The following is a 288,358-nucleotide window of genomic DNA, read 5'->3' as shown; positions in this document are numbered from 1 at the left end:
ACTTTCCTGATTCTCATCTATTGATATAACATTCAATAATTGCCTGGAAATGATTAATATGTTATATTCCTGGTTGAGGGTGTGGACATGTCCATTTCGTAGGAAGGATGACATCACAGCTACAGAGTTGACCGTCTGATAGCCCAGCTCGACTGCCCACCTCTCCTGAAGACCCCTCAGCTTTTTGAGAGTTGGGTGGAGGACATCATCTCTGAAAGAGGGTCCCACAGATGCACCCTAGCAGTTTGAGCACCACTCCTACAAGAAGAGTCAATGCCCTAAAAGCGTGATTTCACCGGGGATTACTCCGGGGTGATCCTTGTGTTGGGATGCACCTCTGGCTGGCTGTTGTCATCCTTTTAGGTAGATCATGAAGTGTGTGCTGTCAATAACCCCATAAAGAAGCAGGAATGTTCAGATAAAATGGCTACTATAATGTGGTCAGGAAGGGATGTCTAACATCCCATGATGTATACAGCTTATCTAGATACTTCATGAAGTACATGCAGTTTAAGGGGCCTTTTCTAGACAGATTGGACAGATAGTTAGCTAACAAATCAAGGAGAAATGCATATATGAGTGATAATTTAATGATCAAAAGAGGAGAAAATGTGAAAGGAAAGAAGTAACTCTGATTTCTTGTATCAATCATTATTAGGGTTTTGGTTCATGTCTGGTTTCTTTACACTTTCCTGATTCTCATCTATTGATATAACATTCAATAATTGCCTGGAAATGATTAATATGTTATATTCCTAGTTGAGGGTGTGGACATGTCCATTTCGTAGGAAGGATGACATCACAGCTACAGAGTTGACCGTCTGATAGCCCAGCTCGACTGCCCATCTCTCCTGAAGACCCCTCAGCTTTTTGAGAGTTGGGTGGAGGATATCATCTCTGAAAGAGGGTCCCACAGATGCACCCTAGCAGTTTGAGCACCACTCCTATAAGAAGAGTCAATGCCCTAAAAGCGTGATTTCACCGGGGATTACTCCGGGGTGGTCCTTGTGTTGGGATGCACCTCTGGCAGGCTGTCGTCATCCTTTTAGGTAGATAATGATATGTGTGTGTGCTGTAAACAACTCCATAAAGATGTGTGAATGTTCAGATGAAATGGCTACTATGAGGCAGCCAGGAATGGATGTCTAACATCCCATGATCTATGCAGCTTATCTGTATACTTCATGCAGTACAGGCAGTCTAAGGGGCTTTTTCTAGACAGGTAGAATAGATAGTTAGCTAATAAATCAATGAGAAATGCATATGTGTGATAATGTAATGATCAAATGTGTGAAACACGTTAAAGAAATAAATTATTTCTGATACCCTGCCTGTAATCTTATTTCATTCATATTAATAATATATTCTGTTGTGCTTGAGAAAATGATACTTATATACGCATGAAAACTTTTATAACAAGAAGACCTCATATCTTGAGGACCCGTCGAGCCTACCATCAACACCCCCACATTCCAAGAAGACAGAAGACAAGGACACATATCTCTGGAATATGACTGCTCCCATTCTGATTGGTCGTTTACCATGTTCAATACTACATGCTCTTTGCATGCTGTATGTGACTATATTGTAATCTTACAATATATTGTAATATTACTATAGTGTAATCCCCTGCAGGGACACTTAAAATGAGTGGAGAGGCAATTCTACTTGAAGTAGATGGTCGCGTTAATTTTCTTATGAAGAATGCCTTCCTTAAAGTGGGCAATGTTACCCAGTTGTTGATTGCCCATTTATATACATCTGGGAGGGGGGGGGGGGTTGCATTTAATTCCACCAGGACATTTCTGAGTGTCATTGCAGAGTTAGGCTACTTTTACAACCGTGCTTTCACTTTCAGCTATTGAGATCCGTCATAGGATCTCAAAAGGGGGGAAAACGCTTTAGTTTTGTCCAAATTTATTGTCAATGGGGACAAAACTGAACTGAAGGGAACAGAGTGCACCAAAATGCATTTCATTGTAAAATAGTAACATAGTATATTATGGCCTGTCATCCTGCAAGTTGATCCAGAGGAAGGCAAAAAAAAAACCTGTGAGGTAGAAGCCAATTTTCCCCACTTTAGGGGAATAAAAAATTCCTTCCCGACGCAAGCAGCGCTTTTGAGTGCGTCCTGGGATGCAGAGCAAGACGGAGCCGTCTTGACTCACAATTGTGACAGATTAGTGTTCTCTGACACCAAAGAAAACTGATCCATCCCTCATTGACTTACAATGGTTTTAGAGACGGATCCGTCATGGCTATTTTAGAGATAATACAATCGGATCCGTTCATAATGGATGCAGACGGTTGTATTATCATGACCGTAGCGTTTTTGCTGATCCATGAAGGATCCAGCAAAAACGCAGATGTGAAAGTAGTCTTATCAGTTGCAAGGACATCATGCAGCTGCAGAAGCAGTATTCTTCCTTAGCTGTGGCTAATATGTTGGCCTCTGTTACAGGACAAATCAGCAATTAAAAGAAATGTTAAAAAATAAATTTAAAAATGTATAAAAAATTATAAACACTACCAATCAGGGGCATTGCTGGGGTCTCAAAAGATCCAGGGCCCAAGCATATGGCTCTAGTCGACACCTAACCGCTCACACTAGCACTAAAGACATTTCAGGCTAATTTACCACTTGCGGTGGCAGGGTCCAGCAGGCATTGTAGTGATTGGGGCAGGAGCAGACTTCCGGCGGCATGGTGGGCTAGCGTTAGCACGGATCAGGCATGCTGTTCCCTCGCTGCAACAGCTTGCTGGACTCTGCTATCGCAAGTGTGAATATAGCTTAATTGCTTTACTTGCTGCATAGACACTATCAAACATACAGGACTATACAGCAGCACATACTTCTCACATCCAGAGCCTTCCAGGTGACATCTACTCTGATGTAGATGTTTTCTTTCATCTTCTTCTGAACAACTTTTTTCAGCCATGCCTCATCTCTGGAGAGATTACCACATAGACATCTTAGGTTCTTCACTTTTCTATCCTAGACCAAATCCCAGAGGGGTTTGACACAGAAGGGTGAATGTAGCTTTGCAATAATTTGAGCGGCATACAGGGATTAGGAAAGCTAAACAGTTGGGATTGGACCATTTTGGACCATTCTACCAGCATTCCCTTCCAGACCGGAGAAGAGGAGTAGTGATTGGCTGAGAAGGGCCTAACACCCCACAAAGTAAGCTGTTCTTGGTTGGTGAGCAGTACAGACTCAAGACGTGAGCAAAGGGAGCTAGGTTGACGGGATAGAGTAGCCACACATCTACATAGCTGAACAGCAGTGTAATATGACTTTACATCTGGCATCCCAAAGCCTCCGAACCTCCTATCCCGTGTGAGGATAGAATAGGCAATACGCAGCGATTTGCCATTCCAGAGAAAGCGTGTGAACACTCGGCGGACTTCTGTGAAGTATGAGTTTGGAAGCCAAATAGGGAGGGATTGCAGCAAATATAAAAATTTGGGGAGGATAAAAGTTTTAAGGTAATTCTTTCTCCCAATCCAGGAGACAAATGGGAGTTTCAGGTTTTGTAGATGGGTGCGGACATTTTGCAGAAGCGGCACATAGTCGAGGGAGGCTAGGTCTTGGACATTAGCCGAAATATGCGTCCTCAGGAACGTAATGTCTCTGGAGGCCCAGGTAAACGGGGTGTTTCGCTTAAGGTTATTGACCACAGTTTGAGGACAGGAAATGTTGAGTGCCATGGATTTCCCATAATTTATTTTAAAATTGGATATGAATCCAAAATCCTCAAATATGTTCAACAATTTGGGCAAGGCCTCTGTAGGGTTGGAGGTCATGACTAAAAGGTAATCCGCAAATGCTGCAGTAACATGAGCATAGGAGCCTACTTGGAGGCCTCTAATGACCGGGTCTACTCTAATTTTACACAAAAGGGTCTCCATCACTAATATGAATAATGCAGGAGAGAGGGGACACCCTTGCCTCGTCCCATTGGTGATGCGAAATGGTGGGGATAATGCTCCATTAACTTTGACCATGGCAGAGGGGGCCGAATATAAGGTATTAATGGCACTGATAAACTGGTCCGGGAGGCCAAACCTCGACAGGGTCCGCGACATAAAGTGCCAATTGACCCTGTTGAAGGCCTTTTCCGCATCCGTACTCACCAAGACCAAAGGCTTAGAGGATCTTTTGGCCCAATTTACAAGATGGAGGAGCCGTACCGTGTTTTCGGACCCCTGTTTGCCATGGTCAAAACCAACTTGCTCCTCATGGACAATGTCAGGCAGAACATCCTGAAGCCTAGTAGCCAAAATCTTCGCCCACCACATCATTATTAAGCAGAGATATCGGCCTATAGTTACTGCAGCAAGTCGGATCCTTGTTTTCCTTATGGAGGACAGTAATGTGCGCCAATAAGGAGTGAGGAGCAAGGGAGCCCCCAGTCAGAAGGTAGTTGCACAAATTCTTGAAACGGGGGATTAAAACATCCTGAAAGGATTTATAATACGCAATGGAGAATCCATCGGGGCCAGGGCTTTTACCTGAGGGGATGGACATGAGAACCTTACGAATCTCCGAATCAGAGATGGGCCTAGTCAGGAGAGAAGCTTTGGATGAGTATATGGAGGGGAGGTTCAGGGTCTGCAAAAATTTATCTGTGGCCTCTGAGAGGTCACTGGGGGTAGTCCCAGTTGGAGGGGGTAAATTATACAATGCCTCATAGAAGGCGCAAAATGCCTTGGCGACATCTGGGGTGGACTTATGCACCTTTCCCTTGGAGTCCTTAATAGAGTCAGAAAACTGCTTCTTGGCAATGGCCGACATCAGTCTGTTTCCTCTATTCCCATGGGCATAGACTTTAAATCGTGAGCGCAGGACCAGCTTCGCAGAAGTGACATTTAATAAATTTTTTAAACGCGTTCTGGCTTCAGTTAGTTCAGCTAGGGTGTGTATAGCCTGTGATTCCTTGTGGGTGGATTCAAGGCTAGCAATGGACGCCAGCAAGGCATCTAAAGCTTGTGTCCTTTGTTTTTTTTTTACATAAGCCCCTAAGGCATTGAGTTCTCTCCTTAGTACTACCTTATGAGATTCCCATAATATAGAAGGAGAAGGAGGGGAGTCTGGGGTGTCATTGAGCGCAAAAAAAATCAGAAATCAAGGCCTTAATTTTGCAAGCGTGCGTGGGGTCCAAAATCAAGGTATCATTGAGACGCCATAAGCGCTCTTTCCTCTGTGGACAGGACAGGGAGAAGTTAATAATAACAGGGGCCTGGTCGGATAATGTGATATTACTAGAGTTGAGCGAACACCTGGATGTTCGGGTTCGAGAAGTTCGGCCGAACTTCCCGGAAATGTTCGGGTTCGGCATCCGAACCCGACCCGAACTTCGTCCCGAACCCCATTGAAGTCAATGGGACCCTAACTTTTCGGCACTTTTCGCAGATGACACTAAACTGTGTAAAGTAATTAACACTGAAGAGGACAGTATACTACTACAGAGCGATCTGGATAGATTGGAGGCTTGGGCAGATAAGTGGCAGATGAGGTTTAACACTGACAAATGTAAAGTTATGCACATGGGAAGGAATAAGGCAAGTCACCCGTACTTATTAAATGGTAAAACACTCGGTAACACTGACATGGAAAAAGATCTAGGAATTTTAATAAACAGCAAACTAAGCTGCAAAAAACTGTGTCAGGCAGCTGCTGCCAAGGCCAATAAGATAATGGGTTGCATTAAAAGGGGCATAGATGCCCGTGATGAGAACATAGTCCTACCACTTTACAAATCATTAGTCAGAACACACATGGAGTACTGTGTACAGTTCTGGGATCCAGTGAACAAAGCAGACATAGCAGAGCTGGAGAGGGTCCAGAGGAGGGCAACTAAAGTAATAACTGGAATGGGGCAACTACAGTACCCTGAAAGATTATCAAAATTAGGGTTATTCACTTTAGAAAAAAGACGACTAAGAGGAGATCTAATTAATATGTATAAATATATCAGGGGTCAGTACAGAGATCTATCCCATCATCTATTCATTCCCAGGATGGTGACTGTGACGAGGGGACATCCTCTGCGTCTGGAGGAAAGAAGGTTTGTACACAAACATAGAAGAGGATTCTTTACGGTAAGAGCAGTGAGACTATGGAACTCTCTGCCTAAGGAGGTGGTGATGGTGAGTACAATAAAGGAATTCAAGAGGGGCCTGGATGTATTTCTGGAGCGTAGTAATATTACAGGCTATAGCTACTAGAGAGAGATCGTTGATCCAGGGATTTATTCTGATTGCCTGATTGGAGTCGGGAAGGAATTTTTATTCCCCTAAAGTGAGGAAAATTGGCTTCTACCTCACAGTTTTTTTTTGCCTTCCTCTGGATCAACTTGCAAGATGACAGGCCGAACTGAATGGACAAATGTCTTTTTTCGGCCTTATGTACTATGTTACTATATTACTAAAATGGCTGTAAAACAGCCCAGGAAAGGGCTAGAGGTCTGCAAAAGGCAGCAACATGTAAGTAAATCCCCTGCAAACAAATGTGGATAGGGAAATAAATAAAAATAAAATAAATAAAAATTAACCAATATCAATTGCAGAGAGGTCCCATAGCAGAGAATCTGGCTACACGTCACCCACCACTGTAACAGTCCATTGTCATATATTTAGGCCCCGGCACCCAGGCAGAGGAGAGAGGTCCCATAACAGGGAATCTGGCTTCATGTCAGCAGAGAATCAGTCTTCATGTCATAGCAGAGAATCATGCATCACGTCACCCAACACTGGAACAGTCCATTGTCAGATATTTAGGCAAAAGGCACCCAGGCAGGGGAGAGAGGTCCCGTAACAGAGAATCTGGCTTCATGTCAGCAAAGAATCAGTCTTCATGTCATAGCAGAGAATCATGCTTCACGTCACCCAACACTGGAAAAGTCCATTGTCAGATATTTAGGCCCCGGCATCCAGGCAGAGGAGAGAGGTCCCGTAACAGAGAATCTGGCTTCATGTCAGCAGAAAATCAGTCTTCATGTCATAGCAGAGAATCATGCTTCACGTCACCCAAAACTGGAACAGTCCATTGTCAGATATTTAGGCCCAGGCACACAGGCAGAGGAGAGAGGTCCCGTAACAGAGAATCTGGCTTCATGTCAGCAGAGAATCAGTCTTCATGTCATAGCAGAGAATCATGCTTTACGTCACCCAACACTGGAACAGTCCATTGTCAGATATTTAGGCCCAGGCACCCAGGCAGAGGAGAGAGGTCCTGTAACAGAGAATCTGGCTTCATGTCAGCAGAGAATCAGTCTTCATGTCATAGCAGAGAATCATGCTTCACGTCACCCAACATTGGAACAGTCCATTGTCATATATTTAGGCCCCGGCACCCAGACAGAGGAGAGAGGTCCCATAGCAGAGATTCAGGCTTCATGTCAGCAGACAATCAGGCTAGGGATGAGCGAACTCGAACTGTATAGTTCGGGTTCGTACCGAATTTTGGGGTGTCCGTGACACGGACCCGAACCCGGACATTTTCGTAAAAGTCCGGGTTCGGGTTCGGTGTTCGTCGCTTTCTTGGCGCTTTTGTGACGCTTTCTTGGCGCTTTTTGAAAGGCTGCAAAGCAGCTAATCAACAAGCGTCATACTACTTGACCCAAGAGGCTGTCACAGCCATGCCTACTATTGGCATGGCTGTAATTGGCCAGAGCACCACGTGACCCAGCCTCTATTTAAGCTGGAATCACATAGCGCCGCCCGTCACTCTGCTCTGATTAGCGTAGGGAGAGGTTGCGGCTGCGACAGTAGGGCGAGATTAGGCAGATTAACTCCTCCAAAGCACTTGATTAATTGATCGATCTGCAGCTGTGGATCATTGAGCTGCTGATACTCAATTGCTCACTGTTTTTAGGCTGCCCAGACCGTTTGTCAGTCACTTTTTTCTGGGGTGATCGGCGGCCATTTTGTGTCTTGTGCGGTGCTGCGACCAAGTGCATCCAAGCTGCGACCAAGTGCATTTAACCCTCAATGGTGTGGTTGTTTTTTGGCTAAAGCCTACATCAGGGTGAAGCTGTCACACCAAGTGCATTTAACCAGCAATAGTCTGTTTATTTTTTGGCCATATACTACATCAGGGGCAAGCTGCGCCTGTCACCAAGTGCATTTAACCCTCAATGGTGTGGTTGCTTTTTGGCTAAAGCCTACATCAGGGTGAAGCTGTCACACCAAGTGCATTTAACCAGCAATAGTCTGTTTATTTTTTGGCCATATACTACATCAGGGGCAAGCTGCGCCCGTCACCAAGTGCATTTAACCCTCAGTAGTGTGGTTGGTCAAGCTATCACACCAAGTGCATTTAACCAGCAATAGTCTGTTCATTTTTTGGCCATATACTAAATCAGGGGCAAGCTGCGCCCGTCACCAAGTGCATTTAACCAGCAATAGTCTGTTCATTTTTTGGCCATATACTACATCAGGGGCAAGCTGCGCCCGTCACCAAGTGCATTTAACCCTCAGTAGTGTGGTTGGTCAAGCTGTGACACCAAGTGCATTTAACCAGCAATATTCTGTTCATTTTTTGGCCATATACTACATCAGGGGCAAGCTGCGCCCGTCACCAAGTGCATTTAACCCTCAGTAGTGTGGTTGGTCAAGCTGTCACACCAAGTGCATTTAACCAGCAATAGTCTGTTCATTTTTTGGCCATATACTACATCAGGGGCAAGCTGCGCCTGTCACCAAGTGCATTTAACCCTCAATGGTGTGGTTGTTTTTTGGCTAAAGCCTACATCAGGGTGAAGCTGTCACACCAAGTGCATTTAACCAGCAATAGTCTGTTCATTTTTTGGCCATAGACTAAATAAGGGGCAAGCTGCGCCCGTCACCAAGTGCATTTAACCAGCAATAGTCTGTTCATTTTTTGGCCATATACTACATCAGGGGCAAGCTGCTCCTGTCACCAAGTGCATTTAACCAGCAATTGTCTGTTCATTTTTTGGCCATATATATACTACATCAGGGGCAAGCTGCGCCCGTCACCAAGTGCATTTAACCCTCAGTAGTGTAGTTGGTCAAGCTGTCACACCAAGTGCATTTAACCAGCAATAGTGTGGTTATTTTTTGGCCATATCCCAGTCTAATTCTGTCACTAAATCCATACCGGTCACCCAGCGCCTAAATACTAGGCCTCAAATTTATATCCAGCTAAATCTGTCGTTACCGCTGTACTGTTGTGGCTGGGCAAGTTATTTAGTGTCCGTCAAAGCACATTTTTTGTTCAGGGTTGAAATACAATTCCCAATTTAGCAATTTCATAATTTAGTGGTTTCTGCTATATCAGAGCTATTTGAAATCTATCCCTAAAAGGGTATATAATATTCAAGGTGCACATAGGGTCATTCAGAATAACTTCACACACACGCCACTGTGCATTTCCAAGTCTAATTCTGTTAGTAAATCCATACCGGTCACCCAGCGCCTAAATACTAGGCCTCAAATTTATATCCCGCTAAATCTCTCGTTACCGCTGTCCTGTTGTGGATGGGAAAGTTATTTAGTGTCCGTCAAAGCACATTTTTTGTTCTGGGTTGAAATACAATTCCCAATTTAGCAATTTCATAATTTAGTGGTTTCTGCTATATCAGAGCTATTTGAAATCTATCCCTAAAAGGGTATATAATATTCAAGGTGCACATAGGGTCATTCAGAATAACTTCACACACACGCTACTGTGCATTTCCAAGTCTAATTCTGTTAGTAAATCCATACCGGTCACCCAGCGCCTAAATACTAGGCCTCAAATTTATATCCCGCTAAATCTGTCGTTACCGCTGTACTGTTGTGGCTGGGCAAGTTATTTAGTGTCCGTCAAAGCACATTTTTTGTTCAGGGTTGAAATACAATTCCCAATTTAGCAATTTCATAATTTAGTGGTTTCTGCTATATCAGAGCTATTTGAAATCTATCCCTAAAAGGGTATATAATATTAAAAGGGGCACATAGGGTCATTCAGAATAACTTCACACACACGCTACTGTGCATTTCCAAGTCTAATTCTGTTAGTAAATCCATACCGGTCACCCAGCGCCTAAATACTAGGCCTCAAATTTATATCCCGCTAAATCTGTCGTTACCGCTGTACTGTTGTGGCTGGGCAAGTTATTTAGTGTCCGTCAAAGCACATTTTTTGTTCAGGGTTGAAATACAATTCCCAATTTAGCAATTTCATAATTTAGTGGTTTCTGCTATATCAGAGCTATTTGAAATCTATCCCTAAAAGGGTATATAATATTAAAAGGGGCACATAGGGTCATTCAGAATAACTTCACACACACGCTACTGTGCATTTCCAAGTCTAATTCTGTTAGTAAATCCATACCGGTCACCCAGCGCCTAAATACTAGGCCTCAAATTTATATCCCGCTAAATCTCTCGTTACCGCTGTCCTGTTGTGGATGGGAAAGTTATTTAGTGTCCGTCAAAGCACATTTTTTGTTCTGGGTTGAAATACAATTCCCAATTTAGCAATTTCATAATTTAGTGGTTTCTGCTATATCAGAGCTATTTGAAATCTATCGCTAAAAGGGTATATAATATTCAAGGTGCACATAGGGTCATTCAGAATAACTTCACACACACGCTACTGTGCATTTCCAAGTCTAATTCTGTTAGTAAATCCATACCGGTCACCCAGCGCCTAAATACTAGGCCTCAAATTTATATCCCGCTAAATCTCTCGTTACCGCTGTCCTGTTGTGGCTGGGAAAGTTATTTAGTGTCCATCAAAGCACATTTTTTGTTCAGGGTTGAAATACAATTCCCAATTTAGCAATTTCATAATTTAGTGGTTTCTGCTATATCAGAGCTATTTGAAATCTATCCCTAAAAGGGTATATAATATTCAAGGTGCACATAGGGTCATTCAGAATAACTTCACACACACACGCTACTGTGCATTTCCAAGTCTAATTCTGTCACTAAATCCATACCGGTCACCCAGCGCCTAAATACTAGGCCTCAAATTTATATCCCGCTAAATCTCTTGTTACCGCTGTACTGTTGTGGCTGGGAAAGTTATTTAGTGTCCGTCAAAGCAAATTTTTTGTTCTGGGTTGAAATACAATTCCCAATTTAGCAATTTCATAATTTAGTGGTTTCTGCTATATCAGAGCTATTTGAAATCTATCCCTAAAAGGGTATATAATATTCAAGGAACACATAGGGTCATTCAGAATAACTTCACACACACGCTACTGTGCATTTCCAAGTCTAATTCTGTTAGTAAATCCATACCGGTCACCCAGCGCCTAAATACTAGGCCTCAAATTTATATCCCGCTAAATCTCTCGTTACCGCTGTACTGTTGTGGCTGGGAAAGTTATTTAGTGTCCGTCAAAGCACATTTTTTGTTCTGGGTTGAAATACAATTCCCAATTTAGCAATTTCATATTTTAGTGGTTTCTGCTAGATATCTATGGCCTCAAATTTATATCCCGCTGAATTTGAATACAATACATTGGGCCAAATAATATTTTTGTTGTTGTGGTGAACCATAACAATGAGGAAAACATCTAGTAAGGGACGCGGACGTGGACATGGTCGTGGTGGTGTTAGTGGACCCTCTGGTGCTGGGAGAGGACGTGGCCGTTCTGCCACATCTACACGTCCTAGTGTACCAACTACCTCAGGTCCCAATAGCCGCCAGAATTTACAGCGATATATGGTGGGGCCCAATGCCGTTCTAAGGATGGTAAGGCCTGAGCAGGTACAGGCATTAGTCAATTGGATGTCCGACAGTGGATCCAGCACGTTCACATTATCTCCCACCCAGTCTTCTGCAGAAAGCGCACAGATGGCGCCTGAAAACCAACCCCATCAGTCTGTCACATCACCCCCATGCATACCAGGGAAACTGTCTCAGCCTCAAGTTATGCAGCAGTCTCTTATGCTGTTTGAAGACTCTGCTGGCAGGGTTTCCCAAGGGCATCCACCTAGCCCTTCCCCAGCGGTGAAAGACATAGAATGCACTGACGCACAACCACTTATGTTTCCTGATGATGAGGACATGGGAATACCACCTCAGCATGTCTCTGATGATGACGAAACACAGGTGCCAACTGCTGCGTCTTTCTGCAGTGTGCAGACTGAACAGGAGGTCAGGGATCAAGACTGGGTGGAAGACGATGCAGGGGACGATGAGGTCCTAGACCCCACATGGAATGAAGGTCGTGCCAATGACTTTCACAGTTCGGAGGAAGAGGCAGTGGTGAGACCGAGCCAACAGCGTAGCAAAAGAGGGAGCAGTGGGCAAAAGCAGAACACCCGTCGCCAAGAGACTCCGCCTGCTACTGACCGCCGCCATCTGGGACCGAGCACCCCAAAGGCAGCTTCAAGGAGTTCCCTGGCATGGCACTTCTTCAAACAATGTGCTGACGACAAGACCCGAGTGGTTTGCACGCTGTGCCATCAGAGCCTGAAGTGAGGCATTAACGTTCTGAACCTGAGCACAACCTGCATGACCAGGCACCTGCATGCAAAGCATAAACTGCAGTGGAGTAAACACCTTAAAACCAAGGAAGTCACTCAGGCTCCCCCTGCTACCTCTTCTGCTGCTGCCGCCTCGGCCTCTTCTGCTGCTGCCGCCTCGGCCTCTTCCTCCGCCTCTGGAGGAACGTTGGCACTTGCCGCCCAGCAAACAGGGGATGTACCACCAACACCACCACCACCTCCGTCACCAAGCGTCTCAACCATGCCACACGCCAGCGTTCAGCTCTCCATCTCACAAACATTTGAGAGAAAGCGTAAATTCCCACCTAGCCACCCTCGATCCCTGGCCCTGAATGCCAGCATTTCTAAACTACTGGCCTATGAAATGCTGTCATTTAGGCTGGTGGACACAGACAGCTTCAAACAGCTCATGTCGCTTGCTGTCCCACAGTATGTTGTTCCCAGCCGCCACTACTTCTCCAAGAGAGCCGTGCCTTCCCTGCACAACCAAGTATCCGATAAAATCAAGTGTGCACTGCGCAACGCCATCTGTAGCAAGGTCCACCTAACCACAGATACGTGGACCAGTAAGCACGGCCAGGGACGCTATATCTCCCTAACTGCACACTGGGTAAATGTAGTGGCAGCTGGGCCCCAGGCGGAGAGCTGTTTGGCGCACGTCCTTCCGCCGCCAAGGATCGCAGGGCAACATTCTTTGCCTCCTGTTGCCACCTCCTCCTTCTCGGCTTCCTCCTCCTCTTCTTCCACCTGCTCATCCAGTCAGCCACACACCTTCACCACCAACTTCAGCACAGCCCGGGGTAAACGTCAGCAGGCCATTCTGAAACTCATATGTTTGGGGGACAGGCCCCACACCGCACAGGAGTTGTGGCGGGGTATAGAACAACAGACCGACGAGTGGTTGCTGCCGGTGAGCCTCAAGCCCGGCCTGGTGGTGTGTGATAATGGGCGAAATCTCGTTGCAGTTCTGGGACTAGCCAATTTGATGCACATCCCTTGCTTGGCGCATGTGCTGAATTTGGTGGTGCAGAAGTTCATTCACAACTACCCCGACATGTCAGAGCTGCTGCATAAAGTGCGGGCCGTCTGTTCGCGCTTCCGGCGTTCACATCCTGCTGCTGCTCGCCTGTCTGCGCTACAGCGTAACTTCGGCCTTCCCGCTCACCGCCTCATATGCGACGTGCCCACCAGTTGGAACTCCACCTTGCACATGCTGGACAGACTGTGCGAGCAGCAGCAGGCCATAGTGGAGTTTCAGCTGCAGCACGCACGGGTCAGTCGCACTACAGAACAGCACCACTTCACCACCAATGACTGGGCCTCCATGCGAGACCTGTGTGCCCTGTTGCGCTGTTTCGAGTACTCCACCAACATGGCCAGTGGCGATGACGCCGTTATCAGCGTTACAATACCACTTCTATGTCTCCTTGAGAAAACACTTAGGGCGATGATGGAAGAGGAGGTGGCCCAGGAGGAGGAGGAGGAGGAAGAGGGGTCATTTTTAGCACTTTCAGGCCAGTCTCTTCGAAGTGACTCAGAGGGAGGTTTTTGGCAACAGCAGAGGCCAGGTACAAATGTGGCCAGCCAGGGCCCACTACTGGAGGACGAGGAGGACGAGGATGAGGAGGAGGTGGAGGAGGATGAGGATGAAGCATGGTCACAGCGGGGTGGCACCCAACGCAGCTCGGGTCCATCACTGGTGCGTGGCTGGGGGGAAAGGCAGGACGATGACGATACGCCTCCCACAGAGGACAGCTTGTCCTTACCCCTGGGCAGCCTGGCACACATGAGCGACTACATGCTGCAGTGCCTGCGCAACGACAGCAGAGTTGCCCACATTTTAACCTGTGCGGACTACTGGGTTGCCACCCTGCTGGATCCACGCTACAAAGACAATGTGCACACCTTACTTCCTGCACTGGAGCGTGATAGGAAGATGCGCGAGTACAAGCGCATGTTGGTAGACGCGCTACTGAGAGCATTCCCAAATGTCACAGGGGAACAAGTGGAAGCCCAAGGCCAAGGCAGAGGAGGAGCAAGAGGTCGCCAAGGCAGCTGTGTCACGGCCAGCTCCTCTGAGGGCAGGGTTAGCATGGCAGAGATGTGGAAAACTTTTGTCAACACGCCACAGCTAACTGCACCACCACCTGATACGCAACGTGTTAGCAGGAGGCAACATTTCACTAACATGGTGGAACAGTACGTGTGCACACCCCTCCACGTACTGACTGATGGTTCGGCCCCATTCAACTTCTGGGTCTCTAAATTGTCCACGTGGCTAGAGCTAGCCTTTTATGCCTTGGAGGTGCTGGCCTGCCCGGCAGCCAGCGTTTTGTCTGAACGTGTATTCAGCACGGCAGGGGGCATCATTACAGACAAACGCAGCCGCCTGTCTACAGCCAATGTGGACAAGCTGACGTTCATAAAAATGAACCAGGCATGGATCCCACAGGACCTGTTCGTCCCTTGTCCAGATTAGACATTAACTACCTCCCCTTAACCATATATTATTGGACTCCAGGGCACTTCCTCATTCAATCCTATTTTTATTTTCATTTTACCATTATATTGCGAGGCTACCCAAAGTTGAATGAACCTCTCCTCTGTCTGGGTGCCAGGGCCTAAATATATGCCAATGGACTGTTCCAATGTTGGGTGACGTGAAGCCTGATTCTCTGCTATGACATGCAGACTAATTCTCTGCTGACATGAAGCCAGATCGTCTGTTACGGGACCTCTCTCCTCTGCCTGGGTGCTGGGCCTAAATATCTGACAATGGACTGTTGCAGTGGTGGCTGACGTGAAGCCTCATTCTCTGCTATGACATGCAGACTAATTCTCTGCTGACATGAAGCCAGATTGTCTGTTACGGGACCTCTCTCCTCTGCCTGGGTGCTGGGCCTAAATATCTGACAATGGACTGTTGCATTGGTGGCTGTCGTGAAGCCTGATTCTCTGCTATGACATGCAGACTAATTCTCTGCTGACATCAAGCCAGATTGTCTGTTACGGGACCTCTCTCCTCTGCCTGGGTGCTGGGCCTAAATTTATGAAAATGGACTGTTGCAGTGGTGGGTGACGTGAAGCCTGATTCTCTGCTATGACATGCAGACTAATTCTCTGCTGACGTGAAGCCAGATTGTCTGTTACGGGACCTCTCTCCTCTGCCTGGGTGCTGGGCCTAAATATATGCCAATGGACTGATGCAGTGGTGGCTGACGTGAAGCCTGATTCTCTGCTATGACATGCAGACTAATTCTCTGCTGACATGAAGCCAGATCCTCTGTTACGGGACCTCTCTCCTCTGCCTGTGTGCTGGGCCTAAATATATGCCAATGGACTGTTGCAGTGGTGGCTGACGTGAAGCCTCATTCTCTGCTATGACATGCAGATTAATTCTCTGCTGACATGAAGCCAGATCCTCTGTTACGGGACCTCTCTCCTCTGCCTGTGTGCTGGGCCTAAATATATGCCAATGGACTGTTGCAGTGGTGGCTGACGTGAAGCCTCATTCTCTGCTATGACATGCAGACTAATTCTCTGCTGACATGAAGCCAGATCCTCTGTTACGGGACCTCTCTCCTCTGCCTGTGTGCTGGGCCTAAATATATGCCAATGGACTGTTGCACTGGTGGCTGACGTGAAGCCTGATTCTCTGCTATGATATGAAGACTGATTCTCTGCTGACATAAAGCCAGATTGTCTGTTACGGGACCTCTCTCCTCTGCCTGGGTGCTGGGCCTAAATATATGCCAATGGACTGTTGCAGTGGTGGCTGACGTGAAGCCTCATTCTCTGCTATGACATGCAGACTAATTCTCTGCTGACATGAAGCCAGATCCTCTGTTACGGGACCTCTCTCCTCTGCCTGTGTGCTGGGCCTAAATATATGCCAATGGACTGTTGCAGTGGTGGCTGACGTGAAGCCTCATTCTCTGCTATGACATGCAGACTAATTCTCTGCTGACATGAAGCCAGATCCTCTGTTACGGGACCTCTCTCCTCTGCCTGTGTGCTGGGCCTAAATATATGCCAATGGACTGTTGCACTGGTGGCTGACGTGAAGCCTGATTCTCTGCTATGATATGAAGACTGATTCTCTGCTGACATGAAGCCAGATTGTCTGTTACGGGACCTCTCTCCTCTGCCTGGGTGCTGGGCCTAAATATATGCCAATGGACTGTTGCAGTGGTGGCTGACGTGAAGCCTCATTCTCTGCTATGACATGCAGACTAATTCTCTGCTGACATGAAGCCAGATTGTCTGTTACGGGACCTCTCTCCTCTGCCTGGGTGCTGGGCCTAAATTTATGACAATGGACTGTTGCAGTGGTGGGTGACGTGAAGCCTGATTCTCTGCTATGACATGCAGACTGATTCTCTGCTGACATGAAGCCAGATCCTCTGTTACGGGACCTCTCTCCTCTGCCTGGGTGCTGGGCCTAAATTTATGAAAATGGACTCTTACAGTGGTGGGTGACGTGAAGCCTGATTTTCTGCTATGACATGAAGACTGATTCTCTGCTGACATGAAGCCAGATTGTCTGTTACGGGACCTCTCTCCTCTGCCTGGGTGCTGGGCCTAAATATATGCCAATGGACTGTTGCAGTGGTGGCTGACGTGAAGCCTCATTCTCTGCTATGACATGCAGACTAATTCTCTGCTGACATGAAGCCAGATTGTCTGTTACGGGACCTCTCTCCTCTGCCTGGGTGCTGGGCCTAAATATATGCCAATGGACTGTTGCAGTGGTGGCTGACGTAAAGCCTCATTCTCTGCTATGACATGCAGACTAATTCTCTGCTGACATGAAGCCAGATCCTCTGTTACGGGACCTCTCTCCTCTGCCTGTGTGCTGGGCCTAAATATATGCCAATGGACTGTTGCAGTGGTGGCTGACGTGAAGCCTCATTCTCTGCTATGACATGCAGATTAATTCTCTGCTGACATGAAGCCAGATCCTCTGTTACGGGACCTCTCTCCTCTGCCTGTGTGCTGGGCCTAAATATATGCCAATGGACTGTTGCAGTGGTGGCTGACGTGAAGCCTCATTCTCTGCTATGACATGCAGACTAATTCTCTGCTGACATGAAGCCAGATCCTCTGTTACGGGACCTCTCTCCTCTGCCTGTGTGCTGGGCCTAAATATATGCCAATGGACTGTTGCACTGGTGGCTGACGTGAAGCTTGATTCTCTGCTATAATATGAAGACTGATTCTCTGCTGACATGAAGCCAGATTGTCTGTTACGGGACCTCTCTCCTCTGCCTGGGTGCTGGGCCTAAATATATGCCAATGGACTGTTGCAGTGGTGGCTGACGTGAAGCCTCATTCTCTGCTATGACATGCAGACTAATTCTCTGCTGACATGAAGCCAGATTGTCTGTTACGGGACCTCTCTCCTCTGCCTGGGTGCTGGGCCTAAATTTATGACAATGGACTGTTGCAGTGGTGGCTGACGTGAAGCCTGATTCTCTGCTATGACATGCAGACTGATTCTCTGCTGACATAAAGCCAGATCCTCTGTTACGGGACCTCTCTCCTCTGCCTGGGTGCTGGGCCTAAATTTATGAAAATGGACTGTTGCAGTGGTGGGTGACGTGAAGCCTGATTCTCTGCTATGATATGAAGACTGATTCTCTGCTGACATGAAGCCAGATTCTCTGTTACGGGACCTCTCTCCTCTGCCTGGGTGCCGGGGCCTAAATATCTGAGAATGGACTGTTCCAGTGGTGGGTGACCGGAAGCCAGATTCTCTGCTATAGGACCTCTCTCCAATTGATTTTGGTTAATTTTTATTTATTTAATTTTTATTTTAATTAATTTCCCTATCCACATTTGTTTGCAGGGGATTTACCTACATGTTGCTGCCTTTTGCAGCCCTCTATCCCTTTCCTGGGCTGTTTTACAGCCGTTTTAGTGCCAAAAAGTTCGGGTCCCCATTGACTTCAATGGGGTTCGGGTTCGGGACGAAGTTCGGATCGGGTTCGGATCCCGAACCCGAACATTTCCGGGAAGTTCGGCCGAACTTCTCGAACCCGAACATCCAGGTGTTCGCTCAACTCTAAATCAGGCTTCATGTCATAGCAGAGAATGATGCTTTACGTCACCCAACACTGGAACAGTCCATTGTCAGATATTTAGGCCCCGGCATCCAGGCAGAGGAGAGGGGTCCCGTAACAGAGAATCTGGCTTCATGTCAGCAGAGAATCAGTCTTCATGTCATAGCAGAGAATCATGCTTCACGTCACCCAACACTGGAACAGTCCATTGTCAGATATTTAGGCCCAGGCACCCAGGCAGAGGAGAGAGGTCCCGTAACAGAGAATTTGGCTTTATGTCAGCAGAGAATCAGTCTTCATGTCATAGCAGAGAATCATGCTTTACGTCACCCAACACTGGAACAGTCCATTGTCAGATATTTAGGCCCAGGCACCCAGGCAGAAGAGAGAGGTCCCGTAACAGAGAATCTGGCTTCATGTCAGCAGAGAATCAGTCTTCATATCATAGCAGAGAATCATGCTTTACGTCACCCAACACTGGAACAGTCCATTGTCAGATATTTAGGCCCAGGCACCCAGGCAGAGGAGAGAGGTCCCATAACAGAGAATCTGGCTTCATGTCAGCAGAGAATCAGTCTTCATGTCATAGCAGAGAATCATGCTTCACGTCACCCACCACTGGAACAGTCCATTGTCAGATATTTAGGCCCAGGCACCCAGGCAGAGGAGAGAGGTCCCGTAACAGAGAATCTGGCTTCATGTCAGCAGAGAATCAGTTTTCATGTCATAGCAGAGAATCATGCTTCACGTCACCCAACACTGGAACAGTCCATTGTCATATATTTAGGCCCCGGCACCCAGACAGAGGAGAGGTTCATTCAACTTTGGGTTGCCCCGCAATATAATGGTAAAATGAAAATAAAAATAGGATTGAATGAGGACGTGCCCTGGAGTACAATAATATATGGTTAAGGGGAGGTAGTTAATGTCTAATCTGCACAAGGGATATACAGGTCCTGTGGGATCCATGCCTGGTTAATTTTTATGAACGTCAGCTTGTCCACATTGGCTGTAGACAGACGGCTGCGTTTATCTGTAAAGACGCCCCCTGCCGTGCTGAATACACGTTCAGACAAAACGCTGGCTGCCGGGCAGGCCAACACCTCCAAGGCATAAAAGGCTAGCTCTGGCCACGTGGACAATTTAGAGACCCAGAAGTTGAATGGGGCCGAACCATCAGTCAGTACGTGGAGGGGTGTGCACACGTACTGTTCCACCATGTTAGTGAAATGTTGCCTCCTGCTAACATGTTGCGTATCAGGTGGTGGTGCAGTTAGCTGTGGCGTGTTGACAAAACTTTTCCACATCTCTGCCATGCTAACCCTGCCCTCAGAGGAGCTGGCCGTGACACAGCTGCCTTGGCGACCTCTTGCTCCTCCTCTGCCTTGGCCTTGGGCTTCCACTTGTTCCCCTGTGACATTTGGGAATGCTCTCAGTAGCGCGTCTACCAACGTGCGCTTGCACTCGCGCATCTTCCTATCACGCTCCAGTGCAGGAAGTAAGGTGGGCATATTGTCTTTGTACCGTGGATCCAGCAGGGTGGCAACCCAGTAGTCCGCACACGTTAAAATGTGGGCAACTCTGCTGTCATTGCGCAGGCACTGCAGCATGTAGTCGCTCATGTGTGCCAGGCTGCCCAGAGGTAAGGACAAGCTGTCCTCTGTGGGAGGCGTCTCGTCATCGTCCTGCGTTTCCCCCCAGCCACGCACCAGTGATGGGCCCGAGGTGCGTTGGGTGCCACCCCGCTGTGACCATGCTTCATCCTCATCCTCTTCCACCTCCTCCTCATCCTCGTCCTCCAGTAGTAGGCCCTGGCTGGCCACATTTGTACCTGGCCTCTGCTGTTGCTAAAAACCTCCCTTTGAGTCACTTTGAAGAGACTGGCCTGAAAGTGCTAAAAATGACCCCTCTTCCTCCTCCTCCTCCTCCTGGGCCACCTCCTCTTCCATTATCGCCCTAAGTGTTTTCTCAAGGAGACATAGAAGTGGTATTGTAATGCTGAAAACAGCGTCATCACCACTGGCCATGTTGGTGGAGTACTCGAAACAGCGCAACAGGGCACACAGGTCCCGCATGGAGGCCCAGTCATTGGTGGTGAAGTGGTGCTGTTCCGCAGTGCAACTGACCCGTGCGTGCTGCAGCTGAAACTCCACTATGGCCTGCTGCTGCTCGCACAGTCTGTCCAGCATGTGCAAGGTGGAGTTCCACCTGGTGGGCACGTCGCATATGAGGCGGTGAGCGGGAAGGCCGAAGTTACGCTGTAGCGCAGACAGGCGAGCAGCGGCAGGATGTGAACGCCGGAAGCGCGAACAGACGGCCCGCACTTTATGCAGCAGCTCTGACATGTTGGGGTAGTTGTGAATGAATTTCTGCACCACCAAATTCAGCAAATGCGCCAGGCAAGGGATGTGCGTCAAACCGGCTATTCCCAGAGCTGCAACGAGATTTCGCCCATTATCGCACACCACCAGGCCAGGCTTGAGGCTCACCGGCAGCAACCACTCGTCGGTCTCTTGTTCTATACCCCGCCACAAATCCTGTGCGGTGTGGGGCCTGTCTCCAAACATATGAGTTTCAGAATGGCCTGCTGACGTTTACCCCGGGCTGTGCTGAAATTGGTGGTGAAGGTGTGTGGCTGACTGGATGAGCAGGTGGAAGAAGAGGAGGAGGAAGCTGAGTAGGAGGAGGTGGCAACAGGAGTAGAGTTGAGCGGACACCTGGATGTTCGGGTTCGAGAAGTTCGGCCGAACTCCCCGAAAATGTTCAGGTTCGGGATCCGAACCCGATCCGAACTTCATCCCGAACCCGTACCCCATTGAAGTCAATGGGGACCCGAACTTTTTGGCACTAAAAAGGCTGTAAAACAGCCCAGGAAAGGGCTAGAGGGCTGCAAAAGGAAGCAACATGTAGGTAAATCCCCTGCAAACAAATGTGGATAGGGAAATGAATTAAAATAAAAATAAATAAATAAAAATTAACCAAAATCAATTGGAGAGAGGTCCCATAGCAGAGAATCAGGCTTCACGTCACCCACCACTGGAACAGTCCATTTTCATAAATTTAGGCCCAGCACCCAGGCAGAGGAGAGAGGTCCCGTAACAGACAATCTGGCTTCATGTCAGCAGAGAATCAGTCTGCATGTCATAGCAGAGAATCAGGCTTCACGTCACCCACCACTGTAACAGTCCATTGTCATAAATTTAGGCCCTGGCACCCAGGCAGAGGAGAGAGGTCCCGTAACAGACAATCTGGCTTCATGTCAGCAGAGAATCAGTCTGCATGTCATAGCAGAGAATCAGGCTTCACGTCACCCACCACTGTAACAGTCCATTTTCATAAATTTAGGCCCAGCACCCAGGCAGAGGAGAGAGTTTCCGTAACACAGAATTTGGCTTCATGTCACCAGAGAATCAGTCTTCATGTCATAGCAGAGAATCAGGCTTCACGTCAGCCACCACTGCAACAGTCCATTGTCATAAATTTAGGCCCAGCACCCAGGCAGAGGAGAGAGGTTCCGTAACACAGAATCTGGCTTCATGTCACCAGAGAATCAGTCTTCATGTCATAGCAGAGAATCAGGCTTCACGTCAGCCACCACTGCAACAGTCCATTTTCATAAATTTAGGCCCAGCACCCAGGCAGAGGAGAGAGGTTCCGTAACACAGAATCTGGCTTCATGTCACCAGAGAATCAGTCTTCATGTCATAGCAGAGAATCAGGCTTCACGTCACCCACCACTGTAACAGTCCATTTTCATAAATTTAGGCCCAGCACCCAGGCAGAGGAGAGATGTCCCATAAAAGACAATCTGGCTTCATGTCGGCAGAGAATCAGTCTGCATGTCATAGCAGAGAATCAGGCTTCACGTCAACCAACATTGGAACAGTCTATTGGCATATATTTAGGCCCCGGCACCCAGACAGAGGAGAGGTTCATTCAACTTTGGGTAGCCTCGCAATATAATGGCAAAATGAAAATAAAAATAGGATTGAATGAGGAAGTGCCCTGGAGTCCAATAATATATGGTTAAGGGGAGGTAGTTAATGTCTAATCTGCACAAGGGATGGACAGGTCCTGTGGGATCCATGCCTGGTTCATTTTTATGAACGTCAGCTTGTCCACATTGGCTGTAGACAGGCGGCTGCGTTTGTCTGTAATGACGCCCCCTGCCGTGCTGAATACACGTTCAGACAAAACGCTGGCCGCCGGGCAGGCCAGCACCTCCAAGGCATAAAAGGCTAGCTCTGGCCACGTAGACAATTTAGAGACCCAGAAGTTGAATGGGGCCGAACCATCAGTCAGTACGTGGAGGGGTGTGCACACGTACTGTTCCACCATGTTAGTGAAATGTTGCCTCCTGCTAACACGTTGCGTATCAGGTGGTGGTGCAGTTAGCTGTGGCGTGTTGACAAATGTTTTCCACATCTCTGCCATGCTAATCCTGCCCTCAGAGGAGCTGGCCGTGACACAGCTGCCTTGGCGACCTCTTGCTCCTCCTCTGCCTTGGCCTTGGGCTTCCACTTGTTCCCCTGTGACATTTGGGAATGCTCTCAGTAGCGCGTCTACCAATGTGCGCTTGTACTCGCGCATCTTCTTATCACGCTCCAGTGCAGGAAGTAAGGTGGGCACATTGTCTTTGTACCGTGGATCCAGCAGGGTGGCAACCCAGTAGTCCGCACACGTTAAAATGTGGGCAACTCTGTTGTCGTTGCGCAGGCACTGCAGCATGTAGTCGCTCATGTGTGCCAGGCTGCCCAGGGGTAAGGACAAGCTGTCCTCTGTGGGAGGCGTATCGTCATCGTCCTGCCTTTCCCCCCAGCCACGCACCAATGATGGGCCCGAGCTGCGTTGGGTGCCACCCCACTGTGACCATGCTTCATCCTCATCCTCCTCCATCTCCTCCTCATCCTCGTCCTCCTCGTCCTCCAGTAGTGCCTCGTCCTCCTACATTTGTGCCTGGCCTCTGCTGTTGAAATTAACCTCCCTCTGAGTCACTTCGAAGAGACTGGCCTGAAAGTGCTAAAAATGACCCCTCTTCCTCCTCCTCCTCCTTGGCCACCTCCTCTTCCACCATCGCCCTAAGTGTTTTCTCAAGGAGACATAGAAGTGGTATTGTAACGCTGATAACGGCGTCATCGCCACTGGCCATGTTGGTGGAGTACTCGAAACAGCGCAACAGGGCACACAGGTCTCGCATGGAGGCCCAGTCATTGGTGGTGAAGTGGTGCTGTTCCGTAGTGCGACTGACCCGTGCGTGCTGCAGCTGAAACTCCACTATGGCCTGCTGCTGCTCGCACAGTCTGTCTAACATGTGCAAGGTGGAGTTCCACCTGGTGGGCACGTCGCATATGAGGCGGTGAGCGGGAAGGCCGAAGTTACGCTGTAGCGCAGACAGGCGAGCAGCGGCAGGATGTGAACGCCGGAAGCGCGAACAGACGGCCCGCACTTTATGCAGCAGCTCTGACATGTCGGGGTAGTTGTGAATGAACTTCTGCACCACCAAATTCAGCAAATGCGCCAAGCAAGGGATGTGCGTCAAACCGGCTAGTCCCGGAGCTGCAACGAGATTTCGCCCATTATCGCACACCACCAGGCCAGGCTTGAGGCTCACCGGCAGCAACCGCTCGTCAGTCTGTTGTTCTATACCCCGCCACAACTCCTGTGCGGTGTGGGGCCTGTCCCCCAAACATATGAGTTTCAGAATGGCCTGCTGACGTTTACCCCGGGCTGTGCTGAAGTTGGTGGTGAAGGTGTGTGGCTGACTGGATGAGCAGGTGGAAGAAGAGGAGGAGGAAGCTGAGTAGGAGGAGGTGGACACAGGAGGCAAAGAATGTTGCCCTGCGATCCTTGGCGGCGGAAGGACGTGCGCCAAACAGCTCTCCGCCTGGGGCCCAGCTGCCACTACATTTACCCAGTGTGCAGTTAGGGAGATATAGCGTCCCTGGCCGTGCTTACTGGTCCACGTATCTGTGGTTAGGTGGACCTTGCCACAGATGGCGTTGCGCAGTGCACACTTGATTTTATTGGATACTTGGTTGTGCAGGGAAGGCACGGCTCTCTTGGAGAAGTAGTGGCGGCTGGGAACAACATACTGTGGGACAGCAAGCGACATGAGCTGTTTGAAGCTGTCTGTGTCCACCAGCCTAAATGACAGCATTTCATAGGCCAGTAGTTTAGAAATGCTGGCATTCAGGGCCAGGGATCGAGGGTGGCTAGGTGGGAATATACGCTTTCTCTCAAATGTTTGTGAGATGGAGAGCTGAACGCTGCCGTGTGACATGCTTGAGACGCTTGGTGACGGAGGTGGTGGTTTTGGTGGTATATCCCCTGTTTGCTGGGCGGCAAGTGCCAACGTTCCTCCAGAGGCGGAGGAAGAGGCCGAGGCGGCGGCAGCAGCAGAAGAGACCGAGGCGGCAGCAGCAGAAGAGGTAGCAGGGGGAGCCTGAGTGACTTCCTTGTTTTTAAGGTGTTTACTCCACTGCAGTTCATGCTTTGCATGCAGGTGCCTGGTCATGCAGGTTGTGCTCAGGTTCAGAACGTTAATGCCTCGCTTCAGGCTCTGATGGCACAGCGTGCAAACCACTCGGGTCTTGTCGTCAGCACATTGTTTGAAGAAGTGCCATGCCAGGGAACTCCTTGAAGCTGCCTTTGGGGTGCTCGGTCCAAGATGGCGGCGGTCAGTAGCAGGCGGAGTCTCTTGGCGGCGGGTGTTCTGCTTTTGCCCACTGCCCCCTCTTTTGCTACGCTGTTGGCTCGGTCTCACCACTGCCTCTTCCTCCGAACTGTGAAAGTCAGTGGCACGACCTTCATTCCATGTGGGGTCTAGGACCTCATCGTCCCCTGCATCGTCTTCCACCCAGTCTTGATCCCTGACCTCCTGTTCAGTCTGCACACTGCAGAAAGACGCAGCAGTTGGCACCTGTGTTTCGTCATCATCAGAGACATGCTGAGGTGGTATTTTCATGTCCTCATCATCAGGAAACATAAGTGGTTGTGCGTCAGTGCATTCTATGTCTTTCACCGCTGGGGAAGTGCTAGGTGGATGCCCTTGGGAAACCCTGCCAGCAGAGTCTTCAAACAGCATAAGAGACTGCTGCATAACTTGAGGCTGAGACAGTTTCCCTGGTATGCATGGGGGTTATGTGACAGACTGATGGGGTTGGTTTTCAGGCGCCATCTGTGCGCTTTCTGCAGAAGACTGGGTGGGAGATAATGTGAATGTGCTGGATCCACTGTCGGCCACCCAATTGACTAATGCCTGTACCTGCTCAGGCCTTACCATCCTTAGAACGGCATTGGGCCCCACCATATATCGCTGTAAATTCTGGCGGCTACTGGGACCTGAGGTAGTTGGTACACTAGGACGTGTGGATGTGGCAGAACGGCCACGTCCTCTCCCAGCACCAGAGGGTCCACTAACACCACCACGACCATGTCCGCGTCCCTTACTAGATGTTTTCCTCATTGTTATCGTTCACCACAACAAAAAAAATATTATTTGGCCCAATGTATTGTATTCAAATTCAGCTGGATATAAATTTGAGGCCTAGTATTTAGGTGCTGGGTGACAGGTATGGGTTTACTGACAGACTTAGACTTGGAAATGCACAGTAACGGGTGTGTGAAGTTATTCTGAATGTCCCTATGTGCACCTTCAATATGATCTACCCTTTTAGGGATAGATTTCAAATAGCTCTGATACAGCAGAAACCACTAAATTTTTAAATTGCTAAATTGGGAATTGTATTTCAACCCAGAACAAGAAATGTGCTTGAACGGACACTAAATAACTCGCCCAGCTACAGCACTAACGACAGATTTAGCTGGATATAAATTTGAGGCCTAGTATTTAGGCGCTGGGTGACAGGTATGGGTTTAGTGACAGAACTAGACTTGGAAATGCACAGTAGCGTGTGTGTGAAGTTATTCTGAATGACCCTATGTGCACCTTCAATATGATCTACCCTTTTAGGGATAGATTTTAAATAGCTCTGATACAGCAGAAACCACAAAATTTTTAAATTGCTAAATTGGGAATTGTATTTCAACCCAGAACAAGAAATGTGCTTGAACGGACACTAAATAACTCGCCCAGCTACAGCACTAACGACAGATTTAGCTGGATATAAATTTGAGGCCTAGTATTTAGGCGCTGGGTGACAGGTATGGGTTTAGTGACAGAATTAGACTTGGAAATGCACAGTAGCGGGTGTGTGAAGTTATTCTGAATGACCCTATGTGCACCTTCAATATGATCTACCCTTTTAGGGATAGATTTCAAATAGCTCTGATACAGCAGAAACCACTAAATTTTAAATTGCTAAATTGGGAATTGTATTTCAACCCAGAACAAGAAATGTGCTTGAACGGACACTAAATAACTCGCCCAGCTACAGCACTAACGACAGATTTAGCTGGATATAAATTTGAGGCCTAGTATTTAGGCGCTGGGTGACAGGTATGGGTTTAGTGACAGAATTAGACTTGGAAATGCATAGTAGCGGGTGTGTGAAGTTATTCTGAATGACCCTATGTGCACCTTCAATATGATCTACCCTTTTAGGGATAGATTTCAAATAGCTCCGATACAGCAGAAACCACTACATTTTTAATTGGCTAAATTGGGAATTGTATTTCAACCCAGAACAAGAAATGTGCTTGAACGGACACTAAATAACTCGCCCAGCTACAGCACTAACGACAGATTTAGCTGGATATAAATTTGAGGCCTAGTATTTAGGCGCTGGGTGACAGGTATGGGTTTAGTAACAGAATTAGATTTGGAAATGCACAGTAGCGGGTGTGTGAAGTTATTCTGAATGACCCTATGTGCACCTTCAATATGATCTACCCTTTTAGGGATAGATTTCAAATAGCTCTGATACAACAGAAACCACTAAATTTTTAAATTGCTAAATTGGGAATTGTATTTTAACCCAGAACAAGAAATGTGTTGAACGGACACTAAATAACTCGCCCAGCTATAGCACTAACGACAGATTTAGCTGGATTTAAATTTGAGGCCTAGTATTTAGGCGCTGGGTGACAGGTATGGGTTTACTGACAGAATTAGACTTGGAAATGCACAGTAGCGGGTGTGAGAAGTTATTCTGAATGTCCCTATGTGCACCTTCAATATGATCTACCCTTTTAGGGATAGATTTCAAATAGCTCTGATACAGCAGAAACCACAAAATTTTTAAATTGCTAAATTGGGAATTGTATTTCAACCCAGAACAAGAAATGTGCTTGAACGGACACTAACTAACTCGCCCAGCTACAGCAGTAACGACAGATTTAGCTGGATATGAATTTGAGGCCTAGTATTTAGGCGCAGGTTGACAGGTATAGGTTTACTGACAGAATTAGACTGGGATATGGCCAAAAAATAACCACACTATTGATGGTTAAATGCACTTGGTGTGACAGCTTGACAAACCACACTACTGAGGGTTAAATGCACTTGGTGACAGGCGCAGCTTGCCCCTGATGTAGTATATGGCCAAAAAATAAACAGACTATTGCTGGTTAAATGCACTTGGTGTGACAGCTTCACCCTGATGTAGGATTTAGCCAAAAAACAACCACACCATTGAGGGTTAAATGCACTTGGTGACAGCTTGCCCCTGATGTAGTATATGGCCAAAAAATAAACAGACTATTGCTGGTTAAATGCACTTGGTGTGACAGCTTCACCCTGATGTAGGATTTAGCCAAAAAACAACCACACCATTGAGGGTTAAATGCACTTGGTGACAGGCGCAGCTTGCCCCTGATGTAGTATATGGTCAAAAAATAACCAGACTATTGCTGGTTAAATGCACTTGGTGTGACAGCTTCACCCTGATGTAGGAATTAGCCAAAAAACAACCACACCATTGAGGGTTAAATGCACTTGGTCGCAGCTTGTGCTAGCCCACCACAAGACACAAAATGGCCGCCGATCACCCCAGTAAAAAGTGACTGAAAAACGGTCTGGGCAGCCTAAAAACAGTGAGCAATTGAATTTCAGCAGCTCAATGATGCACAGCTGCAGATCGATCGATTAATCAAGTCCTTTGGAGGAGTTAATCTGCCTAATCTCGCCCTACTGTCGCAGCCGCAACCTCTCCCTATGCTAATCAGAGCAGACTGACGGGCGGCGCTATGTGACTCCAGCTTAAATAGAGGCTGGGTCACATAGTGCTCTGGCCAATCACAGCCATGCCAATAGTAGGCATGGCTGTGATGGCCTCTTGGGGCAAGTAGTATGACGCTTGTTGATTGGCTGCTTTGCAGCCTTTCAAAAAGCGCCAAGAAAGCATCACAAAAGCGCTAAGAAAGCGACGAACACCGAACCCGAACCCGGACTTTTACGAAAATGTCCGGGTTCGGGTCCGTGTCACGGACACCCCAAAATTCGGTACGAACCCGAACTATACAGTCCGGGTTCGCTCATCCCTAAACAGGAGGCAAAGAATGTTGCCCTGCGATCCTTGGCGGCGGAAGGACGTGCGCCAAACAGCTCTCCGCCTGGGGCCCAGCTGCCACTACATTTACCCAGTGTGCAGTTAGGGAGATGTAGTGTCCCTGGCCATGCTTACTGGTCCACGTATCTGTGGTTAGGTGGACCTTGCCACAGATGGCATTGAGCAGTGCACACTTGATTTTATCGGATACTTGGTTGTGCAGGGAAGGCACGGCTCTCTTGGAGAAGTAGTGGCGGCTGGGAACAACATACTGTGGGACAGCAAGCGACATGAGCTGTTTGAAGCTGTCTGTGTCCACCAGCCTAAATGACAGCATTTCATAGGCCAGTAGTTTAGAAATGCTGGCATTCAGGGCCAGGGATCGAGGTTGGCTAGGTGGGAATTTACGCTTTCTCTCAAATGTTTGTGAGATGGACCGCTGAACGCTGGCGTGTGACATGGTTGAGATGCTTGGTGACGCAGGTGGTGGTGTTGGTGGTACATCCCCTGTTTGCTGGGCGGCAGGTGCCAACGTTCCTCCAGAGGCGGTGGAAGAGGCCGAGGCGGCGGCAGCAGCAGAAGAGGCCGAGGCAGCAGAAGAGGTAGCAGGGGGAGCCTGAGTGACTTCCTTGGTTTTAAGGTGTTTACTCCACTGCAGTTCATGCTTTGCATGCAGGTGCCTGGTCATGTAGGTTGTGCTAAGGTTCAGAACGTTAATGCGTCGCTTCAGGCTCTGATGGCACAGCGTGCAAACCACACGGTTCTTGTCGTCAGCACATTGTTTGAAGAAGTGCCATGCCAGGGAACTCCTTGAAGCTGCCTTTAGGGTGCTCGGTCCCAGATGGCGGCGGTCAGTAGCAGGCGGAGTCTCTTGGCGGCGGGTGTTCTGCTTTTGCCCACTGCTCCCTCTTTTGCTACGCTGTTGGCTCGGTCTCACCACTGCCTCTTCCTCCGAACTGTGAAAGTCAGTGGCACGACCTTCATACCATGTGGGGTCTAGGACCTCATCGTCCCCTGCATCGTCTTCCACCCAGTCTTGATCCCTGACCTCCTGTTCAGTCTGCACACTGCAGAAAGACGCAGCAGTTGGCACCTGTGTTTCGTCATCATCAGAGACATGCTGAGGTGGTATTCCCATGTCCACATCATCAGGAAACATAAGTGGTTGTTCGTCAGTGCATTCTATGTCTTCCACCGCTGGGGAAGGGCTAGGTGGATGCCCTTGGGAAACCCTGCCAGCGGAGTCTTCAAACAGCATAAGAGACTGCTGCACAACTTGAGGCTGAGACAGTTTCCCTGGTATGCATGGGGGTGATGTGACAGACTGATGGGCTTGGTTTTCAGGCGCCATCTGTGCGCTTTCTGCAGAAGACTGGGTGGGAGATAATGTGAACGTGCTGGATCCACTGTCGGCCACCCAATTGACTAATGCCTGTACCTGCTCAGGCCTTACCATCCTTAGAACGGCATTGGGCCCCACCAAATATCGCTGTAAATCATGGCGGCTACTGGGACCTGAGGTAGTTGGTACACTAGGACGTGTTGCTGTGGCAGAACGGCCACGTCCTCTCCCAGCACCAGAGGGTCCACTAACACCACCACGACCATGTCCGCGTCCGCGTTCCTTACTAGATGTTCTCCTCATTGTTACCGTTCACCACAATAACAAAAATATTATTTGGCCCAATGTATTGAATTCAAATTCAGGCCTTTTTTGACAGACACCTAACACTATCTGGCTATCTATTTAAGTACCGTATTACACTAAGAAAAGGCACAGCAGTAACTACAGATTTAGCTGAATATAAATTTGAGGCCTAGTATTTAGGCGCTGGGTAACAGGTATACGTTTACACACAGAATTAGACTTGGAATTGCACAGCAGCGTGTGTGTGAAGTTATTGAGAATGACCCTATCTGCACCTTGAAACTAATATACCCTTTTAGGGATAGATTTAAAGTAGGCCTCATACAGCAGAAACCACTAATTTAGGAAATTGCTAAGTTGGGAATTGTATTTCAACCCTGAACAAAAATATATCCTTTGCCAGACAGCAGACAGTATTACAATTGGCTGGCCACAGCTGAAACACCAGATTTAGGGTACTGCTATTTTGGCAATTGTATTTCACCCCTCAATAAAATAGCAAGCACAGCCAAGCCCCTGATGTAGGATATAGTTAAAAAATAACCACACTATTGATGGTTAAATGCACTTGGCGACAGCTTGCCCCTGATGTGGGATATAGCCCAAAAATAACCACACTATTGATGGTTAAATGCACTTGGTGACAGCTTGCCCCTGATGTAGGATATAGCCAAAAAATAACCACACTATTGATGGTTAAATGCACTTGGTGACAGCTTGACCCTGATGTAGGATATAGCCAAAAAATAACCACACTATTGATGGTTAAATGCACTTGGTGACAGCTTGCCCCATATGTAGGATATAGCCAAAAAATAACCACACTATTGATGGTTAAATGCACTTGGTGACAGCTTGACCCTGATGTAGGATATAGCCAAAAAATAACCACACTATTGATGGTTAAATGTACCTGGTGGCAGCTTGTGCTGGCGCACCACAAAACACAAAATGGCCGCCGATCACCCCAGAAAAAAGTGAATGAAAAACGCTCTGGGCAGCCTAAAAACAGTGAGCAATTGAATAGCAGCAGTTCTATGATCCACAGCTGTAGATCAATCACTGAATTAAGTCTTTTGGAGGAGTTAATCACTGCCTAATCTCGCCCTAACGTCGCAGCTGCAACCTCTCCCTACACTGATCAGAGCAGAGTGACGTGCGGTGCTACGTGACTCCAGCTTAAATAGAGGCTGGGTCACATGCTGCACTGGCCAATCACAGCCATGCCAATAGTAGGCATGGCTGTGACGGCCTCTTGGGGCAAGTAGTATGACGCTTGTTGATTGGCTGCTTTGCAGCCTTTCAAAAAGTGCCAAGAAAGCGACGAACACCGAATCCGGACTTTCACTAAAATGTTCGGGTTCGGTCCGTGTCACGGACACCCCAAAATTCGGTACGAACCCGAACTTTACAGTTCGGGTTCGCTCATCCCTAGATATTACCTATCCGGGCTCCAGAGACATTACGTATATGCGAATCAGACAAGAACAGATAATCTAGTCTGTGAAAGGACAGCTTGGCACGCGAGTAGAATGTATAATCTCGGCCATTAGGGTTCAAGGTCCGCCAAACGTCCAAGACCTTAAGTTTTCTCAGGGAGACTTTTAGCCTTTTCAAGAGCTTATAAGACACAGAAGGTCTGCCCACTGAGGTGTCCACCGCTGGCTCCAGGGCAACGTTAAAGTCGCCCCCTAAAACTAATAAACCATCTGAGAAGGAGGCTAATAAAGCAAGGGTCTGAATGAGCCATGGCACTTGGCCTTTATTAGGGGCATATAAATTGGCAAATGTCACTGGGGAATCACCTAGTACACCCTTTACAAAAATGTACCTACCCTCAGGGTCTGTAGAAGTAGCCGTGTGTTTGAAGGGAAGGCATTTATGCACAGCTATACTAACCCCCCCTACTGGCAGAATCATGTGTACTGTGAAACCATTGGACAAATTTCTTAGGGGGAAGACTGGGAATTTAGCCTGTTCTGAAATGGGTCTCTTGCAAAAATGCCACTGAGACTTTATCCCTCAGAAGGAGGGATAGTGTTTGAGACCTTTTGCATGGCTCGTTCAGCCCATGTGCATTTAGTGGGCCGACTACTATAGAAGACATTTCTGCATACAGTCAAGTGAATAAGAGCACATGGTTGCTCCAAGATCGGGGGATGGTTGTCTCACCCTCCTGAACATAATCTTAGCACGTATGGCTTGGTTTGGGGTCCCCATCTCAGCAGAAAAAAACGGAGGGCCCGGTCACGCGATTGTCATTTCTGGGGATTGAAATAGACTCTGTCGACATGGTGTTCCGGTTGCCACTTGAAAAAATCCATAAATTGCAGGACATAATTGAGGGTTTCTTAGCAGCCTGTAAGGTTACCCTTCACCAGTTACAGTTTTTGCTGGGTCTGTTCTGCTTCATGGGTTTTTTCCAGGAGACTGTCACTAGCTACCGGCGGTGCTAAGTCCCCACATCACCGCATTAGACTCACGCAGTCAGTCAAAGCTGATTTGGGTGTTTGGAAGTCATTCCTACATTCTTATAATGGGCGTACGTGTATGATCTCCATGGAATTTCCGCACTCAGTCCTGGCCCTATTTTCGGATGATCTGGTTCTTGTGGTTTTGGCACTATTTTAGGCAGGGAATGGTGTTCCTCACCTTGGCTGGACTCGTGCTGCTCCCTGGGTTTGTGCAAGAACTTGACGTTACTGGAGCTGTTCCCGATTGTAGTAGTGGTGGAAATTTGGGGGCATAAGTTAGCAGACCACCACGTGTGCTTCTGGTCGGACAACCTGGGGGTCGTTCACTGTATAAATAGTTTGTCTTCCTCTTCTTTGCCAGTAATTGCACTCTTGCGACATTTAGTCCTGCGTTGCTTGGAGCATAATATTTATTTCAGAGCTCGCCACGTTCCGTGAATTGATAGCAGAATTGCTTATGCCCTTTCACGCATTTATTGGCAGGTTTTTGGGGAACTGGTTCCGGAGGCGGAGCAAGCCGGGGAGGAATGCCCGCAACACCTATGGCAATTGGTGGTCAGCAACTGATGTCGCTTATCAGTTCATCGGTGTCTCCAGCTACTTGGCATGCTCACGGTAAGGCCTGGGCTGACTGGTTGTCAGGGGTGGGTTCGAGAGATGTGGCTTTGCATGACGATCTCCGATTGGAAGCAAAGTTGAGTGGTTGCTCAAGCTGAGATCTGTAGGAGTGTCTGCACCAGTGGCTCAGCACCTGTCTGGGGTAGCCTTCCACTTCCAGTTATGTGGTTGTGTCACCACCAGATCTTTGAGAAGTTCTGATAGACGTTCTTCAGTACCTCCTGCGTGATTTTCTTTTCCTTGGAGTCCGCCATGTCTCGGGCCGTTCATATTGACAGGCGTCTTAGAGAGAGAGGAGAGATCACTCCTTCCTGTCATAGTTGTAGATGTCCCAAAAAAAAAAAAAAGGAGACAGCACGTCCAAAAAGGTGAATTTTTAGTCCAGATGCAACGTTTCAGCTTGGTGATATCCTTTGTCAAGCATACATAAACACCAGAGGGTGGGGATTAAATACCCACATACAAAACATGTGAGGGGGAGTGGCCTATGATCCAATTAACTTCATTGATATCAGCAGGTAATACATCATACAAAACAATGGTGACATACCTTGTTTGTTGTGTGCAGGTGAGCAAGGGTGGGTGCCCTGTGGTTCTCTGGCTATGAACAGCTGCCATGTGGGACGCCAGGCCATGTGAGATGCTAATGGAGCGCATCTGCGTTCCAGTAAAGTGCTTCTGGGGACGTCACTTCCGGTGCCGGACTCTTGTGGACCGCATTTTCGTTCCAACTCGGCATTTCCGGTTTACGTCACATCCGGTTTATACGGAGCTCCCTAACAGCTGATACATTGAGATCGCTGTATGCGCATATGGGGCTGTAGGATGGATTAACGCAGGCGCAATGGTATGAAGCGCTTCTCTGTGACAATACATATTTGCCTATGTGTAAAGAGAGGGGCACATATAGGTATTGCGAATCTGCAAATATAAAGCACAGAATACAGCTTGAAATCTGGCAAAAGTGGAACATAAGAAATATTGAAAATATCTGAAAGCGCTCCAACCCCAATTGGCAATGCAAATCATACACAAACCTGAGCTACAATTGTCATGACATGTGTGTATGAGCTAATACTGTGACATGACATGACAAGGCATGGCGTAGTCTATATATATATACAGTACAGACCAAAAGTTTGGACACACCTTCTCATTCAAAGATTTTTCTTTATTTTCATGACTATGAAAATTGTAGATTCATACTGAAGGCATCAAAACTATTAATTAACACATGTGGAATGATATACATAACAAAAAAGTGTGAAACAACTGAAAATATGTCATATTCTAGGTTCTTCAAAGTAGCCACATTTTGCTTTAATTACTGCTTTGCACACTCTTGGCATTCTCTTGATGAGCTTCAAGAGGTAGTCACCTGAAATAGTTTTCACTTCACAGGTGTGCCCTGTCAGGTTTAATAAGTGGGATTTCTTGCCTTATAAATGGGGTTAGGACCATCAGTTGCCTTGTGGAGAAGTCAGGTGGATACACAGCTGATAGTCCTACTGAATAGACTGTTAGAATTTGTATTATGGCAAGAAAAAAGCAGCTAAGTAAAGAAAAACGAGTGGCCATCATTACTTTAAGAAATGAAGGTCAGTGAATCCGAAAAATTGGGAAAACTTTGAAAGTGTCTCCAAGTGCAGTCACAAAAACCATCAAGCGCTACAAAGAAACTGGCTCACATGCGGACCGCCCCAGGAAAGGAAGACCAAGAGTCACCTCTGCTACGGAGGATAAGTTCATCCGAGTCACCAGCCTCAGAAATCGCAGGTTAACAGCAGCTCAGATTAGAGACCAGGTCAATGCCACACAGAGTTCTAGCAGCAGACACATCTCTAGAACAACTGTTAAGAGGAGACTGTGTGAATCAAGCCTTCATGGTAGAATATCTGCTAGGAAACCACTGCTAAGGACAGACAACAAGCAGAAGAGACTTGTTTGGGCTAAAGAACACAAGAAATGAACATTAGACCAGTGGAAATCTGTGCTTTGGTCTGATGAGTCCAAATTTGAGATCTTTGGTTCCAACCACCGTGTCTTTGTGCGACGCAGAAAATGTGAACGGATGGACTCTACATGCCTGGTTCCCACCGTGAAGCATGGAGGAGGAGGTGTGATGGTGTGGGGGTGCTTTGCTGGTGACACTGTTGGGGATTTATTCAAAATTGAAGGCATACTGAACCAGCATGGCTACCACAGCATCTTGCAGCGGCATGCTATTCCATCTGGTTTGCGTTTAGTTGGACCATCAGTTATTTTTCAACAGGACAATGACCCCAAACACACCTCCAGGCTGTGTAAGGGCTATTTGACCATGAAGGAGAGTGATAGGGTGCTGCGCCAGATGACCTGGCCTCCACAGTCACTGGACCTGAACCCAATCGATATGGTTTGGGGTGAGCTGGACCGCAGAGTGAAGGCAACAGGGCCAACAAGTGCTATGCATCTCTGGGAACTCCTTCAAGACTGTTGGAAGACGATTTCAGGTGACTACCTCTTGAAGTTCATCAAGAGAATGTCAAGAGTGTGCAAAGCAGTAATCAAAGCAAAAGGTGGCTACTTTGAAGAACCTAGAATATGACATATTTTCAGTTGTTTCAAACTTTTTTGTTATGTATATCATTCCACATGTGTTAATTCATAGTTTTGATGCCTTCAGTGTGAATCTACAATTTTCATAGTCATGAAAATAAAGAAAACTCTTTGAATGAGAAGGTGTGTCCAAACTTTTGGTCTGTACTGTATATATATAGATGTATATGTAAACATATATAGTTAGACAATTTTGTACTTATAGTAGACTACATATTCTATGGGTGTCTTACCCAACCCACGCATAAGGGTGAAGAAAAATGGGGAGAGTGAACATGTGAAGAGTCCATAAGTCCCAGTGAAAGTGTATCAGAGTAAAACCTAAAAGATAAAAGCATAGGTTAAGCGCAAAGAAATCAGATGATGCTAATCCTGTAAAAAGTAAGTACATGTAATTCAGAGAAAAGGGGTTATTGCAAAGTCAATGCTCATGCCTTTCGGTGTCAAAGTGTCTAACTCATCAATCCACTTTAGTTCACATATTTTCAGAAGTTTTTCTCTGTCGCCACCTCTTCTTTGCGTCGGAATATGATCGATAATGCGGAAACGTAATTGGCTGATGTTGTGGTTGGCATCCAAAAAATGCCTCGGAACCGGTTGTTCCACATTCTTATTCCTGATGGTGGATTTGTGTTTCGTGATGCGCTCCCTGCATTCCATGGTAGTTTCTCCTACATAAAGGAGGCCGCATGGGCACTGCAGGGTGTAAATGACGTATGACGACTGACAGGTTAGAAAGTGTCTGATCTCATACTGTTTCCCTGTTCTGGGGTGAGAGAAATGTGGGCCTTTCATCATGGTGTTACAATTACTACAATTGAGACAAGGGTAGCAGCCCTTCTTTTTCAGTGCTAAGAATGTCTGTGTCAGACCCCCTGTAGGACCTATATCCGATTTCACCAGGAAATCTTTTAGATTTTTCGGTCTCTTGTAGGCCATGACCGGAGGTTCCTTCAATGTGTCTACATCAGAATGGCCCCTATGGATAATATCCCAATTATCACGTATAATCTGTCCAATCTTGTTGCTATGGTGTCCATAAGTGCTTACGAATGGTATTCTAGACATATCTTTCTTACGGGTACTGGATAGAAGCTGTTCTCTCAGTATTTTTGATATGTCCTTTTCGTGTTCATTCAACAGCGAAACAGGATACCCTCTGACCAGAAATTAGTTTTTCATGTCCTCCATTCTACGTGTGCAGAGTGTTTATTCACCGATTATCCGTCTTACTCTCATTAGTTGTGATCGAGGTAATGTGTTCACCATACATCTCGGATGGTAACTTTCAAATCGCAATAGATTGTTTCTATCCGTTTCTTTAATGAAGAGGTCCGTGGTGAGAGTGTTCTCGGTGGTTCTGCACACTAGAACATCAAGAAATTGTAGTTCCGAGCACGAGTACACCATAGTGAATTGAAGCTCTGGATCCGACTCATTGAGTTCATGTAAGAATTCTTGTAAGCTTAGGGTATCGCCATCCCAGATTGCAAACACGTCATTAATATAACGCCACCAACCTTGAATATGGGAAAAATGTGCGGATTTGTACACCACCTCCTCTTCAAACTGATTCATAAAAATATTTGCGTAAGTGGGCGCTACGTTTGACACCATAGTGGTCCCACGTCGCTGTTTATAGAAATCATTACCAAACAGGAAATAATTTTCTGTCAGAACAATCCTTAGTAAATTCAAAAGGAATTCATTTAGTTGGGGGGAAAGTTCAGATTGCTCCAACACATTATTTACGACATATATACCCTTGGTGTGTGATATCGATGTATAGAGGATCACAACATTGAAGGAAACCAGGATCGCTGTAGTGGCAATTCTTTGTTCCTGTAATTTTGTGAGAAAATCCGTGGTATCACGTATAAATGAACGTGATTGTGTGGCGAATTGCCTGAGCATTTTATCTAGAAAAGTCGCCATTGGTGTGAACAGGGAATCGTTCCATGATACAGTCGAGCGTCCAGGTAGATCCTGTAGCCGTTTGTGTATCTTAGGTAGACTGTATATAACTGGAGTGACAGGGTTGGTCACTCGTCGGTAATCAAATAAATATTGATCAATCACTTTGTTGGTAATGCCTCAGTTAGTAGTCTATTAATCACATCCATAATCTTGAATTTCGGATCCCCTGTCAGTGGTTCATATACTGCTGTGTCTGTTAATTGACATCTCAATTCAGTTATGTAATCAGTTGTGTTCTGAACCACTACTGCCCCACCTTTATCTGCTGATTTTATTATAATGGCCTTGTTTTTCCTTAAATTGTGAATAGCTTTTTCTTCCTCCTTTGTTATTTTCCAATGGAGCCTCTCGTGTGGATTATTCCTACGTAAATTTTGTATTTGTGATGTAACTATACCAATGTATGTTTCCACACTATGGTCAGTTGTTGGTGGCGTAAAGGAACTCCTATTTCTGTCCTTGCTGGGCACCCGGGGGGTAGAGCCACAGTGGATCTCATTGCTCAGAGATTCCTTCTTGTCATACTCAGTCCAAGGACAGTGCGGCGGTCTCATTCAGTGCACAGGGGTCTCGGTCTCTCTCAGTCCCCTCTGAGCAGGAGCCGATGCAGCTGGGTTTGCTTGCCTCTGACAATAGAAGATTCAGCTCTCAGAGGAGGGTTTGTTTCTGTTGTGGAGGTATAAATCATTTGGAAAATGTTTGTCCCTCTAGGAGATTCAGGCAGTTTTTTGAGAGTAATAAAGAAACAAAAAGAAAAAAATCCTCTAAAAACGTTTCATCTGTTACTATTGGCAAGGTTGATGCGGAAATTGAAGGTTTTCCGTTTGCTTGTAGTTCCCATTTTGTCCTACCTGCCAGGGTGGCGCTAGAGAGCAAGAACATTTTTTGTGAGATTTTTGTATATAGTGGAGCAGCTGTCAATCTCATTGATAATCACTTTCTCAGAAATCGTTAAAGGGCATAGTTCACAATATCCGTTTGATTGTGAGTGATACTCATGTTGAGGATGTGTCATGTTTCGTCCTAAGCGGGTTGCCTACTCCTCTAGTGTTGGGGCTACCCTGGCTCACTAAACATAACCCCACCATTGATTGGCAAGCGAGGCAAATAGATGGTTGGAGTGACTTTTGCTGAGAGAATTGCCTCACGACATCTGTTTCAGAGGTTTCTACTAAGACTGTACCATCTTTTCTCTCAGAATTTTCGGATGTGTTTTCTGAGAGTGGTGTTCAGGAGCTGCCCCCTCACAGGGAGTACGATTGCCCTATTAATCTCATCCCAGGCGCCAAGCTGCCTAAATCTCATTTATACAATCTCTCCCAACCTGAAAGGGTCGCTATGCGTGCTTATATCTCTGAGAGCCTGAGAAAGGAACACATACGACCCTCGAAGTCACCTGTTGCCGCAGTTTTTTTCTTTGTTAAGAAAAAAGATGGTTCTTTAAGACCATGTCTGGATTTCAGGGAGCTGAACAGTATCACAATTCGTGACCCTTATCCGCTTCCTCTGATCCCGGACCTGTTTAACCAGATTGTTGGGGCTAAAGTTTTTTCCAAGTTGGATTTAAGAGGGGCATACAACCTGGTCAGGGTCAGAGAAGGAGACGAATGGAAGACGGCCTTCAATACCCCTGAGGGCCATTTTGAGAATTTGGTTATGCCTTTTGGTTTGATGAATGCTCCAGCTGTCTTTCAGCATTTTGTGAACAGCATTTTTTATCATTAAATGGGGAAATTTGTACTAGTGTATCTAGATGACATTTAGATTTCAAAACTCATAAGGACCACCTACGTCAGGTCTTGCTCATTCTGCGGGAGAATAAATTGTACGCTAAACTGGAAAAATGTTTGCGGTTCCAGAAATTCAATTTCTGGGGTTTCTTCTCTCCGCTTCTGGTTTTCTCATGGACCCCGAGAAGGTCCGCGCTGTGCTTGAGTGGGAGCTTCCTGAGAATCAGAAGGCGCTGATGCGTTTTTGGGGTTTTGCCAATTATTACAGGAAGTTTATTTTGAATTATTCCTCTGTTGTTAAACCACTCGCTGATAGATTTTTTCCTCATGGTCGGTAGAGGCGCGTAAGGCCTTTTCTAGTATCAAGGAGAGTTTTGCTTCCACTCCCATCTTGGTACAACCTGATATCTCTCTGCCCTTCATAGTTGAGGTGGACGCTTCTGAGGTGGGTGTGGGTGCGGTCTTGTTTCAGGGTCCCTCTCCTGCCAAATGGCGACCGTGTGCCTTTTTCTCTAATAAACTCTCCTCCACAGAGAGAAATTACGATGTGGGATATAGGGAGTTGTTGGCCATCATGTTAGCTTTTGAGGAATGGCGACATTGGCTAGAAGGAGCCAGACACCCTATTACCGTGTTTAAGAATCTGGCCTACTTGGAGTCAGCCAAACGTCTGAACCCGAGACAGGCCAGATGGTCTTTGTTCTCTTCAAGGTTTAATTTTGTTGTCACGTTCCGCCCTGGGGTTAAGAATGTGAAGGCGGATGCCCTGTCACGTTGTTTTCCGGGAGGGGGGAACTTTGAAGACCCGGGTCCCATTTTGGCTGAAGGGGTGGTTGTGTCTGCTCTTGATCCTGAATTGGAGGCAGAAGTTCAGGCAGCCCAGGCAGAGGGTCCTGATCTTTGTCCTCCTGGGAGGTTGTTTGTGCCTCTCGCTTTACGACACAAGGTTTTTAAGGAACACCACGATACTGTCCTTGCTGGGCACCTGGGGGGGTAGAGCCACAGTGGATCTCATTGCTCGGAGATTCTGGTGGCCGGCTCTTCGTAAGTCGGTTGAGGGTTTTGTGGCAGCCTGCGAGACCTGCGCTCATGCCAAAGTCCCTCATTCACAGCCATCGGGTCCTCTCCTTCCGTTACCCATTCCTTCCTGTCCTTGGACACATCTGTCCATGGATTTCATTACGGACATGCCTCGTTCCTCGGGGAAGACTGTTATTCTGGTGGTGGTGGATTTTAGCAAAATGGCGCATTTTGTTCCTTTTCCTGGCTTGCCCAATGCTAAAACGCTGGCGCAGGCATTTATTGATTACATTGTCAAACTGCATGGTATCCCTTCAGACATAGTCTCTGATAGGAGCACACAGTTTGTTTCCAGATTCTGGAAGGCCTTCTGTTCTCGCTTAGGGGTTTGGTTGTCATTCTCTTCTGCTTTCCACCTGCAGTCGAATGGCCAGACAGAGCGCGTCAATCAGAATCTGGAGACATATCTGCGTTGTTTTGTGGCGGAGAATCAGGGGGATTGGTGTTCTTTTCTCTCCCTTGCTGAGTTTGCTTCAAATAACCGTCGTCAGGAGTCCTCTGATAAGTCACCATTTTTTGGTGCATATGGGTTTCATCCGCAGTTTGGGACATTCTCTGGAGAGGGGGCTTCTGGTTTACCTGATGAGGAGAGATTCTCCTCGTCTTTGTCATCTATTTGTCAAAAGATTCAGGATAATCTAAAGAGCATGAGTGAGAGATATAAGCGTGTGGCGGATAAGAGACGTGTGCCTGGTCCGGACCTGAATGTTGGTGATCTGGTATGGTTGTCTACTAAGAATATCAAATTGAAGTTCCCTCCTGGAAGTTGGGTCCTAAGTTTATTGGGCCCTACAAAATCTTGTCCGTCATCAATCCCGTTGCCTACCATCTTGATCTTCCTCAGACTTGCAAGATCCATAATGTTTTTCACAAGTCCCTATTAAAACCTTATGTTCAACCCACTGTACCCTCTTCTTTGCCTCCTCCTCTGATTGTGGTTGATGGTAATCTTGAATTTCAGGACCTAGGATTGTGGACTCTCGTATTGTCCGCGGTTCTCTTCAGTACCTCGTTCATTGGGAGGGTTATGGTCCTGAGGAGAGGATGTGGGTTCCAGTGGCGTACATTAAGGCCACTTGTCTTCTCAGGGCATTCCATAGGTCCCATACTGAGAAGGTGGGCTCTGAGTGTCCGGAGTCCACTTGTAGAGGGAGGGGTACTGTCACCACCAGATCTTTGAGAAGTTCTGATAGACGTTCTTCAGTACCTCCTGCATGATCTTCTTTTGTTTTGCTTTCGTTTTGACATCTCTCCTCCCTCTCCCAGCTGTCATCTATTAGCAGTGATTGCCTCCCTATATATCTCCTCTCCATACTGCCTCACCTTGCGGTTTATATTACATCCTGGATTGTGTTCTCTGCTAGAAGTTGCTACAGCTGGGTTTTCAGATAAGTCTATTTCTGTATTTGTTGTTTCCTGTTGGCTTGGTTCTAGGTGACCCTGACTCCCTCCGTATTAAGTGCAGGGAGCTGGTGGTCGTGTCCCCTCACTATTATAGGGTTTGCAGGTGTCATTAAGTCTAGGTACGTGGACATGCAACCTTCTATCACTGAGATCTTTGCATGGGCTGAGAAGACAGGGAGAGCTTCAGGGTTTTAATAGGGGTCACCCTTTTGTTCCTTAGTTTTGGATCAAGCCAGTCAGATCCTTATTTGTAACTTCTTGTTTTCTGTTACACCATCCGTGACAGGTTGGCCTGATGTCACAAAACACTTCATAGTGAGGCAGGCCTTGCGGGGTTGGAGAAAAGAGTGTGTAGTTAGGGACTGCAGGCGGGCCATCTCGTTCAGCCTTATGTGCAGGAGGGTCGAGATTTGTTTGTGTGTGTGTGTCTCGCCTTTTGAGGCCGCATTGTTTCCCGCCTGTTTCAGTTTGGCATTTTTCACTGCCGTCCAGGTGGGTGAATTGCTGCCCCCTCTAGTCGTAAGCCAGTGATTTACTATTTCAGGATGTCGTTTTTGGAAATAGGGAGATCAGAGTTTTGGTTCGCAGATCCAAGACTGCTAAGTTTGGAAAAGGGGTGTGGATCCCCCTCCACCAGGTATTGGGATTGGCTTGTCCAGTCCGCCTGGTGACAGAATACAGCGCTATGCGGTCAGGGGGCATCAATTTCTTCACTCATCAGGATGGGTCCCCCCTGACTAAGTTCCAATTCACCTCCGTCTTTCACACCTGCCTGAAACAAGTGGGGGGTTGATCCGAGGGAGTTTGGTACCCATTAATTTCGTATCGGGGGCGCTGCGGAGGCGGCCAGGGCGGGTGTGCCAGAGACTGAGGTCATGCGGATTGGCAGGTGGCAATATGCTTGCTACGCCAGGTACATTAGGTATATTGATATAAAAAAAAAAAATACATTAGAGACCTAATATCCCCTATTGTTATGAACATGGGAAATAAGGCCATAACCATGACCATTCACATTGCAAACAAATTTCCTCACAAATCTAAAATGTCTATATGTAAGAAAATGATTATGTTGAGACCGGATGGTGTTCACCTCACAGAGATTGGCCTTGACATTTTTATTTCCGGTCTGCAGGATGGTATCGAACAGGCTATGTTGCTGGGTGGTGGTCGGAGCCCTGTTAGGGTAACGGGTTCTTCCCCATGGCGGCATTTGATACAACGGAGAGTTGGTGATAGCTGTTGGCATACTTGCCCGCTGGGAGTCCGACGGTTGGCATACCGAGATTACAGTACTTGAGTGTTGCCGTCTTAAATAAACAAGCTGTGGCCGATCATCACCCAGCAAAAAAGTTAATTTGGTTGTCTGAGTGTTTTTCTTACAAGTTCAGGTACGATATACGGGCCCTTTGGAGCGAAGAGGTGCTACCCTTCCCCTCCCTGAGTTACCAACAGTCTAGGAAACGCTTGTTGTGAAAATAAAAAATGACTATTTTTTCCAGAAAAAGTTGCTTTACACCCATATTTTTCACTTTTCACAAGGGTTAACAGGACAAAATGCACCCCCCATTTTGTTCCCCATTTCCCCGCAAATACGCCAACACCCCATATGTGCTCAAAAAATTATGTATGGGTGAATGGCAGGGCTCTAGATACAAACAGCTAAATATTGATTTTGCTAACCTGAATTGGCAGACATGGATTTTAGGTGCCATGTCACATTAAATAAATTCCTGAGGTCCCCAGAAATGAAAAACCCCAAGAAGTGACCCTATTTCAGAAATAGCACCACCGTACAAACATTTTAAGTGGTGGAAAGGGTACTTTTTAGCAAACAGAAGGCAGAATTCCACAGATCCCTTGTAACAAATGCCTACCCTTGTCTGCAAATGTGAAAAAAGTAGGACATGCACTATTTTTTTTGCTGAAGGGAAACAAGGACAACGGACGCGGAACACAAACAGATGAACTATCAGCATTTTTTTGCTGACCCATTGAAATGAATGGGTCCCCATCCTATCCGCAAAAAAAACGGAACGGAGGCAGAGAAAAACAACTGTCGTGTGCATGAGGCCTTAATATGTAGTGGTTGGTGAAAACTGGATATGTAAGCTATGCTGACTAAATCAGAGGTATAAGGTGGTAAAATTACAGGGTACATCAAGGATGAAATTAATACTCCATGGATGTGTGGTAGATTCTAAAATACTCCTGCATGCATGGCCTAGGTTTTTCAGGGCAGGTTTCGTAGTGGTAAATGGTGTCTTTCCTAATCCCCCTTTTGGAACACAACCTGCATCTTTTTTGGGTCCTTCCCTTCCTTGCTGTCTGGGGGACTTGACCTGGAAAATGTTGCCCTGGTACAACACAGGCACCATGACTTCCGGAAGTACTGGAACCCTCCCCGGCCTGTCTTTGAAAAATTAGGGCCTTGATAACCACCTCTTGGAACTGGAGGAAAGTTTCTGTGTTACCTGCAGATTGAAATAGCACGTAGACATTGTACATTGCCACCTGTACAGGGGCGGACATACCGCATGTGCAGCCGGTGCGGCTGCACAGGGGCCCAGAGCAGGAGGGGGCCCCTTCCTACCGGCAGCAGGGGGACATGAGCGCTTCCATTGTGGAAGCGCTCATCTCTATTCATCTGTATCGCTGTCCTTAGGACAGCGATACGGATGGATGCTGCGACGGGGCAGGGGAGAGGTGTCTCCCTTCCCCTTCCTCTGATAGGTTGCAGGCCTAGTGCCTGCAGCCTATCAGAGGACGGCGCAGGCGGCGTGATGACGTCATCACGCCTCCTGAGCCATACAGCGTGGGACACAGGCCGGAAGATGCCTGCATCGCATCGCTGAAAGCGGCAAGGAGGTAAGTATGTGAGTTTATATTTTTATTTATTTACACTTTACTAGGGGCCCTATCTGGCACTCATGGGGAAATCTACTGAGGGCCCTATCTTATGTACATGGGGGGCACTATGGAGGAGGAGGAGCACTATGGGGGCCCTATTTTAAATACTAACACACATGGGGGCACTGTGGAGGGGGGGGGAGCACGATTGGGGCCCTATTTTATTTATTGGCACACATGGGGGGCACTATGGAGGGCCCTATTTTATATATTGGCACACATGGGGGGCACTATGGAGGGCCCTATTTTAAATACTGACACACATGGGGGCACTATAGAGGGGGAGAGTACTATTGGGGCCCTATTTTATATACTGGCACACAAGGGGGGCACTATGGAGGGGGGATCACTATGAGTAGCCCTATTTTAAATACTGACACACATGCTGGCACTATGGAGGGGGAGTACTATTGGGGCCCTATTTTATATACTGGCACACATGGGGGGCACTAAGGAGGGGGAGAAGCACTATGGGGGCCCTATGGTAGTTACTGGCACACATGGGGGGTACTATGGAGGGGAGAAGCACTATGGGGACCTTATGTTATATACTGGCACACAGGGGGGGCACTATGGAGAAGGGGGGAGAGGAGCACTATGGGGGCATCTTCTGGGGATCTATCTTCTATATTGGCAGACATGGGCGGCACTAAGAAGGGGGGAGCAGTATGGGGGCATATCCTGATGAACCACAAAACGGGGGAACACTGATTCTGCCCCTGGTTGTTGTGGGTCACCATCTATTATTAGTACATTTTCCCAGGCTCGATATAAGGTTGGATTCCGGTGTTGTGCGGTACCAAAATTATCCCCGGAGACATTGAGGTCTGCCAGCTCAGGCCCCGTCAGCAAGTCCTCCATGTCTCCCACCATTACACTTAGCGTGGTTGTTTCCCCCCTCTTCCACCGAAGTGGCGGTCACCCCTACCGCTGGCCCTTCGGACTCAGGTTCCCAGGGTTCGGGTCTCCCCCCTGAGCCGTGCCACTCTTCTAGAGTTACCCCTGTCTCATGCGTATCAGTCATTCTCGGAACAGGCCACAGTGCCGTGAAACCCGGGAAGTCTCTCCCTACTATTAGTTCATAGTGTAGGTTGGTTGCAACAGCCACCTCGTGGATCCACCTGCCAGAAACCGTAGACAGAGACACTCTAGCCGTAGGGTAGTCTTTTAAGTCCCCATGTATACACATCACTCCGACCTTACGGCCGGTGTACTCAGCGGAGCATACCAGGGAAGCTCTTACCAGGGTCACCAGACTTCCTGAGTCCAACAGAGCCTCCGCTGGAGTGTCTCCTACCTCAACCTGGCACAGGTGGTTCAGAGACTCCGGAGCACCCACTGCACACAGTTTCCTGGCATATAATGATTGACAGAAACCATAGTTCGCGTTCATGGGTTCCCCCTGCCGTGAACAGTCCGCTCGAACATGGCCACTTATGTTTCAAGATAAGTACATGGGAGGATCATCGCAGCACGTCTCGGATGATGACGAAACACAGGTGCCAACTGCTAGGGCTTTCGAAAGTGTGCAGACCGACAAGGAGGGGAGGGGTGAAGACTGGGTGGAAGATGATGCGGAGGACGATGAGGTCCTCGACCCCACATGGAATCAAGGTCATGCGAGTGACGTGTAGTACGTAGGAAGAGGCGGTGGTTGCACAGAGCCACCAGCACACCAGAAGAGGGAGCAGTGTGCAAAAGCGGAGTGTGGCCGTCCCCTAGACAGTACGCTACTGCCCACCGCAGCAAGAAACCGAGCACACCAAAGCCAGCTCCAAGGAGTTCCCTGGTGTGACAGTTCTTCAGACAATGTGCTGACGATAAGACACAAGTGGTTTGCACGCTGTACAATCAGAGCCTGAAGCGAGGCATAAACGTTCTCAACCTGAGCACAACCGGCATAACCAGGCATTTGAATGCTAAGCATGAGCTGCAGTGTAGTAGACACCTCAAAAACCAAGAAAGGTCTCTGGCTCCTCCTGCTTCCCCTTTTGCTGCAGTCTCGGCCTCTTCATGCACCTCTGGAGTGACAGTGCAACCTGCCACCCCGCAAACAGAGGATCTGCCAGCAACACCACCACTTGGGTCACCAAGCATCTCCACAATGTCCCACGGAAGCGTTCAGCTCTCCATCTCCCAAACACTGTAGAGGAAGAGGAAGTACCCCCCTACCCACCCGAAATCTCTAGCCCTGAATGCCAGCATTTCAAAATTACTGGCCTTTAAAATGCTGTCATTCCGTCTGGTGGAGACGGAGAGTTTTAAAGGCCTTATGGCGGTGGCTGTCCCACAGTACGTTGTGCCCAGCAGCCACTACTTTTCCAGGCGAGCTATCCCTTCCCATCACAACCAAGTGGGGGACAAAATCAGGTGTGCACTGCGCAACGCCATCTGTGGAAAGGTGCACCTCACTACGAATACATGGACCAGTAAGCATGGTCAGGGACGTTATATCTCCATAACAGCACGCTGGGCGTAAGGCGGATAGCAGTTTGGCGCATGTCCTTCCACCACCGAGGATTGCAGGGCGCTTTAGTTTGCCTCCTGTTGCTTCCTCCTACTACTCCGCTTCCTCAACCTCTACCGGCTCCTCATCCGGTCAGCGTAACACCTTCACCACCTTCAGCACAGCCAGGGGTAATCGACAGCAGGCAGTTTTAAAATGTATCTGTTTGGGGGACAAACCTTACACCGCGCAGGAGCTGTGGACGGGCCTTGAACAACAGACCGATGAGTGGTTTTTGACAGTGAGCCTGAAGCCTGGCCTGGTGGTGTGCGATAATGGGCGAAATCTTGTAGCAGCTCTGGGACTAGCCGGTTTGACGCACATCCCTTGCCTGGCGCATGTACTGAATTTGGTGGTGCAGAGATTCCTTAAAAATTACCCCGATATGTCAGAGCTGCTGCATAAAGTGCGGGCCATCTGTGAGTGCTTTCAATATTCTCACCCTGCTGCTGCTCGCCTGTCAGCACTGCAGTGTAGCTTCGGCCTTCCCGCTCACCGCCTCATATGCGGAGTGCCCACATGGTGGAACTCCACCTTGCATATGTTGGCCAGACTGTGCGAGTAGCAGCAGGCGATAGTGGAGTTTCAGCTGCCGCACGCACTGGTTATTCGCTCGGCGGAACAGCACCACTTCACCACCAATGACTGGGCCTCCATGCGAGACCTGTCAATAACGCCGTTCTCAGCGTAACTATCCAACTTCTATGCCTCCTTAAAAAAATGCTGATGGCGATGATGGAAGAGGATGTGGCACAGGAGGAGGAGGAGGAAGAGGGATCATTTTGTAGGGTTTCCAGCCAGTCATTCACAAGTGGCTCCGAGGGTGGGTTCCTGCACCCACAAATGCCAGGTACACTATTGTCCAGCCAGGGCACAGTTCTGGAGGATGACGAGGTGGAGGATGAGGAGATGGAGGAGGAGGAACCATGTTCACAGCAGGGTGGCACCCAAATCAGCTCATGGCCATCACTGGTGCATGGCTGGGGGGGATACAGAGGACACAGACGATACACCTCCCACAGAGGACAGCTTTTCGTTGCCTCTGGGCAGCCTGGCACACATGAGCGATTACATGCTGCAGTGTCTCCGCAACGACCTCCGAGTTGCCCACATTCTAACTTGTGCTGATTACTGGGTAGCCCCGCTGCTGGATGCCCATTACAAGGACAACGCACCGTCCTTAATTCCCTCACTGGAGCGTGATCGTAAGATGCGCGAGTACCAGCGCACGCTGGTAGATGCGCTGCTGGTGGCATTCCCACCTGACAGCGGAGGCACAGTGGAAGCACAAGACAAAGGCAGAGGAGGAGGAAGAGGTCACCAACGCAGCTGGGGCACCGCCAGCACCTCAGAAGACAGGGTTAGCATGGCCGAAATGTGGAAAAGCTTTGTCAGCATGCTACAACAACCAGCACCACCAGCTGATATGGAACTTCTTAGCAGGAGGCAGCATTTCACCAACATGGTGAAGCAGTATGTGTGCACACACCTACACATACTGAATGACGGGTCTGCCCCCTTCAACTTCTGGGTCTCCAAATTGGGCACATGGCCTGAGCTTGCCTTGGAGGTGCTGGCCTGCCCTGCAGCCAGTGTATTATCTGAACCTGTGTTTAGCACAGCAGGGGGCGTCATCACAGACAAGTGCAGCCGCCTGTCCACAGCCAATGTGGACAAGCTCACGTTCATTAACCACTTCAGCCCCGCTAGGTGAAACCCCCTTCATGACCAGAGCACTTTTTACACTTCGGCACTACACTACTTTCACCGTTTATCGCTCGGTCATGCAACTTACCATACAAATGAATTTTACCTCCTTTTCTTCTCACTAATAGAGCTTTCATTTGGTGGTATTTCATTGCTGCTGGCATTTTTACTTTTTTTGTTATTAATCAAAATGTAACGATTTTTTTGCAAAAAAATGACATTTTTCACTTTCAGCTGTAAAATTTTGCAAAAAAAACGACATCTTATATAAATTTTTCGCCAAATTTATTGTTCTACATGTCTTTGATAAAAAAAAAATGTTTGGGCAAAAAAAAAAAATGGTTTGGGTAAAAGTTATAGCATTTACAAACTATGGTACAAAAATGTGAATTTCCGCTTTTTGAAACAGCTCTGACTTTCTGAGCACCTGTCATGATTCCTGAGGTTCTACAATGCCCAAACAGTAGAAAACCCCCACAAATGACCCCATTTCGGAAAGTAGACACCCTAAGGTATTCGCTGATGGGCATAGTGAGTTCATAGAACTTTTTATTTTTTGTCACAAGTTAGCGGAAAATGATGATGATTTTATTTTTTTTATTTTTTCTTACAAAGTCTCATATTCCACTAACTTGCGACAAAAAATAAAAAATTCTAGGAACTCACCATGCCCCTCAGAGAATACCTTGGGGTGTCTTATTTCCAAAATGGGGTCACTTGTGGGGTAGTTATACTGCCCTGGCAATTTAGGGGCCCAAATGTGTGAGAAGAACTTTGCAATCAAAATGTGTAAAAAATGACCGGTGAAATCCGAAAGGTGCACTTTGGAATATGTGCCCCTTTGCCCACCTTGGCATCAAAAAAGTGTCACACATCTGGTATCGCCGTACTCAGGAGAAGTTGGGGAATGTGTTTTGGGGTGTCATTTTACATATACCCATGCTGGGTGAGAGAAATATCTTGGCAAAAGACAACTTTTCCCATTTTTTTATACAAAGTTGGCATTTGACCAAGATATTTTTCTCACCCAAATGTGTGAGAAGTACTTTGCAATCAAAATGTGTAAAAAATGGCCTGCGAAATCCGAAAGGTGCACTTTGGAATATGTGCCCCTTTGCCCACCTTGGCATAAAAAAAGTGTCACACATCTGGTATCGCCGTACTCAGGAGAAGTTGGGGAATGTGTTTTGGGGTGTCATTTTACATATACCCATGCTGGGTGAGAGAAATATCCTGGCAAAAGACAACTTTTCCAATTTTTTTATACAAAGTTGGCATTTGATCAAGATGTTTATCTCACCCAGCATGGGTATATGTAAAATGACACCCCAAAACACATTTCCCAACTTCTCCTGAGTACGGCGATACCAGATGTGTGACACTTTTTTGCAGCCTAGATGCGCAAAGGGGCCCAAATTCCTTTTAGGAGGGCATTTTTAGACATTTGGATCCCAGACTTCTTCTCATGCTTTAGGGCCCCTAAAAAGCCAGGGCAGTATAAATACCCCACATGTGACCCCACTTTGGAAAGAAGACACCCCAAGGTATCCAATGAGGGGCCTGGCAAGTTCATAGAATTTTTTTTTTTTTGCATAAGTTAGCGGAAATTGATTTTTTTTTTTTTCTCACAAAGTCTCACTTTCCGCTAACTTAGGACAAAAATTTAAATCTTTCATGGACTCAATATGCCCCTCAGCAAATACCTTGGGGTGTCTTCTTTCCAAAATAGGGTCAGTTGTGGGGTGTTTGTACTGCCCTGGCATTTGAGGGTCTCCGCAATCATTACATGTATGGCCAGCATTAGGAGTTTCTGCTATTCTCCTTATATTGAGCATACAGGTAATGAGATTTTTTTTTCCGTTCAGCCTCTGGGCTGAAAGAAAAAAATGAACGGCACAGATTTCTTCATTCGCATCGATCAATGTGGATGAAAAAATCTCTGCCAAAAAAAAAAAATGGAGGGGAAAGGCGTCTGCCAGGACATAGGAGCTCCGCCCTACATCCATACCCACTTAGCTCGTATGCCCTGGCAAACCAGATTTCTCCATTCACATCAATCGATGTGGATGAATAAATCATTGCCGGGATTTTTTTTATTTTTATATATATATATACAAAGTGTTTGCCAAAGCATAGGAACGCCGCCTCCTCCTCAGCTCGTATGCCTTGGCAAACGTATCTGTCACTGCAGAGGAGAAAATCCCGTCTTGCAGCGCCGCATACACCGACTTGCGTGTAATCTGACAGCAGCGCAATGCTTCTGTCAGAATGCACATCGGTGCTGCAGCTAGTCAATCGGTTGGTCCACCTGGAAGGTAAAAAAAGAAAAAAAAAAAAAAAGAAAAAACCAGGCCGCAACGCAATAATTTTATTAACTTTGCAACAGAACATATAAACTTTAACTTTTTTAACTGAACATTAACGTGTTTGCTTACTGGTGTGTTTTTTTTTTTTTTTGTTTTTTTACCTTTATAGAACAAACCTCTCCTTCCCCATGGGTCAATGTGCAAAGCGCAAATCGCCCAAAGATGTGGCGAAGTGCGTTATGCACTTTGTCCCATGTGAAAGGAGACGTTTGCAGCAGCAGTGAGTGAATGGGCCCTAATAGCCCTGTGTGCCTGTCCTGGTGAGATGATCCCTATGCTAATAGTGTACCTGTGAGTGGTACTTCCGGAAACACTCTCCAAAGCATAGGGCAGGGTGGTCCGGACAGTCAGGACAGAAATAGCGGGTGTCACACCTTATTCCACTCCTGCTACAGACACGACATCTCTTTCGGGGTGACTGTTGGGTTGAGGTACCAGGAACGACATTGGGGAAATGTCGCTCGTGTAGATGGCTAACTACACTGGTGGTTGGGGCCACGGAACCTCCTGGATACAGGAGGTTCTCGATGATCTCTTCCTGAAATTTGAGGAAGGATCCAGTTCTCCCAGCCTTACTGTAGAGAACAAAACTATTGTACAGAGCCAATTGAATTAAATATACAGACACCTTCTTATACCAGCGTCTGGTGCGTCGGGAAACTAAATACGGAGACAACATCTGGTCATTGAAGTCCACCCCTCCCATGTGGAGGTTATAGTCGTGGACTGAGAGGGGCTTTTCAATGACACGGGTTGCTCGCTCAATTTGTATTGTCGTGTCTGCGTGAATGGAGGAGAGCATGTAAACGTCACGCTTGTCTCTCCATTTCACCGCGAGCAGTTCTTCGTTACACAGTGCGGCCCTCTGCCCCCTTGCAAGACGGGTGGTAACGAGCCGTTGGGGGAAGCCCGCGCGACTAGTTCGTGCGGTACCACAGGCGCCAATCCGTTCTAGAAACAAATGCCTAAAGAGGGCCACACTAGTGTAAAAATTGTCCACATAAAGATGGTACCCCTTGCCGAATAAGGGTGACACCAAGTCCCAAACTGTCTTCCCACTGCTCCCCAGGTAGTCAGGGCAACCGACCGGCTCCAGGGTCTGATCTTTTCCCTCATAGACACGAAATTTGTGGGTATAGCCTGTGGCCCTTTCACAGAGCTTATACAATTTGACCCCATACCGGGCGCGCTTGCTTGGGATGTATTGTTTGAAGCCAAGGCGCCCGGTAAAATGTATCAGGGACTCGTCTATGCAGATGTTTTGCTCTGGGGTATAAATATCTGCAAATTTCTGGTTGAAATGGTCTATGAGGGGCCGAATTTTGTGGAGCCGGTCAAAAGCAGGGTGGCCCCTGGGACGGGAGGCGGTGTTGTCACTAAAGTGCAGGAACCGCAGGATGGCCTCAAAACGTGCCCTGGACATGGCAGCAGAGAACATGGGCATGTGATGAATCGGGTTCGTGGACCAATATGACCGCAATTCATGCTTTTTTGTCAGGCCCATGTTGAGGAGGAGGCGCAGAAAAGTTTTAAGTTCGGAAACTTGGACTGGTTTCCACCGGAAAGGCTGGGCATAAAAGCTTCCCGGGTTAGCGGTGATAAATTGTGTGGCATACCTGTTTGTTTCGGCCACAACTATGTCTAAAAGCTCCGCAGTCAAGAACAGCTCAAAAAATCCCAGGGCCGAACCGATCTGAGCTGTCTCAACCCGAACTCCAGACTGGGCAGTGAAAGGGAAAACTACAGGTGCGGCTGAAGTTGGGGACTGCCAATCAGGGTTTGCCAGCACCTCTGGGATTCTAGGGGCTCTACGGGCACGTCTTTGCGGTGGCTGCGACGGGGTCACTACTGCACGTGCCACCGTACCAGCTTCAACTGCCCTTCTGGTGCTCGCTACTTCACCAGGTTGTACGGCAGTGCTGGTACTAGGTCCAGGGAGGGCTGGGCTGCTGGTGTATGCCTCACCACGTAATCCGACAGCACCAGCCCCACTCTGCTGCTCTTGAAGCGGATCCTGCGCAACCTGCGGTCTAGCGACACGGGGCCGGGTACGCCTGGTGGTATCAGGGACCTCAGCCTCCTCGTCCGAACTTTGGGTCAGAGAGCCACTGCTTTCTACAGGTTCGTATTCTGACCCGCTGGATTCATCAGATGAGGGTTCCCACTCCTCATCCGACTGGGTCAGAAGCCTGTAGGCCTCTTCAGAAGAATACCCCCTGTTAGACATGTGGGCAACTAAATTTAGGGGTATTCCCTGAGACTACCCAAGAAAAAAAAAGCAAGCCTGTCTTACAAAGGGGAGGCTAGCGAAGTACCGGAGGCCGCTGCGGTTGATAAAAAAATATCAAAACTGATTTTTTTATCGCCGCAGTGCGTGTAAAGTGAATGTGCAGTGATCAAAAAAAAAATTTTTTTTGTCACTGCGGTGGGGCGGGTGTGGGCGAACGCACGTGTGGGCGACCGATCAGGCCTGATCGGGCAAACACTGCGTTTTGGGTGGAGGGCGAACTAAAGTGACACTAGTACTATTATAGATCTGACCGTGATCAGTTTTGATCACTTCCAGATACTATAAAAGTACAAATGCTGATTAGCGATACGCTAATCAGCGAATAACGGACTGCGGTGCGGTGGGCTGGGCGCTAACTGATCGCTAACTACCTAACCAAGGGACCTAAACTATACCTAAAACCTAACGGTCAATAACAGTGGGAAAAAAAAGTGACAGTTTGCACTGATCACTTTTTTCTTTTCACTTGTGATTGACAGGGGTGATCAAAGGGGAGATCAAAGGGTTAATTGGGGTTCAGGGGGGTGATCAGGGGCTAAAGTGTAGTGTTTGGTGTACTCACTGTGAAGCCTGCTCCTCTGCTGGATCCAACCGACGAAAAGAACCAGCAGAGGAGCAGGCAGCCATATAACAGATCATATTTACTAATATGATCTGATATCTGGCACTTTGATTGGCTTTTTTAAAAATCAGCAACCTGCCAGCCACGATCATTGGCTGGCAGGTTGCTGACGAAATACTTCTCGACGAAATGCCGGCGCGAACTGCGCACGCGCGGGCGCATAATCGCGTCATCTCGCGTCTCGCGAGATGACGCGTATATGCGTGACTGTGCGCAGCGCTGCCACCTCCGGACCGCACATCTGCGTTAGGCGGTCCGGAGGTGGTTAAAATGAACCAGGCATGGATCCCTCAGGACTTGTCCGTACCTTGTGCAGAATAGACATGTATAACGGCCTTAACCAGCCATTGTTATACTGCAGCGCAATTGCTCATTCTTGTTTTCTGGATATTTCACACTCTTTTGGAGTGTACCCTAATTAAAAAAATATCTAAAAATTTAAACCAAAAACCCATGTTGGCTACCTTTATTTGTACAAAGTTTATTTTATTTTATGTCATCTCACTACTTTGTCAGTTAAATTTTGGGGTGAAATTCACCAATTTTTGGGTGTGATGTACCACTGCTAAACCTAGTAGACAGGTAAAAAAATAATAATTGTCAGTTACATTTTCGGGTGAAATTCACCAATTTTTGGGTGTGATGTACCACTGCTATACCTAGTAGACAGGTAAAAAAATAATAATTGTCAGTTACATTTTCAGGTAAAATTCACCTATTTTTGGGTGTGATGTACCACTGCTATACCTAGTAGACAGGTTAAAAAAAAATAAAGAAATTGTCTGTTACATTTTAAGGTGAAATTCACAAATTTTTGGGTATAATATACCCCTCCTCTACCTAGTTGATAGCTTAATACATTTCTATAATCTTTCTTTTACATTTTCAGGTGACAATAAAAAAATATTCTGTCATAAACCCCTGCTCTACCAGGTAGACAGGTTAATACATTTCTGTAATTTTTCTGTTACATTCTTGGTTGACATTTTACAATTTTGGACCTGAATAAACCCATGCTCTGCATAGGAGACAGGGAATAAAATTTCTGAAAGTCTTTAATTGATGCGTGCCACCTCCTTTCAATTCAATGCTTAAACTTTAACAAGTTGTACCACATTTGCGCTTCAATAATTAGTCCCACATTTGCGCTTCAATAATTTGTCCCACATTTACATAGTACATAAGGCCGAAAAAAGACATTTGTCCATCCAGTTCGGCCTGTTATCCTGCAAGTTGATCCAGAGGAAGGCAAAAAAAAACCCAGTTAGGTAGAAGCCAATTTTCCCCACTTTAGGGGAATAAAAAATTCCTTCCCGACTCAAATCAGGCAATCAGAATAACTCCCTGGATCAACGACCCCTCTCTATTAGCTATAGCCTGTAATATTATTACACTCCAGAAATACATCCAGGTCCCTCTTGAATTCCTTTATTGTACTCACCATCACCACCTCCTCAGGCAGAGAGTTCCATAGTTTCACTGCTCTTACCGTAAAGAATCCTCTTCTATGTTTGTTTACAAACCTTCTTTCCTCCAGACGCAGAGGATATCCCATCGTCACTGTCCTGGGGATAAATAGATGATGGGATAGATCTCTGTACTGACCCCTGATATATTTATACATAGTAATTAGATCTCCCCTCAGTCATCTTTTTTCAAAAGTGAATAACCCTAATTTTGATAATCTTTCAGGGTACTGTAGTTGCCCCATTCCAGTTATTACTTTAGTTGCCCTCCTCTGGACCCTCTCCAGCTCTGCTATGTCTGCCTTGTTCACAGGAGCCCAGAACTGTACACAGTACTCCATGTGTGGTCTGACTAGCGATTTGTAAAGTGGTAGGACTATGTTCTTATCACGGGCATCTATGCTCCTTCTGATGCAACCCATTATCTTATTGGCCTTGGCAGCAGCTGCCTGACACTGGTTTTTGCAGCTTAGTTTGCTGTTTATTAAAATTCCTAGATCCTTTTCAATGTTAGTGTTACCGAGTGTTTTACCATTTAGTATGTACGGGTGACTTGCATTCTTCCTTCCCATGTGCATAACTTTACATTTGTCAGTGTTAAACCTCATCTGCCACTTATCTGCCCAAGCCTCCAATCTATCCAGATCCCTCTGTAGTAGTATACTGTCCTCGTCAGTGTAAATTACTTTACACAGTTTAGTGTCACCTGCGAAAATTTATACTTTACTATGCAAGCCTTCTACAAGATCATTAATAAATATATTGAAGAGAATAGGGCCCAATACCTACCCCTGAGGTACCCCACTAGTGACAGTGACCCAATCTGAGTGTGTACCGTTAATAACCACCCTCTGTTTTCTATCATTGAGCCAGTTACTTACCCACATACAGACGTTTTCTCCCAGTCCGAGCATTCTCATTTTATGTACGGTACTAACCTTTTATGTGGCACAGTGTCAAATGCTTTGGGGAAGTCCAGATATATGACATCCATTGATTCACCGCTGTCAAGTCTAGAACTTCCCTCCTCATAGAAACTGATTAAATTAGTTTGACATGACCGATCCCTCACGAAGCCATGCTGATATGGCGTTATTTGCTTATTTCCGTTAAGATGCTCTAACATAGGATCTCTCAGAAAACATTCAAACAGTTTTACCCACAACAGATGTTAAACTTACTGGCCTATAGTTTCCAGGCTTTGTTTTTGGACCCTTTTTGAATATTGGCACCACATTTGCCATGCGCCAATCCTGTGGGACATTCCCCGTCAGTATAGAGTCTGCAAATATCAGAAATAAGGGTCTGGCTATGACATCACTTAATTTCCTTAGGATACGGGGGTGTATGCCATCCGGTCCTGGCGATTTGTCTATTTTAATCTTTTTAAGTCGCTGATGTACTTCTTCCTGGGTCAGACAGGACACTTTTAATGGGGAATTTATTTTTACATTCTGCATGTGATCTGACAGTTTATTTTCCTCAGTGAATACATTGGAGAAAAAAATATTTAACAGCTTTGCTTTCTCCTCCTGCGACTCCCCCCTCATTACTTTTTAACCCCTTAACCCCTTAAGGACACATGACGTATCGGTACCAGTACGTCATGTGTTGTTCCGATCACTGCCATGCGGCCGGCTGTGATCGGAACAAGGTGCCTGTTCAAATCATTGAGCAGGAACCTCGGCTAAATGCGCGGGGGGGTCCCGTGACCCCCCATTTCCGCGATCGCAACAAACCGCAGGTCAATTCAGACCTGCGGTTTGTTGCGCTTTCTGCAGTTTCTGATCGCTGCGGTCCCTGACCGCGGCGATCAGAAACTTTAGTGTGGCGAAAATATATATTTATCACCCCCCCTGCACCTCTGAATGATTTTAGCCCAGTGGGAGGTGCAGGGGGGGTGTTGCGGGCGGTGGGGGCTGTGCGGGAGGCGGGCGGTGCGGCAGGCGGGATCGCGATCCCCCGCCCGCCTCCCATTGAATAATCGTTGGTGTAGAGTGGGTATACCAGGGTGCCAGCACATTGCTGGCACCCTGGTATAAACGGCTGACATCGGTAATGCGATGTCAGCCGTTTAACCCTTTCCATACAGCGGTCCGTACGGACCGCTGTATGGAAAAAGTTAACAGTAAGAGGGAGCTCCCTCCCTCTCCGATCGGGGGGCTGCAGTGCCTTTGCAGCCCCCCGATGGAGAGGGAGAGAGCCCCCAGACAGCCCCCCGCAGCCCCGTGCTCACCCTTCCCCGTCTGCGAAGTTCTGAGCAGACGGGGAAGGTTCCCATGGCAACAGGACGCCTGCTCAGGCGTCCTGCTGTCCATGGTGCTGAACAGATCTGTGCTGAAAGCATAGATCCGTTCAGTGTAAGTAAAATACAGTACAGAGCCCTATATAGAGTATAGTACTGTATTATACAGACATCAGACCCACTGGATCTTCAAGAACCAAGTGGGTCTGGGTAAAAAAAAAAGTGAAAAAAAAGTAAAAATCAAAAAACACATTTATCACTGATTAAAAATTAAAAAAATAAAATTCCCTACACATGTTTGGTATCGCCGCGTCCGTAACGACCTAATCTATAAAACAGTCATGTTACTTTACCCGATCGGTGAACGCCATAAAAATAAAAAATAAAAAACTATGATAAAATTGAAATTTTGTCCACCTTACTTCCCAAAAAAAGGTAATAAAAGTAATAAAAAAAGTTGTATGTACGCCAAAATTGTAACAATCAAACCGTCATCTCATCCCGCAAAAAATGAGACCCTACTTAAGATAATCGCCCAAAAACTGAAAAAACTATGGCTCTTAGCCTATGGAAACACTAAAACATCATTTTTTTTGTTTCAAAAACTGAAATCATTGTGTAAAACTTACATAAATAAAAAAAAAGTATACATATTAGGTATCGTCGCGTCCGTGACAACCTGCTCTATAAAATTACCACATGATCTAACCTGTCAGATGAATGTTGTAAATAACAAAAAAAAACGCTGCCAAAAAAGCTATTTCTTGTTACCTTGCCGCACAAAAAGTGTAATATAGAGCAACCAAAAATCATATGTACCCTAAACTAGTACCAACAAAACTGCCACCCTATCCCGTAGTTTCTAAAATGGGGTCACTTTTTTGGAGTTTCTACTCTAGGGGTGCATCAGGGGGGCTTCAAATGGGACATGGTGTAAAAAAAAACAGTCCAGCAAAACCTGCCTTCCAAAAACCGTATGGCATTCCTTTCCTTCTGCGCCCTGCCGTGTGCCCGTACAGCGGTTTACGACCACATATGGGGTGTTTCTGTAAACTACAGAATCAGGGCCATAAATAATGAGTTTTGTTTGGCTGTTAACCCTTGCTTTGTAACTGGAAAAAAAAAATTAAAATGGAAAATCTGCCAAAAAAGTGAAATTTTGAAATTGTATCTCTATTTTCCATTAAATCTTGTGCAACACCTAAAGGGTTAACAAAGTTTGTAAAATCAGTTTTGAATACCTTGAGGGGTGTAGTTTCTTAGATGGGGTCACTTTTATGGACTTTATAATCTGGGGGTGCATCAGGGGGGCTTCAAATGGGACTTGGTGTCAAAAAACCGGTCCATAAAAATCAGCCCTCCAAAAAACAAACGGCGCACCTTTCCCTCTACGCCCCGCTGTGTGGCCGTACAGTAGTTTACGGCCACATATTGGGTGTTTATGTAAACAGCAGAGTCAGGGCAATAAAGATACAGTCTTGTTTTGCTGTTAACCCTTGCTTTGTTAGTGGAAAAAATGGGTTAAAATGAAAAATTAGACAAAAAAATAAAATTCGCAAATTTCCTCCCCATTTGCCAATAACTCTTGTGCAACACCTAAAGGGTTAACAACGTATTTCAAAATCAGTTTTGAATACCTTGAGGGGTGTAGTTTCTTAGATGGGGTCATTTTTGGGTGGTTTCTATTATGTAAGCCTCGCAAAGTGACTTGAGACCTGAACTGGTCCCTAAAAATTGAGTTTTTGTAAATTTCTGAAAAATTTCAAGATTTGCTTCTAAACTTCTAAGCCTTATAACATCCCCCAAAAATAAAATATCATTCCCAAAATAATTCAAACATGAAGTAGACATATGGGGAATGTAAAGTCATCACAATTTTTGGGGGTATTACTATGTATTACAGAAGTAGAGAAACTGGAACTTTGAAATTTGCTAATTTTTCCAAATTTTTGTTAAATTTGGTATTTTTTGGTGCAAAAAAATAATTTTTTTGACTTCATTTTACCAGTGTCATGAAGTACAATATGTGACGAAAAAACAATCTCAGAATGGCCTGGATAAGTCAAAGCGTTTTAAAGTTATCAGCACTTAAAGTGACTCTGGTCAGATTTGCAAAAAATGGCCTGGTCTTAAGGTGTAAAAAGGCTGTGTCCTTAAGGGGTTAAGGACTCAGCCCTTTTTCACCTTAAGGACTTGGCCATTTTTTGCAAATCTGACCAGTGTCACTTTAAGTGCTCATAACTTTAAAACACTTTGACTTATCCAGGCCATTCTGAGTTTTTTTGTCACATATTGTACTTCATGACACTGGTAAAATTAAGTAAAAAAAAATAATTTTTTTGCATAAAAAAATACCTAATTTACAAAAAATTTGGAAAAATTTGCAAATTTCAAAGTTTCAGTTTCTCTACTTCTGTAATACATAGTAATACCCCCAAAAATTGTGATGAATTTACATTCCCCATATGTCTACTTCATGTTTGAATTGTTTTGGGAATGATATTTTCTTTTTTGGGGATGTTACAAAGCTTAGAAGTTTAGAAGCAAATCTTGAAATTTTTCCGAAATTTACAAAAACCCAATATTTAGGGACCACTACAGGTCTGAAGTCACTTTGCAAGGCTTACATAATAGAAACCGCCCAAAAATGACCCCATTCTTTAAACTACACCCCTCAAGGTATTCAAAACTGATTTTTACAAACTTCGTTAACCCTTTAGGTGTTGCACAAGAGTTATTGGCAAATGGGGATGAAATTTGAGAATTTCATTTTTTTGCCTAATTTTCCATTTTAACCAATTTTTTCCACTAACAAAGCAAGGGTTAACAGCCAAACAAGACTGTATCTTTATTGCCCTGACTCTGCCGTTTACAGAAACACCCCATATGTGGCCGTAAACTACTGTACGGCCACACAGCGGGGTGTAGAGGGAAAGGTGCACCGTATGGTTTTTGGAAGTCAGATTTTGCTGGACTGGTTTTTTGACACCATGTCCGATTTGAACCCCCCCTGATGCACCCCTAGTGTAGAAACTCCAAAAAAGTGAGCCCATCTAAGAAACCACACTCCTCAAGGTATTCAAAACTGATTTTACAAACTTTGTTAACCCTTTAGGTGTTGCACAAGATTTAAAGGAAAATAGAGATACAATTAAAAAATTTCACTTTTTTGGCAGATTTTCCATTTTAATATTTTTCTTTCCAGTTACAAAGCAAGGGTTAACAGCCAAACAAAACTCATTATTTATGTCCCTGATTCTGTAGTTTACAGAATCACCCCATATATGGTTGTAAACTGCTGTACACGGCAGGGCGCAGAAGGAAAGGAATGCCATGCAGTTTTTGGAAGGCAGATTTTGCTGGACTGGTTTTTTTGACACCATGTCCCATTTGAAGCCCCCCTGATGCACCCCTAGAGTAGAAACTCCAAAAAAGTGACCCCATTTTAGAAACTACGGGATAGGGTGGCAGTTTTGTTGGTACTAGTTTAGGGTACATATGATTTTTGGTTGCTCTATATTACACTTTTTGTGCGGCAAGGTAACAAGAAATAGCTTTTTTGGCACTTTTTTTTGTTTTGTTATTTACAACATTCCTCTGACAGGTTAGATCATGTGGTAATTTTATAGAGCAGGTTGTCACGGACGCGGTGATACCTAATATGTATCCAATTTTTTTTATTTATGTAAGTTTTATACAATGACTTCATTTTTAAAACCAAAAAAGTCTTAGTGTTTCCATAGTCTAAGAGCCATAGTTTTTTTTCAGTTTTTGGGCGATTATCTTAAGTAGGGTCTTATTTTTTGCATGATAAGATGATGGTTTGATTGGCACTATTTTGGGGTGCATATGACTTTTTGATCGCTTGCTATTACACTTTTTGTGACGTAAGATGAAAAAAATGTATTTTTTTACACAGTTTTTATTTTTATTTTTTTACGGTGGTCATCTGAGGGGTTAGGTCATGTGATATTTTTATAGAGCCGGATGATAGGGACGCGGCAATACCTAATATGTATACTTTATTTTTATTTATGTAAGTTTTACACAATGATTTCATTTTTGAAACAAAAAAAATCATGTTTTAGTGTTTCCATAGTCTAAGAGCCATAGTTTTTTCAGTTTTTGGGCGATTATCTTGGGTAGGGTATGATTTTTGCGGGATGAGATGACGGTTTGATTGGTACTATTTTAGCATACATGTGACTTTTTTGATCACTTTTATTACCTTTTTTGGTAGGCGTCCTGTTGCCATGGGAACCTTCCCCGTCTGCCACAACTTCGCAGACGGGGAAGGGTAAGGACAGGGGCTGTCTGGGGTCTCTCTCCCTCTCCATCGGGGGGCTGCAAAGGCACAGCAGCTCCCTGACCCTGACAGTTAACCTTTTCCATACAGCGGTCCGTACGGACCGGCGGTATGGAAAGGGTTAAACGGCTGACATCTGCACAGATGTCAGCCGTTTATACCAGAGTGTCAGCAATGTGCTGACACTCTGGTATAACCACTGGCCACCAACAAATTTTCAAGAGGAGGCGGGCGGGGGATCGCGATCCCGCCAGCCGCACCGCCCGCCTCCCGCACCGCCCCCACCGCCCACAACCCCCCCCCTGCACCACCCGCCAGCATAAAATCATGCAGAAGTGCAGGGGGGGTGCAAAATTGATAGTTTAGGCACACTAAAGTTTCTGATCCCCGCGGTCAGGGACCGCGGGGATCAGAAGCTGCAGAAGGCGCAGCAAACCGCAGGTCTGAATTGACCTGCGGTTTGCGGTGATCGCCGATACGTGGGGGTCACATGATCCCCCTGGCGTTGTGACAGGATGCCGGCTGAATGATTTCCGCCGGCATCCCGTTCCAATTAACCCCCGCAGCACCGGAATCGTACCGGTACGCCCTGAGTCCTTAAGGACTCGGGAAATACGGCGTACCGGTACGCCCTACGTCCTTAAGGGGTTAAAGGGCCGACACCTTCAGATGTACTTTTTAACATTTATATAATTGAAGAACATTTTAGGGTTAGTTTTACTCTCTTTGGCAATTAATCTCTCGGTCTCTAGTTTGGCCGCTTTTGTTTGTTTTTTACATGTTCTATTTTTTTCCTTATAGTTTTTCAGTGCTTCCGTGCTACCCTCCTGTTTTAGTGATTTATATGCTTTCTTTTTAACATTTATTGCTTTCTTTACAGTTCTATTTATCCACATTGGTTTCTTTTTGTTCCTTATCTTTTTATTCCCATACGGTATGTACCTCTCACAATGAGATTTTAGGATGTTTTTAAAGATATCCCATTTGTGGCTGAATTTTTATTTTTGAGGACTTTGTCCCAGTTAGTTCGGCCTATGGCCTCTCTTAGTTGGCTAAATTTGCGCTTTACTAATTTGTCCCACATTTGCGCTTTACTAATTGGTCCCACATTTGGGTTTCAATAATTTGTCCCACATTTGCGCTTTACTAATTTTTGCCACATTTGCGCTTTACTAATTTTACCCACATTTGCGCTTCACTAATTTTTCCCTCATTTGCGTTTTAATAATTTGTCCCACATTTGCGCTTAAATAATTTGTTCAACATTTGCACTTTAACAGCATTTCCCACATTTTTGCTCGGTCCCAAAAAAATGTAATACATTTATCTCCCTTGGATGTGGTCTCTCTTTCTCACACTTTCTCTCCGGCGTGGAACCCTGATTCGCCGATAACCGCGATCAACATGGTAGGCTCAGAAAAGAACATCGAAAGTTGATAGAGAAGATATCCAAATGGATGGTGGACGTCACAGGGATGTGCGAACAGGCAGAAGTTAGCTAGAGTCAACAAAGCGACAGCAGGGCCTCTCCTGGCTAACGTTTACAAATCAAAAATACCACAGTGACATTCCCTATCATTTTTTATTAATCATTCCAATAACAGGGCATCTTGAGAGTCCTGTATTGTTATTTATTGTCATTACCTCCCCTACTCGGGAGTGGGTAAGTGCCACGCGCCCCTCCTTAACTTGGAAGCTTATGCTTCAATACTTTGTCCCACATTTCCGATCGATTACATTTAATTTCATCCATTGACCTCCCTTGCATGTGGTATGCTTTTCTCAAGCTCCCTCTCCGGCCTGGAACCCTGATTCCCCACCACCCGTGATCACCATGGTAGGCGCATAAAAGAACATCAAAAGTTGATAGAGCAGATATCAAATTGGATCGTGAACATCACGGGGACGTGCGACATGGTGGGGCAGTAAGTGTGCACACGCCTATACGAACTGACTAACAGGGGTCAGACCCTGCAACTTCTGGGTCTCCAAATTGGGCACATGGCCTGAGCTTGCCCTTTACCCCTTGGAGGTGCTGGCCTGCCCTGCAGCCAGTGTATCATCTGAACATGTGTTTAGCACGACTGGAGGGGGTTATCACAGGTTATTTTTCCCAATGTTTTGGGGTGTACCCTAATTTAAAAAAATAAAAATAAATTTAAAACCAAAAAGAAGTGTAGGCTACCTCCTCCTCCCCCGCCGCTTCCACATCCACCGCCTCCTCAACCTCCTATTCCATATGGACCTCGTCCTCCTAGATCAAGATTATTATTTTTTATTTTTACGTATTTTATGTTATTTAAAGTAATTTTCCTATCCACATTTGTTTGAAGAGCACTTGCCATGCGCTTAACCACATTTTGATGCCATTTGCAGCCCTCTAGCCCTTTCCATGACATTTTACAGCCATTTTAGTGCTCAAAAGTTCGGGTCCCCATTGACATTAATGGGGTTCTGGTTTGGGGTCAAGTTCGGGTGCCTTTTTTTTGAAGTTCGGCCGAACCCGTCGAACCCGAACATCCAGGTGTCTGCTCAAGTCTAATTTCTACCCACAATGACTCCACATGTTCGTGTCCCACACTTACATCTTCTTGGGTTGTGGGCTTTAGACAGGACTTTACATAAAGGCAGACCCCTCCCCCTCTCCATTTTTGGCGATCCTTTCTAAAAAGTCTGTAACCCTGTACATTAACTGCCCAGTCATAGCTATCATCCAGCCATGTTTCAGTTATTCCCTCTATGTCATAGTCCTCCTAACACATCACTAATTCCAGTTGAAGACTCTTGGAAGTTGGGTTATAATATTATGTCCACATGGGTGCTCTATGAGCTGCTTCGCTTTGGAGAGACTTCTGCTGCAGGAGGGGGAAGGGGCTCCCCTTTCTGCTACATCATCACACATCTGCATCCAACACTAGAATGACTAAGAATATCCTCAGACTGACTTTAAACTTCCTGCAGTCCCTCCCTTGTAAGGTAACGGGACTGGTCACTTCTGCTTAGAAGGGGGAGAATGAAATGGTAAGTTCCATTCTATCTAAAGACGTCTCTGCCATATACGCTGCCACCTGCTGGTAAACCAGGCACAGTACATGAGCATTACAGTGCAGAACAATTAATGCACAGTGTAAGAGGACCTGGAATAAATACACAGATGACATTATGGTTAGCCCATTAGAAACAGTAGCAGGGTGTAGGAACGGTAATACCACTCTGAGGTATTACACATGCTCACACTCGTATTTTCAGGTTATGTACATGTGTAATAATAGCAATAGTAGTGTAGGCAGCCAAGAAGGTGAACATAGCCTTAGGCTACTTTCAAATTAGTATTAGCAGGGTCCGGCAGGCTGTTCTGGACCTTGCTAACAGCCTGTCGGATCCGTACTAACGCTATCCCATGTGTGCTGGTGGAAGTCCGCTCTGGCCCCATTCACTATATTGGGGACAGGCCGGAGGTCCGGCCGCAGCATGGCAAACATGCCAAAAGGCGGCCGGACAAAAACTGCAGCATGTGAATGGGGCTGAAGCAGACTTCCGGTGGCACACATGGGCTAGCGTTAGTATGGATCCAACAGGCTGTTCACCTGCCAGAACAGTCTGCCAGGCCCTGCTAACCCTAATGTGAAAGTAGCCTTAAAGGGCATCTGTCAGCAGATTTGTACCTATGAAACTGGCTGACCTGTTACATGTGATTTGGGCAGCTGAAGACATCTGTGTTGGTCCCATGTTCATATGTGCCCGCATTTCTGAGAAAAATTAAGTTGTGATATATGCAAATGAGCCTCTAGGAGAAATGGGGGAGTTGCCGTTACACCTAGAGGCTTTGCTCTCTCTGCAGCTACCGTGCCCTTTGCACTTTGATTGACAAGGTCATTTCCCACAAAAAAATTAATAAGAAGTGATCAAAAAGTTGTACACACCCCAGAATGGTATCAATAAAAAGTACAGATCACCCCTCAAAAAAATGAGCCCTCACCTAGCTGCATACACGTAATTACAAACAAGTTATAGGGGTCAGACTATGGTGACAAAAAATAAAACTAAGTCTTTTATTATTTTATCAGTATTGAAATACAAGAAGAACGATACAAATAAGGGTACTTTCACACTAGCATACGGAAATCCGTATGCAAACGTAAGCGGATCTGTCCGGTGTCATCCAGAAAAACGGATCCGGTATTTATCTTTTTCACAGATTTAAAGGTCTGCGCATGCGCAGACCGGGAAACTGGATCCGTTTTTCCGGAACACTTGGTAGTGGATCCAGCATTAATACATTTCAATGGAATTTAATGCCGGATCCGGCAATTAGACAAGTGTTCCTGAATTTTGGCCGGAGAAAATACTGCAGCATGCTGCGGTATTTTCTCTGGCCAAATACCGTAATGGGACTGCACGGAAGACATCCTGATGCATACTGAACGGATTGCTTTCCACTCAGAATGCATTGGGTTTAAAACTGATACGTTCTTTCCGGTATTTAGCCCCTATGATGGAACTCAATACCGGAAAACTTTAATGCTAGTTTGAAAGTACCCTTAGGTATCACCGGATTCATACTGACCTGTAGAATGAAAATAACTGGTCAGTTTTATCGCACATTGAACATCGTAAATAAAAAAAAACTTAAAAAAGGTGGCTAAATAGCTTTTTTTCCCAATTTGACTCCATTTGGAATTTTTTCCTGCTTTCCCCTACATCATATGCAATATTAAATGGTGGTGTTGGAAAATACAACTTGTCCCGCCCTCATACGGCTATGTGAATGGAAAAATTAAAAAGTTATGGCTATAACGGTAGGTTCACACAGTTTTTTTGTGGTGGTTTTCTGTACCTTTCATTTTTGCACATGGTTTTTTTTATTCTGCAAGCTTTGGATGCTGAAAGTCTATGAGAATTATGAAGCACATGACACAATAATTTTTTCATATTGTGTCTGGCATTTTTTTTTATGCAACACGTTAAAGCAATCAGTTGCTGTTCAGTGTGCCATACATCCAATGATTTACTCCAGTGGTGACAAGCACTTTTAAGCTCCTCAGCTCCCTTTAGTGACAGCTGCAGGTAGGCAGAATGCTATGTTTTTGTGTCTATGAAGGAGAATTGGAGCTGTTGAGAAATAGAGCTGAAACCACAATAAAGATAAAATATAAAATTAATTTTAAAAAAAACAACATGGCTTCTACCTTTAGAGAATAATGGTAAACTCAATAGACAGCTTTGTAATATAAAAATTGAGTAAAAAAAGTTTCACTAGGTATTAGCATTCAATCTTCATTCTTTATTTTATTTTCAGACCCTCTGTTAAAGGGGTTCACCGGGAATAAAAAAATGAAAATTCTGAAATATTACTTTATTATAAATATATTCCCACATTAGTTATAATGGCTCGTTTTGTCTTGGGAGCAATCATTATTGAGAAATAAAATGGCAGCCGTCCTATAAGTACACACAAAACCTGTTCTGATCACAGTAGGACAAGTTACTTCACAACACTGAGCTAAAGAGCTGCCTCATCCTCCTCTCTGCTCTGCTTGTCAGGGATTATGATCCTGAATACAGCTGATAAGATCTTCAGCTGAATCTCTGTAGGAATGGAGATCATGAGGACATGAAGTACAGAGAGGAAGGACAGGATGGACAGGACGGACAGGACAGACGGTGGTAATGGAGACTGCATACAAGAGCTGCTGCTCATCATCCACACCTCCTCTCTGTACTTCATGTCTCCTCATGAACTCCATTACTACAGAGATTCAGCTGAAGATCTTATCATCTGTATTCAGGATCACTATCTCTGACAAGCAGAGCAGAGAGGAAGCAGCTTTTTACCTCAGTGCTGTGAAGTAACGTCCTCCTGTGTTATTAGGACAGGTGTTGCTCCCCAGACATAACAAGCCATTATAACTAATGAAAGGTATATGGAAATATATTTATAATAAATCAATATTTATATATTTTCTTAATTCCCAGAGTACCCATATAAGCAGTTTGCAAACTGCTCCTTGTTTCAGACTTCTCTTGTGGACAAGCTAGATATAAGGTCTGTATGCCCAGGATACTGCTGCCACCTGCACTAGCTCTCATGTATCAGAACACCTTCCTTTATGTTCTGGTTTCCTTCTATAGCTCAAGAGGGATCTCCTCTCACTGGCACACAGCCTATGTGTTTCTTCTCTTACCAACTGCCTTGTTTGTGCCTTTCCCTCTATCTGCCTCCTGTGTGTGCTGCCCTCCTGCTTGTCGTGTATAACCTCCTCCCCCTCCCTGCTGAAATCACTAAGTTTATAAAGGCAAATGCTTGGTGATTTCAGTTTTGTGTGTGCAGCTGTGGTTAATGCTGTTACCGTGCAAGAACATTTTAAGACTAATGATTAGAGTTGAGCGAACACCTGGATGTTCGGGTTCGAGAAGTTCGGCCGAACATCCCGGAAATGTTCGGGTTCGGGATCCGAACCCGATCCGAACTTCGTCCCGAACCCGAACCCCATTGAAGTCAATGGGGACCCGAACTTTTCGGCACTCAAAAGGCTGTAAAACAGCCCAGGAAAGAGCTAGAGGGCTGCAAAAGGCAGCAACATGTAGGTAAATCCCCTGCAAACAAATGTGGATAGGGAAATGAATTAAAATAAAAATTAAATAAATAAAAATTAACCAAAATCAATTGGAGAGAGGTTCCATAGCAGAGAATCTGGCTTCCCGTCACCCACCACTGGAACAGTCCATTCTCAGATATTTAGGCCCCGGCACCCAGGCAGAGGAGAGAGGTCCCGTAACAGAGAATCTGTCTTCATGTCAGCAGAGAATTAGTCTGCATGTCATAGCAGAGAATGAGGCTTCACGTCAGCCACCACTGCAACAGTCCATTGGCATATATTTAGGCCCAGCACACACACAGGCAGAGGAGAGAGGTCCCGTAACAGAGAATCTGTCTTCATGTCAGCAGAGAATTAGTCTGCATGTCATAGCAGAGAATGAGGCTTCACGTCAGCCACCACTGCAACAGTCCATTGGCATATATTTAGGCCCAGCACACACACAGGCAGAGGAGAGAGGTCCCGTAACAGAGAATCTGGCTTCATGTCAGCAGAGAATCAGTCTGCATGTCATAGCAGAGAATGAGGCTTCACGTCAGCCACCACTGCAACAGTCCATTGGCATATATTTAGGCCCAGCACACACACAGGCAGAGGAGAGAGGTCCCGTAACAGAGGATCTGGCTTCATGTCAGCAGAGAATCAGTCTGCATGTCATAGCAGAGAATCAGGCTTCACGTCAGCCACCACTGCAACAGTCCATTGTCATAAATTTAGGCCCAGCACCCAGGCAGAGGAGAGAGGTCCCGTAACAGACAATCTGGCTTCATGTCAGCAGAGAATTAGTCTGCATGTCATAGCAGAGAATGAGGCTTCACGTCAGCCACCACTGCAACAGTCCATTGGCATATATTTAGGCCTAGCACACAGGCAGAGGAGAGAGGTCCCGTAACAGACAATCTGGCTTCATGTCAGCAGAGAATCAGTCTGCATGTCATAGCAGAGAATGAGGCTTCACGTCACCCACCACTGCAACAGTCCATTGGCATATATTTAGGCCTAGCACACAGGCAGAGCAGAGAGGTCCCGTAACAGACAATCTGGCTTCATGACAGCAGAGAATCAGTCTGCATGTCATAGCAGAGAATGAGGCTTCACGTCACCCACCACTGCAACAGTCCATTGGCATATATTTAGGCCTAGCACACAGGCAGAGCAGAGAGGTCCCGTAACAGACAATCTGGCTTCATGACAGCAGAGAATCAGTCTGCATGTCATAGCAGAGAATGAGGCTTCACGTCACCCACCACTGCAACAGTCCATTGGCATATATTTAGGCCTAGCACACAGGCAGAGCAGAGAGGTCCCGTAACAGACGATCTGGCTTCATGTCAGCAGAGAATCAGTCTGCATGTCATAGCAGAGAATGAGGCTTCACGTCACCCACCACTGCAACAGTCCATTGGCATATATTTAGGCCTAGCACACAGGCAGAGCAGAGAGGTCCCGTAACAGACAATCTGGCTTCATGACAGCAGAGAATCAGTCTGCATGTCATAGCAGAGAATGAGGCTTCACGTCACCCACCACTGCAACAGTCCATTGGCATATATTTAGGCCTAGCACACAGGCAGAGCAGAGAGGTCCCGTAACAGACAATCTGGCTTCATGACAGCAGAGAATCAGTCTGCATGTCATAGCAGAGAATGAGGCTTCACGTCACCCACCACTGCAACAGTCCATTGGCATATATTTAGGCCTAGCACACAGGCAGAGCAGAGAGGTCCCGTAACAGACGATCTGGCTTCATGTCAGCAGAGAATCAGTCTGCATGTCATAGCAGAGAATGAGGCTTCACGTCAGCCACCACTGCAACAGTCCATTGGCATATATTTAGGCCCAGCACACACACAGGCAGAGGAGAGAGGTCCCGTAACAGAGAATCTGTCTTCATGTCAGCAGAGAATTAGTCTGCATGTCATAGCAGAGAATCAGGCTTCACGTCACCCACCACTGCAACAGTCCATTGGCATATATTTAGGCCCAGCACCCAGGCAGAGGAGGGAGGTCCCGTAACAGAGAATCTGTCTTCATGTCAGCAGAGAATTAGTCTGCATGTCATAGCAGAGAATGAGGCTTCACGTCAGCCACCACTGCAACAGTCCATTGGCATATATTTAGGCCCAGCACACACACAGGCAGAGGAGAGAGGTCCCGTAACAGAGAATCTGTCTTCATGTCAGCAGAGAATTAGTCTGCATGTCATAGCAGAGAATGAGGCTTCACGTCAGCCACCACTGCAACAGTCCATTGGCATATATTTAGGCCCAGCACACACACAGGCAGAGGAGAGAGGTCCCGTAACAGACAATCTGGCTTCATGTCAGCAGAGAATTAGTCTGCATGTCATAGCAGAGAATGAGGCTTCACGTCACCCACCACTGCAACAGTCCATTGGCATATATTTAGGCCCAGCACCCAGGCAGAGGAGGGAGGTCCCGTAACAGAGAATCTGTCTTCATGTCAGCAGAGAATTAGTCTGCATGTCATAGCAGAGAATGAGGCTTCACGTCACCCACCACTGCAACAGTCCATTGGCATATATTTAGGCCTAGCACACAGGCAGAGCAGAGAGGTCCCGTACCAGACAATCTGGCTTCATGACAGCAGAGAATCAGTCTGCATGTCATAGCAGAGAATGAGGCTTCACGTCAGCCACCACTGCAACAGTCCATTGGCATATATTTAGGCCCAGCACCCAGGCAGAGGAGGGAGGTCCCGTAACAGAGAATCTGTCTTCATGTCAGCAGAGAATCAGTCTGCATGTCATAGCAGAGAATGAGGCTTCACGTCAGCCACCACTGCAACAGTCCATTGGCATATATTTAGGCCCAGCACACACACAGGCAGAGGAGAGAGGTCCCGTAACAGAGAATCTGGCTTCATGTCAGCAGAGAATCAGTCTGCATGTCATAGCAGAGAATGAGGCTTCACGTCACCCACCACTGCAACAGTCCATTGGCATATATTTAGGCCCAGCACCCAGGCAGAGGAGGGAGGTCCCGTAACAGAGAATCTGTCTTCATGTCAGCAGAGAATTAGTCTGCATGTCATAGCAGAGAATGAGGCTTCACGTCAGCCACCACTGCAACAGTCCATTGGCATATATTTAGGCCCAGCACACACACAGGCAGAGGAGAGAGGTCCCGTAACAGAGAATCTGTCTTCATGTCAGCAGAGAATTAGTCTACATGTCATAGCAGAGAATGAGGCTTCACGTCAGCCACCACTGCAACAGTCCATTGGCATATATTTAGGCCCAGCACACACACAGGCAGAGGAGAGAGGTCCCGTAACAGACAATCTGGCTTCATGTCAGCAGAGAATTAGTCTGCATGTCATAGCAGAGAATGAGGCTTCACGTCACCCACCACTGCAACAGTCCATTGGCATATATTTAGGCCCAGCACCCAGGCAGAGGAGGGAGGTCCCGTAACAGAGAATCTGTCTTCATGTCAGCAGAGAATTAGTCTGCATGTCATAGCAGAGAATGAGGCTTCACGTCACCCACCACTGCAACAGTCCATTGGCATATATTTAGGCCTAGCACACAGGCAGAGCAGAGAGGTCCCGTACCAGACAATCTGGCTTCATGACAGCAGAGAATCAGTCTGCATGTCATAGCAGAGAATGAGGCTTCACGTCACCCACCACTGCAACAGTCCATTGGCATATATTTAGGCCTAGCACACAGGCAGAGCAGAGAGGTCCCGTAACAGACGATCTGGCTTCATGTCAGCAGAGAATCAGTCTGCATGTCATAGCAGAGAATGAGGCTTCACGTCAGCCACCACTGCAACAGTCCATTGGCATATATTTAGGCCCAGCACCCAGGCAGAGGAGGGAGGTCCCGTAACAGAGAATCTGTCTTCATGTCAGCAGAGAATCAGTCTGCATGTCATAGCAGAGAATGAGGCTTCACGTCAGCCACCACTGCAACAGTCCATTGGCATATATTTAGGCCCAGCACACACACAGGCAGAGGAGAGAGGTCCCGTAACAGAGAATCTGTCTTCATGTCAGCAGAGAATTAGTCTGCATGTCATAGCAGAGAATCAGGCTTCACGTCACCCACCACTGCAACAGTCCATTGGCATATATTTAGGCCCAGCACCCAGGCAGAGGAGGGAGGTCCCGTAACAGAGAATCTGTCTTCATGTCAGCAGAGAATTAGTCTGCATGTCATAGCAGAGAATGAGGCTTCACGTCAGCCACCACTGCAACAGTCCATTGGCATATATTTAGGCCCAGCACACACACAGGCAGAGGAGAGAGGTCCCGTAACAGAGAATCTGTCTTCATGTCAGCAGAGAATTAGTCTGCATGTCATAGCAGAGAATGAGGCTTCACGTCAGCCACCACTGCAACAGTCCATTGGCATATATTTAGGCCCAGCACACACACAGGCAGAGGAGAGAGGTCCCGTAACAGACAATCTGGCTTCATGTCAGCAGAGAATTAGTCTGCATGTCATAGCAGAGAATGAGGCTTCACGTCACCCACCACTGCAACAGTCCATTGGCATATATTTAGGCCCAGCACCCAGGCAGAGGAGGGAGGTCCCGTAACAGAGAATCTGTCTTCATGTCAGCAGAGAATTAGTCTGCATGTCATAGCAGAGAATGAGGCTTCACGTCACCCACCACTGCAACAGTCCATTGGCATATATTTAGGCCTAGCACACAGGCAGAGCAGAGAGGTCCCGTAACAGACAATCTGGCTTCATGACAGCAGAGAATCAGTCTGCATGTCATAGCAGAGAATGAGGCTTCACGTCACCCACCACTGCAACAGTCCATTGGCATATATTTAGGCCTAGCACACAGGCAGAGCAGAGAGGTCCCGTAACAGACGATCTGGCTTCATGTCAGCAGAGAATCAGTCTGCATGTCATAGCAGAGAATGAGGCTTCACGTCAGCCACCACTGCAACAGTCCATTGGCATATATTTAGGCCCAGCACCCAGGCAGAGGAGGGAGGTCCCGTAACAGAGAATCTGTCTTCATGTCAGCAGAGAATTAGTCTGCATGTCATAGCAGAGAATGAGGCTTCACGTCAGCCACCACTGCAACAGTCCATTGGCATATATTTAGGCCCAGCACACACACAGGCAGAGGAGAGAGGTCCCGTAACAGAGAATCTGTCTTCATGTCAGCAGAGAATTAGTCTGCATGTCATAGCAGAGAATCAGGCTTCACGTCACCCACCACTGCAACAGTCCATTGGCATATATTTAGGCCCAGCACCCAGGCAGAGGAGGGAGGTCCCGTAACAGAGAATCTGTCTTCATGTCAGCAGAGAATTAGTCTGCATGTCATAGCAGAGAATGAGGCTTCACGTCAGCCACCACTGCAACAGTCCATTGGCATATATTTAGGCCCAGCACACACACAGGCAGAGGAGAGAGGTCCCGTAACAGAGAATCTGTCTTCATGTCAGCAGAGAATTAGTCTGCATGTCATAGCAGAGAATGAGGCTTCACGTCAGCCACCACTGCAACAGTCCATTGGCATATATTTAGGCCCAGCACACACACAGGCAGAGGAGAGAGGTCCCGTAACAGACAATCTGGCTTCATGTCAGCAGAGAATTAGTCTGCATGTCATAGCAGAGAATGAGGCTTCACGTCACCCACCACTGCAACAGTCCATTGGCATATATTTAGGCCCAGCACCCAGGCAGAGGAGGGAGGTCCCGTAACAGAGAATCTGTCTTCATGTCAGCAGAGAATTAGTCTGCATGTCATAGCAGAGAATGAGGCTTCACGTCAGCCACCACTGCAACAGTCCATTGGCATATATTTAGGCCCAGCACACACACAGGCAGAGGAGAGAGGTCCCGTAACAGAGGATCTGGCTTCATGTCAGCAGAGAATCAGTCTGCATGTCATAGCAGAGAATCAGGCTTCACGTCAGCCACCACTGCAACAGTCCATTGGCATATATTTAGGCCTAGCACACAGGCAGAGGAGAGAGGTCCCGTAACAGACAATCTGGCTTCATGTCAGCAGAGAATCAGTCTGCATGTCATAGCAGAGAATGAGGCTTCACGTCAGCCACCACTGCAACAGTCCATTGTCATAAATTTAGGCCCAGCACCCAGGCAGAGGAGAGAGGTCCCGTAACAGACAATCTGGCTTCATGTCAGCAGAGAATTAGTCTGCATGTCATAGCAGAGAATCAGGCTTCATGTCAGCCACCACTGCAACAGTCCATTGGCATATATTTAGGCCTAGCACACAGGCAGAGGAGAGGTTCATTCAACTTTGGGTAGCATCGCAATATAATGGTAAAATGAAAATAAAAATAGGATTGAATGAGGAAGTGCCCTGGAGTCCAATAATATATGGTTATGGGGAGGTAGTTAATGTCTAATCTGGACAAGGGACGGACAGGTCCTGTGGGATCCATGCCTGGTTCATTTTTATGAACGTCAGCTTGTCCACATTGGCTGTAGACAGGCGGCTGCGTTTGTCTGTAATGACGCCCCCTGCCGTGCTGAATACACGTTCAGACAAAACGCTGGCTGCCGGGCAGGCCAGCACCTCCAAGGCATAAAAGGCTAGCTCTGGCCACGTGGACAATTTAGAGACCCAGAAGTTGAATGGGGCCGAACCATCAGTCAGTACGTGGAGGGGTGTGCACACGTACTGTTCCACCATGTTAGTGAAATGTTGCCTCCTGCTAACACGTTGCGTATCAGGTGGTGGTGCAGTTAGCTGTGGCGTGTTGACAAAAGTTTTCCACATCTCTGCCATGCTAACCCTGCCCTCAGAGGAGCTGGCCGTGACACAGCTGCCTTGGCGACCTCTTGCTCCTCCTCTGCCTTGGCCTTGGGCTTCCACTTGTTCCCCTGTGACATTTGGGAATGCTCTCAGTAGCGCGTCTACCAACGTGCACTTGTACTCGCGCATTTTCCTATCACGCTCCAGTGCAGGAAGTAAGGTGGGCACATTGTCTTTGTAGCGTGGATCCAGCAGGGTGGCAACCCAGTAGTCCGCACAGGTTAAAATGTGGGCAACTCTGCTGTCGTTGCGCAGGCACTGCAGCATGTAGTCGCTCATGTGTGCCAGGCTGCCCAGGGATAAGGACAAGCTGTCCTCTGTGGGAGGCGTATCGTCATCGTCCTGCCTTTCCCCCCAGCCACGCACCAGTGATGGACCCGAGCTGCGTTGGGTGCCACCCCGCTGTGACCATGCTTCATCCTCATCCTCCTCCACCTCCTCCTCATCCTCGTCCTCCTCGTCCTCCAGTAGTGGGCCCTGGCTGGCCACATTTGTACCTGGTCTCTGCTGTTGCCAAAAACCTCCCTCTGAGTCACTTCGAAGAGACTGGCCTGAAAGTGCTAAAAATGACCCCTCTTCCTCCTCCTCCTCCTCCTCCTCCTGGGCCACCTCCTCTTCCATCATCGCCCTAAGTGTTTTCTCAAGGAGACATAGAAGTGGTATTGTAACGCTGATAACGGTGTCATCGCCACTGGCCATGTTGGTGGAGTACTCGAAACAGCGCAACAGGGCACACAGGTCTCGCATGGAGGCCCAGTCATTGGTGGTGAAGTGGTGCTGTTCTGTAGTGCGACTGACCCGTGCGTGCTGCAGCTGAAACTCCACTATGGCCTGCTGCTGCTCGCACAGTCTGTCCAGCATGTGCAAGGTGGAGTTCCACCTGGTGGGCACGTCGCATATGAGGCGGTGAGCGGGAAGGCCGAAGTTACGCTGTAGCGCAGACAGGCGAGCAGCAGCAGGATGTGAACGCCGGAAGCGCGAACAGACGGCCCGCACTTTATGCAGCAGCTCTGACATGTCGGGGTAGTTGTGAATGAACTTCTGCACCACCAAATTCAGCACATGCGCCAAGCAAGGGATGTGCGTCAAATTGGCTAGTCCCAGAGCTGCAACGAGATTTCGCCCATTATCACACACCACCAGGCCGGGCTTGAGGCTCACCGGCAGCAACCACTCGTCGGTCTGTTGTTCTATACCCCGCCACAACTCCTGTGCGGTGTGGGGCCTGTCCCCCAAACATATGAGTTTCAGAATGGCCTGCTGACGTTTACCCCGGGCTGTGCTGAAGTTGGTGGTGAAGGTGTGTGGCTGACTGGATGAGCAGGTGGAAGAAGAGGAGGAGGAAGCCGAGAAGGAGGAGGTGGCAACAGGAGGCAAAGAATGTTGCCCTGCGATCCTTGGCGGCGGAAGGACGTGCGCCAAACAGCTCTCCGCCTGGGGCCCAGCTGCCACTACATTTACCCAGTGTGCAGTTAGGGAGATATAGCGTCCCTGGCCGTGCTTACTGGTCCACGTATCTGTGGTTAGGTGGACCTTGCCACAGATGGCGTTGCGCAGTGCACACTTGATTTTATCGGATACTTGGTTGTGCAGGGAAGGCACGGCTCTCTTGGAGAAGTAGTGCCGGCTGGGAACAACATACTGTGGGACAGCAAGCGACATGAGCTGTTTGAAGCTGTCTGTGTCCACCAGCCTAAATGACAGCATTTCATAGGCCAGTAGTTTAGAAATGCTGGCATTCAGGGCCAGGGATCGAGGGTGGCTAGGTGGGAATTTACGCTTTCTATCAAATGTTTGTGAGATGGAGCGCTGAACGCTGGCGTGTGACATGGTTGAGACGCTTGGTGACGGAGGTGGTGGTGGTGGTGTTGGTGGTACATCCCCTGTTTGCTGGGCGGCAGGTGCCAACGTTCCTCCAGAGGCGGAGGAAGAGGCCGAGGCGGCAGCAGCAGAATAGGCCGAGGCGGCAGCAGCAGAAGAGGTAGCAGGGGGAGCCTGAGTGACTTCCTTGGTTTTAAGGTGTTTACTCCACTGCAGTTCATGCTTTGCATGCAGGTGCCTGGTCATGCAGGTTGTGCTCAGGTTCAGAACGTTAATGCCTCGCTTCAGGCTCTGATGGCACAGCGTGCAAACCACTCGGGTCTTGTCGTCAGCACATTGTTTGAAGAAGTGCCATGCCAGGGAACTCCTTGAAGCTGCCTTTGGGGTGCTCGGTCCCAGATGGCGGCGGTCAGTAGCAGGCGGAGTCTCTTGGCGGCGGGTGTTCTGCTTTTGCCCACTGCTCCCTCTTTTGCTACGCTGTTGGCTCGGTCTCACCACTGCCTCTTCCTCCGAACTGTGAAAGTCAGTGGCACGACCTTCATTCCATGTGGGGTCTAGGACCTCATCGTCCCCTGCATCGTCTTCCACCCAGTCTTGATCCCTGACCTCCTGTTCAGTCTGCACACTGCAGAAAGACGCAGCAGTTGGCACCTGTGTTTCGTCATCATCAGAGACATGCTGAGGTGGTATTCCCATGTCCTCATCATCAGGAAACATAAGTGGTTGTGCGTCAGTGCATTCTATGTCTTTCACCGCTGGGGAAGGGCTAGGTGGATGCCCTTGGGAAACCCTGCCAGCGGAGTCTTCAAACAGCATAAGAGACTGCTGCATAACTTGAGGCTGAGACAGTTTCCCTGGTATGCATGGGGGTGATGTGACAGACTGATGGGGTTGGTTTTCAGGCGCCATCTGTGCGCTTTCTGCAGAAGACTGGGTGGGAGATAATGTGAACGTGCTGGATCCACTGTCGGCCACCCAATTGACTAATGCCTGTACCTGCTCAGGCCTTACCATCCTTAGAACGGCATTGGGCCCCACCATATATCGCTGTAAATTCTGGCGGCTACTGGGACCTGAGGTAGTTGGTACACTAGGACGTGTGGATGTGGCAGAACGGCCACGTCCTCTCCCAGCACCAGAGGGTCCACTAACACCACCACGACCATGTCCACGTCCGCGTCCCTTACTAGATGTTTTTCTCATTGTTATGGTTCACCACAACAACAAATATATTATTTGGCCCAATGTATTGTATTCAAATTCAGCGGGATATAAATTTGAGGCCTAGTATTTAGGCGCTGGGTGACCGGTATGGATTTAGTGACAGAATTAGACTTGGAAATGCACAGAAGCGTGTGTGTGAAGTTATTCTGAATGACCCTATGTGCACCTTCAATATGATCTACCCTTTTAGGGATAGATTTCAAATAGCTCTGATATAGCAGAAACGACTAAATTATGAAATTGCTAAATTGGGAATTGTATTTCAACCCAGAACAAAAAATGTGCTTTGACGGACACTAAATAACTTTCCCAGCCACAACAGGACAGCGGTAACGAGAGATTTAGCGGGATATAAATTTGAGGCCTAGTATTTAGGCGCTGGGTGACAGGTATGGGTTTAGTGACAGAATTAGATTTGGAAATGCACAGTAGCGGGTGTGTGAAGTTATTCTGAATGACCCTATGTGCACCTTGAATATTATATACCCTTTTAGGGATAGATTTCAAATAGCTCTGATATAGCAGAAACCACTAAATTATGAAATTGCTAAATTGGGAATTGTATTTCAACCCAGAACAAGAAATGTGCTTGAACGGACACTAAATAACTCGCCCAGCTACAGCACTAGGGACAGATTTAGCTGGATATAAATTTGAGGCCTAGTATTTAGGCGCTGGGTGACCGGTATGGATTTAGTGACAGAATTAGACTTGGAAATGCACAGAAGCGTGTGTGTGAAGTTATTCTGAATGACCCTATGTGCACCTTGAATATTATATACCCTTTTAGGGATAGATTTCAAATAGCTCTGATATAGCAGAAACCACTAAATTATGAAATTGCTAAATTGGGAATTGTATTTCAACCCAGAACAAGAAATGTGCTTGAACGGACACTAAATAACTCGCCCAGCTACAGCACTAAGGACAGATTTAGCGGGATATAAATTTGAGGCCTAGTATTTAGGCGCTGGGTGACAGGTATGGGTTTAGTGCCAGAATTAGACTTGGAAATACACAGTAGCGGGTGTGTGTGAAGTTATTCTGAATGACCCAATGTGCACCTTGAATATTATATACCCTTTTAGGGATAGATTTCAAATAGCTCTGATATAGCAGAAACCACTAAATTATGAAATTGCTAAATTGGGAATTGTATTTCAACCCAGAACAAGAAATGTGCTTGAACGGACACTAAATAACTCGCCCAGCTACAGCACTAAGGACAGATTTAGCGGGATATAAATTTGAGACCTAGTATTTAGGCGCTGGGTGACAGGTATGGGTTTAGTGCCAGAATTAGACTTGGAAATACACAGTAGCGGGTGTGTGTGAAGTTATTCTGAATGACCCAATGTGCACCTTGAATATTATATACCCTTTTAGGGATAGATTTCAAATAGCTCTGATATAGCAGAAACCACTAAATTATGAAATTGCTAAATTGGGAATTGTATTTCAACCCAGAACAAGAAATGTGCTTGAACGGACACTAAATAACTCGCCCAGCTACAGCACTAAGGACAGATTTAGCGGGATATAAATTTGAGGCCTAGTATTTAGGCGCTGGGTGACAGGTATGGGTTTAGTGCCAGAATTAGACTTGGAAATACACAGTAGCGGGTGTGTGTGAAGTTATTCTGAATGACCCAATGTGCACCTTGAATATTATATACCCTTTTAGGGATAGATTTCAAATAGCTCTGATATAGCAGAAACCACTAAATTATGAAATTGCTAAATTGGGAATTGTATTTCAACCCAGAACAAGAAATGTGCTTGAACGGACACTAAATAACTCGCCCAGCTACAGCACTAAGGACAGATTTAGCGGGATATAAATTTGAGGCCTAGTATTTAGGCGCTGGGTGACAGGTATGGGTTTAGTGCCAGAATTAGACTTGGAAATACACAGTAGCGGGTGTGTGTGAAGTTATTCTGAATGACCCAATGTGCACCTTGAATATTATATACCCTTTTAGGGATAGATTTCAAATAGCTCTGATATAGCAGAAACCACTAAATTATGAAATTGCTAAATTGGGAATTGTATTTCAACCCAGAACAAGAAATGTGCTTGAACGGACACTAAATAACTCGCCCAGCTACAGCACTAAGGACAGATTTAGCGGGATATAAATTTGAGGCCTAGTATTTAGGCGCTGGGTGACAGGTATGGGTTTAGTGCCAGAATTAGACTTGGAAATACACAGTAGCGGGTGTGTGTGAAGTTATTCTGAATGACCCAATGTGCACCTTGAATATTATATACCCTTTTAGGGATAGATTTCAAATAGCTCTGATATAGCAGAAACCACTAAATTATGAAATTGCTAAATTGGGAATTGTATTTCAACCCAGAACAAGAAATGTGCTTGAACGGACACTAAATAACTCGCCCAGCTACAGCACTAAGGACAGATTTAGCGGGATATAAATTTGAGGCCTAGTATTTAGGCGCTGGGTGACAGGTATGGGTTTAGTGCCAGAATTAGACTTGGAAATACACAGTAGCGGGTGTGTGTGAAGTTATTCTGAATGACCCAATGTGCACCTTGAATATTATATACCCTTTTAGGGATAGATTTCAAATAGCTCTGATATAGCAGAAACCACTAAATTATGAAATTGCTAAATTGGGAATTGTATTTCAACCCAGAACAAGAAATGTGCTTGAACGGACACTAAATAACTCGCCCAGCTACAGCACTAAGGACAGATTTAGCGGGATATAAATTTGAGGCCTAGTATTTAGGCGCTGGGTGACAGGTATGGGTTTAGTGCCAGAATTAGACTTGGAAATACACAGTAGCGGGTGTGTGTGAAGTTATTCTGAATGACCCAATGTGCACCTTGAATATTATATACCCTTTTAGGGATAGATTTCAAATAGCTCTGATATAGCAGAAACCACTAAATTATGAAATTGCTAAATTGGGAATTGTATTTCAACCCAGAACAAGAAATGTGCTTGAACGGACACTAAATAACTCGCCCAGCTACAGCACTAAGGACAGATTTAGCGGGATATAAATTTGAGGCCTAGTATTTAGGCGCTGGGTGACAGGTATGGGTTTAGTGCCAGAATTAGACTTGGAAATACACAGTAGCGGGTGTGTGTGAAGTTATTCTGAATGACCCAATGTGCACCTTGAATATTATATACCCTTTTAGGGATAGATTTCAAATAGCTCTGATATAGCAGAAACCACTAAATTATGAAATTGCTAAATTGGGAATTGTATTTCAACCCAGAACAAGAAATGTGCTTGAACGGACACTAAATAACTCGCCCAGCTACAGCACTAAGGACAGATTTAGCGGGATATAAATTTGAGGCCTAGTATTTAGGCGCTGGGTGACAGGTATGGGTTTAGTGCCAGAATTAGACTTGGAAATACACAGTAGCGGGTGTGTGTGAAGTTATTCTGAATGACCCAATGTGCACCTTGAATATTATATACCCTTTTAGGGATAGATTTCAAATAGCTCTGATATAGCAGAAACCACTAAATTATGAAATTGCTAAATTGGGAATTGTATTTCAACCCAGAACAAGAAATGTGCTTGAACGGACACTAAATAACTCGCCCAGCTACAGCACTAGGGACAGATTTAGCTGGATATAAATTTGAGGCCTAGTATTTAGGCGCTGGGTGACCGGTATGGATTTAGTGACAGAATTAGACTGGGATATGGCCAAAAAATAAACAGACTATTGCTGGTTAAATGCACTTGGTGTGACAGCTTCACCCTGATGTAGGCTTTAGCCAAAAAACAACCACACCATTGAGGGTTAAATGCACTTGGTGACAGGCGCAGCTTGCCCCTGATTTAGTATATGGCCAAAAAATGAACAGACTATTGCTGGTTAAATGCACTTGGTGTGACAGCTTCACCCTGATGTAGGCTTTAGCCAAAAAACAACCACACCATTGAGGGTTAAATGCACTTGGTGACAGGCGCAGCTTGCCCCTGATTTTGTATATGGCCAAAAAATGAACAGACTATTGCTGGTTAAATGCACTTGGTGTGACAGCTTCACCCTGATGTAGGCTTTAGCCAAAAAACAACCACACCATTGAGGGTTAAATGCACTTGGTCGCAGCTTGTGCTGGCGCACCACAAGACACAAAATGGCCGCCGATCACCCCAGAAAAATGTGACTGACAAACGGTCTGTGCAGCCTAAAAACAGTGAGCAATTGAGGATCAGCAGCTCAATGATCCACAGCTGCAGATCGATCAGTTAATCAAGTCCTTTGGAGGAGTTAATCTGCCTAATCTCGCCCTACTGTCGCAGCCGCAACCTCTCCCTACGCTAATCAGAGCAGAGTGACGGGCGGCGCTATGTGACTCCAGCTTAAATAGAGGCTGGGTCACATGGTGCTCTGGCCAATCACAGCCATGCCAATAGTAGGCATGGCTGTGATGGCCTCTTGGGGCAAGTAGTATGACGCTTGTTGATTGGCTGCTTTGCAGCCTTTCAAAAAGCGCCAAGAAAGCGTCACAAAAGCGCGAAGAAAGCGACGAACACCGAACCCGAACCCGGACTTTTACGAAAATGTCCGGGTTCGGGTCCGTGTCACGGACACCCCAAAATTCGGTACGAACCCGAACTATACAGTTCGAGTTCGCTCATCCCTACTAATGATCCCAGAAAATATTGGCAGTTGAAACGTGCAGGGTTAAATGGGATATACTGTTTGAGGATGAATAGCAGAGTGGGTGGCACGATCAGCATCTCTCTTTCTCTCTACTCAGAAGCTTTCTCTATGCACAGTTTACTCTCTGAGTTGGTAGCCTAGAGAGCAGCAGGAACTTCAATAATGTCTATTATCATTTTAATTAGATTTAGAACCAAGTTTTTACTGCAGACCAGTAAAAAATCAGTGCAGTATTCTTGCAGAGCCTTCAATTTCTTTGTTGAATTAGGCTATAGAGAGAAGTGTCATAGTCATTTGTCCTATATAAAACACTAAATACTATGCCTCATCTGAGCTGGCCTAGTTAAGTATAAGCACACTACTCATTTCTGAAAGGATTCTTGAATTTTCCCTGTTGTAGAAATAACTCATAGATGACATTAATGTTCTTGTCTTTACTGCCATCTAGTGGTATTTTCTAAGAATACATTTATTTAAGCCTTCTACATTGGGAAATTATACACTAACCAAAAATATAAATGCAACACTTGTCTGGTTTATTGATGTCTGTAGTCCAGCATGTTGCTAGACATTTTCCCTGAGTGTTGTGCCTCTGGATAGGGGTCTCAGGATTCCCCGGAGGGGGAACTACAAGTCCGTATGCAGCTCTGCCTGGGGCCGCCATGCATCCTGTTTGCATGGGGGTCCAGGCAGTAACTGGTGTGCTGGATACCTTGGTGTGGTTGTTTGTACTGTGTCCTGTATGGTGTATTGGCACCAGTACTCATGCTCGGGTTCCAGTCGGTGTTGCTGCGGCAGTTAAGTGTGTTGTATGGTGTGCTTACCTGCCAATCCAGTTATTGTATATGGTCTCCACTTTTTCCTTGCAGCTAGGCCGGTGGAGACTCCTGTTTATCTGTCTCTGCCCATCCGCGAGATTACGGCGCTCTGGCTTTCTTACGTCAGAGAGCAAGGAGGAGATTCTGAGGATGCGGGGCGTTGCTGGGCTCCTTCACGCTGGACTAATCTCACGTACAGGACACATCTCAGGTTAATTTGCATATGGATCAGATTGTTTTCTTTACACAATAAAAGCACACAAAGCTATAGGGACTGGGTATTGCAGATGTGCTAGCGGCCATCTAGCAACCCATGTCCTCAGCTCTATACATCAAATCCCAGTGACAGGTTCCCTTTAATGAAGACCACGACACAGTCTCAGGAGTGAGCGAGCACAGTGGGCCCCCCCCAGGATACAGGGTGTGCCGGGTGCTGACGCCGGCCCTGGCCACCCTACTCATGCTGCTACTAAATCAACACTATGTCACTGGGCCACTCTGTGGCCTCCTCATGCTGCTGCTGCCACCTCCACACTATGTCACCTTGCCACTCTGTGACCTCCTCATGCTGCTGCTGCTGCTACCTCCACACTATGTAACCTTGCCACCCTGCGGCCTCCTTATGCTGCTGCTGCCACCTCCACAATATATCACCTTACCACTCTGTGGCCTCCTCATGCTGCAGCTAACTCAACACTATGTCACTGGGCCACTCTGTGGATTCCTCATGCTGCTGCCACCTCCACACTATGTCACTTGGCCAGTCTGTGGCTTCCTCATGCTGCTGCTAACTCAACACTATGTCAGTGGGTCACTCTGTGGCCTCCTCATGCTGCTGCCACCTCAACACTATGTAAATGAGCCACTCTGTGGCCTCGTCATGCTGCTGCAGTTGCCACCTCACCACTCTGTCACTGGGCCACTATATTGACTCCTCTTGCTGTTGCCACCTCCCCACTCTGTCACTTGGCCACTGTGTTGACTGCTCATGCTGTTGCCACCTCCCCACTCTGTCATTTGGCCTCTGTGTTGACTCCTCATGCTGTTGCCACCTCCCCACTCTGTCACTGGGCCACTGTGTTGTCTCCTCATGTTGTTGCCACCTCACCACTCTGTCACTTGGCCACTGTGTTGACTCCTCTTGCTGTTGCCATCTCCCCACTCTGTCATTGGGCCACTTTGTTGACTCCTCATTCTGTTGCCACCTCGGTCCTACGGATGTAGTAGAGTCAACTCACATGCTTTATGAGACATGTTATCTAAATTAAATGCATTATGCAACCACCTTCAATTGCTTTTAAATGGCTTTTGTTTCAAGATAACACAATGAGTTAAGAAATTTGAGTTGAGTTTGTGTGTTAACCCTGCTACATCTGTATGTCATTGGGCTACTGTGTTGCCTCCTCAGGCTGTTGCCACCTCACCACTTTGTCACTGGGCCACTGTGTTGACTCCTCATGCTGTTACTACCTCACCAGTCTGTGACTGGACCATTGTGTTGCCTCCTCATGCTTCTGCTACCTCAACACTATGTCATTGGGCGACTCTGTGGACTTCTCAAGCTGTTCTCCCACCCTCCCCACTCCATGACTGGGCCACTATCTGGCCTTTTTGGCCTGGTTGACATCATCATTTATTTGATCCTGCTTCTGATCTGTCAGAAGGAAGGAAAAATGAGACGCACATCGGATCCTGTCTGTGTAGCAGCTGTAAGGCTTGTATGGTCCATCAGAATTGGCTTATGATTTGGTAGCCAAAAGCAGGAGTGGGTACAAAGCACAGAAGACATGCAAATATTCCATTCACGTGTCATCTCTGTTTTGGACCCACTATTGTTTTTTGGGGGGCTTTAGCCATACTTATGGATTACTGACCAAATGCTGACTGAGTGAAGGCAGATACTCAACAGACAGGATCCTTTTTGGGGGGGTTATTGTTCTGACGGATCAGAGGAAGGGCAAAATAATTCAGTGACGTCAGCACAAACTTACTGCTGACACCTTCTCCACTCTGTCAGGGGGGTTCTACTTTTATAAGCGTTTAATAGGACAGGTTCTGTAGACATCTATGTGGAATCAGCTGACAACGGTGTAAAAGGAGTGCGCTCCTTTACGCTACAGTAGGACCTTGGGCCTTTGCACGGTTCTTTATACCTGGCGTTAACCGACCTGTAAGGCTGAGTTCACACTTGAGTTATTTGGTCAGTCTTGGACCCATAATTGCCCAAATAAATGAAGTGTGCAGTGATTCTAAGAGCGACGCCTGTCATGTGCACGTCATACTGTCTCACAGCTGCAAATCCTCTCCGTATACTGTCACCGAATGCTCCTGCCCGAAGATTGTATTGGACAAATAAAGGATCTTTTTATTAGTACTGGTGAGTGCTGCCTCTTCTATTTTTCATTTTGAATTCTGACAGTATTGTTTCACAACCACAGCAGACTTCCTATGTGTGTTTCTGCAAGGCTCAGTGTTCTACACCACTATATCGCGGGAGAGTCGGGGCACCATGGCTGCTCTTACCAGCAGGCAGCATGGTGCAGCACCGCCCCCTGCAGCTCCAAGTGCTGCGATTGGCCGGTCAGTCAAGACCGGGACATCACAGCACCGGAAGCTGAAAAATGCTGCGGGGCGTTCCGGGGAGGGGGGGGGGGGGGGGGTCAGGGAGAGGTGACCGGTGATGAACTGGTCTGCAACGGTCTCCCCGAAGTGAGACAGGGGACATCGTTGTTTGGCGTCCCCTGCCAGCACTGCGAATGGCTGGAACAACACTCCAGCCAATGGAAGCGCTATAGCTGCACAGGAAAGGGCTGAACCTCCCTGCATGCAGCCATTCTAGCTGGTGACTGCATGCAGAGAGGTTCAGTGCTTTTCTGTGCTGCTTTCAGATTGCTGGGACTTGTGGTGCACCACCACTGCGATTTAACACTTTCCTGCTGAAAGAAGAAAAGAAGAAGAACATCTGGAATTGCTGCACTGATTTTTTTTTTCATTTGCAGCTGTTCCAGATCTCTAAATCACCCTCCGTTCCTGTCCCTTCCTGACCCCCTGACCCCCCAGCGCCCCGTCCTTCTTTTACAGACGCCAATTGGTCCATGCGCTTTTTTTTGTATTTTTTTTTACAATTTTCCAGCTCTGCACCACTTTTTCTGCGTGCAAGCTATGACCGCCAAGTGCTGTTCAGTGCATACCTCCCTGATTAACACCTGGGGATTATTCTTTGCGTTTTTTTATTTTTTATTATTCACATATGTGTTGATTTTTTTGCCAATTTTTCATATTTTTTTTTCAAAAAGAAGAAATTGTAGTTAGGCCCCTTTCACACGGGCGTTGCAGGAAAATGTGCGGGTGCGTTACGGGAACACCCGCGATTTTTCTGCGCGAGTGCAAAAGTTTTGCACTCGCTTGAGAAAAATCGCGCATGTTTGGTACCCAAACCCGAACTTCTTCATAGAAGTTCGGGCTTGGGATCGGTGTTCTGTAGATTGTATTATTTTCCCTTATAACATGGTTATAAGGGAAAATAATAGCATTCTGAATACAGAATGTATAGTAAAATAGCGCTGGAGGGGTTAAAAAAATAAAAATAAAATTTTACTTACCTTAGTCCACTTGATTGCGAAGCCCAGCATCTCCTTCTGTCTCCTTTGCTGAACAGGACCTGTGGTGAGCATTAAACACAGGTAAAGGACCTTTGGTGACTTCACTCTGGTCATCACATGATCCATCACCATGGTAAAAGATCATCGGGTCTCCATCCCAAATGTCTCCTAGCAACCGTGCGTGAAAATCGTACCGCATCCGCACTTGCTTGCGGATGCATGCGATTTTCACGCAACCCCAATAATTTCTATGGGGCCTGCGTTACGTGAAAAACGCACAAAATAGAGCATGCGTAAAAATCACTTCTCATGTGAACAGCCCCATAGAAATGAATGGGTCGGTATTCAGTGCGGGTGCAATGCGTTCAACTCACGCATCGCATCCGCGCAGAATACTCACCCGTGTGAAAGGGGCCTTAGGGCTTTATATAAATACTAGCAGAAGGACCCTGCTTCGCACGGGTATATTTCATCTATTTAATTTAATGTTTGTGTGTGTCGTTAAAATATATCGATAGTATCCCCCATAACAGTGACCTCTACAGCACCCCACCCCTTAACACTGACAGTACCCTGCCACTTTAAAATGGGACCTCTACAGAGGCCCATCCCCTTAACTTTGACCTTCACAGCAGCCCGCCCCTTGAACAGTGAGTTTCACAGCACCCCACTCCCTTGACAGTGACCTCCTCAGGGGCCCTCCCCCTTAACAGTGACCTCACAGTACCCTGCTGCCTTAACAGTGACCTCCACGGAAGTTGCCCCTTTAATATTGGCCCCTGCCCCCTTAACAGTGACCTCCACAGTGTCTGCCCCTTTAACAGTGACCTCTACAGCGGCCTGCCCCCTTAACAGTAACATCCACAGTGAACGCCTCTTTAATAGTGACCTCCACAGCGCACTGCCCCTTTAATGCTAGGGCTACGCGACGACATGTGTTGCGCGACATTTTGTCTGAACAATTTTTATAATGATAGGCTATGGTGTAACACTGCATCATGTGACATGCTGCAACTGCGACTCGACAATAGCAGAAAATCCATCCAAGATTGAGGGTACGTCCTAGAGAGATGTGACCCCCACAAGTTTTCTTTCCAGGTAGCAAGGAATGTGTATACCAAATTCTGAAATCGATACTTGCTTTTTTGAGTGATCGCGGAGTAAACATACGTCCTTATTTATATATAGATACATAGAGTTTTATACTTCTATATTTATAGATATAAGTAAATTTTTAGCCAGTGTTCACTTTTTAACACTGTAGTGAATTTGTATACTACAGTTTTTGCACGCACGTACGATCTGTGTGCGTACGTGCTACAGAGCACCGATCAGTACTGTGCTCATTTACATTTGCACATTTTTGAGGTTTATTTTTTTTTTGTGTGTGAAAAACACCTGGAATTAGTGGTAGAAATATAACTATAACTAATTGTAGGTATTTTTTCACACACAAAAAAAAAATGATTTCACTACAGTGTTCTGCAAAATGCACGCACGCAGATGGTGCGTTTGCGCAAAATTCTAAACTGACACTAACTGAAATATATATATATATATACAGTGGGACAAAAAAGTATTTAGTCAGCCACCAATTGTGCAAGTTCTCCCACTTAAAAAGATGAGAGAGGCCGGTAATTTTCATCATAGGTGTACCTCAACTATGAGAGACAGAGTGGGGGGACAGAATACAGGAAATCACATTGTAGGATTTCTAATCAATTAATTGGTAAATTCCTCGATAAAATACATATTTGGTCACCTACAAGCAAGCAAGATTTCTGGCTCTCACAGACCTGTAACTTCTTCTGTAAGAGGTTCCTCTGTCCTCCACTCGTTACCCGTATTAATGGCACCTGTTTGAACTTGTCATCAGTATAAAAGAAACCTGTCCACAACCTCAAACAGTCACATTGCAAACTCTACTATGGCCAAGACCAAAGAGCTGTCGAAGGACACCAGAAACAAAATTGTAGAACTGCACCAGGCTGGGAAGACTGAATTTGCAATAGGCAAGCAGCATGGTGTGAAGAAATCAACTGTGGGAGCAATTATTAGAAAATGGAAGACATACAAGACCACTGATAATCTCCCTCGATCTGGGGATCCACCCCGTGGGGTCAAAATGATCACAAGAACAGTGAGAAAAAATCCCAGAACCACACTGGGGGACCTAGTGAATGACCTGCAGAGAGCTGGGACCAAAGTAACAAAGGCTACCATCAGTAACACAGTAAGCCGCCAGGGACTCAAATCCTGCAGTGCCAGACGTGTTCCCTGCTCAGGCCAGTACATATCCAGGCCCATCTGAAGTTTGCTAGAGAGCATGATCCAGAAGAGAATTGGGATGATCCAGAAGAGAATTGGGAGAATGTCATTTGGTAAAAACTCAACTTGTCGTGTTTGGAGGAGAAAGAATGCTGAGTTGCATCAAAAGAACACCATACCTACTGTGAAGCATGGGGGTGGAAACATTATGCTTTGGGGCTGTTTTTCTGCAAAGGGACCAGGACAACTGATCCGTGTAAAGAAAAGAATGAATGGGGTCATGTATGTCGTGAGATTTTGAGTGAAAAACTCCTTCCATCAGCAAGGGCATTGAAGATGAAACGTGGCTGGGTCTTTCAGCATGACAATGATCCCAAACAGCACTGAAAAACTATAAGGAAAAAAACATGTAAAAAACAAATAAAAGCGGCCAAACTAGAGACCGAGAGATTAATTGCCAAAGAGAGTAAAACTAACCCTAAAATGTTCTTCAATTATATAAATGTTAAAAAGTATAAATCTGAAGGTGTTGGCCCTTTAAAGAGTAATGAGGGGGGAGTCGCAGAGAGCGACGAGGAGAAAGCAAAGCTGTTAAATATTTTTCTCTCCAATGTATTCACTGAGGAAAATAAACTGTCAGATGAAATGCGGAATGTTGAAATAAATTCCCCATTAAAAGTGTCCTGTCTGACTGAGGAAGAAGTACAACAGCGACTTAAAAAGATTAAAATAGACAAATCACCAGGACCGGATGGCATACACCCCCGTATCCTAAGGGAGTTAAGTAATGTCATAGCCAGACCCTTATTTCTGATATTTGCAGATTCTATACTGACAGGGAATGTCCCACAGGATTGGCGCATGGCAAATGTGGTGCCAATATTCAAAAAGGGTCCAAAAACAGAGCCTGGAAACTATAGGCCGGTAAGTTTAACATCTGTTGTGGGTAAACTGTTTGAATGTTTTCTGAGAGATCCTATGTTAGAGCATCTTAACGGAAATAAGCAAATAACGCCATATCAGCATGGCTTCGTGAGGGATCGGTCATGTCAAACTAATTTAATCAGTTTCTATGAGGAGGTAAGTTCAAGACTTAACAGCGACGAATCAATGGATGTTGTGTATCTGGACTTCTCCAAAGCATTTGACACTGTACCACATAAAAGGTTAGTATATAAAATGAGAATGCCCCGACTAGGAGAAAACGTCTGTAAGTGGGTAAGTAACTGGCTCAATGATAGAAAACAGAGGGTGGTTATTAACGGTACACCCTCAGATTGGGTCACTGTCACTAGTGGGGTACCTCTGGGGTCAGTATTGGGCCCTATTCTCTTCAATATATTTATTAATGATCTTGTAGAAGGCTTGTATAGTAAAATATGAATTTTCGCAGATGACACTAAACTGTGTAAAGTAATTAACACTGAAGAGGACAGTATACTACTACAGAGCGATCTGGATAAATTGCAGGCTTGGGCAGATAAGTGGCAGATGAGGTTTAACACTGACAAATGTAAAGTTATGCACATGGGAAGGAATAATGCAAGTCACCAGTACATACTAAATGGTAAAACACTTGGTAACACTGACATGGAAAAGGATCTAGAAATTTTAATAAACAGCAAACTAAGCTGCAAAAAACAGTGTCAGGCAGCTGCTGCCAAGGCCAATAGGATAATGGGTTGCATCAGAAGGGGCATAGATGCCCTTGATGAGAACATAGTCCTACCACTTTACAAATCATTTGTCAGACCACACATGGAGTACTGTGTACAGTTCTTGGCTCCAGTGAACAAGGCAGACATAGCAGAGCTGGAGAGGGTCCAGAGGAGGGCAACTAAAGTAATAACTGGAATGGGGCAACTACAGTACCCTGAAAGATGATCAAAATTAGGGTTATTAACTTTAGAAAAAAGACGACTGAGGGGAGATCTAATTACTATGTATAAATATATCAGGGGTCAGTACAAAGATCTCTCCCATCATCTGTTTATCCCCAGGACTGTGACTGTGACGAGGGGACATCCTCTGCGTCTAGAGGAAAGAAGGTTTGTACACAAACATAGAAGATGATTCTTTACGATAAGAGCAGTGAGACTATGGAATGCCTGAGGAGGTGGTAATGGTGAGTACAATAAAGGAATTCATGAGGGGCCTGGATGTATTTCTGGAGTGTAATAATATTATATAGCTACTAGAGAGGGGTCGTTGATGCCGGGAGTTATTCTGATTGTCTGATTGGAGTCGGGAAGGAATTTTTTATTCCCCTAAAGTGAGGAAAATTGGCTTCTATCTCACATGTTTTTTTTGCCTTCCTCTGGATCAACTTGCAGGATGACGGGCCGAACTGGATGGACAGATGTCTTTTTTCAGCCTTATGTACTATGTTACTATGACATATCTCCCAATTACCATTCCAGCTAAATCCGCTCTCCAAAAGCCATATGGTGCTCCTTCCATTCTTCTGTGCGCCCACACATTAGTTTTTGAGCACACATGGGGTGTTTCTGTAAACTCCAGATTAAGGGTAATAGATTTTGAGTTTTGTTTGTCTGTTAACCCTTGATGTGTTGCAGAAAAAATAGATTAAAATTTAAAATCTGCTAAAAAAAATTACATTTTGAAATATCATTCCCATTTTCCTTTAATTCTCGTGGGGCATTTCTAAAATGGGGTGATTTATTGGTGGTTTCTAATATTTGAGCCCCACAAAGTAACTTCATAACTGAGCTGGTCCTTAAAAAATTGGGTTTTGGAAATTTTCTTAAAAATGTTAAGATTTGCTTCTAAACTTCTAGACCTTCTAACGTCCCCCCAAAAAATGTCATTTTCAAAATGATTCATACATGAAGTAGTCATATGGGAAATGTAAAGTAATAGCTATTTTTGAAGTTATTGCTATCTACTATAAAAGTAGAGAAATTTAAATTTGGAAATTTGCTAATTTTTTATGTTTTTTTGTAAATTTGGTATTTTTTTAATAAATAAATATGAAGTATTTTGACTCAATTTTACCACTGTCACAATGTACAATATGTGACGAGAAAAGTATTTTAGAATGGCCTAGATAAGTTTTAAAGTTATTACCACATAGTCAGATTTGCTAAAATTGGCCTGGTTCTTAGGGTGAAAAATGGCAGGGTCGTGACGGGGTTAATCATGTTAATACTCTGTATCACTGCTGTCCGGAACGGGGTTTGGCTCTCTTTCACCCAGCAGATTACCCGCAAGGCATCCACTCTTGTGAAAGAGCTCTTATTGTTAGGCCTCATGCACAAGACTGTATGTATTTTGAGGTCCGCAAAAAAAGGATATGTAAAAAATACGGATAACGTCCGTGTGCATTCCGTATTTTGTGGAACGGAACAGCTGGCCCCTAATAGAACAGTACTATCCTTGTCCGTAATGTGGACAAAAATAGGACATGTTCTATTTTTTTGTGGAACGGAATACAGACATACTGAAACGGAATGCACACGGAGTAACTTCCGTTTTTTTTGCGTACCCATTGAAATGAATGGTTATGCATATGGGCCGCAAAAAAAATTGAACGGACACGGAAATAAAATAGAAGTCTATAGGCTGCAAACAGATCCGTACCGTTTCCGTTATGCAGGAGAGGACTCTGTTTTGCAGCCCATCGACATCTATTATGACGGAATGAATAACGGAATGCCTCTAAAGGCATTCTGTTACCCATCCCGTCATATAATTGCGTTATGGTCCGTGGTAACGGAATCCATAATGCAATTCACCTTTTACCACAAACGAAGTGTAATCAAATTTCAAAATATGAAATTCGCTCATCTGTAATACCAATATTTGTATATTGTAAATTTGTAATGGATAAAATTCCATTACTTTATACAAATTGCAATCTAATGATTGCATGTTGGGGACCACTTAGGGGCCCCTAAAAAAACAAAAAAAAAGTGAAAAAAAAGCTTTAAAAGATATAAAAAAATATACAAATTCAAATCACCCCCCCTTTCCGCAAAATAAAAATGATCAATAAAAAACATCATAGGCATCTCCACATCTGAAAATGTTCGCACTTTTAAAATATAAAAAATTGTATCCATATTGTGAATGGTATAACAGAAAAAAAATTCATTATGGCCAATTTGCTATTTCTTCATCACTTCACCTCCCCCCAAAAATTGAATAAAAAGTGATCAAACAGTTATACACACCCCAAAATGGCATCAATAAAAACTAAAGATCATCCCGCAAAAAATGAGCCATAGACATAACTGTAAAAAAGTTATGGTGGGCAGAATATGCAGATGAAAAAAAAAATCCAAATTCTTTTTTTTTTTCAGTATTAAAACACAAATACAAGAAAAACTATTGAAATATGATATTGCGTAATCACACTGACCTAGTGAATGAAAATCAATTTTACCCATATAGTGAACACTAGAGATGAGCGAATTATTGTAAAGTTCAATTTGGCTGATTCACAGAATTTTACAAAAAAAAAAGTAAAATAGGAGCTGCGATAGCGCTGCTCCACATCATTTTATCTAGGCATAAGCGAATCGCATAATACTTTGTTTGAATACTGTATGGAACAGTACTCCATACAGTATTAGAATGTATTCACCGAACCTGAGTTTGGGAAATGTTTTTTACAGTAGAAATTGATTTTTGAAGTTATTATGCGAAGTCTCGTGAGACTTAGCGAAATAATAAATTTGGCTCATAGGAGACAATACATTCTAATACTGTACGGAGCTCCATACTGTATTCAAAGTATTATGCAAATTGACTTTGGCTGTTTCATTCAAAGTCGATACGCTTATCCCTAATTGTACCCCTCAGATGCCGCGTTCATACATGATCATGGTATCTGAGTGTAAAAACGGTGTAAAATTAACATAAAAAAATTAAATCAAACTTACCTCGATGGGCCGGCCACCACCACCTTGCTTGAAGATCTGGTGTGAAATCTTGTGCGGTGTGAGATGACGTCATACGTCACCACACACAGGATTTTGGCCGAGATCTTCAATCAAGATGGCGGCTGGTGTCCGTCGCAAGCAAATGGAGGCGGTAAGTTTGAATTTTTTTTTTACACTATTTCTAGTAAAAATGGATTCACTAACACGAAACACAAGAAAATTCGGCTTTGAGGCAAACTAATAGCTCCTGAAATTCGGATCAAATTCCACTTCGTGAGATTCGATTCGCTCATCTCTAGTGAACACCTTGAAAACAAAACCCATAAAACTGAAAGAATTTTTTTTCCAATTCCACCACATTTGGAATTTTTTTCCAGCTCCCCACAACATCTTATGCAATATTATAACCCTTTCAGGACCAAGCCAGTTTTCACTTTTCTGCCCAGGCCATTTTTAGCAAATCTGACATGTCACTTTATGTGGTAATAACTTTAAAACGCTTTTACTGATCCAGACCATTCTGAGATTGTTTTCTCGTCACATATTGTACTTCAAGACAGTGGTAAAATGGAGTAAAAAAAAATCATTTTTATTTATTAAAAAAACACCAAATTGACCAAAAATTTCAAAAAAAATTAGCAAATGTACAAATTTCTATTTCTCTACTTTTATAATATATAGTAATCACTCCAAAAATAGTTACTACTTTACATTCCCCATATGTCTATTTCATGTTTGAGTCATTTTGTGAATGCCATCTTATTTTTTAGGGACGTTAGAAAGTTTAGAAGTTTAGAAGCAAATCTTGAAATTTTTCAGAAAATTCTATTCAATTCATTTTCCACTAATAAATCAGGGGTTAACATCCAAACAAAACTCAATATTTATTGCCCTGATTCTGTAGTTTACAGAAACACCCCATATGTGGTCGTAAACTGCTGTATGGGCACACGGCAGGGCACAGAAGGAAAGGAACGCCATATGGTTTTTGGAAAGCAGATTTCACTGGGATAATTTTAAGCTGCCATGTCACATTTGAAGACCCCCTGATGCACCCCTAGAGTAGAAACTCCAAAAAAGTGACCCCATTTTAGAAACTACCCCCCTCAAGGTATTCAAAACAGATTTTACAACCTTTGTTAACCCTTTAGATGTTCCACAAGAATTAATGGAAAATGGAGATGGAATTTCAGAATTTCACTTTTTTTCTCAGTTTTACCATTTTAATCAATTTTTTCTCCACAAAAAAAAATGGGTTAACAGCCAAACAAAACTCAATATTTATTGCCCTGATTCTGTAGTTTACAGAAACACCCCATATGTGGTTGTAAACTGCTGGCACACGGCATTGCACAGAAGGAAAGGAACGCCATATGGTTTTTGGAAAGCAGATTTCACTGGGATCATTTTAAGATGCCCTGATGCACCCCTAGAGTAGAAACTCCAAAACAAGACCCAATTTTGGAAACTACGGGATAAGGTGGCAGTTTTGTTGGTACTATTTTAGGGTACATATGATTTTTGGTTGCTCTATATTACACTTTTTGTGAGGCAAGATAACACAAAATAGGTGTTTTGGTTAGATCATGTGCTATTTTTATAGAGGATGTTGTTACGGACGTGGCGATACCTAATATGTATACATTTTATTATTTATCTATGTTTTACACAATAACAGCATTTTTATTATTAAAAAAAAATAATGTTTCAGTGTCTCCATATTCTGAGAGCCCTAGTTTTTTTTTTTTTTTTTTGGGCAATTGTCTTAGGTAGGATCTAATTTTTTGCGGGATGAGATGACAGTTTGATTGGTAATATTTTGAGGTGTGTGACTTTTTAGTCACTTGGTAATACATTTTTTGTTATGTAAAGTGACAAAAAATTGCTTTTTGACACAGTTTTTATAAAAAAAATTACGGTGTTCACCTGAGGGGTTAGGTCATGTGATATTTTTATATAGCAGGTCATTATGGACGTGGCAATACCTAATATTATACTTTTTTTTATTTATGTAAGTTTTACACAATGATATCATATTTGAAACAAAAAAAATCATGATTTAGTGTCTCCATAGTTTGAGAGCCATAGTTTTTTCAGTTTTTGCTCGATTGTCTTAGGTAGGGTATCATTTATGTGGTATGATGATGGTTTGATTGGCACTATTTTTGGGTGCATATGACTTTTTGATCACTTGCTATTACACTTTTTGTGATGTAAGGTGACAAAAAATGGCTTTTTTTACACCATTTTTATAAAAAAAAAAATACGGTGTTCACCCGAGTGGTTAGGTCATGTGGTATTTTTTTAGAGAACGTTGTTACGAACGCGACGATACCTAATATGTCTACTTTAGTTCATTTTATTTTTACACTTAACACAATAAAAGCATTTTTGAACCCAAAAAAAAATATGTTTTAGTGTCTCCATAGTCTGAGAGCCATAGTTTTTTCAGTTTTTGGGAGATTTTCTTAGGTAGGGTATCATTTTTGCAGGGTGAGATGACAGTTTGATTGGCACTATTTTGGGGTGCTTATGACTTTTTGATCGCTTGGTATTACACTTTTTGTTATGTAAGGTGACAAAAAATGACTTTTTTGACACTGTTTTTATTTAATTTTTTTATGGTGTTCACCTGAGGGGTTAGGTCATGTGATATTTTTATAGAGCAGTTCGTTCGATTATGGCAATGCCGAATATGTATACTTTTTTTATTTATCCAAATTTTACACAATGATATTTTTTAAACAAAAAAAAAATCATGTTTTAGTGTATAGTCCATAGTTTGAGAGCCATAGTTTTTTCAGTTTTTGCACGATTGTCTTAAGTAGGGTATAATTTTTGCGGGATGGGATGACGGTTTGATTGGCACTATTTTAGGGTGCAAATGACTTTTTGATCGCTTGCTATTACACTTTTTGTGATGTAAGGTGACTACTAAAATGGCTTTTTCACACCGTTTTATTTTTTTTATTTTTTTACGGTACAGCTCTGGGCGTTAAGCCACATCCATTTGGCTGGGCGTTAAGGGATTAAATGGTGGTATTAGAAACTACAGCTTCACAAAAAACAAGCACTCGTATGGTTTTGTAAACATAAAAATAAAACAGTTATGGCTCTTGGAAGGCAGAAGTAAAAAACAAAAACACAAAAATGGAAAGTCACCAGGTCAGGAAGGGGTTAAACTTAATTTGCCACCTCTTTGCCTAAGGGCTGTTTCACAAGAGAGGATGCCATGCGTGTCATCTGCAGCGTGAATGACAGCCAAGCCTCGCACTGGACAGCAGAGACACGGAGCATTAACATGATTGATAATGCTCCGTACCCCTCTGAGATCTTTTTACTACAAAATCACAGTAAGGCCTCATGCACACGACCGTTGTTCTGGTCCTCATCCGAGCCGCAGTTTTTGTGGCTCGGGTGCAGACTCATTCACTTCAATGGGGCCGCAAAAGATGCGGACAGCACTCTGTGTGCTGTCCTCATCCGTTGCTCCGTTCCGTAGCCCCGCAAAAAAATATAACATGTCCTTTTCTTGTACGTTTTGCGGAGAAGAATATGCATTTCTACAATGGGCCGCCTGTTCCGTTCTGCAAATTATGGAAGGCACATGGGAGGCTTCCGTGTTTTGAGTGTTCAGCAAACCAGGGAGAATGCAGTGGACAAGGATGTAGATGGTAGTCACAGAGTTCACTGTAGCTGCGTTTCTCTCCGCCAAGCCACCCTAACTCCTAAGGCGTGTGCAGAGACGGGGGTAAGGGGGTGGTTGTATTTTGCACTTGGGATGATGGGAATAGTAGTTTATAAGGGTAACATCATACGTAAAGTCTCCTGGCTGGTGGAAGTTGGGGTAATATTGGTGTTAGGGCTCATGCACATGACCATTGTTGTTTTGCGGTCTGTTTCTCACAGATTCTTTGTTCTGTGAGTGTTTTTTTTTCAGATTTAAGTCCTCTTCCATTCCGTTATTCCACAAAACATATCCGTATGGTTTCCGTATGCGATCCGTTTTCGGAAACGGAAACAGTACTTATTAATCACCAAACACATGAGCAATATGGGCTGGGCATAGCATTTCTACAGTATGGATCCGCAAAATACAGATAACATATGGATGACATACGGATGTGTTCTGTGTGCGTTCCGTATTTTTTGCAGACCCATTTACTTGAATGGGGCCTCGGACCGTGATTTGCGGACAATAATAGGACATGCACTGCTTTTTTGCGGATGCACATGGAGTACCTTCCGTTGTTTTTGCAGACCCATTGAAGTGAATGGTTCTGCATACGGTCCGCAAAGAAAACAGAACAGAAGCGGAAAGAAAATAAGTTTGTGTGCATGAGCCATTAGGGTCCATTCACACGTCCATAGTGTATTGCGGATCCGCAATACACCCGACCGACACCCCTATAGAACTGCCTATTCTTGTCCGCAATTGCGGACAAGAATAGGACATGTTCTATTCTTTTTGGGAGCCGCGGATTAGAAGATCTGGCCGCGCTCTGGAAATGGGGATGCGGACAGTGGCCCCATAGCGTTGCAGAACTGATCCGGACCCATTCTACGGACATGTGAATAGACTCTTAGTGTGTGAATTCATAGGCAAGAGACTGATAAGATATTGAATAAGTAACGCACAATTTTATAGCAGATGGGAGGCTTGAATAGAAATATTAAATTTACATATATAATAGAATATTTTAAGAGAAAAATAAAAATGAATATATCATATTATGCCTAGAAACAAATATTCAAATGAGGAGCTGAGGTGTCCAATCACGACTTGACCTTTAGTCTATATAAACTGCTGTGCTGCGTAGCTCCACCTCTTTCTTTATTGCTCATCAGTTGAAAGATAAGTATCCCTCTACACATATGATATTATTGTACTTATATTCAAGATATTTCCCTATTTTTACCTTTTTTTCGTTGCCATTTACACTTATTCCAGTGTCCTCCGGTCCCTGCTCCGCTTCCCTGAGCATACCAACAGTACATTCCGCTTCTCAGGCCTTTCTCCCTGAGGTCTCGCGAGTTTTCAGCTGTCACACATTCATAATAATGCGCTTCGAAGGCTTTTTCTTCTGTCAGACGCTGGACTTTCTGACAGGAAAAAAGTAACTCGCTCGCTCCACAGTTCAACAGTATTTTCATTACAGCCTATCCTTTCCTAGACTGCCATCTAGTGCCCTCAAAAAATGACTACATTCTCCTTAACCTACCATTTATTTCAGTTATAATATAAGGGTTTATTGTAACTCTTATTAGATTAGGTTCTTCTTTAGTTATATATATATATATATATATATATATATATATATATATATTTATTTATTTATTTAATTTCAATAATATTCATTAGATAATATTCATTAAATATTTATAATATTATTTCTAATATAGATATAAATTATCTCTTCAAAACATGTCTGATGAGGGTATGGAAATGGGGATGGAGCAGGAAATTTCTACTCCTGCATTTCGTGAGGGAATTTCAGCGAATACTATTAAATATTTAGTTGATAAATCTATACAACATGCTTTTGGATCTGCTATAGCATCGCTTAACGTCAATATTATTAAATCCGTGGTCATGGTGATGTCAAAAGATAAACAGGTCTCTGAACCCAATACCCATCCTTCGACGCCTTCCGACCAATTTTGATCGGCAGACGATTTGGCCACATACAGACCTGGAAAGTCCACCCGGAAGCGTCATAATGTAGACAATGATGACTCTCCTGCTAAATATATGGCAGGAGAAAGTGTAAATATTTCTAAGACCCCGTATCACCACGGTGGTCGAACCAAACAATCTTTTCCCTCACGTTCACGACCCTCGGCCCCAGAGGAAGAATGTCTTAAACGGACACATACATCCTCTAGACGCAATAAGCCGGATTAATATGTAGATTACTCTAGCCAAGAGTCGTCCGAGGCGTCTAATTCCTCAGATGCTGAATATGCATATGATAGTGAGGAGGCTGAATATGATTGCTTGGATGAGAAATCCCCTATACCAGATAATTCTGGCTCGATTATATTGGATACTCAGGGTTTACCCTTCTTTACACCAAGCCAAATAAAACACCCCAGATCAGGGGATTGGGCTCCGCTACCCCAAGTAGCAAAATATGTGGCATCCCTAGTAAATAAACCTTTGGATAAGGTTGATCATAACAAACTTAGGGCGGAATGCCCTCGCCCGTCTTTGCCTTCTAAAGCATCTGTTACGCCAGATATTGATCCGTCCCTCTCTAAGTTTTTATTAAAAATAGGGAAGCACCCAAAAAAGGGGATAGATAGATCTTTCAAATCTAGCCAAGATAAATTATTAGATTTATTAGGTCCACTGACCAAAATAATAGACATGTCAGAACAGTCCACATCTACTTGTGAACCAGTTAACACAGAGATGTTACGTGGTTGGGCACAGAGAGCCATGTGTATTCTGGGAAATACCAATGCAGCAAGCTGCTCTGAAAGGCGTAAGTCTGTGTTGATGCGCCTAGACCCACAGCTCGTCCACCTGGCACATAATGACCCATACCCTTCAAGTGAGGGTGTTTTATTTGGAAATTCTTTTCTAAAATATCTCAATAAATATGTAGGGATTTTTAATTCTCTTGATAATGCCCAAAAAGTATTTTTAATCCTCGTGTTTTTGGAAAGGCCGGGAGAGAAAAGGGCCGCTTTCTCGGCCGGACCCAAGTTCCCCGTTACTACAACAAATGCCCTAACGTACCTCAAGAGAGGGTTCAATACCAACCAGCACCCTACCAACCTCACCTATTCTTCCCAACTAGAGGAAGACCTTGGCGAGCACGTGGTAATAGAGGATTTCCCTGATCTCGCCCTCCCACAAGTAAGCCTCAATGTTTCTCATCTATCTATGATACCGCAAGGGGGCAGGATTCAGAATTTTTCCTGTGTCTGATCCGCGATAACCTCCGACCAATGGGTACTCAATAGAGATGTCGCGAACATAAAATTTTCCGTTCGCGAACGTCGAACGCAAATTTCCGCAAATGTTCGCGAACGTGCGAACCGGGCGAACCGCAATAGACTTCAATAGGAAGGCGAATTTGAAAACCCATAGGGACTCTTTGTGGCAACAATAGTGATGGAAAAGTTGTTTCAAGGGGACTAACACCTGGACTGTGGCATGTCGGAGGGGGACCCATGGCAAAACTCCCATGGAAAATTACGTAGTTGACCCAGAGTGTGGTAAGTTGAAATCGCAATGCGATTTATAGAACTTGAATTAATCGCAGTGCGATTTCAACTTTCTCAAATCCGACAGTACATTCTAGCATGGAGTCGTTCCTATGGTGATGGGGACGCTCCATGAGCACGGAAGTCGACAGGAGTTCTAAGTTGAAATCGCAATGCGATTTATAGAACTTCAATTAATCGCATTGCGATCTCAACTTAGAGCTTCTGCCGACTTCCGTGCTCATGGAGCGTCCCATCACCATGGGAACGAGTCAATGCTAGAACGTACTGTCTGATTTGAGAAAGTTGTAATCGCAATGCGATTAATGCAGGTTATATTAATCGCATTGCAAATTCAACTTAGAGCTGGGTTCCTAATGGTTGTATTGCTAGAATATAACATAGATTGAGAATATAGTGCTATATTCGATCTAAGTTGTAATCGCAATGAGAATAATGCAGGTTATATTAATCGCATTGTGAATTCAACTTAGAGCTGCTGGGCTCCTAATGGTTGTATTGCTAGTATATAACGAAGATTGAGAATATAGTGCTATATTCGTTATATTCGTTAATTCTAGCAATACAACCATTAGGAACCCAGCTCTAAGTTGCAATCGCAATGCGATTAATATAACTTGTATTAATCGCATTGCGATTACATCTTTGTGACACTGCAGCTTCATAATTAATCTAAGATGGATGCTGTCCTTGCTTTTTGATAGGCGGTGGGAGGGTCTAGGAGGGAGGGTCTGTTGATTGGCTGAAATGTGTCTGCTGACTGTGAGGAACAGGGTCAAAGTTTGCTCAATGATGACGTATAGGAGGCGGACCGAACATCGCATATGTTCGCCCTCAGCGACGAACGCGAACAAGCTATGTTCGCCGGGAACTATTCGCCGGCGAATAGTTCGGGACATCTCTAGTACTCAATACTGTATCGGGGTATCAACTGGATTTCAAGTCCAATACAGATACATCTACCTCACCAGATACGTTTTTCCAAAATAAGCGAACATCTGGTTCAAACAGAAATAGAGGAATTATTTCAAAAACAAGCGATAATTCCTGTCCCATACCTGACACCATGTTTTATAAGCAACATCTTTCTGGTCAAGAAAAAAGATAAACTTACGAAATCTCAACGACTTTCTTACATTTCACCATTTCAAGATGGAGGATATCCTTCTTTTGTGGAATCTTTTACTTCACAACGATTGGTTAGTGAAGATAGACTTAAAAGATGCATATCTTACTGTCCCCATTGACCCTTTTCCACCAATTTCTCCAATTTGTCTGGAAAGATCAGAAATGGCAATTTACTTGACTCCCATTCGGCCTTTCTTCGGCCCCATGGTGCTTCACCAAACTGATGAAACCCGTGGTGGCACTTCTCTGAAGTCGAGGGGTTCGTCTGATCATATATCTGGATGATATATTGATCATGGCTTCTTCCCTCTAACTCATTCATCGACACCTACATTGGACAATAACTCTTCTTATCTTCTTACAGACTTGGATTTCCTTATAAACCACAAAAAAATCACAAAGAAATTTGTGCTATACTGTCCAGAGAATTAATATCTTTAAGCTCGCTCGCATCGTAGGATTACTTTCTGCCTCGATCCAAGCAATTTTCCCAAAATCCAGCTAATTGGCAGATACTAGGATCTACCTGGGTTAATTATCAAAATACCAACTTCCAGCAACATATAACCCTAAAATCTCATATACTTTATTTAAATCAGTTAAAAAATGGGAATCGGTATCCCGAGAACAAGGACAGACATTGATCAATAAAGATCTAATCGATAGACATAGAAGATAAGCACCTAAGTATATATATCGTAAGGGAGATAGGAAATCTGTCCCTCGTCTTTCCCTATTCTTCTCCTAAGCCCAGGGATGACCCCTGATGGTGGGGACTCCCTGTCCTCGAACCTAGGCTGTAATTGCCCTCAAGAGACCCTGAGGGGTATGAGACAAGAGGGTGAGTATATTAATAATACCCTTGAAGAAGGGAAGTTGCTTAATGTTCTTTATGATTCGCCTGTCGAAATAGGTGGAGCTACGCAGCGCAGCAGTTTATATAGACTGGGGGTCAAGCCGTGATTGGACACCTCAGCTCTTCATTTGAATATTTGTTTCTAGGTAGAATATGGTATATTCATTTTTCTTTTTCTCCTAAAATATTCTATTATATATGTAAATTAGAGTTAAGCGAACCCAAACTGTAAAGTTCGGGTTCATACCGAACTTTAGGTATTTCGGCACCTGGACCCGAACCCGAACATTTAAGTAAAAGTTCGGGTTCGGGTTCGGTGTTCGGCGATTTTTATGGTTGCTTTTTGAAAGGCTGCAAAGCAGCCAATCAACAAGCGTCATACTACTTGCCCCAAAAAGCCATCACAGCCATGCCTACTATTGGCATGGCTGTGATTGGCCAACTGCAGCATGTGACCCAGCCTCTATTTAAGCTGGAGTTAGTTAGCGCTGCCTGTCACTCTGCTCGGATTAGTGTAGGGAGAGGATGCAGCTGCTGTGAGGGAGAGATCAGGGAACGATCTTATCAAGAACAGGTTTATGTACTCAGCGATCTACAGAAAAAGTGTTTTGTGGGTGCAGTGCACAATTTTTTTAAGCCTGCCCTGAGCCAACTACTGCTGAAAACAAACTTTTTTTTCTTCATTTCATCAATATCAATACCTGATCGACAGCCATTTTATGCAACGATAGTGCACCAGCATAGGCTATCTGCAAGTCCACAAATACAGCTTTGGCATACTGGGGTGAAAAAACCCTCTAATATACTGCACATCTGGGATTAGACAAGCATAAGTGACTGTCACATTTAGGACAGAAATACAGCTTTTTTGTTAGGGTGAAAAAAGCCTCTAATATACTGCACATCTGTGATTACACATGCATAAGTCACTGTCACATTTAGAACAGAAATACAGCCTTTTGGTTACATACCGCACATCTGGGATTACACGTGCATAAGTGACTGTCACATTTAGGCCATAAATACGGCTTTGGCATACTGGGGGGAAAAAAGACTCTCATATACTGCACATCTGGGATTACACATGCATAAGTGACTGTCACATTTAGGACAGAAATACAGCTTTTTGGTTAGGGTGAAAAAACCCTCTAATATACTGCACATCTGGGATTAGACAAGCATAAGTGACTGTCACATTTAGGCCATAAATACGGCTATTTGGTTACTGGGGTGAAAAAAGACTCTAATATATTGCACACCTGGGATTACATGTGCATAAGTGACTGTCACATTAAGGCCATAAATACAGCTTTGGCATACTGGGGTGAAAAAAGCCTCTCATATACTGCACATATGGGATTACACGTGCATAAGTGACTGTCACATTTAGGACAGAAATACAGCTTTTTGGTTAGGGTGAAAAAAAACCTCTAATATACTGCACATCTGTGATTACACGTGCAGAAGTGATTGTCACATTAAGGCCAGAAATACAGCTTTTTTCTTACTGCGGTGAAAAAACCCTCTGATATACTGCACATCTGTGATTACACATGTATAAGTGATTGTCACATGAAGGCCAGAAATACAGCTTTTTTCTTACTGGGGTGAAAAAACCCTCTGATATACTGCACATCTCTGATTACACATGCATAAGTGATTGTCACATTAAGGCCAGAAATCCTGCTTTGGCTTACTGGGGTGAAAAAACCCTCTGATATACTGCACATCTCTGATTACACATGCATAAGTGATTGTCACATGTAGGCCAGAAATACGCCTTTTTGGTTACTGGGGTGAAAAAAGCCTCTGATATATTGCACATTTGTGATTACACGTGCATAAGTGAGTGTCACATTTAGGCCACAAATACCGCTGTCATATAGAGTTAAAAAAAAAAAAATTGTGCAATACCCTACATCAGGGTTTTTATTGGTGGTTAAGTTTTTTTAACAGACTTAACCACTTTTTACTTTGCTTTGTAAACGCTAACTATGAGGCAAACATCTAATAAGGGACGCGGTCATGGTCGTGGTGGTGGTGTTGGTGGAGTCTCTGGTGCAAGGAGAGGACATGGTCGTTCTGCCACAGCTACACGTCCTACTGAACCTACTACCTCAGGTCCCAGTAGCCGCTAGAATCTACAGCGATATTTGGTCGGGCCTAATGCCGTTCTAAGGATGGTAAGGCCTGAGCAAGTACAGGCGCTAGTCAATTGGGTGGCCGACAGTGGATCCAGCATGTTCACATTATCTCCCACCCAGTCTTCTGCAGAAAGCGCACAGGTGGAGCCTGAAACCCATGCCCATCAGTCTGTCACATCACCCCCATGCATATCGGGGAACCTGTCTGAGCTTACAGTCATGCAGCAGTCTCTTATGCTGTTTGAAGACTCTGCTGGCAGGGTTTCCCAAGGGCATCCACCTAGCCCTTCCCCAGGGGTGGAAGACATAGAATGCACTGACGCACAACCACTTATGTTTACTGATGAGGACATGGGAATACCACCTCAGCACGTCTCTGATGATGACGAAACACAGGTGCCAACTGCTGAGTCTTTCTGCAGTGTGCAGACCGAAAAGGAGGTCAGGGAGAAAGACTGGGTGCAGGGCCGTCTTTACCAAGGGGCAAAAGGGCCAGCTGCCCCTGGCCCAGTTGCTCTTGGGGGGCCCAAGGCAGCTGCCTCTTGAGCCTTGCTAGCCACTGCCCCGGGTGTCAGGTTGTCAGCTACACAGGGAGTGCTGCCATGCCTGCCGGCACTGAGTCCAGGCATCGTACTGTTAGAGCTGTGAATGTGATCTAGGACCTTAGATTACATCATCATCATGTGACCAGTAACCTAGCAATATAACTGGTCACATGGCTATGAGGTCATCACAGGTCCTACCAGGAGTGTTGCAGGAGAAGTTTGCGTTAACTGTGGAGCTTTTTTTGTGAAGATTACATCAGAAAAAGGTGACAGGGGCAGTTATGCTAATATACTGTAAACTACTGCATAGTGGGGTGCTGTATACTGTGTGGGGGCCTGTATACTGTGGGGGCCTGTATACTGTTGAGGGGCTGTATACTGTGTGGGACTGTATACTGTGTGGGACTGTATACTGTGGGGGGCCTGTATACTATGTGTAACTGTATACTGTGTGGGACTGTATACTGTGGGGGGACTGTATACTGTGTGGGACTGTATACTGTGTGGGACTGTATACTGTGGGGGCCTGTCTACTGTGGGGGGCCTGTATACTGTGGGGGGCCTGTATACTGTGGGGGGCTGTATACTTGGGGGGGTCTGTATACTGTGGGGGGCTGTATACTGTGGGGGGCCTGTATAGTATGGGGGGGACTGTATAGTGTGGGGGGGGGCTGTATACTGTGTGGGGGGCTGTATACTGTGTGGGGGTATGTATACTGTGTGGGGGCCTGTATACTGTGGGGAGGCTGTATACTGTGGGGTGCTATACTGCTCTACTGTATACTGTGAGGTGTTGTATACTGTGGGGTGCTGTATACTGTGGGCTGCTATACTGCTCTACTATATACTGTGGGGTACTGTATAGTGTGGGGTGCTATACTGCATACTGTGGGTTGCTGTATACTATAGGGTGCTATACTGCAAACTGTGGGGTGCTGGGGTGCACTGTAACACTAGGGTGAGCCGAGCACTGGTCCCCTTCCTGCAGAGCGGTGCCCACTTCCAGCCTGAGCCTAGCTGCCCAGAACACTGATCCTGAGCCGCTGGAGTCTTCAGAACTGGAAGTATTTACAGTCATTCACTGTACTCTACCGGGTGTGTGGATTTTGTGTGTGTGTTGTGGTGGAGGGCGTGATTGCCTGCTAATGTGTGGGAAGGCGGGATCCAGGGGGCCTAAGTAAATTTTTGCCCAGGGTCCAATCAATATTAAAGACGGCCCTGACTGGGTGGAAGATAATGCAGGGGACGATGAGGTCCTAGACTCCACATGGAATAAAGGTCGTGCCACTGACTTTCAGAGTTCGGAGGAAGAGGCAGTGGTGAGACCGAGCCAACAGCATAGCAAAAACTGTTCGCCTGCTACTGGCCACTGTCACCAAGGACCGAGCACACCAAAGGCAGCTTCAAGGAGTTCCCTGGCATGGCACTTCTTCACACAATGTGCTGACGACAAGACCTGAGTGGTTTGCACGCTGTGCCATCAGAGCCTGAAGCGAGGCTTTAATGTTCTGAACCTTAGCACAACCTGCATGACCAGGCATCTACATGCGAGACACGGGCTGCAGTGGAGTAAGCACCTTCAAAACCAAGAAAGGGCTCAGGCCCCTCCTGCTCCCTCTTCTGCTGCTGCCTCGGCCTCTTCCTCCGCCTCTGGAGGAACGTTGGCACCTGCTGCCCAGCAAACAGAGGATGTGTCACCAACAACACCACCTCCGTCACCAAGCATCTCCACCATGTCACACTGAAGCGTTCAGCTCTCCATCTCACAAACCTTTGAGAGAAAGCGTAAATTCCAACCTAGCCACCCTCGATCCCTGGCCCTGAATACCAGCATTTCTAAACTGCTGGCCTTTTAAATGCTGTTATTTAGGCTGGTGGAGACAGACAGCTTCAAACAGCTCATGTCGCTTGCTGTCCCACAGTACGTCGTTCCCAGCCGCCACTACTTCTCCAGGAGAGCCGTGCCCTCCCTGCACAAGCAAGTATCGGATAAAATCAAGTGTGCACTGCGCAACGCCATCTGTGGCAAGGTCCACCTAACCACAGATACGTGGACCAGTAAGCACGGCCAGTGACGCTATATCTCCCTAACTGCACACTGGGTAAATGTAGTGGCGGCTGGGCCCCAGGCGGAGAGCTGTTTGGCGCACGTCCTTCCACCGCCAAGGATCGCAGGGCATCATTCTTTGCCTCCTGTTGCCTCCTCTTCCTACTCAGCTTCCTCCTCCTCTTCTACCACCTCCTCATCCGTTCAGCGACAGACCTTCACCACCAACTTCAGCACAGCCAGGGGTAAACGTCAGCAGGCCATTCTGAAACTGATGTGTTTGGGGGACAGGCCCCACACCGCGCAGGAGTTGTGGTGGGGTATAGAACAACAGACCGACGAGTGGTTGCTGCCAGTGAGCCTCAAGCCCGGCCTGGTGGTGTGCGATAATGGGCGAAATCTCGTTGCAGCTCTGGGACTAGCCGGTTTGACGCACATCCCTTGCCTGGCGCATGTGCTGAATTTGGTGGTGCAGAAATTCATTCACAACTACCCCGACATGTCTGAGCTGCTGCATAAAGTGCGGGCCGTCTGTGTGCGCTTTCGGCGTTCTCACCCTGCTGATGCTTACCTGTCAGCGCTGCAGCGTCACTTCGACCTTCCCGCCCACCGCCTCATATGCGACATGGCCACCAGCTGGAACTCCACCTTGCACATGCTGGAGAGACTGTGCGAGAAGCAGCATGCCATAGTGGAGTTTCAGCTGCAGCACGCACGGGTGAGTCGCACTGCGGAACAGCACCACTTCACCACCAAAGACTGGGCCTCAATGCGAGACCTGTGTGCCCTGTTGCGCTGTTTTGAGTACTCCACCAACATGGCCAGTGGCGATGACGCCGTTATCAGCGTTATAATACCACTTCTATGTCTCCTTGAGAAAACACTTAGGGCGATGATGGAAGAGGATGTGGCCCAGGATGAGGAGGAGGAAGAGGGGTCATCTCTAACACTTTCAGGCCAGTCTTTTAGAAGTGGCTCAGAAAGAGGATTTTTGCAACAGCAGAGGCCAGGTACAAATTTGGCCAGCCAGGGCCCACTACTGGAGGTCGAAGAGGAGGAGGATGGCGATGAACCATGTTCACAGCGGGGTGGCATCCAACGCAGCTCGGGTGACTGGCTGGGGGGATATGGAGGAATCAGACGATACGCCTCCCACAGAGGACAGCTTGTCCTTACCTCTGGACAGCCTGGAACACATGAGCAACTACATGCTGCAGTGCCTGCGCAATGACTGCAGAGTTGCCCACATTTTAACGTGTGCTGACTACTGGGTGGCCACCCTGCTGGATTCCCGTTACAAAGACAATGTGCCGTCCTTAATTCCCTCACTGGAGAGTGATTGGAAGATGCGCAACTACAGGCGCACGCTGGTAGACGCGCTCCTGAGAGCATTCCCAACTGACACCGGGGGACAAGTGGAAGCACAAGGCGAAGGCAGGGGATGAGGTCGCCAACGCAGCTGTGTCAGCGCTAGCACCTCAGAAGGCAAGGTTAGCACAGCCAACGTGGACAAGCTCACGTTCATTAAAATAAGCCAGGCTTGGATCCCACAAGACTTGTCTGTACCTTGTGCAGAATAGACATTTATACCACCATCAAACATACATTCTTGTACTCAAGTCAAGTGCAATGATTCTTTTTTTTATTCATTTTTATTTGTCCCAATATTTTGGGAGCTACCTACCCCAATAAAAAATAAAAAAAAACATTGTTGGCTACCTGTTCCTCCTCCATTGCTGCCTCCATCTACAACACCACATTCACCATCTCCTCAACCTCCGACTCCATATCCACCTCCTTCTCTGAGTTGCAGGTTAATAATTTGTAATTTTTAGTTATTTTATTTCATTTTAAGTTATTTCCCTATCCACATTTGTTTGCAGAGCAGTTGCCATGCTCTTAAGCACATTTTACTGCCTTTTACATCCCTCTAGCCCTTTCAAGGACTATTTTAGAGCCATTTTAATGAAATTAAATTTTAGTGCCCTAAATTTAAAAAATTCTTAATTTCAATTGTCGGGTGACATTTTACCATTTTTGGCGTATACAAACCCCTGCTGTGCCTGGGTGACAGGGGCCTAAATATCTCAAAATCCTCTATTGTATTGCTGGGTGACATGAACCCCCTTTTGCCGTGATCGTGAATAAACCCCTGCTGTGCCTGGGTGACAGGGGCCTAAATCTCTCAAAATCCTCTGTTGTATTGCTGGGTGACATGAACCCCCTTTTGCCGTGAATGAACTTCTGCTGTGTCTGGGTCACAGGGGCTTAAATCTCTCAAAATCCTCTGTCGTATTGCTGGGTGACATAAACCCCCTTTTGCCGTGAAGGAACCTCTGCTGTGCCTGGGTGACAAGGGCCTAAATCTCTCAAAATCCTCTCTTTTATTGCTGGGTGAAATGAACCCCCTTTTGCCGTGAATGAACCCCTGCTCTGCATTGCTTACAGGAAACAAAATTTAGTGAAAACATCTGTTACTGATCGAAAGATGCGCGACTACAAGCGCACGCTGATGATGGCATTTCCACCTGACAGCGGGGTCACAGTGGAAGCACAAGACGAAGGCAGAGGAGGAGGAAGAGGTCGCCAACGCAGCTGGGGCACCTCCAGCACCTGAGAAGGCAGGGTTAGCATGGCCGAAATGTGGAAAAGCTTTGTCAGCCTTGGAGGTGCTGACCTGCCCTGCAGCCAGTGTATAGTGTGAACGTGTGTTTAGTACGGCAGAGCGCATTATCACAGGCCGCAGCCAATGTGGACAAGCTTACGTTTATTAAAATGAACCAGGCATGGATCCCACAGGACTTGTCCGTACCTTGTGCAGAATAGACATTTATACCAGCCTCAACCATCCATTCTTGTACTCAAGTGCACTTATTCTTAGTTTTATTTTGTTATATGTCCCAATATTTTGGGGAATACCCCAATTTAAAAATAAAAAATAACACAAATCAGTGTTGACTACCTATTCCTTCTTCACCGCCGCTTCCACCTACACCGCCACGTCAACCTACACTGCCACATCCACCCTTCCACCGCCTCCGCAACCTCCTACTCCTAGATCCAGATTGTTATTTTAAATTATTCTGTATTTTATGTTATTTTAAGTCATTTCCCTATCCACATTTGCTTTCAGAACAGTTGCCATGCTCTTAAGCACATTTTCCCCGGGGTCCCCATTGACTTCAATGGGGTTCGGGTCCTGAATAGAGTTGAGCGAACACCTGGATGTTCGGGTTCGAGAAGTTCGGCCGAACATCCCGGAAATGTTCGGGTTCGGGATCCGAACCCGATCCGAACTTCGTCCCGAACCCGAACCCCATTGAAGTCAATGGGGACCCGAACTTTTCGGCACTAAAAAGGCTGTAAAACAGCCCAGGAAAGAGCTAGAGGGCTGCAAAAGGCAGCAACATGTAGGTAAATCCCCTGCAAACAAATGTGGATAGGGAAATGAATTAAAATAAAAATTAAATAAATAAAAATTAACCAAAATCAATTGGAGAGAGGTTCCATAGCAGAGAATCTGGCTTCCCGTCACCCACCACTGGAACAGTCCATTCTCAGATATTTAGGCCCCGGCACGCAGGCAGAGGAGAGAGGTCCCGTAACAGAGAATCTGTCTTCATGTCAGCAGAGAATTAGTCTGCATGTCATAGCAGAGAATGAGGCTTCACGTCAGCCACCACTGCAACAGTCCATTGGCATATATTTAGGCCCAGCACCCAGGCAGAGGAGGGAGGTCCCGTAACAGAGAATCTGTCTTCATGTCAGCAGAGAATTAGTCTGCATGTCATAGCAGAGAATGAGGCTTCACGTCAGCCACCACTGCAACAGTCCATTGGCATATATTTAGGCCCAGCACACACACTAGCAGAGGAGAGAGGTCCCGTAACAGAGAATCTGGCTTCATGTCAGCAGAGAATCAGTCTGCATGTCATAGCAGAGAATCAGGCTTCACGTCAGCCACCACTGCAACAGTCCATTGGCATATATTTAGGCCCAGCACACACACAGGCAGAGGAGAGAGGTCCCGTAACAGAGGATCTGGCTTCATGTCAGCAGAGAATCAGTCTGCATGTCATAGCAGAGAATCAGGCTTCACGTCAGCCACCACTGCAACAGTCCATTGTCATAAATTTAGGCCCAGCACCCAGGCAGAGGAGAGAGGTCCCGTAACAGACAATCTGGCTTCATGTCAGCAGAGAATTAGTCTGCATGTCATAGCAGAGAATGAGGCTTCACGTCAGCCACCACTGCAACAGTCCATTGGCATATATTTAGGCCTAGCACACAGGCAGAGGAGAGAGGTCCCGTAACAGACAATCTGGCTTCATGTCAGCAGAGAATCAGTCTGCATGTCATAGCAGAGAATGAGGCTTCACGTCACCCACCACTGCAACAGTCCATTGGCATATATTTAGGCCTAGCACACAGGCAGAGCAGAGAGGTCCCGTAACAGACAATCTGGCTTCATGACAGCAGAGAATCAGTCTGCATGTCATAGCAGAGAATCAGGCTTCACGTCAGCCACCACTGCAACAGTCCATTGTCATAAATTTAGGCCCAGCACCCAGGCAGAGGAGAGAGGTCCCGTAACAGAGGATCTGGCTTCATGTCAGCAGAGAATCAGTCTGCATGTCATAGCAGAGAATCAGGCTTCACGTCAGCCACCACTGCAACAGTCCATTGTCATAAATTTAGGCCCAGCACCCAGGCAGAGGAGAGAGGTCCCGTAACAGACAATCTGGCTTCATGTCAGCAGAGAATTAGTCTGCATGTCATAGCAGAGAATGAGGCTTCACGTCAGCCACCACTGCAACAGTCCATTGGCATATATTTAGGCCTAGCACACAGGCAGAGGAGAGAGGTCCCGTAACAGACAATCTGGCTTCATGTCAGCAGAGAATCAGTCTGCATGTCATAGCAGAGAATGAGGCTTCACGTCACCCACCACTGCAACAGTCCATTGGCATATATTTAGGCCTAGCACACAGGCAGAGCAGAGAGGTCCCGTAACAGACAATCTGGCTTCATGACAGCAGAGAATCAGTCTGCATGTCATAGCAGAGAATGAGGCTTCACGTCACCCACCACTGCAACAGTCCATTGGCATATATTTAGGCCTAGCACACAGGCAGAGCAGAGAGGTCCCGTAACAGACGATCTGGCTTCATGTCAGCAGAGAATCAGTCTGCATGTCATAGCAGAGAATGAGGCTTCACGTCACCCACCACTGCAACAGTCCATTGGCATATATTTAGGCCTAGCACACAGGCAGAGCAGAGAGGTCCCGTAACAGACAATCTGGCTTCATGTCAGCAGAGAATCAGTCTGCATGTCATAGCAGAGAATCAGGCTTCACGTCAGCCACCACTGCAACAGTCCATTGTCATAAATTTAGGCCCAGCACCCAGGCAGAGGAGAGAGGTCCCGTAACAGACAATCTGGCTTCATGTCAGCAGAGAATTAGTCTGCATGTCATAGCAGAGAATCAGGCTTCATGTCAGCCACCACTGCAACAGTCCATTGGCATATATTTAGGCCTAGCACACAGGCAGAGGAGAGGTTCATTCAACTTTGGGTAGCCTCGCAATATAATGGTAAAATGAAAATAAAAATAGGATTGAATGAGGAAGTGCCCTGGAGTCCAATAATATATGGTTATGGGGAGGTAGTTAATGTCTAATCTGGACAAGGGACGGACAGGTCCTGTGGGATCCATGCCTGGTTCATTTTTATGAACGTCAGCTTGTCCACATTGGCTGTAGACAGGCGGCTGCGTTTGTCTGTAATGACGCCCCCTGCCGTGCTGAATACACGTTCAGACAAAACGCTGGCTGCCGGGCAGGCCAGCACCTCCAAGGCATAAAAGGCTAGCTCTGGCCACGTGGACAATTTAGAGACCCAGAAGTTGAATGGGGCCGAACCATCAGTCAGTACGTGGAGGGGTGTGCACACGTACTGTTCCACCATGTTAGTGAAATGTTGCCTCCTGCTAACACGTTGCGTATCAGGTGGTGGTGCAGTTAGCTGTGGCGTGTTGACAAAAGTTTTCCACATCTCTGCCATGCTAACCCTGCCCTCAGAGGAGCTGGCCGTGACACAGCTGCCTTGGCGACCTCTTGCTCCTCCTCTGCCTTGGCCTTGGGCTTCCACTTGTTCCCCTGTGACATTTGGGAATGCTCTCAGTAGCGCGTCTACCAACGTGCGCTTGTACTCGCGCATCTTCCTATCACGCTCCAGTGCAGGAAGTAAGGTGGGCACATTGTCTTTGTAGCGTGGATCCAGCAGGGTGGCAACCCAGTAGTCCGCACAGGTTAAAATGTGGGCAACTCTGCTGTCGTTGCGCAGGCACTGCAGCATGTAGTCGCTCATGTGTGCCAGGCTGCCCAGGGGTAAGGACAAGCTGTCCTCTGTGGGAGGCGTATCGTCATCGTCCTGCCTTTCCCCCCAGCCACGCACCAGTGATGGACCCGAGCTGCGTTGGGTGCCACCCCGCTGTGACCATGCTTCATCCTCATCCTCCTCCACCTCCTCCTCATCCTCGTCCTCCTCGTCCTCCAGTAGTGGGCCCTGGCTGGCCACATTTGTACCTGGCCTCTGCTGTTGCCAAAAACCTCCCTCTGAGTCACTTCGAAGAGACTGGCCTGAAAGTGCTAAAAATGACCCCTCTTCCTCCTCCTCCTCCTCCTCCTCCTCCTGGGCCACCTCCTCTTCCATCATCGCCCTAAGTGTTTTCTCAAGGAGACATAGAAGTGGTATTGTAACGCTGATAACGGTGTCATCGCCACTGGCCATGTTGGTGGAGTACTCGAAACAGCGCAACAGGGCACACAGGTCTCGCATGGAGGCCCAGTCATTGGTGGTGAAGTGGTGCTGTTCTGTAGTGCGACTGACCCGTGCGTGCTGCAGCTGAAACTCCTCTATGGCCTGCTGCTGCTCGCACAGTCTGTCCAGCATGTGCAAGGTGGAGTTCCACCTGGTGAGCACGTCGCATATGAGGCGGTGAGCGGGAAGGCCGAAGTTACGCTGTAGCGCAGACAGGCGAGCAGCAGCAGGATGTGAACGCCGGAAGCGCGAACAGACGGCCCGCACTTTATGCAGCAGCTCTGACATGTCGGGGTAGTTGTGAATGAACTTCTGCACCACCAAATTCAGCACATGCGCCAAGCAAGGGATGTGCGTCAAATTGGCTAGTCCCAGAGCTGCAACGAGATTTCGCCCATTATCACACACCACCAGGCCGGGCTTGAGGCTCACCGGCAGCAACCACTCGTCGGTCTGTTGTTCAATACCCCGCCACAACTCCTGTGCGGTGTGGGGCCTGTCCCCCAAACATATGAGTTTCAGAATGGCCTGCTGACGTTTACCCCGGGCTGTGCTGAAGTTGGTGGTGAAGGTGTGTGGCTGACTGGATGAGCAGGTGGAAGAAGAGGAGGAGGAAGCCGAGAAGGAGGAGGTGGCAACAGGAGGCAAAGAATGTTGCCCTGCGATCCTTGGCGGCGGAAGGACGTGCGCCAAACAGCTCTCCGCCTGGGGCCCAGCTGCCACTACATTTACCCAGTGTGCAGTTAGGGAGATATAGCGTCCCTGGCCGTGCTTACTGGTCCACGTATCTGTGGTTAGGTGGACCTTGCTACAGATGGCGTTGCGCAGTGCACACTTGATTTTATCGGATACTTGGTTGTGCAGGGAAGGCACGGCTCTCTTGGAGAAGTAGTGCCGGCTGGGAACAACATACTGTGGGACAGCAAGCGACATGAGCTGTTTGAAGCTGTCTGTGTCCACCAGCCTAAATGACAGCATTTCATAGGCCAGTAGTTTAGAAATGCTGGCATTCAGGGCCAGGGATCGAGGGTGGCTAGGTGGGAATTTACGCTTTCTATCAAATGTTTGTGAGATGGAGAGCTGAACGCTGGCGTGTGACATGGTTGAGACGCTTGGTGACGGAGGTGGTGGTGGTGGTGTTGGTGGTACATCCCCTGTTTGCTGGGCGGCAGGTGCCAACGTTCCTCCAGAGGCTGAGGAAGAGGCCGAGGCGGCAGCAGCAGAATAGGCCGAGGCGGCAGCAGCAGAAGAGGTAGCAGGGGGAGCCTGAGTGACTTCCTTGGTTTTAAGGTGTTTACTCCACTGCAGTTCATGCTTTGCATGCAGGTGCCTGGTCATGCAGGTTGTGCTCAGGTTCAGAACGTTAATGCCTCGCTTCAGGCTCTGATGGCACAGCGTGCAAACCACTCGGGTCTTGTCGTCAGCACATTGTTTGAAGAAGTGCCATGCCAGGGAACTCCTTGAAGCTGCCTTTGGGGTGCTCGGTCCCAGATGGCGGCGGTCAGTAGCAGGCGGAGTCTCTTGGCGGCGGGTGTTCTGCTTTTGCCCACTGCTCCCTCTTTTGCTACGCTGTTGGCTCGGTCTCACCACTGCCTCTTCCTCCGAACTGTGAAAGTCAGTGGCACGACCTTCATTCCATGTGGGGTCTAGGACCTCATCGTCCCCTGCATCGTCTTCCACCCAGTCTTGATCCCTGACCTCCTGTTCAGTCTGCACACTGCAGAAAGACGCAGCAGTTGGCACCTGTGTTTCGTCATCATCAGAGACATGCTGAGGTGGTATTCCCATGTCCTCATCATCAGGAAACATAAGTGGTTGTGCGTCAGTGCATTCTATGTCTTTCACCGCTGGGGAAGGGCTAGGTGGATGCCCTTGGGAAACCCTGCCAGCGGAGTCTTCAAACAGCATAAGAGACTGCTGCATAACTTGAGGCTGAGACAGTTTCCCTGGTATGCATGGGGGTGATGTGACAGACTGATGGGGTTGGTTTTCAGGCGCCATCTGTGCGCTTTCTGCAGAAGACTGGGTGGGAGATAATGTGAACGTGCTGGATCCACTGTCGGCCACCCAATTGACTAATGCCTGTACCTGCTCAGGCCTTACCATCCTTAGAACGGCATTGGGCCCCACCATATATCGCTGTAAATTCTGGCGGCTACTGGGACCTGAGGTAGTTGGTACACTAGGACGTGTGGATGTGGCAGAACGGCCACGTCCTCTCCCAGCACCAGAGGGTCCACTAACACCACCACGACCATGTCCACGTCCGCGTCCCTTACTAGATGTTTTTCTCATTGTTATGGTTCACCACAACAACAAATATATTATTTGGCCCAATGTATTGTATTCAAATTCAGCGGGATATAAATTTGAGGCCTAGTATTTAGGCGCTGGGTGACCGGTATGGATTTAGTGACAGAATTAGACTTGGAAATGCACAGAAGCGTGTGTGTGTGAAGTTATTCTGAATGACCCAATGTGCACCTTGAATATTATATACCCTTTTAGGGATAGATTTCAAATAGCTCTGATATAGCAGAAACCACTAAATTATGAAATTGCTAAATTGGGAATTGTATTTCAACCCAGAACAAAAAATGTGCTTTGACGGACACTAAATAACTTTCCCAGCCACAACAGGACAGCGTTAACGAGAGATTTAGCAGGATATAAATTTGAGGCCTAGTATTTAGGCGCTGGGTGACCGGTATGGATTTAGTGACAGAATTAGACTTGGAAATGCACAGAAGCGTGTGTGTGTGAAGTTATTCTGAATGACCCAATGTGCACCTTGAATATTATATACTCTTTTAGGGATAGATTTCAAATAGCTCTGATATAGCAGAAACCACTAAATTATGAAATTGCTAAATTGGGAATTGTATTTCAACCCAGAACAAAAAATGTGCTTTGACGGACACTAAATAACTTTCCCAGCCACAACAGGACAGCGTTAACGAGAGATTTAGCAGGATATAAATTTGAGGCCTAGTATTTAGGCGCTGGGTGACAGGTATGGGTTTAGTGACAGAATTAGACTTAGAAATACACAGTAGCGGGTGTGTGTGAAGTTATTCTGAATGACCCAATGTGCACCTTGAATATTATATACCCTTTTAGGGATAGATTTCAAATAGCTCTGATATAGCAGAAACCACTAAATTATGAAATTGCTAAATTGGGAATTGTATTTCAACCCAGAACAAGAAATGTGCTTGAACGGACACTAAATAACTCGCCCAGCTACAGCACTAAGGACAGATTTAGCTGGATATAAATTTGAGGCCTAGTATTTAGGCGCTGGGTGACAGGTATGGGTTTAGTGACAGAATTAGACTTGGAAATGCACAGTAGCGGGTGTGTGAAGTTATTCTGAATGTCCCTATGTGCACCTTCAATATGATCTACCCTTTTAGGGATAGATTTCAAATAGCTCTGATATAGCAGAAACCACTAAATTATGAAATTGCTAAATTGGGAATTGTATTTCAACCCAGAACAAAAAATGTGCTTTGACGGACACTAAATAACTTTCCCAGCCACAACAGGACAGCGTTAACGAGAGATTTAGCAGGATATAAATTTGAGGCCTAGTATTTAGGCGCTGGGTGACAGGTATGGGTTTAGTGAAAGAATTAGACTTAGAAATACACAGTAGCGGGTGTGTGTGAAGTTATTCTGAATGACCCAATGTGCACCTTGAATATTATATACCCTTTTAGGGATAGATTTCAAATAGCTCTGATATAGCAGAAACCACTAAATTATGAAATTGCTAAATTGGGAATTGTATTTCAACCCAGAACAAGAAATGTGCTTGAACGGACACTAAATAACTCGCCCAGCTACAGCACTAAGGACAGATTTAGCTGGATATAAATTTGAGGCCTAGTATTTAGGCGCTGGGTGACAGGTATGGGTTTAGTGACAGAATTAGACTTGGAAATGCACAGTAGCGGGTGTGTGAAGTTATTCTGAATGTCCCTATGTGCACCTTCAATATGATCTACCCTTTTAGGGATAGATTTCAAATAGCTCTGATATAGCAGAAACCACTAAATTATGAAATTGCTAAATTGGGAATTGTATTTCAACCCAGAACAAGAAATGTGCTTGAACGGACACTAAATAACTCGCCCAGCTACAGCACTAACGACAGATTTAGCTGGATATGAATTTGAGGCCTAGTATTTAGGCGCTGGGTGACAGGTATGGGTTTAGTGACAGAATTAGACTTGGAAATACACAGTAGCGGGTGTGTGTGAAGTTATTCTGAATGACCCAATGTGCACCTTGAATATTATATACCCTTTTAGGGATAGATTTCAAATAGCTCTGATATAGCAGAAACCACTAAATTATGAAATTGCTAAATTGGGAATTGTATTTCAACCCAGAACAAGAAATGTGCTTGAACGGACACTAAATAACTCGCCCAGCTACAGCACTAAGGACAGATTTAGCTGGATATAAATTTGAGGCCTAGTATTTAGGCGCTGGGTGACAGGTATGGGTTTAGTGACAGAATTAGACTTGGAAATGCACAGTAGCGGGTGTGTGAAGTTATTCTGAATGTCCCTATGTGCACCTTCAATATGATCTACCCTTTTAGGGATAGATTTCAAATAGCTCTGATATAGCAGAAACCACTAAATTATGAAATTGCTAAATTGGGAATTGTATTTCAACCCAGAACAAGAAATGTGCTTGAACGGACACTAAATAACTCGCCCAGCTACAGCACTAAGGACAGATTTAGCTGGATATAAATTTGAGGCCTAGTATTTAGGCGCTGGGTGACAGGTATGGGTTTAGTGACAGAATTAGACTTGGAAATGCACAGTAGCGGGTGTGTGAAGTTATTCTGAATGTCCCTATGTGCACCTTCAATATGATCTACCCTTTTAGGGATAGATTTCAAATAGCTCTGATATAGCAGAAACCACTAAATTATGAAATTGCTAAATTGGGAATTGTATTTCAACCCAGAACAAGAAATGTGCTTGAACGGACACTAAATAACTCGCCCAGCTACAGCACTAACGACAGATTTAGCTGGATATGAATTTGAGGCCTAGTATTTAGGCGCTGGGTGACAGGTATGGGTTTAGTGACAGAATTAGACTTGGAAATGCACAGTAGCGGGTGTGTGAAGTTATTCTGAATGACCCTATGTGCACCTTGAATATTATATACCCTTTTAGGGATAGATTTCAAATAGCTCTGATACAGCAGAAACCACTAAATTTTTAAATTGCTAAATTGGGAATTGTATTTCAACCCAGAACAAAAAATGTGCTTTGACGGACACTAAATAACTTTCCCAGCCACAACAGGACAGCGGTAACGAGAGATTTAGCGGGATATAAATTTGAGGCCTAGTATTTAGGCGCTGGGTGACCGGTATGGATTTAGTGACAGAATTAGACTGGGATATGGCCAAAAAATAACCACACTATTGCTGGTTAAATGCACTTGGTGATGGGCGCAGCTTGCCCCTGATGTAGTATATGGCCAAAAAATGAACAGACTATTGCTGGTTAAATGCACTTGGTGTCACAGCTTGACCAACCACACTACTGAGGGTTAAATGCACTTGGTGACGGGCGCAGCTTGCCCCTGATGTAGTATATGGCCAAAAAATGAACAGACTATTGCTGGTTAAATGCACTTGGTGACGGGTGCAGCTTGCCCCTGATTTAGTATATGGCCAAAAAATGAACAGACTATTGCTGGTTAAATGCACTTGGTGTGATAGCTTGACCAACCACACTACTGAGGGTTAAATGCACTTGGTGACGGGCGCAGCTTGCCCCTGATGTAGTATATGGCCAAAAAATAAACAGACTATTGCTGGTTAAATGCACTTGGTGTGACAGCTTCACCCTGATGTAGGCTTTAGCCAAAAAACAAACGCACCATTGAGGGTTAAATGCACTTGGTGACAGGCGCAGCTTGCCCCTGATGTAGTATATGGCCAAAAAATAAACAGACTATTGCTGGTTAAATGCACTTGGTGTGACAGCTTCACCCTGATGTAGGCTTTAGCCAAAAAACAACCACACCATTGAGGGTTAAATGCACTTGGTCGCAGCTTGTGCTGGCGCACCACAAGACACAAAATGGCCGCCGATCACCCCAGAAAAATGTGACTGACAAACGGTCTGGGCAGCCTAAAAACAGTGAGCAATTGAGGATCAGCAGCTCAATGATCCACAGCTGCAGATCGATCAGTTAATCAAGTCCTTTGGAGGAGTTAATCTGCCTAATCTCGCCCTACTGTCGCAGCCGCAACCTCTCCCTACGCTAATCAGAGCAGAGTGACGGGCGGCGCTATGTGACTCCAGCTTAAATAGAGGCTGGGTCACATGGTGCTCTGGCCAATCACAGCCATGCCAATAGTAGGCATGGCTGTGATGGCCTCTTGGGGCAAGTAGTATGACGCTTGTTGATTGGCTGCTTTGCAGCCTTTCAAAAAGCGCCAAGAAAGCGTCACAAAAGCGCGAAGAAAGCGACGAACACCGAACCCGAACCCGGACTTTTACGAAAATGTCCGGGTTCGGGTCCGTGTCACGGACACCCCAAAATTCGGTACGAACCCGAACTATACAGTTCGAGTTCGCTCATCCCTAGTCCTGAACCCAAACTTTTTTTTCAAGTTCGTCCGAACCTGCCGAACTCGAACATCCAGGTGTCCGCTCAACTCTAATGTAAATTTTATATTGCTATTTGAGCATTAAAGAAGGTTTAATGCAATGATACTCGCGTCCCATCCTTATAAAAATCAATATTTTCCGTCAAAAGATTAGGAAAATCACCAATTTGGTTTACTTGGCAGCAATTTGCAGAAGGCGCCTACACAAGATAGAAGTACACACTCTAACAATGCAGATTTTAGCAATGCTGTGACTGATCTGTAGCAAGGTATATGAATTCTCAATGTCCTCTTGGATGAAGCAATCTGCTTCTCTTGATACAGTTTCTCACATAGCAATTCCTCTGCTATGCAGTTACAGTTGGCGGGTGCACAGATATATAAAATTTCTGCAGTTCCTATTGCATTTCCAAATCACAACCAGCAAAAACAACTGCAAAAGATACAAAATATACTAAGCCAGGCCAGAAGGCTTAGGGTATAGTCCATGCTATGAGGCCTATAACTGAAGTATTCCTCTCACAGACTATAACCTGTGCTCCTCCTCAGAATGAACACTAGTAATCTGCATTAATCGCTAGACCAATTGTGAATGCGCAAAACACGGATGCCGCCTGTGTGCCTTCTGCAATTTGTGGAACGGAATGGACGGCCCACTATGGACGGCCCGCAAAATGGACAAGAATAGGATATGATCTATAATTTTTGCGGGGCCATGGAACGGAGCAACTGATGCGGACAATACACGGAGTGCTGTCCGCATCTTTTGCTGCTCCTTTGAAGTGAAAGGGTCCTCACCCGAGACGCAAAAAATGCGACTCGGATGCAGAACCAAACCACGGTCGTGTGAATGAGCCCTTAGCCTAGCTCTTTCTTTCCAGAAAGTTTTACATAGAAAAAATAACCACTTGTTACAGCCACAGAAATACACGCCCAAGACATATTTAAAGACCCATTACAGCTTTATTAACAAGTAAAGGAAAAGAGTCGCCCATGGAAACCCATGCCATTAAAATCCCGGTACACAGTTTTTGTCATTGTAGTTGTATTGAACCCCATTTTAAGGGCATTTCTTCTTCAGCATAAAACAACATGATCTCCTCAAGTATTTTGATATATTCAAACAGATTCATGATCCCTCATATGTGATAAATAGGCCTAGCACCATGGTATGAGAAACATCCCCATATCATGATTTGTACACCACCATGCTTTACTGTCTTCACAGTGTACTGTGGCTTGAATTCAGTGCTCAGGGATCACTAGACCCAAACAGAACAATTTTGCTTTCATCAGTACACAAAACGTGGCACCATTTCTCCTTGGGCCAATCAATGTTTTCCTTGGCAAATTTTAATATATTCAGGGCATGTCTTTTTTTTTTCATCAACGGGACTTTGCAGGGAGTTCTTGCTGGTAACTTGGCTTCACTTAACCATCTGATTGTAGCAGTACTCACTGGTTACTTAAGATCTTTCATTTTCCTGGAGGTGATCCTTGGATGATCCTTTGCCATTTTTGCTACTTTTTCCATTCATTGGAACAATAGTTCCTAGTTTCCTTCCATTTTTTTCAGGTTTTGATTGCTAATTCAAGGCATTTGAGATCATTCTAGCTGAGCAATGTATAATCTGCTGCACTTCTCTATATATTTTTTCCGATTCCAATCAACTCTTTAATTAAAGTGTACTCTTCATCAGAACAGTGTCTGGAATGGACCATTTCCCCCAGTATTTCAGAAGGAAATACACTATAACCAACTTGTGCAACATTTGCTTACCTTAAATAGGGGCCAAAATTGACACGCTATTCCACACAATGAATGACTTCACCAATTTAACTCCTCACTGCCCCAATTCAACTACTCAGAATTTGGGGCATGCATATCCTAATTGTTTTTCTTTTTTTCTATTACTCCACTATGAGTAGGGTAAATAATTGACTAAAAGTAAAGTACAATGGTATCACTTCTAAACAAAAACTGTGATTTATCAGGTTAATTATGTTGGACTGCTATTTTTTTAACACTACTGTATCTCTGTATCCTTATGCTTGTGTATCTAAGCAAATATTTCATCTCCCTCTATCTTTATCTCACATTCTCTTCTCCATTAGTCTGTCCTTAGTTACACTTTCTGCTAGCGTTATTTTGTATCTGTGAAGAGCCAGTGTGAAGAATGACCATGCAAATGTTAATGAATCTTGGCATAAGTGCACACAATCTTCGTTTAATTAGAGGAATGACAACTCATTTCGGAAAGTGCTGAACACACGTACTTTGTAAGATTAATACCACCCTGTGGGCTCAGTTATTTGCTCTTTGTTAATTTTCTCTGAATGCTCGGAGGGTGCTGTATTTTCCACAGGCTGCTTTAACTATTCTTGCATCTTTTGTAGAAAATTTAGCATTTGCCAGCAATCTCATTTATTTGTTTCTGTGGCCTAGCATAGATGTTTCAGTGTTCCTTGCTTTACTAGTTAAAGGGGTTGTCCCACGAAAAATATTCTACACTTTTCAAACTAGCACCTGGATTGAATACTTTTGTAATTGCATGTAATTAAAAATGTATTACAGCTATTAATTAAATCTTTCTGTACAACGCCACCTGCTGTTTGCTCTTTTTCTAATTTTTCTGTCCTGTTCACTCAGTTCCATCCTTCAACTGCCACCAGCTGCACCAGAAAGGACACGACCCCAAGCATGGGTGGATTGAGAACTTAAAGTGACCCAGGAAAAAATACTAAAAGTGGCCCTGTTTTGTAGTCAGGTCCAAATAGATGGAAGGCAGGGGCAGCAATACCATATTGTGGCACATTATACCACCCCAACAGAGCCAAATACCACCGTCCATCACAAAATACTGCCAGCAGCATAAAAAATACATCCCGGCTACGGCTCCCTCCCTCCCTGTCATCTGCATGTTCACTGCGCCTGCGCTGCAGTGCAAGCAGATAGTGATCACACTCACGCCGCAGGGGAGAAGCGATGGGCGCGAGCGCGCTGTATAGGAATGGTGCAGGCGCAGTAAACAAGAAGATGCCAGGGAGGGAGCCGTAGCCGGGATCATGCTGTGGCAGGACACGCACGACGCATTCGCGAGAAGAGCGCGGTCACGGCTACAGGGAAAAATGTCCATCAATATGCGGAGGAGCGGCATAGGGGCGGGCTTATCCGACGGTTGAGTCAAGGAGACCGCTGCCCCTGTGACTTCAGCACGACTTCAAAAAGGTGCCAAACACAGTTTTATAAGTCGATTTTATGAGACAGCACAAAGCAGAAAGAAGATATGAATACATCTTTGGGCACACTATGAGGGATACTTTAAGGTACTGTGATTAGTGTAAATTGTCTTTTCCAGGTGACAGGTTCCCTTTAAGCTGTATATTGCCTTGTACAATGCCTTGTATCTATTGCCCCACCTTCATATTGACGCCCAACATTTTCATATGTCATGTAGTGTACAAAAAATCTATAACAATATAGCGCCTATATATCAGCAAAGTACAGTGGCAGAAAGTAAATGCCGCCAACCAGGGAAAATTCTGCTATAGCTATACAGTATGTTGGAATAATGCTTATTATTCTGTGTTACTACATTGTGTGATTGCCTGTATCCCAGTGTTATGTTGTTAATAAAGTACTTCTAAAAAGAAAAGGCAGGAAAAGGCGGAGACTTGCTGCACATGTACAGAGAGAACTGAGAGAGAAGAAAGTCAGAAGCAGATGTGCTGGGTGGTCTGCCGCTGTGCTGCCAAGACGTGTTTCAGAGAGCTCTCTGACCTGAACTGTTAAATCCTTGGCCATCGGTGGATATGTTGCGGACCTTCCGGACCCTGCGCTAACCGGAGATTTACCCTTTATCAACTGAGGCCTATGCAGCCTGGAAAAGCCTAACGGCCATCCAGTCTGGAGCTTCCAACCCGCTGGCGCCACTGGCCCCGCTACACGCTAAACCCCTGGGGTTACAGCTTAAGCTGAAGCCACTAAACGACGGACCCGGTAAGAAACAGACATTTTCCCAGCCCTCATTAAACCGCGTCAGCGGGCTGGAGCCCGTGCCAGGCCTCACTGGAAGTCCGGAAGTCCCCGGAGGATTAACCTGCTCTTTGGAACACCGCGTGGGCCCCACATACACCTGCAGCCTGGAGGCCCCGCTGCACATCAATACCACGGGGTCACCACACGAACCAAGCCTGGACGGCTGCTCAGAGGTTCCCTGGCAGCTTCAGTCTCTGGAAATCCGCTCTCTGGACTGCTGAGTAAGTTCTACGCTCCAGTTTACATCTATTGAAGCCACTTCTTAATATATATTAGAAGGATCAGGCCTCAATCCCCCTCTGTAAAAGCAATGCTCTAATTATCTGGACTGTTTACCGGTCTAGCCTATATCTCAACCTGTGATACACCATCACTAACTTCAGGACATAGTCCTAATTTTTTACTGTGGTTACAAATCCACTATATTATTCACCATCTGCTTACTTAACAATTGTTCCTGGTGTAATCTAGGTAACAAGGCATCCAAGAAACCCAACACCTTTATTGCTTCTTCTTTTTTGACAACATGGTTAAAATAGAGAATGCTGCCTCTAAAGACTCTAACATTATCCAAAAATCCACTGTCCCACATGAAGAAATGGACAAATACCTGTACATGAAAAAGAAAAATTCCAACTCTGCCATTCAGAATATAGATACGCCATCTAAAGATTCCCTTCCAATGGCACATGTAGACACCGGAGAAGAGTAAAATGGACATACCTCCACATTAAAAAGGTTCTACAGTTTGTAGATCGGCGGGGGTCCGACACCCGGGACCCCCGCGGATCAGCTGTTTGAGAAGGCAGCGACGCTCCAGCAGCGCCGCGGCCTTCTCACTGTTTACCGCTGGCCCAGTGACGTCACGACTAGTATCAACTGGCCTGGGCACGGCTAAGCTATGTTCACTTGAATAGAGCTTAGCCCCGCCCAGGCCAGTATTACTAGTTGTGACGTCACTGGGACTGTGGTAAACAGTGAGAAGGCCACGGCTCTGCTGGAGCACCGCTGCCTTCTCAAACAGCTGATCAGCGGGGGTCCCGGGTGTCGGACCCCCGACAGTCAGATGCTGATGATCTATCCAGAGGATAGATCATCAGTTTAAACAAACTGCAGAACCCCTTTAAGACCTTCTTACAAAAATCTCTAGAAAAAGCTCTGGCCAAGGCTTTAGACTCCCTTTCCAAAGACTTACAAGATATAAAACAAGAGATGAAAGAGTATAGCAACTGGAAAGTGCACAAGCAGCCATATGCAGTTATAGCACAGCTGTCACTGTCAGCATGTCCTCCTGCCCAAATTACCTTAATGCGACCTTTAAAGCCATAGAGGATCAGGAGAACAGAGGCTGCAGGAATAACTTGAGAGTAAAACGTCTCCCAGAATCCGTTACACCTACAGCCCTGCATTCAACCGTACTGCAAATTTTTGCTCTATCCTTGGGGACTCCTATCCGGATGACATCAATATAGAGCGTGTCCACAGAGCACTACGGAGGAAACCAAAAGCCTCTGAACCACCACGCCTCCTCAATTACAGTGTGAAGGATGAGATTCTACATCTTACTAGATCATCTATACCAACTTACCGAGGTATCATATGATCGCAATACGAATTCCAAGAGGAAAGCGGTAAGGCTAGAGCCAAAAAGCGTCATTTCAGACAACACCTGAACCAATGTGTCGGTAAAAGGGACACTTCTCTAACTTCCAGCACCCTGATAATAAGCGGTAATTTACCTTCAGTTGATATTTATTGACTCCTTTTGTTTTTCTCTCTTCTCCCCTTCATTTTACTTCTGTCACTATATTCCATTCTGCTCTCTTACAAGTTTATTCCCCTTTTATGTGATCTATATCCTTTACTTACTTTCACAACTTTGTCCACACCTGCCTTCCTCTTCTGTACGCATTTAAATGCTGGCAGATAGATGGCTGCTTTACAATGCCACCACAAACTAATCTAATTTGATGTTTACCTGACACACTGCGACTACCCTACTTGTACTCTTTTCCCACATAACTTTTCTTTCTTTATCTATGCCAACAACTAATTGGGACAAAGAAGTCCTGACATCACCATCTATCTTAGAAGGCCATGAAATGGTTAATGAAAGGGCCAGGGACTGCAGAGGAAAATGAAAGAAGGTGATTGGAGGATTTGCACCCTTCTTTTCCCACGGTTAGGTTGAAGGGGGGTGGAGCTGGGTAGTTTATAAAAGGGATGGGATGTGTTAACTGCCTTACCTGCTGCGGGGAGTCAGCGTGAGGAACAAGAGTGCAGTCATCCTGTTTCTTTCTCCTCATGGCAGACCATTGCAGCAGCTCATCCTGGCTAAGGTGTCCCAGGAGGGTACAGGCTGGCTGGAGGAGGTTGTGGCAAAATGCAGGGAAGCTCCGGATGCTGCAGCTGCGGTGCCTTGTTATTCAGAGCCAGGAGGTAGGCCGCGGAGGCACAGTCGCCCACCCAATCGCCTCAGCCTGTCATGGTCTTACCTTCTTGCCGTTCTCCTTCGTTTGACATGTGCTGGCGGCCATCTTGGTTTCTGGGTTTCTTGTAGCCTCCCACCCTGCGGCTTCTTCTTCCCACTGGGAGGAGCTGGATGCCCAGCTCATATATATAGGAGGTCTGTGGCTTCAGTTCCTTGCTTGGTCCTCCTGTGTTCACATGCTTCTAAGACTGCTGCTGCTTCTGGTTCCTGATCCTGGCCTCGTCTGACTACCCCGCTGGTTCCTGATCCTGGCTTCGTCTGACTACCCCGCTGGTTCCTGATCCTGGCTTCGTCTGACTACCCTGCTGGTTCCTGATCCAGGCTTCGTCTGACTACCCCTCTGGTTCCTGACCTCTGGCTACGCAAGACCCTGCTTCGGTTTAGCCATCCGTTTGGACTTTTGCTTACAGCTTGATATTCAATAAAGCCTTCTTATTTCCACTTATCTCTTGTTGTACGTCTGGTTCATGGTTCCATGACATTAGGACCAAGCCATGAATTCTGACGGTACAGGGCCATTCTCGCTACCTACGCTGGTTGCCAGACTTGATCAGCAGGATCACCTGTTGGGTCGGTTCGCTGTGGCGTTGCAAACCCTGCTTGAACGCACGGCTCATTTCGCTTCCGTTTCCGATGGGTCGGTTGTCGCTCCTGGGCCCGCTCCTACTGCCGCTCCGGTTGTTGCGCCAGAGTCTACCCTGACACCTGTTGCTGCGCCTGCGGTGTCTCGGGGTATGACCGGTTCTGCCCCCCTTCCACAGCGCTTTGGGGGAGAGCCAACTCAGTGCCGAGGTTTCCTTAACCAGGTGGGCATTTATTTCGAGTTGCTGCCACATGCCTTTCCTACTGAGAGATCAAAGGTGGGCTTCTTGATCTCGCTGCTCTCGGACAAGGCCTTGGCCTGGGCCAGCCCTTTATGGGAGAACAACAATCCGGTGGTTGCCGAGTTTTCCGGTTTTGTTGCTTCTCTTCGGAAGGTATTCGATGTGCCGGCTCGTGCTGCCTCTGCTGCGAAGCTCCTTATGTCCATCAGACAGGGTTCACGATCCGTAGCTGAATACGCCATTGAGTTTCGTACCCTGGCAGCAGAGGTGGGCTGGAATAATGAGGCTCTGGTCGCTGCTTTCTCTCATGGTCTCTCGGATGCCTTGAAGGATGAGGTTGCAGCTAAGGACCTACCAGTGGAGCTCGAGTCTCTTATTTCTTTCCTGATTTTGATTGACACCAGACTCAGGGAGAGACCTTCCTTTAAGGAGAGCCTGCGGAGGTCTTCTAACAGATTGGCGCCTACGTTTGCTGTCCCACCCGTGCCTCCCTCTCCTCCCACGCCTCCTGGGGATGACTTGTCTGGGGGTGAACCCATGCAGCTGGGGTTTGCTCGCCTGTCCGAGGGGGAGAGGGTACTCCGGAGACGCGAGGGCCGATGCATGTACTGTGGTCTCGGTGGGCATTTTCGGTTGGCATGTCCGAACCGTCCGGGAAACGCTCGCACCTGAGATCCTGTCGGGGGCAGATCTTGGATGGAGTCTCCTCGTCCCCGGTTTCCCGTGTTGACAAACCACTGATCACTGTTGTCCTCTCCTGGGTCGGGGGCTCGGTGACGACCCAGGCGTTGGTGGACTCTGGTGCTGGTGGTTTGTTCATTGATAGTGTGTTCGCTGCCGCCAATTCCATTCCTCTGCAGCCTCGAGGTTCCCCACTGGCTCTTGAGGCGATAGACGGCAGACCCCTTCTGCCGCCACACGTGACTCATGAGACCCTTCCAGTGGGGATAGCCATTGGTGCCGTTCACAGAGAGTCGGTCTGTCTCCAGGTTATGTCGTCTCCACACTACTCGGTGGTTTTGGGGTACCCCTGGCTCCAGAAGCATAATCCGACTTTCGATTGGAGATCGGCCGAGATCCTCTCGTGGTCACCGCAGTGTGGGGCTAGTTGCATCCATGGGCCTGTCAAGTTGCTGTGTACTTCCTCGGACTCTCTGTTGCCTCCTGAATACGAAGAGTACCGGGATGTATTCGATAAGGTGCGCGCAGTTGCCCTACCTCCGCACCGCCATACGATTGTGCCATAGAGTTACAATCTGGTGCCGTTCCTCCTCGTGGCAAAGTCTATCCACTGTCGGTAGCGGAGAATGAGGCCATGGAGGAGTACGTGAGGGAGGCGCTTTCACGCGGACACATTCGCAAATCCTCGTCCCCGGCAGGGGCTGGATTTTTCTTTGTGAAAAAGAAGGGCGGTGAGTTGAGGCCTTGCATCGATTACAGGGGTCTCAATCGCATCACGATCAAGAACGCTTACCCGATACCCTTGATTTCTGAGCTGTTCGATCGCCTCAAAGGGGCCACGGTCTTTACCAAACTCGACCTGAGGGCGGCATATAACCTGGTAAGGATCAAGGCGGGCGATGAGTGGAAGACCGCGTTTAACACCAGGACCGGTCATTATGAATCCTTGGTTATGCCCTTTGGGTTGTGCAATGCGCCCGCAGTCTTCCAGGAATTCATCAACGATGTTTTCCGTGACCTGTTGCAGCAGTGTGTGGTGGTCTATTTGGATGACATCTTGGTATATTCTGAATCCATGGAGGCCCACATTATGGATGTCAGACGAGTGTTGCAACGGTTACGAGAGAACAGGCTGTTCGGTAAGCTTGAGAAATGCGAATTTCACCGATCCCAGGTAACCTTCTTAGGTTACATCATTTCCGCTGAGGGGTTCTCCATGGATCCTGAGAAGGTTTCGGCTGTCTTACAGTGGCCCCAGCCCAGTGGTCTCCGTGCCCTGCAGCGCTTTTTGGGCTTCGCCAATTATTATTGGAAGTTCATCAGGGACTTTTCTATGCTAGCCAAGCCTCTCACGGATCTGACCAGGAAGGGCAGTAATTTCCAGGTCTGGCCGCTCGAGGCCATCCGAGCTTTTGAGGCTCTAAAGTCCGCCTTTGTGTCGGCTCCGATTCTGTCGCATCCCAACCCTGGGTTGCCCTTTGTCCTCGAGGTGGACGCGTCTGAGACGGGAGTAGGCGCCCTTCTGTCTCAGCGTAGAACACCAGAGGGTCCTCTGCTTCCTTGTGGGTTTTACTCCCGGAAACTGTCTTCCGCGGAGTGCAACTATCAGATTGGTGACAGGGAGTTATTGGCCATCGTGCAGGCCCTTAAAGAATGGAGGCACTTGCTCGAGGGTTCGGTGGTTCCGGTTCTCATCCTGACGGACCACAAGAATCTGACCTACCTTTCTGAGGCCAAGAGATTGACACCACGTCAGGCCAGATGGGCTCTGTTCTTGTCACGTTTTAATTACGTGGTCTCCTACCTACTCGGTTCCAAGAACATCAGAGCGGATGCCTTATCACGGCAGTACTCCGAGCTGTCCGGGGAGGAGTCGATTCCGACTTCGGTCATACCTCCGAATCAGATCCTGGCCGCCATTCGCACCAGCCTGACCTCTCCCCTGGGTGAGCAGATTTTGGCGGCTCAATCTGGTGCTCCCTCTGGGAGACCCAACGGCAGATGTTTTGTGCCTGAGGAGTTGCGCACTCGGTTGTTGCGAACCTACCATAACTCCAAGGCCGCGGGGCATCCTGGAAAGAATCAGCTGTCCTGGGCTGTTTCACGTCTGTTCTGGTGGCCTTCTCTACGTTCCGACATCGCCGCATATGTAGCGGCATGCTCCGTTTGTGCCCAGAGTAAGTCCCCTCGGCACCTTCCGTTGGGCCTTTTGAAACCCATAGCCACCGGGGAGCGCCCATGGTCACACCTGGGGATGGATTTCATTGTGGACCTCCCTGCATCCCGAGGCCATACGGTCATTCTCATGATTGTGGATCGGTTTTCCAAAATGTGCCACTGCGTTCCTCTCAAGAAGTTACCCTCTGCACAAGAGTTGGCCACTATTTTCGCCAGGGAGGTCTTCCGGTTGCACGGTTTGCCCAAGGAGATTGTGTCGGATCGGGGGAGTCAGTTTGTGTCCAGGTTCTGGCGCGCCTTTTGTTCCCAGTTGGGGATTCATCTCTCTTTCTCCTCGGCCTACCACCCTCAGTCCAATGGGGCCGCAGAACGATCCAATCAGGCCTTGGAGCAATTCCTTCGTTGCTATGTCTCCGATCACCAAGACAATTGGGTTGACCTCCTGCCTTGGGCTGAGTTTGCCAGGAACACGGCGGTGAACTCTTCCTCTGGGACGTCTCCCTTCATGGCCAATTATGGGTTCCAACCTGCCGTGTTACCGGAGGTATTCTCTCCCCAGGATATTCCGGCTGTGGAGGATCACCTTTCCGTCCTACGTGCTTCTTGGGTACAGATCCAGAGGTCCCTTGAGGTCTCTGCGCAGCGCCAGAGACTCCAGGCTGATCGCAGACGAGCGCCCGCTCCTTCCTACCAGGTCGGAGACCGTGTATGGTTGTCCACCCGCAACCTCAACCTTCGAGTGCCCACTCCCAAGCTGGCGCCTCGCTTTGTTGGTCCCTTCCGAGTGCTTCGCAGGGTAAACCCGGTAGCCTATGCCCTTGCGCTTCCTCCTGGCATGCGGATCTCTGTTGAAGCCATTGGTGTGTAATCGTTTCACTTCCTCGGTTCCTCGGCCTCGTCCGGTCCAAGTGGGCAATCGTGAGGAGTATGAGGTGAGCAATATCCTGGACTCACGCCTGGTCCGCGGTCGGTTGCAGTTTTTGGTCCATTGGCGTGGTTATGGTCCAGAGGAGCGTTCCTGGGTTCCCTCCGCAGATGTCCATGCTCCTGCTTTGCTCCGAGCCTTCCACTCACGCTTCCCTCAGAAACCGTTCCTTACTCCGCGGAGGAGGGGCCCTTGAGGGGGAGGTACTGTCATGGTCTTACCTTCTTGCCGTTCTCCTTCGTTTGACATGTGCTGGCGGCCATCTTGGTTTCTTGTAGCCTCCCACCCTGCGGCTTCTCCTTCCCACTGGGAGGAGCTGGATGCCCAGCTCATATATATAGGAGGTCTGTGGCTTCAGTTCCTTGCTTGGTCCTCCTGTGTTCACATGCTTCTAAGACTGCTGCTGCTTCTGGTTCCTGATCCTGGCCTCGTCTGACTACCCCGCTGGTTCCTGATCCTGGCTTCGTCTGACTACCCCGCTGGTTCCTGATCCTGGATTCGTCTGACTACACTGCTGGTTCCTGATCCAGGCTTCGTCTGACTACCCCTCTGGTTCCTGACCTCTGGCTACGCAAGACCCTGCTTCGGTTTAGCCATCCGTTTGGACTTTTGCTTACAGCTTGATATTCAATAAAGCCTTCTTATTTCCACTTATCTCTTGTTGTACGTCTGGTTCATGGTTCCATGACACAGCCCCAGTTCCCTTCATATGCCTTCCCAGAAAAAGCCTCCATCATCCAGGGGCCATAGGTTTGGGTCTCATGGTCGCAGGGCAGCTCCAAGGGGGACACAGCGTGGGGCCAGGGGAGGTAGGGCTGCACATGCTTTCACTGAGGTGAGCAGCCGGACTGAGGGGGCTGTACAGCAGAAGAAGGAGGTGGCAGACGTGCTCTGTGGGGAGATAGTGAGCGCTCCTGTCCTACTTTCGGAGAGTGAAATGTATAGTGCAGCTGCGTGTAGGTAGCACCAGGGCTAAGCCGACACAGTAGGAATGAGGGGAACGTGGCTAGTAAACAGTCTTACCCTCCCCCATGCTTCTGCTGCTGGTCCTCCGGTGTCCCCCCCTCCCCCTGGCATGTCTCTGCTTGTTTCTGAGCCCGGGTAGCAAACGGCCACGCCCCCTTCTGTGAGTATCCTCCCCTTCAGGTTTCTTCTAAGGCTGTTTCTGTTCATTTTGGTCAGCAGGTGGCAGCAGAGTTCTCTGCCTGCATGATGGTGCCTGAGTCCCAGAAGCAGTTTGTCCAGGACTCTCAGATAGGTTTGAGACATTCCTTGGTGGGTCAGGCTGGGGTACTCTCCCCACGGGCGAGGAATAATTTTTCTGCTGCTACATTTGCAGGTATTCCTGCTCATCAACACAGAAGATCTCATTCCAGGCACAGGAGACACAGAGGTCGGACTTCCAGATCCAGGCGATACAGAAGGGATCGGCGGCGTTCACCTTCGCCATCCTCCTCTACACCACCACTCTCGCTTAGCAGACGTCACTCTTCTACCCGCCCTCGATCAGTGGCCCACGTGGAATCTGTCACAGGATCAGCAGGCGCGTGTTCCCGAAGGGCTTTTCCACAGAACGCGGTAGTCCCCGCTGAACAGCCTTCGGTCTCAGCAGCTGTTACGCTCCCGCCTTCCGTTCCTGTGCAGATGCCGTCAGGCGGTGAGTACTCTTGTTTGCTGACCTGGTCGGCCTCATCTGCAGGCAATAAGGATTTTGTTTCATCTCTACAAACCGTCTTAAGACATGTTGAGGGTCATACAGCGGCAGCAGGGTCTTTAGTTTCTCCAGAGGATGTACAGAAGGGCAAGGGTCTAGAGGTTTCGGGTCTAACATTTAGATATTCTGTTTTTTGTGGGGTAGCGCCATTGGGTACCCATTGGTCCAAGGAGGTTAGAGATCAGATTTTTTCAGGGGAGATTATGTAGACATATGGTCATTGATTTCTCCTGATCAGGTTACAGTAGACAAGGAACGTTCTTTTGAAAGGGGTTCGGACAAGAAACCGAAAGTCGCCAAGACTTTTGGGAACTGGTTGCAGGCCTTTTTGGTTTTAGCACATGTAATATGTCAGACAGATCAGTCAAAAGGTCCGGAGCTTTTGATTTATTTAGATACGATTTTTAGTGCATACAAACTTCATGGCGGGGCGGCGTGGTGGCGCTACGACAAAGAGTTTCGTAGGCGCTTAGCAGTTAGCCCATCGGTTGGTTGGGCGTCAAAAGCAACTGACGTTTGGATCCAACTGAAATTTGCCCAGCGTCCTCAGCGCCCCCTTTCAGGGAAGTTCTGCTGCACCCGGTCAGCAGACCGGTGCAGCATCCTCCAAGCCCTTTGGAACTTGCTGGTTGTATAATGAGGGGCACTGCCGCTTCTATGCCACCCGCAAGTTCCGTCACGAGTGCTCTATATGCAGAGGGAGTCACGCGGCAGTCCGCTGTTTCCGGCGGTCACGCCAGCCTGCCAGGCTGGGTGCTCCCAGTGCAGCAAAGAACCCCGGTGAAAAATCAGGTCCTTCGGGTTTGGTTAGAGGCATACCCCAGGAAGCAGTAAGCAAAACTCCTGCTTGATGGATTTACGCAGGGTTTTTTCATACCACATGAGCATTCGCCTTCCTTACTGTTATGTTCTAACTTGAAATCAGTCAAGGAAAAAATTGGCCTTGTCAGAGAGAAGCTATGGAAGGAGGTAGCATTAGGGCGTATGGCGGGCCCCTTTTTGGAGCCCCCGCTTCCTAATCTGAGAGTGTCTCCTTTAGGTTTAGTCCCAAAAAAGGAGGTGGGAAAGATTAGGCTAATACACCATCTTTCGTTTCCCCCCGGGAATTCGGTAAATGACGGTATCGCAAAGGAGGATGCAACGGTTTCATATACATCATTTGATAGGGCAGTTTTGTTAGTTCGTTCAGCGGGACAGGGGGCATTACTGTCCAAGTCCGACATGGAGTCGGCGTTTCGTTTATTGCCAGTCCACCCTGACGGTGTTCATCTGCTAAGTTGCCTTTTGGAAGGGGAATATTTCGTGGATTTATGTTTGCCCATGGGATGTTCCATTTCATGTTATTTTTTCAGTCTTTAGTTCCTTTTTGGAATGGACAGTTAGATATGAAACTGGTTGTGTATCCTTGCTTCATTACTTGGATGACTTTTTGTTTGTGGGCCCAGCCTCTTCTACACAGTGTCAATATCTGCTACAGACTTTCCGAGTATTGATGTCCAAGTTGGGGGTTCCCCTGGCTATGGATAAAACGGAGGGTCCATGTACATGTTTATCATTCCTAGGAGTGGAGATTGACACGGTTTGTATGGTATTTAGGCTACCCCAGGACAAATTGTCACGTTTACTGACGATGGTCAGTCAGTTTGGGTTGGCTAAAAAGGCGACTTTACGCCAAACCCAGGTTTTGTTGGGTTTGTTAAATTTTGCTTGTAAGGTTTTGCCAATGGGCAGGGCCTTTTGTCGGCGTTTGTCACTGGCCACCTGCAGTGTGCGACAAGCCCATCATTTTATATGTATTACCAGAACCTAATGGGGGATCTGTTGGTGTGGCAATCCTTTTTACAGTCTTTCAATGGACAGGTGATTTGTCAAGAACGGGAGGTGTCTAATGTAGATTTGTGTCTGTATACGGACGCAGCTGTGGGTGATGGTTTTGGGGCAATTCTCGGATCTCATTGGTGCCAGGATAGTTGGCCAGTTACTTGGAGTTCCTTGGGTTTGACACGTAATTTGACTTTGTTAGAATTGTTCCTGATAGTGGTGGCTGTGGACCTATGGGGTAGGGAGATGGCCAATAAGAAGATATGTTTTTGGACAGACAATATGTCAGTGGTTCAAGTGATCAACAAGCAATCTTCTTCATCTTTGCCTGTCTTAGCGCTTCTCAGACATTTAGTTCTTGGTTGCCTTCGTTTGAGTATTTGGTTTAGGGCGAAACATGTGCCGGGTAGACAAAATATTTTAGCTGATGCTTTATCCCTTTCACAGATGACTCAATTTTGGGAGCTTCACCCACAGGCGAACGAGGAAGGGTCTTCCTGCCTGCAATTCTTATGGAACCTGGTGGAGAGGAACTTGTAATGCTGATCCGGTCTTCAGTATCAGAAGGCACTTGGCAGAGTCATCGAAAATTCTGGTTGCAATGGTTGTCAGGTATTGGGGGGATTGTCCCTAGGCAGCATGACGAGTTGCTGCGTGCTACTCTTCAGTTCCTAGTGCGATTACGCAATATTTCATCTTCAGTTAGTGTGGTTCGCAAGGGATTACTGGGTGTGTCTTTCTTTTTGCAGCTACATGGATTACAAGATATCACAAAGCCTTTTCTGGTGAGGCAGATTGTTAGAGGATGGAAAAAAGGCTCCTCTGGGGTAGATATGCGTAGACCAGTCTCCTTTTCATTATATTTACGTTTAATTTCAATTTTGAAAGCGGTGTGCCGTGATTCCTGGGAGCTTGCTTTATTTTGTGCGGCTTTTGCTTTAGCCTTTTTTGCTGCACTCCGCATCAGTAAGTTAGTATCACCCAGCCAGCGCAAGCCTGGCGGTTTATTTTCCAAGGATGTGTGCTTCATAGGGGGTCGTATGTGTCCGTAGGTCAAAGACAGATCAGATGGGTCGCGGTCATTGGATATCCATTGGCCCATTGGGGTTGGCTGGTTGTCCTGTGGTATTAGTCTCTGAGTTTGGTGAGGGCTCAGGTGAGGGCTCATTTTTAGTGCACCAGTCTGGTCTCTCTCTATCAAGATTTCAGTTTGCTTCCATTTTTAAGACCTGTTTACAGGAATTGGGTTTACCCCCTGGAGAATTTGGGACTCATTCCTTCCGGATAGGGGCCGCTACTACGGCTGATTTGTACGAACTTGACAAACAAGATATAAAAAAGTTAGGGAGATGGAGATCCACTTATTTTCGATCCTATGTTAGACCAGATGTGTTAACTATGTGAGGTGTGGGCAAGGTGCCAATAATTTCCTGTATTTCTTTTGTTTATTCTAGGTTCAGAGCGCGTTCACGTTTGGGTGGTCGGTCACTCCTTCATCTATTGGGCTGCACAGAGGGCTAAATTCCGCCCAGTTGGATTACCGCTAGGGATTCTGGATATGGAGGTACATTGGAGAGGAATTAGAGGTTTGCGGTGGGCTGGTGTATTACCTGAGGTGGTTGACATTAGCCGTCAAGGGGTGGATAAATTAGTGTTGATCATCCACGCCGGTGGCAACGACTTGGGTAGGGTTAAGATTGGGGATCTGATTCAGTTGATTAGACAGGATTTGGGTCATTTTACCAGGTTTTTTCGTAAAGTGATTATGGTCTGGTCGGAGATTATTCCGCGGCGCTGTTGGCAGGGGGCTCGCTATTGAGAGATGTCGTCGGGTGTTGAATGTCAAAGTTTCTAAGTTTGTTAGAAGTCAAGGAGGTGTTGCTCTGCGACATACAGAGCTTGAAGGGGACAACCGGTCCCTGCTTTTGCCAGATGGTGTGCATTTAAACCAGATTGGTCTGGATATATTTCTGTCTGGTTTGCAGGATGGGGTGGAAAGACCGTTGTCTTTGTTGGATGGGGTTGGCCGGAATTCAGAGTAGGTCTACTCTGCCTTCCTCGTGGTGGTAGTCTGTGCCCGAATAAAGAAAGGGAGGTCCTCATGCTTGCTGTACAACAGCTTGCATTCAGATGAGATAGAGAACATCGGTAGTTGGCTTAAAGGGCATAAACATAAGGATGTTTAATTTAAATAAAGATGTGGCCAATCTCACTTAACCAAAAACAATGGTGTATGGTCGTTATTTGTATGGAAGGTGGAGAGTCTAGTTACAGCGGAAAAAGAAAAGGAGGTTTCGTGTCGGAAGGTGTGTAATGGTGATGATCCCTGCAGTCCCACCTTTCACTGCTCTCTTGCACAACTACTACTCTCTTCCTGCTGCTACTGTACATATCATATAATTCTTCTTTATTAAACTGCTCCTTACGGATACTCTATAATGCTGATTTGCCCTGTTATCCTCTATTACATAAGCTCTTCCACTATCTCTAATTTTCCGCTACTCCCTTGTACCACTGTTATTTTCCTTCTTTACTATCTTCTTTACAATACTTTCCACCCTTTACTCTCTCTCACTGCTTCCATCACCATGTATCCATGACTTGTTGAGTCTCTACAGCCATGATGTCACAGGCTGTACTCTCTCTCAAAAAGCGTCATTTCACCTGAACCGATTTGATTACCCTGGGTTCAGACCTGAGCGTTTTACAGCGCGTTCCTACGCGCTGTAAAACGCACAACAGGCAAGAACCAATGATTCCCTATGGGAATGGTTCTCACCTGGGCGTTTTACAGCGCGTACGATCGCGCTGTAAAACGCCCGACGCTCAAACAAGTGCTTGAGCTTTTTTTGGGGCGTTTGTCGCTCGTTCCCGCACATAGATATTCAGGAACGCGCGACAATGTGTGCACGCCTGTCTCTGTATGCGCGATTGTAAACGCCCGTAGAATCGCGCATACAGAGCGCTCGTTTCAGAACGCTCAGGTCTGAACCCCCTGTTACTGTTGATTTTGTACTGACAGTGTGCTGTCCACATCCGCATTTCCGGACAAGAATAGGCAGTTTTATGGGGGTGCCGGCTGGGTGTATTGCAGATTCGCAATTTGCGGATCCACAATACACTATGGACGTGTGAATGGACCCTTAGGCCTCTTTCACACGGGCGTCATTTTTTTTGCCCGGATAAGAGCCGGGTGCGTTGCGGGAAAATGCGCGATTTTCCCGTGCGAGTGCAAAACATTGTCATGCGTTGCACTCGCGTGAGAAAAATCGCGCATGTTTGGTACCCAAACCTGAACTTCTTCATAGAAGTTCGGGCTTGGGATTGATGTTCTGAAGATTGTATTATTTTCCCTTATAACATGGTTATAAGGGAAAATAATAGCATTCTGAATACAGAATGCATAGTAAACCAGCACTAGAGGGGTTAAAAAATAATAATAATAATTTAACTCACCTTAGTCCACTTGATCACAAAGCCCGGCATCTCCTTGTGTCTCCTCTGCGCTGAGCGGCTGAACAGGACCTGGGGTGAGCTGCTCCATTAAATACAGGTTAAGGACCTTCGATGACGTCACTCCGGTCATCACATGGTACGTCACATGATCTTTTACCATGGTGATTCACCATGGTAAAAGACCATGTGATGACCGGAGTGACGTCATCGAAGGTCCTTAACCGATATTTAATGGAGCAGCTCACCCCAGGTCCTGTTCAGCCGCTCAGCGCAGAGGAGACACAAGGAGATGCCGGGCTTCGTGATCAAGTGGACTAAGGTGAGTTAAATTATTTTTAATTTTTTTTAACCCCTCTAGCGCTGGTTTACTATGCATTCTGTATTCAGAATGCTATTATTTTCCCTTATAACCATGTTATAAGGGAAAATAATAATGATCGGGTCTCCATCCCGATCGTCTCCTAGCAACCGTGCGTGAAAATCGCACGGCATCTGTACTTGCTTGCGGATGCCATCCGATTTTCACACACCCCATTCATTTCTATGGGGCCTGCGTCACGTCGAAATCGGACAATATAGAGCATGCTGCGATTTCAACTGAACGCACAAGTGATGCGTTAAAAACAACGCTCATGTGCACAGCCCCATAGAAATGAATGGGTCAGGATTTAGTGCGGGTGCCATACGTTCGCCGCACGGATCGCACCCGCACGGAAAACTCGCCCGTGTGAAAGGGGCCTTATAGTTACATTTCTGCAGATTGTCTTAACAGTGTATGCGACTTGATGACTAACCTGACTCTGTATTAAGATGATCCATGCTCTGCTGGCCCTCTGTGCCTATGTAATCTGTAAGCTATACACTTTGCAAGATATGACTTTTGCCAATGTTCATGTTCCTTATAATATAAATAATAAAATAATTTTGAAAAGAAAAAGAGAGTGAGATTCTGATCTTACTGAAAGTTATATTCATATGTGGTGCTGGTATTTCTGAATAAAACCCTGTTGTTCCTCGTGCTCCACCTGATGGAGACCTGATTAATCCACTGCCAACATGTCCTGGGCCCAGAAGCACACAGATACACTCAGCATACAGGACAACAATAAACAAAGAAAAGCAAAGATGGCAACCAGCAGCAGCTCGGTGACATTCACAGTGTCAGTCCTGACTAAGCAGACTAGCAATCCTAGAAATTCAAAGTGAAGATGCTTCTGATAAGAGAAGGTCTGTGGAAACACACACAAGAATGGCTGGATAAGGATCAGAAAGCACAGAGAACTATCTCCCTCAGTTTAGATGATGATCAGATTGTGCACATATGTAAATGTGAAACTGCAAAAGAGATGTGGGAAGAGATACAAAAAGTGCTTGAAAGGATGAATCTCAGCAACAAGCTCTATTTAATGAGAAAACTATACCAGTCTAAGCTAAGCAAGGGCCAGAATATACAGGTCCTTCTAAAAAAATTAGCATATTGTGATAAAGTTCATTATTTTCTGTAATGTACTGATAAACATTAGACTTTCATATATTTTAGATTCATTACACACCAACTGAAGTAGTTCAAGCCTTTTATTGTTTTAATATTAAATGATTTTGGCATACAGCTCATGAAAACCCAAAATTCCTATCTCAAAAAATTAGCATATCATGAAAAGGTTCTCTAAACGAGCTATTAACCTAATCATCTGAATCAACTAATTAACTCTAAACACCTGCAAAAGATTCCTGAGGCTTTTAAAAACTCCCAGCCTGGTTCATTACTCAAAACCGCAATCATGGGTAAGACTGCCGACCTGACTGCTGTCCAGAAGGCCATCATTGACACCCTCAAGCAAGAGGGTAAGACACAGAAAGAAATTTCTTAACGAATAGGCTGTTCCCAGAGTGCTGTATCAAGGCACCTCAGTGGGAAGTCTGTGGGAAGAAAAAAGTGTGGCAGAAAACGCTGCACAACGAGAAGAGGTGACCGGACCCTGAGGAAGATTGTGGGGAAGGACCGATTCCAGACCTTGGGGGACCTGCGGAAGCAGTGGACTGAGTCTGGAGTAGAAACATCCAGAGCCACCGTGTACAGGCGTGTGCAGGAAATGGGCTACAGGTGTCGCATTCCCCAGGTCAAGCCACTTTTGAACCAGAAACAGCGGCAGAAGCGCCTGACCTGGGCTACAGAGAAGCAGCACTGGACTGTTGCATGTCATTCGGAAATCAAGGTGCCAGAATCTGGAGGAAGACTGGGGAGAGGGAAATGCCAAAATGCCTGAAGTCCAGTGTCAAGTACCCACAGTCAGTGATGGTCTGGGGTGCCATGTCAGCTGCTGGTGTTGGTCCACTGTGTTTTATCAAGGGCAGGGTCAATGCAGCTAGCTATCAGGAGATTTTGGAGCACTTCATGCTTCCATCTGCTGAAAAGCTTTATGGAGATGAAGATTTCATTTTTCAGCACGACCTGGCACCTGCTCACAGTGCCAAAACCACTGGTAAATTGTTTACTGGCCATGGTATTACTGTGCTCAATTGGCCTGCCAACTCTCCTGACCTGAACCCCATAGAAAATCTGTGAGATATTGGGAAGAGAAAGTTGAGAGACGCAAGACCCAACACTCTGGATGAGCTTAAGGCCGCTATCGAAGCATCCTGGGCCTCCATAACACCTCAGCAGTGCCACAGGCTGATTGCCTCCATGCCACGCCGCATTGAAGCAGTGATTTCTGCAAAAGGATTCCCGACCAAGTATTGAGTGCATAACTGAACATAATTATTTGAAGGTTGACTTTTTTTGTATTAAAAACACTTTTCTTTTATTGGTCGGATGAAATATGCTATTTTTTTTAGATAGGAAATTTGGGTTTTTATGAGCTGTATGCCAAAATCATCAATATTAAAACAATAAAAGGCTTGAACTACTTCAGTTGGTGTGTAATGAATCTAAAATATATGAAAGTCTAATGTTTATCAGTACATTACAGAAAATAATGAACTTTATCACAATATGCTAATTTTTTTAGAAGGACCTGTACAGGACCACATAAGAAAAACCTTAGAACTTTCATGTTGCCGCATTGTGACTCAGCGGTCTTCCAGAAAGTTATGACACACTTGTGACCGCACTAGATGCACGTCCAGATAATGATCTCACTCTGGAGTATGTTAAAGGAAAACTTATAGATGAGTTCAAGAGAAAATGTAAATAACAGTGATCGAGCAGTATCTGCATTAAAGACACAAGATCTAGTCACAAGCAAAACTCATTTAAAGGAGACAAGTCAGTGTTTTGTGTACAAGAAAACAGGTAATCTGTAGCCATGCCACCCTGTGCTGAGCCGCTGCTTCCCGCAGAGAAGAGAGGAGATCCCTGGATGCCATCCCTGCAGGCAAACAGGTACGTCCGTTTCCAGGTCCTGCTCCAGACGACTAACTGCCCTTTGGCCGGATGTTACGTACCCTTCTGAAAGCTGACTGCAGAGTTTGGAAAGCTAGAATGAATCAGCTAAAAGGACAGAGTGATCAATGAAGAGTTAAAAGTGCTTTCAGTGAAGAAAGTAACACTCCAAGTACTAAGGCTGCATTTATTATTAATTTAAGTCCATCAAAACATGCATGGTGCATAGTAATAAAAAGTTTGGAACCGCGCTGCTTTAGACTAGATTCCCCGGTCACTGATGGATGGCATAGGGCTCCAAAACCCTTTTCCTTATCACCCCAGCAAGGTCCGGTGTTCCACAGACAGTAGCCTCTATGAGGTTCAAAAGAATAGGCAAAATAGTGAAGCACCCTTTGTCAAATGATTTTAAAACGTTTTAATCTACTCACAAGAGTTGTTCAACAAAAAGCATGTAACAGTATCGTTTAAGATCGTCTCGTTCCTGCCCGACCCGGGTTTCGCTGCCTCGCTTCTTCAGGGGCGAACTGCGCATATGCGCAATAGGGCTCTTTAAATAGCCCAGCTGTCTCATTACATCACTCAGTGCTTATCCAGATCATATCCGGAAATTACACAACACAGTTTTACATTGTACATTTTCAAAAACAGCATTATTCTTATCAAGATATTTACTATAATCAGCCTGATCGTAATCCATGACCACTCTTTTGTTATACCACAGTCTCACTATAATCGGCCTGATCGTAATCCATGACCACTCTTTTCTTATACCACAGTTCAACCTAATGGCTACATTTTCTCAAAACACACATTTTCCGAAAACTGCTATACATTATTCTCTCATCTCATAGTTGCCGGTGTCGGTGTGGGTGGGTACTGCACCAGGTGAGGTGCTATCAGAACCTCTTAGAACGGGGGCTGTCGCGGAAGTTAATGTTACGGCAGTTGCTGCGGGTGTCGGTGAGGAGGTTCAGCCTAATTTTGAATCGATAGGGGCCTCAAAGGGAGCGGGTAATCCTTTGGTGCATATGGCAGACGCGGCCCATGGTGAAGTTTATGTTTGTTTTGACGGTCCGCTCGGGGCCCATTTAAAGCAGGAAGTGAGGGAGAAGATATGGAAAGATGAGTCAAGATATTTACCCTGCTCCCCCTTGAAAAATTTAATTTAGACAGAGGAAAAATTGACGAAGAAAGAGGAGAAGGAACGGCGACGGTATCGTTTGATACAGCGCACTTTTTCCAATTGGCTTCAGACGTTTGCAATACTGGCCAGTGTTCTTGGTGAACATGCTCCACAGAATTGCTTGGTCCTTTTTTTTTACATGGACTCGATAGGCGAAGCTTATCGGGTTTATGGTGGGGTGGCCTGGCTCTGGTATGATGAGCAATTCTGGCAGAGCAAGGCAGTTCGTCCCTCTTTGCGGTGGGACCACCGGGATATATCCTTGTGGATGCGTTTGATGGTGGCTGCTCGGGCTCCTGCACAGCTTTTTCGTTCAGGAGCCGGGGGGTTCACCCTCACGGGCTGGGTCCCCGGCTATCCAGTGACCTGGTTGTTGCTGGCAGTTCAATAAGGGACATTGTCGCTTTGGGGCCTCGTGTCGTTTTAAGCACGAGTGTGCAACCTGCGGAGGATTGCACGCTCAAGCGAAGTGTTTTAGGCGCAACGCGAGGTCTCTTCACAGTGATTCTGCGGGAAAAAGGGACGACATTGGTGAGACTCAAAGCGATGCTCCAGTTTCTAAGTGATTATCCAGACAGGGATGCGGCCCAGTTTTTGGAGGAATGTTTTCGTTTTGGTTTTAAAATCCCTTTTGTACCCGACGCACCGTTTTTTTGTCCTCAGAACCTGAAGTCAGCCCGACAGCACTGTCACGTGGTGGAGGATAAGTTAGCCAAGGAGGTGACCTTAGGACGAATTACGGGTCCATTTCTTGACCCGCCCGTGGCCCCACTTGCGGGTCTCTCCTTTAGGAGTGGTGCCCAAAAAGGAACACTGACTGATCCATCATTTATCCTATCTGGCGGGGTTCTCCGTCAATGGGGCGGGAGCCCTCATGGCCAAGATTCATATTGAAGCGGCTTTTCGTTTGTTACCAGTGCATCCGAAGAGCTTTCACCTTTTGGGTTGCGTGTGGGATAACCGTTTTTATGTTGAACAATGTCTGCCCATGGGCTGCTCTATTTCCTGTTTGTACTTTGAGGTGTTTAGCACTTTTCTGGAATGGGTAGTGCAAAGGGAGTAGGGTTTCCAGTCAGTGCTGCATTATTTGTATGATTTCCTTTGTATAGGCCCGTCTGCTTCTCGGCAATGTTCTCTATTGCTTCGTACTGTCGAACAGGTGGCACACCGTTTTGGTGTTCTTCTGGCCCCTGATAAAACCGTTGGGCCAGTGACAGTGCTTTACTTTTTGGGTATTGAGTTGGATTCAGTTGCTATGGAATGCCGGCTACCTTTAGACAAGTTAACGGAGTTGCATAACCTAGTTCACAAACTATTGGGGATGCGGAAAGTTTGCTTGCGACAACTTTAATCGTTGTTGGGCAAGTTGAACTTTGCATGTCGCATTATACCGGTGGGGTGGGTTTTTTGTCGAGGGTTAGCGCAGGCTACGTCAGGGATCCGGAGCCCCTTACATTTCATCCGTTTAAATGTTGATCACAAGGCAGATCTTAGGGTTTGGGCAAAGTTTTTAGATTCCTTTAACGGTAGGTCACTATGGTGGCCAGATTGGGCGGACAGCGTCGACTTAGAATTATTCATGGATGCCTCAGGGGATTTTGGATTTGGTGCTTACTGGCAGGGTCAGTGGATGGCAGGTGTTTGGCCTTCTCAATGGCACTCTGCAGGGCTTACTCGTAATCTGGCTCTGTTGGAACTGTTTCCAATAGTAGCGGTTTGGGGATCTCATTTTCAGAACAGGCGTGTTCGTTTTTGCTGTGATAATCTGTCGGTGGTACAGGCCATTAACAGAATCTCCACATCTTCCCCCCCCAGTGGTAAATTTTTTAGGCCACCTAGTTTTGCGCTGGTTGGAGCTTAATACATGGATATGTGCTCTTCGTGTTCCTGGAATTTCTAACTCTATTGCTGACTCCTTGTCTCGATTACAGTGGGATCATTTTCGTATGCTGGCACCAGAGGCGACGTAGCATGGTATTCCTTGCCCGGAACATCTTTGGAGTCTGGCATTCGAGTCGCCTTTGCCTTGATGGGTCTCTTATCAGACGGTTTGGAGAGAATGGTTGCTTTTCTGTGGTCGGTTAGGTCATGATGGGGTTAGTGGGGATTTAATCCCGTTGTTGCTGTTTTTCGATGGTTCTGCCTACGAAACTGGTTTATCGTGTTTCAGTATATTGAAACGGGTAGCGGGTTTAGCTTACTGGTTTAAACTTACGACGGTAGGGCCTCTTCCCATTTTCAATTTGTGGCAGTCTTTAAAAATTGTATTACCAGGCCTGAATGTTAGGGAGTATGCTTCTCATTCATTCAGGATTAGGGCTGCCACTGAAGCGGCTAGATGAAGTTTGTCCGACGGGCTTGTTCGCAAGATTGGTAGCTGGGAGTCTGGGAGATTCCGGTCCTATGTGCATCTGTCTAGTATGTAGATTTCATTATATTCTGTTCCTGATTTAACATTTTCATTTTCTTCTTTTAGCCTCTGGAATTTGCCTGGTTTGGATCGTAGGCCACTCCTATGTCTATTGGGGGGCCCTGCATGCTGATTTACGCCCAGATGGCAGGCAGCTCGGTTTCCCGAGAAGTGAGGTGAGCCTGCGGTAGATCGGAGTTTGAGGCTTGTTATGGGGTGGAGTGCTTCCAGAGTTGCATTTTTACTCCCGTTTAGACAGGGCACCTGATGTATTGGTTTTACATGCTGGGGGAATGACCTTGGCGTTCGGTCTTCTAGGCAGCTGATCCGGGATATCAAGTTTGATATCCTGAGATTGTTATCCTTGTTTCCTGGTATTTTGTTGATATGGTCGGAAATGGTAGGCTGTTTGTGGTGGAGGTGTGCTCATTCAGTGGAGAAACTGAGTAAAGCGAGGGGTAGGATTAATAAGGAGTGGCTTGACCATCCGACCGTACCGGGGTCCTGTTGGTCCGGTCCAGACCAGTCTAAGTGTCTGTAACTGTCCCTGAGTGAGTCCGGAGGCCCTAACCCGCCTGGTGGGAGCGCTGGTGGCCAGCAGCCCCAGACCAGACCAGTCAATACCCCCTCCTTTATCTCAGTCAGTACTCTCATCAGATGTGAATGCAGGCAGCACAGCAGCAGGCCAGAAGCGATCGAACAGCCAGGATTAATGTGCACAGTCTGGGTGGGAGGCCCCCCTTACCCTGGCCTTAGGCAAGTGACAAACTGCCCCCCCCCTCCCTCCTCAATCTTAGGCAAGTGACAAACTCAGCTCTGCTACATCTACAATGAGCAACTACAACTAATGTAATGCCAAACTGCAGTTCCTCTATGTGATTGTGATGCCTTGGATAGCTTCCACTGGACCCACAGCCTGTGGGTCCAGTGGAAGTTATCCAAGGCATCACATAGAGGAACTGCAGTTTGGCATTACATTTGTTGTAGTTGCTCATTGTAGATATAGCAGAGCTGAGTTTGTCACTTGCCTAAGAATGAGGGGGCAGTTTGTCACTTGCCTAAGGGAGGTCTCCCACTGTGCACATTAATCCTGGCTGATCGATCGCTGCTGCTCTCACATCTGATGAGAGATTTTCTAAGGGGGTATTGACGGGCTGGTGGATGAGGGCAGCCACCTAGTCCTGCCTATGGATCACACAGTGTGCACTTAGTTATGCCCAGGCCCCATGCCAGGGGGTCCCTGATGTATTAACTGACCAATAACATGGAGATCCCAGTGCCAGCTGCCTTGCAGAAGAAGTATATGTCAATCATTCACCAGCAAGGCAGCTGGCACTGGGATCTCCATGTTTATTTCATTTTAATTCTGCAGTTGTTTGTGTAAACTGGCACTTTACAATAAATGTTGCACTGAATTTTCAGCGAATTATTATTATTATTATTTTTTTTGGGGGGGGGGGGGGGTTTGCAGTGGATCTTTGAAAGAGAAATTGAATCTTATTTCAGACTACTGTACCGTACAATCCTGGTGCTGCAGAAAGAATTAATTGAACTCTCTGTGAAAGTGGAAGAAGTATGTTGTTTGACACAGATCTACCAACAACATATTGGGCTGAAGCAATCATGACAGCTTGCTATATTCAAAATAGACTACCAAGTAAAGCTACTGAGAAAACACCATAGACAAGAAGCCCAAACTACACCTCATAAGAATATTGGGAAGTGAGGCATTTGTATTTGTTCCCAAAGAAAGACATACCAAATGGGAATCCCGTGCCAAGGGGAGTTTGGTCCAACAAAGTCACACCTCTAGGTATGGGTGCCTCAAGGGGAAAAAAGACCTCCAACGCGTTTCGGCAGGCGAAGAAACACAAGTGTTTTCGAAACGTGTACGGTGGTCTTTTTTCCCCTTGAGGCACCCGTACCTAGAGGTGTGATGTCACACAGGATTTGTTCTGGGACCTGGTTTTTCAAGCTTTCCTTCTCCCCGGAGCGGCGTGTGATGAAGAGGAGAAGCGAAAGAACAGAGGAAGTTAACCACTACAAGGATTAAAGATAAAGACAGAAAACTTTATAGGAAAGAATATTCTTAGATAGGAGACACATATTGGAAGCAGCCGACAGCGCAACACTCCAGGTGAGATCGCTGCATGCTGAGATTGTTACACTAATTAGCATTAGTAGCTCTCACCATTTTAACATTTGAGGGACGTGTCTGGCACATAGCGTGGGATCCTATTACGTTGGCAGGTTATGTAATCATTCCATTTGGACCAAATCTTGAGATACGTTTTGTATTTTCCTAGGGCAGACCACTTTCTTTTTTCAAATCTATTTATTTGACTAATGCCAGTTATCCATTCTTTGATAGAAGGGGCTTCTTCGCTCAACCAGTGTTTTGGGATTAGTGCTTTGAAGGAATGGATGAGAAAGGGGAGTTTCTATTGTGTAACCCGAGGAGGATGAGCTCTTTATTCATCTTTATAGGGGAGTGGTAAAGTTCAGAGAGTATTGCGTTAAATTTTTCCCAGAGAGGGATTAACTTGTCACAATCTATCCAAATGTGAGTAATGGATCCGACTGACCCGTCAAACCTCCAGCAGCTTGAAGGAATATCTGCGTTGATTCTATTGAGAAGGACAGGGGTTCTATACCACCTGGTAACCAGTTTAAAATGAGTTTCTTGTAACCTAACAGGGGTTACTTTAGGTATAGATGATTGCATGATCATCTGGAGTTCTTTTTCATTGAAAGTTTTATTAAGTTCCCTTGACCAACTGCTGAGGTATGTCGGTAGGTGGTCCACCTCATTGAGGGACGCATATATTCTAGAGATGCCGTGTTCAAGTGGGCGTCTAGCTAGGGCTAGCTTAGTAACGTACCTTTTCTCTGGAGGTTGGGTGATGTGGGGTATTAATGTTTGGATATGTTTATTTAGTTGTGTGTAAATTGTGGGAGTGTTTGGGAGGATATGTGTTTATTTAGTTGTGTGTAAAATGTGGGAGTGTTTGGGAGGTTTTAAAGGTGTTGAAATCTAGAATATTGTCCCCAGCAATTATATCTTTTAAAACCATGTTACAACCTGTTTGTGACATACTAAATTTATTCCTGATCGACCTGAGTTTTTTAGGAATCAGAGCGAATAAGGGGAGATCTCTGTAATATGGGTTTCCTATGTCTTTAAAGATATAATGGTTGTATTTGGTTTTCCATGTAATAAAGCTGAGGGGGAAGGAAGTGCAACCCTCAAGATCTACCCAATATTTCCATTTAGGTCTAGTGTTCCATTCCAGGACTCTCGAAAGGACAGCAGCCTTAGCGTATTTATCGAAGTCTTGGAGACCTAGCCCTCCTTTTCTTTTGGGTCTTGAAAGTGTAGCGGAGCCAATCCTGTTTTGTCCTTTATTCCAGATAATGGAGAGAACTGTCTTCCTCAAAGCTTTAAAGAAACTCTTTGGTATGTCCATGGGGATGCCTTGTAAAAGATATAACACTCTAGGGAGCGTGATCATTTTAACAAGATTTACTCGGCCAAACCAAGACACATAGAGGTCATTCCATTCCGAAAGGTCTGCCTTGACCCTTTCTAGCAGAGGGAGGAAATTCAGAGTGTATAGTTCTCTTTGATTAGTGGCTATTTTAATTCCTAGATATTTAAAAGACAAAGTGGATGGTTTTAATCTACTTAAGGATGTTATGTTATTCCATGTGTGGTTATCTATGCTTATATTGAATATAGTGGATTTGGTGAAATTGACTTTAAAAAAGGACAGTTTACCATAAATCTCTAATTCTTTTAATATTGGGGGGATTGAAGATAGCGGGTTGGTAACAAGAAAGAGAATATCGTCAGCATAAGCTGCCAGCTATGTGTGTATTTTGTCTAATTTTAGCCAGGAAAGGCTCAAGTGATAATATAAACAGGAGAGGTGATAATGGGCAACCTTGTCTTGTTCCATTTCGAATTTGGAAAGGTTTGGAGGCGAGTCCGTTTATTAATACAGATGCAGAGGGGTTGGTGTAGAGTGCTTAATTTTTTTGTATAAAGGGAGCAGATAGACCAAACCTGTCCAGAGAGGCCATAAGAAATTTCCAGTTGAGGCGATCAAATGCCTTTTCAGCATTAGTAGAAATCAATGCTGTTGGTATTTGATGTTTTTTGCTGTATTCAATAGCAAACAAAGTTTTATTATGTTGTCTTTGGCCTCCCTGCCAGGAGTTAATCGCACCTGCTCTGGATTGATGATTTTAGGGAGTACTATCTGCAGTCTATTGGCCAGTGTTTTAGCATAAATTTTGAGGTCGTTATTTAAAAGGGAGATCTCACGGTCTTTTTCTTCTTTGGGGATTACGGTGATATTTGCTGACAATGTCTCTGGTTTGAAGTCCGAGACAGAGCCTATGTGATTAAAATATTTAGTCAGGTGGGGTAAAAGGATCTGTTTATACTGCTTGTAGTATAGCATGATGAATCCGTCAGGGCCAGGGCATTTGACAATAGGAATTGTGTTCAGTACCTCCTCAATCTCTTTTTGTGTTATTGGGGCAGACAGTAGCTCCTTTTGCGTGTTATTTAGGCTAAGCAGCTCAATTTTATCAAGGTAGCTACTGATTTCTTGATCAGAAGGGTTTTTGCCTGGATCTACCTTTTCCAAATTATAAAAAAAAATTATAGTAACTGCGGATGTTATTTCTGAATAAAACCCTATTGTTCATTGTGCTATGCCTGATGGAAACCTAATTAATCCACTGCCAACAACATAATATCTAATGGGATCCTGTCACTAGATAAGGGGGCCACTAGTGATGGACGAACACCAGTTATAATTATTTTTTCCAATACCATTTGTCACTGTGTGTAGCAGAGAGAACGAAGCAAAATCGCGAACAAATGCTGCTGTACCCAAATGCACTTTATAGAAAGTATATTATTTGTATAATATCATTTTTTTTTTTTTTTGGGGGGGGGGGGGCGACTGGTATATCACACCAGTTATAATTATTTTTTCTAACTGTGTTTGTCACTCTGTGTAGCTGCAGTATCGCTGCAGAACCGCTCACCACTGCTGCACAATACAAATCTATAGTTAGAAAGTATATTATAAGTATTACACCCCTCTGTACTGCACACCTATCAATAGTACACCTATACCAGTCTTTAAAAGGACTTTTGTGGACCTATTTGATAGCGTTTTTGTCCCTAACAGTCTGTCCCTCTCCACACAGAAACCTTTCCCTACACTGACAAAAGACTGAATGTAAAATGGCGGCCAGATCGGGTCTATTTATAAGGTAGGGGGTATGTCCATGTGCTGAAACTATTCAATTGGCTGTCCTGTACCACCTGATGGATGTGCCATGGGTCAAAGTTCTTCACAATGTAAAAGAATATAGCGGGCGTGAATATCGCCATATGTTCGCATGTTCGGCAAATCGCAAACAAGCAAAGTTCACCCCGAACCGACCATCGAGTGAACCACAAGGCCATCACTAGGGGTCACTAAACAAACAGTAGCTTGTTATGTAGCTAGAGTTTAAGGCCCTGATCTATCCTTTTTTCTTTTCAATTTTCTTTTTATTGGTTTTTAAATAGTATAATGGAAATCAACAAATGTACATTGTATACACAATAAAGAAGAGATTTCAGTTATTCAGAGGCGTTGTAACAATGTACGGCATAAAGACAAATGGTACAACAAGTCATTTCAAGCTGTTTATAGTGGAAGAGGAACTGTAAAAACTGGGTAGATGACGGAGGAGGAGTGAGCTTGTATCTCCAGAGTTATATGCTTTTATATTCCGTCGTTGAAAAGTAGAAAAGTGTCAGGGGGGAGGGGGGGCAGGAAGGAGGGGGGGTGGAAGGAGGTGGGGGGCGGTGAGAGGGAGGACCTAAAATGTTTGGTGGTGGTTATGATCACCCATGGTGCAGATTAAGTTGAATCGGATAGGAGTTGTATAATTGGAGTAGAGGATCGGTATTTAACCCAGCCATCCCAAACTTTAAGAAACCTATCGTGAGTTCTCAATTCCCAAGCTGATAGCTCTTCCATATGAAAAATGTGATTAACTTTGTGAAGCCATTGTGAAAGGGTGGTGGAGCTTGGTTGGTTCTAGTGTTGAGGAATCAATGATTTAGCTGCGGCGGTAAGGTGCTGAAAGAGGATTCTTTTCTCGGATGGGATATTATCTAAGCGGATGTTAAGAAAAATAGAGGCCAGAGTCGGATCTTGTGTTAAGGTGCATATCTCTTTAATTGATCTGGGTACCTGGGTCCAGAATGGATTCATTACTGGGCATTCCCGCCACATGAGAATATATGTGCCTCTCGAACATTTACATTTCCAGCATATATCTGAGTTCAGACAGGTCATTTGCTTTAATCTTACGGGCGTACGGTACCATCTAGTTACTATTTTATATGAATTCTCTTGAAGCCGAATGCATCTAGAGATACCATGAGATTTGAGGTACAGTGGGATGCAAAAGTTTGGGCAACCTTGTTAATCGTCATGATTTTCCTGTATAAATCGTTGGTTGTTACGATAAAAAATGTCAGTTAAATATATCATATAGGAGACAGTGATATTTGAGAAGTGAAATGAAGTTTATTGGATTTACAGAAAGTGTGCTATAATTGTTTAAACAAAATTAGGCATGTGCATAAATTTGGGCACCACAAAAAACTAATGAAATCAATATTTAGTAGATCCTCCTTTTGCAGAAATTACAGCCTCTAAACGCTTCCTGTAGGTTCCAATGAGAGTCTGGATTCTGGTTGAAGGTATTTTGGACCATTCCTCTTTACAAAACATCTTTAGTTCATTCAGGTTTGATTCCAAGCAGCTCTCTTTAAGTCACACCACAGATTTTCAATTATAATTTGGTTTGGGGACTGAGATGGCCATTCCAGAACGTTGTACTTGTTCCTCTGCATAAATGCCTTAGATTTTGAGCAGTGTTTAGGGTCGTTGTCTTGTTGAAAGATCCAGCCCTGATGTGAGTGATATCAATGGTTATAAAAATGGTTTTGAAATAAGGGGGTCTTTTCTGTGAGGAAGTGGGTTTCCTGTAAAAATAGGATGTCAGCTCGAGATTTTTTTGAGAGCCTGGAGTAGTTGGCTACGTTTGATCGGAGAGTTTAGGCCTCTGACATTATAAGTGATTAAATGTATGGTGGTCATGGAGGAGGCTGGTAAGGTGGTATTCGAATGTCGAAGTTATACCTGGGTGTAGTAAGGTAATAGGGTGGGAGGTCCAAGGGTTGTGACTTAGGAAGGAGCAGAAAGGGGGTAGAAGTCAGGCAGTAGGGACTTGTCTGTGGAAACCACAGACGTAACATCCTTAAAGTAATGAACATATGAAAATACATTAGAAAACAGAGTAGGTCTTGCACATGCGTCATCATAAAGGTGCTATACCCGTGAGGGCACTATCAAGTTTAACATAGTTTCGACTATAATAAGAGGACTTACAAGTCAGGGAATTTTATCCAACCAGAAGGGAATACCCGAACTGATTTTCTAGGTATGTGGGACAGTGGTGAGGGGTGATGGAGAGACCGAGTCAAGCCCGGTGGACAAGGAAGTACCAAGTAAGCATAATTATGATTTTACCGAATAAATGGTATCTCGATTCTCTCCCTCATCCCCCCTAAATGAAGTGCCACATAGGTAGAAGTGGATCCAACAAAGGGGTAGCTGCATCAAACCGTAAATACGAACAAAACTACTGAATAGAATGTACCCTAAGGGTAACAGTGAGCAAACATCACCCAGAATAGGTCAGTTCTCAGGTGGGGTCGATGTCAAGCCGTCTTGGGGTCAGTTTCCACTGTCTTTTTCGGCTGCGGCTCTTCCTCTCTGCTCCGATTGTTTCCCATGGCGTGAGTGGTGGGACTATCGGCAGGCCGGTGAGGTCTAGTATTGGAGACCAATCTGGAATATCCACATCTGTAATCTGAAGCGATGCTAAGATTTCTGCCAGTTCGGAGTGATCTCTCAGGATGTATCTTTTCCCTTCAACGGTAAAGGAGAGGCCGAATGGGAATAACCATCTGTAAGGGATGTCTCTGTGACGTAGGATTTCTGTTAAAGGACGGAGCTTATTCCTTTTGGATAAGGTGACTCTTGCCAGGTCTTGGTATATTGATACCTTAGATCCCTCTATTTTGACCATAGGTTTGGCACGGGCGAATTTTAAGATGTCGTCTCTCATTCTGGAGTTGAAGAGGTGACAAACTACATCTCTCGGTGGGTCCGACCCTTGTGGTTTAACTCGTAACGCCCTGTGCGCTCTTTCAATGGAGATTTCCAGTAGATAATTGTCCTCTAATATTGCGGAGAATATTTGTTTAACTGTATCAAGTAAGGCCTCTGTAGAGATGGATTCTGGGATACCCTTAAGTCTCAGATTATTGCGCCTTGCTCTATTCTCCTGGTCCTGGTCCTCCATCCAATTGGCAATTTTGTTCATGTGTGTCTGGCATGATGAAAAATTTGCAGAAGTCGCTTCTGTGTATGAGATTATCTGTGCTTGCGTAGATTCCAATTGTTCCACTCTTCCACCTATAGATTTAATTTCTTGTTTTATGTCTTGCAGCTCTTTTACTACCGGTTCAAGTGCTCTTAAGAGGGCCTGCCCCAGAAAGGCTCTGGAGATGGGTAAGCAAGTGTCGTCTTCCTGGTCACTTTCCATCACTGGGGGGTTGTTGGGTGTAGTGTCTTTGATTAGAGAGCCCGAGGAAGTGTTTCTTTGTGTATGCGGGGTCTTTATAGGTGTGCAGGGAGACGTTTCTGCATATAGGAATCCAAAGAGCCCGTGAGACACTTATTGGAGGAGGGCCTGGGTTTGCCTGGGCAGATTTTGACCATCACTACTTAGCCAGATGACAGAGATAACCAACCCCACTGAAGTAAAAGCGTCAAGGTACAGCGGGAAAGTGTGAGTGAGATTGTAAGTCCTTCTTATAATCTTTCCTTAAGGCCCTCAGTGGCCACGGCTGCTGTTTACATGAGTGTCTGCATTCTGCTGCCTCTATGAATCTTTTTTGGGAGAGGCTAGAAAAATTGGGCCTAAGACCCTAAAAACTGTTAACGATAGGCAATATTTTCAGTCGAAAGTGAGTAAATATGTCCCTGGTACCTTTTGCTGGAAGTCCTTAGTCAGTAACGAGACCTCTTCAGTAATGTGAATGTTCTGTGGGCAGACTGTGTCATTAAATCAACAGCATGTGGTCTTTCTCCCTACAATTTTGGGTGTGAGTCCCTGTCTACGATTTTGCGTGGAGCTCTGATTCAGAGTCGCTCAGGTAAAAGAGCGTCAGCACTCCGGTGGCCTGGTGATCTGTGGACCTCTGTGGACACCTGCGGTCTTGTCTTCTTGAGTCTGGTGGTTAGAAAGACGATGGTTCGGATAGGGAGTCTTCAGCTAAGCGCCGCTCTCACCCAACAGACCTTCGAGTGTGCCGAGGCAGAATGTAGATCCCGCTTGGCGTGTCTATGATCACGGGTATCAGATCGACAAATAATCGGAATTGCGATAATTCGCAGCGTTAATAATCGCAGCTGGAGTCACGAGCTGAAATCTCTTTGTGCAAAAATTCGCCAATGGGCTGGTATTACGGATAGTTCAGCTGCAAATAATTTAGATGCGAATAACTGTCCACTTAGCGTAACCAGGAACGCGAGTATCACAGAATTGCGAATGTTCGTAGCGGTATTAATCGCAGTCAAGCTCCCAGGCCTGTTTTCTTTAAGCGACTATGGAGGTGCCGGGCGCGTGCCGAATATCGTTTGTGTGGGTGGAGGGGTTAAGGGAGATAGTGAAGATCTAATGTCCTTGGTTTCCCAAAACTTACCCCTGGCGCCGGAAAGCCGTCGCTATCAGATCCGATCGGTCCACCGGTACTTCAGGCTTGGTGTGGGTCCATGTGCTGATGTCTGGAATTTTCAGGTTCTCCACCAGACTCCGCTGTAGTGGAAGGTCTAGTCACTTCTCAAGCTGGCCGAATTTGAGGTGCTCCGCTCCGAAATTTAGCCTGTGGCTCCGGGTTGCGCAGTAGGCCGCAGAAGGTAATTTCCGCCAAAAGTCCAGATTTTGGTACTGGCATGTTCCGGGCCGTGTGCTGTGCACAAAAAGGTAGGTTTTGTGGGAATACCACCCGGAACAGTGCTGTTTTGAAGATGTTACAGAGCAGAGCTCTTCAGCAGTGCGACTTGTTCCTTCAGTAGCTAGCTCCACCCCCCTAGCTCCACTCAGGTCTGAACCACGCCCTGATCTATCCAACCTAACTCCAGAATTCTGGCATAAAAAAAGTAGCAAAATAGGGCTTTTGCAACTTTTTTGCACTCACTTGCAAAAAATTTTGCGACATTTTGCATTTTTACACCACTCACTCCAGTTTTGTAATATGGGTGGAAAAGTGGATGTGGTTAGCTATGTTAATGAGTTTTACTCCAGATTTATCATTGCGATTTTTAAAAAAAGTCACAAATAATCTCACTCCAGGAGGAGGATGGAGTAGGAAAAGTGGAATAGCTTCTTTAGACAGAAGTGTTAGGTTTAAGGACAAGCCAAATTTATCAAACAACCTGTAACATTTGATAAATGTGGCATAAAGAACTCTAACACAGACTCGAGCAAAACTGACTTCAAATATTCTCCTCACGATAAATTCCCCCCTAACTTTCTAAACATGCACATGTTAAACCGAGCTGTTTCAAATATACTTAAAGAAGCACTAACACAAAAAGTTGTATTCTACCTGTTAGAAGGGAACATAATGGTACTGGATCTTTTTACCATGCAGTGGCGTGCCTGTGGGGGGAGGGGGGGGCACAGTCCGCCCCAGGTGCCGGATCTCACGGTGGTGCCACTACCAGTGTCACGGATGTTGTAGGGGAGAACACCAAAGAACAACAATAAGGAAGGGAAAATACACTAGGCCTCACCGCTAGGGAAGGAAAAGGGTCACCACCTAAAAAACCCTGCTCCTGGCCCTAACTCCTATCCATATGGGAACCTCTCGATGGTAGAGATGCCCATACACAGGAACCTAGAAAACCCTGGTGGCCCTCAGTTGCCCTAAAAGTAATGACCGGGCAGAGACAACCCGCTCCTTCCCTGGTGAAGGAGCCAGCGTCTTGCTGAGGCCCAGTAAACAACAAAGGTGGGGAGGAATACACAACAAGCGGAACACTTAACTTCTGAGGCTGATGGATGATGGACGAACAGCTCTTCCAAAACCAAATGAAGCTATCCAGAGGAAGGAGTGATGGGTAAAGTCAGACTAAATAGGGGGAGGTGAAGGTCACATGATCCACACCTGAACAGGGGGTGTGGACATACCAGCAACACACAGACAAAGTGAAACCAAAAGAGGCTGTCATAACTACTGTGCAGATATTCTTTCAGACCTTCTCAAACCTGTCACCGGCATGACAACCAGGCCCAGAAGCAATGAGCGCTTCCATCAATACAAATGGAAGTGCTTATTGCTAAAGCGCTGACACCCACATAATGCAGCGGGGCACAGGAGCAGAGCGCATAGTTCCCTGCCCCGCCGCCGATCACCGTCCTAGGCTTCAGGCCTAGTAGGCTTGAGGCCTATGCGGTAGTGAAATTCCGGCGCATGCGCGCGCGATGACTCCATCGTGCGCGCCTGTGCCGGGACTCAGCAGCACAGTGCCGGGACTCTGCAAGCAAGCGCAGGTAAGTATTTAGCTTTTAGGGTTTTTTAAAATTGTATTTTATGTGCCAACTTTGGAGGACATCAGGGGGGTGCACAAAGGAGGACATGTGGGGGGAAAATATGGTGGGATACTGTGTGGGGGCAATTTTTTTTATTTTATGTGCCAACTTTGGGGGACATGAGGGGGGTGCAAACAGCAGGACACGTGGGGGGGGGAAATATGGTGGGATACTGTGTGTTATTATGAGAGGGATTTCTATGTGGGGGGGCAATAATTATGGGAGGGATTACTATGTGGGGGGGAATTACTATATGGGCAATGTGGTGGAAACTACTGCGTGGGGAGCAGTGTGGGGGAAACTACTGCATGGGGGGAAGTGTGGGGGAAACTACTGTGTGGGGGCAGTGTGGGGGAAATTATTGTGTGGGGGCAGTGTGGGGGGAAACTACTGTGGGGGGGGCAGTGTGGGGGAAACTACTGTGGGGGGGCAGTGTGGAGGAAACTACCATGTGGGGACAGTGTGGAGAAAATTACTGTGTGGGGGAAGTGTGGGGGAAACAACTGTGGGGGGGCAGTGTGGGGGAAATTACTATATGGGACAGTGTGGGGGAAATTACTAAATGGGGCAGTGTGGGGGGAAACTACTGTGGGGGACAGTGTGGGGGTGAATAACTATATAGGGGCAGTGTGGGGGAAATTACTATAAGGGGGCAGCGTGGGGGCGTTGGTATTGGGGAGGTACTGTAGGGGCCATTCTATTGTTTCTGGGGACATTATACAGGGATTATTGCCTGGAGCACAATATAGGGTGTTATTATTACTGGGGGCATCTAGGGGACATTATAACTGTTGTGGACTCTATAGGGACATTTGGGGTAATTTATCAAATTGGTGTAAAGCAGAACTGGCTTAATTGCCCATAGCAGCCAATCAGATTCCACCTTTCATTTTTGACAGCTCTTTTGGAAATCTGGTTCTTCTTTACACCAGTTTGGTAAATTACCCCAATTATGTCAAAAAAATTTCAGCAGTATAGTATCTGGGGCATTGGAGGGCACAACGGGCACAGTATTGAGGGTGGCAGCAGGATGACACCATGGGGACACCGGATGGGGAGGTTGATGGAAAAACTGAGAAATCTAACGGGTCTGTATATCAAACTCTGTAGAGACGAGATGCGGCTGAAAGAATTTGTCATGGCGGTCTAACGGAGGAGAAGAGGAAAGAGAAGATCTACATGACAGGAGACATCCCTGGATGTAAGAGGTATGTGGTGAAGTATTGGGGGGGGGGGTGCCAGAGAAAGGACCCGCCCCAGGTGCCAAACACCCAAGGCACGCCACTGTTACCATGGACTATATTTGTGAATTATAACCACTCTTCTGATCCTCAGCTGTGTCATGTGACTAGTATTCTTCCTCTCCAACTGACTCAGGAAAGGAAGTCAGTTTATTTTCTATTCATTCCTATAAGACTTACATTGAGGATCCTATATGAATATATAGAGAAACTGGCTCCCTGTCCACACAAAAGATGCTGTTTTATTTGGAGAGGCAGAGTGTTTGTCACATGACACAGCTGAGGATCAGAAGGGAGAGAATAACACACAAATACAGTCACTGGTAAGAATTACCTTCACTACAGTGTACATCATGTACCTTTCTAACAGGTCAGAGAATAAAAAATGTTATGGTAGTGCTTCTCTAATAAAAGAACATATTAATTACAGTGCCGGTGATAGGTCTATAGATGAATCCAGTGGCATCGGGCACATACGTATTGAACAGATGAAGCCATGGAAAGTGAGTCTCAGTTCACTGTGTATGCATGCAGTGTTCTAGACTAGATCTGCTCAATGAGCATGCGCCTACCAGACTCATCTACAGACTTATCTCGGGTAATTTATATATTCATTCACTATCTAAGGGTACACAAACAAACTTTCAGGTTTTTTATACAATTTTGGAAGCCAAAAAAGGGATCTTGTATCTATATGTCTTTTATACTTTCTTTTCTTTTATGAACCACTCTTGATTTTGTTCTCCTACACTAGATCAAGAAACCTGAACATAGGGCATAATCCTAAGGTTGCTGCTTTTACCGGGGGCATGTTTGCAAAGCTAAACACCAGCTGCATAAAGACATTCTGGTGGTTTAGTGGCCAAATACCTAGCGGCAGGTTGGAGGGTTATTCCCATCTGGTACATTGATGGTATATCGCTACGATATGCCATAAATGTGATGTAGGTGAGGGTCCTACCTCTGAAACGCTCTCCTATCTACAGAACAGGGATTCTGAAGTGAAAGAAATCACATTTTACATGCACGGCTTGCTTTCCATTCAATGCTATGTGACTTCAAAAAACTGCCGAGCTAGCACTCGGCTACTTTCAGAAGTCCTATACCGGCGAATGGGGAGTAAGTGGAGCAAGCATTTCCATATCTCCATTCACTGCTATGAGACTGCTGGAAATAGCTGAGCCAATGCTTGGCTATTGTTGGAACTCCGATAGTGGTCAATGGAGGTGGGCACACATGCATAGTGTTCTCTCCCTTCATTTTGGCGGCCTTGCTCTGCAGATAAGAGCGGGATCCCAGAGGTGGAACCCACACCTATCTGACATTTGTGGCATATCCTAGTGATATACCATCAATATCCCAAGGGAGAATACCTCTTTAATATATGGTCACTGCAGACCTCCAAATTCATTGTTTATCCAAACGTTCACCTAATGTACGTTATGCAATACTATTTGCCATATAGGAGACAGACACAGCTCAGAGGACCTGGGCCATTTGATCATAAGGTCATCAGTATGGTGGATTTCATAAATGTCTGATCAGAATTATGATTTGGTATGTATCTGCCTTCTTACTCAGAATTTAGGCATATTCCATCTTCCATTTCTGCTCTGTGATAAATATTCCCCATTGAAAAGTATATATAGTGAATGTCTTACTATTTTTTTAATTGTTTTCTTAGACTGAACTACATTTAGAAAGCAATTTATAAAAACATGTTTTTGGACTAGCTGTTAATAAAAAATTGCGATGTACTGCTAATAATACAACTGTGACCGATTCCGTGTCATCACTACCTGTAGGAATGAGTCACCATTAGAGTTGAGCGAACACCTGGATGTTCGGGTTCGAGAAGTTCGGCCGAACATCCCGGAAATGTTCGGGTTCGGGATCCGAACCCGATCCGAACTTCGTCCCGAACCCGAACCCCATTGAAGTCAATGGGGACCCGAACTTTTCGGCACTAAAAAGGCTGTAAAACAGCCCAGGAAAGAGCTAGAGGGCTGCAAAAGGCAGCAACATGTAGGTAAATCCCCTGCAAACAAATGTGGATAGGGAAATGAATTAAAATAAAAATTAAATAAATAAAAATTAACCAAAATCAATTGGAGAGAGGTTCCATAGCAGAGAATCTGGCTTCCCGTCACCCACCACTGGAACAGTCCATTCTCAGATATTTAGGCCCCGGCACCCAGGCAGAGGAGAGAGGTCCCGTAACAGAGAATCTGTCTTCATGTCAGCAGAGAATTAGTCTGCATGTCATAGCAGAGAATGAGGCTTCACGTCAGCCACCACTGCAACAGTCCATTGGCATATATTTAGGCCCAGCACCCAGGCAGAGGAGGGAGGTCCCGTAACAGAGAATCTGTCTTCATGTCAGCAGAGAATTAGTCTGCATGTCATAGCAGAGAATGAGGCTTCACGTCAGCCACCACTGCAACAGTCCATTGGCATATATTTAGGCCCAGCACACACACAGGCAGAGGAGAGAGGTCCCGTAACAGAGAATCTGGCTTCATGTCAGCAGAGAATCAGTCTGCATGTCATAGCAGAGAATGAGGCTTCACGTCAGCCACCACTGCAACAGTCCATTGGCATATATTTAGGCCCAGCACACACACAGGCAGAGGAGAGAGGTCCCGTAACAGAGAATCTGGCTTCATGTCAGCAGAGAATCAGTCTGCATGTCATAGCAGAGAATGAGGCTTCACGTCAGCCACCACTGCAACAGTCCATTGGCATATATTTAGGCCCAGCACCCAGGCAGAGGAGGGAGGTCCCGTAACAGAGAATCTGTCTTCATGTCAGCAGAGAATTAGTCTGCATGTCATAGCAGAGAATGAGGCTTCACGTCAGCCACCACTGCAACAGTCCATTGGCATATATTTAGGCCCAGCACACACACAGGCAGAGGAGAGAGGTCCCGTAACAGAGAATCTGGCTTCATGTCAGCAGAGAATCAGTCTGCATGTCATAGCAGAGAATGAGGCTTCACGTCACCCACCACTGCAACAGTCCATTGGCATATATTTAGGCCTAGCACACAGGCAGAGCAGAGAGGTCCCGTAACAGACAATCTGGCTTCATGTCAGCAGAGAATCAGTCTGCATGTCATAGCAGAGAATGAGGCTTCACGTCACCCACCACTGCAACAGTCCATTGGCATATATTTAGGCCTAGCACACAGGCAGAGCAGAGAGGTCCCGTAACAGACAATCTGGCTTCATGACAGCAGAGAATTAGTCTGCATGTCATAGCAGAGAATGAGGCTTCACGTCAGCCACCACTGCAACAGTCCATTGGCATATATTTAGGCCCAGCACACACACAGGCAGAGGAGAGAGGTCCCGTAACAGAGAATCTGGCTTCATGTCAGCAGAGAATCAGTCTGCATGTCATAGCAGAGAATGAGGCTTCACGTCAGCCACCACTGCAACAGTCCATTGGCATATATTTAGGCCCAGCACACACACAGGCAGAGGAGAGAGGTCCCGTAACAGAGAATCTGGCTTCATGTCAGCAGAGAATCAGTCTGCATGTCATAGCAGAGAATGAGGCTTCACGTCAGCCACCACTGCAACAGTCCATTGGCATATATTTAGGCCCAGCACCCAGGCAGAGGAGGGAGGTCCCGTAACAGAGAATCTGTCTTCATGTCAGCAGAGAATTAGTCTGCATGTCATAGCAGAGAATGAGGCTTCACGTCAGCCACCACTGCAACAGTCCATTGGCATATATTTAGGCCCAGCACACACACAGGCAGAGGAGAGAGGTCCCGTAACAGAGAATCTGGCTTCATGTCAGCAGAGAATCAGTCTGCATGTCATAGCAGAGAATGAGGCTTCACGTCACCCACCACTGCAACAGTCCATTGGCATATATTTAGGCCTAGCACACAGGCAGAGCAGAGAGGTCCCGTAACAGACAATCTGGCTTCATGTCAGCAGAGAATCAGTCTGCATGTCATAGCAGAGAATGAGGCTTCACGTCACCCACCACTGCAACAGTCCATTGGCATATATTTAGGCCTAGCACACAGGCAGAGCAGAGAGGTCCCGTAACAGACAATCTGGCTTCATGACAGCAGAGAATTAGTCTGCATGTCATAGCAGAGAATGAGGCTTCACGTCAGCCACCACTGCAACAGTCCATTGGCATATATTTAGGCCCAGCACCCAGGCAGAGGAGAGAGGTCCCGTAACAGACAATCTGGCTTCATGTCAGCAGAGAATTAGTCTGCATGTCATAGCAGAGAATCAGGCTTCACGTCAGCCACCACTGCAACAGTCCATTGTCATAATTTAGGCCCAGCACCCAGGCAGAGGAGAGAGGTCCCGTAACAGACAATCTGGCTTCATGTCAGCAGAGAATTAGTCTGCATGTCATAGCAGAGAATGAGGCTTCACGTCAGCCACCACTGCAACAGTCCATTGGCATATATTTAGGCCTAGCACACAGGCAGAGCAGAGAGGTCCCGTAACAGACAATCTGGCTTCATGACAGCAGAGAATCAGTCTGCATGTCATAGCAGAGAATCAGGCTTCACGTCAGCCACCACTGCAACAGTCCATTGTCATAAATTTAGGCCCAGCACCCAGGCAGAGGAGAGAGGTCCCGTAACAGAGAATCTGGCTTCATGTCAGCAGAGAATCAGTCTTCATATCATAGCAGAGAATCAGGCTTCACGTCACCCACCACTGTAAGAGTCAATTTTCATAAATTTAGGCCCAGAACCCAGGCAGAGGAGAAAGGTCCCGTAACAGACAATCTGGCTTCATGTCAGCAGAGAATCAGTCTTCATATCATAGCCTAGAATCAGGCTTCACGTCACCCACCACTGTAAGAGTCAATTTTCATAAATTTAGGCCCAGAACCCAGGCAGAGGAGAAAGGTCCCGTAACAGACAATCTGGCTTCATGTCAGCAGAGAATCAGTCTTCATATCATAGCAGAGAATCAGGCTTCACGTCACCCACCACTGCAACAGTCAATTGTCATAAATTTAGGCCCAGCACCCAGGCAGAGGAGAGAGCTCCCGTAACAGAGGATCTGGCTTCATGTCAGCAGAGAATCAGTCTGCATGTCATAGCAGAGAATGAGGCTTCACGTCACCCACCACTGCAACAGTCCATTGGCATATATTTAGGCCTAGCACACAGGCAGAGCAGAGAGGTCCCGTAACAGACAATCTGGCTTCATGTCAGCAGAGAATCAGTCTGCATGTCATAGCAGAGAATGAGGCTTCACGTCACCCACCACTGCAACAGTCCATTGGCATATATTTAGGCCTAGCACACAGGCAGAGCAGAGAGGTCCCGTAACAGACAATCTGGCTTCATGACAGCAGAGAATCAGTCTGCATGTCATAGCAGAGAATGAGGCTTCACGTCACCCACCACTGCAACAGTCCATTGGCATATATTTAGGCCTAGCACACAGGCAGAGCAGAGAGGTCCCGTAACAGACAATCTGGCTTCATGTCAGCAGAGAATCAGTCTGCATGTCATAGCAGAGAATGAGGCTTCACGTCACCCACCACTGCAACAGTCCATTGGCATATATTTAGGCCTAGCACACAGGCAGAGCAGAGAGGTCCCGTAACAGACAATCTGGCTTCATGACAGCAGAGAATCAGTCTGCATGTCATAGCAGAGAATGAGGCTTCACGTCACCCACCACTGCAACAGTCCATTGGCATATATTTAGGCCTAGCACACAGGCAGAGCAGAGAGGTCCCGTAACAGACAATCTGGCTTCATGTCAGCAGAGAATCAGTCTGCATGTCATAGCAGAGAATGAGGCTTCACGTCACCCACCACTGCAACAGTCCATTGGCATATATTTAGGCCTAGCACACAGGCAGAGCAGAGAGGTCCCGTAACAGACGATCTGGCTTCATGTCAGCAGAGAATCAGTCTGCATGTCATAGCAGAGAATGAGGCTTCACGTCAGCCACCACTGCAACAGTCCATTGGCATATATTTAGGCCCAGCACACACACAGGCAGAGGAGAGAGGTCCCGTAACAGAGAATCTGGCTTCATGTCAGCAGAGAATCAGTCTGCATGTCATAGCAGAGAATGAGGCTTCACGTCACCCACCACTGCAACAGTCCATTGGCATATATTTAGGCCTAGCACACAGGCAGAGCAGAGAGGTCCCGTAACAGACAATCTGGCTTCATGTCAGCAGAGAATCAGTCTGCATGTCATAGCAGAGAATGAGGCTTCACGTCACCCACCACTGCAACAGTCCATTGGCATATATTTAGGCCTAGCACACAGGCAGAGCAGAGAGGTCCCGTAACAGACAATCTGGCTTCATGACAGCAGAGAATTAGTCTGCATGTCATAGCAGAGAATGAGGCTTCACGTCAGCCACCACTGCAACAGTCCATTGGCATATATTTAGGCCCAGCACACACACAGGCAGAGGAGAGAGGTCCCGTAACAGAGAATCTGGCTTCATGTCAGCAGAGAATCAGTCTGCATGTCATAGCAGAGAATGAGGCTTCACGTCAGCCACCACTGCAACAGTCCATTGGCATATATTTAGGCCCAGCACACACACAGGCAGAGGAGAGAGGTCCCGTAACAGAGAATCTGGCTTCATGTCAGCAGAGAATCAGTCTGCATGTCATAGCAGAGAATGAGGCTTCACGTCAGCCACCACTGCAACAGTCCATTGGCATATATTTAGGCCCAGCACCCAGGCAGAGGAGGGAGGTCCCGTAACAGAGAATCTGTCTTCATGTCAGCAGAGAATTAGTCTGCATGTCATAGCAGAGAATGAGGCTTCACGTCAGCCACCACTGCAACAGTCCATTGGCATATATTTAGGCCCAGCACACACACAGGCAGAGGAGAGAGGTCCCGTAACAGAGAATCTGGCTTCATGTCAGCAGAGAATCAGTCTGCATGTCATAGCAGAGAATGAGGCTTCACGTCACCCACCACTGCAACAGTCCATTGGCATATATTTAGGCCTAGCACACAGGCAGAGCAGAGAGGTCCCGTAACAGACAATCTGGCTTCATGTCAGCAGAGAATCAGTCTGCATGTCATAGCAGAGAATGAGGCTTCACGTCACCCACCACTGCAACAGTCCATTGGCATATATTTAGGCCTAGCACACAGGCAGAGCAGAGAGGTCCCGTAACAGACAATCTGGCTTCATGACAGCAGAGAATTAGTCTGCATGTCATAGCAGAGAATGAGGCTTCACGTCAGCCACCACTGCAACAGTCCATTGGCATATATTTAGGCCCAGCACCCAGGCAGAGGAGAGAGGTCCCGTAACAGACAATCTGGCTTCATGTCAGCAGAGAATTAGTCTGCATGTCATAGCAGAGAATCAGGCTTCACGTCAGCCACCACTGCAACAGTCCATTGTCATAAATTTAGGCCCAGCACCCAGGCAGAGGAGAGAGGTCCCGTAACAGACAATCTGGCTTCATGTCAGCAGAGAATTAGTCTGCATGTCATAGCAGAGAATGAGGCTTCACGTCAGCCACCACTGCAACAGTCCATTGGCATATATTTAGGCCTAGCACACAGGCAGAGCAGAGAGGTCCCGTAACAGACAATCTGGCTTCATGACAGCAGAGAATCAGTCTGCATGTCATAGCAGAGAATCAGGCTTCACGTCAGCCACCACTGCAACAGTCCATTGTCATAAATTTAGGCCCAGCACCCAGGCAGAGGAGAGAGGTCCCGTAACAGAGAATCTGGCTTCATGTCAGCAGAGAATCAGTCTTCATATCATAGCAGAGAATCAGGCTTCACGTCACCCACCACTGCAACAGTCAATTGTCATAAATTTAGGCCCAGCACCCAGGCAGAGGAGAGAGCTCCCGTAACAGAGGATCTGGCTTCATGTCAGCAGAGAATCAGTCTGCATGTCATAGCAGAGAATGAGGCTTCACGTCACCCACCACTGCAACAGTCCATTGGCATATATTTAGGCCTAGCACACAGGCAGAGCAGAGAGGTCCCGTAACAGACAATCTGGCTTCATGTCAGCAGAGAATCAGTCTGCATGTCATAGCAGAGAATGAGGCTTCACGTCACCCACCACTGCAACAGTCCATTGGCATATATTTAGGCCTAGCACACAGGCAGAGCAGAGAGGTCCCGTAACAGACAATCTGGCTTCATGACAGCAGAGAATCAGTCTGCATGTCATAGCAGAGAATGAGGCTTCACGTCACCCACCACTGCAACAGTCCATTGGCATATATTTAGGCCTAGCACACAGGCAGAGCAGAGAGGTCCCGTAACAGACAATCTGGCTTCATGTCAGCAGAGAATCAGTCTGCATGTCATAGCAGAGAATGAGGCTTCACGTCACCCACCACTGCAACAGTCCATTGGCATATATTTAGGCCTAGCACACAGGCAGAGCAGAGAGGTCCCGTAACAGACAATCTGGCTTCATGACAGCAGAGAATCAGTCTGCATGTCATAGCAGAGAATGAGGCTTCACGTCACCCACCACTGCAACAGTCCATTGGCATATATTTAGGCCTAGCACACAGGCAGAGCAGAGAGGTCCCGTAACAGACAATCTGGCTTCATGTCAGCAGAGAATCAGTCTGCATGTCATAGCAGAGAATGAGGCTTCACGTCACCCACCACTGCAACAGTCCATTGGCATATATTTAGGCCTAGCACACAGGCAGAGCAGAGAGGTCCCGTAACAGACGATCTGGCTTCATGTCAGCAGAGAATCAGTCTGCATGTCATAGCAGAGAATCAGGCTTCACGTCAGCCACCACTGCAACAGTCCATGGTCATAAATTTAGGCCCAGCACCCAGGCAGAGGAGAGAGGTCCCGTAACAGACAATCTGGCTTCATGTCAGCAGAGAATTAGTCTGCATGTCATAGCAGAGAATCAGGCTTCATGTCAGCCACCACTGCAACAGTCCATTGGCATATATTTAGGCCTAGCACACAGGCAGAGGAGAGGTTCATTCAACTTTGGGTAGCATCGCAATATAATGGTAAAATGAAAATAAAAATAGGATTGAATGAGGAAGTGCCCTGGAGTCCAATAATATATGGTTATGGGGAGGTAGTTAATGTCTAATCTGGACAAGGGACGGACAGGTCCTGTGGGATCCATGCCTGGTTCATTTTTATGAACGTCAGCTTGTCCACATTGGCTGTAGACAGGCGGCTGCGTTTGTCTGTAATGACGCCCCCTGCCGTGCTGAATACACGTTCAGACAAAACGCTGGCTGCCGGGCAGGCCAGCACCTCCAAGGCATAAAAGGCTAGCTCTGGCCACGTGGACAATTTAGAGACCCAGAAGTTGAATGGGGCCGAACCATCAGTCAGTACGTGGAGGGGTGTGCACACGTACTGTTCCACCATGTTAGTGAAATGTTGCCTCCTGCTAACACGTTGCGTATCAGGTGGTGGTGCAGTTAGCTGTGGCGTGTTGACAAAAGTTTTCCACATCTCTGCCATGCTAACCCTGCCCTCAGAGGAGCTGGCCGTGACACAGCTGCCTTGGCGACCTCTTGCTCCTCCTCTGCCTTGGCCTTGGGCTTCCACTTGTTCCCCTGTGACATTTGGGAATGCTCTCAGTAGCGCGTCTACCAACGTGCGCTTGTACTCGCGCATCTTCCTATCACGCTCCAGTGCAGGAAGTAAGGTGGGCACATTGTCTTTGTAGCGTGGATCCAGCAGGGTGGCAACCCAGTAGTCCGCACAGGTTAAAATGTGGGCAACTCTGCTGTCGTTGCGCAGGCACTGCAGCATGTAGTCGCTCATGTGTGCCAGGCTGCCCAGGGGTAAGGACAAGCTGTCCTCTGTGGGAGGCGTATCGTCATCGTCCTGCCTTTCCCCCCAGCCACGCACCAGTGATGGACCCGAGCTGCGTTGGGTGCCACCCCGCTGTGACCATGCTTCATCCTCATCCTCCTCCACCTCCTCCTCATCCTCGTCCTCCTCGTCCTCCAGTAGTGGGCCCTGGCTGGCCACATTTGTACCTGGCCTCTGCTGTTGCAAAAAACCTCCCTCTGAGTCACTTCGAAGAGACTGGCCTGAAAGTGCTAAAAATGACCCCTCTTCCTCATCCTCCTCCTCCTCCTCCTGGGCCACCTCCTGTTCCATCATCGCCCTAAGTGTTTTCTCAAGGAGACATAGAAGTGGTATTGTAACGCTGATAACGGTGTCATCGCCACTGGCCATGTTGGTGGAGTACTCGAAACAGCGCAACAGGGCACACAGGTCTCGCATGGAGGCCCAGTCATTGGTGGTGAAGTGGTGCTGTTCTGTAGTGCGACTGACCCGTGCGTGCTGCAGCTGAAACTCCACTATGGCCTGCTGCTGCTCGCACAGTCTGTCCAGCATGTGCAAGGTGGAGTTCCACCTGGTGGGCACGTCGCATATGAGGCGGTGAGCGGGAAGGCCGAAGTTACGCTGTAGCGCAGACAGGCGAGCAGCGGCAGGATGTGAACGCCGGAAGCGCGAACAGACGGCCCGCACTTTATGCAGCAGCTCTGACATGTCGGGGTAGTTGTGAATGAACTTCTGCACCACCAAATTCAGCACATGCGCCAAGCAAGGGATGTGCGTCAAATTGGCTAGTCCCAGAGCTGCAACGAGATTTCGCCCATTATCACACACCACCAGGCCGGGCTTGAGGCTCACCGGCAGCAACCACTCGTCGGTCTGTTGTTCAATACCCCGCCACAACTCCTGTGCGGTGTGGGGCCTGTCCCCCAAACATATGAGTTTCAGAATGGCCTGCTGACGTTTACCCCGGGCTGTGCTGAAGTTGGTGGTGAAGGTGTGTGGCTGACTGGATGAGCAGGTGGAAGAAGAGGAGGAGGAAGCCGAGAAGGAGGAGGTGGCAACAGGAGGCAAAGAATGTTGCCCTGCGATCCTTGGCGGCGGCAGGACGTGCGCCAAACAGCTCTCCGCCTGGGGCCCAGCTGCCACTACATTTACCCAGTGTGCAGTTAGGGAGATATAGCGTCCCTGGCCGTGCTTACTGGTCCACGTATCTGTGGTTAGGTGGACCTTGCTACAGATGGCGTTGCGCAGTGCACACTTGATTTTATGGGATACTTGGTTGTGCAGGGAAGGCACGGCTCTCTTGGAGAAGTAGTGCCGGCTGGGAACAACATACTGTGGGACAGCAAGCGACATGAGCTGTTTGAAGCTGTCTGTGTCCACCAGCCTAAATGACAGCATTTCATAGGCCAGTAGTTTAGAAATGCTGGCATTCAGGGCCAGGGATCGAGGGTGGCTAGGTGGGAATTTACGCTTTCTATCAAATGTTTGTGAGATGGAGAGCTGAACGCTGGCGTGTGACATGGTTGAGACGCTTGGTGACGGAGGTGGTGGTGGTGGTGTTGGTGGTACATCCCCTGTTTGCTGGGCGGCAGGTGCCAACGTTCCTCCAGAGGCGGAGGAAGAGGCCGAGGCGGCAGCAGCAGAATAGGCCGAGGCGGCAGCAGCAGAAGAGGTAGCAGGGGGAGCCTGAGTGACTTCCTTGGTTTTAAGGTGTTTACTCCACTGCAGTTCATGCTTTGCATGCAGGTGCCTGGTCATGCAGGTTGTGCTCAGGTTCAGAACGTTAATGCCTCGCTTCAGGCTCTGATGGCACAGCGTGCAAACCACTCGGGTCTTGTCGTCAGCACATTGTTTGAAGAAGTGCCATGCCAGGGAACTCCTTGAAGCTGCCTTTGGGGTGCTCGGTCCCAGATGGCGGCGGTCAGTAGCAGGCGGAGTCTCTTGGCGGCGGGTGTTCTGCTTTTGCCCACTGCTCCCTCTTTTGCTACGCTGTTGGCTCGGTCTCACCACTGCCTCTTCCTCCGAACTGTGAAAGTCAGTGGCACGACCTTCATTCCATGTGGGGTCTAGGACCTCATCGTCCCCTGCATCGTCTTCCACCCAGTCTTGATCCCTGACCTCCTGTTCAGTCTGCACACTGCAGAAAGACGCAGCAGTTGGCACCTGTGTTTCGTCATCATCAGAGACATGCTGAGGTGGTATTCCCATGTCCTCATCATCAGGAAACATAAGTGGTTGTGCGTCAGTGCATTCTATGTCTTTCACCGCTGGGGAAGGGCTAGGTGGATGCCCTTGGGAAACCCTGCCAGCGGAGTCTTCAAACAGCATAAGAGACTGCTGCATAACTTGAGGCTGAGACAGTTTCCCTGGTATGCATGGGGGTGATGTGACAGACTGATGGGGTTGGTTTTCAGGCGCCATCTGTGCGCTTTCTGCAGAAGACTGGGTGGGAGATAATGTGAACGTGCTGGATCCACTGTCGGCCACCCAATTGACTAATGCCTGTACCTGCTCAGGCCTTACCATCCTTAGAACGGCATTGGGCCCCACCATATATCGCTGTAAATTCTGGCGGCTACTGGGACCTGAGGTAGTTGGTACACTAGGACGTGTGGATGTGGCAGAACGGCCACGTCCTCTCCCAGCACCAGAGGGTCCACTAACACCACCACGACCATGTCCACGTCCGCGTCCCTTACTAGATGTTTTTCTCATTGTTATGGTTCACCACAACAACAAATATATTATTTGGCCCAATGTATTGTATTCAAATTCAGCGGGATATAAATTTGAGGCCTAGTATTTAGGCGCTGGGTGACCGGTATGGATTTAGTGACAGAATTAGACTTGGAAATGCACAGAAGCGTGTGTGTGAAGTTATTCTGAATGACCCTATGTGCACCTTCAATATTATATACCCTTTTAGGGATAGATTTCAAATAGCTCTGATATAGCAGAAACCACTAAATTATGAAATTGCTAAATTGGGAATTGTACTTCAACCCAGAACAAAAAATGTGCTTTGACGGACACTAAATATCTTGCCCAGCAACAACAGTACAGCGGTGGGTAACGAGAGATTTAGAGGGATTTAAATTTGAGGCCTAGTATTTAGGCGCTGGGTCACCGGTATGGATTTAGTGACAGAATTAGACTTGGAAATGCACAGAAGCGTGTGTGTGAAGTTATTCTGAATGACCCTATGTGCACCTTCAATATTATATACCCTTTTAGGGATAGATTTCAAATAGCTCTGATATAGCAGAAACCACTAAATTATGAAATTGCTAAATTGGGAATTGTACTTCAACCCAGAACAAAAAATGTGCTTTGACGGACACTAAATATCTTGCCCAGCAACAACAGTACAGCGGTGGGTAACGAGAGATTTAGAGGGATTTAAATTTGAGGCCTAGTATTTAGGCGCTGGGTGACAGGTATGGGTTTAGTGACAGAATTAGACTTGAAAATACACAGTAGCGGGTGTGTGTGAAGTTATTCTGAATGACCCAATGTGCACCTTCAATATTATATACCCTTTTTGGGATAGATTTCAAATAGCTCTGATATAGCAGGAACCACTAAATTATGAAATTGCTAAATTGGGAATTGTACTTCAACCCAGAACAAAAAATGTGCTTTGACGGACACTAAATATCTTGCCCAGCAACAACAGTACAGCGGTGGGTAACGAGAGATTTAGAGGGATTTAAATTTGAGGCCTAGTATTTAGGCGCTGGGTCACCGGTATGGATTTAGTGACAGAATTAGACTTGGAAATGCACAGAAGCGTGTGTGTGAAGTTATTCTGAATGACCCTATGTGCACCTTCAATATTATATACCCTTTTAGGGATAGATTTCAAATAGCTCTGATATAGCAGAAACCACTAAATTATGAAATTGCTAAATTGGGAATTGTACTTCAACCCAGAACAAAAAATGTGCTTTGACGGACACTAAATATCTTGCCCAGCAACAACAGTACAGCGGTGGGTAACGAGAGATTTAGAGGGATTTAAATTTGAGGCCTAGTATTTAGGCGCTGGGTCACCGGTATGGATTTAGTGACAGAATTAGACTTGGAAATGCACAGAAGCGTGTGTGTGAAGTTATTCTGAATGACCCTATGTGCACCTTCAATATTATATACCCTTTTAGGGATAGATTTCAAATAGCTCTGATATAGCAGAAACCACTAAATTATGAAATTGCTAAATTGGGAATTGTACTTCAACCCAGAACAAAAAATGTGCTTTGACGGACACTAAATATCTTGCCCAGCAACAACAGTACAGTGGTGGGTAACGAGAGATTTAGAGGGATTTAAATTTGAGGCCTAGTATTTAGGCGCTGGGTCACCGGTATGGATTTAGTGACAGAATTAGACTTGGAAATGCACAGAAGCGTGTGTGTGAAGTTATTCTGAATGACCCTATGTGCACCTTCAATATTATATACCCTTTTAGGGATAGATTTCAAATAGCTCTGATATAGCAGAAACCACTAAATTATGAAATTGCTAAATTGGGAATTGTACTTCAACCCAGAACAAAAAATGTGCTTTGACGGACACTAAATATCTTGCCCAGCAACAACAGTACAGCGGTGGGTAACGAGAGATTTAGAGGGAATTAAATTTGAGGCCTAGTATTTAGGCGCTGGGTCACCGGTATGGATTTAGTGACAGAATTAGACTTGGAAATACACAGTAGCGGGTGTGTGTGAAGTTACTCTGAATGACCCTATGTGCACCTTCAATATTATATACCCTTTTTGGGATAGATTTCAAAGAGCTCTGATATAGCAGGAACCACTAAATTATGAAATTGCTAAATTGGGAATTGTATTTCAACCCAGAACAAGAAATGTGCTTGAACGGACACTAAATAACTCGCCCAGCTACAGCACTAGGGACAGATTTAGCTGGATATAAATTTGAGGCCTAGTATTTAGGCGCTGGGTGACCGGTATGGATTTAGTGACAGAATTAGACTGGGATATGGCCAAAAAATGAACAGACTATTGCTGGTTAAATGCACTTGGTGTGACAGCTTCACCCTGATGTAGGCTTTAGCCAAAAAACAACCACACCATTGAGGGTTAAATGCACTTGGTGACAGGCGCAGCTTGCCCCTGATTTTGTATATGGCCAAAAAATGAACAGACTATTGCTGGTTAAATGCACTTGGTGTGACAGCTTCACCCTGATGTAGGCTTTAGCCAAAAAACAACCACACCATTGAGGGTTAAATGCACTTGGTGACAGGCGCAGCTTGCCCCTGATTTTGTATATGGCCAAAAAATGAACAGACTATTGCTGGTTAAATGCACTTGGTGTGACAGCTTCACCCTGATGTAGGCTTTAGCCAAAAAACAACCACACCATTGAGGGTTAAATGCACTTGGTGACAGGCGCAGCTTGCCCCTGATTTTGTATATGGCCAAAAAATGAACAGACTATTGCTGGTTAAATGCACTTGGTGTGACAGCTTCACCCTGATGTAGGCTTTAGCCAAAAAACAACCACACCATTGAGGGTTAAATGCACTTGGTCGCAGCTTGTGCTGGCGCACCACAAGACACAAAATGGCCGCCGATCACCCCAGAAAAATGAGACTGACAAACGGTCTGTGCAGCCTAAAAACAGTGAGCAATTGAGGATCAGCAGCTCAATGATCCACAGCTGCAGATCGATCAGTTAATCAAGTCCTTTGGAGGAGTTAATCTGCCTAATCTCGCCCTACTGTCGCAGCCGCAACCTCTCCCTACGCTAATCAGAGCAGAGTGACGGGCGGCGCTATGTGACTCCAGCTTAAATAGAGGCTGGGTCACATGGTGCTCTGGCCAATCACAGCCATGCCAATAGTAGGCATGGCTGTGATGGCCTCTTGGGGCAAGTAGTATGACGCTTGTTGATTGGCTGCTTTGCAGCCTTTCAAAAAGCGCCAAGAAAGCGTCACAAAAGCGCCAAGAAAGCGACGAACACCGAACCCGAACCCGGACTTTTACGAAAATGTCCGGGTTCGGGTCCGTGTCACGGACACCCCAAAATTCGGTACGAACCCGAACTATACAGTTCGAGTTCGCTCATCCCTAGTCACCATGAAATATTTCTCATGCATATTATGTAAAACAGTTTATAGAAAAATGGTTTACATTTTGCATCTTTGAAGCAACTTTTGAAATATTTCCTATGCTACGATGTGTACATACAGTACATCATCATTATTCAGGGTTCCATCATATGATCTTTATGAAGCTCCAGAGTGATAGTAAACCTCTTTTTATTTTGTGGATTTGTTGAAGATGCTTTTATGATAGATGGTAAATTACAGAAATATTCTGATAATTTGGGACTGTCAGAACTGCCAAAACACCATATGAAATTATCTCTTGTTATCTATATGATCTGAAAATAAAAAAAAGAACACCTGGAAAATGTACTGTAATGCGATTGAGCTGAGATTGACAAAGTATAAACTGCTAGTGGTGCTTGGTCAATGATCAAACAACCAAGGCGATCAGCCTGTATTTAAGGTTCTACAGCAGTGTATATGTTGAGGCAGGGTCACATTAATACTGGGTGGCATCTCACCTTGCTGCGATACAGGCTGCCACTCTGGCAATTCGGAGCCATAGTTCTGCCAAGATGGTTGTTAGTTGCATGGGAGATGAGTCACACCATCCAGTCACATAGATTCTCAATGAGGGAGATATCTGGTAATCAAGCTGGCCAGGGGAGCTGCTGGATACCCTGAAGAGCACATTGTGTTGGGTGGGCAGTATATAGGGGTTATCTTTTTAGAACAACTTGTCTCATGTGTCAAAAAAAGCAGGAGAACTGGCTCCATTATGTCATGGACATACCGAAGGCTGATCAATGTTCCCTTAATGAATACCAGATGAGAAAGGCCATGGTAGCTGATGTGCCCCATACCATGACAATTGCTGTTGGCCCTGTGTTTCCGCTCTATGCATGATGGTATTAGGCACTCTACAACCTTCCTACAAACTCTAATCTGGACTTCACTGGCAAACTGAGGAAAGAGAGCAGAACAGAGGAAAATGATGGCTGCAGAAAGGTCGAATGGCCAGGAAAGGTCATGCCTGCAACATCCAAAGTGCCATGTGGGAGCCGGATCCCCTGAGATAAGTTGTAGTGGGAAATGGGTTAGTGCCGCTGGGCTGAAGAGCCTCTGGAAGCAAGCCATTAGCAAGCCTATTGGCATAACATGACTCCTGTAGTAGAGAGGTCCCCTTGGGACTAACATATGGACTGTATATAGCTGCAAGGACTACAAGAGTACTATTATACACTTATGTTGATGCCTGTCTATCTATGGCTATCCACGGGCAGCAATTAATTAAAACTGGCAGTTTTAGTCAAGTTGCCTGGATGATAGGCCGCGCTCCCTACCCCCTGGTGTGTCAAAAGTATGCCTAAACATAAGCACAGGGAAAATATATCCCTGGGACTGAAAACTGCCAGAGAACAGCTAAATTAAAAGACTTCCCCTGAGAGAAACAGAACAGACTTTTATGGAAGGTAAAGAACTATTAAGGCTATTCAGTAAAGAGAAACCCTGTGGATTATGGGAAATGGGCCTGGTTATTGACTTTAACATCCATCCACCTGGCCCATACATCTGCCCTCCTGCCTAGCACCAGTCCTCCTAACATCAAGGGCACCCCAGCCACCACAAGGCTGGAGAACTCAAAAAAATAGGGTTCCCCTCCTTTCACTGCATGCCTGGCCCAAGGAGAGCTGAAGAAGAGTTGCCACCAACCTCAGAGCCTCCACCACCACTCATCCTTTCCATACCCTAACTACCCTGTGGGCTAGCCTGCTGCATATACAGCAGGTGCTGTGCTGCAGAGCTAGCACCCATCTGCCGTGGCTGGGATGAGGGATACTATAACTGATATTTTGGTCATTTAATCCCTCAGGTGCCTCTACCAGTAACAACTATGGCACCTGAGTTGTTATAGACAGATGGAGTTGGCTCCTTCAATACTATGACCTCCCTCTACAATGAGACTGAAGGGTGATAAATGGTTCCATGGTAGTCTGGGGCCTTGTGAAGAGGTAGGGTATAGTAGAATAACGATAAAAAAAAAAATCACTACAGTGCAATACAGCAGTATTGCAGTATATAGTACAGGGGGGGGGGCAACCTGCGGCTCTACAGCTGTTGCAAAACTGTAAGAGGCAGCCCTGAATCAACCAGCAGCATTTCCAGCTCTTATATCTATGTAGACTGTCATGTTTCCCTCCGGCCACCAGAGGCCACTGTGACTAAACAGGAACCTGAGTTGTGCTGGCCACAGGCTAAGAAAGAGTTAAGAAGTTTTTCCTGGGCTGTTGCAGAAGTTGCTGGGACCTAGCTGAGATAACAAGGAGAGATGGTCTGCTGAGAGATAACAGTAAAAGATTGTAGCAGCAGGAGGCTATACTAGCTGAGATTTTCCTGACAGCTGTGGAGCTGCCCACAGAGGACTTCACTGTGTGTTACAGAGGAGTGGGACCGTGTGTGGAGACCAGACGGATCCTGCCTGCCAGAGGTGAAGAGCTGCATCTGTTGTGACCAGAGAGAGAAAGACAGACAAGCAAGCGACCGGACCTGGAGCCAGACTGCATCTTATTGGATCCAAGATAATCTGCAGAACTGTGAGTGGAACCGGTGCTTATCTGGGATAGGTTATAGAGTCAGGGACTTAGTCAGTGCTCTGTAGAAGCGTCCCCTGGGTAGCAGGGCTAGATAGGAAATTGGTAGGGAGAGTATCCTGCAAGCTGACTGTTTGCTGTTTAGCTTATTCTGTGTCTATGAAAAATCTCATTACCACTGTTGTTGTGTTATGTTCACCTGTTCATACCATTCCTGTCATTGACCCAATGTGCCTCTGGTGCGGTGGTACTGTATTGTTACTCAGGTTTTCCGGCAGTTTCCTTTTTCTCCTTAATAAAGACGGCTTTTGCTTCAGTCTCCTTGTCCGCTGTACTGTACTTGAATCCTGCTTTGCGGTCTCTCCCTCCTCTGACCGCTACAAGTGGCGCTGCAAGCAGGGTACAGTCACAGAGATGGAGGCGGCTGAAGGCAATGTACATAATGCTAATGTAAGCACCTCAGGCAATGGTGGAACCCATGCAAGGGCCCTCCCTATTGGCACGCTGTTTAGCTTGCTACTAGAGTTGAGCGAACACCTGGATGTTCGGGTTCGAGAAGTTCGGCCGAACATCCCGGAAATGTTCGGGTTCGGGATCCGAACCCGATCCGAACTTCGTCCCGAACCCGAACCCCATTGAAGTCAATGGGGACCCGAACTTTTCGGCACTAAAAAGGCTGTAAAACAGCCCAGGAAAGAGCTAGAGGGCTGCAAAAGGCAGCAACATGTAGGTAAATCCCCTGCAAACAAATGTGGATAGGGAAATGAATTAAAATAAAAATTAAATAAATAAAAATTAACCAAAATCAATTGGAGAGAGGTTCCATAGCAGAGAATCTGGCTTCCCGTCACCCACCACTGGAACAGTCCATTCTCAGATATTTAGGCCCCGGCACCCAGGCAGAGGAGAGAGGTCCCGTAACAGAGAATCTGTCTTCATGTCAGCAGAGAATTAGTCTGCATGTCATAGCAGAGAATGAGGCTTCACGTCAGCCACCACTGCAACAGTCCATTGGCATATATTTAGGCCCAGCACACACACAGGCAGAGGAGAGAGGTCCCGTAACAGAGAATCTGGCTTCATGTCAGCAGAGAATCAGTCTGCATGTCATAGCAGAGAATCAGGCTTCACGTCAGCCACCACTGCAACAGTCCATTGTCATAAATTTAGGCCCAGCACCCAGGCAGAGGAGAGAGGTCCCGTAACAGAGAATCTGGCTTCATGTCAGCAGAGAATCAGTCTTCATATCATAGCAGAGAATCAGGCTTCACGTCACCCACCACTGTAAGAGTCAATTTTCATAAATTTAGGCCCAGAACCCAGGCAGAGGAGAAAGGTCCCGTAACAGACAATCTGGCTTCATGTCAGCAGAGAATCAGTCTTCATATCATAGCAGAGAATCAGGCTTCACGTCACCCACCACTGTAAGAGTCAATTTTCATAAATTTAGGCCCAGAACCCAGGCAGAGGAGAAAGGTCCCGTAACAGACAATCTGGCTTCATGTCAGCAGAGAATCAGTCTTCATATCATAGCAGAGAATCAGGCTTCACGTCACCCACCACTGTAAGAGTCAATTTTCATAAATTTAGGCCCAGAACCCAGGCAGAGGAGAAAGGTCCCGTAACAGACAATCTGGCTTCATGTCAGCAGAGAATCAGTCTTCATATCATAGCAGAGAATCAGGCTTCACGTCACCCACCACTGTAAGAGTCAATTTTCATAAATTTAGGCCCAGAACCCAGGTAGAGGAGAAAGGTCCCGTAACAGACAATCTGGCTTCATGACAGCAGAGAATCAGTCTGCATGTCATAGCAGAGAATCAGGCTTCACGTCAGCCACCACTGCAACAGTCCATTGTCATAAATTTAGGCCCAGCACCCAGGCAGAGGAGAGAGGTCCCGTAACAGACAATCTGGCTTCATGTCAGCAGAGAATTAGTCTGCATGTCATAGCAGAGAATCAGGCTTCATGTCAGCCACCACTGCAACAGTCCATTGGCATATATTTAGGCCTAGCACACAGGCAGAGGAGAGGTTCATTCAACTTTGGGTAGCATCGCAATATAATGGTAAAATGAAAATAAAAATAGGATTGAATGAGGAAGTGCCCTGGAGTCCAATAATATATGGTTATGGGGAGGTAGTTAATGTCTAATCTGGACAAGGGACGGACAGGTCCTGTGGGATCCATGCCTGGTTCATTTTTATGAACGTCAGCTTGTCCACATTGGCTGTAGACAGGCGGCTGCGTTTGTCTGTAATGACGCCCCCTGCCGTGCTGAATACACGTTCAGACAAAACGCTGGCTGCCGGGCAGGCCAGCACCTCCAAGGCATAAAAGGCTAGCTCTGGCCACGTGGACAATTTAGAGACCCAGAAGTTGAATGGGGCCGAACCATCAGTCAGTACGTGGAGGGGTGTGCACACGTACTGTTCCACCATGTTAGTGAAATGTTGCCTCCTGCTAACACGTTGCGTATCAGGTGGTGGTGCAGTTAGCTGTGGCGTGTTGACAAAAGTTTTCCACATCTCTGCCATGCTAACCCTGCCCTCAGAGGAGCTGGCCGTGACACAGCTGCCTTGGCGACCTCTTGCTCCTCCTCTGCCTTGGCCTTGGGCTTCCACTTGTTCCCCTGTGACATTTGGGAATGCTCTCAGTAGCGCGTCTACCAACGTGCGCTTGTACTCGCGCATCTTCCTATCACGCTCCAGTGCAGGAAGTAAGGTGGGCACATTGTCTTTGTAGCGTGGATCCAGCAGGGTGGCAACCCAGTAGTCCGCACAGGTTAAAATGTGGGCAACTCTGCTGTCGTTGCGCAGGCACTGCAGCATGTAGTCGCTCATGTGTGCCAGGCTGCCCAGGGGTAAGGACAAGCTGTCCTCTGTGGGAGGCGTATCGTCATCGTCCTGCCTTTCCCCCCAGCCACGCACCAGTGATGGACCCGAGCTGCGTTGGGTGCCACCCCGCTGTGACCATGCTTCATCCTCATCCTCCTCCACCTCCTCCTCATCCTCGTCCTCCTCGTCCTCCAGTAGTGGGCCCTGGCTGGCCACATTTGTACCTGGCCTCTGCTGTTGCAAAAAACCTCCCTCTGAGTCACTTCGAAGAGACTGGCCTGAAAGTGCTAAAAATGACCCCTCTTCCTCATCCTCCTCCTCCTCCTCCTGGGCCACCTCCTGTTCCATCATCGCCCTAAGTGTTTTCTCAAGGAGACATAGAAGTGGTATTGTAACGCTGATAACGGTGTCATCGCCACTGGCCATGTTGGTGGAGTACTCGAAACAGCGCAACAGGGCACACAGGTCTCGCATGGAGGCCCAGTCATTGGTGGTGAAGTGGTGCTGTTCTGTAGTGCGACTGACCCGTGCGTGCTGCAGCTGAAACTCCACTATGGCCTGCTGCTGCTCGCACAGTCTGTCCAGCATGTGCAAGGTGGAGTTCCACCTGGTGGGCACGTCGCATATGAGGCGGTGAGCGGGAAGGCCGAAGTTACGCTGTAGCGCAGACAGGCGAGCAGCGGCAGGATGTGAACGCCGGAAGCGCGAACAGACGGCCCGCACTTTATGCAGCAGCTCTGACATGTCGGGGTAGTTGTGAATGAACTTCTGCACCACCAAATTCAGCACATGCGCCAAGCAAGGGATGTGCGTCAAATTGGCTAGTCCCAGAGCTGCAACGAGATTTCGCCCATTATCACACACCACCAGGCCGGGCTTGAGGCTCACCGGCAGCAACCACTCGTCGGTCTGTTGTTCAATACCCCGCCACAACTCCTGTGCGGTGTGGGGCCTGTCCCCCAAACATATGAGTTTCAGAATGGCCTGCTGACGTTTACCCCGGGCTGTGCTGAAGTTGGTGGTGAAGGTGTGTGGCTGACTGGATGAGCAGGTGGAAGAAGAGGAGGAGGAAGCCGAGAAGGAGGAGGTGGCAACAGGAGGCAAAGAATGTTGCCCTGCGATCCTTGGCGGCGGCAGGACGTGCGCCAAACAGCTCTCCGCCTGGGGCCCAGCTGCCACTACATTTACCCAGTGTGCAGTTAGGGAGATATAGCGTCCCTGGCCGTGCTTACTGGTCCACGTATCTGTGGTTAGGTGGACCTTGCTACAGATGGCGTTGCGCAGTGCACACTTGATTTTATCGGATACTTGGTTGTGCAGGGAAGGCACGGCTCTCTTGGAGAAGTAGTGCCGGCTGGGAACAACATACTGTGGGACAGCAAGCGACATGAGCTGTTTGAAGCTGTCTGTGTCCACCAGCCTAAATGACAGCATTTCATAGGCCAGTAGTTTAGAAATGCTGGCATTCAGGGCCAGGGATCGAGGGTGGCTAGGTGGGAATTTACGCTTTCTATCAAATGTTTGTGAGATGGAGAGCTGAACGCTGGCGTGTGACATGGTTGAGACGCTTGGTGACGGAGGTGGTGGTGGTGGTGTTGGTGGTACATCCCCTGTTTGCTGGGCGGCAGGTGCCAACGTTCCTCCAGAGGCGGAGGAAGAGGCCGAGGCGGCAGCAGCAGAATAGGCCGAGGCGGCAGCAGCAGAAGAGGTAGCAGGGGGAGCCTGAGTGACTTCCTTGGTTTTAAGGTGTTTACTCCACTGCAGTTCATGCTTTGCATGCAGGTGCCTGGTCATGCAGGTTGTGCTCAGGTTCAGAACGTTAATGCCTCGCTTCAGGCTCTGATGGCACAGCGTGCAAACCACTCGGGTCTTGTCGTCAGCACATTGTTTGAAGAAGTGCCATGCCAGGGAACTCCTTGAAGCTGCCTTTGGGGTGCTCGGTCCCAGATGGCGGCGGTCAGTAGCAGGCGGAGTCTCTTGGCGGCGGGTGTTCTGCTTTTGCCCACTGCTCCCTCTTTTGCTACGCTGTTGGCTCGGTCTCACCACTGCCTCTTCCTCCGAACTGTGAAAGTCAGTGGCACGACCTTCATTCCATGTGGGGTCTAGGACCTCATCGTCCCCTGCATCGTCTTCCACCCAGTCTTGATCCCTGACCTCCTGTTCAGTCTGCACACTGCAGAAAGACGCAGCAGTTGGCACCTGTGTTTCGTCATCATCAGAGACATGCTGAGGTGGTATTCCCATGTCCTCATCATCAGGAAACATAAGTGGTTGTGCGTCAGTGCATTCTATGTCTTTCACCGCTGGGGAAGGGCTAGGTGGATGCCCTTGGGAAACCCTGCCAGCGGAGTCTTCAAACAGCATAAGAGACTGCTGCATAACTTGAGGCTGAGACAGTTTCCCTGGTATGCATGGGGGTGATGTGACAGACTGATGGGGTTGGTTTTCAGGCGCCATCTGTGCGCTTTCTGCAGAAGACTGGGTGGGAGATAATGTGAACGTGCTGGATCCACTGTCGGCCACCCAATTGACTAATGCCTGTACCTGCTCAGGCCTTACCATCCTTAGAACGGCATTGGGCCCCACCATATATCGCTGTAAATTCTGGCGGCTACTGGGACCTGAGGTAGTTGGTACACTAGGACGTGTGGATGTGGCAGAACGGCCACGTCCTCTCCCAGCACCAGAGGGTCCACTAACACCACCACGACCATGTCCACGTCCGCGTCCCTTACTAGATGTTTTTCTCATTGTTATGGTTCACCACAACAACAAATATATTATTTGGCCCAATGTATTGTATTCAAATTCAGCGGGATATAAATTTGAGGCCTAGTATTTAGGCGCTGGGTGACCGGTATGGATTTAGTGACAGAATTAGACTTGGAAATGCACAGAAGCGTGTGTGTGAAGTTATTCTGAATGACCCTATGTGCACCTTCAATATTATATACCCTTTTAGGGATAGATTTCAAATAGCTCTGATATAGCAGAAACCACTAAATTATGAAATTGCTAAATTGGGAATTGTACTTCAACCCAGAACAAAAAATGTGCTTTGACGGACACTAAATATCTTGCCCAGCAACAACAGTACAGCGGTGGGTAACGAGAGATTTAGAGGGATTTAAATTTGAGGCCTAGTATTTAGGCGCTGGGTCACCGGTATGGATTTAGTGACAGAATTAGACTTGGAAATGCACAGAAGCGTGTGTGTGAAGTTATTCTGAATGACCCTATGTGCACCTTCAATATTATATACCCTTTTAGGGATAGATTTCAAATAGCTCTGATATAGCAGAAACCACTAAATTATGAAATTGCTAAATTGGGAATTGTACTTCAACCCAGAACAAAAAATGTGCTTTGACGGACACTAAATATCTTGCCCAGCAACAACAGTACAGCGGTGGGTAACGAGAGATTTAGAGGGATTTAAATTTGAGGCCTAGTATTTAGGCGCTGGGTGACAGGTATGGGTTTAGTGACAGAATTAGACTTGAAAATACACAGTAGCGGGTGTGTGTGAAGTTATTCTGAATGACCCAATGTGCACCTTCAATATTATATACCCTTTTTGGGATAGATTTCAAATAGCTCTGATATAGCAGGAACCACTAAATTATGAAATTGCTAAATTGGGAATTGTACTTCAACCCAGAACAAAAAATGTGCTTTGACGGACACTAAATATCTTGCCCAGCAACAACAGTACAGTGGTGGGTAACGAGAGATTTAGAGGGATTTAAATTTGAGGCCTAGTATTTAGGCGCTGGGTCACCGGTATGGATTTAGTGACAGAATTAGACTTGGAAATGCACAGAAGCGTGTGTGTGAAGTTATTCTGAATGACCCTATGTGCACCTTCAATATTATATACCCTTTTAGGGATAGATTTCAAATAGCTCTGATATAGCAGAAACCACTAAATTATGAAATTGCTAAATTGGGAATTGTACTTCAACCCAGAACAAAAAATGTGCTTTGACGGACACTAAATATCTTGCCCAGCAACAACAGTACAGTGGTGGGTAACGAGAGATTTAGAGGGATTTAAATTTGAGGCCTAGTATTTAGGCGCTGGGTCACCGGTATGGATTTAGTGACAGAATTAGACTTGGAAATGCACAGAAGCGTGTGTGTGAAGTTATTCTGAATGACCCTATGTGCACCTTCAATATTATATACCCTTTTAGGGATAGATTTCAAATAGCTCTGATATAGCAGAAACCACTAAATTATGAAATTGCTAAATTGGGAATTGTACTTCAACCCAGAACAAAAAATGTGCTTTGACGGACACTAAATATCTTGCCCAGCAACAACAGTACACCGGTGGGTAACGAGAGATTTAGAGGGAATTAAATTTGAGGCCTAGTATTTAGGCGCTGGGTCACCGGTATGGATTTAGTGACAGAATTAGACTTGGAAATACACAGTAGCGGGTGTGTGTGAAGTTATTCTGAATGACCCTATGTGCACCTTCAATATTATATACCCTTTTTGGGATAGATTTCAAATAGCTCTGATATAGCAGGAACCACTAAATTATGAAATTGCTAAATTGGGAATTGTACTTCAACCCAGAACAAAAAATGTGCTTTGACGGGCACTAAATAACTTTCCCAGCTACAACAGGACAACGGTAACGAGAGATTTAGAGGGATTTAAATTTGAGGCCTAGTATTTAGGCGCTGGGTGACAGGTATGGGTTTAGTGACAGAATTAGACTTGGAAATACACAGTAGCGGGTGTGTGTGAAGTTATTCTGAATGACCCTATGTGCACCTTCAATATTATATACCCTTTTTGGGATAGATTTCAAATAGCTCTGATATAGCAGAAACCACTAAATTATGAAATTGCTAAATTGGGAATTGTACTTCAACCCAGAACAAAAAATGTGCTTTGACGGACACTAAATATCTTGCCCAGCAACAACAGTACAGCGGTGGGTAACGAGAGATTTAGAGGGAATTAAATTTGAGGCCTAGTATTTAGGCGCTGGGTCACCGGTATGGATTTAGTGACAGAATTAGACTTGGAAATACACAGTAGCGGGTGTGTGTGAAGTTACTCTGAATGACCCTATGTGCACCTTCAATATTATATACCCTTTTTGGGATAGATTTCAAAGAGCTCTGATATAGCAGGAACCACTAAATTATGAAATTGCTAAATTGAGAATTGTATTTCAACCCAGAACAAGAAATGTGCTTGAACGGACACTAAATAACTCGCCCAGCTACAGCACTAGGGACAGATTTAGCTGGATATAAATTTGAGGCCTAGTATTTAGGCGCTGGGTGACCGGTATGGATTTAGTGACAGAATTAGACTGGGATATGGCCAAAAAATGAACAGACTATTGCTGGTTAAATGCACTTGGTGTGACAGCTTCACCCTGATGTAGGCTTTAGCCAAAAAACAACCACACCATTGAGGGTTAAATGCACTTGGTGACAGGCGCAGCTTGCCCCTGATTTTGTATATGGCCAAAAAATGAACAGACTATTGCTGGTTAAATGCACTTGGTGTGACAGCTTCACCCTGATGTAGGCTTTAGCCAAAAAACAACCACACCATTGAGGGTTAAATGCACTTGGTGACAGGCGCAGCTTGCCCCTGATTTTGTATATGGCCAAAAAATGAACAGACTATTGCTGGTTAAATGCACTTGGTGTGACAGCTTCACCCTGATGTAGGCTTTAGCCAAAAAACAACCACACCATTGAGGGTTAAATGCACTTGGTGACAGGCGCAGCTTGCCCCTGATTTTGTATATGGCCAAAAAATGAACAGACTATTGCTGGTTAAATGCACTTGGTGTGACAGCTTCACCCTGATGTAGGCTTTAGCCAAAAAACAACCACACCATTGAGGGTTAAATGCACTTGGTCGCAGCTTGTGCTGGCGCACCACAAGACACAAAATGGCCGCCGATCACCCCAGAAAAATGAGACTGACAAACGGTCTGTGCAGCCTAAAAACAGTGAGCAATTGAGGATCAGCAGCTCAATGATCCACAGCTGCAGATCGATCAGTTAATCAAGTCCTTTGGAGGAGTTAATCTGCCTAATCTCGCCCTACTGTCGCAGCCGCAACCTCTCCCTACGCTAATCAGAGCAGAGTGACGGGCGGCGCTATGTGACTCCAGCTTAAATAGAGGCTGGGTCACATGGTGCTCTGGCCAATCACAGCCATGCCAATAGTAGGCATGGCTGTGATGGCCTCTTGGGGCAAGTAGTATGACGCTTGTTGATTGGCTGCTTTGCAGCCTTTCAAAAAGCGCCAAGAAAGCGTCACAAAAGCGCGAAGAAAGCGACGAACACCGAACCCGAACCCGGACTTTTACGAAAATGTCCGGGTTCGGGTCCGTGTCACGGACACCCCAAAATTCGGTACGAACCCGAACTATACAGTTCGAGTTCGCTCATCCCTACTTGCTACCTAAATTTGATGACCAGAACATGTCACTGTCTGACTGGGTGTCAAGATTACAGAGCGCTGCTAGGATTTACAATGTCAGCCCAGAACTGCAAGTAGAAATCGCTTTGGCCGCTCTAGAGGGTGAGGCCCGACAAAATATCCTACTACAACTGGAAGCCACGCGCAATACATTAAAAGAGAGTGCGATTCCTGGAAGAAATATACGGGGAAACAGCCAGTGCAGGGCACCTCAGGGCGAAATTCTTTTACCGAATTCAGCGGGAAGACGAAGGTGTCTCGCACTATGCAATGGCGCTACAGGAAGTATTGGTCAAGGTGCAGAAAAAAGAGGCAGATGGAGTAACCGCCATGGGAACCGCAGATCGGATCCTGCAGGAACAATTCATTCTGGGACTCTACAGCACTCCCCTGAAACAGGCCCTACAGGAACGAGTTAGGGTGGACTCTACACAAACCTTTAGACAAGAAGAAAGTTATGTGTCCGCAGTGATACGGACCCAGACCGTCACCCCCGCCGGGGTTTCAAAGAGCGAAGAAGTCCTAGTCAGAGTAGTACAAGACTTACAGAGCTCCCTGAGTGCTATGCACGAAAAGTTGACACACCTGGAAAAACGGATGGAGTCGCACTATACCCCTGAAACTGCCTACCCGGCCCAACAACAAATTTATCAGGTGCCCCCATGGGTTCCTATATCAGAATACCCTCACCCTAATTTACCTTCTCACCAAGCTCCTCAATATCCTCCAAGGAGGCCTGTCAATAAAGTCCTAAGGGCACCCCCCATACGCAGACAAGGAGAAGGCCATCAAGGGGCACAGTGTTGGCGGTGTGGAAATTATGGACATTGTGCCAGAGAGTGTCGGAGTGATGTGGCCAGACGCCCAGAGCCACCGTTAAACTTCCTGCCCCCGCAGTAGTGGGGCGTACTGCGGGGGAGGTGGAGAGCCAAGATACCCAGTATGGCTCCGAACACCTGGTCGCAGGGTGTCCCACCATTCGAGCTGAATGTGAAGGCATTCCAGTCGACTGCTTAGTGCAGGGGTGCACAACGTTTCCTTGTTGGGGGGCACATTGCCAGACTGAACCAATGACGATGGCCGAAATTCAAATTTAAAGGTGTATTAACAACAGAAATATTCTACTTATGGTATATTGAACACACATAATATACCAATAATGTCTAGTTACACTTCCAGGACTCCCATCTAATGGGAGAAATGCATGAAAAATACATGTGTGCAACCACAAGACATAGGCGTACATGTCTGTTACCAGATGGTTGGGGGCCGCACTGAATGGTATCAAGTTATAAGAGCTTCTAAAGCACAGGCTGAAGAGAAATTAGCTCAGTCAGGGAAAAAAGGCGATAAGGCATTCTTCAGATACATAAATGAAAAAAGGAAACTAAAACAAGGAATTGCCAAATTAAAAACAAAAGAAGGAAGGTATATGGAAGAAGATAAAGAACTAGCTGACTGCCTCAATGAATACTTCTGTTCAGTTTGTACAAAGGAAAATGAAGGAGAAGGACCTCAGTTAGGAAAGAAGACTAATCAATCTTTTGATGCATGTGTCTTTACAGAGGAAGAGGTTCTAAGTCAACTGTCTAAAATTAATACAAATAAGTCACAGGGGCCTGATGGGATACACCCAAAGCTATTAAAAGAGCTCAGCGGTGAACTAGCAAAACCATTAACAGATTTATTTAACCAATCACTGGCAACAGGAGTCGTCCCAGAAGATTGGAAATTAGCAAATGTTGTGCCCATTCACAAGAAAGGTAGTAGGGAGGAATCAGGCAACTATAGGCCAGTAAGCCTGACATCAATAGTGGGGAAATTAATGGAAACCATACTTAAGGAGAGGATTGTGGAACATCTAAAATCCCATGGATTGAAAGATGAAAAACAGCATGGCTTTACTTCAGGGAGATCATGTCAAACTAATCTTATTGATTTTTTTTATTGGGTGACTAAAATAATAGATGGAGGAGGTGCAGTAGACATCGCTTATCTAGACTTTAGTAAGGCTTTTGATACTGTCCCACATAGAAGGCTTATCAATAAAGTGCAGTCTTTGGGCTTGGACTCCCATATTGTTGAATGGATTAGGCAGTGGCTGAGGGACAGGCAACAGAGGGTTGTAGTCAATGGAGTATATTAAGACCAAGGTCTTGTTACCAGTGGGGTACCTCAGGGATCTGTTCTGGGACCCATATTGTTTAATATCTTTATCAGCGAAATTGCAGAGGGCCTCAATGGTAAGGTGTGTCATTTTGATGATGACACAAAGATTTGTAACAGGGTTGATGTTCCTGGAGGGATACACCAAATGGAAAAGGACTTAGGAAAACTAGAGGAATGGTCAAAAATCTGGCAACTAAAATTTAATGTTGATAAGTGCAAGATAATGCACCTGGGATGTAAAAATCCAAGAGCAGAATATAAAATCAGTGATGCAGTCCTAACCTCAGTATCTAAAGGAAAGGGATTTAGGGATCATTATTTCAGAAGACTTAAAGGTAGGCAGACAATGTCATAGAGCAGCATGAAATGCTAGCAGAATGCTTGGGTGTATAGGGAGAGGAATTACCAGTAGAAAGAGGGAGGTGCTCATGCCGCTCTACAAAGCACTAGTGAGACCTAATTTGGAGTATTGTGCTCAGTACTGGAGACCATATCTCCAGAAGGATATTGATACTTTGGAGAGAGTTCAGAGAAGAGCTACTAAACTGGTACATGGATTGCAGGATAAAACTTACCAGGAAAGATTAAAGGACCTTAACATGTATAGCTTGGAAGAAAGACGAGACAGAGGGGATACGATAGAAACTTTTAAATACATAAAGGGAATCAACAAGGTAAAAGAGTAGAGAATATTTAAAAGAAGAAAAAACTGCTACAAGAGGACATAGTTTTAAATTAGAGGGGCAAAGGTTTAAAAGTAATATCAGGAAGTATTACTTTACTGAGAGAGTAGTGGATGCATGGAATAGCCTTCCTGCAGAAGTAGTAGCTGCAAATACAGTGGAGGAGTTTAAGCATGCATGGGATAGGCATAAGGCCATCCTTCATATAAGATAGGGCCAGGGGCTATCTATAGTATTTAGTATATTGGGTAGACTACAGTAGATGGGCCAAATGGCTTTTATCTGCCGACACATTCTATGAATAGGGGATGTCGATGAACAAAAAGAAGATGAATTCTCGGACTTCCGCAAGTTCGTTCTGCGCACAGTTGCGGCCCAGACAAGTGGGGAGGCCCGTAAGCTACCCAAGGCATTGAGGAGGACTAATGAGGACTGGGGCCGAATACAGGATGAAGATGTTGGACTGCGGCAGATGAAAAGCTGGGTAACCCAGCAAAGGAAGCCCAACAAAGAAGTAAGGGCTGACCTGGATGCCGAGATGAAGTCTGTTCTACATCAATGGGACAGACTGGAAATGCACGGAGCTGTTCTGTACGGCAAGTGGCAACAGCCCAATGACCTAGAGGCGAGGCGGCAAGTAGTCATACCCGGAAGCGTGGCATGTGAGATAGCCAAAGAAGCCCATGAATTTGGAGCTCACTTCGGGCCCGCCAAGACTTACCAGTGGCTGTAGCGTTATGTGTATTGTCCGCAACTGGAGGCAGTGGTGGAGGAAGTTTGCCGACAGTGTCAAGTATGTGAAGTCACTAAAATCACGGAACAGAGGGCACCCCTCCAGTCCATACAGACCAAAGAACTGCTGGAATTATTGATGATAGACTACCTCCTCGTGGGACAATCATCAAGAGGTCCACAGTACTGCCTGGTCATGGTTGACCACTTCTCCAAATTTGCAGTAGTCTCCCCAACTCAGGATCAGACGGCTGAGTCTGCAGCACGCACTATCTGTCAGGATTTCATCCGGGTCTACGGGTGTCCCAAGCGGATCCACTCAGATAAAGGGGAGTGCTTTCAAGGGAAAGTAATGGAGGAGCTACACAGACTGTACGGTATTGAAAAATCCAGAACGACCCCCTATCATCCCCAAGGGAACGGAGCCTGTGAGCGCTTTAACTGGACGCTGCTACAAATGCTGAAACCGCTAGAGGAAGACAAGAGGGCACACTGGCCTGATTTCCTGCCGGAACTAGTCTGGGCCTACAATATTCGGGTCCATACCACCACCGGTTACACCCCGCATATGTTATTGTTTGGGAGAGCTGGTAGAGAAATCGTTGAATTGAACCTGGAACATCCAGAAGACCTAATGGAGTGATCAACCACCTTTATGGGTGAAAGAGCACCGTCAGCAACTCCAGACCATCCACCGTTTGGCAGGCCAGCGGTTACAGGAGAGAACTCATACGGACCGTCCTCCAGTCCAGGAGGTGCCACTGAAGCCTGGAGACCTACGAGAGGTTCGAGAGAAACGCCCCAGAGGCAAATTGAGTGAGTGTTGGGAAGTACAGCCATACAAAGTGATCAAGAGAGTGTACCCTAATGGTCCGGTTTACGAAGTGCAAGTTGAAAATGAGGAGTTTGCTTCACGGACTTCACATAGGAATATGCTACGGCCATGCCGGTCCGCAGATCCTGCACCTATTCAGAGGACACCTTCTCCTCCTGCCCCATACCCAGAATGTGTAATCTCAGATGGAAACGAATGCGAAGACTGGTGGACCGTTCCTGACACTGCGAAAGGTCCCCAGGCCGTAGGTGATGAGGCTCCTGCTATAGAACCACTACCGCCTCGCAGTGAGGAGGAACCCGCGACCACACCCAAATCTCCTGCTGTAATGGAAGAGCCCAGGTTAACAACTCCCAGTGGAGAAAGTCAGGTCCTAGTAGATAGTCAAGACCTTCGGAAATCCAGTAGGTCTACTGCAGGGGTTCCACCAAACAGGTACGCTTCTGATGATTTCATTTGGTCTGCCTGTAGGTATTGTGGACAATGTTGTACTGCCGTTTAAATGTTTCATTAACCCCTTTGTTTTCCATGGACTATATAGCGAGGCCGAGGACGGCCACCTTTATGTGGGGAGGCATGTAAGAGGCAGCCCTGAATCAACCAGCAGCATTTCCAGCTCTTATATCTATCCAGACTGTCGTGTTTCATTCTGGCCACCAGAGGCCACTGTGACTAAACAGGAACCTGAGTTGTGCTGGCCAGAGGCTAAGAAAGAGTTAAGAAGTTTTTCCTGGGCTGTTGCAGAAGTTGCTGGGACCTGGCTGAGATAACAAGGAGAGATGGTCTGCTGAGAGATAACAGAAATAGACTGTAGCAGCAGGAGGCTATACTAGCTGAGATTTTCCTGACAGCTGTGGAGCTGCCCACAGAGGACTTCACTGTGTGTTCCAGAGAAGTGGGACCGTGTGTAGAGACTAGACGGATCCTGCCTGCCAGGAGAGCTGCATCTGTTGTAACCAGAGAGAGAAAGACAGACAAGCAAGCGACCGGACCTGGAGCCAGACTGCATCTTATTGGATATGACCGATTGAAGAGGTAAGGTAAGTAAAATACACTTTAATTCAAAAGATATATACTACAGTAGTCCAAAAATAACTAAATTTTATTATGAAAATCACAAAAAAGACACATGATCAGCACTGGTCACAAATAAGACAATACACACAGGTTACAGTACATATTAAAAACCAAGCGAACCGATGGTGGGCTGCCAATACATATATCCAAAGGTAAAGTGCAAGTGCATAATTATACCCAATTGGTCATCAATAGATGGGCGTATGGTATCCACAAGCTGTAGCTATTAGATACCAGAAAAATATCCACATGTATATATGTCAGAGTTTGCCACAAACTGGTGTAAAAATATACACCAAGTTTGTCAAAGCTAAGGCAATAACAATAATCAAGATAACATTTGACACATGATGGAAAAAATATATATACTGACCAATTGATTTAAATGTATTGTGCAGCAGCACCACCGGTCCACTCCCCAACGCATGTTTCGCGTACAGCTTTTTCAAGGGGTATTGCATTTTAATATGTACTGTAACCTGTGTGTATTGTCTTATTTGTGACCAGTGTTGATCATGTGTCTTTTTTGTGATTTTCATAATAAAATTGAGTTCTTTTTGGACTACTGTAGTATATATCTTTTGAATTAAAGTGTATTTTACTTACCTTACTCCTTCAATCAGTCATATATATTCTAATTAGGGGTGAGCCCGTAATTTTGTTAGGGCTATATATAGGTTTTGCATCTTATTGGATCCAAGAGAATCTGCAGAACTGCGAGTGGCATCGGTGCTTATCTGGGATAGGTTATAGAGTCAGGGACTTAGTCAGTGCGCTGTAGAAGCGTCCCCTGGGTAGCAGGGCTGGATAGGAAATTAGTAGGGAGAGTAGCCTGCAAGCTGACTGTTTTCTGTTTAGCTTATTCTGTGTCTATGCAAAATCTCATTACCACTGTTGTTGTGTTATGTTCACCTGTTCATACTATTCCTGTCATTGAACCATTGTGCCTCTGGTGCGGTGGTACTGTATTGTTACTCAGGTTTTCCAGCAGTTTCATTTTGCTCCTTAATAAAGCCGGCTTTTGCTTCAGTCTCCTTGTCCGCTGTACTGTACTTGAATCCTGCTTTGCGGCCTCTCCCTCCTCTGACCGCTACAAAACTACAACTTTCAGCATGCCCAGTCTGCTTACAGCAATCAGCCTACAGCAGGGCATGGTGGGAGTTGTAGTTTGACCACAGCTGAAGAGCCGCAAGTTAGCCAGCCCTGATATAGTACAAGTGATAGTACAATTGATGGCAGGTGTAAGTCCCCTAGGGGGACTAAAAAGCAAAGCAAAAAGTTGTTAAAAAAATATGGCAGAATATGAGGAAGAAGTAAAACATATCAAAAGCTACGGTGTATAAATTTGGTACCTTCAGAATCATTTTGAGCCAATAAAATTAACATGTCACTTCGTACTACGCAGTGAACGCTGTGAAAACAAAAACCTAAAAACAATGGCAAAATTGCATTTTTCCCATTTACATTCCACAAACAATTATGTATCCATTTTTACTGCATAAAATGGAACATTACATGGTGCCATTAAAATACAGCTCAACTCGAAATCCGTTCCTTTCACCTGAATAAGGCCTGTGGAAATCCATGTGCTTGCTGCCCCATTCAAATGAATAGAACTCATTTTCAGTTGTGGAAAATTCTGCAACAAAATCCGTAGGGTGTGAAGGCATCCTAAATGTTTATAAAGTACTCCCCTAAGGCTTTGTTCATATCTCCATCATGATTATCATTCAATGCCAGATCTAGATATTAATGCCACTTGGAGGCGTTGCGGCATGACGTGAGCAGACGGGCGTGCAGCGGTCCTCCCTCCTCCCACAGAACCGACCCCGGCTCCTGCTCCTGCTCCCGCTCCTGCGCTGATGCGCTGATGCGCTCCCCGATCCGATGAGCCCGACCCCCCGCTGAGAGGCTGACTTACCTGAGTGATGTGCCTGCTGGGTTCGCTGGTCTGCCCTTCCGCCGTGAAGTATTGCTGCTCTCTCCGCTGAGTTGAATCCGGAGGTTGTATGTCCGGGGTCCTCATCTGGGGTCCTAACTACCTCAGACTGCCCTTCTGCGCCCGTTTCGGGCTGCTCAAGACTGGAGGTAACATGCGATATCAGAAGATTTGGAGTCGCGGTGTGGCGTGAGTAAATGCCCCTCCTGTGTTTGGTATACTGTCGTCCTCGGGAGTTCCGTCTGTCCGGCATTATCTGTATGGAGCGATTGTTTGTGAACTGTCCCCCGGGCTCCATCTGTCCTGTTGTCAGGTGGCCCTGAAGAGAAGGAGGGCCGATACCTTTATTATATGCTCCACTATATGTCGCTTTACATGCCAGCAAGCTAGTTGCCTTATTGATTTATTTGTGGGGTTGCTAAGCTTAAAACAGCTCCTCTCTTCTGGCCCTATATCGGCCTTATACCTGCTATATACATCAGTTTTACACCTGCCATAGCAGTGTATATTACCATAGCCTCTGTTTCTGGATACTGCACCGCTCCGTGGTACAAACTGATATATACATCTGCCATATATACCAGCCGTACATTAGTTATATTTGTGTACACCATCATACCCCCTGCTCTGCCGCTGGACACTGCACCACTTTGCGGCCAAAATGGTTCCCCCTCCCCTCTGACCCCCAGAACGCAAAGCCCCAGAATTGGGATATCTCGATTCAGGACCCTCCGAGACTCAGGTGACTGGGGGCCCTATCTGCAAGATCCCCGATGCACTTAACCCCTCTGGGCACTATAAGATATACACGGCTGTTTGCATAAGGAACATCAAGATCTGCGCAACTCTCACTCTGAAATTACCGTGCAAGAGGTTGAAGGGGGAAAGGAGCAAAGGGGAAAGGGGGGGAAAAGGAGGGGGGGGGAGGGGAAAAAAAAAATAAAAAATGCCACCAAAACCGCATAACAGAAAGTCCATTAGATCTTCCCCACCAAAAGGGGTCGCTGCAAGGACGCAGCTCGATAAATATCTTAAATCCCCACCTTTATCATCTAAGACAAGGGGCAACCAGAAACAAACATCACAGATGGGGGACCATGAAGAGAACGAAAGCCCTCCAAATAGGGTGGGAGATAATCGGGCAGTAGAAGCAGAGAACCAGATGAGCAATATTGATCATAAATTAGCAGGTATATTGGAAGCAGTCAAAACGACTAACCACTCATTAAATACCCTGACAACAACGGTGGCCGCAGTGCAGACTGACATCGCGGTAATCCGGGACGATTTAAATAAAATGAGGCAGCGTGTTAAAGAGTACGAAATTCTGACTACAGAGTTGCAAAAAGAATCCAGCCAGATTAAAAAAAGGATGGCAATAGTAGAGAATGACAATAAGGCATTGAAAGAAAAAATGGCCGATTTAGAGGATAGATCACGGAGAGACAATCTTAAATTGGTGGGCTTTCCAGAAGGAGCAGAAAAAGACGATCCCACAGGCTTTATACAAAAATGGCTGTTAGATAATATAGCAGCCTCAGGAGCAGCTTTAGGACTCACTGTGGAGAGAGCGCACCGTATTCCAACAAGAAAACCCCTACCAGGGCTAGCACCAAGGCCTTTGTTAATTAAAATGACCTCTTCAAGGGACCGGGACAGTATCCTTAGGTGGAAGAGAGAAGCGCAAACGGTGAAATACAATGATAATAATATAGAGATATATCCGGACTTCTCGAAAACTACGCAAGATAAAAGAAGAGAATATAAGGATGTCAAAAAGAGACTGATACAAGCCCAACTAAAATATTCCATGATGTACCCTGCGAAACAACGGATTATTTATAAAGAAACCGTACAATTTTTCTCCAACCCAAGTGACGCAGTCGATTGGATGGACTCTCAGGGCATTAAATAACTCGCTCATGGTCGCGGTGGGGGAGAGCTGGGGGGGGGTCGGTGGTGGGGGGGGGGGGATAGTCTATAGTTAGAGACCTATGAGCCGCAATTTGCGTCTCGCGGGTCAGAATGGGATTAGGGTTTTGGGGGTTGGGGGGAGGGGGTTTCTTTCCGCGGGGGACTGTTGTGGTGCTGAGGGTATGTCGTTGGTGGTTCCCCTGTTCTCCCGCTCAGTGTTGCCATATTCTTTAAAATGTCCAGTATATTGACATGGAATATCCGCGGTTTTGCGGATAAAATTAAGAGGTGCGCAGTGTTCGATTTAGTTTCAAGACATTTGCCAGCAATAGTGGCCCTGTTAGAAACACATCTTACAGGTGAAAAGGTGGCGGCACTGGGCGGGAGGAGATGGGCCTCTTACGAATACCACTCCTGCTATTCTATATATTCTAGGGGAATCAGTGTGTATATTCATAGACAGGTAGATTATGACCCAATAGAACAGCTAATTGATCAAGAAGGCCGGTACATCTTTTTGCACTGCTATTGGCAGGGACAAAGGAGAATCATAGCGTTTATATACAACCCGCCCCCCTTTGCCACTACCGTATTATGTAAATTGATGGATTATATTGCAGCACGAGAGGAGTGCCCGAGCTGGTGATGGGCGATTTCAACTCGGTCATGGACATAAAAAAAGATAGGATTTCCACCATAACTAATTATGAATCAAATCCAGGATCAAGTACAGTGCTATCGAGAATTTGTACGGAGATGGCACTGGTGGATATCTGGCGAACTCTTTACGGAGATAAGCAGGTATTTTCTTGTTTCAGTAACACATATAGGTCCATGTCCCGAGTTGATCTTGCCCTCGCCAGCCCGGGGCTCATCAATAGGGTAAAAAAAATGAATTATGAATGTCATGGTATTTCTGACCATAGCCCGATTATGGTAATATTGGATAGCCCTAAGAAACCAAACCAAAATAGAATTTTTAAACTCAACACTCACTGGATGATATTGATAAGGGATCTAGATAAGATTAATGCAGAAATAGAATTCTTTTGGAGGGATAATGTTAATTCAACACATATCCATATGGTCTGGGATTCGCTTAAGGCATACCTACGGGGTATATATTCATATGAAATTAGGAAACAGAAAAAAAAATTTGCCCAAACTGAAAAAGAAATAGAAGGGAGGCTCAACCAGATAACGAAGGAGATTATCCACGTAAACACCCCAGAAAAACAACTCCAACTCAAAAAGGCACAAGAGGAATATAAACAAAATCTACACAAAAAAGCACAGAACAAAATGTTTTTTTTGGGGCTGAGGAGTTTTAGCGAGTCCGGTAAGCCAAGCAGATTATTATCTATGATAGTAAAAAATCAAAGGGGAGGTTCCAATATCACTGGAATCAGGACAGAGGCAGGAAATATCCTACGAGACCCTGATGACATCTTAAGGGAATTCACTAGGTACTTTTCGACACTATATCAATCCGGGTCCCAGAATCAGGGAGGAAAAATAGATCAATATCTCGACCACATTGTTATCCCCGAATTTGATCAACAAGATATCGACTGGTTAAATAGACCTATACAACTGACCGAGCTGCAGACTACGTTGTACTCTATCAAGGGCAATACATCTCCAGGGGTGGACGGTTTCCCATTTGAAGTATACCGGAAACATGAGGGAACCATTCTTCCCCTAATGCTGGAGGTATTAAATCAATCTTGGATAATGGGTTCGCTACCCCCCTCTTGGATGGAAGCCAGCATCACATTGATCCCCAAAAAGGGGAAGGACCCGTTGTTAGTTACTTCGTATCGCCCCATCTCTCTGTTGAATACAGACTATAAAATGCTTGCCAAATTGTTAGCCAACAGATTAAAATCTGTCATACATAAAGTTGTCCACGCAGACCAAACCGGGTTTATCCCCAAAAGAAACATACAGGATAATATAAGGCGAGCCTTTCTGAATATTCAGACGGGGGATGGGGGGGACTGCTCCATCCTGTCTCTGGATGCCGCTAAGGCCTTCGACAGGGTGGAATGGCCCTTCCTTTGGAAAGTACTATCACGGGTGAAGATGGGCGAATATTTCTCTAGATGGGTCCGTATTCTGTACCAAAACCCGGTATCGAGGGTCCGAGTTAATGGTGAGTGCTCTGCCCCTTTTCCCATGAATCGAGGAACACGTCAGGGTTGCCCCCTCTCCCCCTTGCTCTTCTCGCTGTTCCTGGAGCCAATCGCATGTAAAATCAGAACAGATGAGGAAATATCTGGCTTTGGGAGCGAGGGGGAAGCCGAAAAAATTAGTCTATATGCGGATGATATGTTGCTCTTTTTGGGGAAGGGGTATATAAACTTGCCCAGGGTTATGGAAAGTCTGGATGAGTTTGGATCTCTATCTGGATATGACATAAACTGGGAAAAATCCAAATTCCTTCCATTGAGACGCCCAGTCCCACAGGGCCATAATTTCCGGGTTAGCATATTGACCCCAGCAGACTCTCTACTGTATTTGGGTATCCAGATAGGGACTAAATTGGAACATTATACGAAATTGAATATACTCCCAATAATAGACAAAGTTAGGGAAAATATTAGAACGTGGCTAAAGCTCCCTCTGTCACAAATCAACCGAATAGCGCTCATTAAAATGACATTATTGCCAATGTTACTATATGTTTTTAACGCCTGTCCAATCACGATAGAAGATAAGTTTTTCAATAAGTTAGAGGTTCTCTTTAACGAATTGATATGGGGCCGCAAATGAGTTAGAATTAAGCTTCAGTATCTGTATAAAGAAGAGGGTGGAATGTCCATCCCTTTTCTAAAAGGATATTATCTAGCCGCCCAATTGAGATGGTGTGTGAGGAATCGGAGGAATAAATGCATCTGTCTTCTTTTTGGGGAGAATTGTAGACCATGGTCGGATCTTTTTCATATTCTTGAAACCTTTATTCTTAAGAAGAAAACAATAATAAACCCGTTTTGTAGAATGCTTGGGTATATCTGGCAACAAATCAGAGATATGGTGGGCGTATCCAAAGCAGTTCAGTACACCCCATTGTGGGGGAATGCACATCTACCACAAGTTATGCAATTAGGTCACGCTGAATATTGGGAAAAAAAAGGGATATATTTAATTGCACAAGTTTTTCATCAAGGACTGATTAAGCCCTTGAATGAAATATTATCAGACACTACATTAGGATTTATTGATAATTTCCGTTATGAACAATTACGTCACGCTATACAACACACGGAGAATAAGAATTATTTGAAGATAGTAAGGAACACTTTCTTAGATCTCTGTCAAGACATGACATTTAATACCTCTATATCACATATATATGCTAAGTTAAAACATGAACACACCAAAATGATCACATTTAAGGGTGAGGTTAAATGGGAAAGAGACCTACATAAAGGGGAACCTATTATTTGGAACACTGTGTACAGAAATATTAAAAGATCGACCATTTCACCCGCGCATGCATGGATACTTTTGAAAATCATACACCGCCTCTATTGCACACCAGCATTTCTACACACCATCTATAAAGATAGGAATCAGAACTGCTATAAATGTAATAAAGATAGAGGAGATTATAAACATCTGATGTGGGAATGCCCAGGGATAAATGACTATTGGACAAAAATATTCCAGAAACTGCAAGATTACTCCTCTATGAAATACCAGGCATGCATAGATTATGCTATCCTGGGTATACTCCCAGAGACAAATGAAAATAAAACAGAGCAGATACTGTGGCTCCGAGGTATCGCACTAGCTAAAATAATAATTGTGAAACACTGGGGCACCATGAAATACCCCAGTTTCCAGGAGTGGCTGGAGTGGATGAACAGAGTTAGGCAGTATGAACATACGTTAGCCCAGACAGCAAGGAAAAAGGCAGTCTGGTTGCGGATTTGGGGCAATTGGAAATAGTGTCAGTCGATGTGGAAGTGGTGGCTTTGTGGGGGAGAGGGGGGTGTAACCGGCAACTGGAAATAATAATAATGATAAAGATGCAGACTTGGCAGCCCCGCGGAAAGAAAAAGGGGGGGGGGGTGGAGGGAGGGATAGGAGGGGTTTGTTAATGAATAAAATGGAAATTTAGTATAGGCTTTTTCGAAATTATTAATGTATTCTCACTCTACTGTTGTATGATACTGAAATAGAAGATTGTTATACATTACCTTTTAGAAAATAAAAGAATTAAAAAAAAAAAAAAAAAAAATGCCACTTGGTGAACGCGCATTGACATACAGGTCCTTCTAAAAAAATTAGCATATTGTGATAAAGTTCATTATTTTCTGTAATGTACTGATAAACATTAGACTTTCATATATTTTAGATTCATTACACACCAACTAAAGTAGTTCAAGCCTTTTATTGTTTTAATATTGCTGATTTTGGCATACAGCTCATGAAAACCCAAATTTCCTATCTCAAAAAATTAGCATATTTCATCCGACCAATAAAAGAAAAGTGTTTTTAATACAAAAAAAGTCAACCTTCAAATAATTATGTTCAGTTATGCACTCAATACTTGGTGGGGAATCCTTTTGCAGAAATGACTGCTTCAATGCGGCGTGGCATGGAGGCAATCAGCCTGTGGCACTGCTGAGGTGTTATGGAGGCCCAGGATGCTTCGATAGCTGCCTTAAGCTCATCCAGAGTGTTGGGTCTTGCGTCTCTCAACTTTCTCTTCCCAATATCCCACAGATTCTCTATGGGGTTCAGGTCAGGAGAGTTGGCAGGCCAATTGAGCACAGTAATACCATGGTCAGTAAACCATTTACCAGTGGTTTTGGCACTGTGAGCAGGTGCCAGGTCATGCTGAAAAATGAAATCTTCATCTCCATAAAGCTTTTCATCAGATGGAAGCATGAAGTGCTCCAAAATCTCCTGATAGCTAGCTGCATTGACCCTGCCCTTGATAAAACACAATGGACCAACACCAGCAGCTGACATGGCACCCCGTACCATCACTGACTGTGGGTACTTGACACTGGACTTCAGGCATTTTGGCATTTCCCTCTCCCCAGTCTTCCTCCAGACTCTGGCACCTTGATTTCCTGAATGACATGCAACAGTCCAGTGCTGCTTCTCTGTAGCCCAGGTCAGGCGCTTCTGCCGCTGTTTCTGGTTCAAAAGTGGCTTGACCTGGGAAATGCGGCACCTGTAGCCCATTTCCTGCACACGCCTGTACACGGTGGCTCTGGATGTTTCTACTCCAGACTCAGTCCACTGCTTCCGCAGGTCCCCCAAGGTCTGGAATCGGTCCTTCTCCACAATCTTCCTCAGGGTCCGGTCACCTCTTCTCGTTGTGCAGCGTTTTCTGCCACACTTTTTCCTTCCCACAGACTTCCCACTGAGGTGCCTTGATACAGCACTCTGGGAACAGCCTATTCCTTCAGAAATTTCTTTCTGTGTCTTACCCTCTTGCTTGAGGGTGTCAATGATGGCCTTCTGGACAGCAGTCAGGTCGGCAGTCTTACCCATGATTGCGGTTTTGAGTAATGAACCAGGCTGGGAGTTTTTAAAAGCCTCAGGAATCTTTTGCAGGTGTTTAGAGTTAATTAGCTGATTCAGATGATTAGGTTAATAGCTCGTTTAGAGAACCTTTTCATGATATGCTCATTTTTTGAGATAGGAATTTTGGGTTTTCATGAGCTGTATGCCAAAATCATCATATTAAAACAATAAAAGGCTTGAACTACTTCAGTTGGTGTGTAATGAATCTAAAATATATGAAAGTCTAATGTTTATCAGTACATTACAGAAAATAATGAACTTTATCACAATATGCTAATTTTTTTAGAAGGACCTGTATATTAAGTTTAGTTTGAACTCCATCATTGTGTCCATTGCTTTGGCAGCAGGAATAGCACTTCAAGCGTCACTTTTCCTAGCGTCAACTGGGATGGAACAGCTGACGGAGGCTCCAGCCTTTCGGTGTTGGCCAAAAAGACAATTTTCAATATCTGTTTTCACTGAGAGAGGACTTCACAAACATATGGCTGAAATCAAAGAGCACACAGTGGCTTATCTACAGTCCTGCATAATAGTACATGACTACATCTAGATGACTGATGACAAACTCAGCCATGCTACATCTGGTAAATGCAGGTTAAAAATGTGAGAACACAATTGGGAAAGAGGAGAGGTTATATATTATTAGCTAGCCATTCCCCTGCTGCCTCCTAGGGGGCACTGCTGGATTGTTATTAGAACAGACATAATAAGTGTTTTATTATTTCGATTTATAATGTACAAGATGAAGTATGCAGAAGAAATCCATTCTGAATATAATTAATAATATATGAGATATGGTAAACATAGATAACTGATGTTCAGCGTACAATACAACGATCTGTCAGAAATGATAGAATATAGTTTCAATTTAGTTGAAATATAGTGAAGAAATGCAGCTGGCTTTCATTACCTTGACCCTCTCTTCTGATGGATTTCTAGTCATCACAGTGTCTGTTTGGACAACACCTTTAAATTGGGTATTAAAAGCTATGGATACCATTAAGCCATTTTCTTAATGCATAGGCTGTATTATGAGATATAAAAACATATTTGCAGTTTGTTTTTATTAAAAATGTTGCTCCTTTTGTATGTTTGTAGACTGCAGAATGCATATGTTCTCCTACATTGCAGGGTACTTAGTCCTTTTCAGCATGAAATTCATCAAACAAGCTGTAATGCAGCGGGTGTGAACCCACTGTGTCACTGAGCAGATTTACCTTAGGGCTACCCTGAGTGTTGTGTTATTGACCCCCCCCCCCCCCGGTCTTTACCCTTTAACCCCTGTACATGTATCTTGACTCTGCTGCAGGGGAACCACCAGGTCGAGGTCAGGGAGGGCAGAGTTTTTTCAATACAGAAAACAGGCCGGAGGTCAGGAATGGCAGTACAGGATCGATATGCAAATCAGGAAGGAGACTGGACAGGCTCTGCAGTGTCAATCTAGTAAACAAGCAGAGGTCAGGCCCAATAGGCAAGAGGTCAGGACAGTATAGTGCACCTTTACAGGATTGGGCAAACCAGGACCTTACTGCTTAGGCAGCCTCCCATTGGGAATGGTGCTTGAAACAACCCTGGGAATAGTGATGGACGAACATCGGCGGGAAAGATTTGCAAACGCGATCGTGCAAACGCAATCAAATGTTCGCGAACCGCAAGTTCGCAGCGGTCCCCATTCACTTTAATGGCAGGCGAACCTGAAAAACCTTCAGGTCATTATTGCAGCCACCAAATACTTACAAGAAGTGCACAAATAGTCCCACAACATGGACAGTGACATACCAGAGGGAGATCAATACCAAATATTCCCACCAAAAAAATGTATTTTAATCAGGGGCCATTTTTATGCATTTTAAGGGGAAACTGTCAAAAATGTGGCCCGCTGGAGCCTAGAAAATTTTTATTTTAGGCCATGGGAGTACAGGCCCCAAAAATAATGCATTCACATGACAATAAAAAACAAGTGATTATGTTGCTGGAGGTATATTAGACGGTCATTGGATATCAATTTTACTACAGGCCAGTACAAATAGATGTCAAATACATATGTTTAAAAGAACAAAAAATATATAATTTATATTGGATTAAAAACATAGCTAATGAAATCCCCCCTCTTGAAAAAAAAAACTAATGATAATAGTTGAATTTCGATAACACGTGGTGGTCGTCAACAGGTGTTGAATTCCTCCGAGGTCCCAAACATTAGGCATTCACCGGACAGAAAAGAACAAGTAATTATCTGGCTGGAGGTATATTAGAAGGTCATTCAATATAAATTTGACTACAGGCCCAAAAAATTATTCAATTACCATACAGAAAAGCACAATTGATAATGTGGCTGGAGGTAAATTAGGCGGTCACCGTATAACAATTTTACTGTTGGCCACTTAGAATACAGGCCCCAAAAATTATGCATTCACCCTACATAAAAGATCAAGTGATTATGTGGCCGGAGGTATATTAGATGGTCAATGGATATCAATTTTACAGCAGGCCAGTGGACTAAAGGCCCCAAAAAATATTTATTCACCGTACAGAAAAGCACAATTGATAATGTGGCTGGAGGTAAATTAGGCGGTCACCGTATAAAAATTTTACTATTTGTCAGTGAGATTACAGGCCCCAAAAATTCACCGTAGGTAAACGATCAAGCGATTATGTGGCTGGAGGTATATTAGACGGCCATTCAATATCAAATTTACTGCAGTCCAGTGTAGTACAGGCCCCAAACATTAGGCATTCACCAGACAGAAAAGAACAATTAATTATGTGGCTGGAGGTATATTAGACGGTCATTAGATGTCAATTTTACTGCAGGCCAGTACAAATAGATGTCAAATACATATGTTTAAAAGAACAAAAAATATATAATTTGAATTAAAAACATGGCTAAAATTTCTCTTGAAAAAATATAAATAAATCTCAATAGTTAAAATTAGAAACATAGAAACAGAATGTGTCAGCAGATAAGAACCATTTGGCCCATCTAGTCTGCCCAATATACTGAATACTATGAATAGCCCCTGGCCCTATCTTATATGAAGGATGGCCTTATGCCTATCCCATGCATGCTTAAACTCCTCCACTGTATTTGCAGCTACCACTTCTGCAGGAAGGCTATTCCATGTATTCACTACTCTCTCTTCCTGATATTACTTTTAAACCTTTGCCCCTCTAATATAAAAAAATGTCCTCTTGTAGCAGTTTTTCTTCTTGTATATATTGTCTCCTCTTTTACTGTGTTGATTCCCTTAATTTCCAATCTTCTGGGACGACTCCTGTTACCAGTGACTAGTTAAATTAATTTGTTAATGGTTTTGCTAGTACACCGCTAAATACTCTCTACTCTTTTACTGTGTTAATTCACTTAATGTATTTAAAAGTTTCTATCATATCCCCTCTGTCTCGTCTTTCTTCCAAGCTATACATGTTAAGGTCATTTAACCTTTCCTGGTAAGTTTTATCCTGCAATCCATGTACTAGTTTAGTAGCTCTTCTCTGAACTCTCTTCAAAGTATCAATATCCTTCTGGAGATATGGTTTCCAGTACTGCGCACAATACTCCAAATGAGGTCTCACTAGTGCTCTGTAGAGTGGCATGAGCACCTCCCTCTTTCTACTGTTAATGCCTCTCCCTATGCACCCAAGCATTCTGCTAGCATTTCCTGCTGCTCTATGACATTGTCTGCCTACCTTTAAGTCTTCTGAAATAATGACCCCTAAATCCCTTTCCTCAGATACTCAGGTTAGGACTATATAACTGATTTTATATTCTGCTATTAGGTTTTTACGCCCCAGATGCATTGTCTTGCACTTCTCAACATTAAATTTTAGTTGCCAGATTTTTGACCATTTCTCTAGTTTTCCTAAATCCTTTTCCATTTGGTGTATCCCTCCAGGAACATCAACCCTGTTACAAATCTTTGTGTCATCAGCAAAAAGACACACCTTACCATCGAGGCCTTCTGCAATTTCGCTGTTAAAGATATTAAACAATATGGGTCCCAGAACAGATCCCTGAGGTACCCCACTGGTAACAAGACCATGGTCCATACTCCATTGACTACAACCCTCGGTGGTCTGTCCCTCAGCCACTGCCTAATCCATTCAACAATATGGGGGTCCAAGCACAAAGACAGCAATTTATTGATAAGCCTTCAATGTAGGACAGTATCAAAAGCCTCACTAAAGTCTAGATAAGCGATGTCTACTGCACCTCTGCCATCTATTATTTTAGTCACCCAATCAAAAAAATCAATAAGATTAGTTTGACATGATCTCCCTGAAGTAAACCCATGCTGTTTTTCATCTTTCAATCCATGAGATTTTAGGTGTTCCACAATCCTCTCCTCAAGTATGGTTTCCATTAATTTCCTCACTATTGATGTCAGGCTTACTGGCCTATAGTTGCCTTATTCCTCCCTACTATCTTTCTTGTGAATGGGCACAAAATTTGCTAATTTCCAATCTTCTGAGGCTTCTCCTGTTGCCAGTGATTGCTTAAATAAATATGTTAATGGTTTTGCTAGTACACCGCTAAGCTCTTTTAATAGCTTTGGGTGTATCCCATAAGGCCCCTGTGACTTATTTGTATTAATTTTAGACAGCTGACTTACAACCTCTTCCTCTGTAAGGACACATGAATCAAAAGATTCATTAGTCTTCTACCCTAACTGAGGTTCTTTTCCTTCATTTTCCTTTGTAAAAACTGAACAGAAGTATTCATTGAGGCAGCTAGTTCTTTATCTTCTTCCATATGCCTTCCTTCTTTTGTTTTAAATTTGGTAATTCCTTGTTTTAATTTCTTTTTTTCATTTATGTATCTGAAGAATGTCTTATCACTAGGGATGAGCGAACCCAAACTGTATAGTTCGGGTTCGTACCGAATTTTGGGGTGTTCGTGACACGGACCCGAACTCGAACATTTTCGTAAAAGTCCGGGTTCGGGTTCGGTGTTTGTTGCTTTCTTGGCGCTTTTTGAAAGGCTGCAAAGCAGCCAATCAACAAGTGTCATACTACTTGCCCCAAGAGGCCGTCACAGCCATGCCTACTATTGGCATGGCTGTGATTGGCCAGTGCAGCATGTGACCCAGCCTCTATTTAAGCTGGAGTCACGTAGCGCCGCATGTCACTCTGCTCTGAACAGTGTAGGGAGAGGTTGCAGCTGCGACTGTTAGGGCGAGATTAGGCAGTGATTAACTCCTCCAAAAGACTTAATTCGGTGATCAATCTACAGCTGTGGATCATTGAACTGCTGCTATTCAATTGCTCACTGTTTTTAGGCTGCCCAGAGCGTTTTTTTCAGTCACTTTTTTCTGGGGTGATCGGCGGCCATTTTGTGTCTTGCGGTGCGCCAGCACAAGCTGCCACCAAGTACATTTAACCATCAATAGTGTGGTTATTTTTTGGCTATATCCTACATCAGGGGCAAGCTGTCACCAAGTGCATTTAACCATCAATAGTGTGGTTATTTTTTTGGCTATATCCTACATCAGGGGCAAGCTGTCACCAAGTGCATTTAACCATCAATAGTGTGGTTATTTTTTGAGGGGTGAAATACAATTGCCAAAATAGCAGTACCCTAAATCTGGTGTTTCAGCTGTGGCCAGCCAATTGTAAAACTGTCTGCTGTCTGGCAAAGGATATATTTTTGTTCAGGGTTGAAATACAATTCCCAACTTAGCAATTTCCTAAATTTGTGGTTTCTGCTGAATCAGGGCTACTTTAAATCTATTCATTAAAAGGGTATATTAGATTCAAGGTGCTGATAGGGTCATTCTCAATAACTTCACACACACGCTACTGTGCAATTCCAAGTCTAATTCTGTCTGTAAACGTATACCTGTCACCAGGCGCCTAAATAATAGGCCTCAAATTTATATTCAGCTAAATCTGTGGTTATTGCTGTAGCTGGTCAAGTTATTTTGGGTCCGTCAAAGCACAGTTTTTGTTCTGGGTTGAAATACAATTACCAACCTAGCAATTCTCTAAATTAGTGGTTTCTGCTGTATCAGGCCTACTTTAAATCTATCCCTAAAAGGGTATATTAGATTCAAGATGCAGATAGGGTCATTCTCAATAACTTCACACACACGCTACTGTGCAATTCCAAGTCTAATTCTGTCTGTAAATGTACACCTGTCACCCAGCGCCTAAATAATAGACCTCAAATTTATATTCATTTAAATCTGTGGTTATTGCTGTGGCTGGTCAAGTTATTTTGTGTCCGTCAAAGCACAGTTTTTGTTCTGGGTTGAAATACAATTCCCAATTTAGCAATTCTCTAAATTATTGGTTTCTGCTGTATCAGGCCTACTTTAAATCTATCCCTAAAAGGGTAAATTAGATTCAAGGTGCAGATAGGGTCATTCTCAATAACTTCACACACACGCTACTGTGCAATTCCAAGTCTAATTCTGTCTGTAAATGTACACCTGTAACCTAGCGCCTAAATAATATGCCTCAAATTTATATTCATCTAAATCTGTGGTTATTGCTGTGGTTGGTCAAGTTATTTAGTGTCCGTCAAAGCACAGTTTTTGTTCTGGGTTGAAATATAATTCCCAACTTAGCAATTCTCTAAATTAGTGGTTTCTGCTGTATCAGGCCTACTTTAAATCTATCCCTAAAAGGGTATATTAGATTCAAGGTGCAGATAGGGTCATTCTCAATAACTTCACACACACGCTACTGTGCAATTCCAAGTCTAATTCTGTCCGTAAATGTATACCTGTCATCCAGCGCCTAAATACTAGGCCTCAAATTTATATTCAGCTAAATCTGTCGTTACTGCTGTGCCTTTATTAGTGTAATACGGTACCTAAATAGATAGCCAGATAGTGTTAGGTGTCTGTAAAAAAAGGCCTGAATTTGAATTCAATACATTGGGCCAAATAATATTTTTCTTATTGTGGTGAACAATAACAATGAGGAAAACATCTAGTAAGGGACGCGGACATGGTCGTGGTGGTGTTAGTGGACCCTCTGGTGCTGGGAGAGGACGTGGCCGTTCTGCCACAGCCACACATTCTAGTGTACCAATTACCTCAGGTCCCAGTAGCCGCCATAATTTACAGCGATATTTGGTGGGGCCCAATGCCGTTCTAAGGATGGTAAGGCCTGAGCAGGTACAGGCATTAGTCAATTGGGTGTCCGACAGTGGATCCAGCACGTTCACATTATCTCCCACCTAGTCTTCTGCAGAAAGCGCACAGATGGCGCCTGAAAACCAAGCCCATCAGTCTGTCACATCACCCCCATGCATACCAGGGAAACTGTCTGAGCCTCAAGTTATGCAGCAGTCTCTTATGCTGTTTGAAGACTCCGCTGGCAGGGTTTCCCAAGGGCATCCACCTAGCCCTTCCCCAGCGGTGGAAGACATAGAATGCACTGACGCACAACCACTTATGTTTCCTGATGATGAGGACATGGGAATACCACCTCAGCACGTCTCTGATGATGACGAAACACTGGTGCCAACTGCTGCGTCTTTCTGCAGTGTGCAGACTGAACAGGATGTCAGGGATCAAGACTGGGTGGAAAACAATGCAGGGGGCGATGAGGTCCTAGACCCCACATGGAATGAAGGTCGTGCCACTGACTTTCACAGTTCGGAGGAAGAGGCAGTGGTGAGACCGAGCCAACAGAGTAGCAAAAGAGGGAGCAGTGGGCAAAAGCAGAACACCCGCCGCCAAGAGACTCCGCCTGCTACTGACCGTTGCCATCTGGGACACAGCACCCCAAAGGCAGCTTCAAGGAGTTCCCTGGCATGGCACTTCTTCAAACAATGTGCTGACGACAAGACCCGAGTGGTTTGCACGCTGTGCCATCAGAGCCTGAAGCGAGGCATTAACGTTCTGAACCTTAGCACAACCTGCATGACCAGGCACCTGCATGCAAAGCATGAACTGCAGTGAAGTTAACACCTTAAAAACAAGGAAGTCACTCAGGCTCCCCCTGCTACCTCTCCTGCTGCTGCCGCCTCGGGCTCTTCTGCTGCTGCCGCCTCGCCCTCTTCCTCTGCCTCTGGAGGAACGTCGGCACCTGCCGCCCAGCAAACAGGGGATGTACCACCAACACCACCACCTCCGTCACCAAGCATCTCAACCATGTCACACGGCAGCGTTTAGCTCTCCATCTCACAAACATTTGAGAAAAAGCGTAAATTCCCACCTAGCCACCCTCAATCCCTGGCCCTGAATGTCAACATTTCAAAACTACTGGCCTATGAAATGCTGTCATTTAGGCTGGTGGACACAGACAGCTTCAAACAGCTCATGTCGCTTGCTGTCCCACAGTATGTTGTTCCCAGCCGGCACTACTTCTCCAAGAGAGCCGTGCCTTCCCTGCACAACCAAGTATCCGATAAAATCAAGTGTGCACTGCGCAACGCCATCTGTGGCAAGGTCCACCTAACCACAGATACGTGGACCAGTAAGCACGGCCAGGGACGCTATATCTCCCTAACTGCACACTGGGTAAATGTAATGGCGGCTGGGCCCCAGGCGGAGAGCTGTTTGGCGCACGTCCTTCCGCCGCCAAGTGTCACCACCAGACATCTGAGAAGCACTGTCACATGCCTTTCAGAACCTCCTCCTTGAGCTTCCTTTGTTTTGGTTTTCAGTTCCTCATCTCGTTAGCCTCTCTCAGCTGTCATGTAGTTGGACTGATTGCATCCCTTTAAATTCCTCCCCATAATGCATTAGTGTGCGGTTTATACAACTTCCTGGAGTGTGTGTGCATGCTGATCCTATTTCCCAGTCTTCTACAAGATAAGTGTTGTACATTCATTTGTGATTTTCTGTTTGCTGGATCCCAGGTGACCCTGACTTCCTCCGTGTCTAGTGTAGGGAGCCGGTGGTCGTGTCCCCTCACTATTATAGGGTGTTCAGGTGTTATACAGTCGAGGTACGAGGATATGCGATTATCTACCATTGGGATTTTTGCATAGGCTGAGCAGTCAGGGAGAGTGCCAGGTCTGATGCAGGGGTCTCCCTTTTTGTTCCTTAGTTTTGGATCCAGTGAGTCATATATTCATTATGTGTTGTCTTGTTTCCTGTACACCTTCCGTGACACCAAGGTTCGCAGGGCAACATTCTTTGCCTCCTGTTGCCTCCTCCTCCTACTCGGCTTCCTCCTCCTCTTCTTCCACCTGCTCATCCAGTCAGCCACACACCTTCACCACCAACTTCAGCACAGCCCGGGGTAAACGTCAGCAGGCCATTCTGAAACTCATATGTTTGGGGGACAGGCCCCACACCGCACAGGAGTTGTGGCGGGGTATAGAACAACAGACCGACGAGTGGTTGCTGCCGGTGAGCCTCAAGCCCGGCCTGGTGGTGTGCGATAATGGGCGAAATCTCGTTGCAGCTCTGGGACTAGCTGGTTTGACGCACTTCCCTTGCCTGGCGCATGTGCTGAATTTGGTGGTGCAGAAGTTCATTCACCACTACCCCGACATGTCAGAGTTGCTGCATAAAGTGCGGGCCGTCTGTTTGCGCTTCCGGCGTTCACATCCTGCCGCTGCTCGCCTATCTGCGCTACAGCGTAACTTCGGCCTTCCCGCTCACCGCCTCATATGCGACGTGCCCACCAGGTGGAACTCCACCTTGCACATGCTGGACAGACTGTGCGAGCAGCAGCAGGCCATAGTGGAGTTTCAGCTGTAGCACGCACGGATCAGTCGCACTGCAGAACAGCACCACTTCACCACCAATGACTGGGCCTCCATGCGAGACCTGTGTGCCCTGTTGCGCTGTTTCGAGTACTCCACCAACATGGCCAGTGGCGATGACGCCGTTATCAGCGTTACAATACCACTTCTATGTCTCCTTGAGAAAACACTTAGGGCGATGATGGAAGAGGAGGTGGACCAGGAGGAGGAGGAGGAGGAAGAGGGGTCATTTTTAGCACTTTCAGGCCAGTCTCTTTGAAGTGACTTAGAGGGAGGTTTTTTGCAACAGCAGAGGCCAGGTACAAATGTGGCCAGCCAGGGCCCACTACTGGAGGAGGACGAGGATGAGGAGGAGGTGGAGGAGGATGAGGATGAAGCATGGTCACAGCGGGGTGGCACCCAACGCAGCTCGGGCCAATCACTGGTGCGTGGCTGGGGGGAAACGCAGGACGATGACGATACGCCTCCCACAGAGGACAGCTTGTCCTTACCTCTGGGCAGCCTGGCACACATGAGCGACTACATGCTGCAGTGCCTGCGCAACGACAGCAGAGTTGCCCACATTTTAACGTGTGCGGACTACTGGGTTGCCACCCTGCTGGATCCACGGTACAAAGACAATGTGCCCACCTTACTTCCTGCACTAGAGCGTGATAGGAAGATGCGCGAGTACAAGCGCACGTTGGTAGACGCGCTACTGAGAGCATTCCCAAATGTCACAGGGGAACAAGTGGAAGCCAGAGGCCAAGGCAGTGGAGGAGCAAGAGGTCGCCAAGGCAGCTGTGTCACGGCCAGCTCCTCTGAGGGCAGGGTTATCATGGCAGAGATGTGGAAAAGTTTTGTCAACACGCCACAGCTAACTGCACCACCACCTGATACGCAACGTGTTAGCAGGAGGCAACATTTCACTAACATGGTGGAACAGTACGTGTGCACACCCCTCCACGTACTGACTGATGGTTTGGCCCCATTCAACTTCTGGGTCTCTAAATTGTCCACGTGGCCAGAGCTAGCCTTTTATGCCTTGGAGGTGCTGGCCTGCCCGGCGGCCAGCGTTTTGTCTGAACGTGTATTCAGAACGGCAGGGGGCGTCATTACAGACAAACGCAGCCGCCTGTCTACAGCCAATGTGGACAAGCTGACGTTCATAAAAATGAACCAGGCATGGATCCCACAGGACCTGTCCATCCCTTGTGCAGATTAGACATTAACTACCTCCCCTTAACCATATATTATTGTACTCCAGGGCACTTCCTCATTCAGTCCAATTTTTATTTTCATGTTACCATTATATTGCGGGGCAACCCAAAGTTGAATGAACCTCTCCTCTGTCTGGGTGCCGGGGCCTAAATATATGACAATGGACTGTTCCAATGTTGGGTGATGTGAAGCATGATTCTCTGCTATGACATGAAGACTGATTCTCTGCTGACATGAAGCCATATTCTCTGTTACGGGACCTCTCTCCTCTGCCTGGATGCCGGGGCCTAAATATCTGACAATGGACTGTTCCAGTGTTGGGTGACGTAAAGCATGATTCTCTGCTATGACATGAAGACTGATTCTCTGCTGACATGAAGCCATATTCTCTGTTACGGGACCTCTTTCCTCTGCCTGGATGCCGGGGCCTAAATATCTGACAATGGACTGTTCCAGTGTTGGGTGACGTAAAGCATGATTCTCTGCTATGACATGAAGACTGATTCTCTGCTGACATGAAGCCAGATTCTCTGTTACGGGACCTCTCTCCTCTGCCTGGATGCCGCGGCATAAATATCTGACAATGGACTGTTCCAGTGTTGGGTGACGCAAAGCATGATTCTCTGCTATGACATGAAGACTGATTCTCTGCTGACATGAAGCCAGATTCTCTGTTACGGGACCTCTCTCCTCTGCCTGGGTGCCTGGGCCTAAATATCTGACAATGGACTGTTCCAGTGGTGGGTGACGTGAAGCATGATTCTCTGCTATGACATGAAGACTGATTCTCTGCTGACATGAAGCCAGATACTCTGTTATTGGACCTCTCTCCTCTGCCTGGGTGCCGGTGCCTAAATATATGACAATGGACTGTTACAGTGGTGGGCGACGTGAAGCCTGATTCTCTGCTATGACATGAAGACTGATTCTCTGCTGACATGAAGCCAGATTCTCTGTTACGGGACCTCTCTCCTCTGCCTGGGTGCCTGGGCCTAAATATCTGACAATGGACTGTTACAGTGGTGGGTGACGTGAAGCCTGATTCTCTGCTATGACATGAATACTGATTCTCTGCTGACATGAAGCCAGATTCTCTGTTACGGGACCTCTCTCCTCTGCCTGGGTGCCTGGGCCTAAATATCTGACAATGGACTGTTCCAGTGTTGGGTGACGTGAAGCATGATTCTCTGCTATGACATGATGACTGATTCTCAGCTGACATGAAGCCAGATTCTCTGTTACGGGACCACTCTCCTCTGCCTGGGTGCCTGGGCCTAAATATCTGACAATGGACTGTTCCAGTGTTGGGTGACGTGAAGCATGATTCTCTGCTATGACATGAAGACTGATTCTCTGCTGACATGAAGCCAGATTCTCTGTTACGGGACCTCTCTCCTCTGCCTGGGTGCCTGGGCCTAAATATCTGACAATGGACTGTTCCAGTGTTGGGTGACGTGAAGCATGATTCTCTGCTATGACATGATGACTGATTCTCAGCTGACATGAAGCCAGATTCTCTGTTACGGGACCTCTCTCCTCTGCCTGGGTGCCTGGGCCTAAATATCTGACAATGGACTGTTACAGTGGTGGGTGACGTGAAGCCTGATTCTCTGCTATGACATGAATACTGATTCTCTGCTGACATGAAGCCAGATTCTCTGTTACGGGACCTCTCTCCTCTGCCTGGGTGCCTGGGCCTAAATATCTGACAATGGACTGTTCCAGTGTTGGGTGACGTGAAGCATGATTCTCTGCTATGACATGATGACTGATTCTCAGCTGACATGAAGCCAAATTCTCTGTTACGGGACCACTCTCCTCTGCCTGGGTGCCTGGGCCTAAATATCTGACAATGGACTGTTCCAGTGTTGGGTGACGTGAAGCATGATTCTCTGCTATGACATGAAGACTGATTCTCTGCTGACATGAAGCCAGATTCTCTGTTACGGGACCTCTCTCCTCTGCCTGGGTGCCTGGGCCTAAATATCTGACAATGGACTGTTCCAGTGTTGGGTGACGTGAAGCATGATTCTCTGCTATGACATGAAGACTGATACTCTGCTGACATGAAGCCAGATTCTCTGTTATGGGACCTCTTTCCTCTGCCTGGGTGCCTGGGCCTAAATATATGACAATGGACTGTTCCAGTTTTGGCTGACGTGAAGCCTGATTCTCTGCTATGACATGAAGACTGATTCTCTGCTGACATGAAGCCAGATACTCTGTTATTGGACTTCTCTCCTCTGCCTGGGTGCCGGTGCCTAAATATATGACAATGGACTGTTACAGTGGTGGGCGACGTGAAGCATGATTCTCTGCTATGACATAAAGACTGATTCTCTGCTGACATGAAGCCAGATTCTCTGTTACGGGACCTCTCTCCTCTGCCTGGGTGCCGGTGCCTAAATATATGACAATGGACTGTTACAGTGGTGGGTGACGTGAAGCCTGATTCTCTGCTATGACATGAAGACTGATTCTCTGCTGACATGAAGCCAGATTCTCTGTTACGGGACCTCTCTCCTCTGCCTGGGTGCCTGGGCCTAAATATCTGACAATGGACTGTTCCAGTGTTGGGTGACGTGAAGCATGATTCTCTGCTATGACATGATGACTGATTCTCAGCTGACATTAAGCCAGATTCTCTGTTACGGGACCACTCTCCTCTGCCTGGGTGCCTGGGCCTAAATATCTGACAATGGACTGTTCCAGTGTTGGGTGACGTGAAGCATGATTCTCTGCTATGACATGAAGACTGATTCTCTGCTGACATGAAGCCAGATTCTCTGTTACGGGACCTCTCTCCTCTGCCTGGATGCCGCGGCCTAAATATCTGACAATGGACTGTTCCAGTGTTGGGTGACGCAAAGCATGATTCTCTGCTATGACATGATGACTGATTCTCTGCTGACATGAAGCCAGATTCTCTGTTACGGGACCTCTCTCCTCTGCCTGGGTGCCTGGGCCTAAATATCTGACAATGGACTGTTCCAGTGTTGGGTGACGTGAAGCATGATTCTCTGCTATGACATGAAGACTGATTCTCTGCTGACATGAAGCCAGATTCTCTGTTATGGGACCTCTCTCCTCTGCCTGGGTGCCGGGGCCTAAATATATGGACAATGGACTGTTACAGTGGTGTGTGATGTGAAGTCAGATTTTCTGCTATGGGACCTCTCTCCAATTGATATTTGTTTATTATTTATTTTATTTTAATTTTATTTATTTCCCTATCCACATTTGTTTGCAGGGGATTTACCTACATGTTGCTGCCTTTTGCAGCCCTCTAGCCCTTTCCTGGGCTGTTTTACAGCCTTTTTAGTGCCGAAAAGTTCGGGTCCCCATTAACTTCAAGGGGGTTCGGGATGAAGTTCGGGTCGGGTTCGGATCCCGAACCCGAACATTTCCGGGAAGTTCGGCCGAACTTCTCGAACCCGAATATCCAGGTGTTCGCTCAACTCTACATATTTTCAGTTGTTTCACACTTTTTTGTTATGTATATAATTCCACATGTGTTAATTCATAGTTTTGATGCCTTCAGTGTGAATCTACAATTTTCATAGTCATGAAAATAAAGAAAACTCTTTGAATGAGAAGGTGTGTCCAAACTTTTGGTCTGTACTGTAGGTCCCAATATTTTGGGGGATACCCCAATTTAAAAATAACACAAATCAGTGTTGGCTACCTATTCCTCCTTCACCGCCGCTTCCACCTACACCGCCACGTCAACCTACCCCGCCACATCCACCCATCCACTACCTCCTCAAGCTCCTACTCCTAGATCCAGATTGTTATTTTTTATTTTTCTGTATTTTATGTTATTTTAAGTCATTTCCCTATCCACATTTGTTTGCAGAACAGTTTTCATGCTCTTATGCACATTTTGATGCCTTTTGCAGCCCTCTAGTCCTTTCCAGGACTATTTTAGAGCCATTTTAGTGCCCAAAAGTTCAGGTCCCCATTGACTTCAATAGGGTTCGGGGTCAAGTTCGGGTCCGACTCCCGAACCCAAATTTTTTTTTCAAGTTCAGCTGAACTCGTCGAACCCGAACATCCAGGTGTCCGTTCAACTCCAGTTGTTCCAATGACGTTTGTCCCTCTGTATAGCTGCATTATCTCAGCAGAACAGCACACAAATGCTGCACAATACAAATGCACTATATAGAAATTATATTATAGGTATATCACACCCTTGCCTCAATCAGATTTTTTGGGGGGCAACTGGCATAGCACACCAGTTGCAATTTTTTGTTTAAATAGCGTTTGTCCCTCTATCTAGTTGCAGTATCTCAGCCGAACCACACACAACTGCTGCACAATACAAATACACTATAACTATGTTAGAAAGTATATTATAAGTATATTACACCCCTCAGTATGTCACACCTATCGATAGCACACATTTACCAGTACTTAAAGGGACTTTTGTGGCCCTATTAGCTAGCGTCTCTATACTTCACACAGCAACCTCTCCCTACACTGGCAAAAGACTGAATGTAAAATGGCGGCCAGATCGGGTTTATTTATAGGATGGGGGTGTGTCCATGTGCTGAAACATCTTAATTGGCTGTCCTTTCCCACCTGATAAAAAGTGTCATTGGTCAAAGTTCGGTGCTATACAAAAAAATATGGAGCGTATGAATATCGCCATATGTTCACATGTTCGGCGAATCGCAAACGAGCAAAGTTCACCGCAAAAGGACCGCCAGGCAAACTGCAAGGCCATCTTTACCTGGGAATTCTGCCATTGGCTGGGGACAGATTACGCCTTTTAAGAGCTGGGGTGAGGATATAACTTTGGGAACAGAGAATAGCAGGCAGGTGGTAGGGAGGTCTAATGAGGCCCTTAAAGCAGAGCAGGCATAACTACTCTGGGGCTGTGCCTACTGGTTGGAGAGAGATGACGAGAAGACATATACTGGTGGGCCCAATGTTGTGAGAGTGCAATTATTCTGATGGTTGTGCTTACCAAGAGAGGCAAGATGCCTACAGCCACAGACCACCAGCATCACAGAAGCTCTCTGATAGTTTATTCTATAGTTTTGATTTATGTTTATTTTATTTGGTTGGGAGAGCAGCTAGAAGGGAAACAGACTGAGCCGAGCTATCAGAGAGGGTGGATTTCACACTCTACAGCTTGCAGTATATGAGAATACACAGAGTCTACAGAAGGCAAACAGAGCAATCTTTTTTTTAATTAAAACATTTTGAAATATGCTTTTTATCCCATGCAATAAAAATTGCCCCAACGGTGTCCATAGCCAAGGTTTTTTTTCCGGTAATGATTATATGTTATGTAATGCCCGCAGCCTGCCTCAGGAAAAAAGAAAATTCATACTTACCTGCTCCTCACTGCTCCAGTCCTCCGCTGTCTCCATCTTCCCTGCACTGTTTACATCTGGCTGTCCATGGGAAGGGTCACATGCACAACTCCAGCCAATGATTGGCTTTAGCGGTAACGTGCTGCTTTGGCCACATCACTGCTGGCCACATTGGCTGGAGAGGAGCTTGCGACCATGACCATGGCCAGCCATTTGTTAGTGCGTGGACTGTAAAATGGAGACAGCGCAGGACCGGAGTGGCATGGAGAAGGTGAGTATTAATCTTCTTATTCAGGAGGCAGGCTGGGGGTATTACATAATTCACTGCTGTGAAGAATTGCTATTATTATCCACTGAAAACAATGAATGCCTATTTTTTGTGGGTCCTGTGCAGTCCTTTTTTGATCAGGGCCCTGCAGTGAGAACAGCAAATTCTGCTGCCATTAGAGCAAGGGCATATATGGAGCATAAGGGTCTCATAGCAAAAACCAGACTGATAGTTTATGCCATCAGACCCTTCTCAGAAGGGATAGGAGTCCCATTTCTGCACCTTTTAGGAAAGAAGGCTGGCATATATACTGTTTATCCCTCTAATTTTCCAATGTTGCTGTAGTTCTGCAGAGCACAGGTCTCGTCGCACCTCATCTGGACCTCCTTTTCTCATGAGACTCGTAGCAGCTGCATGGGTTGGTTCCGGATTGCATATGTACCTTCCTCATAGATGCCGAACAACATGTCCCAGCAGTAGCAGATATTATAACTGTTCAGGTTCTAGCAGTGGGCCACATCAAAAAGTGCTCAGCTGTTTGTGACTTTTTAAATGCCACAAATGTTCTCACAAGTGGCGTTTTTACACAACCTTCCCTACTTTCTGAAAGGGTGTGTGATGTAGGTGGGGATGAGACATGTCTAGTGGGCCCAGAACATTTTTCTTTTTTTGCTTCCGTTTTATGTTGCCAATGAAGACAGAAATTAACGGCAGCTTCAAACTTCATTCTGGCGCACAGACTGCTGATGGGTGAGCCTAATTTATGACAAAGCCTGCATAAGTGATCTTTGATAAATCTCCCTCTATAAGCTATTACCACTCGCAGGGTTGGACAGGGGTCCCGCGGGAGTCCCATTAGAGGAAACTATTCTTCATCATTCTTCAAAGGCTAAAAGGCTTTGAATCAAAGAAATAGACCCTAGTGGCAAGAGATTGGCTTCAAGTATCCTCTGGTACTTTGGTGGACCAGTCAAACCATGACCACTACCTCCAAACACTCTATGTGTACCAATTCTTGTACACCACTTGCCACATTCAAGGGCAGTGCGACTGAAGGTCCTCTCATCTCCAAAATTCTGACAGCTGCCAAAATCCGGATATTCTATCTCTACTCTGTAATAATTCAGCATAATTTCATTTCCCAGCCAGCTTTGTTCTTTTGAGTAGGCCTTGCAGTAGACATTGCCAGAAAATTCATGTCCTAATCTTACATACTATAAAACATTTTGCAAAGTCAGATTTTTTACTAATCACCTCAAGGTCTATAAATCCTTAGGTGGCCGCAACTGATAAAACATTGCTGTACTTGGCAGTTATTATATATGAGAGAGATTTTCAACCTTCTTGCCAAATAATTTTGGCCGAGCACAAGTTAAAATACTGTAACTGCAAAGAAACTATGTGCCCTGCTCCAGAGGACAGAGGTGCATCTCCTGACTCCATCTGAGCAATTTATTCTCCCTAACGCTTAAAATCAAGTATTTTATTTTCACAAAGCCAGCATATACAGCATGATATGGGTCGTGAAAAATAAATGACTAATTCGTTCAGAAAAAATAAAATTTTACAGCCTTTGCAATGTCATGTGTCCTATATAAACCATAGCAGATCTTTTATCTTTGGCATGCAATGAAAGAATTTTATTTTTGCTGACACGTGTCAATAGAAAGTAAATGTTCCAGCATCTGCTACATTGCTTTTCCATTGATCAATGCTACAGCTCCATTGCAAAACGAGTGAATCATAGCGCACACTGGCTTTCCAAGAGCTAAGCTTCGGTATTAGAATTGGCTACTTCATTGCTTAATGAACCTGAATTGTATTTTTTTTTGCTTTACACATATCTGTCTGTTTGAATTTGGCATGCTACATAAACTTTAGAAAGTGATTTCTTGATTTCTGCTTTAAAAATTCCTTTGGGCATTCATGGATCGTGAAAAACCAAGGTATCTAAAGGTCACAAGAAAATAAACAATAAGAAAAACTCAAAGCTATGATACCATGGCAGAAGTTTAGCTTGAAGCTCTTGGGCCTAGGTGGGTTCACTACTAGCATTGGCTTCACATTCTCCTGTATGATGTCATCACGTCATATAGGATCTATAAAAATTATAAAAATAAACAAGTATAGCACAAATAGTCATATAGATTGGAAGACAGAGAAGAAGGCATCGATAAAAAAAGAAGTGAGGATTTATTAGCAATTTTTTTATAATAATAATAAAAAGGCTGTTTGTTACCACTGGCTACTGGTTACCAATAGCCATATACGTCACTGTCACTAATGCTGTCTTGTCACTAAAGAAAGGGGTTGGATACAGGCCTAAGAGGCCACAAAGTATCATAAGTGGATTTTCAGGGCAGTTGATGCAGTGTTCACTCAGGTCGAATTATGATATCAAATATGATGACTGATCCGTGCGAATTGGGCTTAAACCAATAAAAAAAATATCTCATATCGCTATTTGCCACCCCTGCTCTGATACTGTCCCAAGTAACACTGCATTATATGTACACAATGTACATTTCAGAAGTAAAGTGTGTATGTGGTGTGTTAGGTCTCATGTACACGGCGGTGTCTGTAAAAAAAAAAAGTGGTTTATGAAATACAGATAGTTACATGTGGATTCAGCATATTACTCTCTCCTATCCATAGAAAGGGCTATTCGAATTGTATACATGGATATACACTCACCTAAAGAATTATTAGGAACACCTGTTCTGTTTCTTATTAATGCGATTATCTAGTCAACCAATCACATGGCAGTTACTTCAATGCATGTAGGGTTGTGGTCCTGGTCAAGGCAATCTCCTGAACTCCAAACTGAATGTCAGAATGGGAAAGAAAGGTGGGCTACAATAGCAGAAGACCCCACCGGGTACCACTCATCTCCACTACAAATAGGAAAAAGAGGCTACAATTTGCACAAGCTCGCCAAAATTGGACTGTTGAAGACTGGAAAAATGTTGCCTGGTCTGATGAGTCTCGATTTCTGTTGAGACATTCAAATGGTAGAGTCTGAATTTGGCATAAACAGAATGAGAACATGTATCCTTCATGCCTTGTTACCACTGTGCAGGCTGGTGGTGGTGGTGTAATGGTGTGGGGGATGTTTTCTGGGCACACTTTAGGCCCCTTAGTGCCAATTGGCCATCATTTAAATGCCACGGGCTACCTGAGCATTGTTTCTGACCATGTCCATCCCTTCATGACCACCATGTACCCATCCTCTGATGGCTACTTCCAGCAGGATAATGCACCATGTCACAAAGCTCGAATCATTTCAAATTGGTTTCTTGAACATGACAATGAGTTCACTGTACTAAAATGGCCCCCACCGTCACCAGATCTCAACCCAATAGAGCATCTTTGGGATGTGGTGGAACGGGAGCTTCGTGCCCTGGATGTGCATCCCTCAAATCTCCATCAACTGCAAGATGCTATCCTATCAATATGAGCCAACATTTCTAAAGAATGCTGTCAGCACCTTGTTGAATCAATGCCACATAGAATTAAGGCAGTTCTGAAGGTAAAAGGGGGTCCAACACCGCATTAGTATGGTGTTCCTAATAATTCTTTAGGTGAGTGTATATACTTGGAGGCAGGTCTTTTATTTAAAAAATAAAAAATAAAATAGAACCCATTGAGAAACTGGAAAAGTCTGTGTTATGGAATATTGGCACCATTGAGTCAGAGTTCTAGTGATGCATTTGAGTACTAGAGTTTATGATTTAGATCTAAAATGCTTATTACAGGGACAGCCTAGTTAAAAGAATAAAAGCAGAGAGGAAAGTTTTCAGTGAAATGCAAAATCTAATCTGGAAAAGAATAGTAAATGTAATTGTGCGGATAGAACATATCATACTGCAATAAAGAAGGAAATTATGATAACGTGCAGTGTGCAATGAACTGGTAGAAAAGCAAAAGCAAAAGAAGGAGCTACAGAAACAAGCAAGAGTTCTCAAAGTAAGTTATAAAGTATATATTAAAGGGAACCTATCACATTGAACATGGTCCCTGAGCTTAAGTCTGCATGTTATTGAGCAGAAGGAGCTAAGCAGATTGATACAGTATATAGTTTTATAGAAAAAGATTCTGTAAAACTTGTATTTTATCCATTTATATTCCTGCTCATTCTGGACGGCGGTCCTATCAGTGATTGACAGCCTTCCCTCTATGACTGTATATGGAGATATGCTGTCAATCACTGATAGGCCTACCTCCTCGACTTCAAATTCCAGAATGAGCAAGAATTTAAATGAATAAATTACAAGGTTTAGTGAATCTTTTCCCATAAAACTATATATGAATCTGCTCAGTTCCTCCTGCTCTATAACATGCTGCCTGCAGATTAATTCACATTTTCATGGCGACAGGTTCCCTTAAAAAACAGAGAGTCCGCACAAAGGAAAAAGAAGAGATGGATTACAGGGATGACAATAGGGATAATTGTCTTGGGGCCTTCACTACCTTGTGATATCTATCTCACAGTTCATTTCAGCACTTTCCTGATGCTCCCAGCAGCCAGACCTGGCAGTTTCAACCCAATTATCCATTCAGTAGAGTTGCTGACATGCTATGAAGAAATCTAGGGAGGCAGAATTGTCTCCTTTGACAAAAAATTGGTTGTACCCATATCCAGAGGCTCCCCTAGTGGTATGAAAATTGTTGATCTGGAATAAGATATTAGTGTGGAAGAACTACCATTGAATGAATAAGAGGAGAGCAGGTCACCACCAAATACTTTGCCCAAGGACCTTCACCAGCCTTTCTCTGGCCCTGACAAGGGTGGTATCTTCTATTCTGATCAACGTGTCATGATTTAACAAGAAAGAAATGCAAAGGTAATAATAGCAAAATAAGTAGTCAATAAGGTCACATACAGCTAAATGTTGTAGAGTTTGAAAATATTTAATTAGCTAGACAATTGTTAAGAACTTCTGGTTGATCTGAAATTTTCCTGACTTAGCTCAGCCACTCTATCCAGTTTTCTACTACTGGTTCCTTTTTACAGTAGAAGAAGTTAGGTGTCTCAGAAAAAAAACACTATATCAGGTTGACCACAGTTACAGTTAGACTTTTTAATGGTGATATATTGGCCCGCTGCTTAATATTCTTTTCATATTAGTATGGTAGGTATGATTAATGGATAGATGTTTTGAATACTCTGAAGTAAAAAATGGAGGACCCTAAGGATCACTTCATTACATTTATAAACTTTTACAATATTTGTTTTGCATAAAATGTGCCATTTAAAAAAAAATTGTCCTTTCTTTGTTACCTTTTACGAAATATGGCAAGAATGTTGCCAAATGGCCCCTTAACTTAGATGAGTGTAAAATATGTGTTACAGCAGTGAACTCATCTTAAGGGCAATATCCTGGCAGTCCCCTGGTTTTCACCCTTTAACCCCATGTACAGGGAGGATCTGGACTTTGCTGTAGAGGAATCACCAGACTGCTACCTCCTGGAGTCATCTCTGTATTATTGATAGCTGACCCACAAGGGTCAAGAGACATTGATGCAAGGCACCAAGGGGTCAGGCAAAATCATAGTCAGAGACAAGCCATGGTCAGAATAGTCAGAGTACGTGCAGCATTGTAAACCATCTGAGGTCAGGGCAGGCATTAAGGGATAAATATAGATGTCAGGCACGGGTCAAGTCAGGCAGTGTGGGGTCACAATTCAATAATAATCAGGGAGAGAGTCAGTAGAAAGGCAGACAACAAATACAGCGCATCTTCGCAGGATAGTAGCAAGCCAGAAAACCTATTGTTAGGCACCCTCCCACAGGGGAAGTAGCCTTAAGTACCCCAAGGTAGGCAGCCATAGATTGGATCAAATAAGGGTGCATTGATTGTAGTGGATGGCACTCCTGGGTATGATGTTCGGTGCTCAGTGGAAGAAGTCAATCATATATATATAAGAACCACGGCACTCGAGAAGTCGTTTTTCAAAATTCAATTCATTTATTAGTTGTCCATCCCAAAAGGATCTTTTTTATATATTGCAAATTGGCCAACGTTTCAGTCCTAATAGGACCTTGATCACGGCCTGTTGCTGGAGATCATGAGGAACCGGGAGGACTCGGGTTAATAAGGGTGCATGCATGCTGGCCCTCCAAGAGCCAGAGGAAGCGCACATGTGTGTCCTATATGCAGATAAGGACAGGCCTTGCAGGGAGGCAGGCCTCAGAAAGCAAAGATAGAAAGAGTGTAGATAGGTAGAAGCATAATAGCCCCTTCACTGCGTTAGGGTCACATAGGGGCAACAGTACCACCAGATCTACCCGGCTATACACCTTCAGCACCCTTTCCCGCCTGGCGTACACCTAGTGTTTCCTGCCTCCTATCATCAAGGATCCCGTCCCACTATCTACAAAGGGTCTGGTAAGACTGTTCACGTCCTCCCGGATGGAGCAGAGTATTTTTTCCGTCTATACCAGCAAGGCACCATTAATTTGGTCATATCCATGTATGTATGTCTTTTTTATGTAGTGAGTCTTTATTATTCTGTAATTCTCAGACCACATTAAAAGTTACATTTTAAATAAGCATACTCCCCCTTCCTCTGTGTAGGGGCCCATTGTCCGCATGATACATAAAAGAAGCTTGATTTGCAAAAAACTGGATCTTCATTTTCCTGAACAGAATTGTTTGGGGGGAAATTCTAAATGAATGTCGCTTTTATATATTTTGTGCCTTATCAGTACAAACTATTTTACCATTCATTCATTAACAAAGTTAGTTATCTACCAAACATTCAAAGATTTCATAAAATTCCAGCACTTGCTTAATTTTAACACATTTTTGGATGTTTGCTTGCTTCGGGTTGACAATTTATGTCCACTGACAGAGGAGGAATTGGCTAATATATTTGGGGTGAACACTCATATGTATCTTTGCATTCATCTAGAAATCTCTTTTGACAGGTATGGTTCACAATATTCTAGTTATATTGGTGGTAATAAGACAGAAAATGATTAACTAATCCTGAATGTCAATATGCTAATGGTAGATTATGCTTTATTTTCCCTTCATGGGTGCAGATCAAAAGTGTTTCTTGCAGAAATCCAGACATTTGAAACACAAAAAAGGGGAGTGGAGGGTGCACAATCAGTGTCTATTTTTGTGCTGCTAATGTCTGGATGTAATTATTCAGGACCACAATGATTGATGGTCTTTAGCAGAGGTTACCACTACCAGCATCAGTTTCTGTGAAACTGGTGAAAAATTCTAAAGGGCCATTCGTCTATATCTATCAGGCGAGCCTTTCAGAAGGACAGAATCTGTATTAAGCCAGTTCTGCTGCCTTTTCGCTTTGCTGATTTTGAGGATTGGAACTGTCTGTCATACATTGGTAGCCTAGTCTAAGGAAAAGCCATCAGTGTGAAATGACAGAAACCTTCTTGACTTTAAGACAAGGTCTATGATATTAATGAATAAGCGATATAGAGGCTCACCTGTCTATAGGTAGAGAACCGGTGCTCTTGTCGTATTTGACTCACCCAGTCAAAAAGTTTGACTAAAAATGAATAAATCTATTGGAACAACAGGCACTCGCAGAGATATCTTGAAAAATGAAGGTTCAATGGCAATTTGAATTACCTTAAGATACAATTATTAACAGCGCATAAAATAGGATAAAATATTTCAAAACCAGTCACGTACAAGAGTGGCGCATGGGCAGGAGACACTAGCCTCCAGGACCAGGCAGATGGCTACTGACCACTCAGCCACACCAACCAATCAAACAACCATCTACGCAGTAAACAGCTGATTGGGTCCTGATTGGTGCACGCTTCCTCAACCACCAAAAAAGCCGTTCAATATATCCTCCTATGTAAGAAGTTGTTGGCATTCATAAAATATGACAATCTTTCTCCCCTTTATAACATGCAGTGTAAAAGTCAAATACAATTAATCTAATAAATATAATACAGCAAAATAAAACAAAATATAACAAAAGAAAATGGCGCTGATAGTCCTGTTTAGACCTACTAGGCTATAACAAATGTTAAGAGTGTGCCAATATACCACCCGAGATTAATGCATCCCACAAGACATCGGCTGCAGTCAGATCAATGCTTGATGTTCACTGGTTAGTTAAGGGTTTGTACCGTGTTTTATTGTATATACACAGTTCTGAGTCGGATATATAAATTGGTATATATAATCTATAATGTCCATAAGAGATTATCTCTTCCAAAGATGTCCATACTGGCTGTTGGTTAGTTTGCCATATCAGTTAAGCAGTTAATATCAAATGTCACTTAATTGATGTTATGTCCATTGGAGGTAATGGTCCTGCTTCAAGCCAAACTGTAAATAACAGTTGATATTAGCTAAACTTGGTTGTTTAATCTTACTGTGTGCAAAGGTGTTGTTATCCAATGTCACTGAGTTAGTATTGTTATCCAGTGTCACTGAGTTAGTATTGTGTCCATTTTACCATCGTAATAATAGAGATGATGTAACCCATTTACGAAATAAATCAATCGGTAGCGCCGCTACCGATGTGGCGGTCGGTACCTTAGTATCTGTTACCTCCTTTCTGAAGACAGCTCTGACCGTAATGCCTCTACTCCCGACTGCGTTCGGTGTGATCTTCGAGAGCGGTACCTGGCATCTCACGTGGTCTTGTGTGAGAGTTCGGCGTCCAACGTGTTCCTATGCGCTGACTTCAGGTTTCACAGTCCTGTAGTTTGTTGGGGAGGAGGATCAGATAATGAGTAGAGCGCTTCTCCTATTTTTTGATAGAGCGCAGTTTTAGCACATATCCATGGATATTCAAAGTGGGTGTCACGAGGGTGTCAAGAGCCACGTCTGACTCCGTTATACCCGGGGTCAGGAAGTCGCAGCGGGTGGCTGCGCGCTCTATGTCTAAAGATAGTGCTGTTTCTTAATGGTAGCTTTCTGGGTTTGCCTTGCAATCCTTTTTGGCTCACTCAGGGATCCGTAGCTTCTTCTCCTCAGCTGTTTCTTGTCCAGCAATCCCAACCTCCTTATATTCCCCTCTCCTACTTCTCTGGTTGCCAGAGCTTCCTGCCTGGACTTCTATACTGACCCACTGGAGCTGTGTAGCTGTGATTCCTGGTTGTTGTTCCAGAGCGTTACCCTCCGGATCCCTGTTGGTTGTTTGTTGTCGCCCACCTGGGATTATATGTTTTGTCTGTATTGTCTGTCCTCTCCTTGGTGTTTTCCTTTAGTGTTAGTGGTGCGGACTAGTGTTCCCACCGCCCTATTCACCACGTAGGGCTCATCTCAGGGAAAGCCAGGGTTTAGGCATGTGATCAGCGTACGGGTGAGGAACCCGTTTAGGGACGTCAGGGCAGTCAGGTGGCACCCTCAAGGTGAGTTAGGGGTCACCACCTTTCCCTCTCCCTTGGACAGGGCCTTCCCATTTCCCTCCCTTTGCGTGACGTATGTGATCGGCACGCCGGTCATGACAGTGGGTCTTGAGGTTTGCAGGTGTATATCACAAACCAGATGCATTTCGGAGTGTTAGCTCACTCCTTCATCAGTGGTTACCTGCTTCGCCATATCCTGCCCACTTTTATAGTCAACTGAGATAGTGATTGTTTTAAAAATCCGTACTGGATCCATACCTATCTCCTGTGTATTTTGTTGATGTCTTTCATGCCTTAATCTGTCGTGTTAATGATCTGACCACATAATTGACTTATGGATGCTAGAGCGTACAGTATTCTGCAGCCTCTCGCAAAAAAACGCAATAGTTTGCAAAAAAACTCAATAGCGGTTCCACTGCGTTTTTAGAGCTTTTTTGCGTTCTTATGTGCTTCCCACTATATCATTGCTTGTTCATAACAAAATGTTTATTTAATCAAAATGGGGTATTTCATCAGAAAGCTGACGTTTAAAAGTTGGAACACAGCATGTTTCAGAGGTACAGCCCACTGGTATATTACAGGGGTGATCATTTCAAAAACCCGTACTAGATCCATACCTATCGTCTGCACTTATTTAACAATTGTATATAAATGTCCCAATCTGTCATATTTAAAATCTGATCTTATATTTAATTATTAGATGATACAGAACAGGTTGTTCTACAGCATCCATCATAAAACGAAGCAGCGGTTTCACTGCACTTCTAATGCGTTTCTTACACCTTGATGTATCCTTAACCGTATCTTTTACTGCTTGTTGAGAAGGTTCTTATCCTCGACCTTAAGAAAATTATTCGAAACAGTGGTTTTGGAAGGGCTGTATGGGGGAAACTGACTCGAGGAACAGGGCGGAGGCCCCCACCAAGGGGAGATCGGAGTGCTGGTAGAACCAAGACTGATTTCCCGTCAGCGAGGGGCATCAACCCCAGATCTACAGGAAACTGAACAGTTCTAATTCTGCGTTGATACCTTCCGGCAGAAGTGTATTAAATTCAAATATTCTTCTCGATCCTAGTCATGAATTTTTTTTTTATGTGGTCTCCACCTCTCCAATGCTTTTCTACCTGCTCGAGTGCTGCAAAGGTACCGTTAGTCCTATGGGGTCCCGGTTTTGGTGTTGCCTAAAATGTTCTGATAGTGAATGTTTATCATAACCTTTTTTTATGTTTGATATATGTTCTGCAGTTCTATTTTTAAGTGTTCTATTAGTTCGACCTATATACTGTTTCCCGCATGGCATTCTACAATATATATCACATTCGCAGAACTACAGGACAGAAATTCCTTAATTTCATGCGTGAACCCGTTCTGTGTGAACCTTTTTTTATCCGTTTTCTTTGGGAATGTTAAGGTTTTGCAGTTGTTACACTTCTCACACCTATAAAACCCTTTCATGTTAAGCCATTTGTTTATAGACTGTTTGTTCTTTTTATTTTGTTTTATTGATGGTGCTAATTTCAGGCCTAAATTCTGGGCCTTGGTGTATGTTATCTGTGGAATTGCTGTTAACAAAGGACCTATAGATTTGTCCTTCAAAATAAAGTGCCAGTGTTGTTTGATAATTTGTTCTACTTTTTAATACTGTGAATTAAAAGATAAAATGACACGGATAGTTTCCTCCTCCTGGATTTAGTAGGTGTGTTCATAAAAAAGCCCTGTCTATCCAATTAGCTTACCTTAGATAAGGATTTCTCTATTACATTCATCAGATATTCTTTAGTGGCAAACTGTTCTTTCATTGCCTGAGCTTCTTTTTCAAAGTGTTCGTTAGAGGTACAGTTTTGTTTAATACGATGGAACTGGCCTACCGGTATATTAAGGAGCCACCTCAGTAAATGGCAGCTACAATACAGTATATACCCATTTTTGACCACTGGTTTTTGGTAAGTTTTGCAAATAAGTCTACCCTGATCTGATGTAATTTGCAGGTCCAGAAACTCAACTCGGGATTGGCTTAAATTTGCTGTAAACTTTAAATTACATGTATTTATGTTTAATTCTTCTAAGAACATCTGAGACTCTCCCTCAACGCCTCGCCAAACAAAAAGAATGTCATCTATATAGCGATCTATGATATGGTGTTATAAGAAATCTAGCCTAAGAAATGACAGATACAGATGCTGACATGAAGCAATTTCTAATTTTTTCTTTGTGTTGTTTGTATAGCAGCAACATATTCCGTAGTGGTGTACAGACATTGTCATCACCTACTGTCCCCACTTAGGCTTGCAATCTAATTTCCCTATCTTAGATACATACGCTTATGCCAGTCGAGTAGGAAACCAGTCAACCTATCAGTATGTTTTTTGGAGAGAAGAAGGAAACCGGAGAATCAGAAGAAAGCCCCCTAGGAAGGACACAGGAAAATACAAACTTCATGCAGATGCTATTGCAAACCACCATGAATGCCTGACTCTTTCAAGCAAAAAGCATCCTAGAATTTTTAATTTCACATATAAAAGTAATCTGCATAGAATTATTTTGAACTTTCCAAATACATTGAAATACAGATGCGTACACCCTTATCTTAGCTCTAATTTGGTTAAGGACTCGAGACTTGAAACCAGTTAAACACAATAATACAACTTGTATGCTAGCAGAACCCTTAAACGACTGCAATTCCCAACATTACCTCTGGGTGACTTCACATGGAGACATATAGGATAGACATCTTGTAATAAAATACCACAAAATGTTCTAATGGAAACTGGTGTTATGTAGTGGGTGGGGAACTACTCAGTCAACTAAACAGATTTGACTTGGGGTGTTATCCTGGCAGTCCGCTGGTTTTCAATATTTAACCACTACAAAAGCATCAGGACTTCTCGGCAGGGAAACCACTAGGCCACCACCTTCCTGGAGTAATTTCAGTTTGGTTGACAGCTGACCCACTGAGGTCAATAGACACTGGAGCAGAGCATGGAGGGAACAGACAAAACTATAGTCAAGGACAGTCTGAGGTCAAGGCAGGAAGCTCGGGGTCTGAGATCATCCAGGGGTCAGGACAGGCAGCATAGGGTCGAATACAGAAAAAGGGCAGAAGTCGGTAGGTGGGCAGAAGAATGTCAGCACGCCTTAGCAGGACACTAGAGAACTAGAAACCTATTGCTCAGGAACTGTCCCATAGAGGAAGGTGTCCAAAATGTCCCAAGGTGGCCAGCAATATGCTGGTGTGAATTAGGGTGCACTGACCGTTTAAGGCAAGGATAGAATTTTGCCAGCAGGCTGCAGCATGAATGCAGGGACACAGCAACATTGTGTCTGGGCTCACCAGAAAGATGGAAAGAGCAAGAGGTGGGTCTGTGTTGCTGGGACTCAGAAGACTGAGGCAGGTGAGCACAGCAGAGGCGCCCGCTGGTTGCAGCTGCAGCAGTTGTTTGTCTTGTGACACACATATCAGGACATGTCTATCCAAGAGAAATGGTAAGGAAGGATTTATCTACATTGGTCCTAAAGGTTTAACTTGAATTTTATACGCCCCAATGCAAACCTGGCCTTTAGGCCCTCTCAGATAACTTACAGGATAGAGCTGCTACTTCTGCGTAGCGTGCGGGGGAAGCGTTGCCCTGGGCGCCAAATTGTAGGGGGCTCCAGGCAGCAGGCAGTATAGTGAGGGTGATGAAAGCCTATGGCTCCCATCCCCTCCATTCTGCTTTATAAGCTTCAGGCCAGCCCTGAATCTTATGAAGCAGTAGAATAGCGCAGGAGATCGTGATTACATCACCGTGACCTCCGTGACCTCCTGCGTCTACTCTGTATTATTATTACATATATATAATCGCCCCTCTGTATAATTATTATATGTAATGACCCTCCAGTATTATTATAATATATAATGGCCCATTTTATATCCTAATATTACAGAAGGGCCATTATACATTATACAGAGGGGACCATTATATATAATAATAATAACTAATAATATTAAAACTCTGCAGAGATGATACATAGATGAAAGAAGGCATCATGGCGGTCTTATCTCCGAATGAAGACGTTGAGGAAAATCTACATCATAGGATATGTCACTGAATGGATGAGGTAGGGGGTGTTGTATTATACCGTATATTTTGTAGTGATGTACAGTACAGACCAAAAGTTTGGACACACCTTCTCATTCAAAGAGTTTTCTTTATTTTCATGACTATGAAAATTGTAGATTCACACTGAAGGCATCAAAACTCTGAATTAACACATGTGGAATTATATACATAACAAAAAAGTGTGAAACAACTGAAAATATGTAATATTCTAGTTTCTTCAAAATAGCCACCTTTTGCTTTGATTACTGCTTTGCACACTCTTGGCATTCTCTTGATGAGCTTCAAGAGGTAGTCACCTGAAATGGTCTTCCAACAGTCTTGAAGGAGTTCCTAGAGATGCTTAGCACTTGTTGGCCCTTTTGCCTTCACTCTGCGGTCCAGCTCACCCCAAACCATCTTGATTGGGTTCAGGTCCGGTGACTGTGGAGGCCAGGTCATCTGGCGCAGCACCCCATCACTCTCCTTTATGGTCAAATAGCCCTTACACAGCCTGGAGGTGTGTTTGGGGCCATTGTCCTGTTGAAAAATAAATGATGGTCCAACTAAACGCAAACCAGATGGAATAGCATGCCGCTGCAAGATGCTGTGGTAGCCATGCTGGTTCAGTATGCCTTCAATTTTGAATAAATCCCCAACAGTGTCACCAGCAAAGCACCCCCACACCATCACACCTCCTCCTCCATGCTTCACGGTGGGAACCAGGCATGTAGAGTCCATCCGTTCACCTTTTCTGCGTCGCACAAAGACACGGTGGTTGGAACCAAAGATCTCAAATTTGGACTCATCAGACCGAAGCACAGATTTACACTGGTCTAATGTCCATACCTTGTGTTCTTTAGCCCAAGCAAGTCTCTTCTGCGTGTTGCCTGTCCTTAGCAGTGGTTTCCTAGCAGATATTCTACCATGAAGACCTGATTCACACAGTCTCCTCTTAACAGTTGTTCTAGAGATGTGTCTGCTGCTAGAACTCTGTGTGGCATTGACCTGGTCTCTAATTTGAGCTGCTGTTAACCTGCGATTTCTGAGGCTGGTGACTCGGATGAACTTATCCTCTGCAGCAGAGGTGACTCTTGGTCTTCCTTTCCCGGGGTGGTCCGCATGTGAACCAGTTTCTTTGTAGCGCTTGATGGTTTTTATGACTGCACTTGGGGACACTTTCAAAGTTTTCCAAATTTTTCAGACTGGCTGACCTTAATTTCTTAAAGTAATGATGGCCACTCGTTTTTCTTTACTTAGCTGCTTTTTTCTTGCCCTAATACAAATTCTAACAGTCTATTCAGTAGGACTATCAGCTGTGTATCCACCTGACTTCTCCACAACGCAACTGATGGTCCCAACCCCATTTATAAGGCAAGAAATCCCACTTATTAAACCTGACAGGGCACACCTGTGAAGTGAAAACTATTTCAAGTGACTACCTCTTGAAGCTCATCAAGAGAATGCCAAGAGTGTGCAAAGCAGTAGGTGGCTACTTTGAAGAACCTAGAATATGACATATTTTCAGTTTTTTCACACTTTTTTGTTATGTATATAATTCCACATGTGTTAATACATAGTTTTGATGCCTTCAGTGTGAATCTACAATTTTCATAGTAATGAAAATAAAGAAAACTCTTTGAATGAGAAGGTGTGTCCAAACTTTTGGTCTGTACTGTATGTAATGTTCAAACACATATTTGTTTCACAGTAGGGCTGGGGGGTGGATTGAGAATATGGCCCACCCTGCCGCATCCTGGCCCATATTTCAGGTCACATTGTGTGTGTTCGTAATTCTGGGGCCTCACACCCATCTACTACATCTGTACTCAGAGAATTATTACTGTATTATTTGTGGTGTTACATAGGACTGCTACATTATCTGTAAAAAGTGGTATGTCCACAAGTTGGGGAGGCACAATGAATGGCTTGCCCTGGGTGCTGGCAACCCACGCTACGCCACTGCTTCCGCTACACCTCTGATTGGTCCTAGATGAAAAATTCTGAAATTATGGTTGAAAGCTACATTCAGAATTCTGCAGGCTCAAGAGCTGAAATCTTTTAGAATTCCTTGATGACTGGATGTATTCATTTGTTCTTGTTATTTGTGTGCTGGGAACTGTAATCTTTACACCAGACATTGTACGATATTCAATGTAAAAATAAGTGCCTGTTCTACTGCATTATACGGAGTCCAGCTAAACTGTTACAAGTGTCTGTCAACAAGCTTGTTGACTATATCCAACAGAAACCATCAGCATTCTCAATATAGTTCTGAACCTTACAGATAAATCTAAGTCCAACTACAAAACAATCGCTGTTAAATTGCTGTCCATGTAGTGCCCTAGAAGACTACTACAAAGGGTTAATCATTTATAAAAGGGTTAATTTAATGCTATAGAGTTAAATGTTGTGACATCCTGTTAACATACTTATTTATGCATTTTGCATACCTAATGGCAATATATGGAAAACAAATGGTCAACTAGGTGCAAGCTTCTGCAAACTAGGACAAAATCCAGAGAATGGTCCTATCTAAAATGATAGCTGCCAGAGAAGACACTTTATTATCCGAGTACCTCTGAGAGAAGGAGACCAGCCATCTTAGAAGGTCCAGAACCTTAAATTTAGTCCAATATAACATCAGTAAGGTACTGCTCGCTTTGGGTAAAATGCTTTACTGGTACATTGCGCCAGGCACCCACCACACTTTCAGATGGACTGGCCATCAGCACCTATATTGTGCAACCCTCAGCCCTGGAATTGCAGAAAGAGTTAACAGGTATGAAATGTCACGCTTGTGGTTATTTTGGAAAGTTGCAAAGTGTTCAGAGACTCAAGAACTACTACTTCCATCATTGCTACTGCCTTGCAATAGCCATTGTGGAGAAATAAGCTACTTCAGGACTATACCAATTGTTATATGGACTACTTCTCTCATCATCGATTTAATGAAGAAAGACTTTATTTATTGCAACCTACGGGCCTGATGACTCCATCATCTATCTGTCGGCCCTGCATCCATACTCCTGCCTTGCAGCTTGCCAATCGCCTAACAACAAGGGCACCCCAACTACCATTAGGCAGGAGCCTTGTGAGGACTCCCATCATGAACTGTGAGTGCTACTACTACCATCATAGTTTTTATTTATTCATTTTATGCACTTATATAGCGCTGACATATTCCGCAGCGCTTTACTGACATTAGCATCAAGCTGTCCCCAATGGGCTTACAATCTTAGGATACTTTCACACTTGCGGCAGGACGGATCCGACAGGCTGTTCACCATGTCGGATCCGTCCTGCTGCTATTTCGCGGTGCCCGCGGACCGCCGCTCCGTCCCCATTGACTATAATGGGGACGGGGGCGGAGCTCCGGCACAGCGCGGCGGTGCACGGAGAAAGTCGCCGGACTAAAAAGCCTGACATGCAGTAATTTTAGTCCGGCGGGCTTTCTCCGTGCACCGCCATGCTGCGCTGGAGCTCCGCCCCGTCCCCATTATAGTCAATGGGGACGGAGCGGTGGTCCGCGGGCACGGCGAAATAGCCGTAGGACGGATCCGACATGGTGAACAGCCTGTCGGATCCGTCCTGCCGCAAGTGTGAAAGTACACTAAGTTCCCTATTGGTATGTCTTTGGAGTGTGGGAGGAAACCGGAGGAAACCCACGCAAGGGAGAACATACAAATTCCATGCAGATGTTGTCCATGGTCAGATTCGAACCAAGGACCCCAGTACTAACCACTGAGGCACTGTGCTTCCCAAATAGTCACTACCATTCCTCCCTTCCTCCTCTGCCATAATGAATGCATACAAACTGCTTTCAAATTACTACAACCAACTGAATATCTGGAACGATTGAATAGTCTGTGACTAAGCAGCGATTTCACTGCTGTTGTGAGTGAATAGTCTTGTCATAGCACTATGCAACTAATAGAGGGCACTGTTCATGAGAGATTCTGCTCATTTGCATGTCTTTCCCATATGCCCATGTTTATGCAAATTCGTTTTTACATGCCAAAACTGTATAGAAAGGTTATTGAATATTATGTTAGGGCAATCAGAAAACTTTTTGTCATCCTAATGATATTGATCTTGGTGTGCAGGTCCACCCAAGCCATCCAACAGATGCAACATAACTTTGAGGTTTACTCGTTCTCAGTCAGATGAGAGCTGGTTTGGAATGTCTCATAGTGCACGAGGCTGCCATTGTAAGGTATTCTGGCCATTATCTGTCTTATGGATAGATGGATGGCTTGTACATACCTGGCTTTTGGCATATAGCCTTTGTGTGGTTGTCTATTGTATTTCGTACATAATAGGAGTCTAAGATGCATCCAGCTATCCTCTTAATGCTGTTTACAAACCATTTTGATGGGGTTTCCATCAATTTCAAACTTTTTTTTATGAACCAGACACCCTCTTCTCTTCCGAGCAGGGGATGCCCGATTGTCTCCCATTGACTTCCATAATACTCTGGTGCTCGGCCGAGCACACAAATATAGCAATGTGTTCGGGCCTTACACCCGAATACTTTGGTGCTCACTTATCCATAGTCATCAATAGTAAAAAGCAGACAACCCCTTTAAGTTACTTTTCTTTTTTTATAGCTTATAAGTATCAAAACACACAGTTGGTGTTCGATAGTGGGCACTAAAAATGCAGAAGACCTGGCACTCCTGAATTACCTTTCAGTTTTTAAAGGGCATCTGTCAGCATCTGTCAGGGCAGAGCCTCTAGGTGTAAAGGAAACCCCCATTGCTCCTAGAGGCTCATTTGCATATATCAAAACTTCATTTTTCTCAGCAATGCGGGCACATATGAACAGGGAACCAACACAGATTCCTCCAGCTGCCAAGTGCACATACTACAGGTCAGCCAGTCTTATAGGTAAAAAACTGCTGACAGATGCCTTTCAAATTGGTGGCAAAATAAGAACCTGAAAAAAACTCACTGAAAAAAGTGAAAATGCTCCAAACCCAGACACTGTAGCGTGTCTATAACCGGGGGAGCAATTCCTCCGCATGCAGGAGGATGCCGGGGCGGACCGCATGCACCACAAGAACATCTTACACAAAATGATACTTTGTTCAGATGAAAAAACATACATACACGAATCACTGCAAAACATGCACCAAAATGATACGCAACTGACAATATTAGCTAATTCCTCAGGCCGGTGTTAAAAGCTGAGAACTTTGCCAATATCTTCCAGTCAGGAACATATCGGAGCCCCTCATGCACCATAATAAGAACCTGGCTTAAAATCATGTATTTAAGTTTTTCAGTATTTTAATTTTGCTCGTGCTTTATTGTCCCTTTTACGTTACGTTGTATTTAACTGGTTTTCTTTACTTTATTTTTTCCTTCTTTTCAAATTTTTTTACTGTCCCCAAAAGAACACTTATGTTTGCGCAGGAAGAAACTCATTTTGTCTCTTGGCCTAAGATAGTCTTGTGCAGATTAAGATCCAACGAGCAGAGCTGTCGTTAAACCACTCAGCCTATAGTTACAATGACATGGTGGCATGTAGAATACGCCAACAAATTACAAGGAAGCATTTCAAAGTTTAGAAAGAGTGATAAATGCCGGGAACTTGTCCATTTAGTAGATCTTAATCACTTGCAATCATGATTTGATTACCTCATAATAGCTTTCTACTTCCAGTTGCTATTTTTGAAGTGAAATAATCAAGAATGCAAACTAAGTATTTGCTCTCTCTCGAATGATTTACTGGTTCAGCACATTTAAACCGCGACAGCAATCAAACTTAAAGAAAGCCGATGTTACAGAGTGAATTATCCTTATCCGATGGAATAAATGATGCCATTTAACTCCACTGGCATTTCACAAAAGTATATCCGTCTTTCAGGAGAGAGGTAAAGAATAAGAAACAACTTCATCCTCAGCCGTCCCGAATAAGTCATTAAGGAGGCCTGAGAAAAATTGTAAAGCAATTCAGGCTGAAAATGTTAATTACTCATATTATTTCCTCCTGGAAAAGGAAATCTTTGTTTCAGAATTACCTTGAACAATATGGAAGATTCCATAAATCACCAAAATGTCAGCAATTTGCCAGGGTGCTCGCTCTGGGGGCCTGCCTGTGAAATCAATACAGGGAACTAATTTGTGCAATCAGTTATAAATTCATCTTGTTTCTCGTGTGTATTAATCTGAGGCTGGCATTGTTTTTTATGTTCGGCTACTACATTATATCCTGTAAAATGTGTATTAGTAATCAAGAACAGAAAACTATAAAATAAAAATACAATAAAAATAACTAAAATAAAGATACACAAATATAAGATGTTTAAACACTTCAACCCTGCTAGCTGAAACCCCCTTAATGACCAGGCCACTTTTTACACTTCTGCACTACACTACTTTCACCGTTTATTGCTCGGTCATGCAACTTACCACCCAAATGAATTTTACCTCCTTTTCTTCTCACTAATAGAGCTTTCATTTGGTGGTATTTCATTGCTGCTGACATTTTTACTTTTTTGTTATTAATCGAAATTTAACTATTTTTTTGCAAAAAAATGACATTTTCACTTTCAGTTATAAAATTTTGCAAAAAAAATGACATCCATATATAAATTTATGGTTCTACATGTCTTTGATAAAAAAAAATGTTTGGGTCAAAAAAAATGGTTTGGATAAAAGTTATAGCGTTTACAAACTATGGTACAAAAATGTGAATTTCCGCTTTTTGAAGCAGCTCTGACTTTCTGAGCACCTGTCATGTTTCCTGAGGTTCTACAATGCCCAGACAGTACAAACACCCCACAAATGACCCCATTTCGGAAAGTAGACACCCTAAGGTATTCACTGATGGGCATAGTGAGTTCATAGAACTTTTTATTTTTTGTCACAAGTTAGCGGAAAATGATGATTTTTTATTTATTTTTTCTTACAAAGTCTCATATTCCACTAACTTGTGACAAAAAATAAAAACTTCCATGAACTCACTATGCCCATCACAAAATACCTTGGGGTGTCTTCTTTCCAAAATGGGGTCACTTGTGGGGTACTTATACTGCCCTGGCTTTCTCGGGGCCCAAATGCGTGAGAAGAAGTTTGCAATCAAAATCTGTAAAAAATGACCGGTGAAATCCGAAAGGTGCACTTTGGAATGTGTGCCCCTTTGCCCACCTAGGCTGCCAAAAAGTGTCACACATCTGGTATCGCCGTACTCAGGAGAAGTTGGGGAATGTGTTTTGGGGTGTCATTTTACATATACCCATGCTGGGTGAGAGAAATGTCTTGGCAAAAGACAACTTTTCCCATTTTTTTATACAAAGTTGGCATTTGACCAAGATATTTATCTCACCCAGCATGGGTATATGTAAAATGACACCCCAAAACACATTGCCCAACTTCTCCTGAGTACGGCGATACCAGATGTGTGACACTTTTCTGCAGCCTAGGTGGGCAAAGGGGCACACATTCCAAAGAGCACCTTTAGGATTTCACCGGCCATTTTTTACTGATTTTGATTTCAAATTACTTTGCATACATTAGGGCCCCTAAATTGCCAGGGCAGTATAACTACCCCACAAGTGACCCCATTTTGGAAAGAAGACACCCCAAGGTATTCCGTGAGGGGCATGGCGAGTTCCTAGAATTTTTTATTTTTTGTCACAAGTTAGTGGAATATGAGACTTTGTTAGAAAAAAAAAATCAAAAAAAAAAATCAAAAAAAAAAATCATTTTCCGCTAACTTGTGAAAAAAAAAATAAAATTCTAGGAACTCGCCATGCCCCTCATGGAATACCTTGGGGTGTCTTCTTTCCAAAATGGGGTCACTTGTGGGGTAGATATACTGCCCTGGCATTCTAGGGGCCCTAATGTGTGGTAAGTAGTTTGAAATCAAAATGTGTAAAAAATGACCTGTAAAATCCTAAAGGTGCTCTTTGGAATGTGTGCCCCTTTGCCCACCTAGGCGGCAGAAAAAGTGTCACACATGTGGTATCGCCGTACTCAGGAGAAGTTGGGGAATGTGTTTTGTGGTGTCATTTTACATATACCCATGCTGGGTGAGAGAAATATCTTGGCAAAAGACAACTTTTCCCATTTTTTTTATACAAAGTTGGCATTTGACCAAGATATTTATCTCACCCAACATGGGTATATGTAAAATGACACCCCAAAACACATTCCCCAACTTCTCCTGAGTACGGCGATACCACATGTGTGACACTTTTTTGCAGCGTAGATGCGCAAAGGGGCCCAAATTCCTTTTAGGAGGGCATTTTTAGACATTTGGATCCCAGACTTCTTCTCACGCTTTAGGGCCCCTAAAAAGCCAGGGCAGTATAAATACCCCACATGTGACCCTATTTTGGAAAGAAGACACCCCAAGGTATTCAATGAGGAGCATGGCGAGTTCATAGACATTTTTTTTTTGGGCACAAGTTAGCGGAAATTGATTTTTTTTTTTGTTTCTTTTTTCACAAAGTCTCCCTTTCCTCTAACTTGGGACAAAAATTTCAATCTTTCATGGACTCAATATGCCCCTCACGGAATACCATGGGGTGTCTTCTTTCTGAAATGAGGTCACATGTGGGGTATTTATACTGCCCTGGCATTTTAGGGGCCCTAAAGCGTGAGAAGAAGTCTGGAATATAAATGTCTAAAAAATGTTACGCATTTGGATTCCGTGAGGGGTATGGTGAGTTCATGTGAGATTTTATTTTTTGACACAAGTTAGTGGAATATGAGACTTTGTAAGAAAAAAAAAAATTAAAAAAAATTTCCGCTAACTTGGGCCAAAAAAATGTCTGAATGGAGCCTTACAGGGGGGGTGATCAATGACAGGGGGGTGATCACCCATATAGACTCCCTGATCACCCCCCTGTCATTGATCACCCCCCTGTAAGGCTCCATTCAGATGTCCGTATGTGTTTTGCGGATCCGATCCGTAAAAATCATACGGATGTATGAATGGAGCCTTACAGGGGGGTGATCAATGACAGGGGGGTGATCAATGACAGGGGGGTGATCAGGGTGTCTATATGGGTGATCACCCCCCTGTAAGGCTCCATTCAGATGTCCGTATGCGTTTTGCGGATCCGATCCATGTATCCGTGGATCTGTAAAAATCATACGGACCTCTGAATGGAGCCTTACAGGGGGATGATCAATGACAGGGGGGTGATCAATGACAGGGGGGTGATCAGGGAGTCTATATGGGGTGATCAGGGGTGATCAGTGGTTCATAAAAGGTTAATAAGTGACAGGGGGGGTGTAGTGTAGTGTAGTGGTGTTTGGTGCTACTTTACTGAGCTGCCTGTGTCCTCTGGTGGTCGATCCAAACAAAAGGGACCACCAGAGGACCAGGTAGCAGGTATATTAGACGCTGTTATCAAAACAGCGTCTAATATACCTGTTAGGGGTTAAAAAAAATCACATCTCCAGCCTGCCAGCGAGCGATCGCCGCTGGCAGGCTGGAGATCCACTCGCTTACCTTCCGTTCCTGTGAGCGCGCGCGCCTGTGTGCGCGCGTTCACAGGAAATCTCGGCTATCGCGAGATGACGCACGGATGCATCCAGGAGGAATGAATCAACCACCTTCCGGACGCATCCGTGCGTTAGGTGGTCGGGAGGTGGTTAAATGGACTCTGTCCGCATGATTTTGCATATTAAAGGGGTACTTCCATCAGAAAAAATATGTTTTTTAAGCTCAATATTATATCATAGAAAACCTTTTTTTATTAAATTTTGGTCTGTTTTTTTTATCATCTCGACAAAAGAGGCAGTTAAAAAAACAGTACAAGAAGAAGTATATATGGAGTGACTTCAAAAATAATATACAGAAAACCACATTTTAAAATGACAAAGCCTATTCACATGCACCATAGGTTATTAATACAGTATGTGATAAAAAAAATATAGATGGTAGTGTCCCTTTAAACCAGGCAAGCTGAACCTGCAGCCCTCCAGCTGTTGCAAAACTACAACTGCCAGCATGCCCGAACAGCCTACAGCTATCAGCCTACTGCAGGGCATTGTGGGAGTTGTAGTTTTGTAACAGCTGGAGGGCCGCAGGTTGAGCATGCCTGCTTTAAACCCAGCATAGCGTCTGTTTTAATATGCTTATCTAGTAATGAGCAAATCGACTTCGATCCGAATTTTAGGATAAATTCTATTCTTTGTGAAGCCAATTGATTTAACCTGATATAGTGTAAAAACAAAATAAATACCTGATAATTGTATTATTATTCGGGGTAGGGCTAATATCTTTATATTATATAGATTCTAGTGTATTATACTGTGCCCTGTATTTCCCAGTAGAAAATGATCCTTGGGAAGCACAGTCCAGGACCAGTTAGTACTCTGTCAGTAAATGGCGGCCTCCCCTCTCCGCCACACTGCTTCGCTGTGTGCTGGTGCTTATTTTGACACTAGGGCTGGGTTCACATGCTGTTTTTGCCATCCATCTAATGCATACCAAAAATGTATGCGTTAACAGATGCCTCAGACTGATGCTGTACAGTGGCGTCCGTTCACCATACAGTTCCATGGTAGAAAAAAAAATTACGTTAAAGTATGCATTTTCTTAATAGACTCTGCAGGATTCAAAACCCGGAGTGCTGCACATTTGTATACATCAAACCGATAGGAAGTAAAAATATTCTAGGCTCCAGCAGTGCACATTTTTGAGAGTTTACCTTTAAGACACATAAAAATGGCCCCTGATTAAAATACATATTTTTTGTGGGAATTTTTGCCAATGATCCCCCTTCTGGTATATCACTGTCCATTTGTGGGACTATTTGGGTACTTCTAGTAAGTGTTGCAAATATGAGCTGAAGGTTTTTCAGGTTCGCCCGTCATTAAAGTGAATAGGGCCCGCCGCGAACGCACGGTTTGCGAACATTTGATCGCGTTCACGCGATCGCGTTCGTGAACTGTCCTGTCAGATGTTCGTCCATCACTAGTGTGAAGTAAGGATATAACCTAGATATCAAATTTCTTGTACCCCAAAAACACATTTTTCTAATTTGACCGATAACTGATTTTCTCTTAGAATTTCCAGCACTTGTTTGATGTGAATAACATGAGAATGCCAAGTCGGGGAAAAAAGCTAAATATCATCAAGATACACAATCATAAATCTACCGATGAATTCTCTGAATATGTCATTCCTAAAATTTTGAAAGACTGCGGGAGCATTACTGAGCCCAAAAGATATGACAGTGTATTCAAAGTGTCCCTCTGGAGTAATAAAATAAGTCTTCCATTAGTCCCCTTCTTTGATACGAATCAAGTTATATGCCCCTTTCAAATCAAGTTTGGAGAGCCATGATGCCCCCAGCACCTGATTGAATAGATCGGGGATCAATGGGAGGGAGTATTGATTTTTAATGGTGATTTTGTTCAATTCACGATAATCAATACACGGTCTGAGGTCTCCATCCATTTTTTTTAACAAAAAAGAACCCCGCCCCCATAGGAGACACAGAGGGTCTGATGTGTCCTTTATTTAGACTCTCCCTAATATACTCCCTCATAGCATTGCGTTCTGGCCCAGAAAAATTATATATTCGCCCCTTAGGGAACTTGGAATCCATCACTAAATCAATAGCACAGTCATAAGATCTATGGGGGGCAGACTTCCCGGGTCAGATGAGGAGAACACATCAGCAAATTCCTTTATATACGCAGGTAACGTCTTAGATTCCTTAGTACCCACCTGTATAATTGCTAAACAAGAATTACACATGGGACCCCATTTTTCAAGCTCACCTCTGGTCCAATTAATGACAGGGTTGTGTAATTGGAGCCAGGGCATACCTAAAACCATTTCAGTGGGTACATTTTCTAAGATCAACAAGGAGCAATTCTCAGTGTGGGTTACTGTAAGAAACAGTCATGTAATGTGTCTAAGTTTCGTTATCCTGGTAAACTGTTAAAATTTAATGTATGTAATGTATAATGCTATTCCAGTAATACAGATAAATGTAAATGCCTGCAGTATTCGTTTGGTCAGTAGATGGCAGCATAGGACCAATTTGCATTGGAGTTTACCATAGAGAAAGTGTATTAATGTGGTAGTGGCTCTTTAAAACAGCAGTTAAGTGTTGAAGTGACACGCCCCTTATGATGTCAGCCTGCCTCAGTGTGAGCAGGAGGAATGAGGAAGAGAGGCTGGAACTAGAACGGCTGCCATCTTGGCTAGAAAGAAAGCAAGTTCTGTGCTGTGTAAGACGTGTGTGGAGATACTAAAGGACGTTCCTGTGCAGCCAAGCTGTGTGAACTTCAGTCTAGAGACGGATGGAGTATAAAGAAACCGTGCATTTAGTGAAGCCAAGTTAAAAAGGACTGTGTGCAGCAACTAACCTGTGGAGCCGACATTGGGCTGAGTGGATTGCCCCAAACAGTCAAGAGACTCACAGTGCTGTCGAGGTACCGGACAGTCACTGTAAAATTCTGGATTATATCCATCTGGTTTCCGGCCTGCTGAGGAGGACTTCTTTGTTGCGGATCCTGTGCTGGTTATAAAGGAAAAGGACGACATCGGGCCCCACCGTGCACTTCCACAAACTGTAAGAGGTCCACTTGGACCACTGGGATAAGGGGGGTGCGCACCCGCTTGAAAGTTAGGGTCAGTTAGGGATAGTTCCTTGGAACGGCTATTCCTTAGTGTCCGCACTGCGAACACGGACACAGCAAAGGTGGAAATTGTTGTAGTATTTGACTTGAATTGTTCATACTGTTTTATTGTTAACCTGCTTTTATTAATTGATAGTAAATGCAATTTTCTTAATCTTGACTTCTGCATACGCACTCTTTTCTGGTTGCGGAGTCATACCACCTGCCTTGCTCTCGGTTCACATTACCCCTACAGTCAGGGTTATTTCAGGCATACAATACTTAACAGTGCCCCCTAGCAAGGGGGTGGAATCAATGGCTACAATGTAGATAGTATTGGGAAGGGCTAACATAGGTATCCCCATCTGAAGAGCAAATTTAAGATCAATAAAGTTAAAGGCCGACCCAGAATCAATAAATGCACTACCCGACCCCTTGTTTAAACCAAATGAAACAGGAAAAAGTACCAATAACTTCTGCTTGACCACCTCAGGGAGTACCTTATCTTTAGATCCCACTGGTTTGGATGATCTTCCGGAAGGAGGGACCTTGGGACATTACCAGATCCAATGATCGGAGTCGCTACAGTAAAAACATGTACCACGGCGACGACGTTGGTCTCTTCTGGTCAAACCTAGCTGCATAGGTTCGTCAGTACAAGGCTCGGACTTGATCTCCACAGGACTGGTCTCTGGTTTGGATATAACCTGTGGAAAAAGCAACTGCTCCCGTTTTCTCTCCCTAATGCGTCAGTCCAGTCTTACAGCAAGAGTCATTGTATGCTCCAAGGTCCCAAGAGAGGGATAAGCAGCAAGCATATCTTTGAGAGTCTCAGATAGGCCAGACCTAAACTGACTCTTAAGAGCTGGTTCATTCCAACCAGAGGGAACGCACTATTTACGAAATTGAGTACAGTAATCTTCTACCGGTCGGTCACCCTGCACAAGGGATTTCAACTGAGTTTCCGCTACAGATACTCTGTCAGGTTCATCATACAAAACTCTGAGGGCTTGAAAAATTGCGTTGACAGATCTAAGACACTGAGAGTCGGGGGGTAACGAAAATGCCCAGAGGGTCGCCTTGTAATAAGGACATAAAAATTCCTACTCTTTGTTAAGCAAACAGAAATACAGTTTGCAGCTCTCCCTAAAGGCCAAAAAACAATTGCTATCCCCCGAGAACCGATCAGGAAGCTTAACATGTGGTTCCGCCTGTAGAGCGAATGACGAAGAAACAGAGAGGTTTCGGACAGTTTCCTGTGCTTGAAACCTCTTCCCTAACTACTGGACAATCTGAGCCAGATTTTGGACATGATCCATGAGAGTTTGGAACAGATCCATGATTTGGTAGCAAGGCCTGAGATTCAATCACGGGGGGGGGGGGGGGGGGGATAAAGAAGCGTGCACCCCTGACTCCACCCACTCCTCTGTCCCTGCCTACTTACACTACCCTAAGAAATGGCCAGAGGAAGAGAAGGCGCTCATAGGGTGAGTATGTAGAGGCAAGACAGTGTCCTCTAAATTAAGGTGAGTAAATTCTGCTCACCTGTTTGGGTTGCACCGGATAGGGTGCAACTACAATGAAGGCACACTGGGAAAAACAATAAGTAACTGGTTGGAGACAACACCTTAGGCGGGGGTCAAGCCGCCGTTCAGGTGAACACTGGTACCACACCGCCGATTGTACGCACCACGTGTAGGGACCAGGCGGCAGCGCTCCAGCTCATCCTCTTGCTGCAGCTCTTTAGACTTCAAAAAGGGGTCCTTTGAACCCCGAAATGTGTTGTCCTACAATAAATCTGATTGTACCTGAACCTCCGGTTGTAATATGCACCTTGTGTCCACACGCTCACTAGACCACTGAAGTCCAGAGGAGCCCGATTACTACTTGCACTACCCGTCCTAGGCAATGGAGCTCAACTGGGCAGCGATACCTAACCTGTGTAAGTGTGGAGGGACAGACAACAGACAAATACAGGGAGGTCAAACAAGCAAGGTCAAAACCAGGATATCACAGCGGTAACAAGCAGAAGCAGCGTCAATGTACAAACCAAATGGACTAAATGGACAGAGTGCAAAGTCGACGCCCTGTGACACCCAGCTTCGCTAGTGTATATTTAATCTATTTCATTTAATGTTTGTGTGTCGTTAAAAGATATCAACACTATCCACTATAACAGTGACATCTACAGCACCCCGCCCCCTTAACAGTGACCTCCACAGCCCCCACCCCTTATCACTAACCCCCCTCACAATGCCCCATCCCTTAAAATTGGACCTCCACAGCAGTGCCGCCATAAATTTTTTATCTGTTCATGAAGTAATTTAAAAAAATATATTTATATTTTAGTTATACTATTGTACCAACTTATGTTTTTTAGACTTGATAAAGGGGTCCAGTGTAACCCGAAATGCATAGTCTTTCCAATAAAAAAAAATCTCGTATCGTGGTACGGGTTGTGATTTGCGCCTTGTGTCCATCTGCTCGCTGCACGGACCCAGTGCAGACGAGTTCCTCCTTGTCTCCCTCTAAGATGGCTGCTCTCTCTTTCTCTTCTCTCCAGACTCTGTGTAAACCCCACCTATTTCATGAATATGGAGATATATGTGCAGTCTGTAGATGTGTTTAGGAAACAGTGGCATCTTGTGGCAAAACAGCAGAATGTCAGTCCAGAATATTTAATTGAATCTACACAAACAGTGTTCAGACAAGGAGAGCTGTTTCCCCACCTCACACAAACAACACAGGCAAGACTTGAAATCAGCAGATGTTTGGGCAGATTATCGCTAACGAGAGTTCGTACAGATGCCATAATCTTCCATAATCAACTGTAAAGTTTCTGATTACCTAATGAATATGTGAAATGCTCCAAGTAATATGATCATTTGAAACCTAAATCATAGTTTAATGGCAGCAGATCATGCTGTCTAACAGCACTCTGCTGCTAGCAACAATGATTCTATATGTGGAAAAATGATCGCTTGCTACATTGGACCATGTAAAGGCACCTTTAAAAAAGTATTGCATGGATTTTAGAAGAATAAATACTAAGGTATGACTATACTTTTTCTGTGCAGGGAAGTGTAAGTAGCTCAGGTGCCAATACAGAGGTGACTGGTAAAAAGTAATCTCATGCAGTACCCCAGAATAGGGTACTTGCTCACTGTTCTTGTTATGTAATGTTATTTAGTATGTTAATCCTTGAAATGTACCAGAATGTTTCTGTATGGATCAGTCGGAGTTAATAATCCTGACTCTGTCCCTGTAGGAAGTTAGATGTTGGACTTAGATTCATCCCTAGCTCGGTGAGTAGTGTGCTAGTTGAGGAAGTAAGGGGAAACTACGTGTTATCAGTCTTAAGAGTTTCAGGCTGGAATTCAAGAGAATCACTATTTCAGAGAAACATATGCAGTGGACAGGTTTTGGGTAGCTCCAACCCTACACGAGTTCCCCGGACACCGTTGAGGTGTCACCACGTGTTCCTACTCTCCGGAAGGGATGGTAAGATATGGTGCACAGACTCAGGGTTTGCAGTAAACCAGTGTGCTTCTTTACTGGAGGAATTCAGGTACAAAACAATACAGGCAAGGCATAGGACTGGCTTCTCCAGTCTCCTCCTTGGCAGAAGAAAGGTTTGATGCTGAGGAAAGGCCTGAGCTAGCTGTCGCACCCCCCCCCCCTCTCAGAAGGCTGGTACCCTGGCTGAAGGCTGGTTATCCAGGGTCTGTGGCAGAGTTTCCCCATCTCAGCATCTTCTTATGATCACTCAATAGTCTGGCAGAGTCTCCTCTTCTAAGCAATGTTCCCTAACTGTAGAACACTAGGGGATTTGACTGCTCTCCTTATATACCGTTTCTAGCTGAACTAGACCCTTCTAGTGGAAGGGGTGGTGTGGAGAAACTCAACACAAACCAGATGCAATGTTACAATTCTGGTCTCTCATAGACTTGCATTAGAGCTTCAGTGATACTCAATGGCAATGACGCAGCAGTTTTTCCTGACAAAAACAAGTCTTCAAACATGACAACATAGCTAAGGCTACTTTCACATCTTTTATTTAAGTTTTGAGATCTTGAAAAATACGCTTCCATTTCATTTAATGCATGTGGACACATCCGTTTAGTCCAGATCCAGTTGTATTAAATAGAAACTGAACAAATCAGATCCGGCATTAAAATCACTGTAAGTTAATGGGTGCCAGATTATTATTTTTTGTTATCGAAAGTGGTTTGTTCAGTATTGCAGACTGGACACTAAACCGCAACTTGCAGTGCTTTTGTGCAAAGGCAAAAGACGGAAGAAACTGGACGGCATACATCCTGATGCATCCTGATCTGGTTTGTTCTGTTTTGTCCCAATTGACAATGAATGGGGACAAAAAGGAAGTGTTTTGCAATGGTTCTGATATCCTCTGCCAGATCTCAAAACGGGAATGCAAAACGCATTTGAAAGTAGCCTTAAAGGGGTATTCCCATCTTAATGATCACTGTTAAATCTGTTAATGATTTAAGAGTGATCATTTTTCTAAATATATTTAATTAACTAATTCCCACCCCTTAGAAGAAAATAAACATATACTTACCTGACTGTTGTCTTCCATCTCCCCTGGTTACGGCCACCACTCTTCTCTGGAATCACGGTGGCTGCGCTTGCACAGACGACTTCTTCTTTTCTCCCGGCCGGCCGCACAAAGTTCTGAAAGCGCACGCCGAGGCTGCACATGCGCTATGGTGATTTCTTGTTGGCCAGTATGGTATACGTGCCAGGAAGAAGTCACCAGGGCGCATGCGCGCCTCGGCGTGCGCGTTCAGTCCAGCGCGCGGCCCGGCCGGGAGAAGACTTCAATCAAGATGGAAACCAGGAAGTGTACAGCGTGCCGGGAGCAAGTAAGTATGAAATAGCGTGTTGAGAATACCCCTTTAACCAGACATCCAAAAGGTAAGTTTGTCTGGTTTTGGTGGTAAACAAGTCTGTATTTTCCCCTCCATGACATGCTCTTCTTTAAACCTTATGGTAGCTGTTGTCATGGAACCATGAACCAGACGTACAACAGAGATGAGTGGAAATAAGAAGGCTTTATTGGAAATCAAGCCGTAGCAAAAGTCCAAACGGATGGCTAAACCGAAGCAGGGTCTTGCGTAGACAGAGGTCAGGAACCAGGAGGGTGGTCAGACGAAGCCAGGATCAGGAACCAACGGGGTAGTCAGACGAAGCCAGGATCAGGAACCAACGGGGTAGTCAGACGAGGCCAGGATCAGGAACCAGAAGCAGCAGCAGTCTTAGAAGCATGTGAACACAGGAGGACCAAGCAAGGAACTGAAGCCACAGACCTTCTATATATATGAGCTAGGCATCCAGCTCCTCCCAGTGGGAAGGAGAAGCCGCAGGGTGGGAGGCTACAAGAAACCCAGAAACCAAGATGGCCGCCAGCACATGTCAAACGAAGGTAAGACCATGACAGTACCTCCCCCTCAAGGGCCCCTCCTCCGCGGAGTAAGGAACGGTTTCTGAGGGAAGCGTGCGTGGAAGGCTCGGAGCAAAGCAGGAGCATGGACATCTGCGGAGGGAACCCAGGAACGCTCCTCTGGACCATAACCACGCCAATGGACCAAAAACTGCAACCGACCGCGGACCAGGCGTGAGTCCAGGATATTGCTCACCTCATATTCCTCATGATTGCCCACTTGGACCGGACGGGGCCGAGGAACCGAGGAAGTGAAACGATTACACACCAACGGCTTCAACAGGGAGACATGAAACACGTTGGAGATCCGCATGCCAGGAGGAAGCGCAAGGGCATAGGCTACCAGGTTTACCCTGCGAAGCACTCGGAAGGGACCAACAAAGCGAGGCGCCAGCTTGGGAGTGGCCACTCGAAGGTTGAGGTTGCGGGTGGACAACCATACACGGTCTCCGACCTGGTAGGAAGGAGCGGGCGCTCGTCTGCGATCAGCCTGGAGTCTCTGGCGCTGCGCAGAGACCTCAAGGGACCTCTGGATCTGTACCCAAGAAGCACGTAGGACGGAAAGGTGATCCTCCACAGCCGGAGTATCCTGGGGAGAGAATACCTCCGGTAACACGGCAGGTTGGAACCCATAATTGGCCATGAAGGGAGATGTCCCAGAGGAAGAGTTCACCGCCGTGTTCCTGGCAAACTCAGCCCAAGGCAGGAGGTCAACCCAATTGTCTTGGTGATCGGAGACATAGCAACGAAGGAATTGCTCCAAGGCCTGATTAGATCGTTCTGCGGCCCCATTGGACTGAGGGTGGTAGGCCGAGGAGAAAGAGAGATGAATCCCCAACTGGGAGCAAAAGGCGCGCCAGAACCTGGACACAAACTGACTCCCCCGATCCGACACAATCTCCTTGGGCAAACCGTGCAACCGGAAGACCTCCCCGGCGAAAATCGTGGCCAACTCTTGTGCAGAGGGTAACTTCTTGAGAGGAACACAGTGGCACATTTTGGAAAACCGGTCCACAATCATGAGAATGACCGTATGGCCTCGGGATGCAGGGAGGTCCACAATGAAATCTATCCCCAGGTGTGACCATGGGCGCTCCCCGGTGGCTATGGGTTGCAAAAGGCCCAACGGAAGGTGCCGAGGGGACTTACTCTGGGCACAAACGGAGCATGCCGCTACATATGCGGCGATGTCGGAACGTAGAGAAGGCCACCAGAACAGACGTGAAACAGCCCAGGACAGCTGGTTCTTTCCAGGATGCCCCGCGGCCTTGGAGTTATGGTAGGTTCGCAACAACCGAGTGCGCAACTCCTCAGGCACAAAACACCTGCCGTTGGGTCTCCCAGGGAGCACCAGATTGAGCCGCCAAAATCTGCTCACCCAGGGGAGAGGTCAGGCTGGTGCGAATGGCGGCCAGGATCTGATTCGGAGGTATGACCAAAGTCGGAATCGACTCCTCCCCGGACAGCTCGGAGTACTGCCGTGATAAGGCATCCGCTCTGATGTTCTTGGAACCGGGTAGGTAGGAGACCACGTAATTAAAACGTGACAAGAACAGAGCCCATCTGGCCTGACGTGGTGTCAATCTCTTGGCCTCAGAAAGGTAGGTCAGATTCTTGTGGTCCGTCAGGATGAGAACCGGAACCACCGAACCCTCGAGCAAGTGCCTCCATTCTTTAAGGGCCTGCACGATGGCCAATAACTCCCTGTCACCAATCTGATAGTTGCACTCCGCGGAAGACAGTTTCCGGGAGTAAAACCCACAGGGAAGCAGAGGACCCTCTGGTGTTCTACGCTGAGACAGAAGGGCGCCTACTCCCGTCTCAGACGCGTCCACCTCGAGGACAAAGGGCAACCCAGGGTTGGGATGCGACAGAATCGGAGCCGACACAAAGGCGGACTTTAGAGCCTCAAAAGCTCGGATGGCCTCGAGCGGCCAGACCTGGAAATTACTGCCCTTCCTGGTCAGATCCGTGAGAGGCTTGGCTAGCATGGAAAAGTCCCTGATGAACTTCCGATAATAATTGGCGAAGCCCAAAAAGCGCTGCAGGGCACGGAGACCACTGGGCTGGGGCCACTGTAAGACAGCCGAAACCTTCTCAGGATCCATGGAGAACCCCTCAGCGGAAATGATGTAACCTAAGAAGGTTACCTGGGATCGGTGAAATTCGCATTTCTCAAGCTTACCGAACAGCCTGTTCTCTCGTAACCGTTGCAACACTCGTCTGACATCCATAATGTGGGCCTCCATGGATTCAGAATATACCAAGATGTCATCCAAATAGACCACCACACACTGCTGCAACAGGTCACGGAAAACATCGTTGATGAATTCCTGGAAGACTGCGGGCGCATTGCACAACCCAAAGGGCATAACCAAGGATTCATAATGACCGGTCCTGGTGTTAAACGCGGTCTTCCACTCATCGCCCGCCTTGATCCTTACCAGGTTATATGCCGCCCTCAGGTCGAGTTTGGTAAAGACCGTGGCCCCTTTGAGGCGATCGAACAGCTCGGAAATCAAGGGTATCGGGTATGCGTTCTTGATCGTGATGCGATTGAGACCCCTGTAATCGATGCAAGGCCTCAACTCACCGCCCTTCTTTTTCACAAAGAAAAATCCAGCCCCTGCCGGGGACGAGGATTTGCGAATGTGTCCGCGTGAAAGCGCCTCCCTCACGTACTCCTCCATGGCCTCATTCTCCGCTACCGACAGTGGATAGACTTTGCCACGAGGAGGAACGGCACCGGATTGTAACTCTATGGCACAATCGTATGGGCGGTGCGGAGGTAGGGCAACCGCGCGCACCTTATCGAATACATCCCGGTACTCTTCGTATTCAGGAGGCAACAGAGAGTCCGAGGAAGTACACAGCAACTTGACAGGCCCATGGATGCAACTAACCCCACACTGCGGTGACCACGAGAGGATCTCGACCGATCTCCAATCGAAAGTCGGATTATGCTTCTGGAGCCAGGGGTACCCCAAGACCACCGAGTAGTGTGGAGACAAAATAACCTGGAGACAGACCGACTCTCTGTGAACGGCACCAATGGCTATCCCCACTGGAAGGGTCTCATGAGTCACGTGTGGCGGCAGAAGGGGTCTGCCGTCTATCGCCTCAAGAGCCAGTGGAGAACCTCGAAGCTGCAGAGGAATGGAATTGGCGGCAACGAACACTCTATCAATGAACAAACCACCAGCACCAGAGTCCACCAACGCCTGGGTCGTCACCGAGCCCCCGACCCAGGAGAGGACAACCGTGATCAGTGGTTTGTCAACACGGGAAACCGGGGACGAGGAGACTCCACCCAAGATCTGCCCCCGACAGGACCTCAGGTGCGAGCATTCTCCCGGACGGTTCGGACATGCCAACCGAAAATGCCCACCGAGACCACAGTACATGCATCGGCCCTCGCGTCTCCGGAGTGCCCTCTCCCCCTCGGACAGGCGAGCAAACTCCCGCTGCATGGGTTCACCCCCAGACAAGTCATCCCCAGGAGGCGTGGGAGGAGAGGGAGGCACTGGTGGGACAGCAAACGTAGGCGCCAATCTGTTAGGAGACCTCCGCAGGCTCTCCTTAAAGGAAGGTCTCTCCCTGAGTCTGGTGTCAATCAAAATCAGGAAAGAAATAAGAGACTCGAGCTCCACTGGTAGGTCCTTAGCTGCAACCTCATCCTTCAAGGCATCCGAGAGACCATGAGAGAAAGCAGCGACCAGAGCCTCATTATTCCAGCCCACCTCTGCTGCCAGGGTACGAAACTCAATGGCGTATTCAGCTACGGATCGTGAACCCTGTCTGATGGACATAAGGAGCTTCGCAGCAGAGGCAGCACGAGCCGGCACATCGAATACCTTCCGAAGAGAAGCAACAAAACCGGAAAACTCGGCAACCACCGGATTGTTGTTCTCCCATAAAGGGCTGGCCCAGGCCAAGGCCTTGTCCGAGAGCAGCGAGATCAAGAAGCCCACCTTTGATCTCTCAGTAGGAAAGGCATGTGGCAGCAACTCGAAATAAATGCCCACCTGGTTAAGGAAACCTCGGCACTGAGTTGGCTCTCCCCCAAAGCGCTGTGGAAGGGGGGCAGAACCGGTCATACCCCGAGACACCGCAGGCGCAGCAACAGGTGTCGGGGTAGACTCTGGCGCAACAACCGGGGCGGCAGTAGGAGCGGGCCCAGGAGCGACAACCGACCCATCGGCAACGGAAGCGAAATGAGCCGTGCGTTCAAGCAGGGTTTGCAACGCCACAGCGAACCGACCCAACAGGTGATCCTGCTGATCAAGTCTGGCAACCAGCGTAGGTAGCGAGGATGGCCCTGTACCGTCAGAATTCATGGCTTGGTCCTAATGTCATGGAACCATGAACCAGACATACAACAGAGATGAGTGGAAATAAGAAGGCTTTATTGGAAATCAAGCCGTAGCAAAAGTCCAAACGGATGGCTAAACCGAAGCAGGGTCTTGCGTAGACAGAGGTCAGGAACCAGGAGGGTGGTCAGACGAAGCCAGGATCAGGAACCAACGGGGTAGTCAGACGAAGCCAGGATCAGGAACCAACGGGGTAGTCAGACGAGGCCAGGATCAGGAACCAGAAGCAGCAGCAGTCTTAGAAGCATGTGAACACAGGAGGACCAAGCAAGGAACTGAAGCCACAGACCTTCTATATATATGAGCTAGGCATCCAGCTCCTCCCAGTGGGAAGGAGAAGCCGCAGGGTGGGAGGCTACAAGAAACCCAGAAACCAAGATGGCCGCCAGCACATGTCAAACGAAGGTAAGACCATGACAGCTGTGGATAATTATTAGTTTCTCATTAGCTAGAAAGTCCCAATAGTCTCTCAGTACACATTATTAAACAGTATGTCCGTGCAAGTTAACTCTTTAAAGTGAAATAGAGTAAGTAGTTGATGACTTTGCATAGAGAAAATAGGGGGCAAACGTCCACAAATGTCCAGACTTCAAATTACTCCTGCTCCAGGACACTGCATAAGCAAAGAGAAAAACATCTATATAAGAAAGGAAGATCCAAGAAGGTCCAAAATTTGTGTGGCCAAGCACTGGAGTCAGTCAGTAAGGTATTTGCTGTTTAAGACTGCAGTGAGAGAGACATTGTTAATGCACCCTTCACTCGTGTACACAGTCTGGACCACTGCATATTAATTCTGTACCCTTTCTGCAATTTAGTAAAGAGAGACTTTATCTTTTACAACTGGCCGGCACACTTCGCATTCCACTTCACCTACATCTCCTGCCTTTTACACGCACCAAACCCACAACTCCACTGGTATCCCTACTACCATCAGGCAGGAGCTCCAACATCAGGGTGTGCCCCAAGGGAAGAAATAAATCACCACCCTATCTCTACTCTGACCCTAGGGAACATTAATGTGAGAATTGCCACTGTGAGTAATTATTGCAGCCAAAGCTTCTACCTTTCCCACTGTCTGCTCCTCCAGGGCTTGCGGCACTAGTAAGGAATGATTTCAGATTTTTAATGTACATTAAAGGGCTGAGAACAGAAATCTGCACGGTATTTGTCTTGCACAGTACAGTGTTTAGCAGGAGCCTTGCTCCTGCAGGTGTAGGTAGCATCTATATTTTGCCAGGTTTATTGTCATTATCCTTCAATAGGTGACCTTTTTTGCAGCAGGCCTTTATTTATCTTAGGTGAGTGATGGGTCGCAGTGGAAATAAATGAATGACCCTGATGCCATGTATTCGGTCCTGCTGTTGTAAGATAACCTTTTCATTGCTTTGTCTAAAAGCTTTCTCACCTGTATTTCATTCCATTGGACAAAGCAAACAAGAAGGTGTAAGGACTTTCTCAAAGATGGTTCTAAAAGGAGTAGTATTCACTGTTAATTTAAAAATTGAAAAAAAAAAAAAATTAACAATATTGTAGATTGTGACCAGATTCTCTCAACATTGTTCCTGCTGTCTCAGACCTAAGCTTGCACGGGCCTTCTTGATATCCAGATATAGACTGAACCACATTCACAGTAATATTTGAGTAAGAGAATATAAATAATCAGTGTAACAAATAGTCAAAACAGACTTTTCCATTAGCAATATCCCTGTTCATATTTCCAATTACAGCATACAGACATTATATTGGTGGTTCCCCCACTCGCGAATAGAGATGAGTAAATTGATGAGGCACATATCATATATGTTACAAATTTTCCAAAAGTTTCAGATTTCAGCAAATCCTCTCTGGCACCAGTAAGGATATGGAAGCAGGGTAGTTGGTGGCAATTCTGCACTTACGTGATACTGGCCAAGTAGGTCTTTGGTGATGGCTGGTTTGGCTGCAAACCAGGGGCGTACACAGAAATCACTGGGCCCCATAGCAAGAGTCTGAATTGGGCCCCCAACCCCGCCCACTACCAACCCCTGGCCCATCCCACCTCCTGGCTCCTCCCCTGCTACACCCCCATTTGCCAATAAAAAAAATGTATACATGTTCTACTGAAACCGTTAGAAACCTTTAAGAAATAGGTGCTGAATTCAGGTGCTTATAGCGCTTTATAATCCATACTCTCTCTGTATGGGAGTAAGGATCTCAGCCATGTACAGCACACATCACTGCTCCTGCCTGTCTGCTTTGGTAAAGCATAAATGGGCGATGTCAGGCTTTAGCAGAGTGGGCACAGGGCGCCATATGTATGCGAGCACAGCTGAACGAGTGCAGGGAAGGAGCCCGCATATATATCACTCCTCCTGCCTGTGCCCACTGCGGTAAAGCCTGACACAGCTTTGTTACCAGCGGCATTTTTTCATCACTTCTCTCACCCCAAAAAATGTAATAAAATGTGATTTAAAAAGTCACACACACTCCAAAAGGGTATCAATAAAAACTACAGTTCATCCCGCAAAAAATGAGCCCCCACACAGCTCAGTAGATCATATAACTATAAAAAAGTTATGGGGGTCAGAATATGGTGATGTAAAAAAGTATATATTTTTTTTTTTCAAAGTGTTAATGTATTTTTACACTATTTAGACATAAAAAACCTATACATATGTGGTATCGTTGTAATCGTACTGACCCAGAGAATGAAGGGCACAGGTCTGTTTTGCCACAAAGGGAAAGCTGTAGGAACAAAACCCCTAAAAAGGTGGAAAAATTGTTGGGTTTTCCCACAAAAAAAAGTTATGGCTCAAGGAAGATAGGGAAGGAAAAATAAAATGCAAAAATGAAAAAACCTCTGGTATCCTAAGGGTTAAAGGGGCTATCTAATCCCTATTATGCCACCAAAATTGCCCAGGCACCGGATACAGTTAATACTGTGGGTGCAGACAATAGAAGGTTGCGTCGGAAATGAGCCTCCCTAGCGTCACCCGCGATGCTAGGGAGGCTCGTTCCCATTGTGGCCTGCTATTGGCTGCTCCCCCCTATGTCGCTGGATGTATTAATCTGCGTGACGGGAGGGAGGCAGTGGCGGCTGTGTGGGCATCAGGAGCAATGCGGGTGCTGGGGAATGAGGTAAGTAAGGTGCCTGGCCCCGAGCATTTTGGGGGGCATTATAGGGGTTGGATAACCCCTTTAACTCATTGCTGCTGATGCTAAGTGTGCACATAGCCACCAATCATATTCTCCCCCCGCCTCTGCAAGGTGACTGATATGCTGGGGGGCCCTGTAGGATCATAGAGGACTCAGGAGGACAGTGTGCTTCCACCCTCTTCTCCCCGGGGAGTGAGGGGGGGGGGAGTAGGAGGAAAGCACACTGTCCTCCTGAGTCCTCTATGATCCTACAGGGCCCCCTTCCCCCCAAACCCTACTGCTTGCTGCTGCCCTCCCCCTATCAAGAATACCCATATCCAACCAATACCATATATGAGCTTTATATTAAGTCTGCTGCTGTCCTCTTACTGTGGCACACTTCACTGACCAGTCCTTCAGTATGGGCCAGGGGTGTGGGGCACTCACTGGCTGATGACTGTCTTGAGGGCGGGCGGCAGATGGCGGGCAGCACGTGAGCGCAGAGGATAACTCTGCCACGCCGAGAGCACTCCTCTATTAGGGTGACCAGACGTCCTAATTTTTTGACTCCTGGTCCTCCGTCCGGCACATCAGCGACTCTAGACTCGACGAGTACGGGGCACTTTAAGGATCACTCACATCACGGCGTAAAGCGCACCGACATCAGTCGCACGTCCGGCAGCGCCTACATCGCGCCAGTCAATTCTGGTTTGTGCAGGCGCGGCCACGCAGGAAGTGGAGGAACAGACTCTGAGGAGCGCAGCTGCGCTGAGGTACTCCCTGGTCTGTGCTGTGGGCCGTCGGGGATTGCTCAAAGGGGGGGAAGGGCAGGCGCTGGTAATTTTGAAAGGGGTTAATAATACCTACTGTGTGGGTCCTGGGAACAGCTGAAAGGGGGAAATAAATAAGTGTGAAGAGGGGACTGAAAGGGGTTAAATACTGTCAATGAGGGACTGCTGAAAAGGGTCTATGTGAAGGCCCTTCACACTTTCACAGTATTTATTAACCCCTTTCAGCAGTTCCCCATTCACAGTATTTATTAAGCCCTCAGGGGACTGCTGAAAAGGGTTAATAAATACTGTGAATAGGGTACTGCTGAAAGGGGTTACCGTTAATAACTACTACTGTCCCTCCAGGACACCCATGACCGCTCCACAAGTTCTTACCTCTCCTCCACTCCACCTCCACCCGTTTCCCGGCAGTCGATGGGGGCGTGGCTTCACAGAGGTGGGCGTGGTTTGTAAGTTCTAGGGGCGTGGCCGGCGAGGTCCGTGAAGTCAGTGGCCACCCTAGTCTCTGTGTGTGCCTGGCTGCGCTGCTCCTGCTGCCTGATACACTGGCCAATCAGCAGCAGCAGGATCCTTGCCTGGGAGGGAGATGCAGCCCCAACAATGGGTGGGGTTGGAGCCGGAGGGAGAAGTTCAAGAACGCCGCCTGAAACTATGAATACACTCTCACTGTCTTGTGCAGAGTAGGGGGCGGAGCCTTTCATGCGCTCCGGGCCCCCCTGTGCTGCGGGCCCCATAGCAATGGCGTGGTCTGCCTATATTGGCAGTACGCCACTGCTCTCACTGTCTTGTGCAGAGTAGGGGGCGGAGCCTTTCATGCGCTCCGGGCCCCCCTGTGCTGCGGGCCCCATAGCAATGGCGTGGTCTGCCTATATTGGCAGTACGCCACTGCTCTCACTGTCTTGTGCAGAGTAGGGGGCGGAGCCTTTCATGCGCTCCGGGCCCCCCTGTGCTGCGGGCCCCATAGCAATGGCGTGGTCTGCCTATATTGGCAGTACGCCACTGCTGCCTTCTGATATAGACGTGATGGATGTGACATCACTCATTGTTTCACATCAAACATTTAAACAGCACTGTTATACTTCTTCTGATACCACCATGTGTATACAAACACTAACAGGCATCTGCCTCCCCAAAGTGATAATTTCTGGACATTTTTACATTTTGAAAAGCAAAACAAATCCAGCAGTGCAGTGGGCTATTAAACAGGCTGTTTGTTACTATCAGCCACCATCCGGTAGCTGTGTATAGATGGCACAACCAAGGTTAACAGGGTTGAGTGGGGATCAAGGATCTGCCACAACTAAGTTAGTCAGTGCTTCCTATTCTAAGGCCTAGAAAGCTTCAGAAACAGATCTGTGCAAGATATACAGAAAGAGAAGGAGAGAAAGAAAGGAAGATAAAGGAGAACTTAGAATATGCATGGTCAAGCATAGGAGTAAGCAAGGTACTACAGCCATTCTAACTTTGCTGCTGTGAGGGACACCGTTAAGACGTCCTTGACACCTCAGCATGTTATGGCCAGACGTGCCTTCAAACCCCTGTATCCTGCAGTGGACACTATAGCCATTATTGCTAAGATACTAGTGCACAAATAGACGTTGGCAACATAGTTAACAAAGAGTGCCATAACTCCCATCCTTGCCTAAATCCATATATCATTATCAGGGAGAGAATTGCACTGTGTACTTTAGAATTGTGTTTTGTTATAGTTGGATGAACTGAAACTCTTATTTTGCTCTACAGTAAAGAGTGATGATTATTCTTCTACCACTGGCCTGGTTTTCTGACTCCTACCCCATATGCCGGCCACTGCACTGTGCACTCCTTGCCTGGCACCGATACAAACACTCAACATCATGGGTACCCCAGCTATCATCAGGGAGGAGCCTCAGACCCAGAAGAAATGGTGCACCCTCCTCTCACTGGATAGCCCTAGGGAGCAATGCTGTGAGAAAAGCTGTGATTAATTGTGACATCCAGAGCCACTACCACTGCTCCGGCTCCTCCCACTACCTCTGCTCCGGCTCCTCCCACTACCTCTGCTCCGGCTCCTCCCACTACCACCCTCTGCTCCGGCTCCTCCCAGGTGGCTGCAGACATATGCACTGCGCACGTGTGCCTGAGATATGGGTAAGCACTGTCACAGAGCAGCCAGGCCAGAAGACGTTGCTGGAGTGCGTTGACATAGGATTATTGCATTTTCTGGTAATACTTTTATCTTTCAAAATATATTTATTGAAGTTTTTTAAACAGTATAATACAAAACACGGCAGAAAAGAAAAGAAAAAAGAAAAGAAAATGGGTAACAACATAATGAGTAGTAATGGACGAATATCAGCCGGGAAGGTTCACAAACGCGAAGGAGCATTCGCGATCAAATGTCCGCGAACCGAGCGTTCCTGGCGGGCCCCATTCACTTTAATTGCAGGCGAACCTGAAAAACCTTTAGGTCATATTTGCAGCCAGCAAACACTTACTAAAAGCGCACAAATAGTCCCACAACATGGACATTGATATACCAGAGGAGGATCATTGGCAAAAAATTAGCCACACCAATATGTATTTTAATCAGGGGCCATTTATATGTGTCTTAAAGGGAAACTCTCAAAAATGTGCCCTGCTGGAACCTAGAAAATTTTAATTTCTTATCGGTTTGGTGTATACAAATGTTCAACGTTTTTGCATCCTGCAGAGTCTATTAAAAAAAATGCATACATTAACATGGAACTGTATGGTGAACGAACACCACTGTACGGCATCAGTCTGAAGTATCTGTTAACGCATACATTTTTAGTCTGCATTAAATGGATGCCAAAAACTGGATGTGAACCCAGCCCTAGTGTCAGAATAAGCCCCAGTACACAGCGGAGCAGCGTGGCGGAGAGGGGAGGCCGCCATGTACTGACAGAGCGTTACCTTGTCCTGGTGTTTAGGGATGAGGACTGTGTTTCCCAGGGATCATTTTCTACTGGGAAATAAAGGGCACAGTATAATACACTAGAATCTATATAATATAAAGATATTAGCTATACCCCTGAATAATAATACAAATAGGTGATCATTTATTATATAGAAATATGTCTATGTTATGCGTATTTCTGACACAGATTGTGGCGAAAAGGTCCATAGCACCGCAATCTGCATATTTTTCCCGCTATTGCCAGGTCTAAAAAAGGATGGCGTGGGCAGAGAAAGAGATAAAGTTATGGCCATCCAGTTATTGCATAACCCCGCCACACATTGACCGGATAACACCTCTGTACAGTGACCGGATAACACTGCCATATCGTGGCCGGATAAAAGGGTATAAGAGGGCACAGTACAGGGAATGACTAGGGGCACTGCACAGGTTGTGGTAAGAGGGCACAATGCAGGGTATAAGGGGGCACAGTACGGGGTGAGGGGCATAGTACGGGGTGGGGGGCACAGTCACATGACCCTGTCAAGGTCCTTATTGTGAATAAGGTTCATACGTCACCATAATGAGAAGCAGAGGAGTGAGACAAGGGTGTGATTATGTGGCTAGAGATAAAAAATGTAACAGTCGGCCAGTACGGGCCCCAAAAATTAGGCAATAGGCATTCACCTGACAGCAAAGAACTTTGGATTCTGGGGCTGGAGGTACATTAGGAGGTCACAGGATAAAAATTTAACTGTCGGCCAGTACAGGCCCCAAAAATTAGGCAATAGGCATTCACCTAACATCAAAGAACTTTGGATTCTGTGGCTGGAGGTACATTAGGCGGTCACAGGATAAATATGTAATTGTCGGCCAGTACAGGCCCCAAAAATTTGCCAATAGGCATTCACCTGACAGCAAAGAACTTTGGATTCTGTGGCTGGAGGTACATTAGGTGGTCACAGGATAAATATGTAACTGTCGGCCAGTACAGGCCCCAAAAATTTGCCAATAGGCATTCACCTGACAGCAAAGAACTTTGGATTCTGTGGCTGGAGGTACATTAGGAGGTCACTGGATAAATATGTAACTGTTGGCCAGAACAGGCCCCAAAAATTAGGCAATAGGCATTCACCTAACATCAAAGAACTTTGGATTCTGTGGCTGGAGGTACATTAGGTGGTCACAGGATAAATATGTAACTGTCGGCCAGTACAGGCCCCAAAAATTTGCCAATAGGCATTCACCTGACAGCAAAGAACTTTGGATTCTGTGGCTGGAGGTACATTAGGAGGTCACTGGATAAATATGTAACTGTTGGCCAGAACAGGCCCCAAAAATTAGGCAATAGGCATTCATCTGACAGAAAAGGCCTTTTATGCCGCTGTATATACATAAGGCAAGAACCATTCTTTGTTCTGGGTAGTGGCGGATATGTGTGGGCTGGCATTAGGAAATTCAATTACACGTGGTCCTCACAGGTGTTGAATTCCTCCGAGATCCATGCTTCATTTAATTAAAAAAATGTGAGGTAGTCCACACTGTTATGAGCTAGGCGAGTGCGCTATCGGTCACAATCCCCCCTGCTGCGCTAAATGTCCTTTCGTACAGGACACTCGACGAGGGGTAAGCCAAGAGTTCCATGGCTAATTGTGCCAGCTCTGGCCACAGGTCAAGCCTGCGCACCCAGTAGTCAAGGGTCAGATAATATACCACTAGTCAGATAAAAAGAAGGTGAATATAAATAATAATCTAGCAGGTTACATCCATAGTGAGTTGGCTATAAGGTAATACAGTATCAAAAATCAGTTAAATAGAAGGAAAATAGTCAGGGTTCCCAAAGCTTCTCATAGGCGACAAATGTATCGATGCGGATGGCACTAAGTCTTTCATATAAAAGTATCCTATTAACTCTATCTAGGACCATTTGAAAACAGAGAATATCAAAACGCCATTTGACAGCTATATGAATTCTGGTGGCCAATAGTGATGAGCGGCATAGGCAATATTTGAATTTGCGATATTGCGCAAATTTTTGACCAGATATTTACCATAAATTTGCAAATTCAAGAATTTGTGATATCCAGTCATTATTTACTTGATTACAAAAATCGGCAATGTAATATATTCGTGATAAAAAATTGTGATTAGAATATTCGCAATCAACACTAAGGGGTAGGCAACTTTCCTATTGGTTGCTATGGATGTTGCTAAGTGCTGATATTCGCGATAAATTCCCGATAAATTCCCCAAAAATTTTGCAATTACAATATTAATGATCAACACTATTCACAAATACGAATATATAGCAATGTATTCTAAATATTTGCGAATTCTCGAAGTGGCGATATTCGCAATTTAAATTAGCAATTTGAATATTCACGCTAGCGGCCAAGAGTATGCATTGCGATAGCCTATTGTCAACCAGGAGGGTTTATCATCCAGGAGACCTAAAGCCCAAAGTGCGAGAAGATATAAGTGAGGGACATGAATATGTGGAGTCACTGTGGGTAGAAATACATAGAGGCAAAAACAATAATAAATTACTAATAGGAGTCCACAGAAAATGTACTACTAAATGAGATTGACGAGTAGGCAGATCATAATGAGGTGGTTATTATGGGAGATTTCAACTACCCAGATATAGACTGGGAAACTGTAACCTGTACATCTCATAAAGGAAACAGTTTCTTGGCAATAACCAAAGACAATTACCTTTCCCAACTGGTTCAGGACCCGACTAGAGGGACAGCTATACTGGACATAGTATTAACCAATAGACCTGACAGGACAACAGATGTGCAGGTTGGGGGACACCTGGGAAATAGTGACCATAAAGTAATAACCTTCCAATTATCATTCAAAATAGTGTTTCTTCAGGTAGGAACAAAAATACCAAACTTCAAAAAAGCTAAATTTAGCCAACTAAGAGAGGCCATAGGCCTAACTAACTGGGACAAAATCCTCAATAATAAAATAAAGCCACAAAATGGGATATTTTTAAAAACATCCTAAAATCTAATTGTTAGAGGTACATGCCTTATGGGAATAAAAGGTTAATGAACAAGAAAGCTGTAAATAAAGCAATAAATGACAAAAAGAAAGCATTTAAATCACTAAAACAGAAGAGTAGCACTAAATCACTAAAACAGAAGAGGAAGAACTAAAAAAATTAGAATATGTAAAAAACAAATAAAAGCAGCAAACTAGAGACCGAGAGATTTATTGCCAAAGAGAGCAAAACTAACCCTAAAATATTTTTCAATTATATAAATGGTAAAAATTATAAATATGAAGGTGTTGGCCCTCAACAGAGTAATGAGGGGGAAGTTGCAGAGAGTGATGAGGAGAAAGCAAAGTTATTAAATATTTTTTTCTCCACTGTATTCACTGAAGAAAATAAACTGTCAGGTGAAATGCAGAATGTAAAAGTTAATTCCCCATTAAAAATGTCCCGTCTGACCCAGAAAGAAGTAGAGCGGCATCTTAAAAAGATTAAAATAGATAAATCGCCAGGACCAGATGGCATACACCCCTGTATCCTAACAGAATTAAGTAAGGTCATAGTCAGACCCTTATTTCTGATATTTAAGGACTCTATACTGACAGGGAGTGTTCCACAGGATTGGCGCATAGCAAATGTAGTGGCAGTATTCAAAAAGGATCCAAAAACAGAGCCTGGAAACTATAGGCCAGTAAGTTTAACATCTGTTGTGGGTAAACTGTTTAAAGGTTTTCTAAGAGATACTATCTTTGAGCACCTCAATAAAATTAAGCAAATAAATCCATATCAGCAGGGCTTCATAAAGGATCGGTCATGTCAAACTAATTTAATCAGTTTCTATGAGGAGGTAAGTTCTAGACTTGACAGCGGCGAATCAATGGATGTCGTATATCTGGACTTCTCCAAAGCATTTGACACTGTACCACATAAAAGGTTAGTATATAAAATAAGAATGCTTGGACTGGGAGAAAATGTCTGTATGTGGGTAAGTAACTGGTGAGTGATAGAAAACAGAGGGTGGTTATTAACGGTACACACTCAGATTGGGTCACTGTCACTAGTGGAGTACCACAGGGGTCAGTATTGGGTCCTATTCTCTTTAATATATTTATTAATGATCTTGTAGAAGGCTTGCACAGTAAAATATCAATTTTTGCAGATGACATTAAACTGTGTAAAGTAATTGACACGGAAGAGGACAGTATACTACTACAGATGGATCTGGATAGATTGGAGGCTTGGGCAGATAAATGGCAGATGACGAGGTTTAACACTGACAAATGTAAGGTTATGCACATGGGAAGGAATAATGCATGTCAACTGTCCATACTAAATGGTAAAACACTGGGCAACACTGACATGGAAAAGGACCTAGGAATTTTAGTGAACAGCAAACTAAGCTGTAAAAACCTGTGTCAGGCAGCTGCTGCCAAGGCCAATAAGATAATGGGTTTCATCAAAAGGGGCATAGATGCCAGTGATGGGAACATAGTCCTGCCACTTTACAAATTACTAGTCAGACCACACATGGAGTACTGTGTACAGTTCTGGGCTCCTGTGAACAACGCATACATAGCAGAGCTGGAGAGGGTTCAGAGGAGAGCAACTAAAGTAATAACTGGAATAGGGTGACTACAGTACCCTGAAAGATTATCAACATTAGGGTTATTCACTTTAGAAAAAAAATGACTGAGGGGCGATCTGTAACATCCTGAAGTATGTCACTAAACTACTGTCACCCTGCTTCATAATGTTAAGTGTATATTTATTATGATCCTGTGTAATCTTGCTTTGAATTTTCTATTATATGTATTTGACATGCCTGTTTTATATTACTGCTGTAATTTTCCATGTACACCAGCAGATGGCAGCAGCATGTAATAGGTCATAGTTAGTTTCAGTATTAGCATACCTAGCCTGGAATATTCCATTCCAGGTTAGGCTACTTTCACACTAGCGTTGTTTTAATCCGGCGTTCAATTCCGACACCGGAACTGCCCGCCGGATCCGGAAAAACGTGTGAAAACGGATTACATTTAAATCCTGATCAGGATTTTGATCACAATGAAAAAATACATTGGAAAAAACGGATCCGCCATTTATGGACTTTAACTTTTTTTTCACATTTTTCTGGTTTAACATGCAAAAGCCGGATCCGTTTTGACTGAACACACGGGGCCGGATCCGGCGTTAATGCAAGTCAATGGGAAAAAAGCCTGATCAGGCGTTCAGTCAAAGTGTTCAGGCTTTTTGGCCGGAGGTAAAAATACTGCATGCTACGTTTTTCTGAAAAGCCTGATCAGTCAAAAAGACTGAACTGAAGACATCCTGATGCATCCTGAAGGACTGACTCTCCATTCAGAATGCATTAGGATAAAACTGATCAGTTCTTTTCCGGATTTGAGCCCCTAGGACGGAACTCAGTGCCGGAAAAGAAAAACGCTAGTGTGAAAGTAGCCTTAGCTTCCCCCCTTCTGAGGAGGAGTGGAATGTTCCCACTTCCTACCTCATGGGGAGGAAGGAAAGTTCTGAGTGTACCAGCCACCCCTGCTGGGGTAGGTTGGGTTAGTAGGAGCTCCCAGAAACAGGGATCCCAACCCTGGATCCAGCCTCGGCTGAGGTAAAGATCCATCTTCCCAGACTGAGTCACCTTTCTCAGCTGGTGGACAAAGAAAGCAGCCATCTACAGAACTATAGATCTCCAGGAAGAAGACACCACACCCTGCGAGCAGTCCTGTAAGTACAAATCCAAAGACAAAGAGAAGATAGATACCTCTTCAGCTAGTCAGGCCCAAACTAAGCAGACTAAAGACAGAGCAGAAGATAGATACCTGCCAGATTCTACTAGGCGTATGTACAAGAAGCAGAATAGATAAATTCCTGCCACATATTGCCAAAACCTGCTGGGATCCTAGACTATTGCTGTACCTGTATGGATCAAAGCTGCATATCACCAAGTAAACTCAAGTTGGACTTTATTACCTGTTTGGATTTCAATTATTCCTCAATTACTCCTGCTAACCACACTCATTTTATTGCAAGTGAGCCAGGATTCAGGAGTCCAGCCGTACCAAGGTAGGAGACACCGTTGACACTACCATATCTGTTATACAGAGACATTATCCCCCCCTCTGGCATTCCTCACCTGGTACGTGAGTTATAACATCTTAAAGGGCCCTGCTATAGTACCTGCGCAAGCTGCAATTGGCGTCACAAACTATTACACATATATACTGACCCACTGCATAGTAACCCCACTGATCCAGTGTCCTGCTCATTGCATAAACAACCCCACTGACCCAGTGTCCTGCTCATTGCAGATCTAACTGTGTGTAAATATATCAGGGGTCAGTACAAAGATCTATCCCATGATCTATTTATCCCCAGGACTGTGACTGTGACGAGGGGCCATCCTCTGTGTCTGGAGGAAAGAAGGTTTGTACACAAACATAGAAGAAGATTCTTTACGGTAAGAGCAGTGAGACTATGGAGCTCTCTGCCTGAGGAGGTGGTGAGGGGGAGTTCACTAAAAGAGTTCAGGAGGGGCCTGGATGTATTTCTGGAGTGTAATAATATTACAGGCTATAGCTACTAGAGAGGGGTCGCTGATCCAGGGAGTGATTCTGATGCCTGATTGGAGTCTGGAAGGAATTTTTTTCCCCTTATGTGGGGAAACTTGGCTTCTACCACACACGTTTTTTTTTTTCCTTCCTCAGGATCAACTTGCAGGATAATAGGCCGAACTGGATGGACAAATGTATTTTTTCGGCCTTATATATTGTTACTATGTATAAGGGTAAGGATGTGGGATATATGCATCCCAGCACAGATGACAAAAAAGCACAGACTCGACTCCAGAACCTTCGCACCACCGGGCAGGTCCACCATATATGGGTTAATACTCTTATAAAGAAGTGTCTTTGAGTTCATACCTTTACGTTTAGCATGACAGTGATGAGTTACATGATAATATACATGAATACAAGTGAATATCTAGATAACTTGCTGCTGTTGATGCATATTCTCATCTGTTGTGATATTCATGTTTTGAATGCCTCATCCTTTTTGCCATTTGTTTAGTCCAGAAGGGTATCTTTTTATGTAAACGTGAGCCAAATATTGTCAGCTAATTCGCTGACAGCGAGCTGTGCCGCCTGCTAGCGTGACTCAGATCTGTGTCCTCATGTGAGGTAAACCAACAAATAAATGAGATGCATCTCCAGATTCATCCCTCCGCAGTGCACCTCACTACTTCAAAGCACATGAAAAGGAATGAGATTGTCATATTGTTATAATCTCGCACTTTCTTTAAATCATTTACTTCACCTTTCATCTGAACTGAATCTCAACTCTTTAATCAGATCTGCCAGAGCTGTGTCGGGTGCTCACACAACAGTCCATGTTCTCTGCCGTCTCAGACTGACGGATATACTAAAACGTCTCGGTATATTCTCTAATAAGAACATTTAACTATGTAATGAAGCATAAAATAGAAACTGCTGGCAAATGGTTGAAAACATTAGTGTTCCTTGTCTCAATTGCTGGTTTAACTATAGCGGATGCAGTAATAGTAAAGGGCAACTAGGCCCTGGATCCCATGACCACATGCGAACACACTACTAGTATTACAAATGGCACATGGCACAAGTGAAGGCCTATTGCATATTTTTGTACTGGGGCTCAAGAGATTCACATTATTTCAGATTGGTTGCTAATATAAGTCTCCATGTTTTATTTATAGTTGATAAATCCAGAGACAAAAAAACAGCAATCTGGTTTGAAGTTGTGTGGGAGCTGCACCTATGCAAGCAGACAAACAAAGTGAGCTTGTGAGCGTTCGCGTGTTTGATTTCTAGTGTGTTTATATTAAAGGGGTTGTCTGGGTTCAGAGCTGAACCTGGACATATTCCCTTCTTCCCCCACTCAGCCCCTCTGCCATAAGCATCTGAGCTTTTAATGCTCCGATGCTCTCCCTTGCCTCGTGCTGTATCGCGCAGGGCAAGGGCTTTTTTGTTTACATTTTTCACTGCTAGGCAGAGCCTTCCGCCTAGCAGTGTTCCTGGTGACATCACCAGCACTGATCAGTGGGCTTTAGCGCTGCGCTAGCTGTTTTACAGACTAGGACAGCGCTAAAGCCAGCCCATTAGTGCCGGTGACGCCATCAGGAACACTGCTAGGTGGAAGCCTCCGCCTAGCTTAACCATAGAGATGCCGGTATGTCACCAGATCTCCAGAAAAAGCCCTTGCCCTGTGTCAGACCAGGTGGGGTTTGTCACTGGCCATGGGGTTTCTGTTGGTACTCCTAGGTTTTTTAATCTTACACAATATGCGGATCGCTCTCAATCGCCTTCTCTGCTTTTATCTTTGGATGCAGAAAATGCATTCAATACGATCCTCTGGGGATGTTTGAAAAAGGTATTAGAAATATTTGGAATATCTTTTTTTTTTATCAGCTATTCTTACATTGAATGAATATCAGGTAATTTATTTACTGTGCCCTCTGTGTAAAGTGAAGTGAATTCAAAAGATTTGAAAATGAATAAGCTTACGCAGGCTGCATGAATAAATATATTTACTAAGTGATTAAATACACTACGTGCAGAATTATTAGGCAAATGAGTATTTTGACCACATCATCCTCTTTATGCATGTTGTCTTACTCCAAGCTGTATAGGCTCGAAAGCCTACTACCAATTAAGCATATTAGGTGATGTGCATCTCTGTAATGAGAAGGGGTGTGGTCTAATGACATCAACACCCTATATCAGGTGTGCATAATTATTAGGCAACTTCCTTTCCTTTGGCAAAATGGGTCAAAAGAAGGACTTGACAGGCTCAGAAAAGTCAAAAATAGTGAGATATCTTGCAGAGGGATGCAGCACTCTTAAAATTGCAAAGCTTCTGAAGCGTGATCATCGAACAATCAAGCGTTTCATTCAAAATAGTCAACAGGGTCGCAAGAAGCGTGTGGAAAAACCAAGGCGCAAAATAACTGCCCATGAACTGAGAAAAGTCAAGCGTGCAGCTGCCAAGATGCCACTTGCCACCAGTTTGGCCATATTTCAGAGCTGCAACATCACTGGAGTGCCCAAAAGCACAAGGTGTGCAATACTCAGAGACATGGCCAAGGTAAGAAAGGCTGAAAGACGACCACCACTGAACAAGACACACAAGCTGAAAAGTCAATACTGGGCCAAGAAATATCTTAAGACTGATTTTTCTAAGGTTTTATGGACTGATGAAATGAGAGTGAGTCTTGATGGGCCAGATGGCTGGATTGGTAAAGGGCAGAGAGCTCCAGTCCGACTCAGACGCCAGCAAGGTGGAGGTGGAGTACTGGTTTGGGCTGGTATCATCAAAGATGAGCTTGTGGGGCCTTTTTGGGTTGAGGATGGAGTCAAGCTCAACTCCCAGTCCTACTGCCAGTTTCTGGAAGACACCTTCTTCAAGCAGTGGTACAGGAAGAAGTCTGCAAGGTAAGAAAAACATGATTTTCATGCAGGACAATGCTCCATCACACACGTCCAAGTACTCCACAGCGTGGCTGGCAAGAAAGGGTATAAAAGAAGAAAATCTAATGACATGGCCTCCTTGTTCACCTGATCTGAACCCCATTGAGAACCTGTGGTCCATCATCAAATGTGAGATTTACAAGGAGGGAAAACAGTACACCTCTCTGAACAGTGTCTGGGAGGCTGTGGTTGCTGCTGCACGCAATGTTGAGGTGTCCTTGCAAAGAAAGGTGGCTATATTGGTCACTGATTTGTTTTTGTTTTGTTTTTGAATGTCAGAAATGTATATTTGTGAATGTTGAGATGTTATATTGGTTTCACTGGTAAAAATAAATAATTGAAATGGGTATATATTTGTTTTTTGTTAAGTTGCCTAATAATTATGCACAGTAATAGTCACCTGCACACACAGATATCCCCATAAAATAGCTAAAACGAAAAACAAACTAAAAACTACTTCCAAAAATATTCAGCTTTGATATTAATGAGTTTTTTGGGTTCATTGAGGACATGGTTGTTGTTCAATAATAAAATTAATCCTCAAAAATACAACTTGCCTAATAATTCTGCACTCCCTGTATACGATAACACAAAGAAATCCCATACAGGATAATAAAAAGTAAATAAACATCACTAGCCTAAATGGGGTGGAGACTCTGTCGATCATGCTATAACCCATGGCTGTCTACCCCGTTATAACACATGACCGACACCCCAGGGTGTACAAGAGATTTAGAGTAAGTCATACTCACATCCTACCTAGAATAAAGGGCCTGGTCGGAAGCTAGAGTTTTAACTTGTTAGCCCCTCCTCCAGTGTGCAGCACGCATGTCTCTGAGATCAGTCAGGAACGTGGTTTTATCAGCACAGTGGGGGATGAGTTTTATCTCTAACCCACTTCATTACAATGGAAACTTATAAACTATTACACAGAGTATTAAACAGAATCAAAGGGGATAACCAATCAGTCAATCAAAAATACCCTTACAATACACCTCTGTCCCACATTATATTTGCATTAGTTATGGAGCCCCCAGCAGAGATGATTGAGTGCATGGCATTCAAGTTGAAACACAGGAACATAAAATTGGATTATATGCAGATGATGTTATTTTAGTAATATATCTGTACTAGAAGTATCTCATCTTATAGTGTGAGATATTCTGGAGGAGTTTGAATGGGTCTCCTATTATAAGGTTAACACCTGTAAATCGCAGGTGCCTAATTTGACCATGTCAATACATGCACAATTACATATACAACACCTTCTCCCTTATCAATAGGTTAAATATAGTGTGAAATATCTTGGTATTTACCAGCAAAATATAGGGACTTATACAGTCCCTGAATTTGAGCTATTGAAACAGGAAGTTAGAAAACAACTCCTCTATGTCATATGTTTCCCCTCTCTTGGATCGTTTGAGTAGCAACTGTAAAAATGTTTATCCTTCCCATTGTATTGTATAAATTCCGGACATTGATCCATCCTTTGACAGACCGGTATATTAAGCATCTGCAATCTGTAATTACTATGTTTCGTCCATGACTATGTTTCGTCCATGGCATCGGGGAGACTTAGGGATACCCGATATTAAGCTTATAATGCGGTGATACTGTTTACTAAACTTCTTCACTTTTTGCATTGGGAGAATGATGTTAATTGTTGTATGTATGATGTTTCTGATTGGAGAAAGGCCATGCTCTGGCCCAAAACATTTGTGAAGGGAAAAGCAATGTAGGAGCTATCGCGGAAGTTCATTCTGAGGTGGCATCTTACCACTGTGCAGATCTCCAGAGGTGATCCAAGTAGTTTGGATCTGTGCTGGAGGATATGTGGTGATGGAGACACTATTTTCCACATGTGGTGGGGATACCCCTTAGTCTATCAGTTGTGGCAGGAATCTTTTTCTTTGGTGTCTAAGATATTAGATGTATTAATAGTCCCAGATCCTGCGCTAACTTTATTATTCTTATGGATAGATAACATTTCTAAACCTTATCGGTGTCTAGTATCTCATATACTACATGTTATCAGCTCTATTATATCTAGATCATGGAAACAGGCTGCTATTATGTCTACTGAGGACCTCATTCAACATTTGCAGTATATCTACTCAATGGAACAATGGTCACGAGCAGCGGATGCAAATCCACTGTGCTACTGACTGGCTGTACCCTGGAGGGGCATGACCAAGCAGCTACCTGGTTTTCGCAAGAGCCTCTGATGGTGAGGATAGACTTTGTCGTTAGGGTATTTGCCAGGTACCACTCCAGGGCAGTCCCAGAGTCAGTAGCAGCTGGTCCAGGCGAACCAGGAGGTACCTGCAAAGGTACCGACAGTACAGGTGTGGTTAGACAGGCAGGGTCATTACCAGGAGCAACAAAGACAGGAACTGGAGGATGAAGCAGAGACTTAGTCGAGACAAGCAATGGGTCAGGGCAGGCGGCACAGGAACAAAGTCAGACAATCCGGGTTGGCAACAGGTGGAGCGATGCAAGCCTGCAGGGACCAGACAAAAAGCGTAGTCTAGGAATGAGACACGTAGTCAGGAACACAAGTGGTAACAAGCTCAATTGCACAGGATAGGACCTTGACTCTGAGGCACTTGAGTAGAGGGCTGAGCCACTTAAATACCTCCAGGAGAGCTAGGGTAAGTCAATGGAATCACCTGACACCTGACTGCCCAAGGAGTGATGCGTACAGCAGCTGAGCACAAGCAGCGTTCAGGTAGACTGGAAGCTGCGGAGTGGAATCTCCAGAGCAGCAGCAGAGGCAGGGAAGCACAGATCATGATCACAGGTGAGCACGGCGCCCGGAACCATGGCGGTGAGCAGGGGGACAGCGTCGCACCAAGGACGCTGTTACAATGGCTCTCCGTTTTTATAGCCTGTGAGAAGTTTAAAAGGGATTGGAAACCACTGGTGCAATTTTTGAAATATACAAAATATTCACTAGAGACATCCATATCTCTCTGATCCCTGGATAAGAAGGTAGGGGATGTTGGAGGGAATTTAAGAAGAAATGGCTAATTGGGTTTTTAATTAATAACCGCTAAAACCCTTAAAGTTTGGTATTTAGAACGTCTAAAAAGTAATAAGGTGGGGCATGTTTGTTTATTTTCTGTCTATGTTGTCATGTTATACAGTCATGTGAAAAAATTAGGACACCCTTTGAAAGCATGTGGTTTTTTGTAACATTTTTAATAAAAGGTTATTTCATCTCCGTTTCAACAATACAGAGAGATTAAAGTAATCCAACTAAACAAAGAAAACTGAAGAAAAGTCTTTTCAAGATCTTCTGTAAATGTCATTCTACAAAAATGCCTATTCTAACTGAGGAAAAAGATAGGACACCCTCACATGTATTCCCTCTTAAATTGGCTCAGATCTCACACAGGTATATCACACCAGGTGCACATAATTAGTAGATCGTTACTCTGCATGTTGAATGAGGCTTGCCCTATTTAAACCTCAGACATTTAGTTTGGTGTGCTCCTGACTGTTGAAGTGAGAGTGAGCACCATGGTGAGAGCAAAAGAGCTGTCAGAGGACTTCAGAAAAAAGATTGTAGCAGCCTATGAGTCTGGGAAGGGATTTAAAAAGATCTCAAAAGATTTTGAAATCAGCCATTCCACTGTCCGGAAGATAGTCTACAAGTGGAGGGCTTTCAAAACAACATGCCAACATGCCCAGGACTGGTCGCCCCAGCAAGTTCACCCCAAGAGCAGACCGCAAGATGCTAAAAGAGGTCTCCAAAAACCCTAAAGTGTCATCTCGAGAACTACAGCAGGCTCTGGCTACTGTTGATGTAGAAGTACATGCCTCTACAATCAGAAAGAGACTGTACAAGTTTAACTTGCATGGGAGGTGTGCAAGGAGGAAACCTTTGCTTTCCAAGAGAAACATCGAGGCCAGACTGACATTTGCCAGAGATAAAGTTGACAAAGACCAGGACTTCTGGAATAATGTTCTTTGGACAGATGAGTCCAAAATTGAATTATTTGGACACAACAGCAGAGGACATGTTTGGCGTAAACCAAACACAGCATTCCAAGAAAAGAACCTCATACCAACTGTGAAGCATGGAGGTGGAAGTGTCATGGTTTGGGGCTGCTTTGCTGCAGCAGGACCTGGTCAGCTCACCATCATAGAATCCACGATGAATTCTACTGTGTATCAGAAGGTGCTTGAAGAACATGTGAGACCATCAGTTAGAAAATTAAAGCTGAAGCGGAACTGGACCATGCAACATGACAATGACCCAAAACATACTAGTAAATCAACCAAAGATTGGCTGAAAAAGAAGAAATGGAGAGTCCTGGAATGGCCAAGTCAAAGTCCAGATTTGAATCCCATTGAGATGCTGTGGGGTGACTTGAAAAGGGCTGTACGTGCAAGAAACCCCTCAAACATCTCACAGCTGAAAAAGTTCTGCATTGAGGAGTGGGGTAAAATTTCCTCAGACCGATGTCGAAGACTGGTAGATGGCTACAAGAACCGTCTCACTGCAGTTATTTCAGCCAAAGGAGGTAACACTCGCTATTAGGGGCAAGGGTGTCCTATCTTTTTCCTCAGTTAGAATAGGCATTTTTGTAGAATGACATTTACAGAAGATCTTGAAAAGACTTTTCTTCAGTTTTCTTTGTTTAGTTGGATTACTTTAATCTCTCTGTATTGTTGAAACGGAGATGAAATAACCTTTTATTAAAAATGTTACAAAAAACCACATGCTTTCAAAGGGTGTCCTAATTTTTTCACATGACTGTATGTCTCAAAATAGGTTCATTTTGTACAATTGAGAAAATTAATAAAGAATTATAAAAATAAAAAAAATAGAACTGGTGTAGGAAGGAGTGGTTTGGGTTTCTGGAGAACTGGGCTGACTTTTCTGTCGACTACAGGCTCTATCGTATGGATGGGCTGCACCTCAGTCGGGAAGTTGCAGTTGTTTTGGGCGAGAAGATGGCCAGAATGTTGGAGGAGTGTTTAAACTAGGGACTGGGGGGAGGGTAATTACATTATAGAGTGACCTGGGACGAGGTAAGGAAGCTGGGTGAGGATTGGAAGGAGGGATTAGAACACTTCATAAGGAAAAGTGTGGGGTATAAAATATACAAAAACCTTGTAATTGTATGTATACTAATGCTAGAAGCCTGGATAATAAAACTGGTGAATTGGAAGTAGTGATGTCTGATGAGAACTATGACATAATGTAAATAACTGAGACATGGCTGGATGATAGCTCTGACTGGGCAGTTAACGTACAGGGTTACAGTCTGTTTAGAAAGGGTCATAAAAACTGGAGAAGGTGAGGGGTTTGCCTTCATGTTAAGTCTTGTCTGAAAATCTGAATATCTGGTAGCAGAGAGAAGTAATTAAGATATTAAAAAAGCCCATAAAAAATCTATTCATGTGGGAAGGAGGAAATAATTAATGACTAATATAGTGTGATTCAATTTTATACAGTATGGCTATACAATACAGAACGAATAGCCCCCTTAAAAAGCTGATCCGATACCAGGTAAAGCAAATGTAGAATGATCCATGAGTAATAGAGGTTAGAACAGGATGAACAGAACCACAAGAGTACGAACTCAGAATTAAGATCGGACGCAAGAGTAGTAATTACTCAAGGGATCCGCTCTAAGAGGGAGAGCAGGCGCAATAGAACTCACTATTGGGCATATAGATAGAGTATAGGGACATGCGCAGAGAAAACTTACGTCCGAAATCGCATCTCCCATGCGTCACTACAAGGAGACGACGCAGGGTCACTGTCATGAAGTTCAACCAGGAAGTAACTTCAGACATGCGCGATAAGCACATGTGAGTCGGAAAGATACTAAGTTTCAGCGCATCTGACACAGCGCAGGCCTATGTCCAATGAGTGAGGAATGAGGAGGAGGAGATTTACCCGGCAATAGATAGTAGAAGCGCTGCGATTGGTCCCATATCAAGCCCACAGTTAGAGATTAGCTGATTAGTCTACATATTCATGACGAGAAAAGGGAGGTTTTATAAACCTGGCTCCGCCCCCAACACTCTCTGCCCTAACCCCTGAAGACGCCTGGATAGGCGAAACATGTCGGGGGGCAGCGAGTGAACATAGTGTTTTAATCAGCAAATAGCCGATCCTCTATCTGAACATGAGAGGAATGATAATTAAAGTGTAGTCCAGTTAGGTGGCAGAGTAGCTTGCACGCTGTGAGCGCAACAGCGTGTAACATATAAGCAGTGGAATTCCTGCATAAAGGACGAACAAAATAAGCCATATAGAGGCTTTGAGCCACCTAGTGGACAAACTCATGAATTATAGATAGTATTGTGAAAACTGTAATAGGCAGGAAGGCTATGCTGACAATTTTAACGATAAGGAAATATAGAGTTCTAAGTTAATTGTTTTAATGACAAGTAATAAAAGTTATTTTTTATAAATCAGTAACACGTGTAAATCAAGGGACATTGATGGTCCTAGTGGCCAATTGTAAATAAGAATATTGTCTAAAGCCCACACTCCGGAAACATATAAATGAGGGAAATAATACAATTAGAATAGGAGTTTGTTATAAGCCATCTAATATAATAGAGTCCACAGAAATTCTAATACTAAGGGAAATAAATGAGGTGGCAAATCATAATGGGGATGTTATTATTGGGACATCAACTATCAGAAATAGACTGGGAAATTGAAAGCTGTAGATCTTATAAAGAAAACAGGTTCTTGCAATAACCAGAGAAAATTACCTTTCTCAACTGGTTCAGGACCCGACTAGAGGGACGGCCATACTGGACTTAGCACTAACCAATATAGACTTTACAGAATAACAGATGTGCAGGTTGGGGGGACACCTGGGAAATAGTGACCATAAATTAATTAATAACCTTCTAATTGTCATTCAAAAGAGTGTTTCTTCAGTGAGGCACAAAAATACCAAACTTCAAAAAAGCTAAATTTGACCAGCTAAGAAACGTCTCACTGGACAATGGACAATGTCCTCGAAAATAGAAATGCAGCCACAAACTGGGATATTTTTTAAAACATCTTAAACGTTAATTGTGAGAAGCAAATACTTTATAGGAATAAAAGGGTGAGGAACAAGAAAAAAAACTATGTGGCTAAATAGAAATGTAAAGGAAATATTACAGAAAAAAAAAGAAATCTTTAAAATCACTAAAACATGAGGGTAGCAAGGAAGCATTGAAAAACTATAAGGAAAAATAGAATATGTAAAAGATAAATAAAAGCAGCCACACTGGAGACAGAGAGAGTCATTGCCAAAGAGTAAAAAGAATGCCAAAATATTCTTCAATTATATAAATGGTAAAAAGTATAAATCTAAAGGTGTTGTCCCTTTACAGAATGATTAGGGGGGATATGCAGAGAGCGATGAGGAGAAAGCAAAGCTATTAAATATTTTTTCTCCACTGTATTTGCTGAGGAAATGCAGATTGTAAGAGTAAATTTCCTATTAAAAGTGCCCCGTCTGACCCAGGAAGAAGTGCAGCAGCATCTACAAAGATTAAAATAGACAAACCGCCGGGACCAGATGGCATACACCCCCGTATCCTAAGAGAATTAAGTAATGTCATAGGCAGACCCTTATTTCTGATATTTAAGAACTCTATATTGACAGGGAGTGTTCCACAGGATTGGTGTTTAGTAAACGTGGTGGCAATATTCAAAAAGGGGTAAAAAACAGAGCCCGGAAACTATAGGCCGATAAGTCTAGCATCTTTTGTGGGTTAACTGTTTAAAGGTTTTCTAAGAGATGCTATCTTGGAGTACCTCAATGAAAATAAGCGAATAACGCTGTATCAGCATGGCTTCATTAGGGATTGGTCATGTCAAACTAATTTAATCAGTTTCTATGAGGAGGTAAGTTCTAGACTTGACTGGGCCGAGTCAATGGATGTCATATATCTTGACCTCCAAAGCATTTGACACTGTACCACATAAAAGGTAAGTATATAAAATGAGAATGCTTGGACTGGGTGAAAATGTCTGTATGTAGGTAAGTAACTGACTCAGTGATAGAAAACAGAAGGTGGTTTTTAACAGTACATACTCAGATTGGGTCACTGTCACTAGTGGGGTACCACAGGGGTCAGTATTGGACTCTATTTTCTTAAATATATTTATTAATGATCCTATAGAAGGCTTGAATAGTAAAATATCAATTTTTGCAGATGACACTAAACTATGTAAAGTAATTAACACGGACAGTATACTGCTACAGATGGATCTGGAGGCTTGGGCAAAGAAGTGGCAGATGAGCTTTAACACTGACAAATGGTTATGCACATGGGAAGGAATAATGCAAGTCACCCGTACATACTAAATGGTAAAACACTGCGTAACACTGACATGGAAAAGAACTTAGGAATTTAAGTGAACAGCAAACTAAACTGTAGAATCCAGTGTCAGGCAGCTGCTGCCAAGGCAAATAAGATAATGGCTTGCATCAAAAGGGACATAGATGCCCATGATGAGAACATAGTCCTGCCACTTTACAAATCATTAGATTACACAGATCACACATGAAGTACTGTGTACAGTGTTGGGCTCCTGTGAACAAAGCAGACATAGCAGAGCTGGAGAGGGTTCAGAGGAGGGCAACAAAAGTAATAACTGGAATGGGTGGACTACAGTACCCTGAAAGAAGATCAAAAGTAGGGTTATTTAGTTTAAAAAAAAGACAATTGAGGGGAGATCTAAAAACCATGAATATATATACTAGGGGTTAGTACAGAGATCTCTCCCATCACCAATTTATTCCCAGAACTGTGACTGTGACGAGGAGACATCCTCTGCGTCTGGAGGAAAGAAGGTTTGTACACAAACATAGAAGAGGATTCTTTACAGTAAGAGCAGTGAGACTATGGAACTCTCTGCCTGAGGAGGAGGTGATGGTAAGTTAATAAAAAGAGTTCAAGCAGGGCCTAAATGTATTTCTGGAGTATAATAATATTACTGTCACAAGTGGTAGGGATAAGTGCAGCCCTGAGCTCAGCCCACACCACTATCCCTACCTACTTGCACGATCCGTCCTTATTGACGGTGCACAACTGAACGGCAGTCCCTAGCTTAAATACATGCAGGGGCTTACAGGGAGGAAAATAAAGTGGAGAAAACAAGAGACAAAGACAGAATCGTAAATTTCCAGGCTGTCTAGAAACCAAACAAGCAATAACATACCATAGACAAAAACAGGACAAAATGGAAGCCAAGGTCAAGTACCAGGAGGTCACAGGGATAAAAGAGAATCGAGGTCAAATACAAACAATAACAGGCTGAACTGGATGTACAGATGCCTTGATTCAGCCTTCCAAACTATGTTACTATGATACTTTAAATACACTATATTGAGAAAAGTATTGGGAAACACCTCTTAACAGTTGAGTTTAGCTGTTTAATTCAGTCCTATTGCCACGGGTGTATAAAATCAAGTTCCAAACATTGAGGTCTGCCTTTTGTGAAATAATGGTTAGTTCTAAAGAGCTCATTGAACTCCAGTGTGGCACTATAATAGGATGCCACCATTCCGGTTTCATGAAATTGATGATCTGTCCTCAGGACAGGTCATGAATTTCAAATTAGCAGAGTTTCGACTGTTGTCATTCCGAACCATCAGCTGTTTAAAGGGGCTGTGGTGCTAGTGCGAGAGCTACATGCTCTTAAATGTTGACCTCCACACCGTCTATATTATAGTGCTGGTGCAAAGTATTTACAGCTGTTTGTCTCATTTAAGAGAACTCTCCACCACCACTACAATGTGAACACCACCGATCTGATATTGATGACCTATCCTGAGAATAGGTTTTTACTATGATGAAACTGGAAAACAACTTTAATAATTCCCTGTATATCACATGGTCTGGAGCACTGCTGCTGCCCATCCTACTCAGGACAGCAGAGTTTGGACCTCACCGGTCGTAATTTTATATCCCTGCTTGGTCTTGTTAAGCGCCAGGCATAATTCATAAATCTACACTTTAAGACATACCGTATATAGGAAAGTTTGGTATTTCGGCTGCTTCCTGTTTTCAGATCAAGGTACTTTTGAGCAATGTTTCCTAAGTCAGTTCTTCTTTAAATGGCTCCAGTCAGATGGCTGGAGCAATTTACTCACCATCCTTAAAACTGCATGTAAGAATATAATCTGCAGCCATTAAATCTCTAGCATTACCCAAGGGTTTAAATATGTGAACTTTGAATATTAATGCATCGCTGGCTTAAGTCTCTGTAAAGATGTTACACTGTATGCCTTGCCTAAGGCGTAAATAATTCAGAAGGTTCTTCAGATGTATTGCTAATATACATTGAGATGCTTAGTACGGCTGTATATTCTGTCGTTATGTACCATACATTTCAACCTTGGTAATGGTTTAAGCTCTCTCTATATTTTTGGAAGTAAATTGATATACACCTGATGTGAGTATAGTTCAAATTTATTATATCCTCCAGATGCATTCCTGTAATGATCAACTTAGATTTATTTTCTTAATTGCTTCTGTGGGGGAAATATGTAAAACAGGGATCACATGTATTCTTGTTATAAGGCATTTTCCAGTTAGGAGTGGAAGAGGTAAGGCGGACTTAGATGCTCCAATGTCACAGCTGATTGTTGGGAAGGAAGTGTTCAGTCAGCTGCTCATTCAGTGAAGGACACGTCTGTATTTACTTGCAGCGATAATGAGGGCTCGCTTATGTGATCGCCCATCCTCATACAGCTGCATTGTTTCTAGGCAGCATATTACTGATCAGGCATCCTCAAACTGCAGCCCTCCAGCTGTTGTAAAACTACAACTCCCACAATGCCCTGCTGTAGGCTGATACCTGTAGGCTGTTTGGGCATGCTAGGTGTATAGGGAGAGGCATTACCAGTAGACAGAGTGAGGTGCTCATGCCGCTCTACAGAGCACTAGTGAGACCTCATTTGGGGTATTGTGCTCAGTACTGGAGACCATATCTCCAGAAGGATATTGATACTTTGGAGAGAGTTCAGAGAAGAGCTACTAAACTGGTACATGGATTGCAGGATAAAACTTACCAGGAAAGATTAAAGGACCTTAACATGTATAGCTTGGAAGAAAGATGAGTCAGAGGGGATATGATAGAAACTTTTAAACACATAAAGGGAATCAACAAGGTAAAAGAGGAGAGAATATTTAAAAGAAGAAAAACTGCTACAAGAGGACAAAGTTTTAAATTAGAGGGGCAAAGGTTTAAAAGTAATATCAGGAAGTATTACTTTACTGAGAGAGTAGTGGATGCATGGAATAGCCTTCCTGCAGAAGTTTAAGCATGCATGGGATAGGCATAAGGCCATCCTTCATATAAGATAGGGCCAGGGGCTATCCATAGTATTCGGTATATTGGGCAGACTAGATGGGCCAAATGGTTCTTATCTGCCGACACATTCTATGTTTCTATGTAAATTATTGCCATGGGTTTTCATGGGTTTTCTCTAAAATACTTGTCTTTAGGAATCCATATTTGCCTTACTTAATTCCCAAATATCCATCTTACCTTTGGTTAACATATTTACAACATTTATAATGATTTGCCATACATGCCCATAATTTATGGTTTCCTTTTAATCAACTACAAACCAACTGTAGCATTCCTTGGACTCACATTTTTAGATATCACCAGGTCTTATGCCAGCCTATTTGCTGAGCAGGTGCCACAGCTTTGGGGTGCCTGCTGTTTTATACATCAGACACCCGGTGGCAGAGTTATGACCACAGCATCTGAGCGGTTATTTTCAGAAAGCTATGCAGTCACAGAGAATGAATGCCTCCCCCACACCGGGATTGAAGGCACCATCTAGTAGCTTTGGCAGCCTCAGACCTTCTGAAGAGTCCAAGGCCTGCCATAGCAAAGTTGTTATCACCTGTGGTAGAGCTTGATAGAAACAGGCTGATTCTCCCATAGACTGCAATGGTAAATCCTTGAAGTCAACGGGAAAAGCGATCAGATGGACTAAAGATAAATGTCAGGCTACTTTCACACCAGCGTTTTTCCTTTCCGCTATTGAGATCCATCATAAGGTTTTAATAGCAGAGGAAAACGCTTCAGTTTTGTCCCCATTCATTGTCAATGGGGACAAAATGGAACTGAAGGAAATGGAGTGCATTCCTTCCCATGGCGCACACAAAAGCACTGCAAGCAGCATTTTTGATTGTGTCCTGGGATGCGGAACAAGACGGATCCGTCATGAAAATTTAACGGAAAGAAAACGGATCCGTCCCCCATTGACTTACAATGGTTTTAGAGATGGATCCGTCATTGCTATGTTAAAAATAATACAACCGGATCTGTTAATAACGGATGCAGATGGTTGTATTATCATGACAGAAGGGTTTGTGCTGATCCATGACGAATCCTGCAAAAACTCTGGCGTGAAAGTAGCTTAAAAAGAAAGTTTGGAAAAAATGCTAATTCAAATAACCTCCCTTTCCCTATTTAATACGGAAATACGGAAACGGAATGCATACGGAGTACATTCAGTTTTTTTGCGGAACCATTGAAATGAATGGTTCTGTATACGGACCGTATATGGAACACAAAAAACGTCCCGTACATTTGCAAAAAAAATGTTCGCGTGAACTAGGCCTAATTCATTTATTACTTATAAAAAAAAATTGTTTTCAAAACTATGGTTGTCCACAAAAAATTTCTAAAATTTGGTATCTCTAGATGAGCCATCCTTTAAAGGGATTCTGTCACCTCCCCTAAGGCAAAAAACGATTTAAAACCAGCCATGCAGCACAGCTTACCTGGATTAGGCTGTGCTGTTCAATCTTGAAATCCGTCCAGCAGTTAGTTCAAAAAACGAGTTTGATCAATGAGGAAATGCGTCCTGAAGGTGCCCAGAGGGGCGTTTTTTTCTTCTGAGAGAGCCCAGTCCCGCCCCTTTTTTAGTGCCCAGCCCGCCTTCCTTTTACTTCCTAACCGCCGCCCCCAGCCTGCCACAGCCTCTCCTGCCTCTCCTCCCCCTCCCTCACGCCGAACGAAGTCTCGCACAGGCGCAGTACCCACTGAGGGCTGCGCCTGTGCGATCATCAGGAGACTGAGGGCGGCAGCTTCATCTTCGTCACTGGGCATGCGCCGAGCCCAGTGACGTCCGATGCTCGCTCTTCCCTGCTGACTGAGGGAAGAGCGAGCATCGGACGTCACTGGGCTCGGCGCATGCCCAGTGACGAAGATGAAGCTGCCGCCCTCAGTCTCCTGATGATCGCACAGGCGCAGCCCTCAGTGGGTACTGCGCCTGTGCGAGACTTCGTTCGGCGTGAGGGAGGGGGAGGAGAGGCAGGAGAGGCTGTGGCAGGCTGGGGGCGGCGGTTAGGAAGTAAAAGGAAGGCGGGCTGGGCACTAAAAAAGGGGCGGGACTGGGCTCTCTCAGAAGAAAAAAACGCCCCTCTGGGCACCTTCAGGACGCATTTCCTCATTGATCAAACTCGTTTTTTGAACTAACTGCTGGACGGATTTCAAGATTGAACAGCACAGCCTAATCCAGGTAAGCTGTGCTGCATGGCTGGTTTTAAATCGTTTTTTGCCTTAGGGGAGGTGACAGAATCCCTTTAACTTCACAAATTGTGCAGTCATGATGACTCCAGAGTTTCTTTACCTGACCAAATATGGTGCCAGGTATATATTCAGCTGTTAATTTCTTGGTTCAACACCTTCCACTTGTGAAGAGTTGTGTTACTGCAGTACCTCATTCATGGGTAAATGAAGATGACCTACCTGGAATGGATGACATGTCCTGTATTGGGATTGATGCTGTCCTTGATGTTTTACCTGATGGCTCATCTCTGAGCATTATGACAGTGTATGTGACATACAGTTGCAAGAAAAAGTATGTGAACCCTTTGGAATGATATGGATTTCTGCACAAATTGGTCATAAAATGTGATCTGATCTTTATCTAAGTCACAACAATAGACAATCACAGTCTGCTTAAACTAATAACACACAAAGAATTAAATGTTACCATGGTTTTATTGAACACATCATGTAAACATTCACAGTGCAGGTGGACAAAGTATGTGAACCCTTGGATTTAATAACTTTTTGAACCTCCTTTGGCAGCAATAACTTCAACCAAACGTTTCCTGTAGTTGCAGATCAGACGTGCACAACGGTCAGGAGTTTTTCTTGACCATTCCTCCTTACAGAACTGTTTCAGTTCAGCAATATTCTTGGGATGTCTGGTGTGAATCGCTTTCTTGAGGTCTGTCATGGCCTTTGGTGTGTGCGCTGTGACACTTATGCCACGCTTGCTGTTGCCTGTGGCAACGTGTTGCTGTTTCAGCATGCGGGGGCAGTGTCACGGCCTTTGTGGTGTGCACCGTGACATGGTTGCCATTTTATGCTGGTGTGTGCACTTCCCCTGTCAGTTGTTTCCTCCTCTGTCCGGTGCTGGAGGGGTTAACCACCTTGTTGGGCGTGGTCACTAGGTGCTTCATCTTACCTGTGGCTAAAGGCCAGGGGTCTGTGGTACTCCAGCCATGGTGTGTGTTGGAGTTATGCTCCAGGTCTTCATGTTCCATCTCCCAAAGTGAGGGCCTCCTAGTGGGATCCTAGAGGTCTCCAGCGATGTCTTCCCTCCCTTACATGTGTTGTATGTTTGGTGTGGGGTTATGATTTGGTGTGTTGTAATTGAATCACAAGCCTGTATGCAGTGCCGCCTGGGGCTTCCATGCACCTTGCGGCATGGGGGTCCTAGAAGAGTCTGGTGTGCTAGATATCTGTGTGAGTTGCTGGTATGGTGTCCTGTTTATTGTTAGTGCTCCGGTACGTATTCACGGGTTCCAGTTGTGATGGCAGCGGCAGGTAGGTATGTTGTCTTGTTTTCTTACCTGCCGATTCTCTTGCTGCATATGGTCTTTTCCTTTCCCTGCTTCTAGGCCTTTTGAGACTCCTGTTCTTCCGTGTCCTGGAAGAACAGGGCGCCTCTCCTCAGCTCCTTTGTGAGGGATTCTCAGGGCAACTCAGGAGCATAACTCCAATTAATTCTGTAAACGTGCAGCAATGGTTTTTTTTGGACAGCAGTGGCTTCCTCTAGGTATCCTCCCATGAAATCCATTCTTGTTTAGTGTTTTACATATCGTAGATTCGCTAACAGGGATGTTAGCATATGCCAGAGACTTTTGTAAGTCTTTAGCTGACACTCTAGGATTCTTCTTCACCTTATTGAGCAGTCTGCGCTGTGCTCTTGCAGTCATTTTTACAGGACAGCCACTCCTAGGGAGAGTAGCAGCAGTGCTGAACTTTCCTAATTTATAGACAATTTGTCTTACCGTGTACTGATGAACAGCCAGGCTTTTGGAGATACCTTTATAACCCTTTCCAGCTTTATGCAAGTCTTTATTCTTAATTCTTAATCATAGGTCTTCTGGGAGCTCTTTTGTGCAAGGCATCATTCACATTAGGCAATGCTTCTTGTGAAAAGCAAACCCAGAACTGGTGTGTGTTTTTTATAGGGCAGGGCAGCTGTAACCAACACCTCCAATCTCATCTCATTGATTGGACTCCAGTTGGCTGACACTTCACTCCAATTAGCTCTTGGAGATGTCATTAGTCTAGGGGTTCACATACTTTTTCCACCTGCACTGTGAATGTTTACATGGTGTGTTCAATAAAAACATGGTAACATTTAATTCTTTGTGTGTTATTAGTTTAAGCAGACTGTGATTGTCTATTGTTGTGACTTAGATAAAGATCAGATCACATTTTCTGACCAATTTGTGCAGAAATCCATATCATTCCAAAGGGTTCACATACTTTTTCTTGCAACTGTATGTGAAGAATTGCACTGTTTGACATGTATTCTACTGAGGCAAAATACCAGAATGTGTAGTTGCTATCAGATTGAGTTATAGCTG

Source organism: Bufo gargarizans, chromosome 5, assembly GCF_014858855.1.
Source record: "Bufo gargarizans isolate SCDJY-AF-19 chromosome 5, ASM1485885v1, whole genome shotgun sequence".
In the NCBI taxonomy this organism is placed as follows: Eukaryota; Metazoa; Chordata; class Amphibia; order Anura; family Bufonidae; genus Bufo; species Bufo gargarizans.
The sequence above is the reverse complement of the archived record's forward strand: the minus strand, read 5'-3'. Positions refer to the sequence as shown.